The sequence below is a fragment of the Cotesia typhae genome, unplaced genomic scaffold (genome assembly GCF_013202065.1).
Source record: "Cotesia typhae breed Kobodo isofemale line unplaced genomic scaffold, CoteBio_Ctyphae contig_65, whole genome shotgun sequence".
Taxonomy (NCBI): domain Eukaryota; kingdom Metazoa; phylum Arthropoda; class Insecta; order Hymenoptera; family Braconidae; genus Cotesia; species Cotesia typhae.
The window spans coordinates 10,580-265,574 of record NW_027423762.1 but is presented as its reverse complement, the minus strand read 5'-3'; the positions used below and the strand labels follow the sequence as shown (position 1 = coordinate 265,574).

Genomic DNA, 254,995 nt, shown 5'->3' with positions numbered 1-254,995 from the left:
AGCTGAAAGAAGCCAGCCTGATTGAAAAGACCAATTGGTTTAGACTGATAGTGGAGTATATGCGAATTAAAGTTTGTTTAATAAGGTTTTAGATGCAATTTAAAAAAATTTTACAAGTTATCGCAATCAATACTTATTTCGTACAAAAACAGTGAAAGTTGCAATTTTTTAGAATTTTAAAGAATTTAAATTTCTGTCATTCCTAAACTATACAATTGAAAAAAATGAATAAGTATTAGGGTGAGTGAGTCAAAAGAATCAATTATTTTTTTTTTACAAGTGACAGAGAAAAATGGATTGCTAGACACCTTAAAAAAATTCTCACTAAATATGAGATCTTAACTTTAATAGGAAGATTCTCCGCATCGGTTTTTTATTTTTTTCTCAGTCCAATAGAAAAAAATTCATACCTTATCATTATCATTAATTGATTGTACAGAAAAATGTTCTTGAAAAATTTCGTAGGAAAGTTAATGCTCTACAAAAAAAGGCATCTTATATTTTTTACATAAACCTCACTGTTTGAATGATATTGAAGATTTAAGTTTGATTATTTTCAGACAAATGTGATTTTTGTTTATAAATTTTAGAACTCGACAGTAAATGACTATATATTATGAAATGCGCAAATTTTTGTAGTAAAACGACTGCTCTACAAAAATGGTATCCTATGTTTTGGCGATTAAATTAAGTGTTCAAAAGATATTCATCATCAAACTTTCATATGTACGGATTTTAAGAATTTTTGATTAGATATTCGAAAAATTTCAATTTAATTTATAAGTTTTGAGAAAATTTACACAAATTTTAGTTTTTTATCAACTGAGATTCAAAATATTTTTCAAGTTTTTTTTATGTGTAATTTTTTAATTAATTACTTATTAATAAAAAAAAGCAGTTTTCACAATAAATATATTATATGTTACAGTTTTATTCAATGCTTACCGTACAATAGACGGTGTGGCTCAATGTATATATAATAAGCAAAAAGGAAATTTGATATAGAATGGGTAACTCAAAGGGTAGAGTAGCCGAGACGCATCGGAAGATTCTGAGTCGAGTTCTAGTCCGAGCAATCCGAATTTTTTCTCGCATATTCTATAAACTTTATTAAAAAGATCCTTTTGAATTCCTTTCTCGATCCCTTCCTCCCCCAATTTTCCTGTTACGTGAATGTTGGAACGCTTCACGTAACAATTACCTTAACACTTCTTTTGATCCGCTACACAGCAATATTTGATTCTAAATTAAATTTAATTTTTAAAGTAAATCATGGTTTAATTTTATTTTAAATTTTGAGAATAAAACTCAAATAATACTTATATTGATGACAAAAAATGAAATTTTTATGAAATTCATAAATTAATTATACATATACATGAGTATATATATAAAAAATTTTGAACTAATGCTAATTTTGAGCCTTACTCGACTAAATAAGAGATAAAATGACCAAATTTCGTATGGATTCCGACACAAGGGCCAATGCAACAGATAGATTTCTACGAAATCTATCTAAAAAGTAAGAACTAAATTAATTCGAACTTTGCTGAATCAAATTGAATCCTGATTAAAACAGAGAAAACATTTGGTGTTTATCAAACATAAAATCCTTTAAAGTTCACTATAAATATTAAAAAGTATTGAAAATAATTAAATTTTTTTAAATACTTTTTAATTAATCGCTAAACAATCTTCAAATTTTGAGTTTATTACAAGACTAAAAAAGGTTCAAATTAAAATTTTAATCCCATTATTAAGTTAAAAAGGGCACAAAAATTGCGGATACTTCTGGCCAAATTTTTAAATTTCAGCGAAAATGCCCAAAAAAAGCTCCTGTTAAAAAATTCCCTGAAAATCGAATAAATCCTTAACGCTCAAAATATGTCAGGAAATGCCCAAACACAACTTCTGTTAAAAGCGGAACTTAAAATTCCAATTTTAAGAGGTCCATCACGGGAGTTACATTTTGGCACACCCTTATACATACATAAACTTTTAAACGATATGTTTTTTCTGACTCAGCTCGTTGAGTTAGGTCGGAAAATAGCAAAATTTTTGGAACGTTGCGTCATGAGAACTAATACAATAGTAAGATTTTAATGAAATCTACTAAACTGTGACTTAATTAAAATAGACGGAGCCGTAAGAAGTTTTGAACTTGGAAAATTCTGTTAAATTTCTTCTCACAAATATCTTACCCTTAGCAGGTATCGTTGCCCAAAATGATTCAGTTCTTTTCTTTTTTACTTGGAGCCATATCATTAACGGTCTCATTTACATATTTTTAAATTTATTTTTGTTTTTGTTTTATGCTCTACAAATTTCATCATTAAATTAAGATAAAAACAGAAGTCGGTTTTACAAAATAAATTATTCCAAGTTATTTTTCATCAATTTCTTTTTTTCACATTAATTATGTGGTTAAGATAACTATCACATAAAACAATATTTAATTACTTTTGACAATCAAAATCAAGAAACATATAGTTAATTAAATATAGATCTTATTTTCTAGTTTGTAATTAATTCAATAGTTAATGTTATCAAAAGTCTTAAATTGTATCAAAAAATGTAATTTATTGAATTTAAACAAACTAGTTAGGGAGAAAAATTTTCATTATATAAAATTAAAAATTTAATTTCATAGAAACGGTTTTTTGAAACGAGTTACTTTTAAAAATTGAATATAAATTCCAAGGTTAATTTTATTGAATTGTTCTGTTGTGTTAAAAATATTCATATTATACGAAAAATAGCTTGCATTTATTTTTTACAATGATAGTACAGCACTATATACTATTGAATTTATATATTTTCTTTAAATCTACATATTTTATGAAATAAAATTTTTATAATAATAAGTAAAGCCTGAAATTGCTCACCCTTGGCAAATTGAGCGCACAGCATTATCTCAAATGTTTCGTATTATGAGACATGCAAAATGAATTATAAAGGGAAAAAAAGCTCATCATCAAACTTGATACATCTAGCAGAGCGCGATGTAATAATTGGAGTAATATTATATATATGATTTTCAAAAATAATTAAGTTTTCACTGAAAAATTTATTGGAGGCATATCTTTGTAAAAGTTAAGTACGTAATATAAAATTTGTCACTATTAAATAAGTATTATATTTTATGCAATAGAGATTGGAACAGTATTTAGTTTTTATACATTGTATATTTCATCGAATAATTAAATAAACGATTTTTATGATATTCCACAGATTTTCATTCAATTATGTCACGATTTTTAGTAAATAATCATCTTATTTTTAGTCACACGCCTTATTAATAGTCAATATCTCACTTGTATAGATTCATCAACAAACATAAAAAACTTATAATTCTGTCTTTACTACAATATTTTTTTTAACCCTAGTTTCAATCTTTCATGTGCTGGATTAACTTTGATTTTCAATTGTTGAATAAGATCAAATATTTTTAATGATGGACCAACTTTAAAGCCAGTCAAATCTATGATTTGGTCCTTTGTTAATGTAAGAAATACTTTTCCATCAACTTTACGTTTACAAAAATTGTCACAATAAGCAGCACAATCATTGATGTGCAAAAACTGCGCAACATCGTGTACGTTCCACTCTACAGGCACTAATTCCCCAGAATCAGAACTTTTCTGCCATCCGTCAGCTATTCTTGGAATATACTTTCCACTAGTTGTATTAACCTGAAAATTGATAATAATTAAGTGGATAATTACTCAATTAATAAAAATAAAGTCCATAATATAACCAGAATATTTATACTCACACGAATATTGGAGGTAGTAGTCTTTGTTTGTGGTTGTAAATTTTCAACGTCACACTGGGTTTCATGTAATGAAGAATGACATTGTCCGATTGTAGGAATTGGTAAAGTTTGATCTGGTCCAGCTGGTTCTAATGCTGGTTCTGGTTCTCTTTCATCTTGTTCGGGTAAACTTTTCATCTCTCTATCATGTTCAATCTTTGTGACCTGCGCAAGTTCTTTTTTACACTCTTTAAGTCTTTCAACACGGGTGGTATGTTTTGATAAAACATTTCTTAGACAACTGATTTTACCACTTTTCTTCATTTTTCTTTTTGCTTTACGTTTAAGGCTTCTAGGTGTTTTTACAACTGAACTAATTATTTCAATAGGCACACGAGGGCCTTCAAGTTTATGATCAACAAGATCACACCAACCGACTGGGTAAATATCAGGGCTTTGACAATCCAGCCACTGGTCATATTCATCTTCCCAGCCATCAAAATGAACACGTAATAGTCGACCAATCACACGAGTAATTGTAGCAACACATACTAATCTTGGGTCCATTAAGTCCGCAGCTTCTAATCTCATTCCTTCAATAAATCCATGTTGTGGAATTTCACGATTAAATAATTGAACTGGTGCTGGTATAGTGTTTGTTTCAGCTAAATAATTGTCCCATGAAAAAGTTGTAGGATCATAGCCTTTTGGAGGTGTAAGGGGTAAACCATGTTGAGCACAAAAACCAATTGGAAAAATACATGGTGAACTAACATTGTAACAAAACCAATCTGCACCACTAGTATCCTCGTCATAACTGTCAATTCTTATCATAATATAATTTTCTCTAAGAACTTCCATTACTGTAGCAGCACATATTGCTGAAAGATTGAGGGGGTCTATTGCTTCTATTTTCATTCCTTTACAGAATGTATAACCCAGATGTATATGATGAATTTTTGGCACATGAAATAAATTTTCTGTAGCATCATCCGAACTTAAACGATTTTTTGTTATGCGTTTTAAGTATTCTAGGTACGCATCAAGTGTATGTCCAACTTTTTTTGCCCAGCCTACAGGGTGGATCAAAGGAGAGTCTTCGTGGCACCAAAAACCACTATCTTCAGGCGGAGAATCGTAGTACCTAATATGCAATCGTTTGCCAACAATTTTTTGAATTGTTGCGACTTTAACTTGGGAGATTCTATTTTTGTCTACAACTTCTAAATGCAAACCGCAACGAAATCGAGATTTAATACTATCATTAACTTTATTATAAAAATTTGTAGGTAAGGTTCGAGCGCCAGTAAGCCTTCTCATAAGAAAATCTTTCCAGTCCTTGTATTTATTAGCAATTGTATTAGGAGGGATTAAGGGTTTCCCAATAGTTGCACACCAGCCAACTTGATGAATATCACTAGAACAAAGAGATACCCAAAAGTCCTTCTCAGAATTCTGACCAAATCCTTCGTATCTCAATAATGCTTTATAACCAGATATTCTGAGGACAGTAGCAACCCAGAAAGAATCCGGAAATGCTTCGCAAACTTCATCACAATCCGTATTTTCAACTTCAACTTTCATTCCTACAGTAATATTATCCCATATCTCAGATATCGGTGCATGTTTAAAACAGGATACTGGCGCTGCACAAAAACCTGACTCAGTAAGTTGCGGAGTCCAGTCATAAGAACCAGCCATTTCGGCGGTTCTTTTTCGTCTAACAGGCAAATCTTCCGGCATTACTGATTCAGGAATTATTTTATCTTCAGTTTTTTCTTCAGAAGAAAAGCATTCTTCACAACTCACCTGATTAACTCTAGCAAGCATCTCATGATCTGAATTTTTTCCATCTTTTGAAAGATTAATATGTTGTTGTTGTTCAACATAAGATGGACTATAAGTTGAATCAGCCGTGGATGTTGTGTGCTCTGAAGATCTAGCACATGCCCTACTGCAAAATCTCCTTTCTTTTGTATAAAAAGCATGCTTTACACCTATCGCTCCGCATTTTTCACAAACAGCTATCCCATCTTTACGAATGGGAATAAAATTCAAATCAGTATGAGGTTGATAAGCGATCGGCGTTTTCAATACTAATCCGGGATGTTTAATCGGTTTAATTTTACGATTTTTATTATCTTGAGTCGTTTGAGTAGCTACATTGCTTACTACCATTTCCCGTTCTTCTTCTTCTTCGTCTTGTTCTTGATGTTGTTGCTGTTCTTCATCTTCTTCTTCTTCTTCTTCTTCTTCTTCTTTTTCTACATAGTCATCTAAAGTTAAATAATCACTCATTCCTTCATTTTCTTCTTGAGTGTCGTACGCCTACAAAATAAGAGAAATTATTGATAAATTATATTTTTATAACATAGTACCGTTCAATTATACGTGCTTATAGGTGTATGTACTTGCTGAATGTTTTGACTATTAGCTGCTTCTATAGCTTCATCAATTTCTGAACAATTATTAGCAAATTGTTGAGGCAAATATCTAACCATGGTAGCAGGAGCTATTTGATGATTTCGTATATTTCCAAATGAATGAGAGCCATGTGTAATAAAAGGACTTTCAGAAGCGTGCCTTGGATCTATTATGAGCTCAGTTGTTGGTTCATTATGTATCATCATATCCCCCATCCACACCATTCCTAATTCAGGAATACCAGGAATGGAAGTGTATACCGAATTCATACAAACGTTTAAACCTTAGAAAAATTAAACAAACATTAGTTAATCAATTTAATCAAGTATTGAAAATTTTGAACAATCAATTTTCAAAATCAAATTAATAATAAATATTCATCAAATTCTAATATAATTTTTGCAATGCATTTAGGCAGCTTAACGAAAAAACTAAACTTGAACTTTTTACGTTTTGTACATTTAACTTATTGTTATCAACAAAGATATGATACTAGAATTATCCAATTTTTTTTTTAATTTCATGTATTATTACTTTAAAAATAATTAAATACTTCTTGCGAATCAATATTTTATGATAATATCCCACAAAACTTTACAATGAATTTCTTACAAAAAAAAAAAAAATTACATGAATGATTACAAACCATTCGGTGCCTGCATGTTTGATACTCTTGAGAAAATATATTAAAACCTTGTATTTAATATTACCGCAAACTGTCTCTTTCACAATGCCTGTTTCTCATTTTGTTTGTTTTTATTGGCATTTTTGGTCAATTTACATAAGGCAAAATTTTAATAACTAATTCACAAACGTTTTTTTTCTTAAACATTAACCAATTTAATTAAAATAATATAATAAAAAATAGATAGAGAGATACGTCAAGCTGTATACAGGCTCTTTCTTTTTACTTTAGTACTCTATTCATGAATGCATAGAGGCGAATTTTCATAACGGAAATTTGATTCATTTTATGACTGTGAACTTAGCCGACAACTGACAATCGAAAAATTTAACAATCGATATCTCAGCGAGAGAACGATTTTGACAAATTGAAGTTGTTTTTTTTATTTTTAAATAGTTAAAGATATATTTATTTGGAAATAAAATTTTTTTTTTCGCAATGAAATTTTGAAAATAAAACTTTAGCGAGTGCTCTAATCAACACTTTCAGATAAGGAAATTTAAAATTGAGTACTTGCCTTTTTTTTAACTTTTCTCTAAGAAAATAAAAAATTTTCGAAAATTGAGAAGTTATTGGTTTTACCCCGTTTTTCGAAAATCAAGTTTTCATCAGATCTCGACGGCTTGAGATCCTAGGAAGCTTCCTGACTATTCCCGCGATAGTATCTGTATGAATGTATGTATGTATGTATGTTTGTATGTATGTTTGTATGTATGTTTGTATGTATGTATGTTTGTATGTATGTATGTACGCGCGCGCGCGTGTGTTTGTGTGTTGTAAACCTCTCATAACTTTTGAACGGCTTGACCGTTTTCATCAGGGTTGACACCATTCGAAAGGGCTTGGCCAAACTTAGATTTTGAATACAATTTTGATCGGTTCAGACCAGTCGATTTTGAGAAATCTCAAAAAAACTACGAAAAAATTATTATTTAAATGTGGTTTTTATTTCAATAACTTTTAAACGGTTTTATCAATTGATTCCAAAAACTAATCAGCTCTTAACATAAAAAAACCACGTCGATCGCCACGAAGCCGGTCAAAATCAGTTCATTCGTTCGTGAGTTATCATTGACGTAAGAAAACCGAAAAAGTGTTTTTCGGAATTACTTCGAAATTCCGAATTCGATCAATTTTAACTTGAAAATTATTTATAAGGCTTAAAAACACTGTCGAATGCCGCCAGCAGCGTAAAAATCAGTTCATTCTTCTAAAAGTTATTGTGGTTTGAAAATTTCGAAAATAGTGTTTAATTAAACTTCTACCAGACTTTTGAGCTCGGAGAGCTAAAAATGATACGAAAGTTATATTTTTGAGTTCGAAGAGCTCAAAAACGTAATAAGTGCAATTTTGAGCGCTTACGTATGGAATTAGCGGGAAGCTGCAGGATGGGCTTTAGGGTCAGCCGTTTTTCTAATTCTTTTAATAAATTTAGACCTGCATTCATTTTTTTTTAAATAATTACTAGAACTTTGAGCAAGCAATAAAAATTGAAAAAAAAAAAAAAAAAAACTTGGGAAAAATAAAAAAATGCAGGTCTTTATTACACCAAAATTCGTTTTTTTTCAAAAAAAAAAAAAAAAGATCTTTTATTTTAAAAAAATTGATAACATTGTAAGAAATAAAAAAAAATGGAATTCTGAATAAATGCAGGTGTAAATTTTAGAGTAAAAAATACCTGCATTTTTTTATTTTTCCCAATTTATTTTATCAATTTTTATTGCTCGCTCAACGTTCTAATAATTAAAAAAAAGAAAAACAATTAAATGCAGGTCTAAACTTATTTAAAAAAAAAAAAAGATAAGTACTCAATTTTAGATTTTTCCATCTAAAAGTGTTGATTAGAGCACTCGTCAAAATTTTATTTTCAAACTTTCATCACGAAAAAACAATCGTATTTTATTTACAAATACAGTGAAAGTTCTTAAAAGTAACCATAGTTCTGTCTCAATTTCTTATAAGACGCTGACAAGAGCAAGAAAGACAATCTGAGTAACTTTTCAGAGCTTTTAATGTAAATGCACCTTTAAGTATTTAAAAAAAAATAAAAAAAACTTCAATTTTTTTTTGTCAAAATCGATTTTCTCGCTGAGATATCGATTGTTAAAATTTGCGATTATCAGTTGTCGGTTAAGTTCGCAGTCATTTCATTTTTTGACTTATTATAAGACGGGTAGGTGTCGTTGACGCATATCTCGATTATACATATGCATCAGATGTTTATATCCCAATTGTTTATATCCCGATTATACATATCCTTTGTGTACCTTGTGTACCTAGCACCTGAAAATCCATTTTTATTGTTTTTTTGTTAGGTAATCCTTTGCTTGTTGTTTGTTTTTCATTGTTTTGTAAATCCTAACATAATCAAGCTGTACCGTTTTTTTTTAAATAAAACTCTGCGCTCAATTTTTAGTTTCAACCACAAAACGCTGCATAAGCGACACCAACGGGGAGCTTGGCATTATAATAGAAACACATCAGATGTGCTCCCATTTAAGTTTTCAAGTTCAGACTCCTCTCTTCTATTCTCTATGGTTTTAATTGTGTACAAAATAGGTATACTCTTGATGCTCAATGCTTAGTTCAACCCAATACGATCAGAAAGTCAATTGCTTATGGTCGTAGTTGAGTTTTATCCAAGAGGCTGATATTTTTAAAAGTTTTAATTGCTTAATTGCATTTACAGATTTAGAAATAAAAAACAATTTTTTACCGTTATAAAAATAATCATGGGTGTTGATGTCGAAGTTATATCCCCCGGAGATGGTAATTATTATTTTTTTCTACTTCTTATTTGTTATAGTCGTATGTATTTTAATTTATAGATTATTTTATTCCAGTGTACCATTAATGTACTCGTCTGTAATTTTTGCTATGAAACCCAAAATTTTTAACAACGTTCCAATGTTTTGCAAAAGTAAAAAAGTACCATTCGGCAGCCGAAATGAAAGTAGATTTCCTAGTTAAATTAAATCACAACACTGATAATACAAATACTTCAATCATATTAATAAAATCCCTTTTCCCTCAGTGACGAAAAACGAATGCAATAGTAAAATTTTAGTAAATACCTATAGACGAAGAGGTTATTTTCAGTCTAGAAAAATAAAAGGACATGCAAACTAAAGCTCGTTTAATGAGATTTAAAATGCAATTTACAAAAAATTCGATAAGTTATTTCATTCAAAAATTATCCGCAAAAGAAACTGACAAAATATGAATTTTTTCGATTTTGAAAATTTTCAAACCCGTTCATTCCTGAACTACTTGACCGATTAAGTTCATCTTTGAACTTGGCCGTAGTATTCGTCTAAAAATTAAGTATGTTGAGTTAGGAAAAGATCCATTATGAATTGGAGATGCTATCGTCCGGACAAGCCGCGTTATATCGTATATATAAATACATACATACATAAACTTTTGAACCATATGTATTTTCTAAACTAGCTCGATGAACTGAGTCAGGAAATAGCAAAATTTTTCAAAAGTTCCGCCATGACGACAAATGCAATAGTTGTTTCTATCAAATCTACTAAAAAGAATGAGTCATTTATTGACATAACTGTAATTTATGTTATTTTCAAGCATGTTTTACAAACTGTGTTTATCACTTTTCGTGTTGTTTTTTCTTAATCTTTAATTGCCACAACACTGGAAAATAAATTCATTATTCTGAATCATTCAATATTCAGTTATTCTAGAGAAATTGATCAATTTGAATTTCATTTGAGAAAGAGTTGAAATTACTGGTTAGGATCAGTGTGGCCAGATCGTGCGATTTTTTTACCCCCACTTTGTACCGCTTTCAATGTAGTCAGATGAGAGTGTCCTACAAAGTGGGGGTAAGAAAAGAGCACGTTCTGGCCACACTGGTTAGGATATGAGATTCGTAGGTAAATTGCAAAATCGATTGAAAATAGAAATCATTATAAATCAAGACTTATCATGTTAACCTTTTGGCGTTGAATGGAAAAACTGAAAACAAATTCAATCGTTTGCATCATGATACTTACAATAAATATTCTGCAAAATTGTAAGTTTGCAAATATCTTAACCGAAAGACTCATTTTTATTTTTTTCACTTTTAAAACAATTTTAAAGAATTCCATGTTGATAAAAGAAAAAAAAATCCTTTTTCCAGATTTTACTACAAATTAATTTTTCCTCCAGTAAATCTTTTTTTTTTTTGTTAAAAAATCGGAAAAGTTTGACCTACAGGCCATCCCGGGAACTTCACGCTTTTTTCAGACTCAAAAGTCTTCCGATTGCTCGATTTTTGAGCTCGAAGAGCGGGAAGCTAAAAATAGTTTATTTTTTTGGCCCAGTCTAATATATATATATATATTACTAACGTTATTTTTTAGCTTTACTCAACTAGTTGAGAGATATTATGACAAAATTCCGAGTAAATTCCGATATGTGGACCAATGCAAAAGATTGATTTCTATGAAACCTGCCTAAAAAGTAGTAATGTCTATTATACAATATCTGGTATGTGTGTTGTTCCATCCCCAATCATCGGATTTTTAAAAACAACTAGAATTAAAATTTGCGCACGCCTGATTATAGACTTTGCGTATATTTTCATGCTTATGATATATTTGACCAATCACATTACGAATGAATTGGCTTCACATATATTTCATCTCTATTTTAATATTAAGATATTCATTTATTTAACTAAATTTTTGACATGTTTCCTATGTATCTGAAAACGCGTGCCTGTGAAGTATTAGCCCTTAATCTCCATAAGTTTTAAAAATATGAATTTTTCAAAATTTCAAGAAAATAGTGGTATGTCAAATTCAAAAATTCATAATTCGTAATCAATCCATCATAATCATAAATTCATGGAATCATTTTTAACTTCCCGCTAAAAAAATTGAAATTTTCGAAAATCGGAAAGTTGTTGCCCCGTTTTTTGAAAATCGAGTTTTGATCAGATCTTAATATTTTGAGCCCCTAGACAGACAAAATAAAAATTCAATTATTTAATATTTTTTCTTGAAAACGACTTTTCAAGACGGAAAAAAAATGACTCCATATATCTAAGATTATAATGGGTCAATCATGAGTTATGAATTTTCTAAATTTAACGTATCACAATTTTTTTCAAAATTTTCAAAAATTCGTATATTTAAATCTTATGGAGATTAAGAGCTAAAAATTTACAGGTAAGCATCTTCTGATACATACAAAAAAATGTCAAAAACTCAATTAAGTGAAAAAATATGATTTTTAAATTTCAAATCTGGTAGTTAGGTATCGAATAAGCCACATAGTAGATATTATGTAATATCTAAAAGAAAAATAACCTAATTAGCCATCTAGCCATTATCTGCTTAGCTGAGCTAAGCCAAGCTGACCGGTTAAGCTACAAATTAATTAGCTAAGCTAATTTAGTTAACTGGTTATATTAGCTAAGCTGATCAGTTGGTTCGCTAATTAACTTAGCTAACTTTTTTAGCCGGCTAAATTCTACAGCCTGAGTGAAAATCACTATTTTAACAGTGACACTTAAAAACATTAACGAATTAGTGAAAATGGGGTAAAACCAAGAACTTCCCGATTTTTGAAAATTTTCAATTTTCTTAGCGGGAAGTTAAAAATCCAAACAATGCTTCACTTGGTAGGCCATCTTTTAAACTTCGCCATATATTCGAGTTCAAAATTCTTAAAAAACTTTATATCATAAAGTTGTGTGTGAGTTCTCCTAACTTAATAACACAACTTTAATACATTTCGGACTCGAACATCTACGAAATTTCATGTAATTTTCAGGATTCAATGTATTTTATTAAGGACAAATATATCACATTTCACTTCAGAAACGATCTGACTCAAAATTTTGGAATTATGTTAAAAAACATTTTTTTTTTCTTACATTGATTGACTAACGATATCTCTCGAATAAATTAACTAACTTTGATATGGTTTGTAAAAATTGACGCTGTTTTTTAGAGCTCAGAGCTAATTAAAATTTTACATTGATTGATACTCCAGTTCAAAAGTTATCTCCAATAATCATTTTTTTTTTTTAAATTTTATTTTTAAGATGTTTCAAAACCTATTTTGCCGAATTCATTAGAATTCATATAAAATTTAATGACAATAAAACTTTTTCGAACACCGTAATCTGCGTTTTGATCGGTCGAACCATTCAAAAGCTATGAATTTACAGTCCGCCGTTCGACGCGCACTCTACACTACTTTCTGATTTTTCAAAATCATTGATTTCCATAGCGGGAAATTAAAAGTAGTTTATGAGATTATATTAAAACTTTAGTAGCATGATATAAATAATCTTTATTCCAATGATAATCAATGCTTGTGATTAATGCTTATAATTTTATAAATTTTCTTTTACATCTAATGACGGTATAAATAAAAAATTGTTAGTTTAACAAAACGACGTTGATTTGGAAAAATTGTCATTGAGCTAAATATTACTGAATAACAATCTGAAAACTTATTTTGTTCTGATTTCAGGTCAAACCTACCCCAAAACAGGACAAGTTGTTGTGGTTCATTACACAGGTATCTCCATATATTTTTTTATAATTTAGTTTTTCGTAAGTCCATATGATGTTATCAGAATAAAACGATATTATTTTATTTGACAAGCATCCATCAAAGTGTTTTACAATACTGATAGAAATAGATTTTCTATTTATTTTTTATAGTCGCGCATATATTTTTTTTCTTAAGCAGATATTAAAGTTTATGGAATTAATTTTAACTTACACTGTTACAATATTATTTATAGAAGTTTCATTCACTTTAAATTATCTTTTGTAATTTTTCGGTTAACTTAATTTATAAGTATCAATATTTAATAAAAAAAATTTTTTCATTTACTCGGGTATAGTGTACATTTTATGAGTGAAGAAACTTTAAATTGTTTGAGTAGTTTCAAAATACTCTGCATACAAAAAAACAAACAAATTATATAATTATTACTCGATAGGCCTTATTAGGTGACTGAATAGTAATTACGGACAGTGTCTCGGATAGCTTAACTGGTAGAGCCTTTGGCGCGTAACCAAACGATCCGGGTTCGATTCCCGGTCTGGGCTGTCCGAATTACTTTTTCAGTTACCGAAAATTCCTACTGAGTAAAGGTCCTCCCCTTCCCCCAGTTCCCAAAAAATTTATCTTTAATGACAAATTTAGCTATTATATATGGCTGTGTAATATTAACATAAACATTCCGGACGAATTCTTTATGATTATACGAAGATAGTATAGAAATATAGTTCTACCCTTGCAAAAAAAATTCTGATTAAAAATTAATTTAAGGTTAAAATTCATTTTCTGACATAAATATGAAATAGTTTCAAGATCAATTCAAATTTGAAATTGATTTATAGATAGAAATTAGCACGCTTGTAAAATTTTCGATTTTGCTTCAGAATTTCAATAAAGATTTAAGAATATTTTATAAATTAAATTTATCCTAAACATTATTAAGTTAATATTACGTAATAAAATTAAGATGAAAAATATGTTTTGCAAACTATTCGTAACATGATTGGTCAAATATATCATAAGTATGAAAATATATGAAAACTCTATAGTTAGGCACGCGCTTGCACGCAAAAATTAAATTCTAGTAGTTATAAAATTTATAAAAATTTGTTTCTGTGATTATAACGACAACTGTGTTGTAAATTATAAAAACATTAACTTTTATGCAATAATAAAACCATGTCAAACAATCCGTTCTATGTTTCTGTACTGTGAAATCAAAAATTTAATGAATTTGTTGGTCGATTCGTCCGAATCATCAGCAATAGCAGAAATTAATCATTTAATTACTGTATGTTTTATCATAAGAAATGATACTGAAAAGGAACCTGAAACATTTTTTGTAATAAGACCTGTGAATACGTCTGAAATCGAACGATGTTATATTAAAATTTTTCATACAATCTACCACTGGAACTATATATCAATGCTATCTTTGTATATTCATCAGGAATGCATCCGGAATTCATTTGTACTTCATATTTGTGTCAAAATATGACTTCCACATGATATTCAGCGGATCACCTGCGGAATTCCGCAATTTTTTTACATGGGATTAATCAGTTTAATTTTATGGAATCAATATGTATTAACAGTATTTAAACAAACAGGTACATTTACAAATGGTCAGAAGTTTGACTCTAGTCGTGACCACGGAATACCATTCAAATTCAAAATTGGAAAGGGTGAAGTAATTAGAGGATGGGACCAAGGAGTTGCTCAGATGTCAGTTGGCGAGCGTGCAAGACTTACTTGCTCACCAGACTTCGCATATGGAAGTCAGGGTCATCCTGGAATATATCCTTTGATATTTAAATATTACTTTTTGGTTTTGCTGGATAGAAATGAAAGAAAATTAAATTTATAATATTTATTCCTTGACAGAGATACAATATTCCACCAAATGCAACTCTAATATTTGATGTAGAGTTGCTCCAAGTTCAACCTTAAACTACTGTAAAGCCGTTACTTCATGAACAAAATTCTCTTCAGCAACAGTTTCCTGAATCAAGAATACTCGATGAAATAATGCTTTTGATGTTATTTATTAATAAATTGTCACACCATGTATAAGCCTGTATGTCTGCTTCATTCTGCCATTTATTCTTACATTTATTATGATAATGATGATAATATTAATGATGATTTCGTCTTTACACCTAAATATCTTAATCAATTTTTATTCTTTTATTCAAAATGCTAATACCTAGTCCAAAAATTTCCATAGTAATTAAATCATTAGCAAACAAATTTTTAACTTCCCGCTAAGAAAATCGGGAAGTTATTGTTTTCACCTCGTTTTGCAAAAATCGAGCTTTCATCAGATCTTGACCTTTTTAGGTCTCAGGAAGCTTCCCTGACTATTCCCGCGATGTTGTTACCGTGTCTGTATGTATATACGCGCGCGCGCGCGTGTGTGTGTGTGTGTGTGTGTGTGTGTGAACCTCTCATAACTTTTGAACAACTTGACCGTTTTCATCAGGGTTGACACCAGTGCGGCCAGATCGTGCTCTTTTCTTACCCCCACTTTGTAGGACACTCTCATCTGATTATATTGAAAGCGGTACAAAGGAGGGGTAAAAAATCGCACGATCTGGCCACACTGGTTGACACCATTCGAAAGGGCTTGGCCAAACTTAGATTTTGAATACAATTTGGATCGATTCAGACCAGTAGATTTTGAGAAATCTCAAAAAAACTAAGAAAAAAAAAAATTTTTCAGACGTGGTTTTTTAAAAATAATTTTTAAACGGCGTTATCGATCAACTCCAAAAGCCAATCAGCCCTTAACCTTATAAAGCCATGTCGATCGCCGCAAATTCGATCAAAATCAGTTTATTGATTCAAGAGATATCGTGAACGAAAAAAAACCGAAAAAAGTGTCTTTTTTTACATAACTTCTACGTTTCTTTTCGGATCGTTTTTGATGAAATATAGTAATTATTAGAACTTAAAAATCCGCGTCGATCGCTGCCAAGAACGCGAAAATCAGTAGATTGGTTCAAGAGATATAGTGAACGAAAGAAAACCGAAAAAAGTGTTTTTTCGGAATTACTCTGAAATCCCTATTTCGATCATTTCAACGTTGCAAATTCTTCATGAGGCTTCGAAAACTGCGTCGAATGCCGCAAACCACGTGAAAATCGATTAATTTATTCAAAAGTTATTGTGATTTGACAATTAAAAAAAAATAGAGTTTTATCAAACCTCTATTAGACTTTTGAGCTCAAAAGCATAGAAAAGCTACCTCTCTGAGCTCGGAGAGTTAAAAAAAACACACAAATTGTATTTTTGAGCTTGAAGAGCTCAAAAACGTCATAAGTGCAATTTTAAGCGCCCAGGTATGGAATTAGCGGGAAGTTGCAGGGATGGCCTTCAAGATTTTCCTAATTTTTTTAGTAAACTTCAAAGATTTAAAAATTTTAATCAGTATGGTAAATAAAATTCTTTTTTCTAAAATATTTTTTTAATCATACCGTTATTGGCAAAAAATTTCACGTGCGTAACGAATAACGCTATTGCGTTAGTTTTTAAGGGGCACACCTTGTGTGACAGCGTAAAAAAAGGCATTTTTTGGGATTAAAAAAAAAAAAAAAAAAAAAACTAGTCAATCAATCGTTTTAAAATTTTGAGGGTATTATATTTATACATGTTTTAAGAGTACACAAAAAAATTTTTGAAAGAAAATATTAAATATTTTTGAAATGACAAGCGATCTCCGGCGGCGCCAAAAAAAAAGGTCCTCCACTGCTGCCATGATTACAGCCTTCTCTATTGATAAAACCTAAAAAAAAAAAAATTCTCGTTAAACTAAAACATATTGTCTGTACGATGACCCTCGGATTAATAAAAAAATCAAAAATTGACAAAATGGCGGCATGTTGAAAAAAAAAGTTAAATTTCACCCAAAATTATGGTCGTTTTTGGCCTGCCAAAATTCGATTTTTGATTAGATCAAAAAACTAGAGGGTCATCGTATGGAGAACTATATAGAGAAGATGCAAAAAAATTTGATGGCGATCGGATCATTTGTCTCCGAGTAATCACTCCAGCAAATTCGAAAAATGCTGTTTCGAGAAAAACGCGTTTAAAGATAAAATGATTGTTTTCACCTTCCCCTCCAGTTATAAATAGATTAAAATCATACTTACAGCTAATCTGCTATTCCAGGCCCATATAATTCACCTTCCTCTTCCTCAAAAAGTGCTTGTTCAGCTGAACAAGCTCTTCTTCGAGATGATCGAGCCTCTTTTGAACTAGCCCGTTGGCGATCTCATCTCGTTCTTAAGAGCCGTATAATCTCTTGCTGCAGGTCCAACTTTTACTCCCATTACATTAAACATCTTCAAAATTGAGAAGTAACCGTCATTGGATATTGAAGTTGCAAAAAAATTTGCTAATTCGATAGTTTTTAATCCATTATGAAGGTGCTTTGGTGAAAAGTGCCAAAGTAAACCGTTGTAACTTTCATTATTGTTTTGAGTGTTACTTCCTTCATAAATAGGCTTTAGAGCTTTTTCAACTTCTAGATCCAGTGGGAGGTAATCGTGCTTAAACTTACTTAAAATTCTTTCAGTTTCCGCGCGGCGATAAGCGCACCAACTTTCTGCGCCTTCTGGACAATTATCATGCTTTGGTTTCTCATCAGTTGAACACAAATGATAAAACGTAGCCCAGATTGCTTTATACATTTCGTCTATATTATCTTGATTTCTTATAATTGCCAAACCGTAATATTTTTGAAGTTTATTTATTAAATTTACAATTAACTTTTGCGTTGTCTCACTTTTTCCTCCTAATTTCTTATTGTTTTTTTTTTTTAATTTCGGCAACGTGTTCCCATTCTTTTTTTCAGGTGTAAATAGCATTCCAATTTTTGAACCGGAGTATCATCAGAATCCAAATCTAGTAAACCTTTATGAGTGGCACTATCACCATCGCCAATATAACGATAATATTTTACGCCATACTTACTAATGGAATGACCAAACATGTCTTTTACGCTATCTACTTCCATTTTTGAGGCAGATCCCTTATGATTAACTTCACATTCTTCTTCGTGTAACGATGATCATTCTTCGTAAGCTTCAGGATCGCTCTCTTTTCGTTTTTCCCAAAAAACACAACTCTGGCAGTAAGTAGACTTCACACATGAGTCAAGAATTTTTTTGCTGTATTTTCCTGCCAGCGTAACTACTCCAAAACGGGAAGTATAACCACGTTTTTTCCAGGAACCGTCCCCGCTAACAGTCAAATTTGTCTCGGAGTTTTCTTCTTTCGATGTAAGCTCTTTTTCTTTATTTACAGCTTGTTGCATACTTAGTTTACAAACGGTTTCGGCTGCAGTCCATAAATTTTTAAAACATCCATCAAAAGTTTGATGATAAAATTTGCTTGCTAGATCCATTAGTCCGTAAAAAAGATTGATCTCATTTATTCCGACGCCCAAAAGACGCATCACAGCAACAATACGTCTATTTATTTCGAATGCGTTATCAATCATTGGTCCGGAATTAATGTACGAACTACCACATTCACAAATGACAGCTATTTTAAATCCCAGGCCTCTTGGACTTGCTTGATTAAAAGTAATTTCCTTGTGACAAGTTTTATACACCTCTAAATTGCTGATTGCACTGAAAACTGAGACAAACTGTAGAATACAATATCCATGGGATGGGTCAATCACAATATTCTCGTTATTATTATGCAATAATTTCTCTGCGGACGTATTTGTATTCGCCGTAGATTGCTCAAATGTATGTTGGTTTCCAGTAAACTTTCGTTTTTTTGTTCTTGATCGGTGTCTGGGAACATCGTGAGTTCCTTTTCTATCTGGATAAGAAGATTGTTCACTCATTTTAGATTAAACAAAACGTGCTAACTTACGAAGTACTCGATACAACGGTCACAATAAAACTAAATGTATCTGGCTCCGAAAATACGTAACGTGCAGTAAACGAAAAATATACCGAAATAATTATACTTATATATTTCTGTATACCTGGAGGCTCACAATAGAAACTGAAATCGTATTACAAAGGTTGTAAGAGACGGCAGACTTCGAACAATAGCTCAGGTATGTCCCGTATCCAATGCAACTATCTAACTGCTGAGCGGCTACTCTTTTAAATGGCTGTAACTCAAAAATTGTTTCAGATATCGATTTGAAATTTTAGTATGTTATTTTTAAAGGCATAACCTATCGAAATATGAAAAAAAATCTATTTTTTGAAAATTTCACACTAGGTGTGCCCCTTAATTGGAATTCATTGATGATATATTATTTATTTTATCAGCGCTGCGTTTGGTTTGATGTCTAAAGTGATTCTGATAATAAAAAATTTATCTATTTGCGTCTGAGGGATGTCATTTTTAAGAACACTCGCATAATGTTTTACTCTACAATCGTTTCTTTAAGAACGTTCATCGGCAAGAAGAAGACACCAATAGGTAATGGCTAATGGTTTCTTTCCATACACTATCACAGAAAGATTAGAACCCGATTGGTTCGTGTTCTGCACTAGACTCAGTCGTTTGCAAGAAAAAATGTAAGAAAAATTATTAGTTTACACCAGACTGAGTTGTGTGCGCACCCGACTGAGTCTGGTGCAGAACACGACTGACTTTGGTGCGCACACGACTCAGTCTGGTGTAAACTAATTTTTCTTACATTTTCTAATCTATCGCTCACTTACTTCCACTCACGTATAATTTCGAAAGTCACTAACTTCAAACATTTTTCATAAAAAATGAATACCGCTCGTGTATGTTATTTTTGACAAAAATTACTTGTTATATCTTCAATTGATGATTTTCAGTTTTTTAAAACAATCCTAAAAAAAGTAAGATTGATATTTAATAAAAAGTTGGTTAACCGTCAGTCAGTATCGGGTTTGTATGTAAAATGTACAAATTTTAAATGCTAATATTTCAAAATTTAGTGCCGCAAGGACTATTTACAAAAATTCCTGCGTATAGAGATTACTTATGAGTAGAAGTATTCAAAATTTTTAAGAAATTTTACAAAAATGGTTTTTTCTCGGAACGTCCTTAATTTAAGATACATTGTACAAAAATCCTCGGCCTCGGCTCAAAGACTATTTTTCTTTTACAGGCCTATGACGTGAAAAGATCTGTAGTTATCTTTTATGAAAAAACGTTTTTATTTTTTTGATCAGTTTTCATCTCTATAAATGATTTAGAATTCGTTTCAAGTCATGATAATTAGCAAATTTCATTAACAAAGTTCATTACAATACGATTTCCAACACTTTAATAATGTTACGCTACTTCCTCTACATATTTCTTGGTTAGCTTCAAAACAGTTCCATGATTTTAGCTTTATTTATTGAATCCAACTCGATCAAAGATCTCACTCCTTTTATAAGCAACTGAGTTGGTATGACATTATTTTATTAAAATAAAAAAAAAAAAAGAAATCAGCTGATAGTTTGATTTATTTCGATAACAATATGTTAAAATTTACTAGTAATCATGAAGTAAATTATTAAATGGTGAAATATATATCTGTGAAAAAAGTAGATATTTTGTAATTTTGAGAGTATGAAATGATAGTTAGAAGAAAATTTATTTTGATCGAAAATTTTATTCAATGCTTGTATATCATACAGTAATTATACAATTTATTAAAACGGTTAGTAACTTCTGTCTTGAGGTTTAACCGTCACTGATAAACATGAATGCCATACATGAATAAATGGTAAACATTGGTTGTTATAAAAGGAGCGCGTAATGATTATACTTTTTTTTTACTGATCAAACTACTCCTCCTTACATTATTTAGCTTTTTAGTTGCAGATTCTATAGGAAGATGTTGGCGACGGGGAAAATCTCAAAATCAATACAGTCAACTTCCTCTAAAGATTGCAAGATACATTTGTTAAAGGTGCATTGATATTTTTCTCCCTGGATCTCGAACGAAATATCAGAACCGAGAGATTTAGTGCGCGTTTTATATGTATATGGAAACTTATGTTTTTTATTGTCTATGGGGAAATAAATGTGTTGTAGGTAGCAGAGAAGAACACATCTATTCATACGTAAAAAAAAGTCCTGATAAATCCACGCCACGTGAATATAAGGGCCCTTATACACCCGCTGCGTGGATTTATTAGGATTTTTTTACGCGTGAATAGACACTTCTATCAGGGAAAGGAGCGCTTTTGACGGGAAATCCTGTCCGGAGAGAGCACTTTTAGAGGGAGTTGATTGTAGACTTGAAATTTTCAAAACGATGATGCAGATAGTTTTTTCAGCGCTCGCTGAAATTCAAAGCTTGATCAGTGATGAATTCGATATTTTTTTCTTACGTATTTTTATGATAGTATTAATAAAAATTAATAATTAATATTTGCAATTTAAATATTGATTATCAATCATATAAGTCAAAAAAATAGAATTTTGAAGAAATGCTCTCAATGAAAAGATTGCGAAAAGTTATTATCTTTAATGGGATTATTATATATCATGTTCATAAGATTTTTATTATTTATGTATGTGAATAATATTGCTCTAAACCAAATTAGTTCTTTCAAATAAAAATATAAATCCAATTGAGTACAACATGAAACACCAACATTCTATACGTATCCGTACATTTGAGCCATCATCAAGTAAAGATAGCTGCGGAAAAATATTATTCCCGAAAGATTATATCTTATACTTCCTGTAGTGATTGGTTATGCCCAGATTGAACGGTACTATAATCACTAAAATCTTAAACTAATATATAGGTTATTAGTATTATTGTAAAAAATTCAGTAATTGATTTATGACATCATGTACCAATTCTCAAACTTTATTAAGTGAATCTTTTTTTTTTTTTTTATAATTGATCATTGGTTTTTTACTGTAAAAATGTAGGGAAGACTATGGTTCTTACCACGCCACGATTTAAAGGCGGAATTATATATAGCTCTTGAAGAAATAAAACCAAGAGTAGAAATAACATTTTTCGATAATATTCTTAGTTTTTGAGATATCGATACTCAAAAATTGAAAAATGTAAATCTCACGTTATGGCGCCGTAGGGGTCGTAGAATAATCCTCGAAATGTACTATAAAAAGTAGTCGTTCCAAACTATACAGATTATGGGCGCTATTGTTTGCTTTCTCATTTACTGTCCTGTCATCTCACGATTTATATCGCTTGCTTGCTTTCAATTGAGATTTTTCTGGTGTTTGATTAACTTTATATCAATATCAAAAATTATCAGTTTCTGCTTAATGTTTCCACTCTGTTTCGTAATAATCTTTAAAAAAATGGCCAGTACTGATGACTTATTATATGAATCAAATTATCAATGCTTCGTGCACCACAGTATAAAAGACTGATAAAAAATATTTTTTTTTTTAATTGAATGTTTTCGAATCTGCATTTATATTGTTTTATCTATAAGTTGCCTGAGTTAAAATTATGAAAGAATTAAAAAAAAAAAAAAAAGAAAACATTCAATGGAACAACTACCTTAAATGTGCTGAAAACAGGATAAGTCAAATATACTTATTATTTGGCACAAAATGAAAGTATAAATAGTTTGATAAGACTTGTCTCTACCACTCGGTAATAATTTTTAAAAAATTAAAAAACATCCCATAAAAAAATTTTTTTTCAATTTATATTCTTTAACAACTATAAAAAAAAGACAAACAAAGATATATTTTATGATTATGTGATTGAAAAAATTTCATAAATAATTGTGCATTCCACTGCTCATTGAAATATATATACTGTTCAACAATATAATACTTCACTCAGTTTATTCAGTGTTTTTTAAAAAAAGACCATGAAAAATAATTCTATATTTACCACGAGTCACGCGTTTTATTCAAATGAAATAACGATATATACATAAATATAAAAAATATAAAATGAATTGTAAGAAAAAGCTATTTTTTTTTGTAACAGGCTTGTTAGTACTCTAAATATAATAATAATAATAATAATAATAATAATAATAATAATAATAATAATTTAATCGTATAAATTAATTGAAATTTCTTTTAATGAAATGTTTGTTTTATGAAGACAAAATATCTACTAGATGTTGTATTAATAAATACGAGTTGTAACGGTGAAAAATGTATGTTTGTTCATGTTGTATTGTGTTATTTGTAATAGGATAAAAAATAGATAATCACGAGTGTTTAACGACAATGACACCAGGTCGTTGCTGAGTTTGTTGTTGTTTCGAGTGAAATTGAAGAAAATTGTTAACTTCAGCATGTAGTAGTCGTTGTTTTGTTGATGTATTTGCTGGTGTACCCGAGGTTGTTTTATTCGTCAAAGCCAGAGGGACATCTTGCGCTGGTTCATCACTAAATAGATGGTCGCCTTCTAGATGTCTTATCGCTTCGACGATAGTTTCTAAGTTTTGTCTAGATGTATTAGCGAGATATATTCTTGCTTGCGATGATCCATCTTCCAATGAACTAGCTGGTGACGGCAATCTATAGAAAAAAAAATAATCCCATTATTTCTCAGCTCAACTAGAACAAATCTTTTTAATCCTATAATATAAAATTGATGACTAAAGTGAAGTTAGTTTAGTATCGAAATTATGTCAATACTAATCGAAAAAGTGGCCCCTGATTCCTTATTGGTTCATGATTAGAGCGCGCACGTATGAGCGCAATTTTAATTCCGAGTTGTTATTGATATCTGAGATTTTTTAGGTCTGATAATACTCTGAGAAAAAAGTTTTAGAGTTAAATATTAATGTCTACTGAAAAATTTTCTAAATAATGTCAAAGAACTGTGTGTGGCCAGTATAATGATAATAAATAATTAATTTTTAAATTTAAAGTGCCTAAACAAGGGACTAAGATGGCTAAAATCGATACTTCTGCACTATAAGAAACGACATAAAAAAACCGTGGGTAGTAAAACACGATTAAGGGGGATAGCCACTGTGAGGAACGAAAAAATAGGTGATTTTCGGGAATTTTTTTGACTGGAATAATAAAGGAATTTGGGGACCGGGTTTTTTGTTTTATCAAGTATACGTTAAAGATTATTCTCCTAAATTTTTATCAAAAAATGTTGTTACAAAGTTATTAGCATTTTTGTGGAGCACCAAAAAAATTTCCCTCACCATGGTGCGATCTCTAACTCAAAAACAGATTATCTAAAACAAAAAAACGAAACAGCGTTGTAATCTGCATCCATGTGGTTATTGTTGCACGTAGGGGATTTTAAAAATTTGGATTTAAAAAAAAAATAGCGACATAATAAAAATATTTTCGTTTTTTTTCTCATTTTTTTGGATTTAAACAGTTCTAAAAGATCTTAAAAATCAAAATTTTCAAAATCCCGTCCGTGCAACGATAACTACTGAATAGACATATATATATGGAAAAAAAAGTTGCAAATCGGTTCATATTTATGCAAATTACAGTTCCCAACTGTTCGAAAAGAAATAATTTCCAGAAAAACGCGTTTTTGTCGGAGTGCCGCGCGTGTAAAGTAATTTGACGCGCAGTCACAAAAATGATTATAACTCGAAAAATATTCGGAATTTTCATACAAAACTCTAGATACATAATTTTAAATATAAAAACTTTGATTTAATAAAAAAAAAATTTTTTTTTTGAAATTTCACAGTGGTTATCCCCCTTAAAGAACTTTTCATAAAATAGAGTTACAAGTACCGTTCTACTTCAACTTTAGGTTCCGCCTTCATCGCTGCTTCTAAGACACTAGGTAGTCGCTGAAGTTCTATAGGTGGTGAAAAAGGCCGTGTTGGACTTGCTGTGATAAATTGCGTCGAAGTATTATGGAATTCATTTTTGTAAGTAACATGTGGCGGGGAAAAAGGTTCTGGAGTACTTTGCTCTTCAACAGTTGCTTGAAATATTTGATTGTTTGTAGCAAATGCAATTATTTTAGGAGACTCAGGACAAATTTCTTCTTCTTTCAAAATTTCTTCTGCAATCAATTCTGCAGGTTGTGGCGACATAGGTGGTGAACTTGGCTCAGGGTTTGATGTTTCAACTGTTTGGGTTGATCCTACTGCTGGAATTGACATGAGTGAAACAACCTGAAGTGTTGCCACAGCTTCTTCTGTTTCTTGAGCCATAGCATCATCTGTGTGCTCTATAACCTGAAAAATTAACATTTTTTAGCTTCAAAAGTTTAAACTATAAAATTATTGATAAACCATTTTAGTCAAATTACTTCATGTGGTTGATAAGCTATTAGCTGACCATCTCGAAATCTTTCTGTGTAAACCTGAGTTGTTGGTATTGCTCGTAATTGTTTTTCTAAATTCAAACGTTGATTCCGTTCTCTTTCTAATTGTCGTCTTAACTCTATAATTTCAGAATTTATGTTTACGTTGTTGTTGCTGTTAACTATTGAATGCCCATCAGTTGAAACCGTCATTACTGATAATGGTTCAGGAGACATGCTACCTAATCCTTCATCTCCACTTTCACTTACATGAATAGGTAAATTTACGACCATACCTGAAATAAAACATTTTTAATTTTAATAAAATAGATTTGAAATACTTCAAGTTATAAAAATTTCAAGAAATAATTTTTTTTTCTTATAAAGTTTCTTTTCAATATCCTCTGAAAAAATGCAGAAATTTATATATGTCGATACTGCCATTCTAATACGTTGTATCCCGCATTTATAAAATTTTACAGCAGACGGTAAAAATGATTTATTTTTAACATTGATTAAATGGGATTCGACAGATGAAAAAATTTATTTAAAGATAGTTATTTAACTATTTGCCCGTTAAAATTTTAATATGACTTACATAATTGTTATAATTCCATTTAAAAAAAAAAAAATCAATTTGTCAAATTTTGTGGGATACGACGTATTAGAATGGCAGTATCGATATTTATAATTTGATATAGGACTTGATTGAATTAGTTTATAGAGTAGAACTAAATATTGAAATTTAATTGTTAAACAAAAATTTATTGTTTATAACACTGATTTCACTATCGCGAAGCTTTCAAATATACGTAAGTAACACGTATAATGTAGAGAACAAATCGTCTTAAATCGAAATAATTATAATCAGAGCTTACTTTATTGTTCTCCTGCGGTAAAATTATAAAAATTTGTTTAAGGTTGACAGTGCCGTAGATAAAAATAAAAGTAACAAGTGCAAAAAATAATTTTTCAAATTTGACTTGTTTTTAAAGCTAATTTTGATATATATTTTTATACTAAAATATTTTACACTCTATAAATATCAGAAATTCACATGAGACACTTTATTCTTGAAGGCAAAGTTTTGAAAAAATTTTTTTAATATCTCTTCTTGATTTTAGTGATCTTTTATTCCAAAAAAAAAAGTTGAATAAGGTTAATTTTGTTGAAAAAAAAGGATCAGTTGAAAAATCATACAATAAAAATTGAAATTTCATATTTTTTTTATATTTTAATGCATTAAATTGTTCATATCTTTTGGACTACGCACCTCGGAAAATCTATACAGGGGTATTTTGGTAGGAAATTTAATTTCCTACAAATTGTTCTCTGAAAAATTTTTTATGACTTCAACGATTTTGTTGATAAGAACAAAAATACAACAATTTTTGAGAAAATAGGGGTTTCGAGGCCGACACCGATGAGACGGGTTCAAATACAAAAAAATGTTAGAGGGCACTTTCAAAGAGTCACTAATATACTACAAATTTTGACTACTCGCAATGAAATATCATGAAATCAAACGGAGATATATTAATTCAAATTAAAAAAATAATGATTTACATGTTCTTTAAATGGGAAATATACATCGATCGAAAGGAAAGACTTAAAATTCGAATTTAGGGCTCAAATTTTCAGGGAATTTTTTTTTGATAAACGGAACAAAATTTTCCTGTATCAGCGGAAAAAAAAATTTTTTTCGATTCAGTTGAAAAAATTACTGCAGTTCTACAAAAGAGACAAATAAATTTGTTTTGTAAGTGTTAATAGCTTACGAGCTAAAAAGATTAAAAATTAATTTTTTTTCCGCCGTTGCAACATTTCAAACGATGACAACATGACTGAGTTCGTGTGAAAAATAAAAAAAAAATTTTTCTCTAACATATTGTGGTAGGTTTTTGTAAATGATTTCTTATAGTTTCAGAAACTACCCTCGAATTTTCTGTACAATTAGTGATTGCTGAGATATTGATGCTGTTATTTTGTCGTCGGTTAAAGTGTTACAAAACCGCTGTACATATACATAAGATATTATCTGTGAAAATAATTAAATTATTGGGTTATTCACCTTGATTTTCTGTTTTTCGTTTCTTGACTGGTACTTCTCCCCCTTCATGTTGATTTATAAGTCTCTTGAGCTGACAGTTTTGGGAAAGCAATTGAGTTTTTTCTTGCTCTAATTGATATATGTATTCAGCAGTTTGTTGAAGAATAGCTGCCTGTAATCAAATTTTTCTGTTTACTTTATTTGTTAAAAATACTTTTATACAGATAACATTTTTAGTTTAGAAAATATCGTTCTTAGTATTTAGAAAAAAAAAACTGTACTAATAATTGTAAAAACTTTGAAAAATACATTGAAAAATACAATTTAGTATGTAAAAATCTCAAAATTGAATGGTTGGAAAAAATGGATGATAAGACCATAAATAAATGTTCCATACACGATAATCTGGGCGATTAATAAGAAAATTTTCATCTTGTTTTAGTCATATTACCTTCTTAAATATTCATTATCGATGAGAAAAGTATTTTTTCAAGGTTGTACTGTGCAATTATATCCTAAATAGTGGTTGTTTCTTAACTAAAAATTTTCACTGTTTCAACATTAAAATTTTCATTTTTTGTTAGAAATTAAATCGATTAACAAATTATTTTACGAATTCTTACTTAGATTCTCGAAACCAAGGACTGATTAGCCCCATTTGAATGATATGTAGAAAAACTCAGAAATACCTTATGCTCATGCATCGTTACTTTACTTTAGATAAAAACTGATGATATTAGCAATTTAATAAACTCTACTTTCATTTTCGGTAGGATTGCTAATCCCGACTAATTGTGGAATTCAAAAATAATTTTTTCTTTCTATAGCTGATACCTCAAAGATAAATAATCGTACAAAACTCGGAAACAGCTCTAATACAATAGAACTAGATTATTTGGAAGAACTTCATAAAAAATTTCTTAAAAATATTATTAGATAATAACCACTGAAAAACTGCCATGTTTCTTCATAGAGTTCAATAAGATTCAAAACTTTTTTGTTTAATTTTTATTAATAAAATAAGTGACAACTTAAAAAAATACTCAAATAAAAATACCGGCTCGTAAGTTTGAAGAAAAAAAAACATAATAATGATACTAATTCAACTTACTTTAGATAATTTTTCACCTTCATGGTGAGGCAATAATGTTCTGAGTGACTGGAATCCAGCATTAATACTCTGCATGCGTCTTCGTTCATTGCTGTTGGCGATTTCTCGCCGCATCCTTTTCTCCTGTTCCATGTGACCTCGAGTTGTCAATTTATTTTTGTGCTCAATGTTATATAAACTTGTTTGGCTAGTCAATTGTGTATTATCTAAAACGTGTTCCAAATCCAATTTGGAACTTAAAGGATCCGAAATTTTTTTACCTTTTAATTGATGATCATCATAATTTGAAACATTAACTAAAGTCGCCGTTCCAATTGAGCTTTCGTTTATACCATTGACGCTAAAAAAAAAAAAAAAGTGAAATAAATAAATTAAAAAAAAATAAATACTGTTTTGTATAGGTACAAAATTGTTGCATTTAAGAACAATAATGTTTATTTTCAAAATTAATTTAATTTCATTAATTTAAACGGCGGATTTTGAGGAAAAATTTAAAAGAAAAAACTATTTTGTCAATTTGCAACTTTTATACCCAAAAAATACGCTCTATTTTCTTCAACTTGTGTATTAAAAGTAGAACAATTAAGAAAAAAAAAATATTGGCTGATAGGTCAATTTTTTTAAGTTTTATCATTTTAGATGTTATTCACAGCGATGTTGCAAATTTACAATACAAAATTCACGTAACACATATTTTTAACTTCCCGCTAAAAAAAATTGAAAATTTTTTTTAATTCGAGAAGTTATTGGTTCTACCCCGTTTTGTGAAAATCAAGTTTTCATCAGATCTCGACGTTTTAAGGTTCAAGGAAACTGTCCTGTCAATTTCCGCGATAGTTTCCGTGCGGCTGTGTGTGTGTAAATCTCTTATAACTTTTGAATGGCTTAACCGATCGGATCGAGATTAGTGGCGATCCAAAGCATATCATTGCCCTTAAATTTCGTAAAAATTTAAATCAATTCTGTTAGCTAGATTTGAAGAAATCTTAAAAATAAAATTTTTCAAAAATGATTTTTTCTAAATATTTTTTAAACACCTTCACCGATCATTCCCAAAAATGACTCCGCTCTTAAACTTGAAAAACGACGTTGATTGCTGCCAATCCCGTCAAAATCGAGTGATTCGGGAGTTATTGAAAACGAAAAATTTCGAAAAAAGTGTTTTTTTTTTTTTTTACATAACTTCGACATTTTGTTTTGGATCATTTTTGACGAAAATCAATAATTATTAATTTATGATCAATTTGTGTTCAAAAGGATATTATAGGATTTGAAAAACTGCATTGAATGCTGCCAACCATGTGAAAATCGGTTTCTTCATTCGAAAGTAATTGCAGTTTAAAAATTTAAATAATAGTGTTATATTAAACTTTTATCATATTTTTAAGCTCAAAAGATTAAAAAGAAAGAATAATGAATAATAGACTAAAAGATTAAATAAAAAATTTGTAGGTAACTCAGCTATTTGATGTTTTATTGTTAAATGTAGCCGGAACTCCATTTCTTCATAATGACCAAAAATTTGAGTCAACTTCAAGATTGAAGCGAAGGAATAAAGATTTTTAGACATGATAAAATACCAATGATAAGCAAAAGAACACGAATTTCAGGTGTGGATCAATATTCTTAAATATAAATCAATCTATTAGGTGTTTGGATAAAAGTCCGTAGAATAGTCGGACTTATTTTTCACGTAATTGTCGCAAGGAATTGATGCCGTAACTAATAAATCTTAATGTATGAATTCCATCACCTAATATTGTCGGAAATTACAATTGCTTAACCTTTGTTTGTTGAGAGTAAAGCACCACGTCAACCGCTTCGTTTTATGAGGCATGCAATTAAGATGGACACGAAGAATTCTCACGAAGAATTATTAGCTCTAACTGCAGCATATATATATTGTTCAGACGAAATAAAAAAAATCTGGAAATCGGTTGACCGCACAAGCGATTAAATTTATAAATGAAAATCATTTATATAAAACTATCATATAAAATTTTCTGCTCATTTAATTTCAAAATACAATTACATAATAATTAACACCATAATAAAAGCGGCAGAATAGCCGAGCGGGCTAAGTTATTATATCTTTAGTTCGTTCGTACATGATGCCGTGAGGCGAGGGTTCGAGCCCCGACGGTTATTAGAATAGTTCCAAACCAACTGTCGGGGATCGCTCCGGTAGCCGACTTGTACTGGCATGGGTTTTCTCTGTGGTTTCCCCATCGCCACTATTCCAACAAGCCATTCGAAAGAGGTTAGGAATAGGGGTGAATACAGTACAGAAAGCACAAGTCGGTCCACAGCCGCAAAAGATAACGCAGTAATTATAACAATTTGAAAAGAGCAGGTTGTGATATCTATGTGCAAAAATTGAAAGGCAGAAAACTTGAACGCAGTGAAAAATTTGAAAGAAATTCGAACGCAGTGAAATAGAGAGAAGCAGTACAATTGTGAAGAAAAAATTGTAAAAGGCAGTTCTTACTGCTGTACAATGTAACAAATCTATCTATCTAATTAACACCATAACCTAAAAGCAAGTAAAAACGAAGTAAACAATATGGCGTTGCAACTATCGCATGTATATAGCTCTTTCTAATACGTGTACATCACTACAGGCTCGTGTGTAGCCCTCTGCCGAAAAATTCTCTTCAGAAATAGTCATTAAATAATAATAAATCTTGTTTGGTACTAACAAATAATTCTTTTATGTTAACAAGGCTTTGTTAGTATTAGAAATATTTTTTAATAATAAAGAAGTTACTTATTTCATAATAATAAATATTGTTAATAATTGCTAGATATTTGTTATTTCCAAAAAATTCACTTGAAAAAAATTTAATAAATCAATTTATTACTCCTAAATAAATCTTTTTATCAGTGTACCTATAAAAGTTTTAAAGTCAAGATCGTTATTATAATGTCGGAATTTCCTTAAATCTATGACAGTAATGTACAATATCATTTTATGGGACAATTCAGTACTAAATAAATTTTTACTAAATTATAATTATTGTTAAATTGACGATATAGTGCTTTGTTATGTATTTTTTATTTACTTTATCGTCACTCTTTACCTACAGTTTTTTTATTATATTTATAATGTTAGGATAGCAAGATCTATCAAAACATTCATTCGATTGTGATCTTATTTACGACATTTGACGTAGTTGTTACAGTGTGCAAAGTTATAAAACTCTTTCTACTTAGAAAATATCAAGAGAATTGACTTCAATCATTATTTTTTGGCACAAATCCGACGCGTAAATCTCTATTTGTTTCTCAAATATTTGAACAAATTGAGATTCTGACGTTTCAAATTTATGTATTTCATGTTCGCATTCATTAGCGAATTTTTGAAACTCTTAATGGAATTTTTTCGATAATATATTAAAAGATTCCACATTTATAATTTAGTCAAAACTTGTTATGACTATACATCATAAGGTTTTTCTTCTTCAATTACACAGAAAAAAAAACTGACGAATCAAATAAACAATTTTTGAAGAACTTCATCTTTTTAATTGAAGTAAAAAAATTCTTTAACTAAGAAATTTCTCTTGGTTTTAGTAAATTTTACTTGATTCAAGAATTTTTCGTATTAATTTAAGACAATAAAACTTTCAAAATTGTTTTCTTGTTTCAAGAATTTTTTAGAATTTTAAAGTTAATTTTGTACCAATCAGTAGATATTTAAAAAAAAAAAAATTTCAAAATCGGTTGACCCCGTAGGCCACCATTGGAACTTCCCGCTTATTCGATTTCATCCCACTTGAAAAATTTTCTACGATGTTTTGAGCTCTTCTAGCTGAAAAATACAGCTTCTATATATTTCAAGCACGAAAATTTACCAGCTATCTTCGAATAACGCCTTTTTAAAATTTTGAACCGCATTCTCATTATCTTCCGAGCAAATCAATCGTTTTTTATTTGCGACTTGCGGCATTCAACGTAGCTTTTTGAACACAAAAAGATCATTTTTTACTTACAAAATGATTCGACTAGAAGTGAAGTAAATGAAAAACACTTATTTTGAATTTTTTTAAACAATGAGATCTCTTGACCGATTTTCATGTGATTTACGATTTCCAATCGACGTTTCTTGATTAGGTTAAGAACTAATTAGATTTGGAAAGAGATCGGTACGGCAGTGTCGATTTTTTGATAATCATTAATTTTCATAGAGGGAAGTTAAAAATATAATGTTTCTATGATTAAAAACTATTAAAGCCGAGCCATCAATGATACCTTTACGAGAACATGCTTCTATCTTCAAAAATTTCATAATCTAAATTTCGAGAAAATTGATTCTTCTTGAGATTGACCTTTTCAATACTGGCGTTGGATCAATCTGATCCATAGGAAGCTTAGTTTTGTTTTAATTGGAGATGTGAGTTAATATTATAAATTAAATAATTATTTGCAATGTGTTTTATTTTTCATAATAATATACTATGTAAATTATCTATAATAAGCCTACATTTCTGATAGAAAAAAATGTTATTCTTACCCAAGCATTACAAAAAAAAAAAAAAAAAATTAATAATCGTCAACTTATATATGACAAAACATTAGCAAAAAAAAATTTGTGCCGTTTGGATTCGTACCGCCAGGAAATTTTTACATACTCTATAATTCACGAAAAACTATAACGTAACAAGATATTGGTGAATCATAAAAAAAAAAAAATTTAATCTGTAAAATGATCGATTATTATCCTGAATCAATATCTACTTTTTATTCTCTGCAATTAGTTGATTATTATAATACTAGTAAAAATTTTGTTTTCTTACTTATGTATTCGAGTAGATATTTTCAACTCATGGCCAGTTTTTTAACCCGGAATTTAAGTTTATCTCGGATCAAATTGTTATTATGCGTATAACTTGCATATGAAATTTATAAATACAGTAGGTCAAAATACAAATCACAAATAAAATTATATCACGGTTTATAAAAAAAGCCCTAAATTTTTTTTAATATTAGATAAAGTAATTAAATATTTTTTAATTAAATTATTAAATAAAAAAATTTTGAAAAGTAAAGTTTAAAATTAAAAGAGAAGTTTATTACAGCGTTATTTTTTCGTAACGTACGACGAATATTCAAATTTTTTTCGATGTACAATTAAAAATAAATTTTTATCAAGATTGACATATACTTAGAGTTACATACATAAAACTTAGGTAATAATTATAGAGCTTCATATGATTAATAACGAACATATTTATACTGCTGACAGATATTTTAGTTGTTTCGACAACAACTCAGTTTCGGTACATTTACATACCTACAAAAGTCGGTTTCGTGCTCGTTTTCTCCGGTTGTGGCTTCGACGATTTCTTCAATGAAAATCCGTTCGTCACTACTAGCAAACACTGACATATCTCGTTGTTCCGCGCCACTTATTCTGTTCACACACTCCAAAATTATATCATCATTTAATAAAATGACCAGTTAAACTTATGGGACTATAACATCGGTGAATATCCTACACAGAAATAGCTAATTAACATTAAGAAATTTATGGTTATTCAGTTGGTGTAGATAATTTATGTTTTTATCTAATGTTTTATTTAAGTTGAAACTAATATTACATGTACACTTATTTAAAGTTCTTTCTACGATTCCACCTCTTTGTATTCGTGTGCCCTTAGGGCAACACGATATACAATACTGTATCCACACTTAAGTTCTCGCATCAATAATAATTTATTATGTTTTTACGTTAATGTTGAATGGTATACATCCAGAATTCATTCGCAGGACAACTAGCCTACAACGCACACAACGCCCGATCGTGTTCCGTAATGGCGATCTTTGGCGGGAAACAGCTGAGGTTTTACACCCAACGTAAGTTACTCCGCTGCCGCCGGTTCAGGGCCGAATCATTAAAGGGTACTTGAACGCTTAAAGGCAATCTCTACTAAAAATATTTTTTAAGCATCACGCACAGTTAATAGTAGCTTCCTCTTAATTTTATTTTATCTTCAACTATAACATGGTTTACATTTTGTAACTTTGAGCACGTTATTTTGTACTATAATAATAATAATTTCTCAATCAGACATTAATTATTAGTTGCATTAGAGCTTACTTTATTTAACCTATCCTAAACCATAGTAAAATAGGACGTAAAGTTTTTTTGGTATAGAGAATAAAAAATATTACGTGTATTGCGTAACCACACAAAAAGTAACTTTTAAACACTTAATTCACAACGGCAGCGATGATAACAAGTACAAAAAACTAAAGTCGTGGATAAACAGAACTACAAGGGAATGTCTCATAATTCTTCCCTACGCTCATTGATACAGACGATCTTCAATCTTGTTAGGATATTTTGTACCATAGTTTATTGAATAATTTTTACGGCATTTAAAGATATTAATGAAATCTCATTAGTCATACTAATTTTTTTGGTATCAAAAACGATAATAACACATTTCATTGAAACAAATTATATTTATCAATCCGTACTACTTATTGATTGCAAAAATATACTATGGAAAAACAACGAGTATACTGCGACCGCGCGGGAAACATCTGCCAGCTGGTTAAGGTTCCGCCCATCAATAGTCACTTTCTCCCACTAATCTACTACCAACTATGAGATTAGCAGCAATACTGCAGTCCTAAAATATCTGAAATATTCTCAAATCATATTTTAAAATAAGCCCATATGGATAAAGTCACGACGTTAATTTGTTAATACATGTTAAAATTTTACATCAGATGAAAGTGATTAATAAATATTGGTGAAATACAATATAAGTTGTATGCGCGGTGCCGCAGATTTTAGAAAATAAAATTCCCTAATTTTTTCAGATTTTCCAAATTCCAAGAAGGAGGTACATTTGACACTCGTCATGAATTCGAGAGCTCCCGGCTACAGCATAGTGTAGCCAATTGGTAATATCTACAAGGGTAAAAATGAGATTTTTGTATGCAAAAAAATTATTTCCTTAAGTTAAGTTGGACAGCACTAAAAGTATTTTCAAATATTTTCACTACCTAATTACTTTTTGCAAAAATTGTTAAACAAACGATGATAAACCCTCCGTAATAATTAGTTTTGTTTTTTTTCTCAACTTATGATATGTAATTGAAATTCTGAAAATGCATAATACTGTCTAGTTGTAGGTATTAAATTTTATAACAACTTTTCTGTAATTAGGTTAGTAAGTATGTTTTTGGTTGTTTTCATATGATAACAATCTCTAAAGAATATAAACTTAAAATTCTCCCTTTTAATTAATTGGTTACGTATTTTTATTAGCTTAACGCATATATGCAGTATGATTTCCCTATGGTAAAATAAGTAAAAAAAAAATAAATAAATAAGTCACATCGTTGAGGTCAAAATCATCAAAACTGAGAAATAATGGCCGAACGATCTAAAGCGCACGTACGAGACGTCCCGATCCTTATTGCTGACCAGGCATAAATTTCTATTCTAGTGAGAATGAGAATTAGTTTAGACACTGTATTACCTTTTCGTAAACTTTTGAGGTCGGTGTACAAAATAAAATTACTTCCATGTTTTTTGACCTACTGAAACCGAATATCGCAGTTATTTTTTCGAAATCCCGGGCCATCAATTGTTTCTAACCATTTGTTTAAACAATTGTTTTTAAAAATAATTTTTGGGGACTGGTTTTTTTTTTTTTTTTTTTTTTAATATTATGGGCAGTTTGAAGACGAAAGTTACTCTTGCAAAATTTTCCTAATGTTGATAGTGTCTAAGTTATGAATTTTTAAAATCGAAAATTTTCGATTTTCACAAACTTTGCTCATTAATTACATATAAATAAATAACGTAATACTAGGTTTTATTTAAATGATCGTAAAGAAGAATATTCAAAGTTTTTATTAAAACAATAATATTACGTTGTAATTTGTATCCGAACAAAAACAGTTTCACTGTAAAAAAATCGCGCCAAGTCCACGTTCATAAGACTATTAAGAAAAAAAAATTTTATTTTCTTACAAAAAGATATAAAATAAAAAATAAAAAAATCCAAGTAACCGATATGGTTGTATATGATTTTCGAAAATTAAAAAAAATTTTTTTGTAAATTTAAAAATTAAAAGAAACAATTTTGGAACGTATTTAGTGTGCGTAGTTACGAAATATTTCAATTTTTATGAATGTCCTAAAATGTATCTACTAGGACACTTGAAAAAAATTCAAGTACACAATAACGCACACCAAGTACGTTCCAAAATTGTTTCTTTTAATTTTTAAATTTACAAAAAAATTTTTTTTAATTTTCGAAAATCATATACAACCATATCGGTTACTTGGATTTTTTTATTTTTATTTTATATCTTTTTGTAAGAAAATAAAATTTTTTTTTCATAATAGTCTTATGAACGTGGACTTGGCGCGATTTTTTTACAGTGAAACTGTTTTTGTTCAGATTTCAGTTTTTTTTGTAATTATAATAAAAATTGACAATTTTAATTTAATCCGAACAAAAACAGTTTCACTGTTAAAAATTGCGCCAAGTCCACGTTCATAAAACTCATCTTAATAACATCTGCACTTTGCAAAAAAAATAAGACTCGTTACAATAATTTTCATTCTATACAAAAAAAAGTTAAATACAAAAAATACCAAGAAACCGTCATAATGTTGAAAAAATTGAAAAAATTTGTTGAAAATTGAAAAATTAAAAAAATTTTTTTATCGTACTTGGCGCGCGTCATTGAGTACCCCAAATTTTTCAGGATACATGAACATCCTTTTAATGTTTCAACATTTATAAGTAAGTCAACCTATAAAATGCATAAATGTAATTAATGAAATATTATTTTTATGATACGTTTAACAAAAGTTAGGTAAAATCAACATGGCATACGTATTTTATTTGAAATTTTTAAATTCTCCGCACATCGTTTATGATTTCAATAAAACGCCCTCTCCTGTTCGGTTATGCAATTTGCTTACAAATGAATACGCCTGCATACGTTGACTCTGTAGTGGAATCACTGCGAAAATTGAGTTGATTAAAAAATAAAACATATGGCCGACTAAATTGAGAAAATGCGGTGTGATTGCCAATCAAAATGTGTTAATTACAATTAAACGAAGCACGATCAAGTTTCTTCATGAAAGCTTAATGACGGAACTGAAAAAAATTGAATTAAAAAATTTTGTGTTATTTCAGATATCTTCACCAGTCTACCATATTGACAGTTATTTTCACTAAAAATCTGAAAAAAATTTTCGAAACGGATTTTTTCACTGAAACTGATATTAATCCAGTAAGCAGTGTTTTTAATTCGTTGAGTATACTTCACTGATGTGAATCTATAAACATAACAATGTATGAAAGCATATATTATATAATTAGAGCTGATAAGATATATATATATATATATATAATTATACATATTTACATTACATAAATTCAAGCGAAATCGTTTTTTCTCGGGTTGAAATTCGTTCGAAAAAATTTGGGGTACTCAATGACGCGCGCCAAGTACGATAAAAAAATTTTTTCTTAATTTTTAAATTTTCAACAAATTTTTTTCAATTTTTTCAACATTATGACGGTTTCTTGGTATTTTTTTGTATTTAACTTTTTTTTGTATAGAATGAAAATTATTGTAACGAGTCTTATTTTTTTTTGCAAAGTGCAGATGTTATTAAGATGAGTTTTATGAACGTGGACTTGGCGCAATTTTTAACAGTGAAACTGTTTTTGTTCGGATTTCATATCTTATTTTTGTTAAGTGTAATTTTTTGCTCGCCTCTTAATAAATTCTTAATTTTAAAATTGAACTTTTCCCACGCAAAATTAGAAATATGTAAATAAATTAATTAATGTAGGTAAAGCTATTATCATATAAAAGGTTATTTGTTCGTTAATTTTGAGAATCAAATCCTAACAAAAAAATTAAAATTCTGTTTCTCTCATAGTAGCTATAGTAGCATTAAAAAACTTAACGTGACTGATCCGCGTAAACTCCGCGGTTAAAAGCGATTAACTATCTTATTAATAGGAATTTTACATTTTTATTTATATACAGTAAAAATTTTAACATTTTTTTGAATTAAAAAAGTTGTTGATTTGGATTTAATACTCTAATACACATTAATTTAATAATAACAATAATTCATTCAGTAATAATAATGATAATTATATTTTTAACCTCAATTTGGTATTACCGATATAATTAATTACAGCCTCATAATTTTTATTATTAGTGTTATTGTTATTATGACATTGTTGTAAGTAAATGACACAATACACCATGCGCATAATTGTAAGACTTTTCACCTAAAGATTACAATTATTTGAAATCCACTTGATTGGATAACAATGCAACCTATCGGCAACGACCACAAAATCATAGAATGGTACACTATCCAATGGGAATAACCTCTGATTATGATTGTTCATGTACAAAAAACCATTGTTCCAACTTCAAATTGTTTATTTCTTGTTTAATTAACATTTTTAATAAGCTGAATATTTGTATTCTAAATATTTGCACTGTGCATGCGTCAACTTTACGTTTAGACTTTCAGCGCGGACTTTTGAAAATTATATTGACCAGCACAGTGATTAGAGTAAGTGTATTTTTCTTGTAATTTCAATTATAGGGGTCACAGGACAAAAGAGCAACGTGTAGTTTTTAATAATTTTATAATAAGTTTTATTTTAAAAAAGTATTGAAATTTTTGTTAATTGTTATGGATTTTTTTTTCTTTTTTTTTTTTTAATAGTTCGTAGTATTCATGAAAATAGAATTGATGAAAATAAAAAAAAAATGTACATGCATTGATTAACAATTCTCTCGATATTTTTAAAAAATTTAGAATGAAATGAATATTTATTAGTTATTTATTTATTTACTTAATGATATTGATATTGGCTGACGTCTAACAATTTTTTTTCATTATTTGAATTAATTAAATAGTAATTCCTAAAAAATTACACTTGTAAATTTTTTAATTTTTTACACATGAGATGTGCTTGTTACTATAATTTTCAAAAGACCGCGCTAAAAGTCTATATACGTAAAGTTGACGCATGCGCAGTGCAAATATTTAGAATGCATACATACAACTAATTAAAAATGTTAATTAAACAACAAATAAAAAATGTGAAGTAGGAACAAATGTTAAATATACATGAACAATCAAAAATAGAGGCTTGATGACCCAAATTGCTACCAAAATATTAAAAAATGCGACAGGGGGGCTAACTTAAAGGTACATTATTAATAAATTCTTTTTAAAATAAATAAATGGAGAACGATCAAATGTTGAGAGTGAATAATAAAGAACAAACGAAAAGCTGAAAACGTGATAGAAAAAAAAATCAAAAATTAAAAGAAAAAAATTTGGGGTTCTAGCTTCAGTGAGCTATTCCGTTGAATCTACAGTTTATGTAGATATAATTCCAGTGCACTCTGGTGGTCGTAGATGCAAGCTGTGAATTAACTTTTTTCAGTGTAGTTGCGTATCTGTAGTAAGATTACTACACATTTTTATTTTATCTAGTCTGTGGCGGTGACTTTTCTCCATGAAAAAAAAGTCAGGATCAAAATTTCTGGGCTTACTATAGTTTGTGCTGATAAAATTTAATAATTTTGAGTGAATTAAATGTTATAATTGATTATAATTAATTAATATCAGTAAAATAGAGTATGACTTACTTTTATGATATATCATTTTGGAAAAAGGAGTACCATATAATTAAATAAAATTTTGCAACCTCGAAATACAATTCTGCTTACAGTAAACACAGTCGGTAGTCTGGCGCTCCGTTTACAACGGAATTTTGAACGGAACTTGGCGCCAGATTCTACCGAATCTGTAGATACATTTCCGGCGACAAACTATCCCCTTTAAGCTATAGTTCATGTAAAAGTTATTCTTGTGCCGCCTGGCGTGTGTCATAGTAAGCTGTCAAATATCTTTTTTTCACTGTAGTTTCCTATCTATCATAAGATTAGCATGCATCGTTATATTATTTAGTCTCTGGCCGTCTGCTTTTTACATAAGAAAAAAGTTAAAATCTAAAAATCTGGGTCGCTATAGTTTGTGCTGATTATTTTTAATAATTTTAAATAGAAATTATAAAGTTAATTGATAATAATCAAGTAATACGCGTAATAAAAAGCATGAACTACTATTATAAAATATCATATAAAAAAAAAATCAAATTAAATTTGAAAAAAAACTTGTAACCTCAAAAAACCGTTCTGCTTACGGTATATACACACTCGGTAGTCTGGCTTGAGAACGGAACTTGGCGCCAGATTCTACCGAATCTGTTGATTAAATAAAAAAAAAGTGATCAAAGTTATTGTGTTTATTGAGTAACTCGCTTGACTCGGCAGCGCATGCAGTTTTTTGTATTCATTTACTACCAGAACCGACTAAAAAATTGAATTTTTCAGTATAATGCTACAAGTGGGCTTTGCAAAAGAAAAAAAAATTTGCAGATTGTTGAAAGAAAAATGTCAACATTGGAGCAACAATCAGCTTGTTAGTATCGATGAGCATTAGATTCCTAGCGTCTTATTCTTATCGATCAATAACCAATAACCCTGATTCTGAAAGATGATTTGAAATGATTACCTCCATGTTAATTGCATATCTATATAGTATTCAAATCCGATGTTTTTGAATAATTTCAAATTAGAGTTCTTAATCAGGGAAGATACACTAATCAATAAAAACGAAAAATGTGAAGAAAAAATTGTAAACTAAAAATCTTTTAATCAATTCTTTCATGTATTGACTGATCAAAAAAAATTTTTACACCAACCAAATGGCTTATAAATAGAAAAAAGTAAAATTTGGTGCAATTTGCTTATAATATCCATTTCACTAGCTGATTTATAATTAATTTATAATTTCTCAATAAGTACCAGTTTTTCAATCCGGGATAAAAGTTTTTATCTAATTTTAAAATATGTATATTTGCAATAATAATTTTATTCTGGTTTGAATCTTATTTAATTGATTGAAAAATTGGTCCTAAGAATTTCAAATAAATTGTTAGGTAGCAGATTGAATTATTTTACTGCCAAACATTTTGAACTTTTCTGAGTGATCGCTTTTTTAACTTCTGGCTAAGAAAATTGAAAATTTTCAGAAATCGGGAAGTTATTGGTTTTACCCCGTTTTTCGAAAATCAAGTTTTCATCGGATCTCGACGTTTCGAGGTCCTAGGAAGCTCTCCTGATTATTCCCGCGATAGTATCTCTATGTATGTATGTGTGTGGATGTGGATGTACGTAAACTTCTCATAATCTTTGAACGTCTTGACCGATTTAATCGCGGTTGGTGCCTTTCAAAAGGGCTTGACTGAACTTAGATTTTGAATACAATGTGGACCGATAGATTTTGAGAAATCTCAAAAAAGATTCTTCATGAGGCTTAAAAAACTGCGTCAAATGCTATTTAACATTAATATCAACAAATACATTGTTGGCCAAAATATAAAATGTTTAGGATTTAAATATTAATTCAAATTGCTTCTTTATATATTATCTTTTTCAAATCTACTTAAAAATATTTATTTTGAATTTTATCTATGAAAAGGTATTGTTTTTTTTTGTCCTTTCAATGATTAAGAATATTTTAAATTCTAATTATGCTTGTTAACATTAGATGATCCTCTGAAATGAACAGACATCTGACAATTTTTATTTTTGGTTTTTATAAAAACAACAAAATTATGAAAAATAATTTAGTAAAAAAATTCCAAATGATTATTTCAATATATAGCATTTTTGGATTGATTTTTTTCACATTTTTATACATGCATATCACTCAAAATAAAATTATTGGAAAAAAAAAACAACCAACAATATTTTTGATTTTAAAATTCACTTGAAGTCTAACATGTCTGTCAGTATGTAGCGTTAATTATCATGAATGAAAGCGAGACATAAGTTGTCATTTTTACGGTTGAGAATCAACATTTTTTTGCGGAACGTATCCAATGCTTCTCAGCAGCAAAGTATACGTCACATCCAGCAAGGTCACCAATTTGATCGTACTGCCGCCTTCTGGACTGAGGTGTGAGTTGCAATCACGCGGGATCTATTTAAATTTATTGCTATTCATTAATTCAGCATTTGATAATGAAAATTGTTAGATTAAGTTGAAGAAAAAAGGAAAACTTTAGTTACTATTAAGGAAAACATTTTATTATCAATGATATTGTTTGAAAATTAAATTTGTTTAGTAATTATATTTTTAATTGTTATCTTTAATTATGATTGACCGAAGCTGCTATATAGATATTTGACGATAAATCCTGAGAATTTCATTAATTTATTTTTAACGGTTGATTTGTAATCTATTTTTTAATTAAAAGTATTCAAAATTTTCATTGTAAAAAAAATTGTTGTTGAAATGAAAATTGTGAAAAATCGCTTGGGGGATTAATTTTATCATTGTAACTACTTGAGAAAAAAATATATAGACTTCATTTTCAGGATCAAGTGGAAAATGGGGGTCCACTTGACGTAATTTTGCTCTTTGGGAGCTATTGAAAATGTCTGACGAAAATGTATATATGTAACTAAAAAAAACCCTTGAGGGATATTTAACACATGGCTTTTTTTACTTTTGCACGCCTCATAGCGCGAAGCGCGTGAGGTTGTGCTTTACACTCGACTCGTCAATGTCAAGCAATTTTGCGATCTTTAAATGCCTCTATCTCAACCATATTACACTTATACAATAATTTAAGTAGATGTACACCGAGAAAACACTTAAGTTAAGCCATCTTTTACTTTCTAAAATCATTTCTTGTTGTTATTTTGAAAAAAAAAAACGTTTCAAAAAAAATTTTACGTGGACGTCCGGATGTCACCCCATTTAGGATGTACCAACGATTACTCCCGAACGAATTGTTATTTCGAGACCGGGTTTTTTTATTAGTTCAAGATTGCGATGAACTGGGTCCGTATTTCATTTCAGTACTCTAGCTCACGTATTTTTTTCTTTAAATTGACTTTTTAAAAATTCACTATCACATACACGTACAGAAAACGAACTTTTTTCTTTTCTTTTCTTTTTTTTTTTTATTTTCCTCACGTGAAAACGATGGCGCCACTTAATCCAGTTAAAATGAAATAAAGCAGTTCATTTTTTTTTTTTTTGGTACTTCTGTGTATAACGAGTATATACGAAATTTAATAATAATAAAATATAAAAAAACCAAAAAAAAAATGTTTTTTTTTGCTAACTGTGACATACCAGACTTTTTTGTATTTACAGAAACATATAGAATTCAGGCACTAAATAACGAAAAATAAATACTTATTATTTATTTTTTTATTATTGTTGAATTATATACAGACGCTAAGCAGTACTGGCTAAACATTTAAAATACCTAGATACCGATTAGTTATAACCTGCAACATCACTAGATTTTTTTTTCTCTCTGATGGAGCCACAAGAGGAATAAGTGTCTTTATATTTAAAAAAAATAATATTTTTTTTTTAAACTGCACACGCAAATGGCGTGAAGAATTTTTTATATTTTACTTTAATCAATTTTATTGTGAAATATGAGATTATGAGGCGTGCACTTTTGGATTTTCCAAACTTTATTTTTTTATTAGTTTTCATATAGGTTTAGTTATAGAGTAACATGAGCAAGTTAGTTTTATTCATTGTTTGTTTATAGATATTGCTATCTTTTAATTTATGTGCTACAACAATTTTTTAGCTCCATATAGCAGAATGAATTAATTATAATTTATTGTAAATTAAATCAAATAATTCAAATTATAGTGAATTTGCCGCGTACTGCATCAACGACGACACCTATTATGTCATAAGATAGAACATGTGTTATGTCGCAATAACTATAATGCTTTGGGTTGCATCTGGCAGGTGACACTACTTGTCAGATGAACCAGAATTTGAATATGTTAATTAGTTACATTTATAATTTAAATTTATATTTATATTTTAAATAGATTTAGAATTTCTAGTGGATTTAATATTTGATTTAATTGTTGAGTTCGGTCGTTGTGTGCACACGTGTCTTCGAAAGAGAAACTTTAATGTCAAGAAAATAATACAAAGGAATATTGTATTAGGTTCTGAAAAACCATAAAATCTTTGAGTAAACACAGAACATGTCCTTGCCACATGACAACTTCAAGTCCTTAAAAGAAAAGCCATAAAAGACACTTGTGGAAACTCAACGGTCTCTTGTTCTCTAAAAACAAGGCACTACAACCAAATTTAACAACAAATAATAAAATAATAATTTATTTATTCACTTTATTTTAAGTAACTAAATAACATAGATAAATGAGTATTTAGATGCTACAACATGTGTATATATGTACATATGTATGGATTTAATGTCACAATGGTTTTAGACAAATTTAATTACATATTGGAATAATTGAATAGTAAATGGTATTAAATTGAATTTAGGAATGATTAGCAAATATTAAAGTAAAATCCCGCGTGACAATAAACAACCCACTTGTCCACGAGGTGTCATCATCAGCAAATCTAGTAACCTCGCAGGACATAACACATGTATCTATAGAGGTTTTTAGTTTTGAAGTGTAGGAATGTAGGAAAGTGTGTACATACTTATTTAATATAGTACTCAGATATTCAAGTTGCTCCAATGTTTTCAGGATTTCCTGATTTCCTTACGTCAATTCAGATTAGTTCAGTTTTTTATTTTTGCTTGTGTTAAAAGTGTATCTGTTGATTCAAATGTGTTACAACTGATACATGTTATGTAACATAATGGTTTTATTTAATTACCAGTATTAAGTATCGAATTTTATTTAAATAAGTGCAATTTCCTTCAACAATTGTATACTAATACAACAAAATAAAAGTTGACAATACAATAAAATTTAAGTTGATAATAGATTTCAACTTTCTACATTTGTATCACACATCCGAAATATGTTAGGTAATTCGGTGACAATCAATTTATCATTTTAATAATGAATAATAATTATCTTTTTGCGCATCAGTTATTAATAATGCCTGTCACATGGGTGGGATTAAATGTTTTTAGACATCAACTTGACTGTGGGCGTAATTAAACCATAAAATTTGATAGATTTCGAAATTTTTAACTTTAATGAATTAATTTCTGATAAACAATAAAAAGATTACTAACAAATCGTTACAAAAATACGATTTGATATTTCTGTACATTGATCTTTTCCCAAGTTGTGATACTGAAATTATCAGATATTTGAGAATTTTTAAGATTTTTTTAATTCATAAGTTGTTATAAAAAATATTTTTTTATTAATTCCATATGTGTAAATTGTAAAAAAACCCATGGCTGTCGTTTAATCCTAATATTTTCTTAGTTATTAACAATTTTTTAATAAAACAAAAAAATAATGAGATATATCTACTAACGTCAATATCGCGACAAATTACGATGTTGAAAATTTACGAAGAATATTATCCATGGTATTTGGAAAATAAAATAGATAACTAGAAGATAGTACTTTTACGATTAACAGGCTCTTTGTCGTAGGAATGAAATTATCAGACATTTCACGGATTTTTGAATTATTATAAAAACTAGTATAAAAATATTGAAAAAAAAAAAATAAAATAAAATAAACAATCTATATATAGGATATTCAGAAAAGTAAATGTACACTTTTCAAAGTATCTTTTAATTCTAATCTTTTTTAAATAATAGCGACTAATTGTCAGATTTCTGCTGATTTCAATACCATTTCTTCTCATTTTTTGCTAGGGAGCAGTAATTTTTTTCCTAATAAAATAATATACTTGTACATTTTTAGGATAAACCGACTAACGTATTGCTTCTACATTTAAATTATTCACTTCAATTTATTGTGTTTTTAATAAAATATTGCAACCTACTCATTATAATTTTTACCCAAAGTAGACTAATATGTTGCGATTACAATGGTATATATATATATCTGTTACCTTAAACACATATTCTGGTCTAAATATATTGTTGTTGATTAACCATTAGAAGACAAAAGCCAAGAACGTAGGGAATTAATTTTAGGCTAAAGTCACTAATCGGAAGTCACTAATTTTACGATTATTAATATTTATACTAATCTTATTTTAAATACAACGTTTCTTTTAATAGTTAAGATTTTTCTTTGTCTGAAATTTTATTTAAAATGATGTTAATTTATTCTCTTTACTGCAAGCATCGATTATTTTTCTCATTTTAGTGATATTGATATTTACGTTTAGTTAATTTTACAAACGGCAACATCGAGGATTTTTCTAATTTAGAGTTTAAAAATTTCCGAATTCACAGATGAAGATTTATCTTAAACTTAAAAATCTACTTACAGTCGCGTGCATTAATTCGAGTAGTTTTTTATGTTCATAGTTTTTTGGCCACTTCTGAATTTGGCCGTTTCTAAACTCTAACTTTTGAAAAGTGTAATGTATGATATTTGTAAAATTATCTAAATTAAAAAAACACCGCCCATAAAATATAAGAATTTAAACTAATGTAAAAACTAAATTCAATTCTAATCATAAAGTATTACAAAAAAAAAAAAAAACTCAATGATAAAAAGATCAATTTTAAATTTAACTCACCTAGAAAATGATAAATTTGAAAAGTTGGCACAAACAAAACAACACTAGTCTTAAAATAGCTCCATTAAGAAAAAGAGAATTCTGAAAATTAATTCTAATTAAAATACAAAAAAATAGTAGGATTAAAATAAATAAACTTTAAAACTTGTAAAATCATAAATTTAGCCAATTTAAAACTTTTTTATTTTTTTTTTATTCAAATACTGTTTCATAAGATATAATGTATAATAACAAGGGAGTGCTTTTAGCGCATTACACATAAGAATTTTTATAAATATAATGAAAAGATAATACAATATTAATACGATTGGTAGTTCATTCCTCTAATATAAACCTTCTTCTAAGAAAACAGCTAACTAGGAATCTGAAAATTGCTTTGCATCTAGAATAAGAAAGATTATTAAATAGTTCAATCAAAAAATTATGACATAAGGGTAGATTATTTATATTCGGTAAGAGATGCCTCGTGGCATTATAAGCCGGACATTCTATAAATATGTGTTCTATAGTTTGGTGTTTGAATAGCCCACAACACTGACAGGTTTTCTTTGGATTAATTTTTATCTGCGAATTATTTAGTGAGAAGCTCGACGCATATTTACTTGCTAATCTCAATTGCACTATTGTTCTAACTAGAATAAGTGATTTAATACAAATATATTCGGCTCTGTTACATTCAATTTCTCTTTTTATAAATTTAAAACTTAGCCACGTGAATCAGCTAATTCTAAACTCGGAAATTTATAAAATTCGTCTTTTTTAAATCTTGCGAATTATGAAAATTGCAGTTTGTAAATCTAAGAATTTATAAAATTAATCGTTTCTGAACCTGGTAATTTAAAAAATTCGCTATTTCTAAGCTTCACACTTCATAAAATTCGCCGATTCTTTTTTACCATAAAAATAGATTACTATAGGCTTTTGAAAGCAATTGAAAATTTGATAAATAATAATTATGATAATTTTGATTTAAAAATGACTTTTATGTTATTATCAAGCTATTATGACCAGTAATTTACTATTTAATATTAATATAAAAATTTCAATCGTATTTGAAATTGATAATATTAAATACTAGCTTTTACCCGCGGCTTCGCTCGCGTTGAAGCCCATAGATAAATATCAAAGACCATTACATTCCAATGAAAAGTATCCTATGTTACTTCTAATACCTTCAAAAATATGTGTACAAAGTTTCATGATGATCGGTTAAGTGGTTTTTGCGTGAAAGCGTAACAAACAAACTTGCATTCACATTTATAATTTATAATTCGTAATTATTGTAATATTAGTAGGAATATGGGTTCATGCCATACAAAATCACCGGATTTGAATAATTATATTTTTTTATTCAGTTGAATTTTAACATTTTTTAGTATATGCCAAAAGACGATTAGCTGTAAGTTTTTAGCCCTTAATTTCCTAAAGTTTAAGATAAGCGATAATTAAAATAGTATAAGTTCTTTTTTTGTATCACAAGCTCTTATTGTACAATATAGTATTATTAAAGTTTTATTTTTTAGTTCAAGAATTTTTATACTTAATTCAAGTACACGATCTTCAAAATAAGTTCCTTTGTTAAAAATTTATTTTTGAATCACTTTAATTTTTCTGTTAATATATTATAGTTTTAATACAAATCTTATATATTTAATTTTTTTTAAACATGAACACCTCTTCATTAGTTCACTTATACAGTTATATCATAAAGCTATGGCCACCTAAATCAATATTTATAATTATTACTTTTTCATCTTTCAATACTTTGTATTAAAGTTTGTACAATTTGCTGTACATTGTAGAACAATATCATTTTGAAAAATTTTTGAAATGATTATAAAATATATTTTTGTCAATATGAATCTTTCCAATATTCCAAATGTGTTTCAGTATTACCATCCCAATTTAGTAATATAGCATATATATGCTATAACTTCATACTCATTTTATTATTAGTAACAATAACTATAATTGTACTTAGTTAAACAAAACTATTAATGGTTATTAAGAGGGAAGTGATAGCCACGTGGCACGCGTCTGACTCTGAAAATCACCCAAGTTAAGCAGCATTTATTGTAGTAATTGGATGGGTGACCGTCAAGTCAGCATTGGCTTTTGGCTAGCGCGTAGATCTCCGTGCTCTAGAAGAGGGGAGTAACGTTCTGATAATCGATAAAGAACTTTCTTATCGATAACCGTGAGCGTAGCTCTGCTCCAACTGTATTAGTATGGGTTTTCTTTATGGTTTTCCCGTGCCACTGTCCTAAGGGTCTAGGAAAAGGAGAAGAAACAGAGCTAATGCGGTACAGAAAGTACAAGCCGGACTATAGCCACAACAAAAAGGCAGTAACTAAGCAAAAAGAGAAGACTCAGGGTGTTAAAGGGCTTGAATTGCCTGCTCACTATAAACCCATGGTACTACTATATTAATGGCTGTCATAGTTATCACTCATTATTTATCAATTTATGGTTTTTATTCTAAAAATTTACAACTTACCCTGATTAAATAATTTAATTTGAAATTATTAAACACAATTTAAAATGATTTGAGTTGATTGATATATACATGTGTTACTCAGGATAAAGAATTTTAATTATTTATGACTAAAACTAAATCCACAATTTCCATAATTCTTCTCCTTTAAAACGAAAGCTTAGATAATTTGATGCGATAAATAGTTTTTATTTTTGAGTCGTTTCATCTCAATATATTTGCGTTGGTATAATTGAAAAAATGGCACATTTAAATTAAAAACGTATTGTATTATTTTACTTCATTTATGTTTTAAAAATTTCGACAAACTATTTTTAAAATTTTGTGCACGTTCAGTTACAGTCTCATCAAAAAATTTAAAAGAATTTTTCTATACTTATTAGGTTGTTGTTGGTGTTGTTCAGCTTTACGACCAAGGTACAAAAGACTTGTTGATAACATTTTTCCAATAAATCCGCAGGTAAGCAGCAAGCTAATTCATACAACTTGTCCGTAAGCTTAATTAAAAATTATTTTTCTAATTTTTTCACTATTTATTTTTTGTTAGGATGGACTGGTCAAAAATAATATGGAGAAATTAACATTCTACTCATTGAGTAGCCCAGAAAAATTGGATAGAATTGGAGAGTATTTATTTCAACGAGCTTCAAGAGATATTTATAGACGACGAAATGGATTCGTTGTTATTGCTATGGAAGCAATGGATCAGCTTCTACTTGCTTGTCATGCACAAACTTTAAATCTTTTTGTTGAAAGCTTTTTGAAAATGATTCAAAAACTTTTAGAATCCACAGATCCTCAACTACAAATTTTGGCTACACAATCGGTAAATTATTGTTTTTTATTTTCATTTGATACTTATTAATGTTAATAGATTAGTAGTTCCTTACTTGAAATTATTACTAAACGTTATGTTAGTCAAGAGTTAACTGATTACGTAAAAACCTAAATTATTAAATTATTCAATTTAGTTGAACAAAATGCTTTCCTCCGCCAGTTTGTCCGCTTTGCCAACATCGAGGAGGACACGCCATCTTATCACACACGTTACGATTTCTTTGTATCAAAGTACTCTGCCATGTGTCACGCCAACAACGACAATCTGGAAACTCGTAAACAGATTCGACTTGCCGGTATTCAAGGATTGCAAGGTGTCGTGAGGAAAACCCTATCTGATGATTTAGTAGAAAATATATGGGAATCAGTGCACATGGATAAAATTGTTCCATCACTCTTATATAATATGCAAACTGCAAGGTAAATTAATTTTTCTATTAATTTTATATTTATAAAGCATCTGATCCAACGAATAATAATAAGATTAATACGGTAATTGTAGAATTTAAACAACTACACAGAAAAAGCGAATACCTTAACTCCAGAAATATTGTTTGGCTCTAAAAATTGTTCTCCAGTTCCCATTCTAGTTTCCGATTCTTCGTGCGAGAGATTTTATATTAATCTAAGAGTATTTTTTTTTAACCAAAAAACAGAGCAATTTTGAGCCAAGAGCACATAATTGAAGGCAAAACTTTCTTTTAGGGCTATACAATTTAGCTGGTGAATCCGGCTAGAAAAGTCGGCTAAGGTAATTAGCTAACTAACGGATCAGCTTAGCTGATTTAAACTGTTAACTAAATTAACTAACTGCTAATCGACTAAAAGGTTAATTTTCTTTTTAACTATTTTATGGCTTTTTATTAACGGGCAAGTTCAAAAAATAATATTAATGTTTATTGTAAAAATAATGCCATTCGGCCTCATCCAAAATGGAAGGTAGATTTCATTTGATATAAAATTCTCTTTATTTTTGCTATTATCATTTGATGAAAACCAAATTTTTAAATTAATTATCATTAAGAAGTTCTGCAAAAGTTTTCTTGGTGTATTTATGATTTGGATAATTATCTTAGACTAGTTTGAAGATGAGCAAAATCTGTCTAAAAAATCAATATTATGTACATCAAATCAAAGGCAATTTAATGAGCTTTCATATGAATTTTTCGAAAATTAGCTGTCTTTTTCTAATCGTAAGTATTCATCAATGAAGCCACTAAAACGTGATTTTCATTATTTTGATAATTTTTAAGAGCTACCTAGGATTCCTAGGACTCACACGAGCTATTGTCCAAGGAATTTGTGTACCAAATTTCATTAGGATCCGTTGAGAATTCTTGATAGAATAATATTTATAAGTCGGTTGTACTCCACATTGCCTGAAAAGGGTTCAATAGATCTCTTAACTTCCATAAAGTGACTAAAATTGACGAAAAATCAATGTTACATATGTAAAATTGAAGATAATTTCATGAGCTATCACATGAATTTTTCAAAAATTAGCTATCTCTTTTCAATCAAAAGTTATATCTCAATGAAATGTGATTGGAAAAATTTTCTTGAAAAATAAAAAACATTCATATTTTCAAATTTATTCTTTTTAAATTGCTTGTTTTTAAACGTAAAAAATAAGAAAACAAAATACTAGAAATCACTTGATTTATGTAAAAATTTATGTAAAAAAAAAAAAATCACATTTCGAATATTGCATTGTTTTTTGATATTTTTTTTTCCAAAACAATGGTTAAATCTCACTTTCGAATCATTATTTAATGGAAAGCTGCTTCATATTAGTTAAAAAAAAAATAATATTTTGATTTCAAAAATCATCGCTAAGCTAATTTGTTTCTATAAATTATAAGGTATGTGGAGAAGGAAAATTCAACACCAGATAGTCCCACAGAAGAGAGGTCAAATCCTCCCCAGTTTGCTGAAACATGTATGCGGGAACTTGTCGGTCGTGCATCTTTTGGTCATATCCGTTGTGTCATTCGACCTGTATTGAGACACTTGGATAACCATCAATTATGGGTTCCTAATTATTTTGCAATCCACACATTCCGAATAATTATGTTTTCTATTCAAGTAAGTTTTAATTCATCCGTAGTAACTTAGTTTTATTATTTGCACTATTATTATTTTTTTTTTTTTTTTTTTTTATTTTCTAGTCACAATATTCCTATACAGTCGTTGAAGCTTTAATGACTCATCTCGATGATAATTCAAAATCTTCACCGAAAATTCGAACAAGTATTGCAGATACATTGTCAAAAATTATTGCCATCGCTGCAGGAGAAAGTGTGGGGCCATCGGTACTAGAGATAATAAATTCTCTTCTTTCTCATTTGCGTATAAGTGTAACAAGAAATCAGTATTCTAGTAATGATGAGCAGCTTTATCAAGAAGCTCTCATTAACGCTCTTGGAGAATTCGCAAACCATCTTCCAGATTATCAAAAAATTGAAATAATGATGTTTATAATGAGTAAAGTTCCATGTAGTCAACCAGATCGTTTTATTACTGTTGGAAAAGGAGACGTCTTATTACAAAGTATACTGTTAAAATCTTTGTTAAAGGTAATGTTTAAAAAAAATTATTAAAGTTATAGCCCATTTTATATTCCTTCCAAGAAAATAATAGTTATTTACTATATTAATCTAATGTATTACAATTCTCTTATGCTCACTTTTAAATTTAAAACTATTTTCTAAGTGGGGCAATTTTGTCTAATATAAAATTTGCTTTTAGGTTGGCACAAAATATCAAACAATTCACTTGAACACGACATTCCCGCCGAGTTTTTTGGAGCCTTTATTACGAATGTCTCTCGTAGCTGATGCTGAGATGAGACTTTTAGTTCAAAAAATTTTCCATACATTAATTGACAGACATCACAATATTAATAAACTTACAAAACCGACGCTAAATATAATAGAACTTGATCTTGTTGTTAACAAATCATCTCGTCCAGATGTAATATTTATCCGTAAACATGGTCCAGAAATATATTTGGCACTTTACGAATCTATTGAACTATCGAGTAATACCGTTGAAAATATAGAAGCGATATATACCACATTGGCTCTTCTTATTGTAGAATTAGCTTCTGAAGAAACGGTTCTAGAACAACTAAGACTTATTTTGAGCCTTCAAGATCTTGCTATTGTTAATAGTCAACTTAGTACAACGTTGAAGTTAAATTTACATGCAATCGTTGTAAGCTTATTGATTCTTGTCTCTCACATCTGCAGTTTGACTTATCTTATTGATTATGTTGAAAAGGTATGATTTGGAACAAATTTATATAAAGTTTTTTATAATGTAAACATTCACAGAAAATAAATTGGAGTGATAGCAACAGCAAGTACAATTCAATTAATTGCACGTACAAAATCTTCATTAAAGTCTGCTTACTTTATACCATTTTGTAATAAATTGAACCGCGCTTGTTATTGCTTTCACTAAAATTTATTTTCTGTGTTATTAATTCTCTATTGAGTAACATTTTATAACATTCAAATAGATTATTAGTGCTCGTGAAAAAGAAGGAATTCATCTATTGCCGCCACTAAAATCTGACTATGATAATGATTTGCCTACCAAATTTTCTAGTTCTATGCTTGTTGATCAAAGCATAGTGACCGAGTGTCTAAAAATGGCCGGTTTTGATGCTGGAAAATTACAACAAGGTTCTAAATACAATAGTAATTCTTTACAACATCGTCATTCTTGGGTTGATACTGCTGGACGTACTTCTATTACGGATATCAATTCTGGAAGTGTAGAACTAGATAGCGGAGGTTCATCTCCAGGAACACAAAAAGTAAGTTCTTGATTTTAATTATTTTAAAAACGTAATAACGTTTTAAATTCATATTTTTTTTTCTTTAGAAACTGATGGTCGAAGAGTTAACATTTGAAAGTATGAAGAAAATATTAACTGAATCTAGTAACATCCAGAATGAGGATGAAGAGAAAAGAATACAATTATCAGAATACTTTAGAAATGCCTCATTTCAAGATCTCATTCTTAAAACTCAACCACAGGTATTGAAATAAAAATTTATTTATGGTATTTTTACTGATAATTTTCAAGTTAATTATTCTTTTTACAGCATGATGTATTGCAGAGTAAACTATCTGATATATTTAATTCGATTACGGTAGAGCCAAGAAATTTATCTCAACAAAATATTCAAGCAATTGACCCTAAGTCAACTCCAACACCAGCATACGAAATTCATTTTCCAGAGTTATTTGTTTATTAAAGTTTTATATTTTACAATATATTAATTTATTAAATTTTTGATCAGATTAATCAAGGTTTAGAAGTAGATAGGTAATGAGTTAATGAAACTATATGTAACTTTCAAAAAATTTAAGACTTTTGAAGACCGAATCGTTTCCGACAACGTTCCTCTAATAAATTATTTTTCACTTGATAATGTTAAAAAAATAAATACAAACCTGATGATTTGAAATTAAAATATTCATAAAAGTAAACGTTACGAAGAATTACTTAGTAAAACAATCTTAAAATTTGATTTTGTATAAATTCACATATTATTGCTTATTTTAGTCCTTTTATAGATGTATAATGCACATTTGAAGTCGTAAAAATAAAATAGTCAATATAAAATAAAAAATTCTAAAAGTTGATATCAATGCTGTTGTTGAATAATTTTTTTCTGAAAACGAAATTCATACAATTGCTCATTTCATTACTATTTCGTATTTTAAATAGAAAATTAGATTCGACTGTTTATGACACGACTATTAAATTTTTAAGAACTAATTTCAAGACAATGTCACTAATATCTCAAAATATAAATTTTTCATTTTATTGTAAATAACAACTTTCTTAGCGGGAATTAATAAAAAATAGTAAAAATAGATGTTGAATGTATTTTATTTTAATTATGAATATGAAAAAAAAAAAAAAAAAAAAAAAAATTAAGATAATATCATGGGACTAACATTCGCATATAAAATGAATAGATGCATATTAAATATTGTAGTTAAAATTACATATAAAAATGAATTGTAATGAAAATTTAGTTGTTAAATTCAGTATAACACCCGGTTACCTTTTTTTTTATAAGTATTCACAATTTTATCCACTGCAACTCGCACAATCAGCTCCTCGAGAACAAGAAAGTACATTAGTTTCATCAATATTATTTTTAATAACACCATTTGTATATTTTTTCTCCTCCCAGGTGGATAATTTTCGTTTATCAACAGTAAATTGAATGGCATTAGCAGCTGGTTTAGTTCTCAAGTAATACATTCCTGTTTTCAAACCAATACTCCATCCGTAAAAGTGCATTGAAGTTAATACGCCAACAGACGGTTGAGCAATGTGAACATTAAGTGATTGTGATTGATCAATGAATGGTCCTCGATCTGCTGCCATTTTTAAAATAGTTTTCTGTGATATTTCCCAAACAGTTTTATATAAAGGTTTTAGTTCATCTGGAAAACTTTTGATATTTTGTACAGAACCATTATTGGCGATAATTTCATTTTTCATCTTTTCATCCCAAAGATCGCGTTCACTTAAATCTTTTAACAAATGAGGATTAACAATCTGAAATTCACCGGATAATACCCTTCGGGCATAAACATTGGTGGTATACGGTTCTGTAGATTCATTATTTCCTAAAATTTGTGCTGTTGAAGCTGTTGGCATTGGTGCTATAAGAAGTGAATTTCTGATACCAAATTCAGCAATTTTTTTCTTTAATTTCTCCCAATCCCAAAGATCAGTTGGTGTAACATTCCACATGTCGTATTGAAGGATACCTTTGCTTACAGGCGAACCATGATAAGTTTCATAAACTCCTTTCTCTTGAGCCAACTCACAACTTGCTTCTAACGCACCATAGTATAGAGTTTCAAAAATTTGAATGTTGAGTTTCTGAGCTTCTTCGCTTTCAAATGGATACCTCAATAACAGAAAAGCATCAGCAAGACCTTGAACACCAATGCCCATAGGTCGATGTTTCAAATTTGATTTTTCTGCTTCAGGAACTGGGTAATAATTAACATCAATAACTTTATCTAAGTTTTTTGTTACAATTTTGGTAACTAATTTAAGTTTTTCAAAGTCATAAGTTTTAGTTTCGGTATTAACAAACATGTTAACCGCAATTGAAGCCAAATTACAAACTGCTATTTCATCAGGACTTGTATACTGGACTATTTCAGTACAAAGATTACTACTTTTAATGGTGCCCAAATTTTGTTGATTAGATTTACGATTGCAGTGATCTTTATAAACCATATATGGTGTACCAGTTTCAACTTGTGATTTCAAAATAGCAGTCCACAACTCTCGAGCTGGAATCTGACGTACATAACGACCTTCATTCTCATATTTAGTATATAATGCTTCAAATTCTTCACCCCAGCATTCATCTAGCCCAGGTGATAAATTCGGACACATTAAACTCCATACATCATCATCTTTTGTGCGGCTCATAAATAAATCCGGAATCCATAGTGCATAGAATAAATCACGAGCGCGATGTTCATCTTTGCCTGTATTTTTTCTCAGATCTAGAAATTCAAATATATCTGCATGCCAAGGTTCTAAGTAGATTGCAAATGCTCCAGGTCTTTTATTACCACCTTGATCGACATATCTTGCTGTATTATTGAAAACTCTAAGAATTGGAATAAGACCATTTGAAATTCCATTGTTACTTTTTATTCTAGTTCCTGCAGCTCTGATATTATGAGCACTCAACCCAATTCCACCAGCCGTTTTACTGATTAAAGCACATCTCTTCATCGTGTCATAAATTCCTTGAATACTGTCTTCAATCATTGTGAGCAAAAAACAACTCGACATTTGTTGTCTCTTAGTACATGCAGAAAAAAGTGTCGGTGATGCATGAGTGAAATATTTTTCAGACATATAATTGTATGTTTCAATCACTCGATCGATGTTGTCTTCATGAATACCAACAGCGACGCGCATCAACATGTGTTGAGGTCTTTCTACGATCTTGCCATTTATTTTCAGCAAATAACTTCTTTCCAAAGTTTTGAAACCAAAATAATTATAATTGTAATCTCTATCATAAATAATGGCAGAATCTAAGGTCCGAGAGTGCTTCTGAATTATATTGTGATGATGTTGACTGATCAAAGATATTTTTTCATTTGTTACAGGATTAATTGCATTGTATAAATCATTAATTACTTCACTGAAATTCTTTTTAGTTTCTTTGTGTAGATTAGAAACAGCTATTCTTGCAGCTAAAATTGCATAATCAGCATGTTGAGTAGTCATGGTTGCAGCTGTTTCGGCTGCTAAATTATCAAGCTCTACAGTTGTTACCCCAGGATATATACCATGCATAACTTTATATGTTATTGCCGGTGGATCAATGTAATCCATATCTAAGCCGTAACAAAGCTTTTTCACACGTGCCGAAATTTTATCATAGTGAACTTTTTCTTCACGTCCATCTGAAATAAATAGTAATTGTAAATATTTATGCGTAAAATTAATTAAATAAATTAAATTTGCACGATTGAGTTTTGTAAGTGTTCACATAGACACTATGTAAAAAAAGTGTAATTCAATAATATTCACCTCTTTTGATAACATGCAGCTTGCCAGTGCCTTTGAGAGTCATTTTTTTGATAAATTAAAAAATTTTTATATAAAAAAATATTTAATTTTAGTTAAAACTTTACTTAAGTATTCACGTATGACAAGATTAATTGAGAGTCAGCACAAACACACTTATTTGGCGGGAACCGGAAAGAAGTTGGTTTCAACCCACACACTGGTGGCTCTGTGTGACGCGCCAACAACAGAACTGTGCTGATAATTGGCCACGGTGGGGAGGACTGGCGCTGATTACCATCTTTACGTGTAACTATTATGGAAACAGCATGATTTTACGCTAATGACGGCCACTGTAACTAAGCTACTCCGTTTGATTTAACATAGGAAAAGCATGAAAAATGAGGGCAGCACCTAACGTACACCTAGCCACTATACGCCAGCTGGTAGAAAAAGTTGGTATGTTTCGAGGCTAGTTATTAATTTCAAGGTTATAAGGTGTGTTTCGATATGCACTGTGACCACGATGATAAAATATTTTAAGGTTCCTTCACCACAAATTACTGAACACCTAATGGTTATAATGAATACCGTCAGAATACTACTGTTGTGCCGCTGTTTTTTCAAATGAGAATACATTATCTTGAAAATTTCTCCTATGGAGAATAAGCACAGCTATTGTCAATCACTCTCTGAGTTTAAATGTGTTAAGAAAACTAATTTATTAAATAAATGATTTTTTATTCATTTAAATCATTTCTCTCCTTATGAAACAGTTATATGTATGGACGGGCAGTAATAAATATATTTTTGGAAAATTTATTTTTCCAATTACGTCTTGAATAAATTTCGGAATCAAATAAAATTTTCATAAATAAAACAAAGTAGTTCATCGTGAGATTTTTACAAAAGGCAATGACAAAAATAAAATTTTTGAAAATATATTCACTATTACCCGCTCTTAAACAATAACATAAGTAAACAATAGTATTTAAATTGATCCCGCGTAAAAATAACTCAATATTTTTTTCAATAGGTAACAGTACAATCAATCTAGAGACTGTACAGAGCCACACAGTTTCAGTCCATCTCTATTACACTATTCATTACCAACTGCATAAATATTACGAAAATACAGTTTGAGAATCGTAAAAAAATTGATTCTGTGTCACACCAACCCGCTGACAGACTGAAAGCTTACTTATTATTATTAAAAAAAATTTTCAACTTAATCAACTAGCTTGTTTTTATATAAAAACCTGTAAATCAATAATTATATCAGCACAGATGATTAACATTCTAAAAGTATTTCACAATACTATCGTTTTGATTGTTTTTGATATTGTTCAAAAATGTCTTTGATTGTACATATTTTTTTAAATCTATAGTAAATTTAGGTTAATATTATTAACTTACATGTTATATATTTTGATAAACCTAAATCTATCCAATTATTCCTTTATATATGTATATATGCACACATATGTACGTACATGTGTGTATGTGTGCACGCGTATGTTGTACATGTGTGTAATTCTATTCTTTAAAGTGGCACATGGAGTATGTACATTGCATATACTTGAGTGGAGTTTGTATTTAATATTATCAACGAAATTTTTAGATACTCAGACTGAACAGGTGGGAAGAGTACAAAAAAATAAAAGAACTATTTCAGTTAACAATAACAAATTAAAATTATCGTTCAATGTTATAAAGAAGTAAGACAATAAATTGCATTATAAGTAAATACACGATGTGACAAAAGAAAACATTATTGTTTTTTGAAAAGTTATTGTCACAAGCTTTCCTAAGTTATTATAATGGAGAGGAATATGCTAAATAAGAAATCTGCAACTGAACGGGGTAATTATTCTTAACTAATCAATGTTTATTTAATAATTTTTTATCAACTGAGGTATTTTTTTTTTTTTTTAGAATTGTATTTCCTGATAGCGAAATTTCTCGAAAATAGTCCTTGTACAGAAACTGCTAAAGTAAGTATTTTACGAACATATCGTTGAGATTAAATTTTTCTATTTCAAATGTAACACTTGATTTATTTTTTGCGTTACAGATTTTTAAAAGTGAATTAGAGGCGCTTAAGGTAAGATAATTTTATCTTGAGTATTTTTTAAGAGCTTGTTGTTTTAATACTTTAGTCAGATCTATTATTTTATATCAAACGCTTCATTTCCCATTACCGTCTAAACTGTCACCTTTAGGATTTATTATGGAGTTATCATCGTGCTATATTACAATGACAGGGTTGATCAATTCGTCGAATAATTATTGAATAGTAATCAAGTATTTCTCTGTTTGTTTGTAACAGTGATGTTTTCTTAAATACTTGAGATAATTTTTCTTTGCTGTCATTAATAAGAAAACATGTAAAGCTGGCATTGATATCAGTATTTCGAACATTATTTAAGTAACAAGATTTATTTATAATTCTTTATTTTAAAGAAAGATTTTTTGAAAGACTAACCCTATGTAAAATTTATACTTATATAGTATCCAGATCAATACTTCTTTAATTTTTCCTAATTATTTTTAATCATATTAAATGCTTTTTTCTATTCACAGATGCTTTTTTGTTGCTAATTAGTTGTTTTAATCCAGATTTTATTGCTTAATTATTTTTCGAAATACTGATGATATTTGTAGAATATGAGAAGACTTGCTACATAGACGTAATGTGAAGTAGCAGAAAAAATAATTTTATTTTCACAATGTTTTTTTTTGCTGCTTCATTTTTTGGAATAATGTTAAAAGCCTTAAATACGACGAATATTTTGTCAAATTTTAATTTAGTTAGTTAATTTCCATGTCATATACCGATCGTTCTCACACAATTTGCATTTGAAGTCGAATTACGCGGAATCCGATCATAGCGGATTTCTCATTATTTTTTTCAAAAAATTTAAACTCTTGGTTTAAATCTTCAATCTTTTAAAAACCTTTCTTCAGTTAATTCCTGTGTGATTAAGGAAATGTCCCTGCAAAGGTTCAAATTTATAAAAGCTAGGGCTTGAAAATATATCATAATTAATACCCCTGCTATTCCTTTAAACAAAATATATCTACAAACTGTTAAATCTGTGAGCTCTAATCCAAAGGTGGTATTTTTTTTTTAATTAACGTTCACAAAATCCTTTGTGGGAGTAGAATTTTGTAAAATCCATTTTTAGCCGGTGTCTAGATAGTAAAATAAAAACTCACTACTTAATTTCAAGTCTTTGAATACGATATTTTTAAAATATGAATTTTTTATAACTTACATCTGCAATTTCCTTTAATTTATCTCGAATGGATAACGATTAATGAATTACTGAACTTTCTGTTAATTGACAATACTTGTTTTATTAAATGTCAAATTAGATAATAAACAATAAAATAATAATATTTTATCTAAATAAATGACAATCGAATAAAACGAATCATCAACAAAAACTGTAGGCTTAAAGCTCCAAATCAGTAGTCAGCAATACATTTTATGTTAAAGGCCGGAATTGAATTAGTATTTTTGTAGAGATTTTACAATTTTTCTTTTATTGCACTAAATTTTTCAACCGCTAAGTACCGAAAATGTATGTTCTTAATTCTATACATAAAGTGGTTATCAGAAAATTTATCTTAAAATTGTAATACTTGCACCTTTAAGGCATTTTGAGAAATTTTTAATTTTTATCGAAGAAACTTTTGCGAGGTACACATCCATTTTATTCATTTTTTTATCTCATACTATTAAAGTAGATATCATCTAGTACTTTTTAATTCATTGATTAAGTACTGCATTAAAATTGTTTATTTTATTAAATGACTTTTTTTCTTTAACGGTTTTGTAGGTTTTACCACAGCGACTTGATTGGAAAGGCATTCCACATGATCAAAATTTTGAAGGATGGGTAAGAATATTTGTAATGATTTAACATACATTTTTTTTATTGAAATGATCCTCATAATTTACAATATTTTATTTTCTTTATTTAGACAAAAAAACGTACATATGTCCATTATCATTGAAATAAGATATTGAATAAATCTCTTATTCTCGAAAATCAGAATAAGAGTAATTGTTGAGATATGAGTAGACTTTTTATATTTATTTTGTTAAAAGAAAAAAACGAAAGAACGATTGACCCTGCAGGTTATACCTTTAACTTCCCACTGTGTTCGAGTCTAAAGTAGTCAAACGACAGAGGTATCAGGACACCGAGAATGATGCTACAAATATATCGTAGTGTTTTCTAAAATTTATACTTTAAATCAATGTCAGACAGATAAGATGTCTTGATTTTTAAGTTTTCCGGATCTTTAACCCTTCTGTCGTCTCCCATTAATTTAGAGTCAAAATTTTTAGGAAACCTACAAAGAAAATGTCCGGCTGCCTAATAACCCAGGCCGCGATTAATTTTCGGTCGCTAAAAAATCTAAATTCCATAAATACGGATTTCCATTTTTAGAAATGTCTTTGTATATTAATTTATTTATTCGCTTTTCCGTTAATATACGTTCTAGTATTATTAATAGCTATCTATATGAAACTCAATTTATTATAAAAAAATATTAGATTCCCTATTTTTAATTATTCATAGAACCATTTCGACTTTTTTTTTTTATTTTGTTTGATAAATAAACCCTTTATTTAATTTACCATTAATAACATTCTCCAATTGTACAGTTAGTCATTTATGCGAATGATTATTTTTACTAATTTCATAAATAGGATATCAATAACACTAAAGTCCATTTATTTATTTTGACATTAAACCATGCTCCAAAACACATTTTTCTTTAGGTACTTCTGAAGATAAGTATTTTCATTTATACAGTCGGCCAAATCTACAAAATTACTAACACAGTTTGCAGGAAAGTGGATATAGGATATTAATCAGAATACTAATTGTCAGTTACGAACTGTGTTAATAATATATAAAGAATGGACGCAATGATATATTATGTACAATATTACTATTCAGCACATTTTTTTAATTTACATGTTTTTCCACTTATATTATTTTCTTATTGTACGTGAAATCATTCATAGTTTTTTCTTTTAATATTGAATAGTTATTTTCGATACATATGCGCAAAGGTAGGGATTTTGACAGCTTGAAGTTGTAACAGTTTTACCTGCTCAGGTTGGCCCCTAATCAATTTTATAAATAAATAAACAAAACTAAACAACAATACAATTATTAGGGTGCCACCAGGATTTTTAATCACAGTTCCTGGAACCGGTCCAGAGCTGAGAAAACTTAATCTTAGGGTAGAGAGAGTGGAGGAAGGTGCTGTTGAATAATAAATAATTAATTAACAAGGTTGATCAACATTTATTAACAATAATAAAAAAAACTTAACAAGGTTTGTCTTAAAACTAGTTAACAAAATACATTCACTCACACACTAACCACACTTAACAACTTCTTTATTCTCGACGAGCCCCTTTCGGCGTCTACCCGTCGATTTCTAATATGTGCCCCTTCCGGCGTCTACACGTGACGAGCCCCTTTCGGCGTCTACCCGATTTCTAAACCTACAATCACCCGCACAGAGACGAATCATATACCGGGCTCGTTGGCTCGGCTCACAGGAGTAACAGCCCAGCGACGAAACATAGACCTAGATGTTCTGCAGCACACTCTCATAACCCACACCAGCTACAGCAGTAACGGCCCAGCGACGAAACATATACCTAATCACTCTGCAACTCACACATAACCCACACTTGTCTCACACTCACACTACTAACTTGACTTTTATTAATTTTTACTTTATAAATTTTACTTTAATAAAATTGACTGTAACTAATTCTAATTAAATATTTTAAATCAATTATTCAATCATTAGTAAATTAATAAAACGACAAACAATATTCAATTTACAACCAATTCTCAAATTCCAATTGTTAATTTTAATTCCGTTAAAATATTAGATGGATTCAAATTCCTCAGTAACTTATAATCATGGTCTTAACAATATACAATAACTATTTAAAACAAAAGGTCTTAATACCTTGAATTAACTTTTGATAATTAAATAAATCACAATATAAAATTCTCAATCACGTTCAAAATTATTAACATAAGTTAATTAATTAATTCTGACTAAGTTTTTACTGTGACAATTTTTGACTCAATTAACTAATTTCTAGGACTTAATGTCCACGCCGATAATTATCAAGTTTCAGTAATTTCAATTTGACTACTTCACGGACTTAATCCCCAAAAATTACTAAATTTCCACGTGATATAAAATAATTAGTTTGTAACGGGTATTTTTCCGGTTTCCCAAAAGGAGTGAATTTTAATCGTTGTTGATTTGGATAACACTTCCTCAAGTCTCTACATTCCCTAGCTCGAATGAAATCTCGCCGGAGTCCAGGATCTTTTTAGGGATAGCTTATTACTTATAAATGAGATTTGAGCCTGATTATGTTTGGTACTCTATTTATTTAAAACAACAAGCAACAAATATCGAAATTTAACTTATAAAATTTACAACCTTTATATCAAACATTACTATATCGTACATACACACCGTTTTGTTTTCCCGTTTTTCAGTGCCATCTGGTGGCCAAACTCTATCTACTACCTTTACACAGTAGTATTCCTATTTTACCGATGGTTGCACGACCCTACCTGCCCTTAATCCCGTCTGGGTGCTTGGAAAGCAACCCTTCCCGGCCCTACTTACCCCTAGTCCAGTCTAGGTGCTTGGAAAGCAACCCTTCCCGGCCCTACTTACCCCTAGTCCAGTCTGGGTGCTTGGAAAGCAACCCTTCCCGGCCCTACTTACCCCTAGTCCAGTCTAGGTGCTTGGAAAGCAACCCTTCCCGGTGGCCAAATTTCCCCCAATGGACAAGTCAGCACTTACCTGGTTCCTGGTCGGAGACAAGGTACGAGTTCCTTGATTACTTCCTAGTGAATGGTCTTCTACTGGGAAGGTTATAACCACTGGGAAACTTGGTTACTTTTCCCGTCACTCAAAATCGCTTTTGGCATTTCCCAGACCTTTCTCCAAGAGTGAAAGATCTGGGAAAATTATCGCCATCTATCGCTCTTCGCCAAACTTCAGATTTTCCAATTATTTAAATCTGATCAAATATTAAATTCACTCATCAATTCCAACAGATTACAATAAATTTCATACCAAATTAATTCCATAAAAAAGTCGTTCGGGACTTAGAAAAAAAAAATAACATTTGCTAAATAATAATTTTCACCAAAATAATTTCCCAATGAAAGTAATCAATTGAATAATTATTCAGATATTTTGAATCTGTTCGAGAATTCAATTAATTCTTTCTTTCAGGTAAATAAATTTTTGTTCTTTAAAAGAACAAAAATTATCGCCACGCAGTTTCGCTTATATTAGTTCGTCGGTTTTTACTGCAAACGAACGAGTGGCGAAATTCTTCGCCATCTCTCGCCGCGGTGGCGTACTCAACCATTCGCGCGCATTTTCAAATAAATCTCAGTCAAGTATTTAAAACTAAATAAACTTTTTCATTAAATAAAGAAATGTAATTGAACAATTATATAAAAAAAACATCTTTAGTATATTAAATATACTCCGATATTAATAATGACAAGAACGATAACAATAGTAATAATAACGATAATAACAATAGTAATAATAACGATAATAACAATAGTAATAATAACGATGATAACAATAGTAATAATAACGATAATAACAATAGTAATAATAACGATAATAACAATAGTAATAATAAATTCTGTTGCTCTGCCGTCTCGCTCGCACTCACTTTTTACCATCACAAGTTTTACAATAAAATATTTTCAATAAATGATTCCTAATATAATATTCTTGATAATTTTCCAATCTATATTATTTTCAATGATTAACTCTTAATAATTTTCTTAATATAAAATATTCTTAGTAATTAATTCTTAATATAATATTATTAATAGTTTTCTTCTAGTTTTATCACTTATAAAAAATTCGACACAAGTCGAAATATTCAATTTTTAATTGCTAGAACATTTGCTAGCTGTTTTGCTTGACCTTGGGTATTGGAATTTACTGCGACACAAAAATTGACGCTTGACCAAAATTCCACGAATAAAAATTTGCCGATCTTTTCCAATGACAAAAATTAATCAATTTTACTAAGTTAATTGTTATAAAAATTACAACAATAAAATTAACGACATTTTCGGATGTTAATTTATTAATTGATTATTTCTAGTTATTAAAATTTCCCCGCAAGGTCGATTGAGTGATCCTCGGGTATAAACCCCCATGAAAATCACTAAATCCAAAACTAACAAATGTTTCACTATTAATCTATTAATAATCGTCGATTAAACGATCCATAATAATTAAATAGGAGAAGTAACTGGGTATTCGGTAAACCGCGGTCCACTTCTTTCCCACAGAGTAATAATTGATACCTTGACGAACAAAACGATGATCTAACTCACTCGTTGAGGATGAAGTCCTAGTTGTAGTTGGCTTCCTTCGCCTCGTCACTACTCCGAGGATCGGTCCTTCTTGATTTCCGTGGCACTCAGTCTGGCGGTCACACTACTTCTCCCTTTTCCACTGCACGGCTCACCTATTTTAACCCAAACTCACCCCCTCCTATTCTTCCTTTAGGCCCGAAGATCGAGACGCGCCAGTGCTATGTCGAATAATTATCGATATCCGGTGACTTATCGATTAAGGGTAATTTTACCCTGTTACAAAGTGACGTCACAAGTTTGAGGGTATGAGCGGATTCTTATCAAGACCGAGTTATTCATACAGACGAGCGTAGCTTTTGAGCTCTTCGAATGAGCTCTAAAGCATAGATCAGCTATTTCTTTCAGCTTGGAGAGTTTATAATGACACGAAAATTATATTTTTGAGCCCGAAGAGCTCAAAACCGTAATAAATGTAATTTTGAACACTTAAGTATAGAATTAGCGGGAAGTTGCAGGAGTGGCCTTAGGGGTCAACCGTTTTCCTAATTTTTTTTTTTATGTTATTAACTTACAACTTCGACAGTGTTCAGCGGATTGGTTCTTAAAAATTTTCACAAATATGTTTTCTTAGAATAATTTAGATTTTTGAGCCTAAAATGCTTGTAAAGTTTGATTATTACGCTCGTAAAAGTAAAAAAATCTTCAGAACCTATACTCTTAAATTCAAAAATCTTAATAACTTATTGCTAAGTTTGTATTCAGGTGATTTAAGCTTGAAAGTAGTGGGAAGTTTTCAGAGTTAGACTGAGGGATAAACCGCACCTTATTTCCTTTTTCTTAAATTTAATTAATTAAGAAAAAGGTAAAAGTTATTTACTTTTTTATAAATATCAACCACAATTACATCATTTCATATCATGATATCCATCCTTTTTCATACATAATCAATTACTATATGGATAAAAATAAAAAGACTATTTCTGTATAACGTGAGTAATTTATATTTAAAAAACTGCTATTGAAAAATAGCATATATAGATGGATGAGTTAATGTTTCATGCATCTCTATTTAATTGCTAATTGATAAAAAATTTTTGACAAGAAATATAAACAATAAAGATTTGAAACGGGTTTTTTTTTTGGGGTTTAAAAATAAGCATCAACTTTGGACTTTTACAAAATCACAAATTCAAATTTTTTTTTTCACGTTGAATTTTTTGGTGATTAGTTAAATCTTCTTAAAAAACACAATGGTCACTTGCTATCTTATGATCAAATAGAGATAGAAATTCGGTTTATAAAGATAACATTTATAAAAGGTAAAATATTGGAATTACGTGCGAATTATGAAATTTGCCTCTATCAAGTTTTCTGATTTATTTAATCTTTTTAATTTGAGACAAGTATTTATGGCCTCTATTAAATCGAATCAATTACAATGATATTCTATTGTCATTACTCATTACTTTTGTAAAAAAGCTTACGACTCATAAAAATTCGGACGCTTTAACTGAGAGGGTCAGACCTTACAATTTTTTGTTTGATCTTCATAGACGTCGACAAGCAAAAATGCAAATTTACTTTCTTTCTAAAATTTATTTTTCATTATTTTGTGTAATTCTGTACCGAGTACATAAGTTCTAGAAAAGTTTCTATTCAGGGTAAATTTATTTTCAACAAGGTCAATTTTTTTTGGTTTATTTTATATGTAAATAGGGTAAATGCACCAATTATTGACCGATTTAGGTTTCCTTTTTCTGTAACAAGCTATAAAAAAATTGTTAACTTATTAACTACAATTTACAATGGATTTTATTAAAGTTAAGGACTTAATAATAATTAATAACTATTTATAATAAAAATTAACAAAATCAATATAAATATTAATAAACAAAATTAATATAATCATTTATATTATTATTATCATCATGATAAGAAAAATGATTTGAAGTTTGGTCGTTTAGATTTGTATCATCGTATTCTAATGATTCAGAGGCCAGGTTATCAAGTGTTATATTAGAAACAGTATTAGACAAAATTGTTGGATCCAAATGATCATCTTCCTTTTCAGCTGTAATATTAGCATCATTAATAGCAGGATCGTCAATAGCAGATTCTTCCATAGTAACGTTCAATTTTTTCCATATGTTATATAGCAATTCTTCGGAAGATGGATTTTCATGACGATCATATGCTTGCTTAAATTCCTTCAGCAAATCAGCAGGCATTGATGACTCAATTATTTTTAAACACTCCGTATTATAATTGTTTGTTAAATTTTGGCTATTTGTATAGGGTGTATAATCATTGCTCAAGTCTTGACGTCTTGTGGAAATACATTTTGAGTAATCAATTATTTTTGGATTAAATGGGTAAATCCCACAAGCTGAAAAAACACTTTGAATAATTTTAGGATTTATAGCATTTTTGAATCCTGCCGAAAAAAGCTGTGCAAAATTGAATTTTGTTACTGACTGGGTCGTTGATTGTATATGTTGTGCTATTATTTTTCTCCATTCAATTTTTAATGGATGAAAGATACCTATATCACAAGGTTGTAAAATATGAGTGGTATTTGGATACAGAACATACAATAATATCTCATGTTCTACACAAAAATCATGTAAAACCATGTTTATATGAGATTTGTGACCGTCAAAGAGTATTAAAACAGGAAATTCAATACTATTTTTTACTAAACGGGAATATAAAATGTTGACTGTATACTCATAATAACAAGTACTTGTTATCTAGCCACTACCGCTTATTCCGATAGCAAAACCATCAGGTATCTCCGTTGCTATATCATGAGGAATTCTCTTATATGGATATATAATCATCGAATCATATGATGAACCATCTGCAGAGAATGAGCAAAGAACACTTGTAACGGGTACTTTTTGATTCAATTTTTACCCCCGGCTCGATTTAGCTCGCGGGAGTCTAAGGTCCTCACGAGGATAATTTTAATTAACTCAAACTCGAAAATTTATAGAATATTAACAAAACTGAACCTCTTTATTATAATAAACAAAACACGAAACATTTAATTTATACATATTATAAATCGACGACTAATCAATCAAACCCACACATCCGCATCGTATACAATTTTCATTACTGCCGTCGGTAATATCATGCGATTCCCAAAGGGAGAGTGAATAATATCCACCCCCCCTACTCAGCTGTGGTTACCTACCACCTTTTGGTTCAAAGCCTCCAGGTGAAGAGTCGCCTTTGGCTCGTGGAAGAACAAGTCTCTGGCTCGCCGTAGTCCGCACCAGGTAGAGTGTTGCTTGAATTTTATCTGTCTTCGGACCTGTCAACATTCCCAATTCATCTAAATTTATTAAACGTTTTGGATCTTCTAATACTTTTTCAGCCTGTACTTCGGTCAAACAGTTTAACAATCCATCAAACCAATTTAATATACCTGTTTCTGTAACCGATGCTCGAGCTTTGGAAAGTACTTCGGTATTTTTCAAAGTGATCTCTGGGTGTCTGTTTAAAAACAAATAAAACTATTTTTCACCAGGTCGATTGTCAAAGAACGGATTATTGCGATTTTCATCGATTATAATTTTTTGAATCGCATTTTTCACTTACTCTGAGTGCATGGAAAATCCTACGCGTGCTTTATCTATAATCCAATTTCTTAAACATAATTCTTCTTTTGGAAGAAGCACTAGATTAGGTCCCGGTTTTTTGTCAGTTAATTCTTGTCTGTGATGTAATTTATTTATTAAAGTGCCCTTTGGAATATTATAAGTAATACTTGCTTTGTCGGCACTGATTTTGCCTTCGCGAACATTGATGATGACAGTATTTAGATCCTCAGGAGTATAGGAGAACATATTTTTTTCCAGTTTAATTTTTTTTTTGTTTTTTGTTTTATTCATCTTTCTTAAAACTATCATAAAGAATTGATGTTTCAAAAATAAACAGTTTCTCAGGTTTAAGATGTACTTATGAGTGATAAAAACGATATTTCGGATTACAGATGTTATTTTAATATTTTTTTGACGTAAGATTTATTTTCCAGGCAGTATAATTTCGCGAGTAAAGATAGTTAAAAGCATCTTATTTTAATTTATAATTTATGAATTTGAAAAAATATCAATTTTTTTTAGAATATTTTATAAATTAGATTTATCTATGGGTCATTCCATGCCAAATCGACAAATTTATTACCTGACTTCTTTCGATTTCGCTAAAAATTTTCTATCTTTTTCTACTCCCCAAAAGACATTTTTCAGAATTTTAAAAAATTTTTTTTCCAAACTCAAAAAAAGTTACGAATTTTCGAAAAAAACCGCTCTTTTTTTTTGAAAATGCTAGAACTTTTTCAAAAATTGACCGTTTGGGAACTTTTTTTTTTCAAAATTTTTGTTTTTAAATGTAGTTTTTGAAAAAAAATATGAAAAAATTTTCAGAATCCCAGATATATGAAATATTTTAGTTTTTTTGAAAAAACCGTGATTTTCTCAAAGTTGGACCATTTTTTTTTTTTTTTTTTTTTTTTTCTAAAAAAACTTCAACTAATTTCGCAGTGATCCCCGCATATTTCAGGATGTGATCGCTATTGCTTCTAATTTTTTTATTATTTAAAAAAAAGTTTTTTTACAATTTAGTTTATTTTTTTTTAACTTTTCGGCCAAATTTTTTTAGCTTACTCGTGAAACTTCAGAAGTTAAAAATAATGTATCTTTCGAAAATTTTAAGTCGTTATCTTCCAAAATTTTTTTTTTTTTTTAAATTCATACTTCCAACCTCATATTTCTACATAAATAAAAATCACTTTTATTACTTGTCCTGAAATCAACACGGAAAAAAAAGTGATACAAATTTTACGTCAGGTGATGCTATATTCGGTTCACTACTATAGAAAATGCTGTATCATAGTATAGTAAAGTATAGGACATAATACATTAGATACAAAATTAGCGTCTACAGTGATACAAATTTTACATCACCTTTTTATCCGTGAATGTATTTCATATAAAACATTTTCTTCTGACCAGGTTCTAATATTTATTGATTTATTTATTCATTAATTAGTTTATTTATTTACAATAACATCTATTCTTTATGATAACATCTATTTCCTTATTTCTTTTTACTTAATGATTGTCTTCTTTTTTTCACTGTGCTATGAGTTAAAGACTGATCCGAAAAAGAAAATGACTTAACTTCCACTATACCATCTTCCAACGGCGAAATTTTATGTATTTTCTGTGTTGCTGGGATGGTTTTGGCATTTTTAAAACGATCTTCTAGTTTGTCTTTCATCAGATTGTAGGCGTCAACTGTTGAGAATCGCACATTTATATTTGTCAAATTTTTTGACACCCATTCAAAAAATTGTACAGGTGTTAATATTTGCTCATCAGGTGGTAATTGCAGACTTGCTCTCGAGGCCCTCATTTTAACCGTCCCACCGACTCCGTCACAAGGCCCTTTGCCGTGAGCCGTTGCAAAAAAATTCCATTCAACTGGTACACCAAAATCTTCACGATAATGGGATAAATTACTAAAATGCTTATAATTTTTATACTGTTGCGGTGCACCATCCGAAAAAAAAAATACTTTGGAGAATGTGGGCGTAAGAGATTTGATAAAGTCGAAAATAATTCCAGAATAAACATGGACAGCAATAGAATCATGGTTTAAGCAGTCTGAAATTATAACCATACTCTGATGAGTTAGTTGATTATTAACCTTATAATAAATAACGACTGTGTAAACTGTTGCTTGATCGTTATTCCAATGGAATCCCGGTGCAGCATTTTGAACAATAAACGCATAATTTTCAGCAAAATCAACAATTACTATGAATTCGTTATCGGTTATCGATTCTTTTAGCGCTCTTAGATATGCCGATTGTTCTTTTGCAATGAAATTATGTGGTAATAGACCAACAAGCTTATCACAAAAATCATCAACAAAATCCGAAGCATTTTTCAGCGTTGTTTCAAGAGTTACTTTTGGGGTAGACACCCATTGTTTGAAACGAATTTCATCGATTGCATGATTATCCATTTCTGTGAAAATTAATTGTTTTATGTTGTCAATGCCTGGACAATTTAGACATGTATTGAAATAGCACTCAGTCTTGGGATTGTCACAGATAATAGCATTCACACAGTCGCTGTAAGTTTTCAATGGCATATTTGAACCTTCTGTTAATCGACTTAATTTACCTCCTAAAATCATTAATTTGACATTCTGATGAATAGAACAAACGCAAACTGTATGAGTCCCCGAACCACCAGCTAAGATACAGTGTTTTGGACGTAAAGATGCAAATGACGAAAATCCGATCTTAATTCCGGGAAATCTTGATTGAAATATCTTATGTAACTCCTTCAAATTACAGAGTACTAAGCGTTTTTCAATTTGAATTTTCGTACCATCATCATTACGCAATGAAACAAAATCTTTTTCCCTGGCATAGGACTGCTCATTTCATCGTCATTATAAAAATTTATAACAGCTGATGACACTTCAACAGATAATCCATGCCCTGAAAAATTGAGTGATGATTAAAATTATATATAAATACGTATAAATTGTTCAAACAAAAATTAGTTAGTAAGTCAATATCTCACCCATTTTCTTTTCAGGTATTGATAATATTCCTTTATCAGCTTCAAGATTTATTGCTAATCACGCCATATACGTAGTTGTGCCCATTACTTCAACAATCTTCTCAATACTCCAACTTGACGGCATAAGAGTCAACATTTGTATACGTAAAGATTTGGTCGTATTGGTATCATGGAACTTTTCTCTTAATTTTTAATTATTTCAGCAGCATCTGTGTTGCTGCATTGAAAATCTACAGGATTTGGAATTCCTAATGCCTTTTTCAAACTATCAGCAACACGAGAAACTTTATTGTTTAAATACGTTTCATCATTTACTCTTCTAGCTAGCAATGGAGATTGGTTTAATAATAATAAAGCTTCATTTACGATCGGACGAGTTATTTCCAAACTGAGTTCAGATAACGACGAACTACTTTGCTGAATTAGTGATTCTCCAACACTTGTTGTTGGATCTAAAAAAATTAATCAATAGAAAATACAAAGAACAATGATAGTTGAACATCGAAACATAAAAGCTTCAAAAATACCTGTCAGGTTATTGCCTCCGGAATTATCAACTTCTATAGATCCGGTAAGAATATTTTCATCATTCTCAGAACGCTCATCGGGTTCATTGTCATCACTTTCATCAGAAAGACTTTCAGCGTAATGATGAAGTAATTTTTTATAGCATGAACTGCATATTCGATCAACAGTTGACAAATTGTATCGATTAGCTAAATTTCGTGGTACATTACGCAAAGATGATGTTTTCCGATGGTTCTCCAAATTATGTGGATTACAACATCGATCGCGAAACTTTGGCATTGTAATCACTTGTAAACAAAAATTCGATAAAAAGAACTCTCCGTCAAACTGTGTAAATTTATTTAATAATGTTATATCTTTGTGACACTTTGAACACATCAACGATACGATTATTCTTTTAACATAACCTTCATTTTAACAGAATAAAGTAGAGATGATCTCTTTTTTACCGATAGACGACAATTTAAAAATTATCGGCTGAGGATATTTTTCTGCACACTTCAATAGTGCAGTTGTGATTTTTAGTACAAAAAAATTGAACAAATATGAAACAAAAACATAATTATCACTTAATTTAAAAAAAAAAATTTTGGAAGATAACGACTTAAAATTTTCGAAAGATACATTATTTTTAACTTCTGAAGTTTCACGAGTAAGCTAAAAAATTTGGCCGAAAAGTTAAAAAAATAAACTAAATTGTAAAAAACTTTTTTTTAAATAATAAAAAAATTAGAAGCAATAGCGATCACATCCTGAAATATGCGGGGATCACTGCGGAATTAGTTGAAGTTTTTTTAGAAAAAAAAAAAAAAAAAAAAAAAAATGGTCCAACTTTGAGAAAATCACGGTTTTTTCAAAAAAACTAAAATATTTCATATATCTGGGATTCTGAAAATTTTTTCATATTTTTTTTCAAAAACTACATTTAAAAACAAAAATTTTGAAAAATAAAAGTTCCCAAACGGTCAATTTTTGAAAAAGTTCTAGCATTTTCAAAAAAAAAGAGCGGTCTTTTTCGAAAATTCGTAACTTTTTTTGAGTTTGGAAAAAAAATTTTTTTAAATTCTGAAAAATGTCTTTCGGGGGGTAGAAAAAGATAGAAAATTTTTAGCGAAATCGAAAGAGGTCAGGTAATAAATTTGTCGATTTGGCATGGAATGACCCCTATACTAATATTATAAAGAGGAAAGATTTGATTGCTTGTTAGTTTGTTTGTTTGTATTCAATAGGCTCTGCAACTTCGGAATCGATTTGAAAAATTTTTTCACTGTTGAAAAGCTACACTATCCCCGGGTGACATAGGCTATATTATATTATAATTAATTTTGAAATTTTTGTTAAATATCCGTGCGTAGCCGGGGTGGACTGCTAGTTGTTGATAATTTGGCTGGTTACTTTTTGAAAACTTTTATTTTTATTCTTACCATTTATTTTTGTACCTACTGTGTGAAAGAAAGAAGTATATAACGATAATATGACAGGTATATTTGAGCGACTATGCCTATGGAAAAAGGGTCAATTTCAAAAAGATTTAATGTTGACAAGGGCTTGAAACACTTCTCAAATTAAAAATAATGGAATAAATCTGAAAATTTGATAGAAGCAAATTTCATAATTCGCACGTTATTCCAATATTTTACCCTTTATAAATGGTAATTTCATTCGGCTTAACGCTTTGGCATTAAAACTAAATAAATAAAATAAAAAATAATTTGAAACAAATTTCTATCTCTATTTGATCAAAAGATAGCGAATGACCATTGCGTTTATGAAGATTCAACTAATCACCAAAAATTCAGCATGAAAAAAAAAATGTGAATTTATGATTTCGTAAAAGTCCAAAGTTGATGCTTATTTTTAAACCCAAAAAAACCCCGTTTCAAATCTTTATTGTTTATATTTCTTGTCAAAAACTTTTTACCAATTAGCAATTTTTAATAGAACTACATGAAACTTTGACTCGTCGATCTATATATGACGTGTATCAATGGCATTTTAAACTTCCTGCCAAGAAAATAGAATATTTTCAAAAATCGGCAAGTTATTGGTTTTACCCCGTTTTACAAAAATCGAGTTTTCATTAGATCTCGACGTTTTAAGGTCACGGGAAGTTTCCCTGACTACTCCCGCGATGTTGTCACTATATCTGTATATATGTATATATGTGACCCGCTTATAACTTTTGAACGACAAACCGATCGGAACCTACTAAACGGCGTTTTGAATAGTTCCCTCAAAATTAGATTTCCTGTTAATTTGAACTGATTCGGACTGATAGATTATGAGAAATCTCCAAAAAACTGAGAAAAAAATTTTTTTTTTTTTAATGTGATTTTTTTGGAATAACTTTTAAACGGCTTCATTGATCAACTTCAAAAACTAATCAGCTCTTAACCTTAAAAAACCACGTCGATCGTTGCTGATCCGGACAACATCGGTTGATTCGTTTGTGAGTTATCGCTAACGAAAAAAATCGAAAAAAATGTTTTTTTTTTTTTTTTTTTTCCAGAATTACACTGGAATTTTCGGTTTGATCAATTTGTATTTGATAGTATATCGTAGAATTTAAAAAACTGCGTCGAATACTGCCAACCTCGTGGAAATCGGCTCATTCATTAAAAAGTAATTGCAGTTTGAAAATTTAAATAATAGTGTTTTATTAAACTTCTACCAGACTTTTGAGCTTGAAGAGCTCCAAAATATCATAAGTGCAATTTTAAGCGCTTAGATATTAAATTAGCGGGAAGTTGCAAGGATGGCCTTTAAGATCAACCGTTTTTCTAATTTTTTTTAAATACAAGTAACTCATGTTTTTAAAAAATAGTCTTCTTTTTTTTGTCCATCAAGTAGTTGAAACAATATCGTTTATTCATTAAAATCTAACATCTTTTACCAAGAGTAACATCTAATATAGTTTTACATTTTATCGGTGTGAATAATGGATTAAAATATTTTTTATCATTAATGTTTGACAGAAAAAAAAGTACCCATACATCAATTCAAATTATTTGTTGCAAATATGTGAACGAATACACTCTACTCTTGAAAAAGATGTACCTTCTTGTATTTCAACTACTCCTTCTTTACTCGGAGCTGGTAAACAATCACTTTTGCGAACCAAAGAAGGTAAGACAGCTAAATACATATATGTAAATTACATAAAATACCATACTAGGTAAGTTTTTTCCTATACTGAATCCATTATGCCTGCTTCGCGCGCCTTTTTTGTTTCTAATCACCTTGCTATAATTTCGATTAAACTAAACACAACTGATCACAAATTGAATAAAAAGAGAAACGAGAGATGTCGTGGTATCCGGCCCACACAAAATTCCTTTCGCTACGTATTAAGTATTAAATAATAGATAGAAAGAAACAAATTAATAATGATGGAGTGTAATTAATTAGAAAATGCATAGTAATCATTGCTGTTATAGTCGTTACTATCGTAACCATATCGTTGCTATAGTTATTGTTGTCAAGGAATAAGTATCGTGAAATTCAAAATCTGACACTTTTTTAGCCTGGTTCTCATTTGTAAACGTGCGATAACGAACTTCGTTTAAAAAAAGTCACAAAAACAGTGTCAACTTTCGTCATGAATGAATTTACTCAAATCTCCCATATTCACACTACAAACTTTGAACGATAAAAAGATCTAGGTCATTCCATGTCGAATCGACTAACAGTACGCATCAAACCCTTTCAATTTTGATGACATTTGGTCAAAACTTTTCTGTTATCATAAAATAAAGATTTGCAAAAGAAAAAAGAATAAAAATTTTTTTTTCAAAAGTTAATAAAAATGAAAAATTTTGCTATTTTTTCCCTTTGAGCTTTGAAGTTTTGCAATTCTAATGATTCATCAATGCTATGAGATCAGATTATGTTTTGTTGGGAATTAAACGTTTACCAATAGAATTACCTACAGTTATTTGATAAATTGAATATTTCAAGACTGATTTGAAGTTAAAGTAATCTGAGATAAGCAACTTCTTAATATTAATAATTTGGGCTACGCTTATTGCATAGATTTTTTTCACATTCCCGTAAATGTATCAAAGAAAATTTCAAAAAACAAAAAAATTCATTTATTATGCAAAAACTGAAAAATTAATAATGTTGAAAGAAAACAAATACTTTTGGAAAAATTTCAGAGTCTCATAAGATTATTTAACGGTATTGTATGAAAATATTTGAGTTGAAAATTTTATGTCAAAAGTCAATTTTGACGACTTTTAAAAATTAAGAACTCTATAAATTTTTTATTTTTTAAATTTTATCTATAATAGTTTCCGAAATATTAAAAAAATAACGTTAAAAAATAGCAAAATTTTGGTAAATATTTATAAGTGGGGTCAACCATTTTAATTTTCATTTTTTTGAACGAAATTTCTATTTGATTTTTTTCTTTCATTTTTTACTATAAATCCACCGTAAAAACAAGCTGAATCAAAAAAAAAAAAAAAATTTGAAAATGTCCATTTTTCACCTAGTTATGGCCCAAAATGGGGCTAACCTCACTTGTAAATAATTATCAAAATTTTTAATGACTTTCGAAAAAAATTCTTTTTTATTTGCAAATCTTTGTTTCACGGTAAAAGAAAATTTTTGACTAAATTTCGTCCAAATTGCAAGGGATCGATTCCAACTATTGATCGATTTGAGATGGAATGAATTTTTTCGCAGTTTCGATGTGAAAAAAAAAAAAATAAAAAATTCAAAAAAAAAAAAACCAAAAAACAGTTGACACAGCAGGGTGACCCTAAAACTTTTCGATTTACATAAATCAAACTTAAGTCTATAATTTCTTAAATTTTAGGAACTTTATGATATATGTAGGCAGAAATTTTTTTATTTCTTTTTTCAAATATACTTATTTTTTTATGCTTATTTTCCACTCCATTTTTAAAACATTCAGATTGTGGATTATAAATAATAGATATCAATAATTTATGCGAGGCATTAATATTATTATTTCTAATAATTTCTTATTTTACGAATGCAATTGATCGAACTTCAATCACAGTCGATATTAGTGAGTCTCCTCGAAATCTAATGTTTAGGATCTAAATAAAATGGTTTTTATTCAGAAATACTTAGTTTTCACTATTCTGAAAACAATTTAAAATTACTGTCAAATTACAAATTAACTTTTTGTTTATAGATATTTTAAAACACCGTCTTAGTATTGTAACATACTCAGGAAGACGAGGAAGAAGGCCGTTTTTCGGTCGAAATGGAAATTTAATATGTGATAATATTGGTGAGTTTTTATGGAATGTATTGATTCAAAAACTTACTATACACGTGTAATAATATAATTATCTTATACTTTTTTTTGGTTAAACAGTTCGGATTATTCAAGGCCGTGAAAACTCTGGACCTTTAAATCGAAAAGAGGCAATCCCACCTAAATTTTATTCCAAACTACAATTATATCGTCATACGTTAGGCCATTTATCAGCAGTTTACTGTGTTTTATATGACCGAACGGGAAAATACATCATTACAGGAGCTGATGACTTACTTGTTAAAGTATGGAGTGCAATTGATGGTCGATTGTTTGCCACATTTCGAGGGGCTTCATCAGAAATAATGGACATAGCTGTAAATTTTAATAATACGCTTTTGGCGGCGGGAAGTTTGGATCGGATCTTACGAATTTGGTGCTTCCAAACAATGTCACCAGTAAGTATTTTTTTCTCATGGATTGTATTTAAAAAACACACAATTTATCAAATACTAAATGTATTTTGCAAAAATGCTACTACTGACATGATAACCATTCCGGTAATAATTATTTTTTTTTTTTTTTTTTTAAATTAAATATTATTTAGAGTCGGTTTTAACTGCTGTGATCATATCGCCGACTTCAACTGTTGGGACTGATACATTGGGGTCTTTTTTGGGTTGTGAAAATCTTAATCTAAGTGGCAAGGATCGAATATCAACCAAGATGGTTTCTAAGATCAGCTTGGGATTCGAACCCACGCCTGGCCGGTAAGCCAGTTCGAGAGCTTTATAGGCCATACGCCTTAGACCACTCAGCTAGCCTCATCGGTTATAACAATTATTGTTTCTTAGTTTTTGGAACTTTTGGGAAACATTTAAAATGAATTATTCTTGTAAAATCTTAAGATGAAAAATCAATAACAGGATTTCAAAATTTCTGATACTAAAGTTTGAGCGAAGAAAAGACGGTCAAAAATTCATTTACATTAATATCTGCAAAATAAAAAAAGGTGATCCTATAGGCCGTTCTAAAAACTTTCCATTATTTTTGGGCTCGTAGAGTTCGAAAATGTACTTATCCAATTGTTATTAAGGTCTTTGAATCTAAAAATAATGTCTGTAGAACAAGGTACCTCTTAATAATGAAAATATTATCCATGTTTAAGCATTTTAAACTCAATAATGAAAATCTTCACTTGTTTTATAATCTTCAAAGTGATTTGATTTTGAAAATCATACTTTCTAAATGATTTGGTATACCATTAAAAAAAAAATCCTCATTTGAAAATTTTTAGATAATGATTTTTGTTAAATAAATTAGTCCATATCCAGAAAGAAAGAATTTCTTGTGATAAGAAAATGTTGAAGAACAGATTTATTTTGGAGCAAGAAAAAATTTTCTTGACTCAAGGAAATTTGACTATATTCAAGCAAGTTTTAGTCTTTCTTATTATCTTTTGAGCTAACAATATTTACTCTAGAGTTAACAATTTTTATTGTCTGTGTAGACATTGAAAAACTGGCTTTGTTAAAACAGAGATTGGCTGATATAGTCATTTATCTTCCTACTCTTCTTTAATATCTGAGAGGGATTTCTTTCTTGCGTGTCGGGAATTTCTGAAACGCTTCATCTGCGAGATACAGGCGCTATTCTCAGCAAACAGATTGTTTTCAATTTTGACACTTAGCCATACCTCCATATATGTCTCCATTCGTAAAGTACTATGAGAAGTTAGAAAACTGATGTTTTTTTTTTCTCCAGATAGCAGTATTATGTGGACACTCAGGGATGGTTACCTCTGTTAATTTCTGTCCTATAACCTGCAATGGTGTTAATTACCTGGTATCAACAAGTACGGATGGATCAGTGGCATTTTGGTCGTACACTCAAAAGTACAATGAAAGAGCAGTTTTTCAGTAAGTTAACTTTGATTTAAAATTTTTTTTTTTTTTTTTTTTTTTTTTTTTTTTTTTTTTTTATTCTTGTATAGGCCACCTGTGCATCCATGAAAATAATCTGAGAAATTCACGCTAGTAGAAAAATCGTCATACAACAAATAAAAAAAAGCAAATTGTAGTTCTTAGTATCTAGTTTTTGGATCTAAGTTTCAAAAATTAAAGAAAAAATTATTATTTTGGAGTTATCTTAAGAAAACCAGAGAAAAAAATTTTCGAAATTTTTTTGATTTTTTTTCTAGTCTACGAACTTGAAATAGATATTTATGTCATAAGGCCGTGAAGTAGCGGTTTTTTGACAGCGACGATATTTCGATATGAGCTTAAGGTTTGCGGCAGGAAGGTTCGAAACGGGCGTAATTTTAACGTCCGAGGCGTAGCCGAAAACGGAAATTTACACTTGTTTTCGAACATTCGCGTCACAATCATTAAAGCGAATATCGAAAAAAAGTCGTTGTTAAAATCGCCACTTAACGGCCGTATGTTAGTTAGTTAGTTCTAACGGAAAGTTAGAAATGTCTCGGCTTCGCCTCGGTTGACTATAACATGTGATCTGAGACATTTCTTACTTTGCCTCCCTCGGGGTGAAATCTAATATTTTTACATTTTCAGTTAGCAATAGTCTAATCACATATTAGATGTATTCGGTTTAAAGTTATTTAAAATTTTTAATATTTTAAACTTGTTACACAATTATCGTTTGTAAATAAAATTCAGGAGAACGATTGTAGCTTCAATAATTTAAATGATCTCTTTTATGTATTTTAGTATACGATTTTTACAATTACTGATTAAAATTTTAAATAAATTTTCAGACCAAAGCCTATACAATACCATGAAAAAATGAGACCTGGACAAGCACAAATGATTTGTGCATCATTTAGCCCAGGCGGTACCTTTATGGCAGCTGGCTCTGCAGATCACCATGTGCGCGTGTATGCCATGTTAGAAGAAGAAGGTCCTCGCCGTGTTCTTGAAGTTGAAGCCCATACAGATACTGTCGATAGTATACAATGGGCTCATATGGGATTAAAGTTTATTTCTGGGTCAAAAGATGGAACAGCAAATGTTTGGCATTTCGAACAACAACAGTGGGTGCACAAACGTCTTTCAATGAACACGAAATTATCTGAGTATGTGTATATATTATTCTATACTTATTAAATAATATTACTTTTTTTTTTTCTTTTTTTTCTTTCATTGGAATGCAACAATAATTTTATTAATATTGCAGTGATGTTAAGGTTGATGAAGATACAATAAAAAAAGCAAAAGTAACAATGGTAAGCTGGGACGTAAGCGATGAGTGGGTAATCACAGCAGTAAATGATAGTTCGTTAAAGGTGTGGAATGCTAAAAGTGGAGAATTAATGAAGATTTTACGAGGTCACAAAGATGAAGTCTTTGTTTTAGAAGCTCATCCTATTGATCCTCGAGTAATATTAAGTGCTGGGCACGACGGACAGTTAATTATTTGGGATGTGCTTAATTCTGAACCAATAGCATGTTTTCAAAATTTCATTGAAGGACAGGGTAACGGAGCTGTATTTGATGCGAAGTGGTCACCGGACGGCACAATGCTTGCAGCTACAGATTCTCATGGCCATTTATTGATGTATGGATTTGGATCTGGAGTTGAAAAACTCAAAATTGTGAGTAGAATATCCTAATAATATTCTTTAATATTATTTACAAGTGACTTCGGGAGTTTGAAATCATTTAGATAATTTCTATTTAGTATAGAAATTAATTTCCGAATATGTCGGTTTTACGTGTACGGTTTTTAATACTTGCAATTTTCTTGTTTTCGATCATTATTATGCATAATTTATGAGAACATATTTTTATAATTGCTCAAAATTTTACCTTGGAATTATTCAGTATTATATCATCCTCTGCACTTTAATAAGTTTATTTTTTTTTGTAGATTCCCAAAGAATTGTTCTTTCATACAGACTATCGACCGCTCATTCGAGATAGCAATAATTATGTATTAGATGAACAAACACAAACTGCACCACACTTGATGCCTCCGCCATTTTTGGTTGATGTGGATGGAAACCCGTATCCACCATCGCTTCAACGATTAGTCCCTGGTAGAGAAAACTGTCGAGGAGAACAATTGGTTCCCAATATTGCAGTAGGTGTTGGAGGTAGGTTACTATTCTAGGCTGAAATTTATGTTTTCGGATTGATAAAACAAGAATTATATTTAAAAAGGATTACAAGAAGTTATCGAAGGAATACCAGATCCTGAACCACGCTCAAATATCGATCGTCTCATTGAAGCTCTTGCACAAAGACAAAATTTGAACACCGGAGATAATGAAAATATTGACGATCGCGAAGAAAATTTTAATGAATCTCAAATCCGTCAAATAACTAGTCCACGTGGTAATCGTTTAGGATTACGACGAGTTGGGGATGTTGAAGGAGTGAGACAAAGTAGTGGAAACTGGCAACGAGATAATACTACGCCTTGGAATAAACCAATCCTGGTACCACCGATTCATGAAGCAATACAACAAACGCAGCTAGAAAATCTGTAAGTATTAAAGTATTAGAAAGGATTGTTTTTTCTTGTTTTTTTTTATTTTTAAAAATTTTTTTTCCAAAATGATTAAAATATTTATATACTTAGAAGTTCATAATCATACTTTTTCTATTTTCCATCAGAATAATTCATTAAAAAGATTTTATTTTTTTAATTTTCATAAGTAGTCTACGATGCATCGAATAAAAAAAACTTTAGAAGTCTAAACATAGTGAATTGGTCCTAGAAGGATATTCAAATTATATAAAAAGAATATGTAGATTCTAATAAAGTAGTAAGATTCTGAAAGTACCAGATTTTCAACTCAAGAGTTTTTCAAGAAAAAGGATTATACTATTAATTGCACTTAAATCCATCTAGGTTTATGTAATTTTAAAAATTCAATTATAATTAATTTATGATGCAGTAGATTCATTTAGAGATTGAATACATTCTTCAAATTAGTTACTTTATGACATTCATATGATTATTATTTATTCTTCATAATTTACAAGGTATTCAACGGCCGATATGGAAATAGAAATTTGGAAAAGAGAAATGAAGAAACGCCCGTTACCTCCTGTGAAACTTGTTGAAGCTTCAAATCATGCCAATAACTATTTGACGAATCGAAAACGGAAAAATGGAGTAAGACATGGTTACCGAACCAGAGCCACAAGAGATGAAGAACAAAATGATGACGAAAATGTAAAGATCATTTATTTTAATAGTTATGAATTAAATTTTTAAGTAAACAAGTTTAATTCTTCATAAAAAAAGTGTGTTGAGTGACGTGATTATATTATAATTAGCTATTATATTATATTATAATTAACTTATCAATCTACGTTGAACCCTTTTTTTTAACAAAGAAAACTATTTCTGTTTATTATTTGCCACAGATCAATTTATCGGGAGCTAATTTCACTGCCGTGAGTTGAGGAAAAAACAAAACTAATCGAACTAAAAAAAAAAAAAAGGGTCTATTTATTGCTTATAAAAATGTGGGCATTGTTATACGACAACAATAAGAGTTATTGTAATTATAATTAGTTTTAATAACATGTTCCGCTTCCAGCTTCAATAACTTCGGTAAAATTAATTTCATGAAAAAATTTATTGATAGAAAATAAATTTGTATGGTTGCCCCTTGGCAACTGCATTTATATCATCAGTAGGGCAATTTAAAGAGGATCGTACATAAAAATTGAGGTGAAGTAGTTTTCGGTACTCATGCGCCGATTCCTCCTAGACTATATTAAGATTTAAAATTTATTGCTCGTCTTCTAGAAGCCTTCTTCTTAAAAATAAGAATTATATGAAGTTAATGCAATAAATAGTTTTTATTTTGGAACCGTTTGTTTTTCACAATCGCGTCACGAAATGCGTTTTTTGTTTTTAAAAGATGATTGCATAAAGTTTCTTGTAAAAAATCATTTTTTTCTATTTATGTATATCACTTTAATTTATTAACTATCACTCAACCATTTCATTATTGTACATCTTTAATGATTTTGTATATTTCACAATAATTTTTTTGCTCATATTACTCACTATATTTTTTTTTTAGAATTCGGAAAATAGAGAGCTTTCAGGAACCTCGGCAAGCAGTCATAGCAATGACTCTTCGGCTCATGAAGAAGATTTGTGTTCTGACACTACTACGTCAGATACAAGTAGTGAATATTCCGATTGGATTGCAGATCATGGATTACACTTAGAACCACCAACTCGAAGTAAAAGAAAACCAATGAATAAAAGATCGGTCACACCATCTATTGATCTGAATAACCAGAGAAACCAACGTCTGAAGAAAAAGGTAAAACCCGACTCTATTCGATTTGGCTGACATATTTATACTTCTCTAATCTATAAAAAATTTTTTTTGAATTTTTAACTTACCACTAAAGAGACTAAAAAAATTAATTTTTTTTTTCAAATTCAGAAAGTAATTGTTTTTAAATCAATTTTTGAAAATTGAGTTTTCATAAAACCTCAACGTTGAAAGTTTTTTTAAATATAATTATAAAGATATAGTATCGATAAATTCCCAAATCTAATCAGCTTTGTTATCGATGATAATTTCGCTAAATGTAGCACTCCTATCAAAATCAGTTAATTCGTTAAATATATATTGTAGTTAAAAAATTTTCGAGAAAAGGTTTAATTTAACTTTCTTAATATTTTCTTGAGTCAAAAAAATTATTTCTTCAACGAAAAATTGTCTCTTTTTGAATAATAATGCTTAATTATAAAATATTATTTTAGTTAATGACGGTAACAAATGGAACAGCGGAAGTACCTGACGTTTTTCGTCCTTCAGAATGGCTTACTGAAGTAATACCTCGTAAAGCACCATATTACCCACAAATAGGTGATGAGGTGGTATATTTTCGACAAGGTTATAATTTATATTTTGATGCAGTCAAGAACAAAAAAGTTTACTCTTTGAGCACACGCTGTGAACCATGGTCTAAAATGGAGATCAAAGTATAGCGTTTTGACGGTTACTAATATAAAAAATTTATTTTTACTATCATATTAATCATGTAATTTTTTGATTTTTTAGTCTCACGAATTTGTAAAAGTTGTAGGAATTAAGTATGAAATTCGTCCACCTCGACTCTGTTGTTTGAAATTAGCATTGATGAATGAAGAAGGCCATTTAACAGGAAATACTTTTACAATAAAATATCACGACATGGCGGATGTATTAGATTTTCTAGTACTACGACAAACTTTTGAAACAGCATTAAATCGAAATTGGGGAGAAGGAGATCGTTTCAGATGTATGATTGATGATGGTTGGTGGATGGGAGAAATCGAATCAATGGAGCCACTTGATGAAGAGTTTCCAGAATCATATTTTATGTGTTTTCGTGTGAGATGGGACAATGGAGAGTATGAAAAAATGAGTCCATGGGATTTAGAACCTATAGATGAAGAAAGTAAGTAATAATTATTCAAATGTATACCGATAAAGTTAGTTTTTGATTATGAAATGCACAGAAAGAAAAATTTCTTGACTGGAGAACAAAATTCTTGGCTCAAGAAAATTTTCGGGTGCCTGAAGGAAGACCGAAGTTGTGTTGGCCGAAGTAAAAATTTTTCTTGTAATTCTATTCTTGGTGGAAGTAATTTTTTCTTAATTCAAATCATCATAAATACTTGATACAGTAAATTTTTATATTCAATCAAGATTTTTAGATACTTTAAGGAAGCAGCGCCACTTACTTCAGCTAAGAAAAAAATTTTCTCACCCTGAGAAAATTTTTCTCTTGAATATTTGATACCCATTTTATATTATTTTAGCGTGCAATTATACATATTAAATGAAAAAAAATTATTCAATATTATTTGATCTTCCCATTTGACATGTTAGTCAATAAACATATTAATAAAAATTTACTTCTATCGAGATATTTAATTTTTTGGAGCAAGAGAGAAATTTTCTCGGGAAGAAAATTTACTTCTGTCCAGAACTAAACTTTTTGGAGCAAGAGGCTAAATTTTCTCAAAACAAGATTTTCTTGACTTAAATAAATTTTCTTGGATCAAGATACGTATTTTTTAAAGCAAGATAATTAATTTTGTTGGAATAAGTGAAATTTCTTGTGTCAAAAAAAATTTTTTTTTCGCTCAAGAAAATAATTAGGAAGAAAAATATTTTCTTAGTTCAAGTGACCTTTTTTTTGTGTATGTTAAAGGATATTCTCGACGATTGCCCATGTTAAAAATATTAATGAAACTATTTAATTTAATTAAAATCTCACAAACGTTATTCTTTCGTTTTAATGGCGAGATTTGTTAGTGTGGAGAAAATACTTTGAGAAAATTAAGAAATTATTGCTTTTTAAGTATATTTTCAAAGATATTTTTCGAACAAATAAACAAGACTTGCGGAAACAGTTTTTTAATAGCGAAGAAAATTTGAATTTATAATTTCAATTGATAATGAAATCTTCCAACTATTTTAAAAAGACACATATTTATATACAAAGAGCTTCGTTGAAGAAAATTTATTTTTTATGTATTTAATAATGTTAAGTAATAAATTTTTTTTGTTATTTTAAAAACTATGTTGTCTAAAAATCAATTTTTTAATCAATAAAGGACTTCCTATTGAAATTGGGGGTGCCGTTCCTGTTCTACCTGAAGAAATTCAAAATACACTGTATCAACCTCAACCCGATGAATGGCCTATGGGAGATAGAGAAGCTACTTGCCGTCGTATAATTCGTGGAATTGATCAAGTTATGTCACTTGCTATAGCTGAACCATTTATAACTCCAGTTGATCTCAATATTTATCCGGCTTATGCATTTGTTGTTGAATACCCTATCGATTTGTCGACTATTAAAACACGTTTGGAGAACCATTTTTATCGTAGAATCATAGCCGCACAATTTGATGTTAGATATTTGGCTTCTAATGCTGAAAAATTTAATAAACCTCATAGTCAAATCGTAAAATCCGCAAGAATCATTTCCGATTTATGTTTACGCATAATAAGGTAAATAATTTTTTTCCCACGTACGAAATCTTGCATTAAGTAATATCTTTTTTTTTTTTTTTAAACATCACCCGTATTTATATTTATTACAGAGAAACTACTGAGATCGATGTACCAGTTGTTTATCATCAATTGGTCGATACTTATCAGTCTTCGGATTCAGAAGCTGAATTACCAGATAAAAAAATAATGCCTTCTACTAGTCGATCTAGATCATTAAGCAATCGGATCTTACGTTCTCATCATGAAAACACCGTAGATTGGAAATTCGAATGTCGGCAATTGCTAGAAAGCTTATGGCAATGTGAGGATTCTCTTCCTTTTAGGTAATCATTATAGATTATATATTTTTGATATTTATTACTTGGATAATATAATTTAACTAACTAAAGTGTATACTTTTATTTTCAGAGAACCGGTAGATCGGTTAGAACACCCTGATTACTATCAATTAATAGACACACCCATGGATCTTGGAACAGTGAAAGAAGATTTACTGGGGGGTAATTATGAAACACCTTTAGAATTTGCTAAAGATATGAAGCTAATTTTCACAAACAGTAAAAACTACAACACTAACAAACGATCAAAAGTAAGTAACATACGCTACTGCTATATATGTGAAACTATTTCTTAATTATATACAATTGACTACTTTTTTTAATTTCCCGCTAAGAAAATTAAAAATTTTCGAAAATCGAGCGAGTTATTGGTTTTACCCCGTTTTTCAAAAATCGAGTTTTCATCAGATATCTACGTAATGAGGTCCTAGGATGCTTCCCTGACTATTTCCGCGATAGTGAATGTCTGTATGTCTATGTATCTATGTATGTACGTATGCATGTATGCACGTGTATGCACATGCGTGTTTGTGTGTGCGTGATCGCGGTTGGCATCATTCAAAAGGGCTTGACCAAATTTAAATTTTGAATACAACTCGGACCGGTAGTTCAAACAACATAAATTATATTTTTGAATTAAAAAAACGTCACAAGTGCAATTTTAAGCGCCTAGGTATGGAACTAGCGGGAAGTTGCAAGGATGGCCTTTAGGGTCAACCTAATTTTCCTAATTTTTTTAACTTTGTAATTTATTAAACAATTTATAATTTTATGTACCAAATAATGTCATTCTAGATATATTCGATGACAGTAAGGTTATCAGCTATGTTTGAAGAACATATGCGGAGAATTATTTACCTGTGGAATTCAAACAAACGGCGGAGTAAAAATTGCCAGATGAAAACTCGCCAGCGCGCATCAAAAGAATTCAAGACTTCTCTAACGACTAATGCTGGTAAAGTATCTATTATTAATTATTATAGCGTTTGATAAACTTTATGAGAGTGTGAGAATATGGTGAATTGAGAGTATAGTGAATTGGCCCTAGTTCAATATTCAAATAATACTTATAAAGTGTGTAGCCGTTCATAAAAATAAGAAAAGGCCGTAAAGTATTAAAATTTTTAGCTGAATTGGTTTTTGAGAAAATTTTGATTGATGTCATAGATATGGAGATTCGGTACTGATTTTCACATAATACGAGAATTTTTTCATTTTTATCATCGTGAGGTATTTACGTCAATTGATCATCACTAAAATTTTAGATCGTTTCACCATACATTTTCTGCGTAATTAATCATTAAATTTGTGTCTTATACTCGTAGAGGTATAAAGAACCAATACGAAACGTATTCCTAAGCTTGTAGTGTTCAAAAATTGAATGAAAGTGGGCTTTCGTACTTTTTGATCTGAAAGTAGTGGAATGTCTTAGTTAATGCCTCGCAGGGTCAACCGTTTTCCAGATTGTTTATTCTTGTTTTTAAACTGGTATATCTTCTATATACTATTCTTTCATTCATACAATTTTGTATATTTTAGGTCCATCTAGAAGAAGATGTGAAACAACCAGCGATGATGATGATGAGGATGATGATGATGATGACGACGATAATGACCGCGTTGTAGGTGTTCGTAAAAATAATAATGATGATGATGATGATTCGAATGATGATGATGAGGACGAGGATGAAGATGATGATGATGATGATGATGATGATGATGATGATGATGATGATGATGATGATGATGACGACGACGATGATGATGATAACGATGTTGTTGTTGATGGTGAAGATGACGATGGTGACAATGAGCATAATGATAATCATAACGACGATAATGCTGATGATGGTGATGATGATGATGATGATTATGATGATAATATGGTCAGTGAACATAAAAGAAAAGTGAATTTAAAAAAAAATAAGAAACAAAATAAAGTAACTGTTCATAATAAACAAACATCCTACTGCAATGAATCAGGTAAGCAATTTTGAATTATCTGTAAGATGGGCGTATTTCATATTGTATTTATATTGTGCTTGAAGTCTTGAGGAAAAAAATTATCAACTACCTAAGGTGAAAATTTTAGAACTAAAATTAAACTGAAAAAAGCTGTAGACTATGAGTTTTGTACTTTTAGAATTACCATAGAAAATGTATTTAAATATGGAACTGATCTGATCCTAATAGTATCTGACGTCTCTAGCAAACTGGACATTTTTATTTAAGTATCAATTCAACCGAGTGAGCTTAATAAAAAATTCAATTAAACTTCAATAGTTTAATCTCAACATCAAATCGGTCTTCCAAATTACAATTCAAGCTTTAAATTTTCGCTACGGATATACTTATATACAAATAAAAATTTCCTGAAATTTCTAGCTCTTAATTTCAAGTATCTTAATTGCAGAATTTTTTTCATTGAATTTATATGCTATTGAACCATGTAAATTTCGGTTGTTATCTTGCACATTGTTTTTTTTAACTAAGTTTTTTTATTTTTTTTTTAAACCAGAGTGAATTAGTTTTTTAAATAATATCAATACAAAAAATCAATTAATTATCTTAATCATTAACTTAAGTTTTCTTTCTTAAGGAAGTACGAGCGCAAGGCGGGGTGGGGATAGTTATCGACTCTAGCGCGGTAAGGGGAGAGCAGTAACCATATGGTTTTTCTCAATATATAGATTAGGGTGATTCAAAAAAAAAGAATATTTTTTTTTTCGTTTGGTACTCTGAAAAATAGGTTCCTAGACACCTCTAAGAAAGCCTCTCCAAGCATGAGTTCTTAATTGTAACGGGAAGGTCCTCCTTCTTACAGTTTTCTATTTTTTCTTATTATCAGATAGAAAAATTTATATCTCGCTTCCAACTACTTGAAAAAATATCTTGTTCCTTAGATTTTGTAGGAAATTGAATGCTCTACAAAAAGGTCTCTTACGATTTTTTTCGTAAACCCAACCGTTTAAAAGATATTAACGGTTAAAGTTTGATTATTTTTGGGAAAATTTTTTATTTCTTATGAATTTTATAACTCAATGAAAAAAATCATTATGAATGATGAAACTCATAGTTTTGTAGGAAATTTACTGCTCTATAAAAATGGTCTCTTATGATTTTTCGATCAAGTTGAGCGTTTACGAGATATTCATCGTCAAACATCAATGCATATCAATTTTTCTAGTTTTTGATCAATAATTCGAAAAATTTCAATTTATTCTGTGAGTTTCAAGGAAATTTAGACAAATTTGAGTTTCTATGAATAGAAATATGTTATGAACTATTTTTTTAATTAGTTTTTTTAGTCTTGGACATGTTTGATTACATTAAAACAAAAAATTAGTGCATTTTTTAAATATATAATTCAATTTAGTGTGTTTCACATGTGTTTCACTTTTTTATCGAAGAATTTATTTATTTAATTATCAACTGCCATATAATTTTCAATATTTTCAACATAACGGTACACTTTTACTGTAAATAATTTCCTCTATTGCAGTTTGGGTAGTTTTTTCGATGTTCTTTGATAATTTGCAATAAGTATTGGAATTGCTCTTCATTTTTGTCAAGCATTGATTATACTCACTAACTAATGCAACAGCTCGTTCTGCTGAATCATTAACAACTTTCAATTGGTTAAAGTAGTCTTTATTTTCAATGTAACTGTCATTAGTAGGCCACGATTCAATATCTTTATCAAGGAAGTCATATGGTAAATCAAAGATTTTAAAGAGATTTAAAGACTTTTTAGAAACAAAGTCACTCAGACTTTTTGCGTTAATGAATTCAAATCGTTTTTATCAATTATAAATTTTTAGCTTTAGAATCTGTACCGTTACGAGTATTAACAGCTCCAACAATATTTTTTTACTTCCAATGAAACGGTATCGTCAAATAATGATAAAATGGCAAGTTCATCACTTAAATACCATAAATGCAAAATCATTTTTTCATAAGTTGCTGAAGAAATCAATGAATTGATATTTTTGTACTCGAATAAATTTTTCAAAAACTGCAAGTCATGATCAGCAGCAGTTGTTGCAGAAGTTGATGAAAACCAAGCTTTTAAATACAGTGTAACTATAAATATACAAATTTGCCGAAGACCGTCCAATTCTTTATTAGAAAGTTTAAATTCATTTCTGAATAGAAACATTTTTAAACTGTAAATTGCCTTCGCCATCCACCTAGCATGATGAATTGCACCAGGACGTTTGAAAAAATTTCTTCTTGAGGCATTTCTCCAAGGAAAATCAACGACAATTCCAACAATTCTTTATAGTCATCTCGGGGTTGTAGTAACTATCAAAAACAATTAAAAATTTGTCAGAAACAAGAAAATTTTTTTCTTAAAATCGCAGTTAAATCATACCTGTAAGGATTGTGCAATTAAACGAGATATTTCATTTTTTTATCCAAAATGATATCAGCAACAACAGTATCTTCAATTCCAGCTTTATAATTAGTTTTATTTATTTCATCCCATGATTTTTTAAATCTTCCGAACATTGGTACGTTTGGCCCAGATGACACAGGCCAATATACTTCAAATGCACTTCTCAATATGATCTCAAAAATGTGGTGACGACATGGTAACTAGATTAACTCTCTTCCCAAAGTCTTTTCAATTGCCTTACATGTACCGTTATGAATTCCTGTATAAAGAAAATAGATAACTATCGTTAAATTTAATATTTTCAACAAATTGTAGATTATATTTAAAATCCAAATGAGTAAATAATTCTCAATAATTTCAAAAGTGAAATTCAGTAAGCAATAAAAATTAAACTAGAACGTTAATAATTAAATATTTTTTAGATTAAATTATCATTGATAAGTTACCTGTATTAACTGCCGTCGTGTCAAAACACATCGCCTTAACATAATTAGTAATACCCCATTCACTCAATGTCGATAAAATGGCTGATGTTTGATTGTCTGCCGTCCCAGAATTCATTTTTGGAACCCCAAGTAATTGTTCGGTACCAAATGCAGTTAAAATAACTGGTAGCCGTTCCACAGATTTTGATCCAACAAGGTCATTCAGCATTTTTCCGTCCCAATGCACAACGTATTTATCGTGTGTCTTAAAGTTGTCATTAAGTCCTTTAGCAATGTCTTCTCTTTGAAGCATACGAGCTCGTTGAATTGAACTATAACTGAGCGTTGTATCTTCAATTTTAATACCTACTGCTAGTAAAACCGGAGCAATAATAAACATCGCATTTCTACTGCTGACATTAGCTCGGTCGAGTCCAAAAATGACTTCAGGAGTTAAGACATCAAGTTTTGCTCGTTTTGTCGGAATTGGAGGTTCATACTCTGAATCAGATCCAAAATTTGTAACTCCACTTAATGTATACGTAGAGAACGACTCTGATTTTTCACTTGGAACAATCGCATGACTGGTAGACGGTTGATCTAAGTCTGGAATAAGATCTGTTTTATAAATTAAACGAAGAAAATGTATAGAATTTATTCATTTTGATGACAAATAATTAAGAAAGGACTCCAAAAATTGTCTAGTCAAATGTCATCTAGTCATCTATGAAAAGTTACACTACTACCTGACTTTATAATAATTAAATATCTCAGATACTTACTACTCTCATCTATTCCCATCATAGTTGTGGTTAAGTTTGATACAGGTACATTATTAGAAAGAATCTCTTTATGGGTACCGAATTTTTGATCCAAATACAACTTTCTAATATTATCATCAAGCACTTTTAAGGATTTTTCGCTCACAATGTCGAATAATTTTTATCGAAATTTTTTTGTAATTTTAACCATTGACTGTGATAGCGAAGAAATTTTTTGACTGCATTAGGAGCTCCACTAGTTGGAATCTAATTTTTTCTCCACAGTTCAATAACTTGGTCAACTGAATTTTTAGCACTTTGTTTGATTGAATACTTTAAAATTTTAAGTTGGTAGAAAAACACACGCATAACCTCTTTCACTTTTGGTAACTTACGTTCCGAAATTCTTTGTAGAGGTATTCCGATAAAACGTATTTCTTTATTCATTGTAGGTTAATTGATGATAAATAAATTTATGTGATGATTATAAGACTTATTTAAAATGAATTATTTTATTACGTATTATTACGTAAAAAACATAGATGGCGTTAGTTTCAGAAGACAAACAGAAGAAGAAATGGAATTTAAAACAAAAATCCCCTCGAACGAAAATTTTATGTATATTTTGTGAAAAACAAATTAAAAATACGCACTGAACAAATTTCATAATAATAAATGACAACGCGATTAAGATTTTAAATTATTAAAGATAAAATTAAAAAAAAATATTATTAGAATAAAAACTTTCAAATGAATTTTTGAACAGAAAACATCTATAGGAGTTGCTTTTATAATAAAAACTCAAATTTGTCTAAATTTCCTTGAAACTCACAGAATAAATTGAAATTTTTCGAATTATTGATCAAAAACTAGAAAAATTTGATATGCATTGATGTTTGACGATGAATATCTCGTAAACGCTCAACTTGATCGAAAAATCATAAGAGACCATTTTTATAGAGCAGTAAATTTCCTACAAAACTATGAGTTTCATCATTCATAATGATTTTTTTCATTGAGTTATAAAATTCATAAGAAATAAAAAATTTTCCCAAAAATAATCAAACTTTAACCGTTAATATCTTTTAAACGGTTGGGTTTACGAAAAAATCGTAAGAGACCTTTTTTGTAGAGCATTCAATTTCCTACAAAATCTAAGGAACAAGATATTTTTTCAAGTAGTTGGAAGCGAGATATAAATTTTTCTATCTGATAATAAGAAAAAATAGAAAACTGTAAGAAGGAGGACCTTCCCGTTACAATTAAGAACTCATGCTTGGAGAGGCTTTCTTAGAGGTGTCTAGGAACCTATTTTTCAGAGTACCAAACGAAAAAAAAAATATTCTTTTTTTTTGAATCACCCTAATATAGATATAAATTTAACATTGGCTGATGGTGGCATTTATTTTTCTTTTAATTAATACACTTTAATTAGTCGGGCAAGTGTAAATTTTTTTGAATTAAATTCATCACTAATTTATTTACTTTCATTCATAAGTTTTTTAAAAATATTCACCGACAGTTTTACGAGAAAAATACAGAAATGTATTAATGTTTGGGGGTTACCTCATAAGACCAATGTTAAATTGCTCAACTTTCAAGTTAATTATTTAAATGGTCGAGCAATCTCGTTTAAATTTTCGAAATTTGTTCAGACATATTTAAACTTCATATTGAAAAAAAATCAAGCCTTTTATCAAAAGTAGTCTTGGTGCTCGTGCTTCCTTAAATTATACAATATATTCATAAACAATCTGATATTCTTTGAGATTTTTTTTTTTAGTGTATGGTATATTATTTAGTTGAAATTAATTTACAGTATTTATTTACATTCATTACAGGTCCATCTCAAATTACAAATGGTCATATCAACCGTTCTACTGATTTAAGACCAATAGGAAATAGGAAATCTTCATCAAAAAATATCCCGAAAAGTAAAATCGATTCCAGTGAATCTGATTCGTCTACCAATAACATCACTGATGATAATCAGGATGTTCTACGAAGAAAAAACGAAGTTAGTCCAAGCAATAATGAAAATTTGAATGACAGCATCAAATCTGTTAGAAGCAGAGGATCTATTATAAAAAGAGGTTTGAGAAGGAAAGGTATTCGTACGAATCGATCAGCATTAAGAAATTATGCAGAGAGTAATGGTGATGACAATGATGAAAATCAAGAAATTATTGAACAGCAGGAGTCCACAGCCAGTGAAAGTTCACAAAATATTGAAAATGAAAGAATACAAGCCCATGCGATTCCAGAAACAGATTCATTGCCCGATCAAATATCTTATACTAGTGGTCTATCTCCGAAAAATAGAAGTGAAGAAACATCATCAGACAGCAATTGCACAGAAAAATTAAATTATAATGTTTCAAATAGTAGAGATTCTGAAAGTTTTGAATCTACAGCAAGAAATAAACAGATAAAATCGCAGAAAAAGGGAAGAAGAAGAAGACGGCGAAGAAAAAGAATGTCTATAAATGATTCCGATAATGAAGAGACAATAGGAAGTTCAAGAAGAGGGATGAAACGTGTACGATACTGTGAAGATAGTGACGAAAGTGAATCGATTCCTTCAAGAGATAGGCGGAAAGTAAAAAAACCTGACTATGCTGAACAAAGTGATGAAAGCCCACCTGAACCTGGGATCAGTATAAGTAGTAGAGGTCGTGTACGAAAAATGACCGCAAAAGCACGTGCTTTTTTATTAGAGTCACCATAATGGCCTTCTTATATTTTAAAGTTAATCTATAAATATTTAAATATGCAGGCCAAAACTTTATATGTGTTTTGTCAATATCAATAAAATTAAATTTTTTTTAATTGTTTTTGGCATTTAGTATTGTATTCGTATAAGAAATTTTTTTTCATCTTTTCTACGTTACACAAATATAAACTTTAATGGGAGTTTTCTGATCTAGGATTTCACCAGTCATAAAATAATTCAGTTTATTTGACTAACCAATTATTCAGATATTAATTGTTCTTTAAGGCGGCTGATCATAGTTAGATCAATATATCAAAAGGAAAGGTTATTCGAACTACTCGCTGACATAGAGTAATACCCGGAATCGACCAACCAAACGAAACTCGACATGTTTAAAAACTCTATAATGGTATCAATTAAATTCGACAAATTTGTTTATTGGTACTTCGAATTTCCATTCTCATCGTTAATATAACATTAGTATTAATCTCTACTCTCACTTTTGGTACTATAGTCGTCCATTACTCACTTACATGTCAACGTATTTATCAAACAATAAATTAATAATAACTAAATGATCTAGCTAGTCAATAAACTACGAATAATATTCAATCTCTCAATTCAATACGATGTTGCAAAAATTAATATTAAGTAATTATTACGTCAATTTTTGGCTTCAACATCTGTACTCGAATCAGTTCTAAATTACTGGTTTAATTGATTAATAATATAAGCGTAAACTTTGTAACAACGATTTACTATTTTTAAAACTCGACGACGGTGGAGACTTCGAGCAAAGTTGAACCTTGTCTAGGTAGCGCAAAATGAATTACATCGAAAATCGAGAACTTTCGGAGGTGCTCTTAATCTCCTAAGCAACACTGTAGCTGTATAGCGATGTTGCTACATAACAATAAATCTATTTATTTACAAACTAAAGTTGCTTCAATCTAAGTCCAGAGTTGAGTTCCTTCGTCGGGTAGACTATAAAATACAAATATGGCTTACAATAATTAATAATTGATCTCAAAATATCGGCCTCAATTTTCAGTAGACCGTTTACTTGGCGAATAACGAAAATTATAAATTACCAGAAATTATATATGACGATTATTTTATTGAGATGAACCAAAATTACTTCGTTGGATTATCTCGACCAAATATAATAATAAATTTAAAATAATACAGGCCAACTCGAAGATCTAAAAACGTGGCTTTCAGGACAGGTACTTGACTATAATATTCTTTACTTGCTACGGGATCGACTCGATTAAATAATAAATATTTACTAACTAATAAATGAATAAATTATTCAAAGCCAGGAGACGACGCGGTGGTCGGAAAATACTCAAGCTCAACTTGTGAGTTACTTACCGAATACTTAGGCAAAAACTCAAACAAAGATACCAGATACACACTCGACTTACATGAATACGGGTTCTTGCGTGTGTAGCAATTTTCATCGCCGCGAAAATCTCTAAGGCCTCATATCCGATCACGCGGGCCTCTTAAGCCATTTGCCAAAATTATTAGTCCCGTTTCTCACCATCGGATAGTACGGGGTATCACTCGTGCAAGTAAGGACTATGATCTATTATCGATTATCAATATTATGATTTAACATTTTTTTCGTTACCTGCTCCGATACCCATCGTTGGACAAAAAAAATTTCATCGTTGGAAAAAAAAATTTTTTTTTGTTCATCTTGGTTTTAGTCTTTCACTATTTAGTAGTAATCGATTGTTTCTTTCACTGGAAAATACTATTTGACATCCGGTCCTTGACAAGACTCGAATCTGGGACCCTTGAGACATGAAGCATGAATAATAACCACTACGCTGATCCTCCACAATACTTGAAAAGATTTTTACTACATTGTAGCATGAATTCCCTTTTTTTTTAATGTAAAAATATAGATTACAGTGCAAAAAATTTCCAATGAATTTTACTATGTGTGCATAGTAATACCGGACTATAAGAAAACTGGTATAATTTACAAGTTCCCATAGTAAATGGTATGCGTAGACGACACGATTGTGTAATTTGCGCATACGTTTACTATGGGAACTTGTAAATTTTGTTTCAGTTTTCTTATAGTCCGGTGTTACTATGCACACATAGTAAAATTCATAGAGTGAACAATACGCAGCAAAAATCATTTTATTGGTTAGTTAGTTAAGACCAGCCCAACGGCACTGTTTTGGGGATTTCAATGGGAGGCCTACCCACGGAGGACGACATAAGCCACCTTGTCGACATAATTAAGCAAAGAAACCACGACATAAGCCACCTTGTCGACGTATAATTAAATTCACTGGTTTTTTCATTTATATTTCTTAAATTTAGAAATTAAATTTATATTAAATCATTTTCATTTATTGAAATAAATTCGTCGCGTAGTTTATAACGAGGAGTTGATCCAAAGTATTCCTTGTGAACCTCCTCCTATTCTTCAATTGATTGAACAATTTATTACTCAAATATTTTATTAAATATATTTTTTCTGGGATTAAATTTGCTTGATAATTAGTAATAAACTTCAATATTTATAAATTCATTAACTTATTTCCGACGACCAAGCCTCTTCCTGTTACACTAATTTTAATTCTAAATTTAATTAATTTATTCCATGACCGAATATTTTGGATTTATCTACTCTCTGAGAGTGAGCACTAGCAGCAGGGTGACTCGGTTCCAGAAACATCTACTAATTCTTTTGATGGCGTCCAGAAGACCTCTGCCGCGGAATTTTGAAGCCTTAGCCAGGAGATTACAAAATCAGCTAAGGAATCACTGTTTTAATATAAGAATTTGACTTTTCAATTTTTTAGTAGATTTAATCGGAATCTAACTATTGCATTGGTCCTCATAATGGAAGTTATGAAAAATTTTGATATACATCGACTCAGCTTGTCAAACGGATTCAGAAAATACATATCGATCAAAAGTTCATATGTGTGTGTAATTATATATTGTAATGAATTTTTCACGGGGGGTTTACGGGAACGTGATAGAACTTAATTATACGATGAAACTTTGGTTATATACTTTGTTTTCTTTCCGATTCCCGGCCTCTAGTCTCGATAAAAATAGGGCGACAGGTAATTTTCAATTACTGGAACTATCAAACCAGTGGATACGGAATAAAATAATTTTTATTCGCTGGGAATTATCAAACTAGCCAAACTTAAGCTTAAATGGAACTAGATAATCTTTATTCGCTAGAAATTATTAAAACTACTCAAAACTTGAACTTAATCGGAAACAAAAAAACTTAAAAAAAATAGAGATCAAAAGACTAGGGGTCAGAAAGAGAACGGGACGCCCCGGGGTCACTCAGAGGGCTGGTCACCCATGTACGAACTGCCAGAGTTGAATGACGGGGCCTTGCCTGGCCCAGTACTGGGAAACTAAGCTTAGCGCATCGATATTGGCCTATGATTGAGCCAAGACTGGGTAATCAGCCTAGGCTAACCCAATGATTACCTGAGCCGGTGCCAAGATTGAACAACCAAGACCCAGCCTGCCCAATGATTATCCAAGCCTGGGCCAACGCTGGTTTGCCAGAGAATGGCCAAGACAAGAAAACCTGTGTTGGGCCAATATCGATGCACCAAGCTTGGTTGCCCAGTACTGGGCCAGACAAGGCCCAGTCATTCAACTCTAGCAGTTCATACATAGGATTCCATACAGGAAACCCCAGAGTTGAACATTATTGGGAAGCCCATTTTGGTAAATCTAAATTATCCCATGCCCGGGCCATAATTGGGCAATTAGTCGACCATTCCAATGATTACCCAGGTTTGGGCCAAGACTGAGTAACCTAGTCTTGGCCAAGCCTACAGTCAACCTAACTTGGGCCAAAATTGTGTAATCGGACCTCGTCCGTTGGATGCTAACCCTAACATGGGCCGAAATTGAATAACCTAGCTGTGGCCAAGCCTAGAGTCACCCTAACTTGGACCAAAATAGTGTAACCTAACTTTGGCCATTTAATGGGAGATCCAAACTTAATTAATCATTAAGTAATAGAATTTGGAACAGTAAACATTTATTGCTTAAAGAATATTTGATAGCAAATGCTTACATTGAAAATTTATTATTAAAACAAAACAATTATATATCAACAAAATTGACATGGTCTTAAAAAAAATTAAAATTTACAGTTGAATTTTTAACATTGATAGTTTTAAACATCAAAATTTATAATATGACATTAAAATAATACAGAACGATTTACAAAGTCTAAAGTAATATAAGAACTCTAGTTTTGCTTTTTTTTTTTTTTAATTAATAAAGATTTGTAAAAAATAGATAATTTTCATCAAAACACAACATTAAATAACATAAATTATATAAATAATAAACTGTCACGCTCCGTCACTATATAGATTTAGCTTATAACAATGATGAAATGTGCGTTGACTTATCGGTCACACGGCGTAGGGGTTAGTGATTGGTCTGGCCAGCGCGCGGCTCGGGTTCGAATCTCGTTTAGGGCAAATGCTATTTTCACTTTATTGCGATAATTAGCAAAAATTAGGTCTAAATGAAGAATTAGGTCGTCTAAACTTGCGTTAGCTCGACGTCAAAATTGAAATAAATTGATGACAATTAAAAAATTCTTTTTTTATCATTTCAACTAACAACTATTCATTTTATACAAAATAATTCAACCGTTTCGTAGAATTTTAATATGTTATATCAGAGAATTCAATTTATTCGAAATTGGGCTTGTAATACTAATTTGGTTTAACATAAAATAATTAAATTCTAAATATATTTTATAATCTACTTCTTTTTGTAAATTCTATAGTGGTGAATAAGCCTGGGCTTGTTTTGGCTTAAAAACTTGAGCCATGCTTGGGCTAGTCTTGGCAACCAAACTTGGCACCCTGTTATCACTCTAGTCTTCTACCAAGGCTGGGTCATAGCGGGTTTACAAGCATGGGTCAGAGATAGGCAGCATTGCGCCAAACGTGGCCTATATCTGGCCCCGTCGTATTTTCCTGTATGGGATATCCCTACAGTATTTTCCTGTATGGGATGTCTGTACTATACAGTTTGAAAACGGGAATTTTTCATTGTTAACGCCTTCTTAAATCTCTTTAGGGAAGAATTTCTTGAAATCCGTTCTTAGCTGACCTCTACATGGCAAAAGTAATATTCTTATCACATTTTAAGTTTCTAGGTCCGATGAAGTTTCTAGGCCCACAATTTCTTTCGGAAGTAGACTTTATTGAAGTCCATTTTGAAATGATTTTTACATGAGAAATAAAAGATTCTTGCCTATCGCGGTGAAAAAAATGCTTATATATACATATATATATATATATATATATATATATATATATATATATATATATATATATATATATATATATATATATATATATATATATATATGGAACATAACGCGACTTGTCAGGACGATAGCGTCTCCAATTCATAATGATTCTTTTTCAAACTCGACATATTTAGTTTTTAGACGAATGCCAAAGTCAAGTTTAAAGATGAGCTTAATCGGTCAAGTAGTTCAGAAATTACAGGGTTTCAAAATTGTAAAAAGTCATATTTTTGCACTTTCTTTCGCGGATAACTTTTGAATCAAATAACATCGAATTTTTTCAAATTGCATTCCAAAGCTCATTAAAAGAGGGTTTAATTTTTATATTCTCCTAGACTAAAAATTACCTTTTTGTTTGTATTTAATGAAATTTTACTATTCGTTTTTCATAACTGAGAGATAAGGGATTCTACCAATGTGATTGAAATACTTGTATTAAAATTTGGAAAAAAAAAAAAAAGATATGTTTTCAACAACTACTATATTTTCAAGCTCGAAAAAGTATAATAGCTTGAAGAACTCAAAACTTGGAAATTGATCATTTATCGAGCATTTTGAATTCGTATATAGCGAGAAGTTCTAGGGATGGCCTGCAGGGTCAACTGTTTTCCAGATTTTATTTTGTATTTCTGAAAATCTATTGCGCCAAATAGGTTTAAATTTTCAGGGAATCTAATACACAGTAATAGCCAGGGTATGAATATGCTTCTTATCAAATGGAATACAACATACTTTCACAAGTTTTCCACTTTTTTTTTTTTTTTAAGCAGGAATAAAAAAAATTAGATTGAGTACATTTTTGAAGCCTATATCTGTCATATTCTCATTATTTAATTATTTTTACCCTTTCATAATTACTTGTTTAGTTTTAAAAGTATATGATATAGTAGAGATCCAAGTCTTACCTTGGCGCTAAAGCATAATAATTTTTAATCAGACAACAGTGAAATGTAATAGAAAAATGAAATCAATTATCAATTTATTCTAAAAAACAATTGCTTACATCAATTTTTTGATAAATTAAATAACTTTAATCAAAACATTTTTACAGTTCATTCATATGCGCTATATATAAATATTTAGTATGACCTCAAAAAGAAACGTTAATGACTGAATGGAATCAATATAAATTTTGTATTGTATTCTCATTATGCACTCCCCTAACTTCAAGATTCAAATCATTATCTCAAAAATATTTAAATTGGTGATTGTAGTTCTTGTAATAGTTTTATTAGATAATTGGAATGTTTAGCATAATTACAACATGACCGAATTATTCGGTTATTGTAATAAAAGTTCACTAAATTCAACAGGCAATTTGAAATAAGAAACAAAAATAAATAAATGAATGACATGATAAATTAAAACAATTCAATTATCAGTAATTCATATTAATAATTAACTAAATAAATAAATAGTAACAATACGAATTTTAATTAATTACAAACTGTTTGAATAATTGATTATTTTACTACTATTATTCTTGTATTTTGTATTCTTGCTGATGTAAATCAGTTGTGATGTAAATCACTGCTGCAATCAGTTGTACATAAAAAGTCTAATAAAAAATGATAATTTATTATTAACAAAAAAATCAAAAACTTAACATTCGCACCTTATCCTATGCATTCAACAGTATTAAAAATTTTGCGCCTGCACATTATCGTCGTTTAAAACACATTATAACGATGCACTGTTATCAGCTCATTATAAATGCATTCTTTTCATCATTTGACACAGCTATATTTTTTCATTTATTAATTAATACTTTTAAATCTGAATAGTGGACAGATGTGAAAGTCTATTCTAATATTTTCTGAGGTATCGCATCATGTTTTAATTGTTTATTAACAAATTTTTAAAGATAATTTTTTTTTTATAATTTATTACCGATTTTTGCTATTTCACATGTTTCAAAATCGATGATGTAAAATTAAGTATTTGGTTTAAAATAGCCAAGAATTTTTTTCGTTATCTTAAAAATGCTGTAAAGAATAATTTTTCCTAATTCGAAAAATATTCTAAAAAAGTATGGTCTACGATATAACTATCTTAACAAAAGACACTATATATTTTAACTTGATACAATATCTTATAAAAAGTTATTAAACAAAGTAAAAGATAGATATGTGTATCACAAAGCCGGTGTTACTACTTTACAATTAACTCAGTACATTGTTTAATAAACAATATAAACCCTTTGATATTAAAAAAATGAATCGAAAAATATAATTCCTATTGATATTATAATAATTTTTTTGAAGTATCCAATTATTCTTTTAAGAAATATACCTTACGATGAAACGGTAATTTAATAACTGCTAGCTGGATTTGCTAGATATTACAATGCATCGTCGATGTTTACCATGTTGTTTGGGATGAGAATAGTCCTAGCTGCTTGTCGAGGCAATGGGGCTAACAGGACTTAAAGGACTTCGTGTTGAATCTCTGAGGCAGCCAGTCAGTGTTACTATTAATTTTCTACTGCCAGCGTTATTTCTATGTTCACAAAACCATATGCCTTGCCACGTACCCAAAGCCAATTTTCCATCAGTGATAGGAATACTTAATGAAGAACCCAGAAAGCAAGCTTTTACATGAGCTGGCTAGAAAATAAAATTGTTGCTTAATAAAACTACAAATTATATACGTGTATATATTAAGAAATAAGTAGAATCATTTATTATTTTCGTATCAAATCGAATATATTCACAGTATTATATAACATTAAAATAATGAAAAATAACTTGATAACAAGTCTAGGTAATAATAATTATTTTTACTAAGCAATAGATCATACAACGTTCCACTCCGACACTCTAAATCCTTTCTATCATTGTCGTTTTTTAAACCTGGGAAATTTTCGAAAGAGAGTGATGTCTTAACGTAATTTTTGAAAATTTTTCGAACGAGCGATTTTAAGAATCTTCTCACTCTTTGAGTATCAAAAACTGCGTCAAATACAACAGAAAACATATATTTATTCATGTGTTATGTATATCTTTGAGTTAGAAAAACAATTAATATTTAGATTTCTTAGGTTTTACGTAAATTATTGTGAAACTATCGGTAATGGTATTTTAACTGTTTGAATAAAAGACCTGAATTTTATTATTCATATCGATTTGAATTATTATCTTCGTAAGCATCATCGTCACTATTTGACAATTTTAATAACTATAAGATATAATGTAAAAAAATATCTTATTTGTAGGATTTTTTTGTTGCCAGATAAAGACGTGTACTACCATAAATTTCTTAAAGAAGCTTTGACTTCAATAAATTTGAGGAAAAAATATAGTGAATTATAAAATTAAGTATTTAGAAAATATAAGATAAAGTGAGGGGGGGGGGGCTTCACATACAACCCCCTTCTAGATTTCACCTCTGAGCTCTATATAAACTCATTGGATATATTTTATAGAGATTTTTGCTATGGACATTATTCCTTTGGATATTTTGACTGGTTGATAAATCCTAGCATTTCATTAATAAATATCACAAATTAATTATTAAATTCATAATCTTACTATTTGTGAAATAGTATTTATTATCCATTGATTAATGCCCTAAATTCACAATGTCTGCAGATGCATGCAGATCACTATTCCAGAAAATTAAATAACCGTATGATGATCATAAATTTAAATTCTTGTATGGATTAAAATAAAAAATAGAAGTAATATCTATTCTCTCAGGCTACCAGGGAGTACTGGAATCTCTACAATAAAGCTTCAATAATATTGAGCAAAAAATATTAATATTAATATTACAAGAGTGGGGCATACCAAAAAATTTCTTATTATGTCAATAAAGATATTTACAAGAAAAGCTTAAAATATCTAAATCCAATGAAAATCTCATATGCGATATTAGAATGTGCACATTCTAATTCAATGTTCATGTTACAATCTTAAAAGAAAAACATCTAGTTTTAAGTATTACACGTAAATTTCGAAAGTACCAGTATTTTGAAAACACCATAGAAAATTACACTTAACCCTTTAGCGCTTGGTCTTGAAATCCTATTCTTTATCTTAAGAAGTGCGAGTACATAAAGAGACGTACATAAAAATATAAGAATTAACAGAAATTCGATATCGACACATTTTTCAGCTACAACACTGTCAATGTCCGTCAACAAATGGGATTACAATCAGTGAAAAGGTACTGACGGTAACCCCATCATTTTTGCGTTTTACTTACACTAACTCGCCGTGCGTTTTGATTCGCGCTCTCTCGATTTATCACACTCGGAGATGTTTTAAGACTCACAGACGCTAAAGAGTTAAATTACATTATTAATGTATCTAATAGTATACAAAATTTGTAATCATTCCATAATCTGTATCATACATTTAATGGAAATAAAATACCATGTGTTATCTAAAAATAATTTATAGAGAGAGCCGTAAAAATTATTTTCCATATTTTTACAAATTTTAAAAGCTGTGAAATGATAAGGAAAAATTATTAGAAAATTAATCCAGATAATGTAAATGAAACTTCATAGGATCGAAAAGCTTCCTCAAACACCCTTAATTCTACCTTAATGGGCCAATTTTCAGATGAGTGCTATACTATCTGAAAAGAACTCAGTACTATGCCGAGAAATCTCAATTGTGTGACGACGTCAGGCACCAGCATAAGACTGAGTTACTCTTATCTCTGCACACTACTCAGTCGTGTGTAGACAGTAACCAGTCGTTTGCTGCATAGTGTTCGCTGTTCCCTTAAGACATCTAACCTTCAACGTCATCAATAAATTAGTGACTCCTGTTCAAAATATCAACCACCCGAGAAACAATTTTTATATATAATTACATATGATTGTATATGGAATTACATATAATCATAAATAGTTATACATAATCATATACAATCGCGTTCATTAATTAGAGTCAGTTTCTATGTTTAAGGATTTATGGCCATCTCTAAATTGGGAGGTTTCTAAAATCTAAAATTGGAAAATTTTCAATTTAGCTGCTTATAAAATAAAGTGTAACCAGGGTATTTAGCCCGATCCAATTGGTCACCTCTTTCCTCCTTGAAAAGGGCGCTACTGGGATTTCAGACACGGTGTCTCAGAAACCGGGGAAGCATGAGAAGGGAAATGAGAAGTTCGAGACGGCTGTAAATAATACTGAGCAAATTACTAATAACAAATAAAATCATTTATTTAAATTCAATAACAAAATTAACAATATCCAAATTCATTGCTAACAATTATAATTGGGAATAATTATTCCCAAAAATTAACTTAACTGTGAGAACCTCTCACCTACGCAAGCCACTTGCCAGAAAATCTTACAACTAAATATCATTTAACTCTTTATTTTGCTAAATCTTGCCAACCTGACGGAATACCATAAAATACCATTAATTATCTCGTCAACTTGACGGACTACCATATAACCTATCAACTACAATTAAAACCTTATTTCCTACTGCGTCCCCGACTCGGGCATCTAAGCAACGTTTCCTAAGTAACTGTACTCACACGCTCTCACTCCATTCCATATAAAAATCGTCTATCGGATGCTAACTTAATTCACAAAACTCTCTAATTACTAAATTTCTCCAAATTACTAATCAACTAAATTTACGGATTTTCGCACTCTCTTAATTCACAAAATTTAACGCCTAATATTTATTTAATACAAAATACCGATTCACTAATTTACTTCATTTCTAAATTTCTTAACTAGATTTATTAATCAATTTTTTTAACTAAATTCCTTGACTACATTAATTCATTAATTAAATTTCTTAAATAAACTACTTTAATTAAATTCAGCTCACCGGCCTAAAATTAATTTAACAAAATTCTCAATTTCAACTGGTGCAACTTAACGCGTCTCATTTAACCTTCAACTACATAAATTTCCAGAAAAACATTGTTCAATTATTAGCCAATTTCATAAGTTATTAACTAAATAATTTATTCCTTAGCGTCATTTATTTGAGTTTTTTTTAAATATATTATTCAGTATGTAGCAAGTAAAATAAAATTCAAACTCTAAAATATTTCGTTCGAACGGCAAATTATTTATACATGCATGCTGGTATCTACGCTCAAGTACCTACTTTTATGACTCTCTGGCCGTTGAGGCCCTAAATGCATCCCTTGTTCTCATCAACCCGGGCACTCATCTGGTTCGGCTTAAATATTTTCCGTTGTTACTTTCCCTTTTTTTTTTATATATGTAATATTTTTGTCAACGGTTTTTCTCAAGAATATTTCTTCGAATCTTTCCCACTTATTAAAAATACAAAGACTCTCTATACGCTGTAGTTCAAAAATCACGGCGGTAAGCATCAGTCTTCAGCAATCTTTTGATCACGCAACTTCACGACACCCATCTCCAAACTTCTACCTATTTTCCCAGTAGAATCTAAGTGCTCAGTTTTCAGTACTGACCTATACACGCGCTATTAAGTGTATACAGTGTTTTTTTCACAATCATTTTGTTTCATCAATTATTGGCTACAATTATCCACCATCTCAGCTCATCTCCAGTCGCCCAAAGACGCTACATCAAAGGGAACTATACAAACTCAATAATAAAACCTGTGCGATACATCAATCCAACTCTGCGCATCATTGGTATATTATTTTATTATAAATAAAATACTCAAAGGTACGTACATACGACCATTACTCAATATCTCTTAATAAAAGCACCTCAACTACTCAGAATTGTGTTATCCGCTTGATCTTTCGTGGATGATACAATTTTGAGTTGGCTTTGTCCTCTTGTGATTTTTATGATAATCTTCACAGTATAAAATTGACAATTAAATGCATGATTCAATCTCTGAAGTCACTCAAATAACTCATGTTAGAACCCCTGAGTTCTAACATGTCTTCTCAAACAATTTAAAACCTCCTAATAACAAAGCATGTGTCAAGCCCAGAGGTAAGCTGTTCAGGACCTATCACATAGGCCTGAATCGACTCTAGCACCTCTCAAACCTCGAGGCATGCTGTTCAGGACCTATCGCATAGGCCTGAATCAACTCTAGCACTTCAATCTACCTTCATCTCCTCTATCGAGAATTCTAAAGGAGCTCTCCCAGACATCTCAGCCTGGAACTCCGCTGAAATTATATCTACCTAATTCTCATACAGTCCACTAAGCTTTCAAACCTATTACGCTATCTCAACCGATCTTGAAAACAATTCATTACTATGTGATATTCGAGTCACAGAGAACAAATTGAACGAGCCACCATCAGGTTTGCACGAGCATCCAGTCCAGTACCATGAGGGAAAGAGATCAATCTGCTATCAACGATAGGAGCTCACACTTGGGCCCCATCAACGCCACCCACTGGAACGTATCCAACCACAGCTCTCAACCAGACTTTCTACAATTCGCATCTTGGATTCACCAGCACCAGATAAATTTTATTATCACTGATTCTATTAATTAAAGTTTGTAAATAATCCGTTGTAATAACAGAAACCAACCAAACAAACATACACTATCTAAATTATACAAGTAATTTTAGTATTTGAAATTTTATCGTGATAATTTTAACTAAAATAATTTAATTATGCCAAAAGACCTGTAACTGAACAACAAATAACCTTGACGAATGATTTATGTATAAAAGAATCTACTAATATAAAAGTAACGCCTGAGACAGTAGCGATCATTAATTTACGAAAATTAATTATAATTATTCCAGCCTCTCAATTTACCAAATTAAGTCTAGGCCTAAAATAATTGTAAAAATACCTGAGACCAAATTTTTTAATTCTCCAACGGTGATTGGTGTTCTGGTCAAAACTGGCAAAATCAGCGGCTGGCTGGTCTCACTCGTCTCCAATGTATTTGCTGGCTCCAGATAAAGAGTTTCCAAATCTCAGTTCACAAATTGGCTTCCTTCTCGATGATTCTGTACGTTGATGACTAATTTTCACAGCACTACACTGACTCAACTGATTTTCCCAAAAAGGCCACTTTCTCAAAAAGCGTCACTGACTCAAAAGCCTCGTTCTTTCTCCTGCCGGCTCTTTTATAACCTCCGAACTCCAGGTTCTCGAACTTTCTTATTGTTATCCCTGCTTCATTTTCCGGGGACAGCAGTGGGGACTTTCAATTTGCACGCTCGGTCACAAGTCGAAACTACTTGTCAAAGTCAAAAGGTAAGGGCAAGCCCTTACTTACCGTGGTGTCAATTACGTGGACGATAATGACCCTGGGAAGTTCGATTTTCCCTGTTGCGAAAGTTAACGTAAAAAATTATAATATTAAAAAAACAAAAATGTCAATTATGTCGTAAGTAAAATAAGTTTGTAAGAAAACATGCAAATGGAAAAGATAATCAACTTTCAATATGGAAATATCTATATAAATTTATTCGTAAAATCAGAAATTAAAAAAAAAAAGAATTAATACAATGTTAAAAGTCTGAAGATTACCGAATAAAAAAAAAGAAATAATTATAAGTTGGATGAATTAAAAAATAAATAAACGAAAAATTTGAACATCTAAAATAATAAGATATTAAAAAAAAAGTTTATTTAAAAATACGATCTTTGAAAATTGGAAATATTGCAACTTTAAGACTTTATCTCTTGAATTTAGCTAATGCAAAATTTTATAATCATTAAAATTGGCCGTTTCTAAATTCGGTAATTCGTGAAATCACTTGATTCTAAACTCAGCGATTCATAATATTAGTTCATTTTAAGCCTGGACGCTGTAATATTAATGTAATACCACAGATATTTATTTATTGAATGAGATTTTATGTATTTTAAGGCATCACAATAAAAAAGTTAAGTTATTGACTATTTTTTTTTTTAATTTTGAAAATATAAAAATTAATTTTATAGAGGAGACCTAACGGCCACCTCTAGAGATTCCTAATTTTTACGAGCTTGAAAAGCTAGAAAATTATCCTATGATCTGTTTTTGAGCTATTCGAGCTCTAAAGTCTGACAATCCCATACAAGAAAATACGACGGGGCCAGATATAGGCCACGTTTGGCGCAATGCTGCCTATCTCTGACCCATGCTTGTAAACCCGCTATGACCCAGCCTTGGTAGAAGACTAGAGTGATAACAGGGTGCCAAGTTTGGTTGCCAAGACTAGCCCACGCATGGCTCAAGTTTTTAAGCCAAAACAAGCCCAGGCTTATTCACCACTATAGAATTTACAAAAAGAAGTAGATTATAAAATATATTTAGAATTTAATTATTTTATGTTAAACCAAATTAGTATTACAAGCCCAATTTCGAATAAATTGAATTCTCTGATATAACATATTAAAATTCTACGAAACGGTTGAATTATTTTGTATAAAATGAATAGTTGTTAGTTGAAATGATAAAAAAAGAATTTTTTAATTGTCATCAATTTATTTCAATTTTGACGTCGAGCTAACGCAAGTTTAGACGACCTAATTCTTCATTTAGACCTAATTTTTGCTAATTATCGCAATAAAGTGAAAATAGCATTTGCCCTAAACGAGATTCGAACCCGAGCCGCGCGCTGGCCAGACCAATCACTAACCCCTACGCCGTGTGACCGATAAGTCAACGCACATTTCATCATTGTTATAAGCTAAATCTATATAGTGACGGAGCGTGACAGTTTATTATTTATATAATTTATGTTATTTAATGTTGTGTTTTGATGAAAATTATCTATTTTTTACAAATCTTTATTAATTAAAAAAAAAAAAAAGCAAAACTAGAGTTCTTATATTACTTTAGACTTTGTAAATCGTTCTGTATTATTTTAATGTCATATTATAAATTTTGATGTTTAAAACTATCAATGTTAAAAATTCAACTGTAAATTTTAATTTTTTTTAAGACCATGTCAATTTTGTTAATATACAGTTGTTTTGTTTAAATAATAAATTTTCAATGTAAGCATTTGCTATCGAATATTCGTTAAACAATAAAGTCTTGGCTAACACTCGGATAATCATTGAGTCGGCCAAAGCTAGGTTGTTCAGTCGTGGTACAAGTTTAGGTCACTATTAAATGGTCATGACTGGGGGACCCAGTTCTAGTCCACACTCGGGTAATCATTGGGTTAACCAAAGCTAGATTGCCCAGTCCTGACCGAAGTCTAGGTTGCCATATCACAATGTCACGTGAATATAGAGACTTCAAAACCCAAGTTAAGTTGACTCTAGACTTGCCCAAAACTGGGTTATTCAGCCTAGGCCTGTGTTTGGATTACCATTCAACCGTTAAGACTAGGTCATTCAGTTTTGGTCCATGTTAGGGTAACCATTCATAACGACCGCGGTTAGGTTACACAATTTTGGTCCAAGTTAGGGTAACTGTAGGCTTGGCCAAGACTAGGTTATTAAGTCTTGGCCCAAGCCTGGGTAATCATTGGAATGGCCAAGGCTAATTGCCCAGTTATGGCCCGGGCAGAGGGCAATACGGGTTTGCCAAGATGGGCTTCCCAATAGTGTCCCAGGCATGGCCCCATCATTCAACTCTGGGGCTTCCTGTATGGGATATTTTTCGATCAAAATTTGTATGAGATTTCATTCGATAAGACAGATAATTTTAAAGTTATCTTCAAAAAATCATTATATATAAATGTTAAAATCGCTACATTTTTTGAACATCTATAAATAATTATTTTTTAAAGATAATAATATAGGATAATAGGTCACTTCTAAAAGGCCAATTTTAATGATTATAAAATTTTGCATTAGCTAAATTCAAAGGGTAAAGTTTTAAAGTTGCAATATTTTCAATTTTTTAAGATTATATTTTTAAATAATCTTTTTTTTTAATATTACATTATTTTAGATGTTCAAATTTTTCGTTTATTTATTTTTTAATTCATCCAATTTATAATTATTTCTTTTTTTTTTATTCGCTAATCTTCAGACTCTTAACATTATATGAATTCTTTTTAACTTCCTTCCAAGAAAATCGAAGATATTCAAAAATCGGGAGGTTATTGTTTTCACCCCGTTTTGCAAAACCGAGTTTTCATCAGATTTTGACGTTTTAAGGTCTCAAGAAGCTTCCCTGACTACCCCCGCGATGTTATCGCTGGGTGTGCGTGTGTGTGTGTGAGTGTGTGTGTGACTCGATTATAACTTTTGAACGACTGAACCGATTGGAACGAACTAAACGGCGTTCTAAAGAGTTCCCTCAAACTTAGATTTCCTGAGAATTTGAACCGATTCGGACCGATAGATTTTAAGAAATCTTGAAAAATCTCATAAAAAATAAGAAAAAAAACATTTTTGAAAGTGGTTTTTTTGGAATATCTTTTAAACGGCTCTATCGATCAACTTCAAAAACTAATCCGCCCTTGAGTTTGATAAACCACGCCGATCGTCGCTAATCCGGTCAAAATCGGTTCATTCGTTCGAGAGATATCGTGAACGAAAGAAAATCGAAAATAGTGTTTTTTTGACATAACTTCGTCATTTCTTCTCGAATTGTTTTTGATGATGTAGAATAATTTTAGAGCTTAAAAAATCGCGTCGATCGCCGCCAAAAACAGGGAAATCGGTTGATTGGTTCGAGAGATATCCTCGATAAAATATTTGGAAACAAGTGTTTTTTTAACATAACTCCGACATTTTTTGGAATAAGTTTTAAACGGCTCTATTGATCAACTCCAAAAACTAACCTGCCCTTAAGCTTGAAAAACGACATCGATCGCCACTAAGCTGGACGAAATTGATTGTTTCGTTCAAGAGATATCATGAACAAAAAATTTCAAAATAAATGTTTTTTTTTTACTTCCTTCTAAGAAAATCGAAGATTTTCAAAAATCGGGAAGTTATTGTTTTCACCCCGTTTTGCCAAACTCGAGTTTTCGTTAGATCTCGACGTTTTAAGGTCTCAGGAAGCTTCCCTGACTACTCCCGCGATGCTATCTGTATGTCTGTATGTGTGTGTGTGTGTGTGTGTTTTTTTCGGATTACACAGAAATTTCCGGTGTAATCAATTTGTGTTTGAAAGTATATCATAGAATTCGAAAAACTGCGTCGAAGCCGCTAACCGTGTGAAAATCGGTTCATTCATTCAAAAGTTACTGCGGTTTGAAAATTTAAAAAATAGTGATTTACTAAATTCCTATCAAACTTTTGAGCTCGGAGAGCTCAAAACCACACGAAAATTAGATTTTTGAGCTCGAAGAGCTCAAAAACATAAGTGCAATTTCGAGCGCTCAATTACGAAAGTAACAGGAAGTTGCAGGGATGGCCTTCAGGGTCAACGGTTTTCCTAATTTTTTTTTTTAATTTCTGATTTTACAAATAAATTTATTTAGAGACTTCCATTTTTAAAGTTGGCTGTCTTTTCCATTTGTATGTTTTCTTACAAACTTATTTTACTTAAGACATAATTGACATTTTTATTTCTTTAATATTATCATTTTTTACGTTAATTTTATTTTATAAGCAGCTAAATTGAAAATTTTCCAATTTTAGATTTTAAAAACCTCCAAATTTAGAAATGGTCATAAATCTTTAAACATAGAAACTGACTCGAATTAATGAACGCGATTGTATATAATTATATATGACTATATATGAGCAATATACATCCATGCACGATTATATATGTCCCATACATAACTATGTGTGCTTATATATAATTAGCATATATAAAAATTTTTCTCGGGTACAATCATACTTGGCTGTTATATCCCTATGTATAATCAAAATCATATATAAGTCTATATATAATTAGATCTAATCAGACTTGCATAGTCAAATGTGATCAACATTTTTCATTAGAAAATAAATTTTTTTTTTTGGTAATCATAAAAAGTGCAAAATGATGTTCATCATTTTGTTGAAACAATACTGAAATACAAAATTTATTACATTTTCTATGGAATGTTTTGATCTGCTCTGCCACTACCTAATAGTAAAATCATTATGTATTTTATTATTTAAATAAGTGTTATTATAATGAGATTCGGTAAAAAAAATGAATTATGAATTATGACTATTCGAACATATTATAAAATCAATTTTTATATTATATTTATGATAAACGGATATGATACATTTTGTAATAATCACAGAATCATTATTATCTTAGACAGCAGCACAGTAGACAGGAACTTCAAGAAGAATGGAGATTATCAAAGTGAAGCCGCATTGAGCATGGTTAATAGTTGGATGGGTGACCGCCGGTGTTATAGCCGTTAGATTATATCTAAACATTTTTTTTTATATTTTAATTGGTTATAGAAAATTGTGTAGGACTATATCAAATATTGTATCCATCAAATTAACCCAATAATTAATTAGATGTAAAAAATCTATAATCAAATATTGTTATATATGATTATATTTGGCTATTTTTCATATTTAATCATATATAACCAATTCATATATAAATACAGTGAAAGCTGTTAAAAGTTACCCAGGTTGTCTTTTTTGCTCTTGTTAGCGTTTTATGAGAAATTGAAACAGAACTACGGCAACTTTTAACAGCTTTCACTGTATACATAAATATTTTTTTTCGGGCAATGATGTTTAATCTTTCAATTTAAAACTACTAGAAAAAGCGAGGTCACACTAATCAATTAAGAAATAAGTCTTAAAATTTATTAAAATTATTTCTATGGAATAATGGAAAAGAAACTATCTTCTACATCGAAATCTGAATTTACAAATTCAAAAATCGAAAGATAATTTTAAAAATAACTAATAAAATTATGAGTTTAACCGGAGTAATCTATTGTGTCGGGTCACCTCGGTCATAATTAGTTATATTTTGAAAAATAGAAAAAAATTGTATTGTTGGAACTTGATAAAAATTTTTACTCTGTTGTTAAACAAAACTCGTAGAAGTGAAGAAAAATGAAAAATTAACAGTTAGTAACATTTGACTTCTTTTTTTCTTTGAGGATTTTATGTTATTAGGCATATCGTCAGTTGGGGGTACTCTATTTATTGCATTTTATTTGAGTTTTTCAACAGATTCATTAGTTTTTAGAATTTATTCTTCAACGTTATCAGACGATTCAATGTTTTTATATCTTTAGTCGACTTTGTTTGGATTTTTTTTTCACTATCGATTTAATTTTTTCCATCTTTCAATTATTGTTTCATAGGAGAGTTAATTAAGATAATAGATTTTTATTTACGTCTATTAGATTTTTTTAGAACCAGTAATGTTTAAGCATTATTCCTATCATCACGATTTATAAAATATTCAGTCAACATTTTTTTATTAGACTCAATGAAATGATGTTAGATTTTCATTGTCTAGTTCTAAGAAACTTTGTACTGGTTTAACTGGAGTAGCAAAATCAAAAATGTCTCTATCAATTGTATGGGAACAGAAGAGTTCGTTTTTGAAATTGTTAATTTCTTCAGGTGACACTGTTAAAATAGGAATGTAAATTTGAAATTTTACTAGTGTTGAAAGTTAAAGACTCTATTAACAAATTATTCTTCATGTTGATAGCTTATTTCAATGTGACTAAAATCTTCTTCGTTAAAAGCTGGCACGTAGTTCATACTGATAGCTTCAGGCTTACAAATGGAAATTTTACGATCTTTAATGAACTTATGGAACCATTCCTTTTCTGCATATATTTTTAACATACCATTAAGCGATAGGTTGTTCTTTTGATGGATAAGACCATAATGTAGCTTCGCCATATCTTTCAACTGCTCTGCCATAGCCTTTTCTTGGGTAGCAGTAAAGGTTGTTTTGTCTCCAATATCTGGTCGTGACAAATTAAATTTTTTAGACGTTCTTGGAACGTGCTAATCAGGATCTTGTATGATTCAGATGTTTTTGGATTGGCATAGCATATTTTATAGTCTTAATACCAATAACGAGAGTTTCGGTCATCCAGTTTTCTTTTTCAGTATTCCAGATTCGTTTACGAGATATCTATAATTTATTTATTTAATTAAATTATTTATAAAAATAGAAATATTGAAAATTACATTATGTGAATGTTTTTAATTTTGAATTTGAAGTCTTAACAAAACTTACCTGAATAAATTAATCATTATAAATTTTATAACTAATAATAAAAAATGTTATTTAGTTCCATTTAATAAACACATCAATTGTCAGTTGAAAAACAATTGATTGAATTGATCGGTATGATCCTAACTGATATTTAAGAAGATGAACTTTATTTAAGAAAAACTGGTTGATACTTACGTTATAATAAAAATTACACGAAATGGAGAAATGTTTGTTGATTAGATACATATCAATTATATACTTTTTTCTTACAATAGAATATATTCAAAACCTTACGATAATAATAGCGATTTTTAGATCAAATGTCAATCAATTACTTTATTATTAATCATTTTTATTAAATAGTTTATGTTTAAATTCAAAAATAATCAATTACTCGTAATTAAATCAGAGTAAAAAATAAAATGAAATAAAAAATTTAATGTTTAATAGATTTTTGAAATTTAGGCGACCGAGTTCACATTCCTCAACTATAAGTTTAATTTTCTCCGGGTCGACAAATCAGTTAATAACGAGGGTATTTTGGAATATATTTTTTATCATTTAAGTACTTTAGTAACGATAGATGTAATGTTATAGGTATAAAGACTTCTATAGGACTCATTTCTCTATATAATTATGATTAAAATTTTTTTTTGCTTTGTTATTATAAATTGTTTACTCAACAGCAATACACAATTTTTAATGATTAATGTTTTGATTCAAAATTCCATTTGGAAACAAAAAAAATTCGATTAAAAACTATTTTTTAATTTATTTCTATTGAATTTTTCTACTTTCATTAAATCATGCCTTTCAGTATGTTTATTCTGCAAAAATTTTCGTTGTTTTTGCATTAACCTTATAGCTGCAGTACAATTAAATTATTGATACGAAGTTTACACAAAAAAAAATCCACATTCAAATAATAATTATCTATTTGTACACAGAAAAAAAATTTGTGGTTTAAGAATAGATATTCTTAACACAAGAACAAAATAGAAAAGAGAATTAGCATTTTGAATGAAATAAAATATTCTTGTCTGAAGAACAAATATACTTTGGACATAGCTATATCAACCTTATCTGCAAATTTTCTTGATTCAATTAAACCTTTGTTTTTCTGTGTAGCTTAAAAGTATATTTACCAAATGCTCATATATATGTCTAAGAGCTTACCATATCATCAGGACCTTCACAACTATGCCTGTATGGCATTTCTTCAGGAATGATTTTATTTAACATCATTTCCATGTCATCCCTCACATCAGGATCCCAACTTTCGTTAAGTGCAAGACTTGCCGAAGTATGAAGAACTACAATTAAAACAGATAAATTGTAAATTATATAGTTCTAATTACATATATTGTTTAAATTTTTTATTGCGTTACTTTGAATATGACATAGACCAATTGAAAATTGGCTAAGTTCTGGAATTTGCCTTAATATTTCTTCTGTTACAAGATGAACACCTCGATGCTGAGGCCGAAGATTTATTTTTCTTTGGAACCAAGCGGAGCCTGTTTGTATACCTATATTCGATGAGGCCATTATAAACAAATGGCTCGAAAATTTATAACGTCAACTATCCTGATGACGATAATTCACTGAAGTATTTATAAAACGATCTACTTATTTATCCGGCAGAATAAAAGAATAATATAGTTGACGTATATTTTTTAGTATAACAAGTTTATAATGTTACTTAAAGGTAACAAGGGCGGTAATAAAAATTATAAACACAGTGATGATATAAAAACACTCCATTAAACCGCAACAAAAATATTATTTGTCAATGATAAAATTAATCAGTTATGAACGAAATAATTCATTTTTTCGAGATAATATTTATCAAGTTAAATTTGAAATTTTTAATCTAGCAATGAACAATAAAATATAACCTGACCACAAAGAACTATTCAAAAAGGTTAAGACTGACGGCAATTTACAATATTAAATACATAATCATAGACCATAAATTTACAAATTAAAGATAAATGAAAAGACTAGTAACATAAAGAAGTTTTTTAGGGTTTCATACAGGAAAATTTTTATTGTGTGTATGCTCGTCGTCATAAATTACTTATATACTCATTGTAAAAAAAGTAATCAGCTCACTTTAGCAAAAAATATTATTGCAATATTCCATAAGATGTCTCACCGACTGCAACGAATTAGGACCTGTACCCCCATCTACGTAACCAACCATGAACGTGAAAACTCTGGGTAGACCTCTATAGCCATGAAAGTGATGACTTAAATAACCGATAACATAGGTTCCGATGACTTGAATTCCTATAGCCCAGATTCCGATTACCAAGATTCCGATAGCCAAGATTTTTAATTACCAAGATTCCGATAGCCAAGATTTTTAATTACCAAGATTCCGATAGCCAAGATTTTTAATTACCAAGATTCCGATAGCCAAGATTTTTAATTACCAAGATTCCGATAGCCAAGATTTTTAATTACCAAGATTCCGATAGCCAAGATTTTTAATTACCAAGATTCCGATAGCCAAGATTTTTAATTACCAAGATTCCGATAGCCAAGATTTTTAATTACCAAGATTCCGATAGCCAAGATTTTTAATTACCAAGATTCCGATAGCCAAGATTTTTGATTGGATATAATCCCATTAACCCAGAATCCCGATGGAGTAAAATTCCAAATGCATCTGTGAAAAATTTTTATTCAGATAGGTGGCGCTATTTTATTGCAGCTCATATTTTCCATAATACTTTAAGACTGTTTACATCAAACGACAGCACATTATAAGGAGTAATTTAAAAAATTTTTAAAGTTTTAAAATTTTGATTCTAATTCCGTATAGAACTAATTATATTTGTAATTAATTAATTAATTAATTTTAAATAATTAAATAGAAAGGTATAACACCAAATTAATAATGAATTTTTTTATTTTAAGATTTTTTAATTATTTTAATATAAAAACTAATCACTCAAAATTTATAAAATTTTATTTTTCAAATATACCATAGCTACTATTAACATTTTTATTTTTTAATTTAGTTCATAAAATAACTAATAATAAAATATTATTTTTTTAATTTCATCCAAAAACACCTGATGATAAAAAAATATCAATCTAAAATTTTATCTTAATAATTAAACTGGAGGTCACTAGAATTCATTATTAAAATATAATAAAAATAAAAATAATTAATAAAAACTATTCTAAACAGGCCATTTACGACCAATGATTCGTCGAGGGCCTCCCAGGTATATTGTACGAGCAATTCTTCGTAATTTGGCTCATCGTCGAGCTCCAACGACCCAATCGGCAGCCCACAAGTCACGCAATGCCCAGGCTTAACCGTATCGCAGTGCTGGAGTTGCATAATTTCGACGCTAAAAATCCAGGTGCACCAGCTGGACCAACTAACAGACAACGACGTAAGCATTACGTACGTAAAAACCGAGGCAAAAAGCAAAGAGGAGCAGTGAAGGGTGTAAGTAACAATTCCAGGTTCACCAGTTAAGCCAGTGGTGTTATACTGACAGGGACTGAGCCTGCTGTGATTCCTGTCCACTCAGGCGATAACCTCCCTTATGATCATTACCTCCGAGATATCAATATTCAGCCTGGGTCAATTGTTAAGCGACTGTACCGCGGACTCGCTAAAGGCCAAGAGTCAGTCGACATTCCGGCAAAGGGACACTCCTCCGAGCAAGTTGATAGTTACGAGCACTTGAAATTGGAAGAAGCGCATTTATCAGCACCACTTGCAGTAAATTTAGTCTCTTCTCTGCTTAACGATCGCCCGCACTCCTCTCAGACTGTCAAGGGGAGTCTCTACAGCGGAAAAATCCATTATTATTATTACTGTTTTTATTATAAGTATATAATTTTTAATAAATACAATATATGAAGTTAGTTAAATAATTTCTCCGGAAGCGCTAATTTTGTAATATTATAAAAAATTTGTTTTTTCAGTGAAATATAAATTAGAATAAATTTCAACATACTGAAAAATATATTGATTGAAAATGTATAAAAATATTGAATAAAATTTTTCAATAATAATTATTTATCATAACTGTCATGATAAAAATTGAGTTATATTTTATTGTAACAAATTAAGTCATGTAAAGTTTTAATTTCAGTGACCGTAGCACTCACTTTATAATATTTTATTTTATTGAACAAAAATATTATTTTTATAAAATTACATTTGTTATTTTTGTAAATTCTAAATGTAAATTTTTTTGTTACAATTTATTTGTTATAAAATTCTTAAAATTATCAAATATATATTAAAAAAATTTTTCATACATTAGCCGAGTTTTAATAATTTTTTAAAAATTTTTATTAATTGAATTAAATCGAAAAAATTTTTTTTTCAAAAGCTTGAAGAGCTCGAAAAACGTCATAAATGCAATTTTAAGTGCCTAGGTATGGAATTAGTGGGAAGTTGTAGAAATGGTCTTCATCAGGGTCAACTGTTTTCCTAATTTTTTTTTTTCTTTTTTATTAACATAAAAAATAGAAGGAAGCTCTATGATATTTTTTTTTATTTTTTTTTTTCTAATACTACATTTAAAAACCAAAAAAATTAGAAGTAATAAAGCTTTAATTTCGTTAATGTTTGACCAACCTAGATCATTTTTAAATAACTATTTAAAGCATTGTATCTGGATTTCTCCATTATTAAATTTTTCTAATAGTAGCTATGGTATATTTGAAAAATAAAATTTTATAAATTTTGAGTGATTAGTTTTTATATTAAAATAATTAAAAAATCTTAAAATAAAAAAAAATTCATTATTAATTTGGTGTTATACCTTTCTATTTAATTATTTAAAATTAATTAATTAATTAATTACAAATATAATTAGTTCTATACGGAATTAGAATCAAAATTTTAAAACTTTAAAAATTTTTTAAATTACTCCTTATAATGTGCTGTCGTTTGATGTAAACAGTCTTAAAGTATTATGGAAAATATGAGCTGCAATAAAATAGCGCCACCTATCTGAATAAAAATTTTTTCACAGATGCATTTGGAATTTTACTCCATCGGGATTCTGGGTTAATGGGATTATATCCAATCAAAAATCTTGGCTATCGGAATCTTGGTAATTAAAAATCTTGGCTATCGGAATCTTGGTAATTAAAAATCTTGGCTATCGGAATCTTGGTAATTAAAAATCTTGGCTATCGGAATCTTGGTAATTAAAAATGTTGGCTATCGGAATCTTGGTAATCGGAATCTGGGCTATAGGAATTCAAGTCATCGGAACCTATGTTATCGGTTATTTAAGTCATCACTTTCATGGCTATAGAGGTCTACCCTATCGGTTATTTAAGTCATCACTTTCATGGCTATAGAGGTCTACCCAAAACTCTTCATGAAAGCTCATCAGTAAAGATATTCTAGCGGTTCCGTTAGTGAAATTTTTTACGGTCATAGGACGGCTATAAGACTGTCAAATTACCGTCCTCAACATAGGAAATAACATCTTCTAACTCTAAAATTTCATAATTTAAATACAGGCGGACAATTTGAAATAATCAAAAAATCAAAACACATTTTTAATGAATTTGTCTTTATTTAAGTTATTCAAGCTTAAAAGTCAAATTGATCTTAACTTAAAATTTTTTCTGCTTAACAAATTGAAATTTTTTAGTGCTCTAAAAAAAATATCATGGTATTCTGCAAAGTATAATGTTTAAAAAATTTCTATGAAAATCGAGGCAAACATTTATTTTTAAAATACGAGAAGAATAAAGCATAAAAATTTGATAACCCTCTAAATTAAAATACATGATAGTCTTGAAGCTAGTTAAAGGTCGAAACTCGCAAAAAACGGGCCACGATTCATTATTGGTTAAAATTTAGGCGCGCGCTATTCAAATTTACAGTTTTCTATAAAAAATCATCAGTCAATCTGCTGGGAGTAACAACGAAATGAAAAAAAAATTGTTAATAACGCAATTGTTCGATTTTTTGTTTGCTCAAAAAACGATGGAGCTATTAAAGTGATGTTTTATCTATATTAAATAAATGTGTTAAATACAAAGTGAAATCAAGTGAACTTAATTCAAATTTATAATCACTACTTAGTTTACTCATATTCTCGCTTTGAATTTCTGTTCTACAAAAATTGCGAAAAAGCTTTTGCGATTTGTGGCCATCAGATTGTCACATTAATCTATCGATAGTGCATGTATCGAAAATAGACGTAAGATAGAGCCACTTTCGAAATAGTTGAATGATGCAAGCTTACTCGGGTTTCGTGGAGATGGCATTAAGTTGAGAAATTACAGGCGAAGTAGTCAATCTGCATTGATCTGCAGTGAAGTTGCCTCCCATAAAAACATTTGTATGTTTATTATTCAAAAGAAAAGTTTATGCTCTTATAGAAATAACGTTTATCTAATTGACAACATATTATTTAATTTGATATCGTTTCATAATTATGCCACAGGGAAGAAAGAAAGTTCCATTTAGTGGGAAAGCAAAAAAACAACAAATGAAACTAAAAAAAAAAAGCCGTAATGAAGCATCTGGTTTGTAAAAAATACTTTGATTTTGGCTATTCAAATTTGAATTGTTTATATTAATAATTTTTGTTTTTTCTAATACATCAAGATGATGACAGTGATTCAGAACATTCGAAAGTATTAAAGATTAATAGGCAGCCTACTAATAGCAATGATAAAAATAGATTTAATCTCCAATTTTTTAAAGAATCCACGGAAGAATTGAAACAACGCAAAATCGAGGCTTGTAAGACTATTGAATTTTTACCACTAAGCGACCAAGAAATCTCTGATGATTATTTTCCACCTCATTTGGATATGCCTAAACGGCCAGAATGGGATTACAATATGAGTAAAGAACAATTAGATATGAGAGAACATGAATATTTTACGGTATAAATATATATAAATTTATAATTAATGTCGAAAAGTTGTTTCTCAACATAAAGTAAAATTTGAAAAAAACCATTCAGAACATCAACTTTAGAACTATATTCATTAGGATTTATTTTTATGCTTCATTGAAAATATTTATGACCATTTTTTTATTTTCAGCAATATATAGAGCAGATAAAAACATTGGGTAAAATTAGTTATTTTGAGCTCAACTTAGAAACGTGGCGGCAACTGTGGAGGGTTTTAGAAATGTCTGATATATTATTAATACTTGTTGATATTCGCTATTCTGTGTTAATGTTTCCACCATATCTCTACAATTACATAACAAATGATTTAAAAAAAGAAGTAATTTTAGTAATTAACAAAGTAGATATAGCCCCGCCTGCGTTGGTCTTAGCTTGGCGTGAATATTTTTCTGAACATTATCCCCAGTTACGAATAGTTCATTTTACATCTTATCCGGTTGAAAATTTACAAGAAACTCTTAATAGACAAACTACTTTGAATCGACACAAACGTAAAGGGAAATTGAGAATGGTTTCAGAAGGAGCTCAATCATTATTAAAAGAGTGCCAAGAAATAGTACTTGATGATGTTGATTTGAGTTCTTGGCAAGAAAAAATAAACGAAGAAATTAATTTAGATGATGATTGTGATGCTAATCGAAAAGATAATATCATAATAGAAAAAAATGATACGAGTTTTGTTAAACATGATAAATATGCCAATGGGACACTGACAATTGGATGTATTGGGTACCCTAACGTTGGAAAATCCGCATTTATGAATGCTGTTATCGGTAAATTTTAGTTTTTTATTTATAGCCACAAAAATGCTATTCATTTTTACATTTTTTTTCTACAATAGGTAATAAAGTTGTAAGTGTATCACGGACCCCGGGTCATACCAAACACTTTCAAACTATATTTCTCACTGAGAATGTTCGATTTTGTGATTGTCCGGGACTTGTATTCCCATCAACTGTGCCGAAACAGCTTCAAATTTTGATGGGTTCTTTTCCCATTTCTCAAGTTCGAGAACCTTACACTGTCGTCAAGTATCTTGCTCAGCGAATAGATCTTCCTAAAATTCTTAAAATTCAACATCAACAAAATGATGACGCTTGGTCAGCTATGGATATTTGTGATAGTTGGGCAGCTAAGCGACATTACATGACTGCTAGAACTGAAAAATTTGATACATATCGAGCAGCTAATTCTCTTTTGCGAATGGCTTTAGAGGGAAAAATTTGTATTTTTATGTATCCTCCGGGATGGACACTTGATAGAGGTAATATAATATAAATATACTACAATTCTTATAGTTTACAAGAAAACTTGAAAACTCGAAAATTAGTTTAAAATTTAATTTTTATTCAGGACGAATTTAAAATGATACATCAATATACTTAAGATAATACATTTACTCTTTTTAGATTTACTCTTTTTCAAAAACGTTGATGTCGAAATTCCTGAAACTATAAGACCTATTAGCTAGTCGTACGTATACATGTTACTTCAAAAATAAATGTATTGTGTATACGATAAACTCGAAAAAATGTCTAACTTGATTTTTTGTGGCGTTATTAGTTTGCATAAATATTAGGGTATCAAAAAAAAAATCGATTATTTTTTTTTTTTTTCCAAGGGACATTGGAAAATCGTCAGAGTATCCATAGAGAAGAACCCTCTTAAAAGATGAGCTCTCAATATTAATATTTACTGAAGAACCGTTTAGTTGCGTTTAAAAGTAAATAATTTCATAATTTAAAAAAACTCCACATTTAAGACTTGATTTCTTCAAAATGGCTCAACTTATGTAAATCTTTGTTCAGACCTTTTGTTTCCTACAAAAATATGTCTTGGTTACCCTTGAACAGCAAATGATTGTCGAGTCACAAAATTCGAATTAAAAAAAAAAAATTCCCATGATGTTCAAATGGGAAATCGAAATTTGCAAATCGCCACCTCTAAATATTAAAATTAAGAGCTTATCTTTAACAGGGTATTTTTCTAGGAATACTCTGAAGATTATTCAATGTTTTTTTGCTTTTATTTGTGACTTGAAATACATCTACGTTATTCTAGAATGGTTTTATTAAGAATTAGTAATGCAGAAAATATGTCTCTTGCATGCAATCTTTACCATGTGTATGTGGTATTATTTTTATAACAAGTTGAATTTTTTATTTGTTATTGCGCTCACACGAAAAAGTGGTGAAAAATTTTCTTATGACGAGAGTACTATAAGCGAATTTTTAAGTAGTGCAACAGTAAAGTGTATCTAAAAAACCGACGATTTTTTTTTTAATGTTATGAAATTTCGTCATAGAATGCCGAAATAAAAATAGTGCAAAGAGACTTGAAGCTCTTCATATTAACATTTAGAAGTATCGTATCCTAATTTTTCATTTAAAAATATTTTTAAGCTAAGAAATTTAATATCTGATTTCACAAACAGCTTCCAAATTAGTGCTATCCATATTTTTGTAGGAAATTACTCACTTTACAAGAAAAATCATTTATGATTTTTCGATAAATTTATTATTTCATAAGTTAGTCGAGGTTAAAGTTAGACATGTTCTAAATTGTCAGTTTTTCTTTTATTTTCAGCGAAATTATTATTATTGAGATAAACATTTTTCGCTTATTTCAAAGAACATCTAATTCTGAGTGAGAATAGTATATTACACACCTAGGGAAGTAAAGTAAGAAATGTCTCAGATCACACGTAATTGATGGCCGAGGCGAAGCCGAGATCAACAAACATGTGATCTGAGGCTTTCTTATTTACTTCCCGAGGAGTGTATGCTATTTTTTTTCTCGACGAAGGCAGGAAGCGGCAACTTCGTTTAGCGCAGCAGGCCGAAAGTTGACGCTTTCTGCCCGTCGAGAAAAAAAAACAATTACTAAATCATGGACTAACTTGTCAATATAAATCTCCGTAACTTCTAAAGTTAAAAACTACATATTCATAAATATTTAATTACATTATTTCTTCATATTCAATGAAATGTAGAGTCCACATTCGATATTCCTAAAAATAGATGATGACTTTTTACCTAACTAGCAGCTCGCCCCGGCTTCGCACGGGCATTTAACAAAAATTTCAGAATTAGTTATAATATAATATAGTCTATGTCAACCTTTTGGCATTCTCTGACGAAATTTTATGATCAATGGAAAAAAACAATTGTCGGTTTTTTCGATACATCCTAGTTAGCAGTATCTTAGAGTTGAGAAAAATTTATTGAAAATGGGTCTTATAGTTGAAATACGCTTTAGTTTCCATAAGATATATATTTTGTTAAATTCTGAAACTTTCAACTATCTTACAAAGTTTTAATGATTATAAAAAAAACTATATATAAATATATATTCAATATTTTTATAGTATATCAATTATTTTTGCAAACTGTAAATACATATAGTCACTTTATCAAAATTAACATTAACTTAAAATGTAAAAAGTTATAATGTTAAAATAACTTGTTATAGAAATTTTGAATATTGACAATTATACGAATTGAATTTCTGATGCTATTATGTTTATAGAGTCCTTCAAATATTAATTGGACACTGTTATGCATTAGTGTGTTAAGTATTATGGGAATCCTATGTAATTAACACACTCATGCATAACAAGGTTCAATTTAAATCACAAATTATATATCTACCTTATATGCGGTTTTTTTTTAATCATAAAATTTTAACTGTTTTCAGTTCATTTTCCCAGACATAACGTGTTATTAATGAAATTTTTGAATTATTAATAAAATTTATAATAATGAAAGTTTCAATTCAAAAATAAGTATCGATTAAAAAATAACAAGTTATGTCAAGCATACCTGACGTATAATGACTTAATTATAATAAATTACATATCATTTTCATTCAATACTTATAGCAAAATGGGAAAATCATTCCGACATTGAAAAAATTAAAAGGGTTCAAGGAAATAAACATGGAATAAAAACTGCTCAGGAGAGTGATTTTTCTTCATCCGAAAATTCCGAATACGATGAAAAATCCCAAAGTAAGCACAACGATGAAGATGATACCGATGAAGATACTAATGAAGAATCCGCAAAATTATCTACTGTCAAGAATAAATTCGATGTATTAGCTTCTTATCCATAATTTTCTATGCATAGTGAAGTTCTTTTAATTTAGCTTATCATTGTTATACGGTTTATGTTTCACACTTTGAATAAATAGTTTGTTGAATATCAAATTCTTGAAACTTAAAAATGAATCAAAAAACAATTCTCTTTACAGAAGCTTTTGGAAAATGAGTTTACTAATTTATTAATTTGATAATTATTCGACAAGTAAAAATTTTGAAAGGGTCTAGTTATTGCACATGTATCGAATAAGACAATTATATCTAATGGATGATAAATGAAAATAATTCAAATAAAAAAGCAATATTTTCCAAAAGATTGTATAAATAAATACACGTATACTTCGTTATTGAATGTTAAATATGCTGTCACTAATTTATGTCAATGTTCGATACTTTCGTGTATTTTTTTCAAGAAATTTGTTTGATTTGAGTTGAAACGGTCTGATATGTATATCTCAAAAGAAAATAATATTGAAAAATTGTATCCAAGTAAATTTTTTAACAAGGAACACATCAAGATATAACATATATACACTTATCAATTAATATTAACCTTTATCATTGAAATAAATTTCGCTATTGCCTTAGTAGTATGATTATTAAGTGAGTTTTCTGTAAGAAATCTTTAGAATTATGGCAAAAATATAAGCAAAAGTTCATTAGATGTGAAACAAAAAGATCTTTAGAGAGGAGTGAAATTCCTTAAAAAAGACTCTTGGAATTTTAGTTCTAAAATCAATTATTTTTATTTAATGTTAAAAATTGACGTGTCGAGAGTAAAGCACTACCTCAACCGCTTCGGGCATGATGCGTATACTAGAGTTCCGGGTAGCAGCGACCGGCGCGCCAATGCTAGAGGAGGTAGAACCGAAAAGATAATTTTTTTTGACCGTAAAATATTAATTTAACAATCTGAAAAAAACCATCGTACAATCTAAACTCTTGAGGGAACCAAGCTCCGTTGAATAAAGGTATTTAGTTTTCTGGTACTTTGTTATTATAGAAAATAGTTTAAAAGTTTAATTATTAGCTCCACAATTCGAATTCTTCTTGGGGCCTTTTTTCTTATGTTGTGAAGAAGGCAACTTAATTTTTTACTATTGGAGTATTTTAATTATTATTAATTATTTGAGAATTACTAGAAATAATTATTATGATGTTTACGATAATTATTATTAACTTTCTTTATTGGATTATTTTTTTTATTATTATATTATTGTTACTGTAAGTTTGATGAAATTATCAGTTTGAAGAGTGTGTTACGTCCTCGTAACCGCGCGGTTTGAGAAGAACCGGCCCTAAATAATATAAAGGGGTCTGGAGAATTAGGATGAGACGACCTCCAGTGTCGTCAGTAGGTGGACTCGAGTTTCCTCCGAAATAAACTGATTTAATTTAAAATTAATAGTCTCCGATTTATTTAATTAGTGATGCGATACAATTTAATTATCAGGAGGGAAACCGTCGTACAGTGTAATGTTTATCGGTTTCTAGAGCAGTACTTAGTAGCTTAATGATATTATGAAAAAGGCCCCGAGTTCCCGATGCAACTCGCTTTTATAGACTCCCCAAGGGACGCGCCCTTGTAGGAGTAGGGTTGCTTATCAGGTTCTCGAAAATATAGAATGTTCTAGACTTTGGAGTTCATGCTTCCTGCGTCATCAGGGTGAGCTGGCTCATCGGCTGATGCCACTCCAGAGTCTAGTCCACGTAATTGTTTGTTGTTGACTTAGGACATTCTTTTCGTGAAACTTTCTGATGTTGCCGCGTACTGTACTCTAGTTTCCCTTTACATTTTATTATACATTTGTGTTATCATTAAACGTTCCTTGTTGGAATGTTAATGGTAACTTAAAAACAACTTAAGCTTAAGCTTATTTGTTCTACTGCTTGTTGAATCATTCTAGTTTTTCCATTAACATTCTTCGAAAGAAAATGTTAATGTGAACTTAAAAATAATCTGTTTATTCAGGTGTTGGCTGAGTTTTACTTATCATTTTCTTAGTATTTAATGTTTAACGTTTGGAATTCTTTACTTATTATTTAACATTATATTTATGAAAAAATGAATATTTATGAAATTATTGTACAATTGTTAGAGTTTAAATTAGCGCGCGTATTCGCTATCAGAGACATCTGCGAATGCAGGTGGGGACGTAACACGTCCCTCCCTCTAGACAAACGTCCCGTTTGTTGTTTAGGTGGCATTGATCTCAATTTATGCTTATGAGAAAAAAAATATGTTTTTCGCGCGTTAAATTATATTAAAAAAAATTTTAGGAGATTTCTCCCTCTCAGTAGGCTCGCGTCCCTTGTGAGTTAAGAGATACTCCGACGGTTCTGCGATAACTGCTTTACCTGCCATAGGGCTATTATCTTTATTTTTAAGTTCTTCTGAAACCTTACTGACAACCCTGATAGCCACCTTACCTATAACTTACTGTCAATCTACGTCCGCAATTTGAAGCAAACTTGACGGAAAGAGTTGGCAAAGCGAGCGATTACCTATTAGTTACCTATAACTTACTCTGCAAATAGACGTCAAAACTTGCTGTACAAGTATTTCCTTCTAATTGTAGTAAAGTTGAAAGGAAATTTAACTACAAGTTTGATTGTTAACTTGTATTCAAGTTGCGGCCGTAGATTTCTGTCAATTTGCTTACAACTGTTGTTGAGTGAAGAATTACCGCCAACTTGATGTATAACTTAACCGTAACTGCTGGGAGTCAACACTTACTGAGAAAGCGCTGGCTATCAGGGAATGATCCTCTTTTATTTGTTTTTACTTATATATTACGTTTAAGTTTATGTTTATCTTTTTCTTTTAAAGTTCTTTAAAACCTTAATGACAATAATCTTCTTATTTTTGGAAGAAAATACATGTACGTTTGCGTTATCTCTATTATCTTTTAAGTTTGTATTTTACTCAACTGTCATTTGAAAAGAAAAAAAAATTTAGTTGACAATTTATTATGTATTATATTATTATTTATAATTCATTAATTTATTATTATTATTATCATCTTTCTTGGCTAAAAAAAATTTATGTACTTTTTGAACAATAAAATCTATGGTTATTTATTTAATTATTGTTGCTTGAATCGGTAATTCCTTGCTATCGCTGTGAAGCTTAAATGTTCATTTATTTATTTTTTTTTTTTTTTTTTTATTTCTATATATTCGATGTTGTGGTTCATTCTTATATCTAAACATTATTAAAAATTTAATATTTTTATTTTATATTTCCTGTAAGAAAAGTATGTCATTATTTTTCCAAAAAAAATTTGTTTCTCGTCATATTTTTTTTTTTTTTTTTTTTTTTTTGTTTTAGATGTCCTTCTTTTTATTTTATAGTTATTTTGGTTTAATCTATATAATTTTGTAAAAAAAATTTATTTAATATATATGTGTAATTATATACTTTTATTTTTCTTGAAAATTTATTTTCTCAGAAAAATGATTCATTTGGGGGAAAGTGGGGGGCAAGGATTCAAATGTTTGGACGTAGAAGAGAGGGTGATTTCTGCGCGTGGTTTCACTCTTTGTTTCGGTTCTTTATTAATGTGCAATTTTTGCTCTGTCACAATGGACTATTTTTCTTTTTCCCTTTTTTATTTCTATTTCAATGTCATTTTTATCTGGGAATATCTCGGTAATTTTATAAGGACCTAAATAATTGTCGTCAAATTTTCCCGTCTTTTGGTTCTTAACTAAATATATGTTCTGACCTATTTTAAATTTTACTGGATGTATATTTTTATCATATCGAATTTTTGATTTCTGTTTAGCTTTTTCTAGGTTTTCTCTGGCTATCTTTTGAGTTTCTAAAAGTCTGGTCGCGTGAGTTTTGATATAGTCTGCGTAGGTCGGTATTTCGTCAAGGTAAGAAAATTCTGAGGGTAATCGGGCTTCTTTACCGAAAACTAGTTGGTAAGGTGTAAATTTTGTACCTTCGTGTACGCTAGTGTTATATGCTAATGTAGCTTGGGGTAACCACTTATCCCAATCGTTTCTGCTAGTATAATGTTTTATGTAGTCAGTCAAGACTTGGTGACTACGCTCAAGAGCGCCGTTTGACTGTGGTCTAAACGCTGTGGTTTTTATTTGTCTAATTTTAAACGTTTTTGCTAAGCAAGTCATTATTTTTCCTATAAACGCTTGACCTTGATCTGTTAATATGACTTTTGGACAACCGAATTTACATATAAAATGTTCAACTAAAGCTTCTGTGATATCTTTCGCGGTCATTGTTATCAATGGTATCGCAAAACAAAATTTTGATAGATCGTCTTGCATGGTTAAGATGTAAGAGTAACCATTAGCTGAAATTTTGTTGGGGACTACTATATCTAGAGCTAATTTATCCCAAACTTGGGCTGATGTGTCGGTAATGACCATCGGTTGTTTAGTTTTTATTCTAACTAGTTTCTTTTTCTGGCAACTAATACATTTTCGAACAAAATCTTCTACCTGTACTTTTATATTGTCCCAAAAATATCTTTGTCTTCTTTTCTTGTATGTTTTTGTCACACCTTTGTGTCCTGACATAGGAGGTTCATGGTTTTCTAACATTATTCTATGTCTTTCTTCTATGGGGGGTATTATGATTAATTCTCTGCAAATAGTAAATTTTATTTCTGTTCCTGCGAAAATTTTTGTAATGATACTTTTAATTTTTGACCAAACTACTTCGCTTAAGTTACTGAGTCCTTGTGATACACTAATTGTTTTGATATTATTATCTATAAGAAATGACTTCAAGTTTTTGAACGCTTTTAAATAATTTGATTCTAATGGTTTTTCTTTATCATGATTTTGTGTTACTAAAGCTATAACTTTTCTTCTTGAAGAACCCATTTTTATTATGTCTCCGATATCGTGTTTAATATTTGGATTTAATTTATTTAAATGACCTACTCTAATTAATTTTCTCCCTATTTCACTAGATACGGTGCTATCTGCGTTAATGAAGCATAGATAACTGTTTTTCTGCATTAGTAGATTGTCTTTTGTTTCGAAGATATTTTCGTTACTAAAGTCGTTTGATATTGTTGAGTTTTCGGATGCTGTAGAGCTATCTGAGTCGTTTCTTTTGTCGTTATTTAAATTATTATCGTTTCTTGGGATTCTGTTTGTGTTGTTTGTCTGTGATTTCTTTTTGTTTTGAGATTTTGTCTGTTCGTTATTGTTTATTTGTTCTTCGTTGTCAGTGGAATCGTTATTTATTGGTAAACTATTTATTTTACTTGTTGATTTGTTTTTCTTTTTGTTTTTAATCCTATTTCTTGTTCTATTACTGTTTTCTAATGAATTTTCGCTATTTGAGTCTGTAATTCCTGTTGGATTTATGTTGGAAAGGTTTAGGGAAGGTTGTCTGAATTCGTCTGACTCTAATATAGTTGAGTTATATGTTCTTTGGCTAATATTTTGTTGAGTGTTATCTATTATTATTTTATTAACGTCTGAGTCTGTGATTGGCGTATTTGGAATGGGTTGACAGGGATTTTCTGTTTCTGATTGTGTAACTGTATGTCGGCTTTGTGTGTTTTGTATGAGTATTGGTGTCTGTGTTTTGTCTTCTTGTTGACTTTTACTAGTTGTTTTTAATATTTTGTTACTTGAGTCTAAATCGTTAGGGATGATGGGGTCTGGTTGTATGTGAGTGTGTGAGTTTTTCTGTTTTCTTGATTATGTTGATTTTCTTATGTTTTTGTTTTGTTTGCTTTGTTTAAGTACTTTTATTATTTTATTAACGCGATCCATGTGTTCGGGTATTGATGACAATCTCTTATTAATTTTTGTTTCTTTTGATTTATCGTAATTATTTGAATCCTTTAGAGATTCTAAAGTAATCATTATGTCTGGTAGTTTTATGTTTTGGTTTTTCTTTTTGTAATTTTATTGTGTTTTATTTGATTTTTGTTAATTAGTTTTCTGATTTGGTGAGGTATGTGTTTGTGTGTGTGTACGTGTGAGTCCGTGTTCGTTTCACAAGAGCATGTTTTTGGTTTTCTTGTTCTTTGTGACCTGCGTAAGGGTAGAGGGTTTTCTTCTACCTGTGTCTGTATATTATTTTTGTTTACGTCTTTGTATGTGTGCTGTGTGTGTAATGTTTGAGAGTTTTCGTTTGGTGTAGTTGTTGTATGAGATTGTGCTGAATTTGAAATATCGTTTTGATTGTTATTGTTTTCGATTACTGCTTCTACGGTAATGTATTGGGGTCTGTCTCCACTTTCTTCTGAGGACCATGGTACTGCTCCTCCCTTATCATTTTCGCGATTTGTTGTCATGATGGGAATTGTTTCTATGGGGGAATCTGTGCTAATATTATCTGAATTATTTGAATATATTTTGGAATTAATAATTTCTGATTCATCCGTATTTGATTCGTCGTCCGAACTGTCAATTATTTTGAAAATTTTTTTATTTATGCTTTTATTTATTTTTTTATGAGTACGCGAGATGGGTGATGGTGTAAAGTCTGCGTATTGTCGTGTTCTTTTGTATTGTAAGGGTAAAAATCTGTTTTTAGATCTTGTATTTTTAAATTTTATTTGAGGAGTCTGTGTTCCTGTATTATTTTGGGTCGGGTTTTGTGGGTCTGGGATTTCTTCATTAATTTTATTAGGAGAGGTTTGGGGTAGTGGATTTTGATCCGATGGGATAGTCTCTGTTGGTTCTTTGAGGTAGGATAAACCGAAGTCTGTTGTGTTAGAATCATATGATAAGTTATTTGTATTATTTTTGATTAGTTTCTTTCTTAATTTTTCTCCTCTAGGATCACTGTTTGATGATGAATATGATTTATCGGAATAATCGGATAATTTGCTCGCGTTAACTAACATGCTAAATTTATCGCTCCTATTATCTTCTAATTTATTACTATTTATGATTTCTGACTGTGTTTTATTACTTGAGTTTGTTATTTCTAATTCTTCTTGAGATATTTCTAAATTTCTTATACTATTTTTGCTCTTGTTTAAGTTTTGTTCTATAATTTTTCCGCTATTATCTAAGCTGGATTTATTTTGATCCGCGATATTTTCATCGGTTTCTTGAATTATACTTATTTTATTTTTATCGGTTATTTTTAATTTGTTATTTTTATTTTTATATTTGTTTTTATTATTATTTTTATTTTTCTTATAAGGGATATATTGCCTATCTTCTTTGTTGCTTCTTCCTTCCTTTTCTCGCCTTGTTGCTGACCGTAGTTTCATAGGGTAGTTAGTCCTATTCTTATCTTCGATCTTCCAAGGGTCATTCACTTGGTCTAGCTGCTCGTCTGTGGAACTGCTAATTATTTTGTATATTCGTTGTCCCTTTGTAGGTTTTGACATTACCTGAGTATATCCTTCAGGTAATTGAGATGATTTATTCATTGATTGTTTTTCTACTGAATTATCTAATTTTACCGCATGAATAATTTCGTCGCGTAATATTTTTATGTTTTTGTTACTACCCTTGTGCACTGGGGTGGTAATATTTTTATTTGTATATTCAGGTTCGTTTTCTTCCGAATATATCAATTTTTCTATGTTTTTCGAATTATTATTTTTATTTTTGTTTATTTGTAAGTTCTCGGGTTCGTTTTCTTCCGAACTTATTATTTTTGATTTTTTTGTTAGTACTGGTTCGGGGCCAGATGGGTCAGACGTTCTGAGTCTTGCGATTCCTGGTTTCCCTGTGGGACGCCATTTAAATTTTATTGGGAATGCTTCCCGTTTATTTTCTACTGGATTTCTAGATAAAGCATTGGCGTTTGTGTTTATTCTTCCTGCCTTGTATTGTACTGTATAGTCGAATTCTTTTAGACGTTCTCTCCATCTCATTACGCGTGAGGTCGGGTCGTTCATTGAATTTACCCATACTAATGGTCTATGATCCGTAATGAGTGTGAATTCTCTACCGTAAAGATAAGGTCTAAAGGTTTTCATCCCGAATAATGCTGCAACCATTTCTTTTTCTGTAGTTGAGTAATTTTTCTCATGTTTATTTAGGACGCGAGAGGCTGCTGCTATTATTTTATCTTCACCTATTTTACCCTGGGAAAGAATTGCTCCTACTGCGTAGTTTGATGCGTCGGTCGTTAAAATAAAAGGTTTTGAAAAATCCGGATACTGTAATATTGGAGCCGTGCATAGTTTATCACGTAAATTTTCAAAGATTTCTTGATGTTCTTGTGTCCAGACAAATTTCGCGTTTTTACTTGTTAGGTCTGATAATGGTTTCGCTATTTTTGCAAAATCTTTTATGAAACGTCGATAGTAACCCGCAAGTCCGAGAAATTCTCTAACTTGAGTGGTATTTGTAGGAGTTTTATAATCTTTGATTGCTCTTATCTTTTCTGGGTCTGGTTTCACTCCATCGGCAGAAATAAGATGTCCTAGATATAACACTTCTTTTCTTAAAAATTCGCATTTATCGGGCTGGAAACTTAGATTCGCTTTACGTAAACGTTCGGCTAACTTTTCGAATTTACTTCTATGTTCTTCGAGCGAACGCGCATAGATTACTATATCGTCCAGGTAGACGAATAGATCTACACCTTGTAAACCTCTAAGTACTAAATCCATTAGTCTTTGAAAGGTAGCAGGTGCATTTTTGAGTCCGAAAGGCATCCTATTGAATTGATAGTGTCCTCGCGGGGTCGTAAATGCCGTTTTATGCTTGTCCCTATTGTTAATTTTTATTTGATAAAAACCCGATTTCAGGTCAAAAGTAGAAAAGTACATAGCTCCTCCTAGTTGGTCGAGTATGTCGTTTATGAGCGGTAATGGGTATGCATCCCCAATCGTCTTATCATTTACTTTTCGATAATCTATAACTAGACGGTATTTTACGTTTCCTTTTGAATCCTTTTTCTTTGGAACTATGAAAAGAGGTGAATTATACGGTGAAGTTGATGGTTCTATAATATCCATTGAAAGAAGTTCTGTTATTTGCCTTTCGATTTCATCTCTATGCGCGGGTGGGTGTCTATATTGTCTAGTATTTACTGGGATGTCATCTTTCGTGGGTATTATGTGATCAGCCACTGTGGTTGCCTGCAAATTTTCTCCCGGAATGTTGAAGAGGTCTGCGTATTTTTCAACAATTGAAACTATTTCTTCGCGCTGTTCTTCATTCAGATGTTCTAAACGCAAGAGACTAATAACTTTATCAACGCAATTTCCCCTGGCCATGGTGCTATCGCTTTGTTGAACCGTTTCATCTTGCGACAAGTAAGTGCTATCTTCTTCGCTTGTTCCAAATGGGTACAAGGAGATTGTTGGCACCTTTACTTTGACATCTTCACTAAGAGTATTTATTGCATACAAATAAGCTATCCCATTTCTATTACTCACTAATGCTTCTCCGGCAAATATACCGTTTCCCATATCTAGACGAGGCACGTATCCCTCTTTGAGATTACTATCTATCCGAACGAACATTGCTGTTTTAGTACGAGCTTTTAAAACAAAATATTCTCCTTCTGTCAATGAAATTTCTAAATTATTTAACTTTGTAAACGTAACCGTATTTTCTACTAGGTTTATTATTGCGCCGTATTCGCGTAAGAATTCCATTCCTAATATACCTGAATAATCTAGGGGGAAGTCGTCGGGTATTACGTGAAAGTCTGTTTCTGTATTAAAAATTTGTATTTTTATTTTACCTAGAGTAATTGCTTCTGATACTCCGTTTAAATTATAGCAATATGATTCATCAATTAGATCTTTATGTTTGACTTCCCCGTATTTTATTAGGTTTAAATTACATCCCGTGTCTAATAGAATTTTCCCGTAACTAGAAATTATATTTTTAGATTTTATCATTATTGAGGTAGGCTTATAATCTGGTGACATTGCGCCTACGAAGTATGTTTTTGTGGGTATTCTGGTATTTAATTTTGGGTCTGGCTCTGTTGCGTTGAGGTGTTTCCCCTTGAAGAGCCTGGAAGGGGAAGCATTTGTCCGTTTCCCTGAACTGTTTGTGCGACATTTAAACCTGCTTGTCTACCATAGTCGTAAATTTTCTTTCTACAAATTTTTTCTATGTGTCCTATCTTTCTGCAGTACGCACATTGTATTTGGGGTCCGTTATTATTATTATTCGTATTACCATTGACCGGATTATTATTATTCCTAGTGTAAATATTGTTTGTACTATTGGTGTAATTGTTATTATAACGATTGTAGTTTTTATTGTTATTATTATTATTATTGTAATTGTTACTTGTCATATTACGATTATTTCTGTTATTGCTATCATAGTTTCTGTAATTTTTAAACTTTAAAAATCTGCAATCCTCTGTATTATGATTGTTTCTTTTGCAATTTGAACAATATTTGTTTGTATTAATAATGTTATCTTTAAGTTTAATTTTGTCGTCGTTTTTGTGTGTTACGTCTGTATTAGGAGTACTTTGAATAGCATGACAATTTGTGTCATTAAAGGTTTGAAACATAGAGTTAATATTGCTCATCGATTGTAATTTTCTTTCTGCTTCACGAGCAGCGGTAGCGGCTGACTGAAGGTCGTTATATTCTACCTGTCCTAAATATAATGCTATTTGCGGGAATAGTCCTGATAAAAATGTTTGAATTGCTGTCTCTGTCGCTATTATCGTTTTCTCATTCGAGTTTTTACATTTTGAATTTTCAATTTCTAGGATTGTTTTTCTTAAATGTTCATCTATTCTACTATGAAAATCTATAACTCTCTCGTCTTTTCTTTGTTTAAATTGTGTTAGTTCGTTTAGTAAAACTGAGATAGGTTTACTCTGTCCGTAATTTAGTGTTAATGTTGAAATTAAGTCGTTTATTGTTTTTATATTAGCGTTTAATAGTCTGACTATTGGTCCGTTTTTACATTTTGATATTAATAATCGTACTAGTACTTTTTCTTCTACGTCTGTTATGAAGTTCTTTGCTTCTTTACATATTTCTGTAAATGATTGTACTGGGATCGTGTGTCCGTCAAATTCAGGAATAGTTTTTATGAAAAGATCGAATTTATTATAATTTATACCGTTATTATTGTTACTAATATGTGTTGATGTACTTTGTCGTGAATTTAATTCAGCTTTAAATTGATTAAGTCTGTCTAATATTACATTGTCGCAACGTTTTTCGAAGTCGCTTTTCATTCTCTCTCTTTCATCTAACAGTTCTTCTATAGCTTTTTCTAAAGCTGCTATTTTTCCTTTACTTTCTAATATAGTGGTTTCCATTTCGTTATCGTTATCTAAAGTCATTTTGATTTATTTAAAACAAGTCAAAAAGGGAAAAGAGAAAGAGAAAAAAATATTTTTTTTTTTTTTTTTTTGAAAAGAGAAAAAAAATTTATACTGCGTGGGCAGACAAGGGAAAAAAATTGCAATTTTTGACGAGAAACAAACAAATTCGGATTAATAAATGACTTACTACTTCGTTGTATATTCTTATGTCGTTAATTATATTTAAATGCTTGGGTTGTCCTTTTTCGGATTCGTGAGCTGCCTCTCAAGTGATGTTGGATTTGGGCTGCTTGGCTCTTATCGTTGTTGTCCTAGGTCGTCACTGCTTGGCTGTAGTTGCTTCTGCTTGAAGTTTTTAAGTAGATGCTTGGTGATGATTCACTTGTTTTACAATTTGATGGTTTTTATTTTTCTTTTTGCTTATTGTTTGTTGAATAATCTTTTATTTTATTCGTTGTTATTATTAATTTAATTTTATTTTTAATTTGTTTTGATATACTTTATTTATAATTAAGCAAAAGAAAATTATAGATTATATAAATTTTTCAAAAACTTCTCACTGATTTTTGATTTTTAACTTTTCACTAACTGTATCACTTTATATATTTATTCTCGTTGATTTTTTTCTTGAAGATTTGTATATTTTTTTTTTGATTGTTCCCAGAAAAGAAATTTTGATTTTTGAGTTGATGGTGAGTTAATACTTTCGGAGATGAAGATCGATGTTGAATTTTATACACAAAAAAAAATTTTGCGCCAGTCCTCTTCGGAGTGTGTTCGAATCCGTCGCTGCCACCAATTTATTATATTAATTTAGTTGTTACGTCCTCGTAACCGCGCGGTTTGAGAAGAACCGGCCCTAAATAATATAAAGGGGTCTGGAGAATTAGGATGAGACGACCTCCAGTGTCGTCAGTAGGTGGACTCGAGTTTCCTCCGAAATAAACTGATTTAATTTAAAATTAATAGTCTCCGATTTATTTAATTAGTGATGCGATACAATTTAATTATCAGGAGGGAAACCGTCGTGCAGTGTAATGTTTATCGGTTTCTAGAGCAGTACTTAGTAGCTTAATGATATTATGAAAAAGGCCCCGAGTTCCCGATGCAACTCGCTTTTATAGACTCCCCAAGGGACGCGCCCTTGTAGGAGTAGGGTTGCTTATCAGGTTCTCGAAAATATAGAATGTTCTAGACTTTGGAGTTCATGCTTCCTGCGTCATCAGGGTGAGCTGGCTCATCGGCTGATGCCACTCCAGAGTCTAGTCCACGTAATTGTTTGTTGTTGACTTAGGACATTCTTTTCGTGAAACTTTCTGATGTTGCCGCGTACTGTACTCTAGTTTCCCTTTACATTTTATTATACATTTGTGTTATCATTAAACGTTCCTTGTTGGAATGTTAATGGTAACTTAAAAACAACTTAAGCTTAAGCTTATTTGTTCTACTGCTTGTTGAATCATTCTAGTTTTTCCATTAACATTCTTCGAAAGAAAATGTTAATGTGAACTTAAAAATAATCTGTTTATTCAGGTGTTGGCTGAGTTTTACTTATCATTTTCTTAGTATTTAATGTTTAACGTTTGGAATTCTTTACTTATTATTTAACATTATATTTATGAAAAAATGAATATTTATGAAATTATTGTACAATTGTTAGAGTTTAAATTAGCGCGCGTATTCGCTATCAGAGACATCTGCGAATGCAGGTGGGGACGTAACAAGTGTGTAAAATTATTCTCGAGCGAGTTTAGTTAGTAAAAGAAAATAATTTTGAAAGAAATTAAAATAAAATATAAATATTTAGAATCTGGCTGACCAAATGGATAGAAAATAAAAGAATAATGATTGAAATTTAAAATAATTCCAAATGAAACAACAAAATTATTCGACGGAAAATAAAAACTCAGAAATTTTTGTCGATTGTTGAGCTTGTGCGGGCCTAGATAGAAGGCAACGGTGGGAAAAACTTCTCCGTTGTACTCGGGTTCAAAAATCCGTTAACTTCCGTCCGAAAAACTTATTAAAATTTTTTTTCACGGGGAATTACTATGCGGATGACTATTCCACCAGAAATACCACTCTACCTGGAGTTCGACCGAGACCCATGTAAGTACCGTATACCTACCACCCCAGAGTGTATTAAGAAATCAGCTCATGTCATGTAGACCGCGATTTTTGACTGAACTGAGAATACCGTCGTATAAGTGTGAAGGAGTGTACTATTGTATTGATTGTATTGTTTATTATTAACTGTTGTAAATTATTGGTCAGGCCGATAGAGAGATTTCTTTGTTTATTTTCTTATTTAAAACTAAATAGTTGTTTATGTGTATGTTTTGTCGTTTCGACGCGATCCCCGTTTAAGATCCTGGATTTCCTGGACTCCGGTGAGCGAATTTGAGCAGGGGATTGATAAATATTAGAAATAAAATTCAGTTGGATACGTGGTATGTTACAATGCATTTTAAAAAAAGATATAAAAGTTTATAAAGGTGTTATAATTTTTCACAATACAAATTTTTCAAGAAAAATCAAATGAATGTCTAACGAAATGAATTCGTTAACTATTTTTCATCATATCTGCACCGAAACTTTAAACTTTCTGCCCTGTTTTGCGGAAAGAAAGTGTGACTTTTACCATTAACCTTCCCACAAAAACAATGGCACAAAATTTGAACTTTTGGTTATTAATATGATGAAAAAATTTTTTACTCATAATTTACTGGTTTATGAATTCTAAAATTATTTATAAACAAATTCGGATTCACAAATACTTTTAGGTAGATTTCTTTAGAAATCTATCTATTGTGGCCGGTCTCATGTCGTAATTTTAAGAAAATTTTGTCATAACATGTTTATTTTCATCGAATAATGTCGAAAAATGGCATTGGCTCAAAAGTTTATATATGTATACACGGAAAAAAGTAAACTGTAATAAATAATAGTCGATTTATAATAAGTAATGATCAACTGCTAAAAAATTAGCATTTTAAACAGTAAAATCGTGATTTTAATAATCACTATGTAATATTTATCATTTAAATGCTACTCAAATATTGTAAAATTACTTTACATTATTTATTATTCAAATGCTACAATTTATTCTTTACATGCAAGAAATACTATTTTAAACAGTAATATTCGCTATGTGAATGTCGAAAATGTGAATGTTAAAGTATAATAATTAAGAATTTTGACTTTAATATTCATCATTTCGTAACTAAAAATGATTGCATGATATGTAAAAAGTATAAAATATCGTTACTAAATTTCTAACATAAGCAACGTCAATATTTACAAAGTAAAATGGTAAATTTTAAACGCAACATTAAAAAGGAAACTATAACTATTGATTTGCTTAGGCTGGTAAAATATATATATTTTAAAAGTAAAATTTTTACTGTTTCAAATGTTAAATTATCTCAGAGTGAGACCCCCTTCTCCTCATTTGAGTTCCCCTTCTTTTCATACGATGGACTATATATTGAAACGGTAACTTTTACTTTTTGAAACTGTAATTTTTTTGGGATGAGAGAGTCGTTATTTACAATAGTGACAGCTACTAATCAATTATTTTCGATATTAAATTATAAATTGTGGCTTTTACACTCTCTACATTAACTTCTGTAATATTTATATTTTTGCCACCCCCATGTCCGCTGTACTGTTTGAAACTATAAAAATTAACGGAATCAGAGTGAATTTTACAGTTTACATTTTTCTGTGTGAAGATCTTAATATCTTATGAAATTTCTAAATCAATGAAAAAATTTCATATATATGTATATATATATATATATATATATATATATATATATATATATATATATATATATATATATATATATATATATATATATATATACTAGCTGTTACCCGCCCGCTCCGCTGGACACTTTATAGAATTGTATTTTTAGATCTAGACTTGAAATTCAATTGGAGTATTATTTTGACTTGCACAGGTTCCACATTCCATCAAATTGGCTTGTATCTTTTATCCATGTGATTATTCTAGCTAATGTTCATTGTAACTTTCTTTGTGCAATCACTCTAACATTCTCGTGGCTTTCTTCCAAAAATGAATAGTAATTGACATAATAATTACCTAGCTTAAAGTGCAACGAATTTTAAAATGTCTTCCGTAACATCGAGTTTTCATGAAAAATTATCAGTACACGTTTTTTATGAATTCTCTTAAAATAAGTAAACAAATTTATTTTCCACATCTCAAGTGTTTAGAAAATGCATTCATTTTAATCTGTTACATTCCTGCGATCTCGTAATAAGAACAATTCATCGGTTATATGATCAGCAAAAATAAAATGTATGTAAAATTCTTAGTCCGTTGACTGAATAACTTCATGTAAAGTTAAATTTTGGAAACCTTACAATGAGTTTTTTGCCGCTGCCAAAGAGACGATTATTGTAAGAAAATATAATTATTCAGAAAGAAAAATATTTGAATCCGTTGACTTTTTGGAGGACATCCCTGTAATTTCCTGTCTCTCTTAAGATTCTATCGAAATCAATATCTATAGGAACTGCATTTAAAGAATATGAATTGTTTGACAATTTTCACTCCCGCATTTCTATATGGGGGAGGAATTCCGTAAGATCCTATTCGAGATGATTTCTACCTTATAAATAATAGGTTCGAACAAAATTCCAAGTACAATAGATACTATTTTTTTGCAACCCGGGATAAAAAGATTTTGCCTAATTATATATGGTTATATATAATATAACTTATATAAAATTAGACCTGAAAATTGGCCAGGTCTAATTATATATAATCACATATAAGTTATATATAATTTTATATACTGATTTAAAAACAATAATAATGAAAAAATAAAATAAAATATAACTTAGCTCTTCATCTGCAATTATTAATAAAAAAATTCAGATCTTATACTTATGTTAAAATCACTAAAGAAAATAAAATCAATAATCATTGATAAATTTATAATTTACATTTGATTAGATATAATTATGTACATAGCTTTACGTTTGATTATATATATATATATATATATATATATATATATATATATATATATATATATATATATATATATATATATATATATATATGGTCCTATATAAATTAGATCTGATTAGATATAATCATATATAGATTTATATATAATCGCATGTATGAACCTAGATAACTCAGGTCTGATCAGATCTAATTATATATAGATTTATATATAATCATATATAGCCCTAGATGACTCAGGTCTAATCAGATCTAATTATATATAGATTTATATATAATCATATATAATTCTTTATATTTAATATATAATCATATATAAATATATATGATTAGGCAAAATCATTTTTTCCCGGGAAATGAGAGATTTTCATTGTTGACGCCCCCGCAATCCCTTATGGGGTTAGAATTATAATATCTGTAGTTTTAAAATGTGAATTTTTTTTAATTAACGCCCCCGCGACCCTTCTTGGGGGTGGGATTTCGTAAAATCCGTTCTTAGCTGACCTCTACTCAGTGGAAAAATATTCCTACCAAATTTCAAGTCTTTAACTCTAATAGTTCCAGAGATATCGTGATGAGTGATTATATACGTTGAAATCTCTTGTATATATATAATTTTTAACGCCCCCGCTATACACTTCGGAGATTTAACACATAAAAAAGTTAGCCTATCCATTAAGTCAATGTATCCTTTACATGGATGCAACATTTCAATTCAATCGGATGTATAGTTTAATAGTTTTAAGGGGACAACCGAAAAAAACTCTATAGATTTATATATTAGTATAGATATGTGTGTGTGTGATATAACGCGCCATGTCAGCAAAATTGCGCCTACAGTTCTCAACCGATCTATATGAAATTTTGTGGGCTCATTCTGTGGATCAATACCAATATCTAGTTCGAAGATGAGCAAAATCGGCCGGTTAGTTTACCAATTGTGGGTGTTTGAAAAATTTTTTCATTAAAAAAAAATGTTGAATTTCGTACATTTTATGAAAATAGTTTTACAGATGTAACATCATCTAATTACTAATTAAATAATCATCTAATCATCTAATTAAACTTCATCTAATTACCTTCAATTTAAACTATCATTTGTCTGGTTTTGATGATTTTTTAAATTAATTCCGTGATTTTGAAAATTTGAAAAAATCTTACATTTACGTTCTTCGGCCTTTTTTCTTCATATAATTTTTAAGCCATCAAGCTTGAATCTATCAAATTTATGTTAAAATTCACATAATTATCTTCAATTTGAGCTATTTTTCGTCGCCTCTTGATACTTTTTTCAATTTATTTCGCAGTTGGGAAAATTAAAAAAAATCAAGAATAAATTGATTTTTAGCTTTTATCATCAGATGACCATCATCTGTTGCAAATTCTATTTTTTGGGTAGACGTCTTTAAATATCAATTTGTTGTAGTCGGTCTCATATCGTTATTTGCAAAAATATGAAAAGATAGTATATTACACATCGAGGGAAGTAAAGTAAGAAATGTCTCAGATCACATGTTTGTCGGCCGAGGCGAAGTCGAGATTACATTACATGTAATCTAAGACATTTCTTACTTTACTTCCCTAGATGTGTAATATACTATTACGACATTATTGCTTTGTAATAACGTGTTTTTTTTAATATTTAAACAAGAAATCTATCTATCCTTGTCGGGTGTAGCCGAATGGCGCCTTTTTTTTTCTAAAACTATAAAAAAATCCTTTTACAGTCGAAATGGAAAATTTCTCAGAGCTACCAATGACTTGTAAAATCAATGAAACAAAATAAAACAAAGCAATAGTAAAATTTAATGAAGCAAATAAATGAAGAGATAGGTAATTGTTGGTCTGAAAAAAACAAATAGATATGAAAAAAATTGAAGCTCATTTGATGAACTTTCAGATATATTTTAGCGAAATTTGATCAAATCGATAAATGACTAAATTCTGATTAAATGTAATAGTTAGATTTTTATCTATGAGATCTAATGAAAAATAAATCGGTTTATAATCAAATTTTTGGTAATGATTAGAAAATGGTTATTCTATTGAAATGTTTATGTTCTTTAAGTCATAACAGAGAAGTGGGTATGATTTAGGGATCTGAAGAATTTTCTTTGAGAAATACTATGAAAAATAAAAAACAGAATTTATTATTAAAAATTAAATTTAAGAAAGTAAGATAAAAATGGCGATTTTTTTAACTTTTAAAGACTCGTCTTTATAATCTTCAGTGCTTTACAAAGTTTAAAATTTTTTGTGAGAGTAATTATTCAAATATTTTAGGATTCTGAAACTTTCAGAAAATTCGAAGAACCTTTCCAAAAACAAATTCATCTAAAAGTTAATGGATTACTCATATATGTACATGTACTGCATTCTATCTGTATAATAATAACTTAATCACTTGCGTGGGGGTAATTGCGCGCTCAATTCCGAGTAGCGCTCGCGCAATGTAGTTATTTTACTACTCTTGTTGAAGGGAGAGTGCTGCGTTTGAGGTAAGCACGTCTCGTTCTTTGAGCTCTTACCTGCGGTGTTCGTTAATCGAATTCACGACATTTTGCATTTTCAAGGGAAAACCAATTTTAAAAGTTTTTATATCTCAATTTAAGTTTGATAACTTAGCTGATATTTATAGTTCTAATACTCGCAATACCTTGCAAATACAAGACTTTACTCTAGGGTTATGCAGAAAACGTATTGACTTCTGAACAATATAATATTATAACGTTGTGTACATAGTTATTGTTGATAAGATGTAAATATGTGTTGATAAAATACGTAAGAATTATTAATTTCTATCAAAATAAGATTATTTCTTTTGATGAATATTTATGAATTTCGATTAAGTTTTAAATTTGAAATTAGTACATAATCATAGTCTCAGACATTGAGTGAAATGTTGTGTGTACACAGTGCGTAATAAATCATCATCGAGTACATTATTATAGTCATACATCTAAGTTACTTTGTGTTATTTAAATAAGAAAACTAAGGATATTATCAAAAAAATTGACATAAAATTAAGAGTACATATTAAATTGTTAATGGTCTTGTAAACGTTATATGCATTGTTTATTCAAATTTTACTTTCAAAGTAATTCAGTTTTTTTATACGACTATGCTTTGTTACTGAAACAAATAGTCACGTTTACAGTTAAATTAATATCAGCCGATGAATAGCATAATTTTAGAAATAATAACATGAATTAAAAAAAGAAAATAAATTTAGTGTAAAAAATTTATGTATCTAGAAAAAAATTAAATTCTTTTGATAATAGAAATAATGAGGTAGTAGAAAGAATAATACGGTTTTACATAAAAGATCGTTTTAATATAATAACTAGGCTCCGAACAATTTTTCTGAGACAAGATGTAAATATGTGATACATTTTGGAAAAATCAAGAAATGTCTACTTTCATTACACTGTTTGTCTACTTTATCATTTACTTTGGTTAGTAAGCAATTATAATCATATTTATAATTGGCCAATTCTTATTGTTATTGTATATATACTTTAAAATGTTTTGATTAAAGTGATTATGATTAACTTTTTAGTGAAAGAATATATTTTTTAATTTTTTAAATGAAAATATTTTTGTTATAATTTATGTAAAAGTAAATCAGCTTTTCGACTTATAGCTTGATAAAGTGTTGCCGACATTTTGATATTCCACTTTGATACAACATTGTTTTTTTTTTTTTTTTTTTTTTTTTTTTTTAAGATATGTAAACAATATATTATTTAATTATGTTGAGATAAAGAACTCAAGACTTCGATATTGACTTTTGAGTTGAATATGGTTGTCATATTTCTATTCATTCTTTGCTTCGTGTAATTCTGTAGTGTTTATTATCGCGTGATGTAACAATACAAAAAAAAAAAACAATGAAAAAATCGTTTGTCAAAAAGAAATTAAGTTAAATGCTAATTCTGAGTAGATTCCATGGAAATCTAACTATTGCATTCGTACTAATGATGGAACTATTAGAAATTTTTTTATTTTCCAAATTAATTTTTTTTTCCTTTTTTTTTTTTCAAAACTAAGCTCAAAACTTCTGTTCCTAGTTCCGCGAAAAACTTCACAAAAAAATTTTTTTAAGTTTCCGCTAAGAAAATCAGGAAGTTATTGTTTCGACTCTGTTTTGAAAAAATCGAGTTTTCATCAGATCTCGATGTTTTAAGGTCACAGAAAGCTTCCCTGACTACCCCCCCTCCCCGATGTTGTCACTATGTCTGTATGTATGTATGTGTGTGTATGCGTGTATATGTGCATGTGTATGTGTGTGTGTGTTTGTGTGTAAATCGCTTATAACTATACATCGGAACTTACCAAACGGCGTTCCAAAGGGTTCCATCAAGCTTAGATTTCCTGTGAATTTGAACCGATTCGGATCAATAGATTTCCAGAAATCTCAAAAAAACTATGAAAAAAAATTAGGAAAACGGTTGACCCTGAAGGCCATCCCTGCAACTTCCCTCTAATTCCATACCTAGGCGTTTAAAATTGCACTTATAACGTTTTTGAGTTCTTCAAGCTTAAAAGTTTGATGAAAGTTTGATAAAACACGATTTTTTCCACTTTCAAACCGCAATAACTTATGAATGAATGAACCAACTTTCACGCGGTTGGCGGCATTCAAAGCAGTAGAACAAAATACATTAAAATCATACTTAATCTGAGCATTATGCTCAAAATTGGAGGGTAACCGGGTCAAAAAACTTGAAATTCGAATTCAGTGGGTCAATATTTCTTTCGGTAGGTAGGACCGGTCCAAAGTACATACCATGTACGAATGTACGAATGTATGTATGTATGTATGTATGTATGTATGAATGTATGTATGTATGTATGTATGTATGTATGTATGTATGAATGTATGTATGTATGTATGTATGTATGTATGTATGTATGTATGTATGTATGTATGTATGTATGTATGTATGTATGTATGTATGTATGTATGTATGTATGTTTTTTCGAAGGGAGGAAATACTTTTACGTATTCAACAAGCTTAGGTGTTTCACTTGGATATGTCGAACTCGAACATTGACTAGTAACATGTCAATGCTAATATCGATTAAAACCTTCCCTTCGTTTCTCTTGCCTCTGATCCTCATGGAAACCGCCGTTAGGCATTACTTCATGAGGGGAGGATCTAGTTATTGCTCTTCCTTCTGATGGCTAAGGTGTTATCTTCCTTCCTTCTATCTTCTATCATTAACTCTTCTTCTTTCGATGGACCGCAAGTCCGTGAGGACTTCTGTTGCAAACGTGTTGGTAGCGTTCCAGGCAGCTTCTGATGACAACATTGCTTCCACTAGTGAATCTGGTTGTATTCTCTGGTTCAGGGTTCTCTCCAACTCTTCACGCTGTGCATCGAAACGAGGACATACAAAGAAGACGTGCTCTGCGTCTTCTGCGACATCTGAGCAGGACGGGCACTAGGGTGATTCAAAAAAAAAGAATATTTTTTTTTTCGTTTGGTACTCTGAAAAATAGGTTCCTAGACACCTCTAAGAAAGCCTCTCCAAGCATGAGTTCTTAATTGTAACGGGAAGGTCCTCCTTCTTACAGTTTTCTATTTTTTCTTATTATCAGATAGAAAAATTTATATCTCGCTTCCAACTACTTGAAAAAATATCTTGTTCCTTAGATTTTGTAGGAAATTGAATGCTCTACAAAGAAGGTCTCTTACGATTTTTTCGTAAACCCAACCGTTTAAAAGATATTAACGGTTAAAGTTTGATTATTTTTGGGAAAATTTTTTATTTCTTATGAATTTTATAACTCAATGAAAAAAATCATTATGAATGATGAAACTCATAGTTTTGTAGGAAATTTACTGCTCTATAAAAATGGTCTCTTATGATTTTTCGATCAAGTTGAGCGTTTACGAGATATTCATCGTCAAACATCAATGCATATCAATTTTTCTAGTTTTTGATCAATAATTCGAAAAATTTCAATTTATTCTGTGAGTTTCAAGGAAATTTAGACAAATTTGAGTTTTTATTATAAAAGCAACTCCTATAGATGTTTTCTGTTCAAAAATTCATTTGAAAGTTTTTATTCTAATAATATTTTTTTAATTTTATCTTTAATAATTTAAAATCTTAATCGCGTTGTCATTTATTATTATGAAATTTGTTCAGTGCGTATTTTTAAATTGTTTTTCACAAAATATACATAAAATTTTCGTTAGAGGGGATTTTTGTTTTGAATTCCATTTCTTCTTCTGTTTGTCTTCTGAAACTAACGCCATCTATGTTTTTACTCTCAACTATCTTCAGTATCTACCCATTTCATACCGTATTTTCAGTGTTCCTAAAACTGATCATCTTGAATACGTAATAAAATAATTCATTTTAAATAAGTCTTATAATCATCACATAAATTTATTTATCATCAATTAACCTACAATGAATAAAGAAATACGTTTTATCGGAATACCTCTACAAAGAATTTCGGAACGTAAGTTACCAAAAGTGAAAGAGGTTATGCGTGTGTTTTTCTACCAACTTAAAATTTTAAAGTATTCAATCAAACAAAGTGCTAAAAATTCAGTTGACCAAGTTATTGAACTGTGGAGAAAAAATCAGATTCCAACTAGTGGAGCTCCTAATGCAGTCAAAAATTTCTTCGCTATCACAGTCAATAGTTAAAATTACAAAAAAATTTCGATAAAAAGAATTCAGCGCAAAACCAAAAGGAAATGAAATTTCAGACTGATCTTGAACAATTATTCGACATTGTGAGCGAAAAATCCTTAAAAGTGCTTGATGATAATATTAGAAAGTTGTATTTGGATCAAAAATTCGGTACCCATAAAGAGATTCTTTCTAATAATGTACCTGTATCAAACTTAACCACAACTATGATGGGAATAGATGAGAGTAGTAAGTATCTGAGATATTTAATTATTATAAAGTCAGGTAGTAGTGTAACTTTTCATAGATGACTAGATGACATTTGACTAGACAATTTTTGGAGTCCTTTCTTAATTATTTGTCATCAAAATGAATAAATTCTATACATTTTCTTCGTTTAATTTATAAAACAGATCTTATTCCAGACTTAGATCAACCGTCTACCAGTCATGCGATTGTTCCAAGTGAAAAATCAGAGTCGTTCTCTACGTATACATTAAGTGGAGTTACAAATTTTGGATCTGATTCAGAGTATGAACCTCCAATTCCGACAAAACGAGCAAAACTTGATGTCTTAACTCCTGAAGTCATTTTTGGACTCGACCGAGCTAATGTCAGCAGTAGAAATGCGATGTTTATTATTGCTCCGGTTTTACTAGCAGTAGGTATTAAAATTGAAGATACAACGCTCAGTTATAGTTCAATTCAACGAGCTCGTATGCTTCAAAGAGAAGACATTGCTAAAGGACTTAATGACAACTTTAAGACACACGATAAATACGTTGTGCATTGGGACGGAAAAATGCTGAATGACCTTGTTGGATCAAAATCTGTGGAACGGCTACCAGTTATTTTAACTGCATTTGGTACCGAACAATTACTTGGGGTTCCAAAAATGAATTCTGGGACGGCAGACAATCAAACATCAGCCATTTTATCGACATTGAGTGAATGGGGTATTACTAATTATGTTAAGGCGATGTGTTTTGACACGACGGCAGTTAATACAGGTAACTTATCAATGATAATTTAATCTAAAAAATATTTAATTATTAACGTTCTAGTTTAATTTTTATTGCTTACTGAATTTCACTTTTGAAATTATTGAGAATTATTTACTCATTTGGATTTTAAATATAATCTACAATTTGTTGAAAATATTAAATTTAACGATAGTTATCTATTTTCTTTATACAGGAATTTATAACGGTACATGTAAGGCAATTGAAAAGACTTTGGGAAGAGAGTTAATGTGGTTACCATGTCGTCACCACATTTTTGAGATCATATTGAGAAGTGCATTTGAAGTATATTGGCCTGTGTCATCTGGGCCAAACGTACCAATGTTCGGAAGATTTAAAAAATCATGGGATGAAATAAATAAAACTAATTATAAATCTGGAATTGAAGATACTGTTGTTGCTGATATCATTTTGGATAAAAAAATGAAATATCTAGTTTAATTGCACAATCCTTACAGGTATGATTTAACTGCGATTTTAAGAAAAAAATTTTCTTGTTTCTGACAAATTTTTAATTGTTTTTGATAGTTACTACAACCCCGAGATGACTATAAAGAATTGTTGGAATTGTCGTTGATTTTCCTTGGAGAAATGCCTCAAGAAGAAATTTTTTCAAACGTCCTGGTGCAATTCATCATGCTAGGTGGTTGGCGAAGGCAATTTACAGTTTAAAAATGTTTCTATTCAGAAATGAATTTAAACTTTCTAATAAAGAATTGGACGGTCTTCGGCAAATTTGTATATTTATAGTTACACTGTATTTAAAAGCTTGGTTTTCATCAACTTCTGCAACAACTGCTGCTAATCATGACTTGCAGTTTTTGAAAAATTTATTCGAGTACAAAAATATCAATTCATTGATTTCTTCAGCAACTTGTGAAAAAATGATTTTGCATTTATGGTATTTAAGTGATGAACTTGCCATTTTATCATTATTTGACGATACCGTTTCATTGGAAGTAAAAAAATATTGTTGGAGCTGTTAATACTCGTAACGGTACAGATTCTAAAGCTAAAAATTTATAATTGATAAAAACGATTTGAATTCATTAACGCAAAAAGTCTGAGTGACTTTGTTTCTAAAAAGTCTTTAAATCTCTTTAAAATCTTTGATTTACCATATGACTTCCTTGATAAAGATATTGAATCGTGGCCTACTAATGACAGTTACATTGAAAATAAAGAATACTTTAACCAATTGAAAGTTGTTAATGATTCAGCAGAACGAGCTGTTGCATTAGTTAGTGAGTATAATCAATGCTTGACAAAAATGAAGAGCAATTCCAATACTTATTGCAAATTATCAAAGAACATCGAAAAAACTACCCAAACTGCAATAGAGGAAATTATTTACAGTAAAAGTGTACCGTTATGTTGAAAATATTGAAAATTATATGGCAGTTGATAATTAAATAAATAAATTCTTCGATAAAAAAGTGAAACACATGTGAAACACACTAAATTGAATTATATATTTAAAAAAATGCACTAATTTTTTGTTTTAATGTAATCAAACATGTCCAAGACTAAAAAAACTAATTAAAAAATAGTTCATAACATATTTCTATTCATACAAACTCAAATTTGTCTAAATTTCCTTGAAACTCACAGAATAAATTGAAATTTTTCGAATTATTGATCAAAAACTAGAAAAATTGATATGCATTGATGTTTGACGATGAATATCTCGTAAACGCTCAACTTGATCGAAAAATCATAAGAGACCATTTTTATAGAGCAGTAAATTTCCTACAAAACTATGAGTTTCATCATTCATAATGATTTTTTTTCATTGAGTTATAAAATTCATAAGAAATAAAAAATTTTCCCAAAAATAATCAAACTTTAACCGTTAATATCTTTTAAACGGTTGGGTTTACGAAAAAATCGTAAGAGACCTTCTTTGTAGAGCATTCAATTTCCTACAAAATCTAAGGAACAAGATATTTTTTCAAGTAGTTGGAAGCGAGATATAAATTTTTCTATCTGATAATAAGAAAAAATAGAAAACTGTAAGAAGGAGGACCTTCCCGTTACAATTAAGAACTCATGCTTGGAGAGGCTTTCTTAGAGGTGTCTAGGAACCTATTTTTCAGAGTACCAAACGAAAAAAAAAATATTCTTTTTTTTTGAATCACCCTAACGGGCACTCTGAAGAATTATCTTGCTTAAAACGGTGTAGATACTCTCGAAAGCAGCCATGCCCTGACAACATCTGTGTAAGGTAATAGTTGACCTCGTCGTGATTTCGATGCAGCCATACGTCAATCCTTGGTATAAGACGATGAGTCCATCTGCCTTTTTCTGCAGCATTCCATTGTTGTTGCCAATGCGTGATACTGTTCTGTCGCTCTTCTATCCGAATCTCGTCAGCACTTAATGTGGTATTTGACTTTCTTCGTTGGTAAAGGGCTCGTCTCTCCTCAGTTAGAACTCTAAGAGGCAGAGTTCCGGAAATAACACACACTGCTTCCTCAGATATTGTGCGGAAGGCGCAAGCTACTCGTAGGGCACTCAGTCGATATATCGGTCCAGCCTTTCTCCATGCTTCCTGTAAGTCAAGTACATCAGCCCAAATAGATATGCCGTATGTGAGCACTGATGTGACGACAGATGACAGTAATAGTCGTCTGCTCTGTTTTGGGCCTCCAATATTAGGCATCAATCGTGCGAGACTAGCCCTCATTACTGACGCTTTCGCACTGACATGTTCCACCTGCTGCTTGAAGTTGAGTCTGGCGTCGAGCATCACTCCCAAATATCGGATATAAGGTTGTGATGTGATTTCTTGTTCACCAGCTCTTAACTTGATGGTCTCTATCACTTGCCTGCTGGTGATGAGCACTGCCTCGGTTTTCTGCTGGGCTAGTTGCAAGTTCACCGTGTCCATCCACAAGTTGACTCGTCTAAATGTGATATTGAACGCCAGTTGTATCTCTTCGAGGTACTTTGCGACGATGACGACAGCTACATCATCCGCATAAGCCACAAGTTTGACTTCTGTCGGCAATGCTATTCTCAGGAGTCTATCATACATGATGTTCCATAGCAGAGGGCCTAGAACTGAGCCCTGTGGCACTCCCCCAGTGATTTCGTACCCTTTCGGACCGTTCTTCGTGTCATATTTCAGGGCCCTATCCGTAAAGTAACTTGCTACGATTCTACGGAGGTATCCTGGCACATTTTTCTCTTCGAGAGATCTCATTACACAGTCCCAGTTAGCGGAGTTGAAGGCGTTCTTAATGTCTAAAGCAGCCACTAAGCAGTATTTCTTCTTTCCACCCTTCCATCTAGTTCCTGCAATTGCATCCTTGGCTGTGTTGACAACCAGGTTGATTGCATCAAGGGTTGATCGTCCATTCCGGAAGCCAAATTGGTTGTCTGCCAGAAGTGGATCGACTACTGCTTCTATTCTTTGATGAATTATACGCTCAAATATCTTACCCGCCGTGTCTAGCATGCAGAGTGGACGGTAAGATGACGGCTGATCCGGTAGCTTCTTTTATTTCGGGAGCAGTACCAGTCGTTGCTGTTAACACTTCCGAGGAAAAGTCCCTTCTGTGAGGCATGTATTGTAAACTTCCAGGAATAACGCCGGTGCTGCCTTTATGGCTGTTTTTAGTGCAACATTTGGGATCCCGTCCAATCCCGGTGCTTTATTATTCCCTACGCGATTACAAGCCTCCATTAGTTCTTCCAATGTAACAGGTGGAATGTCCTCTAGTTCGTCCTGAGCTAACCGGTAGTTGAAATCACGCTGCTGTGGAAACAGCGCAGCAACGATCCTCTGTAAGAGTTGTGGGCATGTGGGTGAAGGCATTGGCTGATTTTGTAATTGGGTCATAACGACCTTGTATGGCCTTCCCCATGGATCTTTGTCCACCTCATTGATGAGCTCTTTCCAGCACTTTCTTTTGCTTTCCTTGATGGCTTTGTTCAGTTTTTGACGTGCCTTTTTATATTCCGCCACCAGCTCGGCAGAGTCAGATCATCGATAGCCACGCTGAGATTGTCATCTTTTCCTTTGGCATTCTTTGCGGAGAGCGCTTATGTGATCGTTTCACCAGTGCACCGAGGGTCTTTGATTTATGCCACGTTTACGTGGCATACTGGCGTCACAGGCTTAGGTCACTCTCTTCATCAGGGCTTTAGTCTGTTCTTCTGCGCATCCAGAGGTGATCGGGTCACTATCCAATGCTATCATCAGTGCGCTTGCGTCGAAGGATTTTACTCTCCACCCAATGCAGTTAGATAGCTTATTTTTCCTTCTGGAATTTTGGTCATTCGATGTATCCCAGAGGATCGCGTTGTGGTCGCTGGCAGTGTAGATATCTATCACTTTCCAGTTGCAGTTACCTCTGGCGAGGCTGCTGCTGACGAAAGTGAGATCTACGGTGGAACTTGCCTCCCCTTTGGTGTAGGTTGGCGTGTCACCACTGTTGAGCAAGGCTACATCGAGTGACGTAAAGGCTTCTAATAGTGCTTTACCTCGTGCGTTAGTCTTTTTGCTTCCCCAGTCTACTGCCCAGGAGTTGAAGTCCCCGGCTATTGCCACTGGATAATGCTGCTTCGCATTCTCGGTCAGTCGATCTAGGAATTCAGTAAAATCAGCATCGGAGAGGCTAGGTGGTGCGTAGCAACTGTAGAAGCGGATGCCATCTACTGATGCTGTTACAAAACCGGCGTTGCTGTTGTTAACTGTACTCGTAACGGAAGTTTGCCACAAGCCCAGATGACAGCTTTAGTGGTGCTGTCGATCTCCCAGGGTTGGGTATTCAGGTGTTTGTATGGCTCTGCTAATAGAACTAGGTCTAGCTCAAGTTCGCGCACGGTCTGCTTAAGCAGATCATGCGCAGCCTCACAGTGATTGAGGTTGAGCTGCAATATCTTCATGTTCTGTTATTCGTTATCTTCTGGAGAGCTTCTTGGAAGACCGGGCATCTGTTAGTGCCTGCATGGTAGGCAGTCTTCTCTGCGCTGTGAAGTTCAACGCACAGTACGCATTTAGCTGGATTTTTACAGTCAGCGATCTTGTGCTCTTCTTGTCCACATCTGATGCACAGATTGGACCGATCCACTTTACTTTTACACTGAGAACCAAAATATCCAAAGTTCCAGCATTTGAAGCATTGAATCGGTCTCTTTGTTGCTCTTATTCGGCAGTTGACTCAGCCAATCCTTATTTTGCCGTTTCCTTCTAGTAACTTGTGCAGTTGTCGTTGGTAGCGTCACTGTAGCAGTCTGTGTACCTCTAAAGGCCTTACGGATCTTGACTGCCTCTAGTGGTATCTCACATCTTTCTCCAGCTTCCTTTTTCAGGGCGGTCTGAATGTCCTCTCTTGTCGTGTTATCATCAACGTCTCGGATCTCGATGGTCTCCTGTGGTCCTTTGCAGATCACTTTGGCTTCCTCCTTGAGAATGTCCGCGATGGTCTTGTTCAAGGCTTGGCCTTTATCAGCACTCTTTCGCGAAATTGTTATCAACAAGTCCCCGCTCCTGGTCTTGTTGATTTTCTCCACCGTCGTGCGAACCTGCTCATCAGGAACGTCCTTCTTTATGTGATGCAGGATCTCAGCATACATGGTTTTCTCGCCCGGGCGGATGATCAGTGCGTCGGGTCTGATCCATTTGCGAGGTTTTTTCCGCTTAGGCTCCGGCCTGGGCTTCTTCGAAGGCTGCTTAGGGAGCTGCTCTTTGGCTTGCTTCCTCTTCTCCTTCTTATATTGGACATTTTGCCAACCAGCCGCGTCTTTTTTATCGGCGCTCTGCCTCGTCACGTTTTTCAGAGGACTTGGTTTCGAGTCCTTCTTCTTCGTCAGTCGACTATCTGTCACGTCCGGGGAGTTTCGTTCCTTCCTCTTCTTAGACTTGGCACCAGTTTTACTTTCGCCTTCAGCGACAGATTAATTGTTACCATCGGCTCCGGTGTCCATTGCTTCATTGGTCTCAACCGTATCTTGCCTGCTTTTCTCCGGAGTAACACGGGGAGTGAGTCGTCGAGTTGACTGCCACTCTTCATCCAGTGTTTTAAACCTTTTAAACCTTTGAAGGGCGTTAGCTACACCAGTTGTTTTGATCTTTATCTCCTTATGGATGTTGACCTTCGATTTAACGAACTCATGCAATTCACTGGTCAGCTTTTCGAGGCGTTCCAGTGGTTGCGTCCTCTTCATTTCAGCACTTGCTGCGATGGCTGCTTCTTGGGCATGAGGCCTTCTAAAACTCTTATTTAACTCTTCATTTGATTTTGATTTATCCATAACTTTAATTAGTACTCCAAAGCAAAAGGTCGTCTCCGAATGCGATGACCTCCAGAAGTGGAGGAGTGATCACTCTTACAGCTACCTCCATTGCTATAAGAGCTTTTGGCCATTGATGCGGGAAATTTCAACCGCTTCGACCCTGCACCTGTTTCCGTCATCAGCCTCCTAATACTCCCGTGGGTGCGGCACGTGGATGCCGGGAGTTTCTACATACACCGCGCTATACGGATCATTTCGCACATCTCTTTCGAGCAGCGTCACCTGTATCCGCTTGTGTATGTGACCCTTGACCAGATGTTGAGTCCGACCCTCCATTTATGAAGGGGGGTTTATGTTTTTTGTCGTGGGAGCTATTTTATTTGACCCCTACCCTCTGTCTCGAAACAGGAGGGCTTTCTCCGACCCACAAGGATACACGGCTGGTAGCTGTTTCCTCATCAGCTCCGTGTAGCTGTAACCCTAGCTGAGGGGCCCTTACAGGGTATTACCATCCGGAGCCAGATGGACCCTGGTTTTTTAACGAGGTTGTTACTCCTCCGACTCCTCCTTCCTCTTCCCTAGGGCAGAGGCCCCGGGCTTGCCACCGGTATACCAACATTGCGCCGATATAGCGGAATTGTATGTATGTATGTATGTATGTATGTATGTATGTATGTATGTATGTATGTATGTATGTATGTATGTATGTATGTATGTATGTATGTGTGTTTTTACCAGTGACAGTAACACGATTCCTCAAAATCTTATTACTATCCTCAACATCTTTGTTTACATGTTTGACGTTTTCTTTTTTGAGTTTTTCCTAAATATAAAAAATACCTGATGAACATTATATATTATTGAAAATTAAATTCGTAAAAAGAGAACTTACATTTTCTAACCGCATACTATACTTTAACAACCCATAACCAAAAGTTGCCATGTGTATTGTAAACAAGTTAGGTACGGCACTGTCGCGACACGTGCGCCGAACTAAATAACCGCGAGAGGGAACCTCTCCGTTAGACTAACACAATAATAACTCACTTTCACAAGTAAATAGTGCGTTCTGATTGGCGTTATCCCCGTACCCCGACTAGAAATTTCGTGAGGGATTGCCGAACAATCAATTTGGGGCAAGTTTGATTTTCCGAATTTTGGCAAGTCAATTCACGCCTTATTAATTTCACTTGGTAAACCAAACTTTGGCGAATCTTTGGTAACCGTGAGTTCATGCAATCAGGCATACCAATTATATGTCAAACTTCGAACTGTCGTCGGTTTTCCAAGCAATGCCCAAGTTTGGCAAACCAAACTTCGGTAAATCTTCGGTAACCGTGACTTCATGCAAGTCAGGCATACTAATAGTATGTTAAACTCCCGACCAGAAATTGTAGTGAGGAATGCCGAAGAATTAGTGGGGGACAAGTTTGGCTTGCCTAACTTAGGCCTGCCTAGATCGCATCTCATAAAAACCAAGGTAGGCAGAACGAAAATTGGCATGCCGAAAATATTCCAAATTTGGTTGTAATTGTGAAACTGTGGGCATTGCCGAAGTCTGGCATGTTATAGAAATGCTGGACTGATTTGTAATAACGTTAACCATAAATAATTGCTGAAGTTCGGCTTGCCAAACTTGGGCGTAACCAGGAAAGTCTCATGGATTCTTTGTCTGATATATCATGGGAATGCCGAACTAGTTTCCTGTTACAATAACCTGAGTTTTGCCAGTTTGAATCGAACTTGGCTTTCTGAATTTAGTCTAGCCCAATTCGGATCTTATTTGTTTTAAATTAGGCAAGCCGAACATTGGTCGTGCTCATAAGTATCTTGAGACAAGAGTTCGCTCATCATCGGCGTAGCATCGCGGTATGGTCTAGGGCTCTCGTGCGTCGGGTACGGTGTTCGAGTCTCGCGTTCGACATGTACGATTTTTAATAACTAATAGTTACTAAATGTAATTACTATTAAGGCGAGTGTGAAGTAAAGTTTAGTGTTATATGTGACTAGTGTACCTAACTCCTACATCATCTCCTTTGCCCTTGACTTATCAAATATACCAATCAAAGATAAACTTCTTCATATTAAAAAAAGCTTAAAAAAATTTAAGAAAAAATTACTAAAAAACAAAAATTAAACAATAAAAAATAATTAAATATTAAATAAAACATGTTAAATAAAAGCAAAAAAAAATTTGTTTTTTTTATTCATGAAATATTTGAAAAATTTAGATCTAAATTCAATATTTATACTTAAAATAGTAAAAGTAGATAAAAAAATAAGCATTTGTTGTTATTAATTTTCGTTTGATAATAAAAAAGCTAAAAACCAAGAAAGAATTAAATTTAGATTCTTCCTTGCGAATTTGGTTTCCGAAATGCTGCCTACTCAGGTAGCCAAATTTGGACCGAATAAGGAGGTTTAGATAGTCACCAGCAAGTGTGGTTTCCAAACTGCAGCCTAATCAGGAAGCCAAGTTAGGCTGAGCCTCGCAACTGGGTTACATCCCAAACTTCGGTCTGGTTTGGATGCCTAACTTACCGCAAGTTGGGAATTCGGCATGCTTTACTTGCGCCAAATCATTGCCTTACTAAAATTTCTAGTCGGAGCGTTTCGTTCACACTAAGATTTATTGCGCTTCCAGAACATTAAAGGGTTAGAGAGGAGTAGATTTTAAGACTGACTCACACACACACACACACACACACACACACACACACACACACACACACATGCAGCCGCACGGACACTACCGTAAAAACCATCAGGGAAGCTTTTTAAGACCTCAAAACGTCGAGATCTGATGAAAACTCAATTTTCGAACAACGGGGTAAAACTAATATCTTCCCGATTTTTGAAAATTTCCAATTTTTTTAGCGGTACGTTAAAAGTAGGAAAACGGTTGACCCTGAAGGCCATCCCTGCAACTTCCCGCTAATTTTATATCTAGGCGTTTAGAATTGCACTGATGATGTTTTTGAGATCTTCGAGCTCAAAAGTCTGATAGCGGTTTCATAGAACGCTATTTTTTGAATTTTCAAATCGCATTAACTCTTGCATGAATCAACCAAGTTTCACGCGTTTTGCGGCATTCGACACAGTCTTTTCAGCTTCATGCAGAATTTAAAAGTTTGAACTGATAAAACTAGGAACTTCGGAGCAATTCCAAGAAAAAACTTTTTTGGGTTTTCTTTTGTTTACGTTACCTCACGAACGAATTGACCGATTTTGACCGGCATTACGCCGATCGACGTAGTTATTTGATGTTAAGAGTTGATTAGTTTTTAAAATTGATCGGTGAAACAGTTTCAAAGTTATTACAAAAAATACTGGAGTTATGTCGTTTAAAAATACTTGTTTCCAAATATTTCGTCGACGATATCTCTCGAACCAATCAACCAATTTTCACGTCCTTGACCGCGATCGACGCGGTTCTTTAAGTTCTAATAATCATACTATTTTTTTAAAAACGATGCAAAGAGAAATGTCGAAGTTATGTGAAAAAAACACTTTTTTTCGGTTTTCTTTCGTTCACGATATATCTTGAACAAATCAACCGATTTTGACCGGATTATTGGTGATCGACGTGGAGTTGATCGATATCACGATGAAACCGATTTAGTTTACATATAAATTGTGTAATTATTGAAATTCTCGGTTGTTTTTTTCTCTTAAATCATACTTACGCAATTATTATTGCAAAAAATATTGTTTTCCGGGAAAAACGGATTAGATCTGGCCAGATCTGGTCAGATCTTTAAATTACTCAGGTAAAAAAGATCATATATAATTATATATACTCATACATAATTATATACGAATAATGGCCCTATATAATTATATCGAGTTATTTCCATTAAAAAAAAAAAAAAATCGGCGCGTGCGGGAACCGAACTTGGAACCCAATGCTTGAAAGACTAATTCATTACCTGTTCATCTACGATGCTTACTTGAAGAGTAAGTGGATAGAGTTTGTAATAACTCACCTCGCGTTTATGTAGTGAAAGTAACTCTATTTTTTCACAAATTTGGCAGAAAAGTTCCTGCGATTTAATAAGTCCAATAATTATATAATTTATCATGTTATAGGTAGAGCAGTTAACTGTTTACGTAATTTTCGGACAGACTTCTTAGAAGAATGGCCAACGCCTGGAACAGGGCCACACTTTGATACTTCTATGCCTTCCAATTTTACCGGCCTTGTTGGTAATTCTGTCGATCTCATTTGTAAAGTTAAGAATCTTGGAAATCGAACGGTAAGTTTGCATATATGATATCGGTAGTCATACACGGAAAGAAAATTAAAGAAATTTTTACTATTTTACTATCATAATTTTTATTAAATAAAATCGTAATGGTGGACTATACTCGTCATTTCATAATTTTTACGATCTACTACTGTAAATTTTATTCAACAAATAAAACTAGCAAGAGACTTAAAAAAGTTCAACAATCTAAGAGCTAATTATATGACTTGTTAGTAAAATTTACAATTCAACTATCGTAAAAATGGACAGTCGCTTTTTTTTTAAATAAATTTTGGAGAGGGAGAAAGTGGGAGGTTGGACTCATTCGTAACTTTGCAGTGACCGAAAATATAAATCGGAATTTTCGTCCGGGAATCGAACCCCGAACTCTTAGTTGGTAACTAGAGACGGACTTTTTACACTATCCGAAGTGAACTACAATTGATATCCTTCAACATTTACATAAACTTGCACTAATTGAAAAACAATTTCATTGAACTAAAGTAAGATTTGTTACTTCTATTGAAAAATCCAGAGGCAGCACTGGAAATTATCGTCTAAAATAATTGAAAGTTACCGATAATACAAGTATACGCCAGCATTACGATAGTTTTATTGGAAATTTTCGTAGAATTTTTTTTTCCGTGTACTCTCTTTACTTAGATTTTTTAGGGGTACACTGTGTTTTGAATCCAATATATGTTATCCTTGAAACAATTTGTCTTCACGACAAATTATATTTGGACAATCAATTTCCGACAATCCATCTCAACGACAAGTAACTCCTGCGACTTATAGTCCCAGAGACTTCCAGTGTAGCACTTCGTAACACTTGCAAATTATGTCACGGTTTCTTACGGATCCAAATAACTCGTAATTAAGATTAACTTCCCTCATGAAAAAAATATTAGGGGAGAGTATGTTTAACTGTTGTCTTCGTAGCAGAGTGATGGAACATTTTGATATGCTGAACAGTAAATCGGCGAATCACAATGAAAATATCATTATCATGTTCAGAGAATAATTTAATTGAAGCGTCAGTTGTAGAGTCATTAGAATCTATTTGAGGTCAACAAGGTTTTTTAAGTCTAACAATCGACAAATTTACATTTTTGATTTTTTTCAATTAATATATTTAATGACAGATTTACAGTATAAATTATTATAAAGGTAAAATGTATCCATTAAAAAAAAAAAATCTTCAAAGTTGCTCTAAAAACTCTTTAATTAATTTTGTACTTCTCAATTTTTTCACAAAATTTGTTTTTGATTGAGAAATTGATATTTTAGAATTTTTACTTATTACTTATAAAATTAATTTTGTTAGTAATTAAATACAAATAAATAAATTTTATATTGTAACAGTTTTGCTTTTCTGTCCAATTGGTTCCTAATCAATTAATAAACAAACTAAAATTTTAACAACAACCCTTGAGGAAAAATTTCTCTGAAATAACTGTAAAAAAATTTTAATAAGTACGAATAATAGTTCATAAAGTTTTTTGTTTTTTTAAAAAGTCCGAAAAAGTCTTATTAAATCAGAAAAACTCTTTATTCGACTTAGAAAGTCCGGTTTTTACCAAGATTTCGGACTCTGCCAGAAAAGTCATTCAGAGTTATTAAAACTTCTTGTAGGAATCCTTGTGGAAATAATTCTCTGAAAAATCTCTTAAAAAGTCAAATTTCCCCTGCAAGTTGGGACTTTCCTAAAGGGTTATTAAAGATTTGATATGACTTATTCAGTTTTCCAGTAAAAAGAAGAGAAAGTTTCGTTTCAAAAAATTTACTGGTCAGAATTGGAGAAAATTGAAAATTAAACTATTGAAAGAATTTGTAACAGTTTTACCTGCTCAGGTTGGCCCCTAATCAATTTTATAAATAAATAAACAAAACTAAACGACAATACAATTATTAGGGCGCCACCAGCTTTATTATCACGGTTCCTGGAACCGGTCCAGAGCAGAGAAACTTATCTTAGGGTAGAGAGAGTGGAGGAAGGTACTGTTGAATAATAAAAATTTAATTAACAATATATCGATATTTATTAACATTAAAAAATAAATTATCTTATCATCTAACGAAGCGGAGAATTAACTGCGAAATAAACGATATTTATAAACGAACCTTTCCAAACGACAATACAATGACTAGACGGGCTTTTTTTAACAAACGCTCTCCCACACCTGTCCTAAATCTAGTTGGGCTTTTTCTAACAAACGGTCTCCCATACCTGTCCTAAAACTAATGGGTTTTTTCCAACAAACGGTCTGCCATAGTTGTCCTAAAACTAAGCTTAAAATTATAAGTCCACCGAACTACCAAAACAAACCCAACTAAAATTTCCACACTTTTATAACTTAAAACTAAGTCCACCGGACTAAAAAACTTAACACTATTAACACTCTCTATCACACATTACCCGCACAAATCTTCACACACATAACCCACATTCGGCTAAATTGATTTATAATTTATTAATTTAAAATTTGCTAATAATTAAATTGATTTGAAATTTCTTAGTAAAATTATTCAATCATTAGTTCTTAATTAAACAATATTTTCTTATTAACAACAAAATTCCAAAATACTTTGAACTTAATATTCTCTAATTCTCAAATTCTCAAATTGCTGATTAAAATTCCTAACTAATTTATTGCCGTGGTTTTAATGATACAACAATAAGTATTTAATTACAAGAGGTCTTCGTATCTTGAATTAATAGATTAAAATATGTAGACAGAGATCTTAACAATCTGCCGACATAGTAATTGTTCCAACCGAAAATTTACAAAATTAGTTTTGATAACACCGGCACACAAAAAACAAGTGGTATGTACTTTGGACCGGACCTACCTATCGACATGTTTTTCGACCTGCTGAATCCGAATTTCAACTCTGTTTGGTCCGGTCACCCTCCAGTTTTGAGTAACATGCAAAAAATCTCAAAAAAAGGACAAAACTTGCAAAAAACTGCAGTCACAGCAATGAAAAAATTTTTGTGGACCCGGATCACGTATGATTTTGGTGTATTTCAAATAACTGAATTTAAATCAAAAAGTCCATTGGCCCCGTGAGCCGTTCAAATTAAAAAAAATCTGGAAAACGGTTGATCCTGAAGGCCATCCCTGCAACTTCCCGCCAATTCCGTACCTCAGCGCTCAAAATTGCACTTATTACGTTTTTGAGCTCTTCAAGCTCAAACGTCTGGTAGATGTTTCGAAAAACGCTATTTTTTGAATTTTCTAACTCAAATTTAGAAAAGTATTTCCATAAGGTATATAGAATCATTCGCAAGTCGTAAAAAACGCGTAATGAAAATTTATCTTCAACACTGTTTATGTTCCGAATCGATTAATTTTTAACGGGTTTACTTGCTATCAATTTTATTTTGTAAGGTCATAAGCTTACAAGTTTTTTGAATTGATCGATTTATTTAACAGTCATCTGCAAAAATGAATTTTTGGAAAAAATTTTCGTTTTCAGGTACATCAAAATTTACTGGCCTGAATTAGTTTCAATTGTATAGATATTCTAATGTTGATAAATTTTTTAATTTAAAAATTTTATTTAGCTCTTTTTTTATTTTCATTTGTTTTTAATTAATTTTTGATCGGATACAATACATATAATGCTATTTTCTATTGAAATTTTTTTAACGACTATGTATTGTAATAAAATCATTTAATTTCGTTTGAAAATCGTATTCAATGTCGGTTTTTTTATTATACCACAATTTCAAACACAACAAATTTATTAATGAAAAGTCGACATAACATAAAATTCATTAATTACGAACGAAAACAAAAAGAAAAAAACTAATTTTAAATTAGTTGTATGATCGCAAAGATCAACCCGTTTAGTAATTAGATAATTCTAAGAAATCACACTTTTTTAGTGTTTTGAAAAATTCATATTTTTGAACGAATTTATCGATTTTTGAATGGTTTATCGTGATTGATGTAGTGTTCCAAATTTTTTGGAAGATTTGAAACAATAGAAGAAATTTGTTGAAAATTTGTTGAAAAATTCTCAAGTTATATAAAAAAAAAAAAACAACATTTATTTTGAAATTTTTCGTTCATGATATCTCTTGAACGAAACAATCAATTTCGTCCAGCTTAGTGGCGATCGATGTGGTTTTTCTAGCTTAAGGGCAGATTAGTTTTTGGAGTTGATCAATAGAGCCGTTCAAAACTTATTCCAAAAAATGTCGGAGGTATGTTAAAAAAACATTTGTTTCCAAATATTTTATCGAGGATATCTCTCGAACCAATCAACCGATTTCCCCGTTATTGGCGGCGATCGACGCGATTTTTTAAGCTCTAAAATTATTCTACATTATCAAAAACAATCCGAGAAGAAATTACGAAGTTATGTCAAAAAAACACTTTTTTCGATTTTCGTCCGTTTACGATATCTCTCGAACGAATGAACCGATTTTGACCGGATTGGCGACGATCGGCGTGGTTTTTCAAGCTTAAAGGTGGATTAGTTTTTGAAGTTGATCGATAAAGCCGTTTAAAAGATATTCCAAAAAAACCACTTTCAAAAATGATTTTATTCTTATTTTTTTTGAGATTTTTCAAGATTTCTTAAAATCTATCGGTCCGAATCGGTTCAAATTCTCAGGAAATCTAAGTTTGAGGGAACTCTTTAGAACGCCGTTTAGTTCTTTCCGATCGGTTCAGTCGTTCAAAAGTTATAAGCGTGTCACACACACACACACACACACACACACACACACACACACACACACACACACACACACACACACACACACACACATAGTGACAACATCGCGGGGGTAGTCAGGGAAGCTTCCTGTGACCTTCAAACGTCGAGATCTGATGAAAACTTGATTTTTGCAAAACGGGGTGAAAACAATAACTTCCCGATTTTTGAAAATCTGAGATTTTTAGCGGGAAGTTAAAAAAAAACGAAAAATCCAAAAAAATGGCAATAAATCCCGAAAAATTGAAGTTTTTGAAATAAAAATTTTTTTTAGACCCAGATTGAGTATGATTTTCATGTATTTTATTTTGCTGAGTTTGAATCTGAAGTTTTCTTGCCCCATTAACATTCTAAAATTAAAAAAACGTCAAAAAATCGAGAAAATTACAATCAAAAATATGAAAAAAAAATCTACAAAACATGGTTAAATACTTTTCTTTTATTTTTTCAGGCATTAAATACAAGTTAAAAATCTCAAAATATGAACAATTGTAATATCTATAAAAAATTACGCATAAATATAATAAAGAGAACGATTTTTTTGAATTTCAAACTGTTCTTTGTTGGTATCGAACTCTTTTGTTTTCAACCGATGTATGCAGTGGATTTTTCTTCCGTTTATTATTATCTCTTGGCGTATCTCTCTTCTTGTAATGGTATAATTTCCAGTAGCCAAGTTACTCACTACTGAAGAACTGCAGTCGCTTGATAACGACGTCTGCGGGCCTGTTTTTTCACCCTGACCAGACGCTGATACTGGGTTTCTAAATCCCTGCATCGTAATGTGCTCATCATTTGTACCTGCCATGACGGCACACACGCCGTTAACCCACGGACTTTGCCAGATGTTTTTATTGTCCACCGTTACCACGTGGAGGTGCCCTGGTTGCAGGCACAAGCGATCATATAGGATTTTTAATAGACAATTTTTAGGATTGCCTAAGAATGGAGCTGAATTACTGGGTCAAGACTCAAAGAAAGAAATTTGTTGGCTAAAGAAGCTTTATCTGCCTTTTATCGTATTAGAAAAGAAGAGTTTCGGGAATTCATTACAAAAGACGATGAAAACTCGATGGTATACTGTTGCGATATTAAAGGCTAGGTTGATCAATTGAAATCTTACATCTAAAAAGACGATGAGTAGAGACTCTTAATAAATTCATCAACTCGGAGTCTCAAAGCTGCATTACTTTACATTGGGAACGAATTGACGCAGATCCCAATAGCTCATTCGACTAAACTAAAAGAGACCTACGAAAACTTATATATGGTATTGTATAAAATAAAGTATTCCAAACGTCAATGGAAAATTTGTGACCTGGTTATAGTTAGCTTTCTTCGTCTCGTCATTACTGCGGGGATCGGTCCTTCTTGATTTTCCGTGGTACTCTGTCTGGCGGTCACAGTACTTCTCCTTTTTTTCACTGCACAGCTCACCTATAATAACCAAAAACTGCCCCCTTCTATTCTCTTTTTAGGCCCGAAGATCGAGACGCGCCAGTGCTGCGTCGAATAATTATTGATACCTGGCGACATCGATTTAGGGTAATTTTACCCTGTTACAATATATTTTTTCAATTACTATACATTTTTAAGAAACTTTGAAAAAAAATTACTGTTGTCGTAGAACCGATCGGTTACCGTGTTTTATCCAATTTGAAATTTACAAAAACTAAAATTTTATTTTTATTTTTTAAATGCAATATGGAATTGATATTATTTTCATTTTCCATGCAATATCATGCTAAATGAAAAAATCTTTTGTGTATTGTTTATATTTTAATCATGAAATGTAATTTTCAGTTATTTATTCATATATTATCAGAATTATTTGAACACACACACACATACACACACACACACGTGCGCGCTGACAGACATCCACCGATTTATTCCAAGATTTCTGAAAGTTGTTAGACCCAGTTCAGTTAGGAAGTCGATTATCAGGCATATTCAGGATTTTGGTAACCTAGTGTAGGGCAGCTTTCAGGGCTAAGATAGAGAAGTAATCAAGCCCGAGTTCCAAGCGAAGGGCATAGTTGGGTGTGCACAGCGGTACGTTCAGCAAACGTTTGAAGAAAAATAGACTAGCTGATTCTAGTCTTTCTAGGTTATCAGGTTGCAGACCCCAGACGTAAGCAAGGTACGCTATTGTGGAGCGGATGATGCTACTGTGCAATTTTGTGACTCCAGCCCAGGCGCTAGTCTTAAGTTTGGCGAGGATTCCCAAGACTGAGCTGGCTGCAACTTTGCGTTTTTTTTAGGGCTTCGGTGATGGCGAGGCGCCCCTGCGGTGACGTGCAGAAGGTGACATGCACATGATGACCTCAGACCAGTTATATGGAGGAATTCCAGTCGAGAATTTTGTTAAAAAAAAGAGTGTGTGTACTCATGTACACGCGTTAGAAGTTATACTTCTTTGGCGTATAGAAAAAAAAATAACTAAAATTCAGTGGTGATTAACGACAAATATTATACTAAAATTAATTAAAAAGATTACATTTAAATGAAAAACGTTTTATTTACGTGAAAATATGACTACATAGTAAAAATATACAATCATTATGACTATGAATTAAATATATTTATAAATATTTTAAATAAACTATTTTATACTTGTAGATTCTTCTCGTAGTGACTGAATAGGGACGTGAGTAACAAGAGGTTTGCGGTAGCTAAAATATGATATAAATAGTCTTGTTGAAACTGTAGATAAGTACCTTGTAAATACACCATCAATAGTGGTGCCATGCCGTGTTGTTGAAATTGAAGTGTCATTATTAATTGATAGATTTAAATCGCCATTAAAAAATTTTATCAGTGGCTCAGAAGTCTTTGAATTAAAGTTTATATTAAAGTCTCCACTCAAAATCATAGGTAACTTATCCTCATTTTTACTCATATAAGATGCTCCAATTGTTGTGAATGGAAATAATGTTCTTTTCAAAAAATAAATAATGTCTTCAATTTTTTGATTTGGAGAAATATAAATTGCAACTAAAACAATTTTATGACCATCTTCCATTACACACTCCGCTACACAAAATTCACCTACGGTCGACTTTGATGAACTTACAAATTCGGACTGTCTGACTGTCATATCAATGCAAGGAGTAATAATATTTGTAGTATCGTTTGCATTGTGATAAATAGCAACTAAATAAATAAATAAATGTTAAGCTGAGTGCTCGTAATTTTTAGAGTTACTTAATAAAATTTGTTTGTTATAATAAGAATATAAAAAAAATAATTAAAATATCAATAAATCAAATTTAACGAATAGTTAATATCAAAAACAGTATGAACACTCAGTATTTAGGGTTTATATAAACATGTATAGAAAATAAATTATACATACCGACAATCAACCTTAAATCTATAAATGCACTCAAAATAGTTTATTTAAATCAGTTTTATCACTAATATTCAATATATATATATATATATATATATATATATATATATATGTCGGAGATAATATCGAGCTGGGTTTTCCCAGAGATTGGAAATTCCCAATATTTTAGTTTGTCTGTTAATTTTAAGCAAAATCGTAAAGCATAGAATATTTAGATATTATTTATGATTTAAGCTAGTTATATTTTTTATGGTTATAACGATGGGCTTAAGTCCGGAGTGACAATGGTCACCAAACGTAGCCGAGGTCACAGGATAGAAGTAAAAAGTATATAGTTAGAAATATCGACAGACAATGAGGGCTGTCGAAATAATTTTTGAGTGAATAAGTACTTAGGGTACTTGGGAGAGTAGTTCTCGTTGAGCATTGATCAAGTAAGGATCGCATACATCCTGCTGACCCCGGATTCGTTCTCGGTCTTATTCCCAAAACGTCTTTAACTGTTATATCAATCGCAGTAGAATATTTGTAATTAAATTTATTATTTGTACGAGTTAGTGTACGTTATATTTTAAATCAAAGTCTTTATTATATTTGATTATTGTAAAAATAAATAAAGATGGCTGATAATGATCCAAAGGACCCTAACGATGCCCGAACCACTCTTCCTCCGACATATATATATGTATATATATATATATATATATATATATATATATATATATATATATATATATATATATATATATATATATACAGGGTGTCTCTGAAGTGGCGGGAGTAATTGTTGGGGTCGATAGAGAAAAAAATACTGAATCGAAAGTTCCTGAGCCAAAAATTTTTTTGGGGCCATAGAATTTGAGTTATGAATTAAAAACGATAGCCAATCAGAAGCGCGCTATTCGAGAAATGAAAATGAGCGGGGAAGTAGAGGAGACGCGAGAGTGAGATGCTGCAATAGCAGCTTACTCGCTCACACAAAGCCGAGCATGAGAGGGGATTGTGACGCTATGAGCCGAGTACGTAAGTGTGAATGAGTGGATGTATGAGGTCGCAAGCGGACGGCTTAATGTATGAGTGTGTGTCCGTGTATCGCAGCATTATTGGAGGCGTTGTAACGCTGAATTAAAGCTAACCGGGTACTCTAAGACAGAGGAAAAAATTTTAATTTTTATTTTTTTTATTCGAAAAAATTTAATAAAAAAAAAAAGGCCCAAGATTTAACCAGACCCACAGAAACGGAGAGTAAATTTTTAATTCTCATTTATTTTGCTGGGGATTATTTTCAAATACAAAAAAAAAAAAAAGGCTAAGATTCAACTGGAATCCAAAAAGAGATGGATGAAAAAATTTTATTTTTTATTTTTAATCAGCAAAATTATTTTTCTTTAAAAAAGAGCCCAATCTCGACTGGAGCAAGAAAAAATGATTGAAAAATTTTATTATTAATTTTCAATCAACAAAATTATTATAAAAAAATAAATGGGCCCAAGTCTCAACCGGACCCAAACAAACGGATAAAAATTTTTATTACTTACTTAATTTGGTGGAAATTATTTTTAAAAACGAAGAAAATTCCCAAGACTCGATCGGACCCAAAAAAATAATTAAAAGAATTTTTTCGTTATTTTCAATCACCAAAATCATGTTTCTTCAAAAAAGGCCCAATCTCAACCGGACTAGAAGAAACTGATTGAAAAATTTTATTTTTATTATTAATCGAGAAAATTATTTTGAAAAAAAAATAGGGCCCAGAATCAACCGGACAAACAATGGACTTGAGTTCAATTTTTTTCTTAATTTATAATTTGACATTCTACCTGTTAATTCACCGATAGATAATTCTAATAAAAATATCAAAATTATTCGGACTTGAGTTCAATTTTTTCTTAATTTATAATTTGACACTCTACCTGTTAATTCACTGATAGATAATTCTAATAAAAATATCAAAATTATTCGGACTTGAGTTCAATTTTTTTCTTAATTTATAATTTGACATTCTACCTGTTAATTCACTGATAGATAATTCTATTAAAAATATCAAAATTATTCGGACTTAAGTTCAATTTTTTTTTAATTTATCATTTGACATTTCGCTTGTTGATTAAGTGATTAATAATTTTAATAATAATATCAAAATTATCAGGACTCGAGAGCGATTTTTTTAGTATATTTTTTTACATTTTACCTGTCAATTAACTGATAAATAATTTCAATTAAAATATCAAAATTATTCGGACTTGAGTTCAATTTTTTTTTTTAATTTATTAGTTGACATTTTACCTGTTAATTAACTGATAAATAATTTTAATAAAAATATCAAAATTATCAGGACTCGAGAGCGATTTTTTTTTCAATTCCTTATTTGACATTTTACCTGTCAATTAATTAAAAAATAATTTTAATTAAAATATCAAAATTATTGGGACTTGAGTTCAATGTTTGTTTTAATTTATTTTTTGACATTTTACCTGACGATTAATTGAAAAATTATTTTACAGAATAATTCCCAGCAAAATAAATGAGAAATGAAAGTTTTCCATCCGTTTGGTTGGGTCCGGTTGAGTCTTGGGCAATTCCTTCTGTTTTCAAAAATTATTCCGAGCATAAGAAATAAGTAATAAAAATTTTCTATCTGTTCGTTTTGGTCCGGTTGAGTCTGGGGCCTATTTTCTTTTTTGAAATAATTTTGTCAATTAATAATTGATAATAAATTTTTTCAATCAGTTTTTTATCGTCTTGTCAAGATTAGGCTGATTTTTGTTCAATAAATTTTTGTTTGTTATTGAAAAGAGAAAATAAATTTTTTTGCATTCTTCTATTCTTGGCTCTGGTCGAGTCTTGGGCATTTTTTCGTTTTTAAAAATAATTCCTAGCAAAATGAATGGGAAATAAAAGTTTTCGATCCGTTTGTTTGGGTCCGATTGAGTCTGGGGCCTATTAATTTTTTTTTAAGAATAATGTTGTTAATTAATAATTGATAATAAAATTTTTCAATCAGTTATTCGAAGTCTGTTTGAGATTGGGCCTTTCTTTTCAAGGAAAATTAATCTTGGTGATCAAGTAATAAAAAATTTCTATCCGTTTATTTGGGTCCTGCTGCGTCTTGGGTCTATTTTTTTTTTTCTTAATAATTTAGTTAATTAATATTTAGAAATAAAATTTTTCGATTTATCTTTTTCGGGTCCGGTCGAGTCTTGGGCAATTTTTTTGTTTCGAAAAATAATTCCCAACAAAAAAACAGGAATAAAAGTTTTCTTTCCGTTTGTTTGGGTCCAGTTAAGTCTGGGGCCTATTTTCTTTTTTAAAAATTTTGTTGATTAAAAATTCATTATAAAACTTTTCAATTATTTTTCTTGCTCCAGTCGAGATCAGGCCCTTTTTCAAAGGAAAATAATTTTGCTGATTAAAAATAGAAAAACAAAGATTTTCAATTTATTTTATTTCGGGTCTGGTCGAGTCTAGGGCATTTTTATCGTTTTCAAAAATAATTTCCTGCAAAATAAATAAGTAATAAAAATTATTTATCCGTTTGTTTGGGTCCAGTTGAATCTAGGGCCTCATTTGTTTTTTTAATTAGTTTTGATGATCAACAATAAAAAATAAAATTTTTGGATCATTTTTTCTGGGTCCGGTCGAAATTGAGCCTTTTATTATAAAAAAGTTAATTATGATGATTAAAAATGAATAGTAAAATTTTTTTATTCATCTCCCTTTCGGTCTGATGGAGTCTTGGGCATTTTTTCGTTTTTAAAGATAATTTCCAGCAAATTAAGTAAGTAATAAAAATTTTCTATCCGTTTGTTTAAGTCCGGTTAAGTCTGTGGCTTATTTTCTTTTTTAAATAATATTTGATTAATAATAAAAAATAAAATTTTTTAATTAGTTTCTCTTAGTCTGTTTGAGATTGGGCCTTGTTTCGAAAAGAAATTAATTTGGCTGATTGAAAATGAAAACAAAATTTTTCAATTTATTTTTTTTTTTTTTGGTCCGGTCGAGTCTTGGGCGATTTTCTTCGTTTTTAAAATAATTCCCATCAAAATAAATAAGTAATTAAAACTATCTATCTGTTTGTTTGGGTCCGGTTGAGTCTGCGGACTATTTTTTTTTAAATAATTTTGTTGATTGAAAATTAATAATAAAATTTTTTAATCATTTTTTTTTGCTCCAGTCGAGATTGGGCCTTTTTTAAAAGAAACAATTTTGCTGATTGAAAATAAGGAAAAATTTTTGTACTGTTATTTTTTTGGATCCGATCGAGTCTTGGGCATTTTTTCGTTTTTAAAGATAATTTCCAGCAAATTAAGTAAGTAATAAAAATTTTTATCCGTTTGTTTGGGTCCGGTTGAGACTTGGGCCCATTTATTTTTTTATAATAATTTTGTTGATTGAAAATTAATAATAAAATTTTTCAATCATTTTTTCTTGCTCCAGTCGAGATTGGGCTCTTTTTTAAAGAAAAATAATTTTGCTGATTAAAAATAAAAAATAAAATTTTTTCATCCATCTCTTTTTGGATTCCAGTTGAATCTTAGCCTTTTTTTTTTTTGTATTTGAAAATAATCCCCAGCAAAATAAATGAGAATTAAAAATTTACTCTCCGTTTCTGTGGGTCTGGTTAAATCTTGGGCCTTTTTATTTTTTTATTAAATTTTTTCGAATAAAAATAAAAATAAAAATTTTTTCCTCTGTCTTAGAGTACCCGGTTAGCTTTAATTCAGCGTTACAACGCCTCCAATAATGCTGCGATACACGGACACACACTCATACATTAAGCCGTCCGCTTGCGACCTCATACATCCACTCATTCACACTTACGTACTCGGCTCATAGCGTCACAATCCCCTCTCATGCTCGGCTTTGTGTGAGCGAGTAAGCTGCTATTGCAGCATCTCACTCTCGCGTCTCCTCTACTTCCCCGCTCATTTTCATTTCTCGAATAGCGCGCTTCTGATTGGCTATCGTTTTTAATTCATAACTCAAATTCTATGGCCCAAAAAAATTTTTGGCTCAGGAACTTTCGATTCAGTATTTTTTTCTCTATCGACCCCAACAATTACTCCCGCCACTTCAGAGACACCCTGTATACATAAATACTAATAAATTATTAGTATATACTATCACCGTCGTGTATAAAATTGATTTAATAAATACACCAAAATAACGTTTATTTATTCACACTGTTTGATTATACTGTAACGAAACACGTGTTCTAACTTAGGGATGCACGATTCAAAATCGATTCTTACTAGAATCGATCTTTTCCTATTATCGATTCGATTATTTAGATCGATTCTTCAGAGCAAGTTGAATCGACATATCGATTCTTTAGAGTTGGAATCGATCGTCTAAAAATAAAATGGCGACGATGACCGGGAATTTTGAAAGAAAGTATTTTTTAAGTAATTTAAAAACTTGATTCTAAAATTGAGATAAAATTTTTTTTAAATATTATAACAAATTAATTGTAGCAGTTAAAATGAGAAAAAATCCCACTTATAGAAATTATTCAAATCAACAAGTGTAATTTTTTAACTCATTTACTAAATAAATAAAATACAAATATGGTGAAATATCTAATAAATTCTGTGTCATTGGAAATTTTTATAATCGTATTAGAAAAAAAAATTTATCGATAGTCCTTCTCAAGAAAATGAAAACGCAATTGAGTTTTGAACCGAGAAAAAAAAATCTGCACCAGTTTTATCATCGATAGCCTTAGAACACCTCACGATTCCTGCAACTTCTGTCCCGTGTGAAAGACTTTTTTCTATTGCTAGTCATATTGGAAATGCTATCAGAAATCGATTAAGTGCTGACCATTTACAGCAAATATTGTTCCTTAAATCCCTACCAACAGCGGAATGGTATTTCTAATAAGAAAAACTTAATTTTACTTTCTTTTAATAATTTTATTATTCTTTTTGAAACTAGAAAAAAATATTTATTTTTTTATTAAAATATACATTTAACTAATAATACTTTTTATTTGATTAATATTTAATAGCAGTATTAATATTTAATTAAATCAATTTAATTAATAATTAATTAACTCATTTAAATATTAGAAAGCATTTAGTAAAAAAATTATAATTCACTGTTATTAAGTGCAATAAAATATTATTTTCAATCTAGAAGAAATGTCTATTTTAATAATTGAAAATGCATTAGTATAAGCCATATTAATTTTTAAATTAGTTCATTATAATGATATGGAATTCTTTAAACTTGAAAATTACGCCTTCATTTAAACGATCGATTATCAGTGGATCGATTCTTTCACACTCGATTTTATCAAGGATCAATTCTTTCGATAAAATTTATCGCGATTCTCGAGATCGATTTTTCTTTTGGAATCGTGCATCCTTATTCTAACTTAGAACTTCTAAGTACAAAAATACTAGAATATACAACTTGAACATAGCTATCGACTTTCATGCCACCTAGAACTAATTTCATACTGTTAAATTTGGGAGTCGGTGTGCGCGCGCATCGTAAAAATTCATCCTCATCAATTTTCTCCAACGCGCCAAAAGAAGTATAACTTCAAAAAGTGAGGTAATTAATATAAGTCATTTGTGCGAGAGAAATTTAAGGAACTCGTTGGGAATTCCGTCCGACCCAGCAGCTTTGTTATCTTTAGTTTTGGGAATACTTGTCAGGACATCGTCAGTGGTGATTTCAGCATCCAAATTATTGTCTATGTAGTTGAGACACGTTGCCGTGAGTTGACACTTAGGAGGATAAATGTCCTGATAAAATTCTTCCTACTTTCCTGAAGTGATTTGAGGTTAGCAATACTGTTGACCGTGAGTTGATCTGATGATGCTCCAGACGTCGGAGGAGTTGCGGGTGTTGGCGAATTTCTTTTGTAGCAGCTTAGTGTATTCAGATCTCTTTTCATTAAGTTGTCTGTGATACTCCGATTTGAGGTTGTTGTAGTTAACCCAATGAGCGCGGTCAGAAGGGTTTGATTTACAATTTTTTTGCTAACAGTTAACCTCGGTTTTCTTCGTGCAGCAGTCCGAGTCGAACCATGGTTTTTCGGTACGTACATGCTGTGAGCAGGTTGGTCGAATCAAGCCACAATTTGAAGCGGTAAAAGTGATACCAGTTATGAAGCAGTTGTGTAATTGGTCCGTATTCATGTAGGAAGGATCGTTTACGGCGTGAGGTGAGTGGAGAATTTCCATTACGTAAGAGTCTTTGCATTCCGGGAACCAACGAAGAGACTGGTAAGAAGCTCCATCTGAGTGCGGCGGTGGTGAAGGTGGCGTCAACGAAGATAATTCCACAGTGACGGGAAAATAGTCCAAAGTTGACCAGATGCTGTCAACCCACATGTCATTTATGTATGCATTCCCAAGATGTTGATCCAAATTAGGTTAACGGTACTTCGTCCGTTATAATTAGAAAAAGTAAAATGACCTAGCGAATCGCTGCGAGATCTTTTATTTAGTAGTATAAAACCATTAGAGTCTATGAAGTTCAGCAGAATGTTTCCTCTTTGGTTGATTTCTTGATCTGCGGATGATCTGGAATCGTGAAGCATGGTAGATGTGAACAGCTAGGAGTCGAGGCTCCCGAGGCAGCCTATGCGGTAGTTGAAGTCATCAGCGATAATGTAGACATCGTGTGGGAGAGTGTCATGAATAAGTTGTAAGACATCTTGTAGGTCATCGAGTGACTTTGCGATGTCACAGGAAGGGGGGAAGTAGATTGAAGTACTGATAATTGAGAGATCTTGAGCATGGATTTCTGAAATGATCTAAAAGTCTGATGTGAAAAAAGTTTGAGCCTTGGTATGATGGTTTGGGAGAGACAGTAGGCCACCGCTAGGCCTTCCTGGGCCGTGGGGTTTTACGGTTGGAGACCACGAGCTGTACCAGTAGTTAGAGACATGGGAAGACAATGATGGAAAATGTGTGGACCAGGTTTCGCGGAAGCTAATGTGTTTTGAAGTGAAGAGGTTAGTTGAATTCAGTAAATCTTCGGAGTCTCTAATGTTCCAGTAGGTGAGTTTTCAACTAGTTGTATGAGAGTGGTGTATTCGGTTTCTGATGAGGTTGAGTTTTTTGACAGCTGTTGGCTAGATGTTAAAGAGAAAGAGCGCAAACTGTCACTGCTATTGTTGTTAGATAGTTTTGGAGCAGGGTTGCTGACTGTCATGTCTGAAACGTGATTAGCAGTGATGATGGATTTGGTATTTCGATTGTATGTGTCGGCGCAACCATCAATAAGGACATTAAAATACCCAAATTTGACTTTCTTTCCATCGACAATGGCTGCTCTGCCAAAGTCACGTAATTTCTTGGCTGCTACGTCTTCGGCTGGAGTCAGGTCGTGGTTCACGTAGACTGGTATTTTAAGTGACTTTTTTTTGGTCATAATCTTACTTTTGGTGTGTATGTCCTTGAAAGTTATTTTGAATTTATCTTTGTTTTTACCAATTAATTCAGCGCTGGAGATGCTGTTTGCGATTTTGAGATGAGTGTTGATAAACTCGTTGGCTGTGTTGAAAGCGTTATCGTTTCTGATTTTCAGGCCACTAATAATTGCGTTGTTCTTTCTCAATTGCTTTTCTACCAATTCCGACACAGTAAAGATGATTGTTTTGTTTAGTGTTCGTCCATCTAGGAGGTTAGCAGAAAGATTAATAGATGACTGACTTTCTAGAGTCTTTGTAGAGCGATGTTCTCACCAGTCAATTCGTCCTTGACAGTTTGGAGTCTTTGATTGCTGTAATCTCTTTGCGAAGTGAGTTATGGATTTCATTCAGGTTTGCTAGGTCTTGTTGACGCCAAATTTCCATTTGCTGAAGTAGCTACGGGAAAGAAGAACAGGTATTTAATAGTAACTCAGTTGTTGCATTGCTTGTAGAGTTACTTACTTATGCCATTGTTGAAGAACTGCGGTTTTGTGGTGGTTGTATTGTCGTAAACTCTCCACTAAGGAGAATTTCCGTAATTCTTCTATATGTGGTTGATTAGTTAGGAATTGGTTCAGGATCTATCTGTTTAAAATAAAAGACTCGGTGTTGGGGTGAATAATTGTGATTAATTTATTCCCCAAGAGGAGAAAACTCTAGCAATTGCTAGAGAAAAACTCCTCGAAGATGTTACAGTTGAGAGATATGTGAATGAATATGTGTGTTGATATGAATGTATATATATTTGCACTGCTGTGCAATGAGGGGTGAGAATAGATCTCAGCCACCGTTAGGTTATTGTGGTTAACCGTCAACCGTTAATATCTCAATAGAGACATAAAATGTAATTATGATCAGAAAGGATCGTGTGTTTGTAATCGGAAGAGAATTGACTGTGTGTTTAGAATGGTTTGAAAGAACCAGTAGGTTCAAGTATTGAATTTGATCGCCTGGATCAAGTGTGTTATAAATTTGATCGCTGGGATCGAATCCTTGATCAGTGGGATCAAGTTGTGTTATGAATTGATCGCTGGGATCGAATCCTTGATCGCTGGGATCAAGTTGTATTATGAATTGATCGCTGGGATCGAATCCTTGATCGCTGGGATCAAGTTGTGTTATGAATTGATCGCTGGGATCGAATCCTTGATCGCTGGGATCAAGTTGTATTATGACCCGAGAGGATCGAATTAATTTTGATTTAAATGATTCGAATATTTAGTTTAAATTAGTAGTTGAATATAGTTTTCTAATTTACGCGAGAATTTACTATTTAATTTAAATTACTTTCTGAATAACTCAACAAATTATTAAATATATGAATTTATTAATGTACTTGTTTCTTGTAAATTTGATTTGAATTTAACAATTAACACGATTAAATTTAATTAAATAAAGCACATAAATGAAGTTAAGTTAATAATTACGATTGACTAAATTCAATTAACACTTGCAAAATATAACTAATTAACAATGATTTTAATTATAATTGAATATTATGAAACTGAATTGAAGATTCTTGACAAACCTTTAACAATGATAATTTATTGCGTCTAATTTATCACGCGATTGAAGACAATGGCCGCGATGCTAAACGCTAAGTACGACGTACTTTTTCTTAGCGTCTTAAATATTTGACCACGAATTTATGTTAAGTTTAAAATTGATGCACAAATGTCGAATCAATGAATTTAATTAAGTATGAGAACTGATAATTAATTACGTTAGCAAATAATAAACACAATGGAATAAATTTCTTTGTCAGAGAGAACGCAGGTATATTGCACTAGTCACTAGTCCCAGTACCACTGCCGCTCATGGCGTCCCCACCGGCCTCGTGCCCCAGGCTTGCCGGTCTTCTTCCCGCTAAGTCATGGGGCGCATGTGCAGCCGCCATTTGACATCGCGTTCATAAGAACGATAATAAAAATTGCCATGAGAATAACCCATGTTAAATATAAAGTATAGATATTTAAAGTTTGAGTATACTCATAAGAGCACTCTAGTCAATCTTCTTTGTACCGACATCAAACACACTCCCCCCGTTGCGAATGTATGAGAAAGATTATGGCATGTAATGTATGGTGTAATACAATGGTTGTTACATTATTAGATCAAGTATTAATAAGTAATGGACATAATAGAGTGATGTTTCGTTTGAACAATCCTCGTGATGTTCGGATTGATGCGAGCCGAGTAACTCCGTCATCTCCGGGATGAAGTTCGACCACGACACCCAATTGCCACAGCATGCATGGTTGGTTTTTGTCCATTAACAGTACGATCTGATTAGGTTTGATTTCCCCTTGAGTTGTGTGCCATTTTTGACGAGTTTGGAGTTCATGGAGGTATTCTAGGTACCAGCGTTTCCAAAAATCTTGTCTGGCCTTGGTGATGAATTGCCATACGCTAAGACGATTATCTGGAACATCAGAAAAATCATGTTCAGGCAGCATTGTGAGAGGGCGACCTATTAAGATATGAGCAGGTGTTAATGCTATAGGATCATTAGGATCACTAGATAGCGTGCATAACGGTCTAGAGTTAAGTATAGATTCAATTTGTATAGTTAGAGAATTTAATTCTTCAAAGGTGAGAAGTTGATCCTTCACTACCCTCTTAAGATGATGTTTAAAGGACTTTACTGCTGCTTCCCAAATGCCCCCAAAATGTGGTGATAATGGTGGATTGAATTTCCAGATAATGTTTTTTCTGATAGCGTAATCATTTACTAGATTTTGATGAGATTGAGATGTAAAAAGAGCATAGAGTTCGTTCAGTTGATTATGAGCGCCTACAAAGTTGGTACCATTGTCAGAATAAACATGAGATGGGACCCCCCGGCGACCAACAAACCGCCCAAAGGCTCCCAAGAAGCCATCAGAGGTCAGGTCGCTAGCAATCTCAAGATGGACCGCCTTCGTGGCCATGCAAATGAAAACACATCCATAAACCTTAATCTTAGTTCGATTTCTGAATTTTCGTTCTTTTATGAATAAAGGTCCAAAATAGTCTACTCCCACATGTGAGAATGCAGCGGACTCTGTTACTCTGGCACTAGGTAGATCAGCCATCTTCCCTTGAAGTAATACAGGGCGATGCCGAATGCATTCCACGCATCTTTTGACAATCCGCCGTATCTGGCTTTTCCCATCTAGTAACCAGAATTTGTGGCGTAAGGTTGATAAAGTAGCTTGTATACCGGAGTGGTATGAATTTTTATGAGTTTCTCTAATAATTAAATCAGTAACATAATGATGTGATGGTAATAAGATTGGATGTTTTGTGGTGAAGGAGATAGGGGCGTGTTTCAAACGACCACCTACTCGTAATAAACCATTTTGATCAAGAAATGGATTTAAACAACGTAATCTCAAGTTTTTAGTTTCTCCAGTGTCTTTAATTTGTTCTATTTCATCGTGAAATTGTTCTAGTTGAATTAATGCAAGTATTCTAATTTCAGTTTTTGACTTTTCTTCAACACTCAGAGGCTTATGTTTGAATTGACTTGACTTAAGCATACGTAAAACAAATGAATATGAGTTGATGAGTGTTGAATATGAAGAAAAGCGTTGGAATAGGTCATTAGTGGATGTAAGCAAGCAAGTATTTTTTCGTACACCTGGTAGTTCTGATGGAACGGACTGAATTGAGATTGGCCAGGTATTGGAGTCCTGTGAAAGCCACGTAGGACCCTTGAACCACATTTTGTTTTTAAGAAATTCAGAAGGTAATTGACCTCGAGATAAAGAGTCAGCCGGATTATCACATGTTCGAATATGACGCCATTCTATGTCTTTCCCGAGAGCTTGTATTTCTGAAACTCGATTGGATTCAAAGACTTTAAGAGTGTGAGGTGAACGTTTGAGCCATTGCAAGACTATAGTTGAATCTGACCAGAAAATTATTTTGTTACATGTGAAATCAAATGCGGGAAGTGCTTCTTTGTATAATCTAGAAAGTAGTTGTGCTGCACATAGTTCTAATTTAGGAATTGTTACATCTTTAATCGGCGCAACTCTGGATTTTGAACAAGCTAAATTAACCATGATTTGACCTTGTTGATTCATTGATCGTATATATAAGCAGGCTCCGTAGCCTATTTGACTGGCGTCACAAAAGCCGTGTATCTCGATATGAATAGCATTAGGAATAACAATGTTACGATCAACAGCAAATTCTCTAATTAATGGTAATTGTTCAGCAAATTTACACCAGAGAGTATGCAAATTCTGAGGTATTGCTTCATCCCAATGAACCTTTGCTTTCCAACATGCTTGTATCATAGTTTTGGCAGCAAGTACTACTGGACCTAATATTCCAAGTGGATCGAAAATTTTTGCGACATCTGATAAGATTGTTCTTTTAGTTATTTTTCTTAAAGAATCTAGTGAATTAACAGTATAGATAAATTCATCAGTTAAAGAGTTCCAATAAACCCCCAAGGTTTTAGATATATGATCATCGTTAATAGCACAATCTAAGTCAAGAGTTCTTTGATCAAAGTTATCCAATGCATGTTTGTGATTGGAGGCCCACTGACGGAGTTCAAAACCCCCCTTTCTTACTAATTGAATTATTTCGTCACGTAATTGTAAAATTTCAGACAAAGAATTTGTTCCAGTTAACAGATTGTCTACATATAAATCTCGTTTAAGTATGGTTGAAGCATTTGGAAAATTGTGACGTTCGTCATCAGCTAATTTGTTTATTGTACGTGTGGCTAGAAAAGGAGCTGCTGATACCCCAAAAGTAACTCGTTGTAGTTCAAAAGTACTAATTGTGTCATCATGATAATGAAGAATTCTTTGAAATTTATGATGGTCCGGATGGACTAAAATCTGTCGGTACATTTGAGCAATATCAGAAGTCATAGCATAAACATAACTACGAAAACGTAATAAAATAGTGAATAAGTTATCTTGTACAGTAGGCCCCGTCAGTAGAACCTCGTTCAAGGAGATACCTTTGTCGGATTTTGCAGAGGCGTCGAATACAACGCGTACCTTGGTGGTAGTGCTAGATGTCTTAATGATGGGGTGATGTGGTAAGAAGTAGCCCGGCTCTTGATCATTTGATACAAGTACCATATGACCAAGGTCGATGTACTCCTGCATTACCTTATTGTATTCAATCTTAAGTTGTTGATTTAAATTCAATCTCCTCTGTAATGAGAGAAATCTTTTATAAGCTTGTTGTTTTGAATTACCAAAATCTACATTGTCGACTTTAAAGGGTAGTTTTACAATGTATCTCCCAGTTGCATCTCGTGTAGTATTAAGTTGATAGTATTTTTCACAAAGGGAATCATCTAAAGTTCTAGATCCCCTGGGACTAATGTCTTCTATTGTCCAAAAACGTGTTAATTGATTTGATAAGTCTAAAAGTTGACATGATACAGGTTGTGTGTTATTATCATCGTTGACTCCCCCCGCTACAACCCAACCAAGCACGGTTTTCTGAATGATTAAGTCACAATCGTCATGTGAGCGATTTATTTGTCCAATTGACAGCAAAGCTAAGGTGGTTCCAGAACCAATAAGAACATCTACTGGTCGTGGAAGATGAAATAGTGGATCAGCAAGAGTTATGTTATTAGGTATATGTATTTTATCACGAGGAAATACTTCATTAGGACTTAAATCGGTGATTTTACTGACTGTTAGAAAGGATAATGATTTTTGAAATTTACTATTCAAAGATTTACATACTACTTGTATAAGATGTTTAGAGAATGTTTGCATTCCATTAACCGCGCCAATAGGAATAGCACAATTTTGAATTGGTAAGTTTAATTTGTTTGTTAAATCTTCAGTGATAAAATTAGCAGTAGCACAAGTATCTAGTAAAGCACGAGCTTGTATGAATTTACCATCAAAATCACGTAGGTGTATGAGAGCGCTCATCATTAATTGAAAACGTGGCATTCTAAGTGCTGTGGTTAGGTTGTGCACAGATAGTCATGTGGTGGAGTCCTTGGCAGCTGGTGTGACAATAGTTGATTCAGGCTTAGAAGTAAGTATTGTATTGTTTTTGTTGTGAGAATATTGTTTTTGTGGAGTTTGCGCATAATGCAGCATAGTGTGGTGGAATTTGTTACAGAGTCTACATCGTATTGAGTTACAAGGTCCCTTGTGATTACGTAAACAGTTAATACAGAGTCGGAAAGCTCTAACAAACTTAATGCGTTGGTCAACAGTCAATGAGTTGAATTTCTGGCATTTAAATAAGGGATGATCTTGTTTACAGTTTGGACAAATGTTAGCAGGGTTAGTCATCAGTATTCTAGTGGATGATTCTCCGCACTGGGTTTTAGAAATATTTCCTGAATAGTCATTGCGTTTTCGTTTAAAAGGTTGATTTGAATTGTGATGTTCATGATGTCGTGTACTAAGTCTAAAGGCATAATTCGTAATGAATTTACTAAAAGATTCAAAGGTTGGAACAGTATTGTCATCTGTAAACGTTTCTGACCATTTGTCTCTAATTCCAGTAGGTAATTTATTTTCTAACATTCTTACAAGCATAACATTAGTTATTGGTGAATTTAAAGATTCGAGGTCACTTAAATGTTGTTGAGCAGTATCGATAAATTTAGTGAGATTGTCTGTGGTAGCAACAGTGATGGGCCTTACATTTAAAATGGCATCACAATGCTTGTAAATTAAAGCGCGTTCTTTTTGATAAGTATCTGTGAGTAATTTCCAAGCCTTTTCGTAACTCTCAGGGCTGGCAACGTAAAGCGCAAGCTTGTTAGTTGCAGCACCTACTAAACATGAACGTAGATATAAGAATTTATTGAGATCATCCACATCAGTTCGTCCGTCTATTAATGTTCTAAAAGTGTTTTTAAAAGAAATCCAATTTTCAAAATTCCCGTCAAACTTAGGTAGTTGTGCAGTAGGAAGTTTTGCAAGGCCTTGTGTTCCAAAGGAAGTGTTTGCCATTGTTGTGTTCATTACGGTCGAATTGTGAGATGTATTAGCAGTGTCAGTTGGAATCAAGTTCGCTAATTTATCTGCAAGGGCGAAATAATCTACTCTAACCTTTTCAGCCAGTTCCAATTCTGCTGTATCGTCAGAGTTTAATAACAAATGTTCGTCAATTAATGTATCAAATATGTCAAACATTGGTTTAATTCTTTCAAACTGCAGAGCAGCATTTGAGAGTGTTATTCCTCCTACTGTTAGTTTAGACTGTAGTCTTTGTAATTTGTTTTCTAGTAGGTTTCGTTTTTGTTCAAGAGTGTAATTTAAATTGTCCATGTTTAAATTTAATTATTAGATTATTGATATTGCAGTCAATTAATAATTGATAGTTTTAGGTTATCCTTTTGGCAGATAAGTTATGAATAAGAATCAAAAAATATGAATCACTAGTTGATGATTAAATTGCAATTGAATAATTATATTAATCAATCGTAGTTTAAATATGAGTAATTAGATAATAATAATTTGAGACTTATCTTTTTTATTGTTAGATGTCCAGCGATGAAGTTAATTGACACTTGTTTCCACTTCGTAAACCAGGGATCGTGAGTTCAAACCTCACAGGAGGCACCAATTTGTATTGTCGTAAACTCTCCACTAAGGAGAATTTCCGTAATTCTTCTATATGTGGTTGATTAGTTAGGAATTGGTTCAGGATCTATCTGTTTAAAATAAAAGACTCGGTGTTGGGGTGAATAATTGTGATTAATTTATTCCCCAAGAGAAGAAAACTCTAGCAATTGCTAGAGAAAAACTCCTCGAAGATGTTACAGTTGAGAGATATGTGAATGAATATGTGTGTTGATATGAATGAATATATATTTGCACTGCTGTGCAATGAGGGGTGAGAATAGATCTCAGCCACCGTTAGGTTATTGTGGTTAACCGTCAACCGTTAATATCTCAATAGAGACATAAAATGTAATTATGATCAGAAAGGATCGTGTGTTTGTAATCGGAAGAGAATTGACTGTGTGTTTAGAATGGTTTGAAAGAACCAGTAGGTTCAAGTATTGAATTTGATCGCTGGGATCGAGTTGTGTTATAAGTTTGATCGCTGGGATCGAATCCTTGATCGCCTGGATCAAGTGTGTTATAAATTTGATCGCTGGGATCGAATCCTTGATCAGTGGGATCAAGTTGTGTTATGAATTGATCGCTGGGATCGAATCCTTGATCGCTGGGATCAAGTTGTGTTATGAATTGATCGCTGGGATCGAATCCTTGATCGCTGGGATCAAGTTGTATTATGAATTGATCGCTGGGATCGAATCCTTGATCGCTGGGATCAAGTTGTGTTATGAATTGATCGCTGGGATCGAATCCTTGATCGCTGGGATCAAGTTGTATTATGACCCGAGAGGATCGAATTAATTTTGATTTAAATGATTCGAATATTTAGTTTAAATTAGTAGTTGAATATAGTTTTCTAATTTACGCGAGAATTTACTATTTAATTTAAATTACTTTCTGAATAACTCAACAAATTATTAAATATATGAATTTATTAATGTACTTGTTTCTTGTAAATTTGATTTGAATTTAACAATTAACACGATTAAATTTAATTAAATAAAGCACATCAATGAAGTTAAGTTAATAATTACGATTGACTAAATTCAATTAACACTTGCAAAATATAACTAATTAACAATGATTTTAATTATAATTGAATATTATGAAACTGAATTGAAGATTCTTGACAAACCTTTAACAATGATAATTTATTGCGTCTAATTTATCACGCGATTGAAGACAATGGCCGCGATGCTAAACGATAAGTACGACGTACTTTTTCTTAGCGTCTTAAATATTTGACCACGAATTTATGTTAAGTTTAAAATTGATGCACAAATGTCGAATCAATGAATTTAATTAAGTATGAGAACTGATAATTAATTACGTTAGCAAATAATAAACACAATGGAATAAATTTCTTTGTCAGAGAGAACGCAGGTATATTGCACTAGTCACTAGTCCCAGTACCACTGCCGCTCATGGCGTCCCTACCGGCCTCGTGCCCCGGGCTTGCCGGTCTTCTTCCCGCTAAGTCATGGGGCGCATGTGCAGCCGCCATTTGACATCGCGTTCATAAGAACGATAATAAAAATTGCCATGAGAATAACCCATGTTAAATATAAAGTATAGATATTTAAAGTTTGAGTATACTCATAAGAGCACTCTAGTCAATCTTCTTTGTACCGACATCAAACAGTGGTGAAGTTTGGTTGATAGGCTGAGGACGTCGGGATCTCTCTCACGCTTATTGGAGCCGTTTTTGAATAGTTCCGGGAGGGCGATTGAGGATTTTTTTTTACTTTTCGAGAGTCGTTCGGCGTTAGATGGACGTCCGCGGCGTCCAGAGTTTGACTGAGTACGAGTTTCAGTAGACTCGGGTGTTGAGCTGGTGGGTGAATTCATTCCCAGTGATTTAAATCATGCGGATTCGAGAACTGATGTGTGATCTCCACATTGTCCATACGCCAGTAAATCACCCCGGGTGAGATAAAACACGCGTTTACCGGTATTTGCAACTGATTTAGGTTAAGCGCGTTTTTAAAAATGTTTGATGCACGTGTTTACAAAAACTTAACCTCCAAGTAACTTTATGAATTGAACTCGTTTCTGTCGCGGAGTATTATATTATTTAGCTGGTATTAATTCGTATATGAGAACTGTATTTATTACTGCACTGTTTGAATATTGAATTTTAATTGTTTAGAGAATAAATTATGATAAAAATCAGTTAAATAAAAGCCACGTTTAAACACACGTTACAAGCTGCACAGGCCCCACAAGCCAATCATTTAGATTGATACAAGTAAGAAACAAATTTCAGATGTTAAATAATTTAAGTAAAAGCGGCATAATGGCTGAGCGGGCTGTCATTATTCCGTTAGTTCGTTCGCACATCATGTCGTGAGGCGAGGGTTTGAGCTCCGACGGTTGTACGAATAGTTCCAACAACAACCGTTGGAGGTCGCTCCGGTAGTCGAACTGTACTAGCATGGATTTTCTCTGTGGTTTTTCCATCGTCACTATTTCAACAACTGATAGAACTATCCACTCCATTAATAACAATTTTCATACTTTTATTCAGTGGTGAATTTGAAAATTTATAATTGTATTTAAACAAACTCAATACTTCTTGATTAGAGGTAGCTTTTGTTGGGACAAAAATTTACGTACGTGGCCAATTAAATAAGAATTTTCACAAGAGTCTTTGATATTTAGTTTGCTAAAATGTTAGTCTAATCACTGTCTTAAATTTACTTCTCACACGGAAAAAAGTAAACTGTAATAAATAATAGTCGATTTAGTAAGTAATTTAAAAAGTAATGATCAAATGCTAAAAACTACCATTTCAAACAGTAAAATCGTGATTTTATTAATCACTATGTAATATTTATCATTTAAATGCTACAATTTATTCTTTACATGGAAGAAAATACTATTTCAAACAGTAATATTCGCTACGTGAATATCGAAAATTTTAAAGTATAAATCCCCTTATAGTATTGACTATTTATGGAAAAGGCAATTTTTACTGTTTGAAACTGCAATTTTTTAAGATAAGAGAGTCGTTATTTACTATAGTGACAGCTACTAATCACTTATTTTCGATATTAAATTATAAATTGTGGCTTTTACACTTTTTACATCAAGTTCTGTAATACTTGTACATTTGCCACCCCGATGTCCGCTTTACTGTTTGAAACTATAAAAATTAACCGGAATCCGAGTAAATTTTACATTTTACTTTTTTCTGTGCACTTCAAATCATTACTACTAATATGTATCACCAATAAGAAAAGTTATAAGAACTGAGGTTAATTGATTAATTTGTCAACACTGATGAAGAGCAAAAACTTATGATTGCTGTAGTGAAAGTATAGATAAAATCAAGAACAACGTTACCGTGCCCTCCATGAATAAAGAAAAGTATTGAGACAAAGAAAAAAGTTTGGTTTTCTAGTCAATCTAATACTTTCAATACTTTTTTCTTTGTCTCAATATTTTTTTTTTTCATTCAGGTTTATCTTTATTGGCTAAATATAATACGTCATCTTGTAACAGGGTAAAATTACCCTTAATCGATAAGTCACCGAATATCGATAATTATTCGACATAGCACTGGCGCGTCTCGATCTTCGGGCCTAAAGGGAGAATAGGAGGGGGTGAGTTTGGGTTAAAATAGGTGAGCCGTGCAGCGGAACAGGGAGAAGTAGTGTGACCGCCAGACTGAGTGCCACGGAAATCAAAAAGGACCGTTCCCGAGAGTAGTGACGAGACGAAGGAAGCCAACTACAACTAGGACTTCATCCTCAACGAGTGAGTTAGATCATCGTTTTGTTCGTCAAGGTGTCAATTATTGCTCTGTGGGAAGGAAGTGGACCGCGGTTTATCCAATACCCAGTTACTTCTCCTAATTATTTATCAATTGGATCGTTAATCGACGAAAATTTAATTCAATAAATAAATCGTAGAACATTTGCTAGTTTTTGGATTAGTGATTTTCATGGGGGTTTATACCCGGAGATCACTCGATCGACCTTGCGGGGGAAGTTTTAATATCTAAAAGTTTTCAATCAATTAACTAACATCTAAGAAAATTTATTTAATTAATTTTTCAATAATTAACTGAGTAAAATTGATTAACTTTTGTCATTGAGAAAAATAGATAAAATTTTTTGTTCGTGAAATTTTCGTCAAGCGTCAGTTTTGTGTCGCATAAATTCCAATACCCAAGGTCAAGCAAAGACTTGACTAGCGAATGTTCTAGCAATTGAAATTGACTATTTCGACTCGTGTCTAATTTTTATAAGTTATAAGACGAGTAGAACGCTAGTGATAATGTTTTACATCAAGAATTAATTATTAAGAATTCTATATTGAGAATTAATTATCGAGGATAATATAGAGTGGAAAATTATTGAGAATATTACATTATAAGATTATTCCGTCAAGTGTGAATTTAATAATTTTGGGATTAAGTCCGTGAATTAATTAAATTAATTTTGCTCTAATTTGATAATTATCGGCGTGAACATTAAGTCCAAGAAATCAGTTATCTAAGTCAAAATTGTCATAGTAAAAGTTTAATCAGAATTAGTTAATTAAACTTATGTTAATAATTTTGAAGTGATTGTAAAGGTCTATGTTGTGACCAAGTTAATTCAAGGCATTAAGCCTCTGGTTCTATAGAGATTAGTTCAAGGTTAATTGAAGTTAATTGTTAAATTGGAATTATTGTTTTTGCCGAATACTAATGGTTGAATAATTTGATTTGAAATATTTAATTAGAATTAGTTACAGTCAATTTTTATTAAAGTAAAATTTATAAAGTAGAGTCAAGTTAGTAGCGTGAGTGTGAGACAAGTGTGGGTTATGTGTGAGTTGCAGAGTGATTAGGTCTATGTTTCGTCGCTGGGCCGTTACTGCTGTAGCTGGTGTGGGTTATGAGAGTGTGCTGCAGAACATCTAGGTCTATGTTTCGTCGCTGGGCTGTTGTTCTGTAGTAAGTGTGTATAAGCTGCAGGAGTATCTAGGTCTATGTTTCGTCGCTGGGCTGTTACTCCTGTGAGCCGAGTTAACGACCCTAGTATATGATTCGTCTCTGTGCAGGTGACAGTCGTTAGAAATCGGGTAGACGCCGAAAGGGGCCCGTCACGTGTAGACGCCGAAAGGGGCACGTGTTAGAAATCGACGGGTAGACGCCGAAAGGGGCTCGTCGAGAATAAGTTAGAAATCGACGGGTAGACGCCGAAAGGGGCTCGTCGAGAATAAGGATATTGTTAAGTGTGGTTAGTGTGTGTGTGAATGAAATTTGTTAACTAATTTTAAGCCAACTCTGTTAAGTTTTATTTTTATTGTTAATAAATATCGATCGATCTTGTTAATTAAATTTTTATTATTTAACAGCAACCTTCCTCCACTCTCTCTACCCTAAGATAGGATTTTCTCAGCTCTGGACCGGTTCCAGGAACCATGATTAATAATCCTGGTGGCGCCCTGATAATTTTTATTGTTGTTAGTTTTGTTAGTTAATTTTAAAATTGATTAGGGGCTAACCTGAGCAGGTAAAACTGTTACAATCTCTAAAATTAATAATAAAAATAACTTTCCAGCGTTAATTGTAAATGATATCTAATGTAAGATTAAGAAATTCCAATTTAAAGAAAAGGGCATAGCCGATTAAATATGGGAAATCTGCCCCCATGGCTTTTTTGACTCACACTTAGGGGATCGATTTGGCATCAAATAAAAATAATTCACACCAATTTATAGCCCTTTAACTCAAACGACGTTCGAGATTTTCAAAAAAACCTGTTTTTTTTTATTTTAATTTTATTTTTATACTGAAATTCGGAGTTAATCGACGGTGATTTTTTTTCTTATTCTTAGGATCCTTAAACATAAAAATATCGTATGATCATCGTTTTTCAACGAAAAGTCGATTTTTAATGAAGAAAAGAAAATTCAAATCTTGTTTTTTTTTAGGGTTTTTGAAATATGTCAATCACCAAAATTTATCAGAACATGTATTTTACACCCCTCGATACTCAGGAATTTTTTCAGATTTTTTGAAGTGGTGGAACAATGTCAAAAAAATTAAAAAGTCATTTTTTTCCTGAAATCGGCGTTTTAACGCACTTTTATTTTTTTTTTGCTTGAAAAAGTACGTAGAAAATTTTTTTTTTAACAGAAATTTATCTTTTCAAAAGATAAACATAATAAATCAGGAACATGAAGTATGTAAAAAGGCTATAAATAATTCAAAACACATTTGGAGGTGAATTTTATATTTTTCCAGACAACCGGGAATAATTTTGAATTAGGATACAACAAAAATAAAAATTTTAATAGAAACAATAACTTGATTAGTCTTCATCACTGTCTTTATTCACTACGACTCTAATTTTCTCATCGATAAATAGACGACTAAGTATCTCAGCAGGTTTTACAATTTTAGCTAAATATCGAGCGTAAGATAAATAATAAATAATAGCAGAAATGTGTGAGCAACATCAAACAGTACGTCTACCATTTGCACAGTCACAACAATATCGAGTTATTTCAGAGACATCATTCTTGTCTGGCTGATATTCAAAAAAACAACGATATGTTTTTGAATTAATGTGTCGAGATCTGACTTCAAATTTTATAATATTAGGACTCTTGTGGAAATAATTCTCTGAAAAAACTCTTGACAAGTCTTTATAACTCTGAATAAGACTTTTCGAAATTCTTCACATCCCTAACTAAGTGAGGGAAAGACTTAATAAGTCTTCAAAACTCTGCAATACTCTTCAAAAGTCAAATTTTCCCTGCAATTTCGGAATTTCTCAAAGAGTTATTAAGACTTGATAAGACTTGTTCAGTTTTACAGGAAAAGAAGAAAATATTTCTTTTCAAAAAAATTACTTATCAGAATTAAATAAAACTATAAAAAAGAATTAATGCATGTTTTAAAAAAATTTTTTTTATATAATATTTTCATCACGAAAATACTTTGATGGGCATCGAATCACTCATAGTTGAGCAAGTCAAAACATCAACAGCAAATGAAGTGCACTTGCTGTTGGAAACAGATATTACTCAAAGAGTAAATCCAATCGGTATTTAATTTGGACTATCAAATATTAAAGTCAACTTTCTAGGTAGGAAAGAATTTTCTATCCACACGCTATCTGCTGGATTTAATTGATACCTAACATATTTTAGTTTACGAATTTACAGTTAGAATCTTTGAGTGTTCTTAGTTTCTAATAGGTGGCATGTGGTTAGAAAATTCTTTCCTACCCTTGCGACTTTCAAATCATTCTGAAATCAGTCTGAAAAAATTCTGGAAACGTTATGGAATCATGATGGTTCCAGAGTGGTTTTGTGCCTATTTTCCAGCATGAAACCAGAGTGAACCCAGACTAAAGCCAGAGTGGAATCAAAGTAAACTCAGAATTAAATTAAAGTGGAACCAGAGTGAACCCAGACTAAAGCCAGAGTGAAATAAAATAAAAAACAACTGTTACGCTCGGGAATCGAACCTGGGACCTGACGCTTGAAAGACTAATTCTTTACCAGTTTACCGATGAGAATTACTTGAATATCAGGGTTTTTAACAACTACAAGTAATGCAAATCGTATACATGATCAATGCGTAATGAACAAAATTTTTTATTTCGTTTGTAAATTATTAATTATCAATATACACTGATAGAAAGATTTATTAACTATTAATAAATTAATTTATTCGAAGACAATTATTTAATTGGTTAAATTTTAATAATTTAAAATTAAAATAATTTAAAATTTAGCTCGATCAAATATTAAAAACAAATACATGTAATGACATATAGTTATATATAAATGATATGTAATCATATGTAGTTATATAAAAATTATATATAATCTTAAAAACGAATGTATGTAGTGACGTACAGTTATATATAAATTATTTGCAATTATATATAGCTTTATATAATTACATATAATCTTAAAAACAAACATATGTAAAGACATATAGTTATATATAAATTATATGAAATCATATATAGATTATATATGGTTCTATAGAATTATATATAATTTTTTTTTCCTGGGATCAAACTGATCCCTATGTGAATTTCTAGTATTTTCAAAATAAAATCTTTTTAAGTCATACAAAAATTCATAACATTTAAAAATTTTTAAATAGGGAACCAATTAATAATGTATAATACTAAATTCACCTGTTGACTTCATAATTTAATATAATAAAGATAAAAATAGACCTTTAACTAATTGAAAGTATTTTCAAATTACAAAATTTGTTATCTCTTATTTTGTAGAATGAAATGGTTGTTAATTATGTAGTCGAAAAATGCTATATGATTATCAATTTATTAACCATTTGTCGTCTAACTGTTAATATAATTAGGTAAATTATGAAAACTCAATACACTACACTCGTGTTAAAGTTATCATAAATATACTAAGGACAAAATTGAGAATTATTCGAATTTACTCTGAAAAGCGCTAAACCCACGTTGAAAACATTTTCAAGACATTCTGAAAACACTCTAGTTTCATTTTGAATTCACTCTGAGATTACTCTGAATTCACTCTGGGATCACTGAATTCACTCTGGGATCACTCTGGATTCACTGTGATTTGACTCTGGAAAAAAAGCACAAAACCACTCTGGATCCACACTGGTTTCAATATGATTTCACTCTGACTCTGAATACAGAGTGATTCCAGAGTGAGGTGAAGGTTGCAAGGGTACCTAGAAAGTTGACTTTAATATTTGATAGTCCAAATTAAATACCGATTGGATTTACTCTTTGAGTAGTATCTGTTTCCAACATCAAGTGCACTTCATTTGCTGTTGATGTTTTGACTTGCTCAACTATGAGTGATTCGATGCCCATCAAAGTATTTTCGTGATGAAAATATTATTTAAAAAAAAATTTTTTTAAAACATGCATTAATTCTTTTTTATAGTTTTATTTAATTCTGATAAGTAATTTTTTTGAAAAGAAATATTTTCTTCTTTTCCTGTAAAACTGAACAAGTCTTATCAAGTCTTAATAACTCTTTGAGAAATTCCGAAATTGCAGGGAAAATTTGACTTTTGAAGAGTATTGCAGAGTTTTGAAGACTTATTAAGTCTTTCCCTCACTTAGTTAGGGATGTGAAGACTTTCGAAAAGTCTTATTCAGAGTTATAAAGACTTTTCAAGAGTTTTTTCAGAGAATTATTTCCACAAGGGAAGAATTAAAAATTTTGTTGAAGAGGTTATACCAGCATTTTCTGATAAAGAATTCAAATTTCATTTTAGGTAAATATTTATTCCAATTTGAGGATTTAGTTAACAACAAATTATCTTAACCCTTCAGTTTAATTTTGAATTGTATTAATTACACGTAAATAAATTTTTTAATAACTTTAGGGTGTCTCGATCAACATTTGATTTTGTTCGTGAAAAAATTGAACCATCGTTAATGAGAAAAATCCCAGGATCTAAAATGATATCACTAGACAAACAATTATTCATCGCTTTATGGAAAATGGCAACTCCAGATTCGTATCGGTATAATAGAAAAATATTACTCATATTTTGAATAACTTCAATTATTATAAATTAAATATTAACTTAATATATTGTTTTTAAAGCTCGGTTTGCCAAAAGTTTGGCGTTAATTTTGCAGCAGCGTGGTGGAGTGTATGAAGGGTCACATCAGCTCTAGTCGAAATAGCTTCGAATTTTATTACCTGGCCTGAAAATGAAAAGTTTACTGAAATTTCTAATGAGTTTGAAGCTACGTGCGGCTTTCCCAATGTTATCGGTGCAATTGATGGAACACATATAAATATACCCGCACCTCGGGAACATCCGGAATGTTATGTCAACAGAAAAGGACATCATTCAATTCAATTACAAGTAAGTAAGCTGTCGCGTGAATTAACAATGTTTAAATATATTCATTTTGACTGTTTATTCAAAAATAGGCTATTTGTGATGCTCAATGTAAATTTATCCATTGTTATGCCGGGAATGTTGGTTCTGTACATGACACACGAGTATTACGTCCGTTAAAAGTGAATGATTACCTCAACGATGAACAGAAATTTCCGAACGATTGTCATTTTGTCGGAGATGCAGCTTACTCTCTTCACAAACATTTACTCACTCCATATCGAGATAATGGGCACTTATCAGCGAGACAAAAAAATTATAATTTTTGTCATTCATCAGCACGCATAGCAATTGAACGTGCATTTGGAATACTAAAAAAAAGATTTCGCAGTTTACTGACAGTTCTCGACATGAATCGAACTGATTTAATTCCTGAGTTCATAATCGCTTGTTGTGTCATGCATAATATATGCTTGTTAAAAAACGATGAATTTCCCGTGGAGGAAGTAATAGAAGAAAATGGAAATATAAATGAAATGAATAATAATAGAATTTTACCTGCTGATGGTGTTGATAAACGGAATCGCATATGTCAGCAATTAATTATAAGAAATGTGTAATGAAAGCAACTATAATAGTCATTTCAATAGCTAAAAATTACATGTAATTATGAGAAATGAGTATGAACAAACTATATATTTTTAGATTTACATCACTATATACACAAGAAAATTGTAAATTTTTTTATAGGTTACGATCCATTTTTTAAATCAAATAATATTGTATATTTAATTAATAATTGTACATAAGTGTTCAAGTGAATTTATTATTGGATGAAATGAAATGAAATAAAACAAATTTTTCTTAGTTTATAATGTTTAATAGCATAAAAGTTATTTTAACTTTTTTTAATTTTATTCAGAACAATAAAAATATATGTCATTTAGAGTATTGTAAGTCCTTATCTTATTAAAATTTGAATAATACGTTTGTAACACTTAAAAATTACATTCTTAAAGTAGTCACTGAGTTCTGTAGAAAAAAAAATATTTCTAATTTTCTAGAATTTAAATATAAAAATAGTCATATAAATATAATATTAAGTAATGAAACTAGTCAGTCTGACTTAATCAAGTATAGTCTTTAGCATAATTACATTAAAAAGAATTGTTAGATTTGACAAGCTTTTCTAATAAATCTAAAGCTCGTTTTTTGTACTGATTAACCTCTTCGGCTTTTTTGGCTTTAAAAACCATGAATTCTTTGAACCGACATTCCTTATTTTCTTCGCTTTTCATCGATCTTTCTTCAAACGCAGCAATTAAATGACTCGCAGGGGTACTTTTTGCTTTTTTTTCTGCCAACGAAAATATTATATTGTCATTAGTATACATAAATTCTTAAAACAAATGAAATATCCTTACGGTTTGCTTCATTATCCAAATCATTACTACTGCTACTTCCACAACTACTTTCGGATAAAGTCCTTTTTTTCCCGGTAGAAGAGCAAGTTACGACAGGTGTAATGAAAGGCTTATCACCCATCAGATCATCCATTAACTGAAAAAATTAAAAATTTGAAAATTTATTTTCTTCTGGAAATGTAATCAGTTACACTTACAGTCAAATACGGCCAATGTTTTACAGAGTTTCCAGACTTATTGTTATGGTCTTTTGTTTTTTTATAAGTTTTTTTCATTCCTGAAAATTTAGATAAGCATTGAGGTCCTGTAATGTTATTGCCGTGAGATTTCAGTTTAGCACTAATGTCCAGCCACAATTTTTTTTGAGAAATTTTTCCACTACTGAAATCAGTTTGTCGCTTTTGTTATTCGTCAAGAAGCAAAAGAATAGCTTCACGAGGCCATTTAAATGCTGTGATAAACAATTGGTTGTTAAATTACATGCATATTAATCGATTTTGAATTATCTTGTTTAAAATTACCTGAATCTTCACTTGGACTTCTCACGGGTAAATCAATGCTTCCATCGCCATTTAAATTAGATTCCGAATCTTCAACTTCTTCTGCGTCAGTTTCTAAATATTTACAATTATGTAGGTAACAATTGAATTAATAATACAAATTTAAACTTATCATGCCAATAAAATTCTTTTCAGAGTATGTAAAAAGTTTCATGTACATTAAAACCCAAAATATTTATGAAACATTTCACAAAGACATTTCACCCAAAAAAAAAATAAGATTTTTAAATAGTATAACAATTGACGGAATCCATTCAGTCCCTCATTACTTCAAGAATCAAAACGAAATAGACTTAGTAATAGATGATGAACTATCCTTTTAGCCTTCTAGCCTTTTAAGGGTGTAGAAAAGCAAACTAGAAACAAAACTTCATCCTCAACCAAACGTAATGAAAAACTTGAATATTTCTTTTTAATTAATAATTTGATATATATACCTGTTTCTAGTCGCTCTAATTCATCGTCCGTAACAGTAATTGTGCATGTTTTATGACTTTCTGGATCAGTTAGCTCAACAGAAAATAATTGTGTTCTAGAGCTTGCCATTTTTGCGGGATTGTAAAGAATTTAACAATTAATATTTAGAAATAAATAGAATTTGGTTAGCTTATGCTTAAGTTGCATTCGTTTTGACAGATAGTAAAGACTGGCGGTCACGCTTTTGCTGCCCTACCTCTGTGGCGTGAGCATCTATGAGCGCGAAGTCTGTGCTACGAACTCAGCCATGAGCGTACTTATTTGACGCTCACAGCACCAAGTCGAACGATGAAAACGACATGTAAGCGCGCTCACAGCGCGTAAGCGTCCAACACGAATGCACCCTATGATTGTACATACATAAATTTAAATAATAGTACATACGATACTATACCTATGGGTGCATTCGCGTTGGACGCTCACACGCTTTGAGCGCTCACGCTTATAAGCACAAATTATTGGCGTTCGTGTAGACTTATGAACGCTTAGAATCAATCAGAAAATATCGTTCGTTTTGGACGTTGTGAGCGTTTGTTTGTATCAAAATGGCGAATGTGGGAAATTTTTATCAAATAGTAAATAATTTATTGGAAATAATTAACGATGATTTTGATCGTGATGATAGTGATGAATATGATATGATTGAAGACAGTGATGATGAAATGGAGTGGGAATATTGTAATATTCACTTAAATTTCTCTTTCAAAAAAGAACCCATACCAAGGCTCCAAAATTTTGTTGAAGAGGTTATTCCAGCTTTTACTGATAAAGAATTTAAATCTCACTTTAGGTAATTAATAAAATTTCAAACTTAATTTTATAAAAATGTCAAATTTTGTTTACCAATTTAAATTTATGAATTAAATTATAAACAAATAAATGTTTTAATAATTCTAGGTTATGTCGATCAACATTTAATTTTATCCTTGATACAATTAAACCATCGTTAACAAGAAAAATTTCAGGATCTCCAATGATACCGCCCGAAAAACAATTATTGATCGTTATATGGAAAATTGCCACTCCAGACTCATATCGGTATAATGAAAAAATATTACTGTAGTTTCAGGTAAAATTATTCGTTATAAGACTGATTTTAACTGAATGAATTGTTTTTGAAGGTCTATATGCCAAAAATTTGGCGTTAGTTTTGCCGCAGCGTTTTCAAGTTTACGAAGGGTTACATCAGCATTAGTTAAAATAGCTCCACATTTTATAACTTGGCCTGAAAACGAGAAGTTTGAAGAAATTTCTAATCAATTTGAAGCTACGAGCGGTTTCCCTAAAGTTATCGGTGCAATTGATGGAACGCATATAAATATTCCTACACCACGTAAACACTCGGAATCTTATGTCAATAGAAAAGGACATCATTCAATTCAATTACAAGTAAGTAAGCAGTCACGTGTAACAATCCTTAAATATTTTCATTTTTACATTTTAATTCAAAACAGGCTGTTTGTGATGCTCAAAGTAAATTTATCCACTGCTATGCTGGTAATGTTGGCTCTGTACATGACGCACAAGTATTTCGTTTATCTGAAGTACATGGTTATCTCAGCGATCCAGAGAAATTTCCAAATGATTTTGTCATCTAGTTGGTGATGCGGCTTATCCTCTCCATAAACATTTACTAACACCGGATTGGGATAATGGACACTTATCAGCACGATAAGAAAATTACAATTTTTGTCATTCCTCAGCACGCATAGCTATTGAACGTGCATTTGGATTACTTAAAAAAAGATTTCGCAGCTTACTTACTGTTTTAGATATGAATCGAACAGATTTAATATCTGAATACATCATTGCTTGTTGTGTATTGCATAATATATGCTTATTGAAAGAAGATGAATTTCTCATTGACGAAATAATCGAAGAAAATGTAAATATAAATGACATAAACGATAATGGTCAAAATAGAGCATTATTAGCTGAAGGTGCCGAAAAACGGAATCGTATTTGTGACCAATTAATTATAAGAAATGTGTAATAAAAGTAACTGTAATTCTTACTGTAAATTAACTACAAATTTTACTATGCCAAAAAAATATGGTACGGATTTTTATATTTTAATCATTTTTGAACCACCACAGAATTGTAAATTTTTTAAAATTGTTAATCAATATTTTGAATGGAATATTTTATATTTTTGAACAATTGTTATTTAAATTGTATATGACCTATTGAGTGAGTTTGCTTAATAAAAAATAACATTTCTTAATTTTTAAAAGCATTCATTTATTATATTCAAAGATATAAATTTTTTCTCACAAATAAGCAGTACAATAAACTATAAAATCTTTAATGTTAAAAATCTTTATCTCTTTTAAATTAAAATACTGTATCTGTAACGCTTATAAAATATATTTACTTAAGTAATTCCTGAATTATGGAGGTATATAGTTTATATATTAAAATACATTAGTACTTTAAATATTTTATATAAAAAAGTAGCTTTATAAATAAAAATCTTAAGTAAAAACAATAATCAGACTTTTAAAAGTATAGCACTAAAATATGATCACACTAAGAGCTATTTTTAGAATTTATAAGCTTTTCTAATAAATCCAAAGCTCGTTTTTTATATTGAAGAGCCCCTTCTGCCTTTTGAGCTTTAAAAGCCATAAATTCTTTAAATCGACGTTCTTTATTCTCTTCACTTTTCAATGATCGCTCTTCTAATGAAGTTATTAACTGATTAGTCGGTGTAATATTTAGTTTTTTTTCTGTAAGCAAAAAAATTATAGTGTTATATTAACAGTATACTAATTTTCGTAAAAAGTAAAATCATACTCACGGGTTGTAAAACTGTCCGCATCACTACTTGTGTTACTTTCATTACTGCATTCAGATAATGTCCTTTTTTTTTTTCCAGATGAAGAGCAAGTAGCAAGTGGTGATATAAAAGGCTTATCCCCCATCAGGTCATCCATTAACTAAAGAAATTAATGTAATTTATCATTTTTTAAAAATGTTATTAGTTCAATTTTATTAGTTAAGCTTACAGTCAAGTACGGCCAATGCTTGACAGAATTGCCCGACTTATTATTGTGGTCTTTTATTTTTTTGTAAGTTTTCTTCATTCCTGAAAACTTTGACTGGCATTGAGGACCTGTGACATTATGACCATGAGCACGGAGTTGATCACAAATTTTCAGCCACACTTTCTTTTGAGAAATTTTACCGCTCGTGAGATCTGATTGTTCTTTTTGGTATTCATCAAGAAGCATAAGAATTGCTGCATGAGGCCATTTAAATACTGCAACGAATAATTAACTTTACCATGAATTGTATTTTTATTATTTATTTCATTTGCTTCAGTTTTAAATTACCTGAATCTTCATTTGTACTTTTAGGAGATTCGTCAACAATTTCATCAAAATTCAAACCGGAATCCAAAGCTTCAACCGTTTCTACGTCTTGTTCTGAACATTATAAATTATATAAATAATAATTCAATTACAAATAGGAACTTTTAGTTATCATAACCGTGAGATTTTTCTAAAATTATAAAAACATTTCATGCAGATTAAACTCAAAAAGAAAATAAAACCTACCACTAATAAGCTCAGCATATTCTAAATTTTTGCCTCTTCCAGTTTTAAAGTTGCAAAAGCTACGTCTGGAAATAATAAAACACATTTCACCAAAAAAGAAGAAAAAATAAAAGAAAAATCCAGACCTTTTTTTTAATATCATTGCAATTGAAGAAATTTATTAATTCACTCGTTATTCAAGTGTTAAGAAATAGAACTTGAGAATAAATAATACTTCTAGCTGTCTAAAAATACAATTTAATTTTCAAGCAAGGACAAAACGACATAGATATTTTTTCAAATTTATAATTCATAATAAAATACGTACCTCTTTCAAGACGCTTCGCTTCATCAGCGGTAACAGAAATTGTGTAACTTCGATTTGATTCTGAGTCAGTCAAATTTACAGAAAATAATTTTGGTAAAAGGTTTGCCATTGTTACTGGATCTTTAATTAACTTTTATGCTTTAAGAAATCACTACAGTTAAATTTGGTTAGCTTACGCTCACAAGTGTTCGTGTTGATAAATAATGAAATTTAGCGCTCACGCTTTTGCTGCCCTACCTCTGTGGCGTGAGCGTCTGTGAGCGAGAAATTTGTCTCTTGAACTCAGCCACGAGAGTGATTTTTTTACGCTCACAGCACCAAGTCGAACGCTGAAAACGACATTTAAGCGCGCTCAAAGCGTGTGAGCGTCCAACGCGAATGCACCCTATATGATTTTGTTTTAAGTACCTCAAAAATAAACTCTATAGTTGCTACTTTAAAATAATAAAAAATTGAATTTTTTTTATAATTATATCCTCTTTTTGTTAACTAAAAAGAAAAATTACAGATTAAAATTTTTTAATTGATCACTTTTATTATATAAAATTATGGGTGAGTTTAACTAAGCTCTCGTAATGATAAGAATCTTATCTAAATAAACGTGAGTATGATTGTTGTGTGTTCTTAGTGGAACGCATCCTATGAAATTATGATGTGATTGGTGGAATGTATATTGTGATTAGTAAACAAAAAGATGTAATTATATTTTGAATACTCAAATTTTTATTTTAATAACAGATATTGTAAATTATGTTAAAAGAATTCAAAGAAACTCATTTCAATAGAAAACGTAAGCTATTTTTTTTTTTTTTTTATTCAAAATAATTATTTTTCTAAAAAAGTTTCATTTGCTTACATTTCTGTCATTCTGTCATAAAGTATTCATAATAAAATAATTAAATTGAAATTTATTTATATTGTATAAAATATTTTACAAAATGGGTAATTACTTAATCAATTAAAAATGTTTATTTATTTTTTAACATAGAATTTATTTTTATTTTTAATACTGATGATATATTCTTCATATTCTGAAGAAGTACATGAAAATCATCTGTGTTCTGATGAAGAAAAATATGAAAACGATGAAGGCAAAGAGGAAGACCAAAAACGAGAAGACGCGTATGAAGTTGTTAATTCATATGGAGCTGCTGATGAGAATGACAGAGTCGTGGATGAAAATTTATTGAAGGAAGTCGACAAATTTGATTCTTTTAAAAAGTTAGAAAAGAGCCCCGAGTCGAAATTTGAGTTCCGTTTTAACCGTAATTTTTTCCCATCCCAATTTTACGGTCAAAACAGACTTGGCACTGTATTGATAGTTCATTTAAACTGAGGTCTGGTTTCACCGTAACTAGTGGAGTTTTGTCCCATTTTACCACGATTACGGTCAAACCAGACTTGAAATAATAATAATATTAAAGATGATGATAATAATAATAAATAATAAATTAAATTTTGAAATTCTTAGGGATCCGGGTTCAAATCCAACCGAAATCCCATTTATTTATTTATTTTTTTGTTTTAATCACCGCAATAATTATTATTGTTATATACAATAAGTAGTAATAATTAATAATAATTGTCATTAATATAAAAATTTGTCATTAACAATTATTACTACTATAAATTTCGTTTATGAACAGAAAAAAATATATAAATTAATTTTTTAACAAAAAAAAAAAAATGAACCATCTCTCAAATTTAAGAGAGTAATTTTCCTCGAACAGGGATTATTTACTGTCCAGTTTTTACAGATTAAGGAGTAGAGAGATAGGAGGAAAGGATTATTATGTCAAATTACCCTAATACGCTTCGTAAAGAGAGAAATAAATAAGAATCGCTTTGCCCTAACCAAGAACCGAACTCGGAACCTATCGCTCGCCAGACTTACGCGCTACCCGCATCGCTACACGGCCGACTGGTAAACGTTGAATCTCAGTAGCATTATATACTTTTTAAATGACGCGTCTTCAAATAACTACGTTCTAAGTGAAATCTGAAAAAGAACTTCACGAAGAAATTAAATGAATAATAATAATTATATCTATAGACATTCAAAATTTCCATTATCCCTAATAATACACTGATAGAAAATTTATGTTGACTCAAGAGATATTTTCTTGATCTAAAAATTTATTTTGGAAGACAAATAATTATTTTGCGTTAAGAATTTTTTGTCTTGATTTAGATTTTCTTGGCTTAAGAGCTACATTATCTTCAATCGATACATTTAGTTTTTCAACCAAAATAACATTATCGTTTAAAAAATTTAAAATAGTTCACTAAAGTATATTTCAAAAACTAAATAGTCTTTAATTGTTGTACCGAAAAAAAATTATTTCTTGGAAATAAGTAAATTAATGACTCAAAAAAAAGCCATTCTTAACACAAGTCGGTAAAATTTTGAATCAATGTTATTGCTTATCTTGAATCAAGAGACAAAAATTCTTGAAAGAAATATATCTATATCTAGTTTCAAGAGTTCAAATTTGGAAGAAAAAAGGTTTTTTGAGTCAAGATTGTTTTTCTATCAGTGTTTATAAAATTTTGAATTCGGGATAAAAAATATTTTAACTTATTTTACATATTATCACTCTAAAAATGTTTAAGATCTACATATACAGGATCTTGAACTTGAAAAAAAAAAAAAATAAATAAATTATCAAGAAAAAAGCCGTGGATTAAAAAAAAATATGTTACGTAATCCAGTTCTAAATTCAAATATTTATAAATGTTCAAAAGCTTAAAGTTTGGTCACAAGTGGACCAAATGACACCTTTTTGTCTTCAATTTCTTTTCTCTTTCTACTTTTTCTTATGCCTTTTATAAATAAAAATTGAAATTTAATTTCTTATTCTCAATTATTTATCTTGTACTTCTATTTTCAATTTTAAGATTTGGTGATTGTTTATTTCGATGGTCACTATAGATCGGGGTGTGAAATCAACGTTAGATTATTTTCTACTTAGTGGATATTTTTTTTTTTTAGAGTAAATCTAAAGTAGAAAAATTTTTTAAAATTTTTTTTTTAAAACTGTTAATATTTGGATAAAAAAAGTTATGAAAGATGTAAAATTTTAGGTTTAAAAAAAAGTTTTAACAAAATATTAAAAAATTAATATTTTCAAAAATTTTTTTTTTCTATTTGTAAAATATTTTTTTTTTTTTTTTTATTAGAGTAAATCTAAAATAGAAAATTTTGAGAAATTTTAATTCCTGAATAACCAACAATTGCGAAAAATTTCAATTTTAGAAAAAAAAAATATGAAAAACGTCAAGTGTTGGATAAAAAAAAAAAATATTAAAAAATTAATATTTTCGAAAAATTTTTTTTTAATTATTTATTTTTATCCATAGAATACGAAACAAATTACCAAATATTGGTAGGCTAAGTGGATGAATTTTATTACCGATTTTCTATCAGAGTAAAATTCAAGTTAACATTTAAATTGCGATACCTAGTTTACTTTTAAAAACGTGAAACTAAACAATTACCTACGATTCTTATATATTTTAAAACTTTGTGCAGTGAAAATATGTAAAGTAAGCTGAATTTAGAATAGAGTAATTTTTTTTTTCAAAATCCAAATTTTTGAAAAAAAAAAAAACCATTTTTCTAAGGTTAATATTATTATTATTTATTTTTAATTTTTAAATGTTAACTTTTCATAATAATTTTTTTTTTCTTAATTTGAATTTTCGCGCCTAAGAACTACAAGATGGCAAAAAAATAATAATAATCAACGAGATGACAAGTATAATAATAATATTAATAATGATAATATTATACTTTTGGAAATTTTTACGGTTAAAACAGACCTGCGTACGTCTGGTTTAACCGTACTTATTGTCCGATACCGTCTTGTACGGTCAAAACAGATTTGATTTTTAGCAGCATATTAGACTTCAAAGAGTTTGGACATTTTTACGGTTAAAACGGAACTAGAATTTTAACTCGGGAGAGTAAAAATTAAAAAAAAAAAAAAAAAAAAGAGTACGCGTATTTTTATCATCGAGATGCTATGACAATTTAACGATGCCGCAAAAAAGGAATCAAAAGGCATGTTGAAGACTCCCTGAAATATTACAGCATCCCATACTTTTGTATTCATGGAGGGAAAAATTATAAGTCTACATCGAAAGGAGTAAGAAAATCGTTTATGTTCCAAAAAAACTGTCCAGTAGTTTTCAACGTCGGAGTGGATGATACTGGCCACTATCTTGTCATCAAATCAATTAACACAAATCACGATAGAAGTGAAGATCTTTTTTGATATCATCCACGCAGCAGAAAATTACTACGAAGCAAAAGGAAAAAATTGTGGGGTTATTAAATCTTGAAGTTAACCGAGTGAAGGTTAAAAATATGATGGAAAGTCAAACTAACAAAATAAAATTGCTAACTGATTGAATAGATCTTGATAACTACAAATTAAAAAAAATAAACAAAATTTGTTAATTCCCACTCTTCAGAGGGTAGAAAATAGATTCAAAGCACAATGGTAATCATATGAAGAAGAAAATACGTTTTCTAAGCTGTTTTTTGTAACGGAATCTGTGAAGTCAGTAATTGATTCATATCTTGAGTTTCTGGGAATCGATGCTACCTTCAAACTTTTAAATATTTGCGCTCCAGTCTATTTAATGATAGTTGAGGATCCAAAGGGTTGTTCTGAAGTCACTGGCGCTTGCAGTTTAGGCTCTGAAGATAGGGAATCGATTAACTGGATGATGAATTCCTTCAAAGCAGCTCATTCTTACGAGGACCAAATAAAATGTGTAATGACGGATGAAGATATTAATGGAAGAGATGTCATTAGGAAGCTCTGCCATCAGCATACCTTATTATTTGTACCTTTCACACTCTCAGAATATTTAATCGCAAAATCACAACCCATAAAAGGAATACAAAACGCGATCAAAAAGATGCAAAAACGTAATTAATCAAAAATTAATTACGTTTTTCTGCTGCTTGAATTCCAAACGGGACCACAAAGCAACTTACACATACCATTTAAATGAACTGATAACGTTTAAAAAAAATTCTCCATTAAAACAATATCATAATGACGAATTTCTGACGTCTTATGCATTTGAACTCGTTCAAGAAGAATACGATTTAAAAGAAATTCGTCAATGTCGATATTGAGATGCCAGAATCACAAGAATTAATTATCAGTTATGATAGTCTAAGTCGAATCGAAACATTTGTTGATTCATGTGAATGTACGAGATTTAGAAGCATGACTTTACCTTGCAGGTAACAACTGTACATATGAAATTTATACTACTCATAAATATCGCATCCAATATGCCAAAAGAACGAATTCAAGTAACTAGATACGGGTTTGTGCCAACAAACCGTAGAAAAAATTAGGAAAATGGTGATCCTAAAGCCTTATAAAGAATCTTTAAGTTTAAATTGATCGAATAAAAAATTTCAAAGTAATTAAAGAAACAGTTTTTTTTCGGTTTCCTTTCGACAACGATAACTCATGAACAAATCAACCGATTTCGACCGGGCTGGCGGCAATTGACGTAGTTTTTTTATTGAAGAGCTGATTAGTTTTTGAAATTCATCAGTAGAGCAGTTTGACAGTTATTCCGAAAAAACGACGCTTCAAAAAATTTGGAAAATGGTTAAGCTGGAGGCCATCTCTGCAACTTCCCGCTAAATCCGTACCTAGGCACTTAAGGGGTTAGGGGTACTCAGAGGCCTGAAAAAATGATGATTTTCAATAATTTTTTTTTTGTAGTTAATTACTTTATTTGACAAAAATAAAAACATAGCTTTATTAGAACACGTTTCGATTTGACTTCACGAAAATTAAAAAAAAAAAAATTAATAATTCAAAAAGTTATCGCTGTTTTTGTAGAGCCCGTTCCTCCCGAAGTCCTTTGCGGTGATCATCATAAGTCCTTGGAGATTCATCTAAAATCAATCGGACAAGAAAAATTAGTTTTATTAATAGATAATCTTGTGCCTGATCGAAGCTTTTTTTTTTTCGAAATTAACAAAATGGCGGCTTCAGGAAATTTTTTTCAAATTTTCGAGAAAAAAACCGACAGTTTATTGTTAAAAAAAAATCGAAATTTTTGAAAAAAAAAAATCCTTCGATCAGGCACGAGTTTTTAATGTTTTTCAAAAGTACAATAAATTTTATTGAAATCTACCGAGCAGTTTTTAAGTTACAGTGATCACCAGTTCAGAAAACATAGTTTTGAGAAAAACGCATTTAAAGTTTTGCTACGGATTTATGTCAAATTATAAGAATTATTTAATAACTTACACTGAGTCATCTATTCCTGGACCATATAATAGCTCTTCAGCCGTCATAGCAGCTTCCAAAATATCGATTTGCTGGTGCCTACGTTGCAATCGACCTTCTCGGGTGTTATCATTAGCGCGCTTATCTGCTACTTTCATACGTGCAGCATCCATTCTTTCTGCATACCGATGAGAATTAGGCCCATAATTAAGTCCTAGTGTATTCATCAAGACTAATAATGAATTTATACCCTCATTAAATATACACATAGCAACGTATGCAGCTATTTGTACGATAGTATAACTAGTATTTACCGTTTTTGGGCATATTTTCCATACTAGTTAGTTAAAGCTTTCATTATTATTCTGATTGAATCCACCTACACATCTTGAAAGTAAATTTTCATTACTAAGATCTTCGTATATAGGCTTGATAGCTTTTAAAACATCAGAAAGTAAGGGAGAATAATCGTGCGAATAGGTATCAAGCTCTCCTCTTGCTTCAGCGCGCTGGTAAGAGCACCAAGATTCTTCGCCTTTTGGACACATATCATGATTCGGTTTTTCATCACTCGAGCCGTAGTGATAAAAGGTTGCCATTATAGCAGATTTCATATTTTCAATAGAATCACAATGCCGGCGTATTGCTAAACCATAGTACACAGTTAGTTTGTCTATTACTTTTCCTGTGAGCTTACTTCGACCACCAAGACCTTTTTGGTTACTCTTCAGCGTACGTAATCGACTCCCCATCCATTTTTGGACATGCCCTATACATTCCTTTTTATTTACAGTTGTATTTTTGTAAGGATCTGATTTTATAATTCCTGAATAGGTCTTGGAGTCACCATCACCAATATAGTTGGCATACTTAACTCCATATTTAGTTTCAGAATACGAAAACATTTCGACCATCGCATCCACCTCCATTTTCCCAGAAGACCCTTTATGATTAGCAGAACACACATCTTCATGCGATTGATCATTCCTGGAACTCAACAGTATTTGTTTTTTTTTTCCAATACTCACATAGCTTACAATATGCACTTTTAATGTTTATGTCAAGAATCTTTCCAGTAAAATAGCCAATTATAGAAGAAACTCCAAATGACGATGTATATCCCCGTTTTTGCCAGGTTCCATCTCCCGATACAGTTAGATGATTTATATCTTCATTTTCAGTTGTTGGCTGTTGATAGTTTTACTACAATTCAAAATCTGTTTCAGTAAAATTGTATGCGTAGATTTATCTAAAAAAGACGGCATGTCCATCAGGCCGCAAAACTTGCACAATCCTTCGTATCCTATTCCTAGTATTCTCATTACAAAAATGAAACGACTGTTTATTTCATAAGAATGCCCAACGACAGAACAGGGAGGAATATATTCATTTCCATAGTTATTACATGCAACTACAATTTTGAATCCCAGCCCACGTGTACTTGCTGTTTGAAACACTACATTTCCATCACATTTTTTACATTTTATAAGAGCAGAAATTGCAGTGAATACTTGAATAAAATTTATTATTCGAAATTCAGTACTGCTGTCTTCAGGTACATCATCTTCAGTGTTTTGTTTTAATTTTTTAGAAGATGTACTCTGAATACTTTCATCACGTTCGGCTGTTTTTGGATTAAAAACATTCTTTCTTTTGACTGAACGCGACTTATTAATTTTTTCAGAACTCCGAAGTTCTCTTGAAATCTTTCTAGAATCACGTCCCATGATTAATAATTTAATTCACTTGAGAAATAATTTATCACAAAACTATCGACTGATCAGTGCAACGACTACAGGTATACTGGCAACCAAAAATTATTTTTCAGTTCTTGTACTACCTACAAACATATGTGAATATATGTAGAAGGATTTATATATATATATATATATATATATATATATATATATATATATATATATATATATATATATATATAATTATACATACATTAAAATGGGGAGATATTCATGACAATGAAACCCGAAAGGTCGGTTGCTTGCAGCTGTTTCTAGCTACCTGCTCTCGAATGCCACGTAGCACCCGAGTGTCCTTTGGTCATTGTTAAATAACTCGAAAAGAATTTGTCGGATTCACTTCAAATTTTCACACAATATTTTTAAAATATTATACTTTAAGAAAATGCAAAAAAAAATCGATTTTTTGAAAATTCTGACTACTCCTAACCCCTTAAAATTGCACTTATTGCGTTTTTCAGGTCTTCAAGCTCAAAAATACAAGTTATGTGTTATTTTGAGCTCTCCGAGCTTAGAGAAAAAGCTTTTCTATGCTTTTGAGCTCTTCGAGCTCAAAAGTCTGATAGAAGTTTCATAGAACACTATTTTTTGAATTTTCAAACCGCAATAACTTTTGCACTGAAAAAAATAATCAGTAGAGGCTACCGATCGGTAATCGGTAGAGGTTACCGATTTTCTTTTTGGTAGAGGCTATCGATTTTTTGGTAGAGGCAACCGATTAAAATCGATAAAGGTTACCGAATTTTTTTTTGGTAGCCTCTACCGATTTTAATCGGTTGCCTCTACCGAAAAATCGGTATCCTTTGCCGAAAAATCGGTATCCTTTGCCGACAAATCGGTAGCCTCTACCGAAAAACCGGTAACCTCTACCGATTTACATTCATCGAAAAATAGTTTTTAGGGCCTATAACTAAAGCATAAATGACATGTCAACATGATTTTCATGTGGCAGGCAATCATTTATTAAAAAGTTGATGTAACGTTTCCATTGTTGTCGCGAATTATTGCTATGGCAACCACTTTGGAAACGTTTAGATAATAATGAATAAAATATGTAAAAATATTGATTAATTAAATTTTCGATGATCAAGATTTTGATAGAAGCGTACTCAAATAATAGGTCTTAAAGAGCGTAACATCAGGATGAGCTTATATCTTAAAAAATTTCAATAATTAGGAAATAACGTTGTATTTTGTCTACTGATGATATTTTTAACGATATAAGCTATTCGACTTTTTAATAAAGGATATTATATATATGATATTACTCACATTGATGAAATATATAAAATATATACACGGAAGAAACAAGATTTAACTGATTACCATGTCAGATGGAACCTAGTTCCATCTATAGTGAAAAAATGTACAGATGGTAACTACTTCTATGTAGATTGTAGTGGGGACAATCTTCGTTAAACTGAGTCCCATCTCGGATTAAACTGAGTTCAACGGAGATTATTCCCTAATCGTTCTATTTTCTTCCCTATTCGTTCCTAAGATTGTTATCCTAATCGTTCGTTGAGAATTGGTCGAAAGCAACTCCAAACAAAAATCCTCAGTTATCATCTCTTTAATCCCAATGCGCATGCGGTTTTGAAACTTACCTTACTGCCTAAGCAATATCAGTGCGTCAATAGAATCGATATCCTTTCAATTGATTACCGTGCATGTAATCTCTGTTATACACTTCCCGATTGAGACGTTAAACGCATTCAAAAAGCATTATTATAAGATAAAAACTCCAGTCACGTCATTAAGCATTCAGTTTCAAGTTACACTTATCTGAAGCATAAACCTAAAGTACAGAGTGTAACAAGTGATAGCTAGATTGTGAACATCATCTTTCTTTCAATTAATTGTGGTTATTGACAGGTATCCTGGGTGAGACATCGGGATATTCATTTATTAACCGTGGGACGATATACCTATACGAGTGACCAACGATTTGAAGCTCAGCATTATCCACATACTGAGGAGTGGACCCTTAAAATCCGTTATCCACAAAGGAAAGATTCCGGTTTCTACGAATGCCAAATATCAACTACTCCACCAATTGGGCATCCTGTGTATTTAACCATAGTCGGTAAGATTGATTATATTAAATTATTAAGTAAAAAACTTTTGTAACCCTTCAGTACTTTGTTTTAGATTCTCATAATTTTTTGTTTTTTTTTTTTTTTTTTGGTGAAGCGCTAAAGAATTAGAAAGAATACAGATTTTGAGAGACATGAATATAAGTGTGCCCAAGAAGCAGAGGAGGATACCATGAATCCCTAGGCAACACTTTAATTATTTTTTACACGCACACACAATATTATTTTATCCAAACACACGTACTAATATTTCCATAATTTTACAAGCTACATTTTTTCCAAATTTTATTAATTAATTTTTCAAATTGAAATTCGATTAACTAATTTTTCCTATATTTAATTTTCCATTCATTCCTAATCCTAATTCCTAATTATAATTCTTAACTTAATTTATTGCCGTGGTCTTAATAATACAACAATAAATATTTAATAATAAGAGGTCTTCATATCTTGAATTAATAGATTAAAATTTGACGACAGAGGTCTTAATAATCCGAACAAAAACAGTTTCACTGTTAAAAATTGCGCCAAGTCCACGTTCATAAAACTCATCTCAATAACATCTGCACTTTGCAAAAAAAATAAGACTCGTTACAATAATTTTCATTCTATACAAAAAAAAGTTAAATACAAAAAAATACCAAGAAACCGTCATAATGTTGAAAAAATTGAAAAAAATTTGTTGAAAATTTAAAAATTAAGAAAAAAATTTTTTATCGTACTTGGCGCGCGTCATTGAGTACCCCAAATTTTTTCAGGATACATGAACATCCTTTTAATGTTTCAACATTTATAAGTAAGTCAACCTATAAAATGCATAAATGTAATTAATGAAATATTATTTTATGATACGTTTAACAAAAGTTAGGTAAAATCAACATGGCATACGTATTTTATTTGAAATTTTTAAATTCTCCGCACATCGTTTATGATTTTAATAAAACGTCCTCTCCTGTTCGGTTATGCAATTTGCTTACAAGTGAATACGCCTGCATACGTTGACTCTGTAGTGGAATCACTGCGAAAATTGAGTTGACTAAAAAATAAAACATATGGCTGACTAAAAAATAAAACATATGGCTGACTAAATTGAGAAAATGCGGTGTGATTGCCAATCAAAATGTGTTAATTACAATTAAACGAAGCACGATCAAGTTTCTTCATGAAAGCTTAATGACGGAACTGAAAAAAATTGAATTAAAAAATTTTGTGTTATTTCAGATATTTTCACCAGACTACCATATTGATAGTTATTTTCACTAAAAATCTGAAAAAAATTTTCGAAACTGACTTTTTTACTGAAACTGATATTAATCCAGTAAGCAGTGTTTTTAATTCGTTGAGTATATTTCACTGATGTGAATCAATAAACATAACAATGTATGAAATCATATATTATATAATTAGAGCTGATAAGATATAATATATATATATATATATATATATATATATATATATATAATTATACATATTTAAATTACATAAATTGAAGCGAAATCGTTTTTTCTCGGGTTGAAATTCGTCCGAAAAAATTTGGGGTACTCAATGACGCGCGCCAAGTACGATAAAAAAATTTTTTCTTAATTTTTAAATTTTCAACAAATTTTTTTCAATTTTTTCAACATTATGACGGTTTCTTGGTATTTTTTTGTATTTAACTTTTTTTTGTATAGAATGAAAATTATTGTAACGAGTCTTATTTTTTTTGCAAAGTGCAGATGTTATTGAGATGAGTTTTATGAACGTGGACTTGGCGCAATTTTTAACAGTGAAACTGTTTTTGTTCGGATTTCATATCTTTTTGTTAAATGTAATTTTTGCTCGCCTCTTAATACATTCTTAATTTTAAAATTGAACTTTTCCCGCGCAAAATTAGAAATATGTAAATAAATTAATTAATGTAGGTAAAGCTATTATCATATAAAAGGTTATTTGTTCGTTAATTTTGAAAATCAAATCCTAACAAAAAAATTAAAATTCTGTTTCTCTCATAGTAGCTAGTAGCATTAAAAAACTTAACGTGACTGACCCGTGTAAACTCTTCGGTTTCAATCAATTAACTAGCTTATCAATGGGGATTTTAAATTTTTTATGTATATATAGTTAAAGTTTAACATTTTTTTGAATTAAAAAAGTTGTTAATCTAGATTTAATGCTCTACTACACATTAATTTAACAATAACAATAATTATTTTGGTAATGATAAACAATGATAATGATACTTTTAACATCAATTTATCATTACCGATATAATAAATTTCATTTTTATAATGATTATTATTGTTATTATTACAATGACATTATTGTTAATAAAGGGGACAATGCATCATACGCATAATTGTAATACCTATGGCCTAAAAATTACAATTATTTGAAATCCGCTCGATTGAATAACAATGCCACCTACAGGCAACGACTACAAAGTCGTAGAATGTGTACACTATCCAATGAGAATTGCCTAAATCTTGAACTGCTGGCCTGAAGGAAGATAGTAAAACTCAAACAATCTATAGCCTGTTGTGTATTTAGTCTAGTCAATAAATGAAATTCAATAGAAAGAATAGGTTTGAAAACCATCTACATATGAAGTTGTTTGATAGTTTGTTCTAGAAATTTTGTATTTATAAAGTATTTTAACATTTTTAATTTCAGAATTAAATTTTTCCCGCGCAAAATTGAAAATTCATAAATGAATAAATTAATGCAGGCAAAGCTATTCTAATATGATAGGTTGTTTATTCGTTAATTTTGATAATCAAATCCTAATAAAAAAATTGAAATTCTGTTTTTCTCATAGTAGCTAGTAGCATTAAAAAACTTAACGTGACTGATCCGCGTAAACTCCGTGGTTAAAAGCGATTAACTATCTTATTAATAGGGATTTTACATTTTTATTTATATACAGTAAAAATTTTAACATTTTTTTGAATTAAAAAAGTTGTTGATTTGGATTTAATACTCTAATACACATTAATTTAATAATAACAATAATTCATTCAGTAATAATAATGATAATTATATTTTTAACCTCAATTTGGTATTACCGATATAATTAATTTCAGCCTCATAATTTTTATTATTAGTGTTATTGTTATTATGACATTGTTGTAAGTAAATGACACAATACACCATGCGCATAATTGTAAGACTTTTCACCTAAAGATTACAATTATTTGAAATCCACTTGATTGGATAACAATGCAACCTATCGGCAACGACCACAAAATCATAGAATGGTACACTATCCAATGGGAATAACCTCTGATTATGATTGTTCATGTACAAAAAACCTTTGTTCCAACTTTAAATTGTTTATTTCTTGTTTAATTAACATTTTTAATAAGCTGAATATTTGTATTCTAAATATTTGCACTGCGCATGCGTCAACTTTACGTTTAGACTTTCAGCGCGGACTTTTGAAAATTATATTGACCAGCACAGTGATTAGAGTAAGTGTATTTTTCTTGTAATTTCAATTATAGAGGTTACAGGTGTAACGGGTAATTTTTGGTGGTTTTATTCTGTTGACGAATAAACCCTGAACGACTATGTACGATACTGCGACTCAAAACGCCCCCTCGCTCGAATCTGAAGCTCGCCGGAGTCCAGGGTAAAAGGGGGGTTAAACAACAATATACGATCCGAAATAAAACCAGCAGAACTTTATTACTTATAAAATAAACTATAAATAACTACGTCTAAATAAATAAACTCAAAATGTCAACAGGTTATGATAAATCATTTAATTACCAAAATCGTCTCAAAACGGTTACAAAACAAAATAACACACTCTCGTAATACAAAATTTTTAGGTTATATCAAACCTCAGCAAACTAAATCTAACGACAACAATACCAAACCAAAATGTCTTCGTGACGTCGGTCGCGCACGCGTATTAAGGTCCGATCAAAACTGGTCTGTACAAGACAACTTTACACCCATTCTTGCTCCCGTGAGTGTTCAAATCGCGAACTACGATTTCAAAAGCTGGTTACCCACCTCCCAAGAGACTAGCCGTCACCCCTGGGCCTAAAACTCTACCCTGAGAGCGGATGGAGAGTATCCTCTCCGCTCCCACCTACACGGTCTGTGAATACCTACCGGATTTCCGACAGAGGGTCAAAAATCCGGGGAAGTCAAATCTTGTTGAGAGTTCAAAGGTACTTACCAGTGTTCTAGACGAACCAAGGTAATGTCCCTCCAGTTGTTATTGGTAGAAGAATATTCCCGCAATAACACTCTGTCACAAGACTTGCCTTTCTGATCGCCAATTTTCGCTTTTATCAGTTTTTCCAAAAGTCACTTACAGCGAACCGGAATAATCGTTTTTGCCCTCTACACGTTATTTACAAACTAGCAATTTAATTGGCAATTCCCTCATTTTATATTCATTCGTATCGTCAAATTCAGAGTTTTGGGAATCAAATATCAACAGATTACATACAAATTCAACAGAATACATTCCCATACTAAAATTTGCTCGGGACTTAGAATAATTTCGTTTATAAATATTTTTCTTTTAAATAATAATCGTTATTTCTTTCATTCTATAACCATTCGCCGTTTTTCCATACTAAACCGGCTTAGCACTTAGAATAATTTATAAATTGGAAATTTACCATAATTTGTTTCCAAAAATTAAATTACATTGATTTTCTTTCAATAAATTTCTAAACAAACAAAAAAAATATAATCACAAATAATAATCATCGCAGACAAACTAATACTTTATGATTAACTAATTATTAACTCATCTGAACTATTAAACATTAATTGTTTTGAACAAAACGATATTAACTAAAAAAAAAATATATTTCTGAATATTTATAATTAAATAACTAAATATTTCCACACGTCTTTAGTGAATAATACTTTTCAATAGTAATAATAATTAAAATAATAATACTGCACTCGTAAACAACAACTTAAATCAGGAAAATGAATTATTTACAATGTTAAATAATAATTTAGCCAGAAAATACGCCCGTCGAAGTATCAGGCAAACATGAGTAATGAAGAGTAGGTAGCTGTCGTCGTTCCCCTCCTGGTCCCTTCTTCCGCGCCCTACTCCTCCCTGTCTCGTACTAGCCATCGGCCCTCTCTCTCCGACTCAGTCCCTCTTCCCTACTCTAGACCCTTTTTCCGACATCTGGGTCACACCCCTCTTTCCTTGGGAAAGAAAAGTGGTGAACTTGTTTGCCACTTTTCTTTAGTTGAACTTGCCCACCAGGTCTTCTAGACGCTGCTGGGTCGGTATGAGAGTCGGTTTCAACTGGTTCCTCGTCTGCGTGACCTTCCAGAGGCGCCCGTGTTTGTCGTAGGCGGTGAAGGTTCGTTTGGTTTTCTTTCCTGGCAGGAATGGTCGGATTTCCATGTTTTCCAAGGAGATCAAAGATTCCTTTAGTTTTTGCATCGGGGTCTTGGTCTTCTGTGGGCTGAGGAACAGGTCTCCCGGTTTATCTGCAAAGGACTCTGGGTAGTCCTCTAGCGGTGGATACTCTGGCAACAACCAGCGGACTTTTGCTTCACGCTTCGTCGCGGCTGGTGGAGCACAAACTGGAGTTCGGTTGCTTCTCTCTAGCGGCTTCTGCGGTACCACCAGGTGTATTTTATCAGAAAATTCGGCGGACTCCCGAATCTTTAGACCTTTCCGTTGGGGACTGTGCTGCTGGCATGGGCCCTGACGGTCAACACTTCCCCTCTTCTTTTCAGGTTCAGCGGCAGTTTCGGCAGCAGGCTCAACAACAGGATTCATAGTGGTGGATACCCCTGTTCCGTCGACCTCCATCGGCATATCAGGTTCGGCAACAGGCATAGCCGGAACAACAGGCTTCATTGGAACGACAACTGGTTGGCCATCTGGGTCCGCCATTGTCGCGCCTGGTTCGACGATTTGCTCAGCAATAGCCGCTGGTTTAACACGTTCAACCATCGGCTCGGTAGTCGGTTCAGCACTTGGTACATCAGCTTCGACGACTGGTTCAGCACTCTCCTTCCTGGCAGGCTTCGTTGGCGTGGAGATCGATCGAGGACTGCTTTTTGGACGTGGGCCCGGATCGACAGTGGTATGATTGTCTCCGGTTCTATTGTCTGGGAGCTTCCTCGGAGATGGAGAGGTTCCCTGAGGGGGGCCGGCACCAAAGAGATCCTCCAACCTTCTTGCTATGGATTTCGGTTTTCTGGTCAGTTCCAACAAGCTGGCCGAGACTGGCCTGATCCGTACTTTGGGCTTTTTACGCTTAAATAGCCCCTGGCCGACCCTTTTCGGTGGTGTTTCGGCTGTCATGGTTCCGGGGGCGGTCGGCTTGGCTGGCTGCCGATCGGGTCTCACAAAACCTGGGTTGTTTGGATCGTAAGGCTCGTGGGCAGTATTTTGGCGCGGGTTCACCGGTTTGGCTGCTTCTGGCAGGCGGTGCAGGATGATGTCTAGTGGCTTCCTCAACATCTCTTCGAGCAACCAGATTTCTTCCTCTTCCGTAAATCCTGGCTCCATCTAAATCTAATATGCGATAGGTTCAACAACAATATGATTCAAACAACATTCCAGAACCAGTTTTGATCATCCTTTCGCTGTATTTTACTATTACAACATAAAAAAAAACTAAACTTTGTATTTCTTTTGACACGACTTTGACTCATAACCCCGTATCGACATTTTGATTACGTGATTGACTACTAGGTGATAGAATTTTCAAAACTGAACCCAGTCCAAATACGTCAAAAGAGAAAAAAAAATGTAACTTGAATCTAACAGTTTACTTGGCGTCCCGCTTTCAACCTGGTTCTCCGGCGGTAGAGACTAATTTTGCCTTTTTGGCCATAGCTCGGGTTACACGACGCGGTCCCAAGGTTTCATCCACATCCGGATAGTGGTTTTCGCGGTCAATTTGTTCGCGTTCAGGTTTTTCATGGTCAGATTCTGGGGGATTTTCCTCATGAAACGGTTTCAAGTCTTTTATGTGCGCAGTGAACGTTTTACCCTCTTTACTAACTTCGTATACGGAAGGACCGACGATCTTAGTTACTGTAAAACCCGTCGCGTACTTCTCCGCAAGTTTAGCCGAAAAGTGGTCAATCGCTGATGATAAATGGTGTTCCCTTTTGCTGACCAGGTCTCCAAGAGCTGGTTGCCAGGAACCACGCTTGCGATTATAATACTTGGCTTGTTTCCCGTAGGTTCGGGCCAGGTTAACCTTGACTAACTCAATGGTGTCGTCCAGGGTCTTGGCTGCCCGATGTGGATCATAGACCTCGTCTTTCCCTCGGTTGGCTCGTGCTCGAATTGACAGCGGGGGTAGAATTTCGCGGCCGTAATTTAAATACGCCGGGGTAAACTCTGTCGCGTCATGCTTTGCCGTGTTATAGGCGAAGGTAAATTCTGGAACTTGTTTGTCCCAGTTTCGTTGATTTGTCCCTACGAATTGGGCAATCATTGTTCCTATAACTCGATTCGTTCTCTCGACTGGATTGCATTGAGGCGAGTATGGTGGGGTTCGAACGTGATTTATCCCGAATTGTCGCAATAAGGAGGTGAACTCGTTGCTTACAAAAGGGGTACCATTGTCGGTGATCACTGTGTCTACCCTACCAAAACGCAGCAAGACTCTTTCTTTGAAAGCAGTCGCAATCGCGGAGGCAGTTTGCTGCCGTAGGGGTTGGATTTCTATCCATTTGGAGAATTTGTCTTGAAAGACTACCAGATAGCTCATCCCTCGCGACGATCGTGGTTTGGGGCCTATTATGTCTGCAGATACGACTGACCAGGGCTTCAGGGCAGGGATTGTTCCCATTGGGGCCGACGGGGGTTGTTGTGAGGCTTTGAATGCCTGACATGTCCCGCATTGGCGCACATAGGACGTGATTTCTGCCCTCATACGTGGCCAATAATATTGGCTCGAAACACGAGCAATCGTTTTTGCAATGCCTAAATGGCCGGCTGAAGGAACGTCATGACTTTCCTTCAGAACTTTACTGACTCCTGCGACCGGAACACATAATTTCCAGACGTCGCCTCGATCAGTGTAGTCCAAACTATGATATTGATGTCGGTATAACAGGCCTTGTTTCAGGCAGTACTCGGGATAGCGTTGGGGATCATTTTCGACTCCTTTGACGATTCTTTCATACCAAGTGTCCCCAAACTCTAACGCTTCTAGTATTAAATCAGTTCCTGGCTCGTGAGGATCTTTCTCGGTGGAATTTTCCGGGGTGCTTCGCGATAAAGCGTCCGCGACCTTATTCCATTTCCCTTTCCGATACACGACGTCGAAATGGTACTGTTGTAAGTACAAATTCCATCGAGCTACGCGTCCGCTTGGACTCTCTATCGATCGGAGCCATTTCAGTGACTGGTGGTCCGTGATAACCGTGAATTCATACTCTTCAAGGTATGGTCTCAGTTTCTGGATCGCCCAGACTACTGCCAAGCATTCTTTTTCTGTTACGCTATAATTCCGTTCGGCTTTCGTCAGCCCTCGGCTCGCATATGCGACGACTTTTTCTGCGCCGTCATGGTCCTGTGTCAACACAGCGCCTATTCCAACGTCACTCGCATCCGTCTGTAGTACGAAGCGTTTCGAGAAGTCCGGTGGAACCAATAATGGATCCGATTTCAAGTAGCCTTTTAGCGTATCGAACGCGATTTGTTCTGGGGTTCCCCATCTCCAACGCTTCTTCTTTGGAAGGAGAGAGGACAAAGGTTTGGTCAAATCGGCGCAATTTGGAATAAATCGGCGGTACCAGGAGATCATGCCTAAGAACTGTCGTAGTTCTTTGGTATTCCGAGGTGGTGCAATCTCGGTGATTGCTCGAACCTTATCTGGGTCCGTCCGAATTCCCTGCTCGTCGATTACGTGACCTAAATACACGGTACTTTTCTTCAGGAAGTGCGATTTCTCAGGGTTTAATTTCAGATTCGCTGCGCGCAGTAGAGTCATGACCTGTTTCAAGATGGTCATGTGTTCAGCAAGGGTTTCGCTAACCACGATTATGTCATCCAGGTACACGACTACGTGTGTTTCCAGATCCGCGCCTAAAACTTCGTACATTACGCGCTGGAACGTCGCAGGCGCTGAATGTAAACCAAAAGGCATTACTCGGAATTGAAACAGTCCACGTCCGGGAATCGTGAAAGCTGTCAACGGTTTGCTTTCTTCCTCTAGTGGTATCTGCCAGTAGCCGCTTTTCAAATCGATAGTACTAATAAATTTAGCTTTCCTTAGTTTGTCCAGTGATGCATTCACATGTGGTATCGGAAATGCATCTTTCTCTGAGACGTCGTTTACTTTCCGGAAATCTACGCAAAACCGATATTTCCGGTCCTTTTTCTTGACCAATACGACAGGAGAATTCCACGGGCTGTTTGATGGTTCAATGATTCCGTCTTTCAGCATTTTATCCACTTCGTCATTCATAATTTGTTGCATTTTTGGGTTCTTCGGAAAGTAACGCGCCTTTACGGGTTCGATTCCGGGTTTAATTTTAATTTTGTGCGTCGCACACTGGGTAGGGCCAACTATTTCTTCGTCTAGTTCGAGCCAGGTCTTTATCTCTTGTCGAGCAGTCTCCAAATCGTATTCAGTATCCAACGCATTGAAAGATTCTGCCTTGCGTTGCAATTGATAACCTAATATCGCCAGGTTGTCAACGCCTAAAAGCATATCGCTTGTGTAGGTCGGCATGACGTGAAATGGTAGTTCGTACGAGTGATTATTTTCCTGGACATTGACCCAAACTGTACCAGATGATAGAATCACTTGATTCCCTAGTGTCGAGCCCCGTATCGGAGTGGGGTTATGCTTCGTGTATAGGCTCTTTTCGCGGATAAAGTCCCAGACTCGTTGGGAGACAATAGACGCGGTTTCCCCAGTATCCATCAATGCATGGATTGTTATATCACCGAGTCCAATTTCGGCGAAGGGTCGTTTCTCACCAGGCTTCAGTGCGGTTGGCTGGAAGTGCCCGGTTGAGGCTCTGGATTGGTCGGCGCAGTGTTCTGTCGCTGCAGCGATGCTCCCTGTGGGCTCACGGGCCGGTTTTGGGAGCGCGTACCGGTCCTCGCGGTGTTTCCCTGGTAGGGGCAGCATTCGCGTGAATACACGTTCATTTTTCCGCATCGCATACAAAACTTTACCGCCCGATTCATACATTGTTCTCTGGTGTGCCCCTTTTGGCGGCATCGCCAACAACAATCACGCCAATTATATTCAAAAATCTCCACGGGTGCCGGTTCGGCAGGTTTCGCGGGCTTTCGATTGAACGCAGGTTCCGTTTTCCGGGGTGCTTGCCTGATCTCTTTGACCGCGGGGGGTTTCTCTTGCGCCACGAGTTGCTCGTACTCTCTTGCAAGCCGTAGAAGTCCTGAGACGTCAGCGAACTCCGTGCGCTTCATGTAACGTCGGTATTCTGGTCTCATGTTCTGATATAGTCTGGTAAGGCGGGCCGAGTTTGACATCTGGCCATGTCTCCGCATCAAGGTTTGCAGTCTTGTTGCGTATTCCGCCGCCGACTCGGTTTCTCCCTGGACGCTGTTCCGGATCTGCTCCTCCAGCTCAAGTTCGAGGCCCGGATGCAGATAAAAAGATTTCAGGTCCGACTCAAAATCTTCCCAAGAGACCCAGTCTCTCTTGTTGTTGCGATACCAGAGGAGGGCCTTTTCGCGCAACAATATCGGGATGCATGGCAGCAGGTGATCCATCTCGAAATCATAACTGTCTGCCATTTCTTCTAACCGTTCCAAGAAGTCTTGTACGTCACGTTCCCCTTTGAACACGACGTTCCACTTCCGCACCAGATCCCTCCGGCGGAGTTCGGCGGAATCCTCCCCAAACGTCGGGTAAAAATGTGGGTCGTGTCTGGGGGTTCCTGAGAACGTGGTGCCTGCCCTGGCTGGGCTCACGGGGTAGACTATGCGTCCTGACCGGCGATTTCCGTCGTCGTCTCGTCGCACATTCTCCATGCGTGGAGCACGATCTCGGTTGCTGCTATGAGCGTTATTGCGTGTCTCTCGCTCTGCCTTTCTCTGCTGCTCGGCCTCGTACCTCATTCGCGCTTCGTTTGCGTCGAGCTGAAGTTCGTAGGCTCGTTGCTCCTCCCTTTCGCGCCACAATCGCGCCCTTATTTCCCGGCGTAATCGTTCGCGTAGCTCCTTTTCGGCTTCGCGAGCGATTCGCTCCTCCCGTTCTACTCTTTCTCTCTCACTCCGCTCACGTTCTTCCGCCTCGATCTCGGCTCGCAATCTTTTCTCCTGTGCCCGTCGTTGTCGGGCCGTCTGTGCCTCTGGTGGTGTGTTCTCGTCTTCTAGGTCCTCGCCTGAGGGTTGTTCGTCTTCATTCACTTGTTGCTGCTCGTCTCTTTCTTCGGGCGGGTCATCCAGATTCTCCAGGTTATCCAGTTCCGCCTCGGACCGGTCGAGATCAATCAACAGTTGGTCGTATCGACCCGCGCGACCCGCGTTCGCCGCTCGCGATTTGTTAAGCGCCGTTTTCAACAAAAACCTTAACTCTGGCAACGTCGCCTTTGGTTCGATTGCCACCTGATATTTTTCTAGCTCGCTAATGACCGCCTCTTTTCTGAGCGACCACAGCCACGTTTGCGTCCCCGTTTTCTTACTCATTCTAACTGAAGATTGGAGAAACTAACTAAAACGAACTCGCAGTACCCCGAATTCCCGCTACCACGAAACAAAATCACCGTGTCCCTGTTCTAGCGCCATAAATTTGTAACGGGTAATTTTTGGTGGTTTTATTCTGTTGACGAATAAACCCTGAACGACTATGTACGATACTGCGACTCAAAACGCCCCCTCGCTCGAATCTGAAGCTCGCCGGAGTCCAGGGTAAAAGGGGGGTTAAACAACAATATACGATCCGAAATAAAACCAGCAGAACTTTATTACTTATAAAATAAACTATAAATAACTACGTCTAAATAAATAAACTCAAAATGTCAACAGGTTATGATAAATCATTTAATTACCAAAATCGTCTCAAAACGGTTACAAAACAAAATAACACACTCTCGTAATACAAAATTTTTAGGTTATATCAAACCTCAGCAAACTAAATCTAACGACAACAATACCAAACCAAAATGTCTTCGTGACGTCGGTCGCGCACGCGTATTAAGGTCCGATCAAAACTGGTCTGTACAAGACAACTTTACACCCATTCTTGCTCCCGTGAGTGTTCAAATCGCGAACTACGATTTCAAAAGCTGGTTACCCACCTCCCAAGAGACTAGCCGTCACCCCTGGGCCTAAAACTCTACCCTGAGAGCGGATGGAGAGTATCCTCTCCGCTCCCACCTACACGGTCTGTGAATACCTACCGGATTTCCGACAGAGGGTCAAAAATCCGGGGAAGTCAAATCTTGTTGAGAGTTCAAAAGGTACTTACCAGTGTTCTAGACGAACCAAGGTAATGTCCCTCCAGTTGTTATTGGTAGAAGAATATTCCCGCAATAACACTCTGTCACAAGACTTGCCTTTCTGATCGCCAATTTTCGCTTTTATCAGTTTTTCCAAAAGTCACTTACAGCGAACCGGAATAATCGTTTTTGCCCTCTACACGTTATTTACAAACTAGCAATTTAATTGGCAATTCCCTCATTTTATATTCATTCGTATCGTCAAATTCAGAGTTTTGGGAATCAAATATCAACAGATTACATACAAATTCAACAGAATACATTCCCATACTAAAATTTGCTCGGGACTTAGAATAATTTCGTTTATAAATATTTTTCTTTTAAATAATAATCGTTATTTCTTTCATTCTATAACCATTCGCCGTTTTTCCATACTAAACCGGCTTAGCACTTAGAATAATTTATAAATTGGAAATTTACCATAATTTGTTTCCAAAAATTAAATTACATTGATTTTCTTTCAATAAATTTCTAAACAAACAAAAAAAATATAATCACAAATAATAATCATCGCAGACAAACTAATACTTTATGATTAACTAATTATTAACTCATCTGAACTATTAAACATTAATTGTTTTGAACAAAACGATATTAACTAAAAAAAAAATATATTTCTGAATATTTATAATTAAATAACTAAATATTTCCACACGTCTTTAGTGAATAATACTTTTCAATAGTAATAATAATTAAAATAATAATACTGCACTCGTAAACAACAACTTAAATCAGGAAAATGAAATATTTACAATGTTAAATAATAATTTAGCCAGAAAATACGCCCGTCGAAGTATCAGGCAAACATGAGTAATGAAGAGTAGGTAGCTGTCGTCGTTCCCCTCCTGGTCCCTTCTTCCGCGCCCTACTCCACCCTGTCTCGTACTAGCCATCGGCCCTCTCTCTCCGACTCAGTCCCTCTTCCCTACTCTAGACCCTTTTTCCGACATCTGGGTCACACAGGACAAAAGGGCGACGTGTAGTTTTTAATAATTTTATAATAAGTTTTATTTTAATAAAGTATTGAAATTTTTTGTTAATTGTTATGGATTTCTTTTTTTTTTTTTTTTTTTTTTTTTTTTAATAGTTCGTAGTATTCATGAAAATAGAATTGATGAAAATAAAAAATAATGTACATGCATTGATTAACAATTCTCTCGACATTTTTAAAAAATTTAGAATGAAATGAATATTTATTAGTTATTTATTTATTTACTTAATGACATTGATATTGGCTGACGTCTAACAATTTTTTTTTTAATTATTTGAATTAATTAAATAGTAATTCCTAAAAAATTACACTCGTAAATTTTTTAATTTTTTACACATGAGATGTGCTTGTCACTATAATTTCCAAAAGACCGCGCTAAAAGTCTATATACGTAAAGTTGATGCATGCGCAGTGCAAATATTTAGAATGCATACATACAGCTAATTAAAAATGTTAATTAAACAACAAATAAAAAATGTAAAGTAGGAACAAATGTTAAATATACATGAACAATCAAAAATAGAGGCTTGATGACCCAAATTGCTACCAAAATATTAAAAAATGCGACAGGGGGGCTAACTTAAAGGTACATTATTAATAAATTCTTTTTAAAATAAATAAATGGAGAACGATCAAATGTTGAGAGTGAATAATAAAGAACAAACGAAAAGCTGAAAACGTGATAGAAAAAAAAATCAAAAATTAAAAGAAAAAAATTTGGGGTTTAATAATAATAATAATAATAATAATAATAATAATAATATGCATGTATTATGCACCCCAATTTATCAGTCGCGAGATTATACCTCTCCCGGTCCATCGGTGGGAGAGGTTTGCAGAGTTTGGAGCGGCTTCACGACCGTTTGGTCCTGGGTTTAACTCACGAAGTTGTCAATTTCACTGCAGACGAGGATGACTATCTTATGCAAATTGTACATAAACATGAAAATGCGCATAAGGGGTCATTCTTGTATAAGGCAGCAATATATGCGGCAAGAACCCTTGGTCTTGGAGAAATAAACGCTCTTATGGAACTCCGAAAGGAGTAATTTAAGAGCGTCATCAGGAACGCCGAGGAAAAACTACTCCTTGGCGAACTGATGGACAAGTCCATGCACAGCGTGTTCTTTAAACACGTGCGTGATCATGGCTTGTCCATCCAGCTGACGTTTTCCTTCTTAAAGTCAGCGGGCCTGATGTCCGAGACTAAAGGGTTCATATTTGCCTGCCAAGATGGTGTCATTAACACTCTTGAGTACCGTAGCAAGGTGCTCCAGGTGCAGCTTCCGGACACGTCCTGTAGGAGGTGTAGACAACATCCGGAGACGCTTATGCACCTTTTGTCGGCATGTCCAGTGATGGCGAGAGGTGCATATATCCAGCGTCACAATGCTGCCCTGAGAGTACTGTACTACTATCTTCGTCATTGCTACGGTATTGACGTGACACCAGTGCTGCCTTATTTGCCAGGAGATATTCCCCAGGTTGTTGAGAATGACAGTTGCAAAATTTATTGGAACATGCCATTTGCAACAACCCGGCGGATAGATCACAACAAACCTGATATTGTGCTCTTCGACAAGGCCACTCGTGACATTTATGTCATTGAGTTCTCGGCCCCGGCTGAATACAACATCTCAGCCAAAGAAGAGCACAAAGACAAATATATCAGGATCTCCTGTTTGAAATTGGCAAACTTTACCCAGGTTACCGTGTCAAACTTGTCGTCCTGATTGTTGGCGTCCTAGGAGGGATGAAACAGTCTTTTGTATCCTCACTTGCCAAAGTTCCAGCTTGCTCATCAAAAGCTGAGTTCTTGGCAGTTAGGATGCAGAAGGCTGTTTTACTTGGTTCTCTCCGTCTCTTAAGGGAAATGGCTTTGGCCTGCTGTGATCACTAACCGCCTTGTTGTGCGGAGTGGTCCAGCAGTAACGGATGGAGCTCAGGCTGGGCCCTCGGAGAATCGGACTCCGGGGATAACCCCCCTGAGCATTTAATAACAAAATAATAATAATAATAATAATAATTATTATTATTATTATTATTAATACTTAATTTATTCTGTAGTATGTGTACGACTTATTCGTACATGTGCCATTGTACAAGCGTGTATTACGTATGAAATTTGAATTTCCCGGGATTTGTAACACTCCGTATGTATACGGTGGTGTTTGTGAGCGGAGTCGTATCGTTTGCTTGCTGTACCTTAGCCACATCGTTAGTTTATTATATAGAATTATTTGCAATACTTTCTCGCAGAGATCTCAAAGTAAATAAATAAAAGGATAACTGCAAGCAATTTACCTTAGTTTATTAACATGTGTGTGAGCACCTTTAAGATTGAATTTATTAGATATAATTCGATAATTAGATAATTAGATATAATTAGATATAATTCCAGTGCATTCTGGCGGCCGTAAATGTAAGCTGTGAATTACTTTTTTTAACTGTAGTTTCGTATCTATAGGAGGATTACTACACATTTTTATTTTATCTAGAACGGAGGCTAGATAGAAGGAGGATGCTCGCCATGTGTTGCAAGCGCCCGAGAATTGGAGGATACATCATTTTCCGCACTCTCTCACTAGAGCGCATCAGTGTTGCTAATGTCAGGTTTTTTGAATTTTCACTCGCGGAATGCAGTGATTGCATTTACATGTTAATTGATAGAAGAATTTTTAATTAACACAAAAACACATCAATACTACAATAAAATATCGTAATAAATAATGATTTTGAATCTAGCAGGTACTAAGTGATTTATTGAAAATGATAAATTTAAAAAAATGCACATTCAGATAATCAAAAAAAGTATCAGTGTATATTTTTTTATAATTTATTATTTTTAATTATTAACCTTTTTCTTTCTTTCATTACAAAAAATTTAATTAATGCCCGGTAGATTCATGGTAATGATAAATAAAGATTTATTAATGAATAACCAACAATAAATAAAAATAGGTCAATGATAATACTAAAATTATCAATACAATATTACATCTCATATTATCCGACCATAGTTAAGTAAAAGTAGAATATTATGAAGAAAAATAATTTAATTTATATTGGAAAATAATTTATTAGTTTTATAATTGGAATTTAACAAGACTAGAAACAGTAAATACTTATCCTTTTAATACATAAATCGAGTAAAAATATTAAAGTTGTAGTTGTTACATATAATAATGATTATTATTATTTAAGACAATTTGGAATTTTTGCGATGTTTTTTCGTTCATTTAGAGTCCGATTAATTAGATTAACTAGAAAATTTCCACGCACTACTATAAAATTATTTAAAATCTTAGCCATAAGTTTTTTTTTATGAGTATCACAGCCTAAAATAGGTAAATATTTAGCTTTAGCTACTCTCTCTAAAATTTTATGCATGGTATTTATAGTCACTGTTTTAGTACCGACAACAGTAAGAACAATTTTCTCGAGTTTTCTTATCAATTTAAAAAGATTATTACTAGGAAATGTTAATTCACCATTGCTCATTAATTTTATGATTTCGTCACGTTGAGAAGGATTATGAGAGCGTAAAGTTTCGATGCAATCACAACACGGGGATAATCGTTGAACTTTTCGCGCCATATATCCAGCGATGTAAGCTACTACACCATCACTTGTTGAAACGACATCATAATCATGATGATAGTGTGGATCATCACGAAAATCGGGATCTTCTTCTTCATCTTGACTACGACCAGTGTTTTCTGGCACTCATCTACAGAGTTACCATTAGAATTTTCCATGTCCAATAAATCATTAAACGGGTCGTAATAATCCTGATGTGAATGTTCATTTGCATCAACATCACCATCACTGTCTTCATCTAAAATACTTTCAAATGGTTTTCTAATCAAAGAACAATCATTGTCCACAGCTTCTTCATCACTATCTTCGTCAAGCACACTCTCGAAAGGTGTTTTAGCTACAGACACCTTTTGAAGGATAGTATTACCATTAACATCTCCGGAAAATGAAGCTTCGTTGTTAACAATCCCATTTTCAATTACAGCATCAATATCTGCGAGCCAACTTTTTTTCAACGTATTTGCCGCAGCAAAAGATTCTTTTGTCTGCATCAAAGATTGAAGAAGCTCACCAGCAGTAACGTTGGACCCTTTCGGTGGAGTGACCAATGAGTAGGAACATAATAGACGAAAAACTTGCCCGAAAAGAATGGTATCAGGGTGATCATTGCACCGACAAACACTTCGCATTATGCCAAAGAATTTCTAAAAAAGATTAAAAGTTGAAATATTCACAAAATAGTAAATTATTTTTATCCTTGCTTCAATACATACTTCTAATTGGTCCTGATTTAGGCGTGACGTCATTAAATAGTCAAAGTTGCACTCTCTTTGCAGAAAGTCACTCAACTCAAGAGTCGATTGCAACGTAATTTTTAATCCATTTAATGTACTGGGAGTAATGGCAAAGAAAAATTTTTCATTTTCGTCACTTTCATTATTCTCTTTTTGTTTCTTCTTCTTCTTCTTATTCTTTTTATTGAGTTCTTTCTCCTCATTTGCTTTAGCTTCCCAAATTTTTAAATAACTTTTAGTTATAGTTGTAATAAAAGTATTCAAATTTGGTGGAAATCAGGATAAATAATAGACGTAGGTCTTGGTTAAAGTAAGTTCCAAGAGTTTTAAATGAGTAAATTCAAGTTAGTTCGATTCGCCTATCGCACTGAGTATTGTTTTATAATTGTAATTGAAGAAATACATCTTCGAGCCCAATTATGAAGTGAACATTAATAGGAGAAATATCACAATTAGTTTGTAGTGTTTTTGAACTATTTAACTTTTTTTACTTACATAAACTTGATGTATTGTTTCAGTTTTCATTCCAATATTTAAGTACACAAATATTGAATTTTGAATGTTGATAATGAGTATCCATTTAAAAATTGCAATTTTCGATATATTATTGCGCAAAAAATTGCAAAAAATTATTTAAAACTTTAATGATATATTGAATATTACCCTTCTTCGAGGACACTCCGGATCTGAACGCAAAGCACCTGCAGGAGTACGTGAACTCATCGCTTGAATTAAATTGTTCACTTTTTCGATGAAAGCAATCGTAGAGTCACACTCTCTCAGCTCTTCTGTGTTATTTTTATATACTTTCATGGCAACTTGAATGTCTTTGGAAAATAACTGAAAGCAAAAGAAATCATTTATAATCCTAATAACTTTAGAGAATAACTATCAACATTAGTATAGAAACTATAAAAAAAAATAAGGACGACAGTTGACCCTAAAGGCCATTTCTGCAACTTCCCGCTCATTTTGTACTGAAGCGCTCAAAATTACACAGTCCGCTTTTAAGCTTTTCAAGCTCAAAACTCTGATGGCAATGGAATAAAACACAATATTTTAATTTTAAAATGCCAATAGCTTTTGAATGAATGAACCGATTTTCACACGGTTGGCGGTATTTGACGCAGTTTTTACATACGGCCACACACACACACACAGGCACACACACGCACACATGGACATTACGATTCGATTTTCTTAGCGGGAAGTTAAAAAGTGTTTATATTTTCATTATTACCTGATAGGCCAAAGGAACATTCATTTTTTGATAACCTTCTGGATTTAAATGTTGTGGAGTTAGTTTATAAGCTATTTTCAAATTGGCTTTGAGATAATTTTCATGAATTAAAAGAGTTTCCCAGTGACTTTTCTTTACAACACCATCAGGTGTCTACATGAAAAGAACAATAGCATCAAGCATCAAGAAAGCCGATTATTTTACTGATAAAAACATAATTGTTTTTAAAATTGATCATCTACTAAAAATAATAGCGTACCCAAAAAAACATCTTCTCCAAAATTTTGTTCCTAAAACATTTAATTAAATGTGGAAAATCTGAAACAAAGTATAGTCTTCAATCAGAATTGCATGGATGTTCGCAGCTACATTGACCATCTTTAATACCAAAAAGTGTCCACGCTCCTCGATTCCACTGTGCACCATCTGAGGTAATAACATCCACAAAAAACCCAGCATTTTCTAATAGTATTATACATTCTATAAGTAATTTGTGTAGAATAGCGCTAGTGACGGAATTTCTACTGAGGAAACTGCCAACAACTTGCACCCAATCACCTTGGAAAGGCTGGAACATGAACACTAGGGCATGATCAGCCCGCGTGTCCTGAAGATTTTGTGGTGTATGTGCTCCTAAATTGACAAAACCATCTAGTTGCATGGTTTTTCGATTTAATTTGATGGCTTCGCTTAAAGATACTTCGTCGATTAAAAGTGTACCTATTAAAAATCAATTTATAATATTTAGTCTATTTTGATTCAAAAGTTGACCGGTTATAATAATAATAACTACTGTTAATAAAGCTTGACAGAAAGTTATTCTAAAATGTTAGAAGAAATGTATTGTTTTCAGCACATGCTTTAGTTCATATAAGCATAGTCAAAGTCTAAATCTAAGCCAAAATATTAGGAAAAGTTCTACAAAGCTTATAGGTTTTGTTAGGCGAGTTGTAAGTTTGATACACTACTGAAAATGTTATATCGAAGATTCGCAGTAGAAGTACAACTTTAATTGTAAGTCAATACCCCGTTTCGCGTGTACTTCCATACTTCCACTTTTTATACGCAGAGTGTCAAACACAGCTTTAGGAAAGCCAAAAGCACTGTCCAATTTCTGTATATATCTGTTAAGAGTGTTTTTACACGGAAGTGTTAAAATTTCTCGTTCTCTTAATCTATCATACACAGATGCACTTTTAATGCGAAGTAAAAGACATTCATACACCCACTGTACCGTATATCTTCTTTGCTTCGGATTAGATACTTTTGCTGCATTGAAACAAGCACGGATTGCAAGTTGTTGTATAGGAGGTAAAATTGAAATTTCAGCTCTTAAAGCTTCATCTTTGATTGCTAAACAATTGGCTTTTTGTGTATCAATTATTTCTTTAAGTAACTTATTCTGTAAAAATTAAGAAACTTTTGAGATTAACTGAGTTACGTATTAATATACCGAGAGTTGACCCCGGAATAATAAACATTTTCCGAATTTTTATTTTTTATCTTAGATCCTCTCAAATTTCATCATACACAATAGATAGATTTGTAAGTTTGCAAAAATTTTATTGAGACGATGTTAATATTTTACTTTCACAAATTATTTTCATATAATCATGAATACCTTGCAAATTAAATTTACGTTTAATGTTTTAAGATTTTAAAATCACCTAAGGTAAAAGCCCCAATAGATGATCATTTACTAGTATATGATCACTCCATGTATTTGTATACCTATATTTGTGAATATAGATATACAAATACATGGAGTGATCAAATACTACTGGTACGTGATCATATATTGGGGCTCTTACCTTATTTCTAAAAAAATTAAATGACTGTAAGGTATAACAATAAATAGCCGTACTACAGCACCTAGAGATAATTAGTAAGTATGTTGATGACCTCGGTTTATGGGTTCCTGATACAACAATTGAACAAAAAATTATTACTTACCCTGCGTTGGAGACGTTCAATTTGTTTATTTTTAAGACTCTCCTGGTACTTCAAATTATCATAACGCTCTTTGTGATCAGGCTTGGTTTTATAAGATTGATTTTGTAATTTATGTCTTACTTTTCGACAAGCTACACAACGAAAACCATTCATTTGCTTTTTGTACTTTTCATGAGACAATGGCAAACCAGTGCAATCCGAAGAACATCTATAATTTCATAAAAAAAAAACCGAAATTTAAAATGAATTTCTTAACAATAAAATAACTAATTTCACAAATAAAAACCTAAATTTAAAATAAATTTCCTAACAATAAAATAACTAAATTCATAACTCTTACTTTTCTGTATCGAATCCAGTTCCGTCACATAATGTGTATTTCTCCAATTCTCTTAAAAAATTCCAGAAATCGGATAAATTTGAAAAACTTTTGTTCAAGTTAATCAACTTATCAGTTTTAATGTTGGTTAGCTGAGAAAACATTATATAAACAGATTATTAGAAAAAATACATATACGGAAATTTCTTACCCAGACTTCAAAGTTTTGATTAATTTTAACGCGAAACTTCAATTTCATAGAAACTTTATCTATATAACATAAGACAAGTTTCTTAGAGTCTAACAAATCGGTTGTCCAACTCCAATTTTCAGGTAAAACGTTAAATTTTAATGCACTTACAATTGTTAGAAGTGAAAACTCTTCAATATTTACTTCCGAAATAGGTAACTCATATACCTATAATTAAAGTAATATCATTTTTAAATTACTAAATTTGTTTTGATAAATTTATAGTAGTTATGAAATAAAAAATTGATATATCCAACTAGTAGAACTCAGAGTGCATCAGTAACCAGTAGAATAGAACATTCAAAATTTTTATTTCCCCTACCAGTTCTTCCCTTACCAGTTGCTGTTAAAATCTTCATCGATTTGCAATTCACCATCTTGTTGCGAACAATTTTCATTTATATGAACGATATTATGAGGTTCACTCGCAAACGGTTCAGTACTCGGAATATTGAGATTACTAATATCTTTAGTATTTCTACTTTCACTCAATTTTTTAGGTTTCAAAGTTGGAATAGCACCTTGTTTGAGTGCATATCTTTTCCTCACTAACTCCTCAATGGTACCATTGGCAGTTTTTATCTTATCACTTTTCATGATGTCCTCTTCATTGAAGTGTAATTCACAAACATAATTTTTTTTAGGAACCAATTTCTGATTCAGTTCAGACTCCCAAGATTCCAACAGATCAGAATGCTTTATAAAAACAAAAAATGATCATTACTATTGAAATTAATTTTAAGCAAATGAACTTTGTAGATAGAAGTAAAAAATAATCATTCAACTCTTCATTTTAAAATAAAACCTAATTTGTTGATGAACATAAAAATCCATTTTTTCAACTTGTGGTAATTTGAACAGATATATTTTTCGAAATGAATAAAAAACAAGTTAAGAATTTCGAGTGTGAGAATTGGTCCGATTCCGTGCGGGCACGGGTGGGCACGGGGGCACGGGAAATGGTCATTTTACCACGCTTTTGCGCATGCGCACGGGTAAATTACCAAATGACCGGATTATGACCGCACCCGTGCTCCCTCGCTAAAAAAGATTACTTACGCATGTGCGCGGTTGATTTTCAACTGAGCGAAATATTTAAACTTTAATATATATTTTTTCCAATTAATTTTATTAATAATTATCAATGAAATAATTTTTTCTTCTTACAGCAACCCATCAAATCTTTATAATCTAATTTTTTTTAATATAATTAAACTTAAAGCTACATTTAATTACACATACAGATATTTGAACTCTGTAAATGATCTAACTATATAATTAAACAATAGAATCTTTAATAAAAACTTTTTTTTTATATTGAAATAACTTTAATTAATAAAAGTAAGGTATTGTATATAATGACACTGAAGTTATACATCCGTTACGGTAAAGTTGAGTACTATAATATAAATTAACAACCTTTCGGACAAGACCAATAACTTTCTGGCTCTTGAACTAAGCCAACGCATGAAAAATGGCTCCAAAATAAGCACTTATCGCATTCAACGCTATCACTAGTACTCAATTCCATTTTACAAATTTTGCATGTCCAATAATCACTTCTTTTTTTGCTAATGATTAATTCATCCAAGTAAACAAATGCATCGCGCTCAAAATATTCTTTAATAATTTTAATTTCAATACTGTCGCTACCCGGGAAAAAATGATCAGACCTGATCAGACATGAACAGGCATGAGTCTTCAGCCCTGATCAGACATGAAAAATGACCATGCCTGATCAGGCATGAATTGACCTGATCAGGCCTGATCAGACATGGTCAGGTCTGAAAACCCATTACTATTTTTAATTAATTATTTTGCTTAATTTTATGGTTGTAGTACTTGATAGAGTCATACGCAATTCTCTATAATAAAATAAAATAAAAAAAAAAATAATTACATATTATTGTAAGGATGTAACACCAGCGGTCAACCATCCAACTACCAACCATGCTCAATGCTGTTTAACTCTGGTGTTATCCGTTTGCCTTGAATTTCCCGCCTTCTGTGCTGCTATATTAGATGTAACAATTCTATGAAGTACATAGAGTATCGAATAAGTTTATGATAAATATAATGTTAAAATTGGTTTTATAATATATTTTGATAGTCCTAATTTATTTATGTAACCGAATCTCATTATAATATCACATTTATTTAAATAATATAATAAGTAATGATTTTCATATTAGGCAGGAGCAGAGCAGACCATAACATCCCATAGAAAATGTAATAAATTTTTATTTCAAAATTATTTAAATAAACGTAATGTTAAAAATAATTTTGCACTTTTTAGATGACCAAAAATTTTTTTGTCAAAGAAAAATTTTTATCTTATCTCTGACTATAGTCAGAGAGGAACAGTCATAAACAGGCATGGTCAGACATGAATAGACATGAACAGGTATGAACAGGCCTGAGCGTATTTAACACTTCAGACATGATCAGGCATGGAGAGGTCTGATCAGGCATGGACAGGCCTGAACGTATTTAACACTTTAGACATGAACAGACATGAGCAGGCATGGATAGGTCTGGTCAGGCATGGACAGGCCTGATCAGGCCTGAGCGTATTTAGTACTCCAGATATGAGCAGGCATGAACAGAACTGATCAGGCATGATCATGTATAACTTCAGGCCTGGTCATACATGAACAGGCATGATCAGGTCTAATTTCAGGCCTGATCATACATGAACAGGCATGGTCAGGTCTGATCATTTTTTCCCGGGTAGCCAGAGCATCGGGAATACTTTTCAAGCTTAAATGTTTTAGATTCTCTATACTTATTTTAATTTTATATTTTATAATTCTTAGAACTTTATCTTCATCAGATAAAATCAATTTTAATGTAAATATTTTTTTTTGAGGCTCTGATAAAAGCTCAAAAGAATTAGGATTATCATTCAGTTCATTAGTAGGTTGACCGAGGAAGCGATTTTTTTTACCTTTAGCACGTCCTCGAGCCCTACTTAAGTGGATTGATAATGACCCAATCGTGGATAGTGAAGCAGAAGTGCAGTTATCTTCTGATTGAATTTTTAACTCATCACTATTTAAATCATAAAGTTGCACCAATTTTTTAATGCGAGTTATTTTATTTTCGAGTTCTTCTTTGTTCCGTGAAGAGGAAAAATTAATATCTAATTTTGACAATATATAGTCAAAATCTTCATTGATGACAGTAGGAACGTCGATGATATGTGATTGATCGGAAGACGCTTCACCCTATTTAATTATGATTAGATAAAGTAACATTATTAAATATTTTTATCTAAAACTTTTCTTCAAGAATAATAGTTTTTTTAACTATTTATTCATAAATAAACATAGATTCATTATACTTACATTTGATGAATCTTGGTACGTAGATGATTTAACCTGCTCGTTCGATGAATCGGTCACAGAAGAAGTAAATTCAGTTGTAGTAGCAGTAGAAGTAGTACTAGAAGTAGTAGCAGCAGTTGTAGTAATAGTAGGTGATTCAGTGTTCTAAAAAATAATATAAATATTAATATAAATATACTATAGTTCTATATTTATAAGAAGATAGTTGTTTTGCTCGCTCAACTGGCAAGTTATGTTAAATTTGTTATTAAATGGCAGTCTAATAAGTTAACTTGAAAAATATCGTAAAAATAACACAAAAACTAATTTTATTTAAATTTATATTAATATTCCTGATTATACAAAATGATTAATTTTTTAATTATTCTTAAACATACTAAATCATGTAAATCATTTTGAAAATTTCACAAGTAATCATCATTAATCATTTCAAATAGTGAGAAATTAGCAAAATATAGAATGATTAATAATGATTTAAAATTTTAACTATGTCGAATAATTTTCAATAATATCACTTTCCAGATGCCATAAGGGCGTATACCAGCAAAAGGTCCCGGTGAAAAGCCAGAAGGGCGTATAAAAATTTTTTTTTCGGGAATCAACGTAGTTACGTCCGAAATGTGCAGAACTGCAAAAAAAATTCATACGCCCTTATGGCTCCCGGGACCCACCTCGGATGCCATAAGGGAGTATAAAAAAAATTTTTTTTTGGAAACCGACGCACTTTTGTATGAAACGTGGAAAAATGCAAAAAAAAATTTTCTCCTAACTAAAAATTTCCTTGGACTTAGAAAAAATAAGAGAATTTTTATTATACGCCCTTATGGCATCCGAGGTCGGTCCCGGGAGCCATAAGGGCGTATCAATTTTTATACGCCCTTATGGCATCTGTAACGCGATATAATAATCGATGAATTTCTATAATCTGTAATCAATTAAAATGATTCAGTCCGGATTAAAAATTATTATGAATTAAAGAAATAATAAAAATGGTTATCACTAATGAGTATAGGTAATGATCTAATGAAAATTGCAACCAAAGATTTGAAAACATAGCTTAAATATTAGCTGGTACTGTCTCTTCACAAGACTTCTGATAGACGTCCAATTTGTTACTTAATTTTTTTATTTATACTTGTATTAATAATAATAATAATAATAATAATAATAATAATAATAATAATAATAATAATAATAATAATAATAATAATAATAATAATAATAATAATAATAATAATAATTGGATTGACTATCGCAAGGCATTTGACTCAACTCCACATGAGTTAATTTTATATCTACTCAAATGCCTGGGAGTCGATCCCGAAATAGTGGAATGTATTCGGCGTACAATGCAGCTCTGGCGAACGCGATTTCACATTGGAAGTGGAAACGCATTGCACGTAACCGGAGTTGTAGAGTACAAACGAGGGGTCTTCCAAGGCGATTCCTTGAGCCCTCTGCTGTTTTGCATTTCACTGCTGCCTATATCTGTTGCTCTCCGTAAAACTCGTGGGTACTCTGTGGGGCCTCCGGGTGATCGAAAATATTCGATCACCCATCTGCTTTACATGGATGATCTGAAGCTATATAGTGCTGATGAAGATCATCTACAAGCAGCCCTCAACATCGTAGCAGAGTACACACGAGATGTCGGAATGTCTTTTGGGTTGGACAAGTGTGCGGTCGTACATCTGGCGAGGGGTAAGTGCTCTGATACTGGTGATGATGTCGAATTAGTGGATGGGAGCGTCTTAAGCCAATTAGACGCCGGGGAGTTGTATAGATATCTAGGAATGGAAGAGCACCGCATGCATGCGGTCTCTGAAGTCCGAACAACTCTCCAGAGCGAGTATGTTAGGAGACTCCGGAAAATTTGGTCCTCCGAACTTTCCGGCAAAAACAAAGTCTCAGCTACTAACATGCTCGCTGTCCCAGTCTTACTATACTTTTTCGGTGTCCTGAAATGGACCCGAAAGGATTTACGAGATCTCGACATCAAAACCCGTAAGATCATTAATATGAATCGGAGCATGCACCCCAATTCATCAGTCGCCAGATTATACCTCTCCCGGTCCATCGGTGGGAGAGGTTTGCAGAGTTTGGAGCGGCTTCACGACCGTTTGGTCCTGGGTTTAACTCACGAAGTTGTCAATTTCACTGCAGACGAGGATGACTTTCTTATGCAAATTGTACATAAACATGAAAATGCGCATAAGGGGTCATTCTTCTATAAGGCAGCAATATATGCGGCAAGAACCCTTGGTCTTGGAGAAATAAACGCTCTTATGGAACTCCGAAAGGAGGAATTTAAGAGCGTCATCAGGAACGCCGAGGAAAAACTACTCCTTGGCGAACTGATGGACAAGTCCATGCACAGCGTGTTCTTTAAACACGTGCGTGATCATGGCTTGTCCATCCAGCTGACGTTTTCCTTCTTAAAGTCAGCGGGCCTGATGTCCGAGACTGAAGGGTTCATATTTGCCTGCCAAGATGGTGTCATTAACACTCTTGAGTACCGTAGCAAGGTGCTCCAGGTGCAGCTTCCGGACACGTCCTGTAGGAGGTGTAGACAACATCCGGAGACGCTTATGCACCTTTTGTCGGCATGTCCAGTGCTGGCGAGAGGTGCATATATCCAGCGTCACAATGCTGCCCTGAGAGTACTGTACTACTATCTTCGTCATTGCTACGGTATTGACGTGACACCAGTGCTGCCTTATTTGCCAGGGCCAGAGATATTCCCCAGGTTGTTGAGAATGACAGTTGCAAAATTTATTGGAACATGCCATTTGCAACAACCAGGCGGATAGATCACAACAAACCTGATATTGTGCTCTTCGACAAGGCCACTCGTGACATTTATGTCATTGAGTTCTCGGCCCCGGCTGAATACAACATCTCAGCCAAAGAAGAGCACAAAAGACAAATATATCAGGATCTCCTGTTTGAAATTGGTAAACTTTACCCAGGTTACCGTGTCAAGCTTGTCGTCCTGATTGTTGGCGTCCTAGGAGGGATGAAGCAGTCTTTTGTATCTTCACTTGCCAAAGTTCCAGCTTGCTCATCAAAAGCTGAGTTCTTGGCAGTTAGGATGCAGAAGGCTGTTTTACGTGGTTCTCTCCGTCTCTTAAGGGAAATGACTTTGGCCTGCTGTGATCACTAACCGCCTTGTTGTGCGGAGTGGTCCAGCAGTAACGGACGGAGCTCAGGCTGGGCCCTCGGAGAATCGGACTCCGGGGATAACCCCCTGAGCATTTAATAACAAAATAATAATAATAATAATAATAATAATAATAATAATAATAATAATAATAATAATAATAATAATAATAATAATAATAATAATAATAATAATAATAATAATAATAATAATAATAATAATAATAATAATAATAATAATAATAATAATAATAATAATAATAATAATAATAATAATAATAATAATAATAATAATAATAATAATAATAATAATAATAATAATAATAATAATAATAATAATAATAATAATAATAATAATAATAATAATAATAATAATAATAATAATAATAATAATAATAATAATAATAATAATAATAATAATAATAATAATAATAATAATAATAATAATAATAATAATAATAATAATAATAATAATAATAATAATAATAATAATAATAATAATAATAATAATAATAATAATAATAATAATAATAATAATAATAATAATAATAATAATAATAATAATAATAATAATAATAATAATAATAATAATAATAATAATAATAATAATAATAATAATAATAATAATAATAATAATAATAATAATAATAATAATAATAATAATAATAATAATAATAATAATAATAATAATAATAATAATAATAATAATAATAAAGTCATCAATATGAATCAGAGCATGCACCCTAACTCATCAGTCGCCAGGATATACCTCTCCCGGAACATCGGAGGGAGAGGATTGCAGAGCTTGGAGCGGCTTCACGATCGTTTGGTTCTGGGTTTAACATACGAGGTTGCCAATTTCACAGCAGACGAGGACGACTTCCTGATGCAATTTGTTCATAGTCATGAAAATGCGCGGAAGGGGTCGTTCTTGTATAAGGCAGCAATCTACGCGGCAAATACCTTAGGTCTCGGAGAAATAAACGCTCTCATTGAACTCCCGAAAAAGGAGTTCAAGAGCGTCGTCAGGATAGCCGAGGAAAAAAACTCCTCGGTGAACACATGGACAAGTCCATGCACAGCGTGTATTTCAAACACGTCCGTGACCATGGCTTGTCCACCCAGCTGACATTCTCCTTCTTGAAGTCAGCTGGCCTGATGTCCGAGACCGAAGGGTTTATATTTGCCTGCCAAGATGGTGTTATCAACACTCTCGAATACCGTAGCAAGGTGCTCCAGGCGCAGCTTCCGGACACGTCCTGTCGGACGTGTAAACAACATCCGGAGACGCTGATGCACCTTTTGTCGGCATGTCCTGTGCTGGCAAGAGGTGCCTACATACAGCGTCACAATGCTGCCCTGCGAGTACTCTATTATCATCTCAGATATAGCTGCGGTATCGATGAGACACCAGTGTTGCCTTATCTGCCAGGAGATATTCCGCAGGTTGTTGAGAATGACAGTTCCAAAATTTATTGGAACATACCATTCGCAACAACCCGGCGGATTGACCACAACAAACCTGATATTGTGCTCTTTGACAAGGCTACTCGTGACATTTATGTCATTGAGTTTTCGGCCCCAGCCGAATACAATATCTCGGCCAAAGAAGAGCACAAACACCAGATATATCAGGATCTCCTGTTTGAAATTGGCAAACTGTACCCAGGTTACCGTGTCAAGCTCGTCGTTTTGGTTGTCGGCGTCCTTGGAGGATGAAACAGTCTTTTGTGTCTTCACTTGCGAAGATACCGGCTTGCAGTTCAGCAGCCGTGTCTCTAGCAGTGCGGATGCAAAAGGCTGTCATTTTGGGATCCCTGCGTCTACTTAGGCAAATGAATTTGGCCTGCTGCACTCACTACCCGCCTTGTTGTGTGGAGTGGTGCAGCAGTAATGGATGGCGCTCAGGCTGGGCCCTCGGAGAGTCGGACTCCGGGGAAAACCCCCCTGAGCAATTAATAACAAATAATAATAATAATAATAATAATAATAATAATAATAATAATAATAATAATAGGCTAACAACGTAACCGGAGCAACGGGCCAACTACCCGTTGCACCGTAATATCTGAGTTCCAAAACAGTATAATTTCAGAAGTGCTCCCCACCACCGGTCCTCTTCGGATGAGGACCAGTCATCAGGTGGGAGGAGCACACCGGACCCGATGACTTATGACGACCCCGGCGCTTATAGGATTAAGTTTAAGTGGACGGAGGAGCTTCGCGCCGATCTCTTGGTGTGCTGGCAGAACAGCGAGCCGGAGGTATCAGGGTATATGGCCCGGATGCACACACTTTGGTGTGGCATGCATCCGGAGCACAGACATTTTACGCCCAAACACCTGCGTAATTACGCCTCATACCTTCGGCATAATCGACGATCGCTGCTGCCAAATAGAAGGCAGTCTAATCGGCCTTCATTTCCAGCACCGCTACACCAAGAACGGCACCGTTTCTCCGAGGACAACGACAACCTCTTTACAGGTCGACAAGTGAGCATCTCCAAAAAGATGACTCACTCAAAACAACAGCTCGACACGGTGAACGAAGATCTCCCCACACAGCTTCAAGAGGACTCCACTCTGCTCACTGTCAACCAAGTTGTCTACGGTGCCGCGGCTTCGCTTCTGCCGATAGAGAGAAGACATTCTCTCTCTTTCGAGGCGAAGTTGAAGCTGCGCATCGCTCAACTTGGACACAAAATTGACATTTCTCGGAAACAAGTCTCCCGCATTCAGTGTGTGATAGAGTATGTTAGTACTCAAAGACCGTACACGCCAAAGTTCGTCGCCTGGCGGCAGAACTTCGAAGGCGACATCACACACTGAACAAGAGTACTCTTCTTGTCATCAAAGAAGAGTCTCTTAACAGGTTGCGGGCTCTGGTGGCTTCCAAAAGTCACTAGAGAAAAGGCTGAAGCGGTTGATTGACAACTCTATGTTTCGATCCAACCCTTCACGCTTTCTGTCACCTAAGACCGCTGTTCCCGAGAATTATCCATCATCTGAGCGAGTGGAAGCCTTTTGGAGTGAATTGTACGGAGATCAACCAAACGTCAACCCGGATACTCCAGCTCTGCACGACTTCGAGGCATTCTGTCGAGAACACCGACGGCAGGATATCGCCGAAGAGAGCCCTGCAGTCAGTGTGCAAGAGGTTCGTAAAGCCCTGAATGGCAGCAAGAACTGGGCTGCCCCGGGTCCAGATGGCATAAACATCTTCTGGTGGAAGAAATTTTCTTCTACACATGCTCATCTGGCCCGGATTTTTACATCATACATTCAGGGCGACGAACCAATTCCAGACTGGCTGGTAGAAGGGCGAACCGTACTCATCCCTAAAAAGGGTGACTTGTCCGACCCAAAGAACTACAGGCCTATCACTTGCTTGAATGCGGTTTACAAGATTTTTACAAAAATCTTAAATAACCGTATCTTGCAGGAGATAGAGCCTGTGTGGCAACAGATATACGAACAACGTGGCAGTAAACAGGGCGTGTCAGGTTGCAAGATCAACTTGTTGGTAGATAGATGCGTCATTCAAGACGCAATCTACTACCAACGCAACCTGTCTATGGCCTGGATTGACTACCGTAAGGCATTTGACTCAACTTCACATGAGTTGATTCTCTATCTGCTCAAATGCCTCGGAATCAATCGCCAAACAGTGGGATGCATACAACGCACGATGCAGCTCTGGCGAACGCGTTTTCACATAGGAAGTGGAAATGCATTGCACGTAACCGGAACTGTTCAGTACAAGAGAGGCGTCTTTCAGGGAGATTCTCTGAGCCCTCTGTTGTTTTGCATCTCACTGCTGCCAATATCTGTTGCCCTCCGACAAACTCGTGGGTACTCTGCGGGGCTACCGAGTGATCGAGTATACTCGATCACTCACCAACTGTTTATGGATGATCTAAAGATATACAGTGCCAACAAAGATCATCTACAAACGGCCATCAACATCGTAGCAGAGTACACACGAGATGTCGGAATGTCTTTTGGGTTGGACAAGTGTGCGGTCGTACACCTGGCGAAGGGTAAGTGCTCTGATACGGGTGGAGATGTCGAATTAGTGGATGGGAGCGTCTTAAGAGAATTAGACGCCGGAGAGTTGTACAGATATCTAGGGATTGAAGAGCGGCAAATGCATGCCGTCTCTGAAGTCCGAACAACTCTTCGCAGTGAGTATGTTAGGAGACTCCGGAAGATCTGGTCATCAGAACTTTCCGGCAAGAACAAAGTCTCAGCTACTAACATGCTCGCTGTCCCGGTCCTACTTTACTCTTTTGGGATCCTGAAATGGCCTCGAAATGAGTTGAAAGATCTCGACATCAAAACCCGTAAAGTCATCAATATGAATCAGAGCATGCACCCCAATTCATCAGTCGCCAGATTATACCTCTCCCGGTCCATCGGTGGGAGAGGTTTGCAGAGTTTGGAGCGGCTTCACGACCGTTTGGTCCTGGGTTTAACTCACGAAGTTGTCAATTTCACTGCAGACGAGGATGACTTTCTTATGCAAATTGTACATAAACATGAAAATGCGCATAAGGGGTCATTCTTCTATAAGGCAGCAATATATGCGGCAAGAACCCTTGGTCTTGGAGAAATAAACGCTCTTATGGAACTCCGAAAGGAGGAATTTAAGAGCGTCATCAGGAACGCCGAGGAAAAACTACTCCTTGGCGAACTGATGGACAAGTCCATGCACAGCGTGTTCTTTAAACACGTGCGTGATCATGGCTTGTCCATCCAGCTGACGTTTTCCTTCTTAAAGTCAGCGGGCCTGATGTCCGAGACTGAAGGGTTCATATTTGCCTGCCAAGATGGTGTCATTAACACTCTTGAGTACCGTAGCAAGGTGCTCCAGGTGCAGCTTCCGGACACGTCCTGTAGGAGGTGTAGACAACACCCGGAGACGCTTATGCACCTTTTGTCGGCATGTCCAGTGCTGGCGAGAGGTGCATATATCCAGCGTCACAATGCTGCCCTGAGAGTACTGTACTACTATCTTCGTCATTGCTACGGTATTGACGTGACACCAGTGCTGCCTTATTTGCCAGGAGATATTCCCCAGGTTGTTGAGAATGACAGTTGCAAAATTTATTGGAACATGCCATTTGCAACAACCCGGCGGATAGATCACAACAAACCTGATATTGTGCTCTTCGACAAGGCCACTCGTGACATTTATGTCATTGAGTTCTCGGCCCCGGCTGAATACAACATCTCAGCCAAAGAAGAGCACAAAAGACAAATATATCAGGATCTCCTGTTTGAAATTGGTAAACTTTACCCAGGTTACCGTGTCAAGCTTGTCGTCCTGATTGTTGGCGTCCTAGGAGGGATGAAGCAGTCTTTTGTATCCTCACTTGCCAAAGTTCCAGCTTGCTCATCAAAAGCTGAGTTCTTGGCAGTTAGGATGCAGAAGGCTGTTTTACTTGGTTCTCTCCGTCTCTTAAGGGAAATGACTTTGGCCTGCTGTGATCACTAACCGCCTTGTTGTGCGGAGTGGTCCAGCAGTAACGGACGGCTGATGTATAATAACATTTAATAATAATAATAATAATAATAATAATAATAATAATAATAATAATAATAATAATAATAATAATAATAATAATAATAATAATAATAATAATAATAATAATAATAATAATAATAATAATAATAATAATAATAATAATAATAATAATAATAATAATAATAATAATAATAATAATAATAATAATAATAATAATAATAAATAACTGTTTTGCCAGTTCTCTTAAAGAGAGCTGACTTTTGGCCTGCTGTGATCACTAACCGCCTTGTTGTGCGGGTGGTCCAGCAGTAACAGATGGAGCTCAGGCTGGGCTCGGAGAACGGACTCCGGGGATAACCCTGAGCATTTAATAACAAAATAATAATAATAATAATAATAATAATAATAATAATAATAATAATAATAATAATAATAATAATAATAATAATAATAATAATAATAATAATAATAATAATAATAATAATAATAATAATAATAATAATAATAATAATAATAATAATAATAATAATAATAATAATAATAATAATAATAATAATAATAATAATAATAATAATAATAATAATAATAATAATAATAATAATAATAATAATAATAATAATAATAATATTAATAATAATAATAATAATAATAATAATAATAATAATAATAATAATAATAATAATAATAATAATAATAATAATAATAATAATAATAATATTAATAATCATGATAATGATGAATAATATTATTCAATAATCAATGATAACAATGAATGATAATGGGAATGAATAATGAATGGCGAATGAATGAATAATATCAATAATAATAATAATAATAATAATAATGTAATAATATTAATAATAATGAATAATAATAATGAATGATAATGATAATGAATGTAATAATATTAATATGTATTAATAATGTGAATGAATAATAATGATAATGTGTAATAGCAGCCAATAATAGAATGTATGATGTGTATGTATGTGTAATATGATATATATATATATGTATATATGGCATATATATATATGAGTATATGATATATATGTAATAATATGTATAATTAATAATAATAATAATAATAATGTGTAATAATAATAATAATAATAATATGTATCGTGGCCGGCAATGGCCAGCCAGTAATAATAATATGTAATAATATGTTATATATATATATATATATAGTATATATATATATATATATATATATATATATATATATATATATATATATAATAATGAATAATAATAATATATAATAATGAATGAATAATAATAATAATAATAATAATATCGTATAATATTAATAGCCTGTGCCAGCCGGCCAGCGGCAGCGGCCCGGCTGGCGGCCAGCCGGCCAGCGGCGGCGGCCCAGCCACGGCCGTGGCCAGTCCAGCCATATAGCAGCAATATATATATAATAATAATATGTATGAAATAATAATAATATGTAATAATAATAATAATAATAATAATGTATGTGTGGCAATAATGAATAAGTAATAATAATATGTAATAATGAATAATGATAATGAATAATAATAATATAGCCCATCGTAATATTGTATATCAATAATAGCCAATAATAATAGTGTAGCCAATGAATGACAACTATAAACTAACAATAATATGTAATATATGATCTTTATCAATATAATAACAATAATGAATATATGTTGGTAAGTAATGTTAATAATGAATGTGGCGTGTAATAATAATATCTAATGAATGGCGTCAATAATGTGTAATAATTAATAATAATGTGTTAATATATTAATAAATAATTAATATTGTTATAATTAATAATAATTTATAATTGTGAATAATAATATGTAATGAATAATAATAATAATAATGTGTTATTAATGAATAATAATGTGAATAATCGAATAATAATAATATGTGTTATTAATGAATAATATTAATAATGTGTATATATATGTAATAGCGGCCAGTAGCCAGTTAATATGCTTGATAGCGTATTAATGTGAATAATAATAATAATGTAATAATAATAATGAATAATAATGAATAATAATAATAATATGTAATCAATAATAAATAGATAATAATAATATCAACTAATATGTAATGTTAATAATATGTATTGTACATAATGGTAATAATAATAATAATATTAATAATAATATTAATGCAATAATGGTATGTAATAATAATATAATAATGTTAATAATGGCGTGGCGGCGCGACCTCTTTGGCATCGAAATATATGGCGAATGCAGCATATGCGTAATCGGCCCGTCTTAATGTGTATGTAATAATAACAATGCGAAATGCCGCTCATATTACACGGAATACTAATTAAATGAATGATCGTCGGTAATATTAAGCGCGCGAGCCAACCAGTATTGACGACACCAGCGCCGATAACCATGAATATTAATGAGTGTGGAAACTAAGTCGATCTGTATTGTGCTTGCGACGTGGCGAGCCATAAGTGACATTAACCAATAATGAATGCGAGAATAATAATTGGTGACTCGCTAAATGAAAATAATGTCATCAATACGCTAAGCACCTGGTTGAATATTTAAAGTAATGTGGCGAAAATGATAGTAAGCCGTGTGAGGCAGAGGCGATCAATAATGACTATACAAGCGAAACTGCAAGCGTGCCGTGCTCTCAGGCGGCAGCGGCTCATGAATAGAGGCGGAATGTGGCGTATCCTGAATAATGAAGTAATGCGGCTAATGACAATACATAACGTGACTTGACGATAATATATAATGTAATAAGCATCACGAGAATTACTTCTCTTTCTTGTAGCCTGAAGGTGTGTATGATGACATTTCGACTTTTAGAGCGATATATCGTCAGAAACGAGGATAATAATAATGCATCGCAACTGCATTATGAATAATATTATGCGAAGCCGAGGTATGCATTCGTAATGATGTGCAACGCAGCTCAAGCCGCCATCTTTGCCGCCCCAGTAAGCGCATAATAGTGTTGCTAACAAATAACGTCATCGCATGTTGAAGTACTAATCTATGTAACATCGAAAGTAATATAATAAATGTGTGAATATTAGTGAAGCGCTCAAGTAATCAGAAAAGCTAAGCGATGATGACGGCTCGTGTTTCATCCCGGCCTCGTGTTCGGCGCGAGAGCCGTGTCAATCATCGGCTCAGGCGGTGAAGCTGATACTGGAATGTATGAATAATGCAATAATAAGCGTGGCGCATACGCTTAATGCTCTGTGTTGTTATTATTCCGATGTCTATTAATAATGATGTACATCGTTAATGTTGTTAATGAATAGCAAATAATGTAATGAATAATAATTAAGTAATACCTAAGTGGCGACAAAATAAGGCTGAGGCCGAAGCGGCACGTCTTCAATGATGAAGAATAATATGCCCGCCTCATCAGCGCATGAATGTTAATAATGTCGTGACGTCGTGCGGCCAGTATGAATGAAGCGAGCATAATGCTGAAATAATGACTCCAATACGTACCCTATTTCGTGTTAGCTATGCAAATCAACCAATGTGATATATAATGAATACTACCACCGCGAGATAATGCAATAATAATGCTCTAATGTGGTGACAATGCTCTTGTAACGCTGAGATAACTAATGGCAGCCGCGCGAAACGTGCGTGAATGATGATGTCAATAATAATGTAATGAATGTCGGTGCGATAATAATAAGCCTGTCGTGCGTCTCACAGGCTAATATCTAATATTCGGCGCGATAATGTATTAATGTCGGCCGAATACCTGCGCACTATTCGCGAAGCATTCGCTCTCAAACGCCGGTATGTGTTAATGAATCTAATGAAAATAATCAATCAATCAATCAATGTAGTAAATAACGTAAATGCGTGCGCTAACGGCAATAATTGAATGAAGTAAGCATAACTCTCAATAGTGTATAATACGGCAGCCGAGGCATTCAATAACTAATCAATGCTCGATATTGCATTTACTTGCTGCTATATATAATATTATAATAATAATAATCATAAGTATAATGTTAATAATAATAACGTAATCGGTAATGTTGAATAATAATAATAAGTAGATGATATTGTAATATTAATGATAATCGATAATCAATAATGGCGGCGCATTAATGTGTAATAATGAATAATAATATCAATAGAATATTTGAATATTGGCATAATTGGCATTAATGTGGCAATGTAATAATGTCTGAATAATGTGCTATGTGTATGTGTAATCAATGTTAATGAAATATATAATGTTAATCAGTGTAATGAATGTGCTATGGAAACAACTCAATAGAATGAAGCGCACGGTGGTAATGTGAATATGATAAGAACGTCTCCTGGAATTGTCCATGTCGAGAATGACTCAATAATGTGGAAGTAATAATAATATTAATAGCGTGTGTAATGTCTCTCTAAACCTGCCCCTAATGTGTCAATGCCTAATAATAATAATACATTCTTGCCATGTGCTCTTTGATAATGTAAATGTGGCCGATAATGCAAGAATATCGGCAATCAAAAATAATGTCATGTTAATATGTGAATCGATAATATGCAATAATTCATTCGTCGCCGATAATCGTTCTCGTCACATCGTGAAAGTGAAACTGTTAATATTATGTATTAATAATATTAATATTAATATCAACTCTAATGTAATAATGTAATCGAATACTGAGGCGAGAGAATATTTTTTATATGCCGATGGCGTAATTATGATAATATGTTAATATGAATGTATATGAATAATAATAATATTGCTTAATAATAAGCCTCAATGTAGATGAATAAGCTAATAATAGAGCAAGGAAAGTGGCAATAACGCGCTTGATTCTAACTGTGAAAATATTCAGCGATATGGATAATGAATGCGCAGCTCATACGCGAATTATGAAACGCGTGCGTAATCATGAATGTTATCAATAATATTACTTGTCAAAAATCGGCGGCTGTTAATAATGAATGTAATAATATTGCGAATAATACGAATGAATAATTGTCGATCATATTATTAATATTAATCCAGTAATATTAATGAGTAATAATAATAATAATAATAATATCGAGCCAATGAACAATGAATAATGTGTGAGCGGCATCAGATAATAATGAAGTGTCATATCGTGGCGATAAATATATGATCGTATCGCGTGCTGCTGGTAACGAATGTTAATGTAATGAATGGTACTCAGTCGGCGTAGCGATATTAATATTAATTGAATGAAGTGCGTGGTGCATTGAAATGACGATTATAATAGGCTCATATTGTAATAGGCATAATGCCGTGTGACGATAATGAAAGCCGATAATAATGTAATGGCGAGCCTGAATATTAGTAATAATATTATTATGCGCTCGCTGGCGTTCGTATCCATCAGAACATAAGCAGCTGTTAATGCGGCATGTGAATAAGGCCGAATAATAATGAATAATCTGAATGAAATGCTATAATAATGCTATTTGAATATGTCAGCGGCGCTGAATGCCGTAATAATAAGCCGTATTGCGTGTAATAATAATGAAGTGATAACGACTGTGCTAATAATCGCTCTTGATCAATGAATAATCAACAATAATAATGCGAATGTATGGCGATCGGAGATCAGAATACTGTTAATAATCCAATGTATGTTAATAATATTATTAATCATGTGTGACCAGCTGGCAATGTTGTATTGTGAAGTATTATTGCATATTAATGGCAGTATGTGTTGTGCATGGCGAATAATGTGTTTGTAATAATAATGTGAATGATAATGCCCTCGTGGCAATAATAATATGTTAATGTATTATTTCGAATGTGTATGTAATAATGAATAATAATAATGTTAATAATATTAATGTGTTAATGAATAATAATGTGTGTGTGATAATAATGAATAGCCTTGAATAATGCCATAATGTGTTATGGTGTGAATAATGAATAATAATGTTAATAATAATAATAATAGCGTAATGTTGGCGGCCATAATAATAGATGTAATAATAATAATAATAATAATAATAATAATAATAATAATAATAATAATAATAATATAATAATAATAATAATAATAATAATAATAATAATAATAATAATAATAATAATAATAATAATAATAATAATAATAATAATAATAATATGTATAATAATAATAATATGTAATAATAATAATAATAATAATAATAATAATAATAATAATAATAATATATAATATGTAATAATATATAATAATAATATATATAATAATAATAATATGTAATAATATGCATAATCGTATTAATAGTAATACAATGTGTGAATATGTAATCGGCGCAATATTAATGGCGATGAATAACGTAATAATATATTAATAAGAATAATAATATGTTATGTAATATGTAATAATATTGTGTTATGTGGTAATGTGTAATAACAATAGATAATATGTAATAATATTAACTAATCAATATGCATCTCGCAATAATAATCGGCATTATGCGGCAATATTATTGTTATTGTGTGTATAATGAATAATACAATAATATGGCAGCAATAATCATTCTATGAATATATGAGTAATGTAATAATCAATGTGTTAATATTGAATATGTGTGTATATCACGCCTGATAATGTAATAATATTAATGTGTTGTGTATTGTTCAATGTAATAATATTAATGTTAATATTAACTACATATATGAAGTAATAATAATGTCGTTAATAATAATAATGTGTGCATAATATGATATTAATGAATATTATTGTCTTGGCGTCGGCTATTCAATAATATTAATACAATGATTAGTTGAATACCCGTGGCTGATAATAATGGCGCTGAATAAGTGAAGCTAATGAATAGGCTGATAAAATAATGTATTGACATCGAAACATAATAATCTCGACTCGCGCGGCAGCTGTGTAATAATAATAATATTCGACGAATAGCTATTGAAGCAATGTGTCGTGTGGTATTAATTAATAATCGATCTAAATGGCGGCGATTAATAATATTAATAATGTATTATTGTGCTTATTAATAATTTATTAATAATCGGCTAACGCGCCATAATAATAATGTGAATCATTAATAATCATAATGAGCTGAATAATAATGTTAATAAGCGTAATGTATGTGCCTAATGACTCCAAATATTTTCATTTCATATTGTTAATAATATGCTGATGCAGCAATGAATATTATTTGCGAATAATACATAATGGCGTGTAAATGAAATAATAGAGTCAATGTAATAAACGGCGAATATATGAGTGCATGTGGCAGCATATTAATGTGGCATAATAATAATTGCGAATAATGTGAATGTAATTATGTGTGTAATATGTGTGTCTAATAATATATATCGCATGTCTGGCCTTATTGCAATCATCGAATTTATTATGTCATAATATGTAATAAGCAATGTTGTGTTATTAATAATCGATACCGCATGCATTAATATTGCAACATGTCAATGAAATGCAGATTAGTAATATGTTAACATAATGAATGAAGCATCTAATAATATCGCATTAATAAATGTGTCATGTATTAGCTAATGCAAATATTTAATATAATGAAATGTCCAGTAATATATAAATATCGATTATAATAATAATGATAAGCGATATGAATATGTGCAATGAATGAATTCATATCGTCAGCATTATTGACATAATAATAATGTGTGAATAATTGCAATGAAGCCATGGCAATATCGTGCTTGTCACGACCATAATAATGTCAATGGTGTATCTAATATGATATGTAATAATGAATGTAATATGTATCGGCATGAATGTGGATGAAAATGTGTTGTATGTCAATATTGTAATATTAATGTGAAAATGTATGCGCCAAGCATAATATGCTTGTATTGCTAATGTAATGTGCAATATATGCGAAATTAATAAAGCATCGTAATTATGGTCATGTGAAGTAATGAATGTCCTAATGAAATAATGAGAACATTGAATGCATGCGGAATCTGGCTAAACAGCATCAATCAGAATGTTGTAGAAAAACCAACTCAATGTGAATAATGTCGTGTGCTGATTTGTCGAATACATGATCAATGCAGCAATAATGTGTATTATTAATAATAATGATCGATGGCTGTGTCCATATTAATATTCGTGTCTGAATAGTCATGGGCCTGATGTAATGAATGGCTTCGATATTATGCCCATATTAATGTAATGATGTAACATCTGGATATATATTAATCAATAATGTGATAATAGCTTCTAATGTCATAATAATAATGTATGTAATAATAATAATGGCTTATGCGGCATAATTTGATAATAATGTTAACTAATAATAATAGGTGTCATATTAATGCAATATTGTGCTAATGCCGAATAATGAATAGTATAATATGTAATATCTGTGTGTGTAATAATAATGTGTATTGACTGCATGAAATATTAATGCTTAACATTATGCCGTAATAATAATAGCGTAATAATAATGATAATAATAATAATGTATATCACGATGGAATATGTGAATAATGTCAATAATAATGTTAATGTAATAATATTAATAATATTATATTATGTGCATAATCGATAATGGCGGCAATAATAATGAAATGTGTATGTAACATTGAGAATATTAATGGCAGCCCGCTGCTGAATATCGTCAACATTCAGCCAATGAATGCGCATAAAGAATAATATGTAATAGATATTATGTAAGTAATGTGAATGGCAAACAATAATGTGTTCGTG

At 31.7% G+C, this 254,995-nt stretch overlaps 19 protein-coding genes across 32 annotated transcripts; 7 read left to right on the top strand and 12 right to left on the bottom strand.

The window, feature by feature from the left end:
* Positions 1 to 2,744: 2,744 nt before the first annotated feature.
* LOC141532485 (polycomb protein Sfmbt) lies at positions 2,745 to 7,082 on the bottom strand. 2 transcript variants are annotated; one of them, XM_074250837.1, is made up of 4 exons: positions 6,825 to 7,082; positions 6,166 to 6,461; positions 3,776 to 6,082; positions 2,745 to 3,692 (listed from the first exon to the last, which is right to left on the bottom strand). In XM_074250837.1, the coding sequence occupies exons 1-4, from the start codon at positions 6,838 to 6,840 to the stop codon at positions 3,363 to 3,365; spliced, it is 2,949 nt and encodes a 982-aa protein (XP_074106938.1). In that variant the 5' UTR covers positions 6,841 to 7,082; the 3' UTR covers positions 2,745 to 3,362. The 2 variants fall into 2 exon arrangements, with proteins under 2 accessions (XP_074106938.1, XP_074106939.1); XM_074250838.1 differs by lacking the exon at positions 6,825 to 7,082 and having other exon boundaries at positions 6,170 to 6,285.
* Positions 7,083 to 9,438: 2,356 nt separating this feature from the next.
* On the top strand, positions 9,439 to 15,467 carry Fkbp12 (peptidyl-prolyl cis-trans isomerase Fkbp12). Its single transcript, XM_074250962.1, has 4 exons — positions 9,439 to 9,632; positions 13,356 to 13,403; positions 15,005 to 15,191; positions 15,287 to 15,467. The coding sequence occupies exons 1-4, from the start codon at positions 9,596 to 9,598 to the stop codon at positions 15,342 to 15,344; spliced, it is 330 nt and encodes a 109-aa protein (XP_074107063.1). The 5' UTR covers positions 9,439 to 9,595; the 3' UTR covers positions 15,345 to 15,467.
* A 1,548-nt stretch (positions 15,468 to 17,015) lies between these two features.
* LOC141532533 (uncharacterized) lies at positions 17,016 to 19,927 on the bottom strand. Of its 2 annotated transcripts, XR_012480104.1 has the most exons (3): positions 19,399 to 19,927; positions 17,546 to 19,229; positions 17,016 to 17,178 (listed from the first exon to the last, which is right to left on the bottom strand). XR_012480104.1 is itself a non-coding variant. In XM_074250914.1 (2 exons), exon 1 carries the CDS (start codon positions 19,252 to 19,254, stop codon positions 18,466 to 18,468), a length of 789 nt encoding a protein of 262 aa, XP_074107015.1. In that variant the 5' UTR covers positions 19,255 to 19,927; the 3' UTR covers positions 17,016 to 17,178; positions 17,546 to 18,465. The 2 variants fall into 2 exon arrangements, 1 of the variants encoding a protein (XP_074107015.1); XM_074250914.1 differs by having other exon boundaries at positions 17,546 to 19,927.
* A 1,056-nt stretch (positions 19,928 to 20,983) lies between these two features.
* On the bottom strand, positions 20,984 to 35,130 carry Crp (transcription factor cropped). Of its 3 annotated transcripts, none has more exons than XM_074250829.1 (7): positions 34,349 to 35,130; positions 34,042 to 34,242; positions 28,749 to 29,088; positions 27,659 to 27,809; positions 25,594 to 25,883; positions 25,068 to 25,519; positions 20,984 to 23,867 (listed from the first exon to the last, which is right to left on the bottom strand). In XM_074250829.1, the coding sequence occupies exons 2-7, from the start codon at positions 34,134 to 34,136 to the stop codon at positions 23,555 to 23,557; spliced, it is 1,641 nt and encodes a 546-aa protein (XP_074106930.1). In that variant the 5' UTR covers positions 34,137 to 34,242; positions 34,349 to 35,130; the 3' UTR covers positions 20,984 to 23,554. The 3 variants fall into 3 exon arrangements, with proteins under 3 accessions (XP_074106930.1, XP_074106931.1, XP_074106929.1); XM_074250830.1 differs by having other exon boundaries at positions 34,923 to 35,130; XM_074250828.1 differs by having other exon boundaries at positions 34,042 to 35,130.
* A 10,234-nt stretch (positions 35,131 to 45,364) lies between these two features.
* Positions 45,365 to 55,333, top strand: Stma (Protein EFR3 homolog stmA). 2 transcript variants are annotated; one of them, XM_074250798.1, is made up of 10 exons: positions 45,365 to 45,685; positions 50,215 to 50,291; positions 50,379 to 50,657; positions 50,829 to 51,088; positions 52,531 to 52,753; positions 52,837 to 53,244; positions 53,417 to 53,950; positions 54,192 to 54,491; positions 54,560 to 54,715; positions 54,784 to 55,333. In XM_074250798.1, the coding sequence occupies exons 1-10, from the start codon at positions 45,679 to 45,681 to the stop codon at positions 54,934 to 54,936; spliced, it is 2,397 nt and encodes a 798-aa protein (XP_074106899.1). In that variant the 5' UTR covers positions 45,365 to 45,678; the 3' UTR covers positions 54,937 to 55,333. The 2 variants fall into 2 exon arrangements, with proteins under 2 accessions (XP_074106899.1, XP_074106900.1); XM_074250799.1 differs by lacking the exons at positions 45,365 to 45,685; positions 50,215 to 50,291 and having other exon boundaries at positions 50,518 to 50,657; positions 50,803 to 51,088.
* Positions 55,334 to 55,692: 359 nt separating this feature from the next.
* Positions 55,693 to 58,490, bottom strand: LOC141532459 (ribonucleoside-diphosphate reductase large subunit-like). The gene is made up of 2 exons (XM_074250797.1): positions 58,275 to 58,490; positions 55,693 to 58,147 (listed from the first exon to the last, which is right to left on the bottom strand). Exons 1-2 carry the CDS (start codon positions 58,315 to 58,317, stop codon positions 55,782 to 55,784), a joined length of 2,409 nt encoding a protein of 802 aa, XP_074106898.1. The 5' UTR covers positions 58,318 to 58,490; the 3' UTR covers positions 55,693 to 55,781.
* A 1,337-nt stretch (positions 58,491 to 59,827) lies between these two features.
* Positions 59,828 to 96,810, top strand: Brwd3 (bromodomain and WD repeat-containing protein). The gene is made up of 22 exons (XM_074251029.1): positions 59,828 to 60,113; positions 60,186 to 60,244; positions 60,325 to 60,354; positions 62,096 to 62,155; positions 76,794 to 76,944; positions 78,986 to 79,084; positions 79,172 to 79,509; positions 80,816 to 80,970; positions 81,825 to 82,142; positions 82,244 to 82,661; positions 82,937 to 83,162; positions 83,230 to 83,554; positions 84,058 to 84,250; positions 85,113 to 85,361; positions 85,811 to 86,032; positions 86,112 to 86,490; positions 87,656 to 88,055; positions 88,148 to 88,381; positions 88,467 to 88,647; positions 89,192 to 89,351; positions 89,936 to 90,379; positions 95,823 to 96,810. Exons 1-22 carry the CDS (start codon positions 60,071 to 60,073, stop codon positions 96,707 to 96,709), a joined length of 5,571 nt encoding a protein of 1,856 aa, XP_074107130.1. The 5' UTR covers positions 59,828 to 60,070; the 3' UTR covers positions 96,710 to 96,810.
* On the bottom strand, positions 67,975 to 69,370 carry LOC141532586 (uncharacterized). Its single transcript, XM_074251001.1, has one exon. It carries the CDS (start codon positions 69,313 to 69,315, stop codon positions 68,566 to 68,568), a length of 750 nt encoding a protein of 249 aa, XP_074107102.1. The 5' UTR covers positions 69,316 to 69,370; the 3' UTR covers positions 67,975 to 68,565.
* Positions 92,619 to 94,849, bottom strand: LOC141532604 (uncharacterized). 3 transcript variants are annotated; one of them, XM_074251032.1, is made up of 5 exons: positions 94,003 to 94,849; positions 93,591 to 93,838; positions 93,242 to 93,485; positions 92,772 to 93,054; positions 92,619 to 92,701 (listed from the first exon to the last, which is right to left on the bottom strand). In XM_074251032.1, exons 1-4 carry the CDS (start codon positions 94,022 to 94,024, stop codon positions 92,996 to 92,998), a joined length of 573 nt encoding a protein of 190 aa, XP_074107133.1. In that variant the 5' UTR covers positions 94,025 to 94,849; the 3' UTR covers positions 92,619 to 92,701; positions 92,772 to 92,995. The 3 variants fall into 3 exon arrangements, with proteins under 3 accessions (XP_074107133.1, XP_074107131.1, XP_074107132.1); XM_074251030.1 differs by having other exon boundaries at positions 93,242 to 93,838; XM_074251031.1 differs by having other exon boundaries at positions 93,242 to 93,826.
* Positions 96,811 to 103,003: 6,193 nt separating the features above from the next.
* On the bottom strand, positions 103,004 to 119,672 carry LOC141532602 (UPF0047 protein YjbQ). Of its 3 annotated transcripts, none has more exons than XR_012480116.1 (4): positions 118,384 to 119,672; positions 118,172 to 118,308; positions 116,619 to 116,911; positions 104,512 to 104,647 (listed from the first exon to the last, which is right to left on the bottom strand). XR_012480116.1 is itself a non-coding variant. In XM_074251028.1 (3 exons), the coding sequence occupies exons 1-3, from the start codon at positions 118,541 to 118,543 to the stop codon at positions 104,432 to 104,434; spliced, it is 513 nt and encodes a 170-aa protein (XP_074107129.1). In that variant the 5' UTR covers positions 118,544 to 119,663; the 3' UTR covers positions 103,004 to 104,431. The 3 variants fall into 3 exon arrangements, 1 of the variants encoding a protein (XP_074107129.1); XR_012480115.1 differs by lacking the exon at positions 104,512 to 104,647 and adding an exon at positions 114,981 to 115,216; XM_074251028.1 differs by lacking the exon at positions 116,619 to 116,911 and having other exon boundaries at positions 103,004 to 104,647; positions 118,384 to 119,663.
* Positions 119,673 to 119,678: 6 nt separating this feature from the next.
* LOC141532601 (uncharacterized) lies at positions 119,679 to 121,024 on the top strand. Of its 4 annotated transcripts, none has more exons than XM_074251025.1 (3): positions 119,679 to 119,773; positions 120,198 to 120,408; positions 120,517 to 121,024. In XM_074251025.1, exons 2-3 carry the CDS (start codon positions 120,315 to 120,317, stop codon positions 120,882 to 120,884), a joined length of 462 nt encoding a protein of 153 aa, XP_074107126.1. In that variant the 5' UTR covers positions 119,679 to 119,773; positions 120,198 to 120,314; the 3' UTR covers positions 120,885 to 121,024. The 4 variants fall into 4 exon arrangements, 2 of the variants coding, with proteins under 2 accessions (XP_074107126.1, XP_074107127.1); XM_074251026.1 differs by lacking the exon at positions 119,679 to 119,773 and adding an exon at positions 119,788 to 119,881; XR_012480113.1 differs by lacking the exon at positions 119,679 to 119,773 and having other exon boundaries at positions 120,043 to 120,408; positions 120,482 to 121,024.
* Positions 121,025 to 123,296: 2,272 nt separating this feature from the next.
* Positions 123,297 to 128,569, top strand: Ns4 (Nucleostemin 4). The gene is made up of 5 exons (XM_074250934.1): positions 123,297 to 123,526; positions 123,609 to 123,892; positions 124,055 to 124,697; positions 124,766 to 125,188; positions 127,805 to 128,569. Exons 1-5 carry the CDS (start codon positions 123,436 to 123,438, stop codon positions 128,035 to 128,037), a joined length of 1,674 nt encoding a protein of 557 aa, XP_074107035.1. The 5' UTR covers positions 123,297 to 123,435; the 3' UTR covers positions 128,038 to 128,569.
* Positions 128,570 to 141,243: 12,674 nt separating this feature from the next.
* LOC141532520 (fibroblast growth factor receptor 4-like) lies at positions 141,244 to 213,984 on the top strand. Of its 2 annotated transcripts, none has more exons than XM_074250893.1 (4): positions 141,244 to 141,353; positions 162,255 to 162,421; positions 212,550 to 212,760; positions 212,868 to 213,984. In XM_074250893.1, the coding sequence occupies exons 1-4, from the start codon at positions 141,296 to 141,298 to the stop codon at positions 212,879 to 212,881; spliced, it is 450 nt and encodes a 149-aa protein (XP_074106994.1). In that variant the 5' UTR covers positions 141,244 to 141,295; the 3' UTR covers positions 212,882 to 213,984. The 2 variants fall into 2 exon arrangements, with proteins under 2 accessions (XP_074106994.1, XP_074106995.1); XM_074250894.1 differs by lacking the exon at positions 141,244 to 141,353 and adding an exon at positions 146,763 to 147,701 and having other exon boundaries at positions 212,868 to 213,221.
* LOC141532569 (uncharacterized) lies at positions 150,899 to 152,511 on the top strand. The gene is made up of 4 exons (XM_074250969.1): positions 150,899 to 151,149; positions 151,326 to 151,910; positions 152,098 to 152,380; positions 152,451 to 152,511. Exons 1-3 carry the CDS (start codon positions 150,966 to 150,968, stop codon positions 152,361 to 152,363), a joined length of 1,035 nt encoding a protein of 344 aa, XP_074107070.1. The 5' UTR covers positions 150,899 to 150,965; the 3' UTR covers positions 152,364 to 152,380; positions 152,451 to 152,511.
* LOC141532635 (uncharacterized) lies at positions 181,044 to 184,835 on the bottom strand. The gene has a single exon (XM_074251088.1). It carries the CDS (start codon positions 184,833 to 184,835, stop codon positions 181,044 to 181,046), a length of 3,792 nt encoding a protein of 1,263 aa, XP_074107189.1.
* On the bottom strand, positions 197,475 to 198,465 carry LOC141532584 (uncharacterized). Its single transcript, XM_074250998.1, has 4 exons — positions 198,263 to 198,465; positions 197,939 to 198,192; positions 197,742 to 197,877; positions 197,475 to 197,674 (listed from the first exon to the last, which is right to left on the bottom strand). Exons 2-4 carry the CDS (start codon positions 198,014 to 198,016, stop codon positions 197,475 to 197,477), a joined length of 414 nt encoding a protein of 137 aa, XP_074107099.1. The 5' UTR covers positions 198,017 to 198,192; positions 198,263 to 198,465.
* Positions 201,036 to 201,918, bottom strand: LOC141532521 (uncharacterized). Its single transcript, XM_074250896.1, has 3 exons — positions 201,787 to 201,918; positions 201,579 to 201,717; positions 201,036 to 201,507 (listed from the first exon to the last, which is right to left on the bottom strand). The coding sequence occupies exons 1-3, from the start codon at positions 201,862 to 201,864 to the stop codon at positions 201,308 to 201,310; spliced, it is 417 nt and encodes a 138-aa protein (XP_074106997.1). The 5' UTR covers positions 201,865 to 201,918; the 3' UTR covers positions 201,036 to 201,307.
* Positions 213,985 to 229,166: 15,182 nt separating the features above from the next.
* Positions 229,167 to 230,795, bottom strand: LOC141532570 (uncharacterized). The gene is made up of 2 exons (XM_074250970.1): positions 230,501 to 230,795; positions 229,167 to 230,431 (listed from the first exon to the last, which is right to left on the bottom strand). Exons 1-2 carry the CDS (start codon positions 230,531 to 230,533, stop codon positions 229,805 to 229,807), a joined length of 660 nt encoding a protein of 219 aa, XP_074107071.1. The 5' UTR covers positions 230,534 to 230,795; the 3' UTR covers positions 229,167 to 229,804.
* A 323-nt stretch (positions 230,796 to 231,118) lies between these two features.
* On the bottom strand, positions 231,119 to 234,446 carry LOC141532472 (uncharacterized). The gene is made up of 9 exons (XM_074250819.1): positions 234,245 to 234,446; positions 234,055 to 234,185; positions 233,715 to 233,922; positions 232,991 to 233,163; positions 232,788 to 232,885; positions 232,149 to 232,481; positions 232,021 to 232,079; positions 231,762 to 231,914; positions 231,119 to 231,361 (listed from the first exon to the last, which is right to left on the bottom strand). Exons 1-9 carry the CDS (start codon positions 234,290 to 234,292, stop codon positions 231,155 to 231,157), a joined length of 1,410 nt encoding a protein of 469 aa, XP_074106920.1. The 5' UTR covers positions 234,293 to 234,446; the 3' UTR covers positions 231,119 to 231,154.
* Positions 234,447 to 254,995: the final 20,549 nt, after the last annotated feature.

Excerpts from the sequence above, each read along its gene's own strand:
- Ns4 (XM_074250934.1), top strand. The coding sequence starts at position 123,436 with ATGCCACAGGGAAGAAAGAAAGTTCCATTTAGTGGGAAAGCAAAAAAA. Across the intron at positions 123,527-123,608 it reads AAGCCGTAATGAAGCATCTG|ATGATGACAGTGATTCAGAA; the intron begins GTTTGTAAAAAA and ends TAATACATCAAG. Across the intron at positions 125,189-127,804 it reads GGGATGGACACTTGATAGAG|CAAAATGGGAAAATCATTCC; the intron begins GTAATATAATAT and ends CAATACTTATAG.
- LOC141532635 (XM_074251088.1), bottom strand. The coding sequence starts at position 184,835 with ATGAGCGCTCTCATACACCTACGTGATTTTGATGGTAAATTCATACAA.
- LOC141532521 (XM_074250896.1), bottom strand. The coding sequence starts at position 201,864 with ATGAAGAAAACTTACAAAAAAATAAAAGACCACAATAATAAGTCGGGC. Across the intron at positions 201,718-201,786 it reads AGCATTGGCCGTACTTGACT|TTAATGGATGACCTGATGGG; the intron begins GTAAGCTTAACT and ends TAATTTCTTTAG. Across the intron at positions 201,508-201,578 it reads TGCGGACAGTTTTACAACCC|AAAAAAAACTAAATATTACA; the intron begins GTGAGTATGATT and ends TTTTGCTTACAG.
- LOC141532604 (XM_074251030.1), bottom strand. The coding sequence starts at position 94,024 with ATGATGGGAATAGATGAGAGTA. Across the intron at positions 93,839-94,002 it reads GATGGGAATAGATGAGAGTA|ATCTTATTCCAGACTTAGAT; the intron begins GTAAGTATCTGA and ends TTTATAAAACAG. Across the intron at positions 93,055-93,241 it reads CACGACGGCAGTTAATACAG|GAATTCATAACGGTACATGT; the intron begins GTAACTTATCAA and ends TTCTTTATACAG.
- LOC141532601 (XM_074251025.1), top strand. The coding sequence starts at position 120,315 with ATGCCCAGGCTTAACCGTATCGCAGTGCTGGAGTTGCATAATTTCGAC. Across the intron at positions 120,409-120,516 it reads ACCAACTAACAGACAACGAC|GGACTGAGCCTGCTGTGATT; the intron begins GTAAGCATTACG and ends TTATACTGACAG.
- LOC141532584 (XM_074250998.1), bottom strand. The coding sequence starts at position 198,016 with ATGAAAAAAACTTATAAAAAAACAAAAGACCATAACAATAAGTCTGGA. Across the intron at positions 197,878-197,938 it reads AACATTGGCCGTATTTGACT|TTAATGGATGATCTGATGGG; the intron begins GTAAGTGTAACT and ends TAATTTTTTCAG. Across the intron at positions 197,675-197,741 it reads TTTGGATAATGAAGCAAACC|AAAAAAAAGCAAAAAGTACC; the intron begins GTAAGGATATTT and ends TTTCGTTGGCAG.
- LOC141532586 (XM_074251001.1), bottom strand. The coding sequence starts at position 69,315 with ATGGTTTTACATGATTTTTGTGTAGAACATGAGATATTATTGTATGTT.
- LOC141532533 (XM_074250914.1), bottom strand. The coding sequence starts at position 19,254 with ATGAGTGAACAATCTTCTTATCCAGATAGAAAAGGAACTCACGATGTT.
- LOC141532570 (XM_074250970.1), bottom strand. The coding sequence starts at position 230,533 with ATGACGTCACGCCTAAATCAGGACCAATTAGAA. Across the intron at positions 230,432-230,500 it reads TAAATCAGGACCAATTAGAA|AAATTCTTTGGCATAATGCG; the intron begins GTATGTATTGAA and ends AATCTTTTTTAG.
- Fkbp12 (XM_074250962.1), top strand. The coding sequence starts at position 9,596 with ATGGGTGTTGATGTCGAAGTTATATCCCCCGGAGATG. Across the intron at positions 13,404-15,004 it reads TGTTGTGGTTCATTACACAG|GTACATTTACAAATGGTCAG; the intron begins GTATCTCCATAT and ends TTAAACAAACAG. Across the intron at positions 15,192-15,286 it reads AGTCAGGGTCATCCTGGAAT|TATTCCACCAAATGCAACTC; the intron begins ATATCCTTTGAT and ends ACAGAGATACAA.
- Crp (XM_074250828.1), bottom strand. The coding sequence starts at position 34,136 with ATGTCAGTGTTTGCTAGTAGTGACGAACGGATTTTCATTGAAGAAATC. Across the intron at positions 29,089-34,041 it reads CACGAAACCGACTTTTGTAG|CGTCAATGGTATAAACGAAA; the intron begins GTATGTAAATGT and ends TTTTTTTTTTAG. Across the intron at positions 27,810-28,748 it reads AAGGTGAAAAATTATCTAAA|GCAGCTATTCTTCAACAAAC; the intron begins GTAAGTTGAATT and ends ATTTGATTACAG.
- LOC141532459 (XM_074250797.1), bottom strand. The coding sequence starts at position 58,317 with ATGACTCTCAAAGGCACTGGCAAGCTGCATGTTATCAAAAGAG. Across the intron at positions 58,148-58,274 it reads GCTGCATGTTATCAAAAGAG|ATGGACGTGAAGAAAAAGTT; the intron begins GTGAATATTATT and ends TATTTATTTCAG.
- LOC141532485 (XM_074250837.1), bottom strand. Across the intron at positions 6,083-6,165 it reads ATAGTCAAAACATTCAGCAA|GCGTACGACACTCAAGAAGA; the intron begins GTACATACACCT and ends CTTATTTTGTAG. Across the intron at positions 3,693-3,775 it reads CTACTACCTCCAATATTCGT|GTTAATACAACTAGTGGAAA; the intron begins GTGAGTATAAAT and ends ATCAATTTTCAG.
- Brwd3 (XM_074251029.1), top strand. The coding sequence starts at position 60,071 with ATGGAGAGGAATATGCTAAATAAGAAATCTGCAACTGAACGGG. Across the intron at positions 89,352-89,935 it reads TTCTCTAACGACTAATGCTG|GTCCATCTAGAAGAAGATGT; the intron begins GTAAAGTATCTA and ends TGTATATTTTAG. Across the intron at positions 90,380-95,822 it reads ATCCTACTGCAATGAATCAG|GTCCATCTCAAATTACAAAT; the intron begins GTAAGCAATTTT and ends CATTCATTACAG.
- LOC141532520 (XM_074250893.1), top strand. The coding sequence starts at position 141,296 with ATGCGGATGACTATTCCACCAGAAATACCACTCTACCTGGAGTTCGAC. Across the intron at positions 141,354-162,254 it reads GGAGTTCGACCGAGACCCAT|GTAGAGCAGTTAACTGTTTA; the intron begins GTAAGTACCGTA and ends ATCATGTTATAG. Across the intron at positions 162,422-212,549 it reads AGAATCTTGGAAATCGAACG|GTATCCTGGGTGAGACATCG; the intron begins GTAAGTTTGCAT and ends GGTTATTGACAG.
- Stma (XM_074250798.1), top strand. Across the intron at positions 50,292-50,378 it reads TTTTTCCAATAAATCCGCAG|GATGGACTGGTCAAAAATAA; the intron begins GTAAGCAGCAAG and ends ATTTTTTGTTAG. Across the intron at positions 51,089-52,530 it reads TATAATATGCAAACTGCAAG|GTATGTGGAGAAGGAAAATT; the intron begins GTAAATTAATTT and ends ATAAATTATAAG.
- LOC141532569 (XM_074250969.1), top strand. The coding sequence starts at position 150,966 with ATGAAATTTCAGACTGATCTTGAACAATTATTCGACATTGTGAGCGAA. Across the intron at positions 151,150-151,325 it reads GATGGGAATAGATGAGAGTA|ACTTAGATCAACCGTCTACC; the intron begins GTAAGTATCTGA and ends ATCTTATTCCAG. Across the intron at positions 151,911-152,097 it reads CACGACGGCAGTTAATACAG|GAATTTATAACGGTACATGT; the intron begins GTAACTTATCAA and ends TTCTTTATACAG.
- LOC141532602 (XM_074251028.1), bottom strand. The coding sequence starts at position 118,543 with ATGGCCTCATCGAATATAGGTATACAAACAGGCTCCGCTTGGTTCCAA. Across the intron at positions 118,309-118,383 it reads TGGTCTATGTCATATTCAAA|TTCTTCATACTTCGGCAAGT; the intron begins GTAACGCAATAA and ends TTTTAATTGTAG. Across the intron at positions 104,648-118,171 it reads GTGAAGGTCCTGATGATATG|CCAGCTCATGTAAAAGCTTG; the intron begins GTAAGCTCTTAG and ends TTTATTTTCTAG.
- LOC141532472 (XM_074250819.1), bottom strand. The coding sequence starts at position 234,292 with ATGAAATTGAAGTTTCGCGTTAAAATTAATCAAAACTTTGAAGTCTGG. Across the intron at positions 234,186-234,244 it reads ATCAAAACTTTGAAGTCTGG|CTAACCAACATTAAAACTGA; the intron begins GTAAGAAATTTC and ends ATGTTTTCTCAG. Across the intron at positions 232,482-232,787 it reads GGAAGTACACGCGAAACGGG|GTACACTTTTAATCGACGAA; the intron begins GTATTGACTTAC and ends GATTTTTAATAG.